At 36.2% G+C, this 227,670-nt stretch overlaps 3 protein-coding genes across 6 annotated transcripts; all 3 read left to right on the top strand.

The window, feature by feature from the left end:
* The first annotated feature begins 8,442 nt into the window (after positions 1 to 8,442).
* Lztr1 (Leucine zipper like transcription regulator 1) lies at positions 8,443 to 133,973 on the top strand. Its single transcript, XM_089097470.1, has 14 exons — positions 8,443 to 8,600; positions 35,939 to 36,110; positions 37,399 to 37,535; positions 42,102 to 42,216; positions 44,969 to 45,132; positions 52,323 to 52,469; positions 55,419 to 55,584; positions 60,055 to 60,255; positions 80,501 to 80,633; positions 94,285 to 94,626; positions 102,487 to 102,665; positions 104,290 to 104,439; positions 121,524 to 121,658; positions 126,966 to 133,973. The coding sequence occupies exons 1-14, from the start codon at positions 8,461 to 8,463 to the stop codon at positions 127,089 to 127,091; spliced, it is 2,307 nt and encodes a 768-aa protein (XP_088953596.1). The 5' UTR covers positions 8,443 to 8,460; the 3' UTR covers positions 127,092 to 133,973.
* Positions 133,974 to 147,235: 13,262 nt separating this feature from the next.
* On the top strand, positions 147,236 to 153,636 carry LOC148946582 (heme-binding protein 2-like). The gene is made up of 2 exons (XM_089097472.1): positions 147,236 to 147,265; positions 152,953 to 153,636. The coding sequence occupies exons 1-2, from the start codon at positions 147,236 to 147,238 to the stop codon at positions 153,523 to 153,525; spliced, it is 603 nt and encodes a 200-aa protein (XP_088953598.1). The 3' UTR covers positions 153,526 to 153,636.
* A 4,864-nt stretch (positions 153,637 to 158,500) lies between these two features.
* LOC148946583 (RNA helicase Mov10l1-like) lies at positions 158,501 to 223,077 on the top strand. Of its 4 annotated transcripts, none has more exons than XM_089097466.1 (6): positions 158,501 to 158,598; positions 195,298 to 195,825; positions 203,339 to 204,273; positions 208,910 to 209,102; positions 214,292 to 214,512; positions 222,431 to 223,077. In XM_089097466.1, exons 2-6 carry the CDS (start codon positions 195,324 to 195,326, stop codon positions 223,025 to 223,027), a joined length of 2,448 nt encoding a protein of 815 aa, XP_088953592.1. In that variant the 5' UTR covers positions 158,501 to 158,598; positions 195,298 to 195,323; the 3' UTR covers positions 223,028 to 223,077. The 4 variants fall into 4 exon arrangements, with proteins under 4 accessions (XP_088953592.1, XP_088953594.1, XP_088953593.1 ...); XM_089097468.1 differs by lacking the exon at positions 158,501 to 158,598 and adding an exon at positions 179,674 to 179,809; XM_089097467.1 differs by lacking the exon at positions 158,501 to 158,598 and adding an exon at positions 179,674 to 179,701.
* Positions 223,078 to 227,670: the final 4,593 nt, after the last annotated feature.

The raw sequence follows: 227,670 nt of genomic DNA on the forward strand, positions 1-227,670 counted from the left end.
CTTAGGCTTAGTTCCTCCTGAGCCATTGGATGCGCATAGGGCGTCGACGAAGCCTCTCCACTCGTCTTGAAGCAACGTTGCAGTGGTACCATCCTCCCATTCAGGTATTAATGAGGTCTCAGCCGTCCTCAGATCTCGATCAAAAGTTCGCCGCAAAGTGTTCTTTGGACGACCTCGTTTTCTTCTGCCGCATTGTTTCCAGTCGTACGCTGTCCGAGGAAGGCAGCCTTCTTTCATGAAATTGGCCGAGTCATGACGTAGGCAATAATGCTCCTAAACTAATGAATCAAAAATATAGAACTGACTTGAAATTAAGATATATATACTTAGTCTACTAAAATGTAATAACTATATAACATTTTAAAGTGCCTACTTCTGCCTGAGAACACCAAGGTGGTAATCAAGGTGTAAACCGAGGCTCTTCCTAATATGGCCGGTGTGTGGTTTGGACTGATGAAGTGTTTCCCTCTTTGCTAGTGTAACCTTTGGCATTGGACCACACTGCATCAAAGTGATAACAACACTTTCTAGCTATATGCTTAGCGGAAAAGCAGTTGAAGTGTAATGATTCCATCATGCTAGGCCTGTCAACTTTATCATAGGCAGTGCAATAGCGGTGCCTAAGTAAAGCGTAAAATGGGTTCTGTGCACTATTATTTACTTTTCTTTTTACCAAGGCACTTCGAATGGAAAGAGTTGTAAGAAAGAGTGTTCAAGTGCCCTTTTTAAGATTCAAAAGTGATGGGCCAAGCAACCCCACCCCACCCTCGCCGCTTATTTCCCCAAAGACGTTCGATGAAACTTTGAAATAGCCATTTTGTTCGGCCTAGTTGAAAGGTCCAATAACTATGCCTCTGGGGATGACAAGACTCTCCATAACCCTTGAGTTACGGACTGTAAGCCATGCAACTTCCCTGTACAACTTCCAAATGCTATGTGTAATCCCATTGTTTACAAATAGGATTTTTTATTGAGAAAGGTAGTAATATCCGTCGGTAAATATAGCGGTTATACCGACACGTGTAGTGATTTTAAGATCGGCACCACAATTTTCCATTGATGTTAAATAATGTTAAATAAAAAAACATCAAAATAATGACATAACATCTTCTAAAATCTCAATCTAGGTCAGTAAATGCAGCTGTTTTACCCACTCGTGTCGTGACTTCCCGGACGGTGCCGAAATTTTTTCTTTGGTTAAATAAAGACAATGAAAATACTGACATGACATCTACGTTAATCTTGGTCAGTAAATGTAGCGGTTGTACCGACTGGTTCAGTGATTTTACGGACAGCACCATAATTTTTCATTCAGTTAAATAAAGAACATTAAAATACTGACATGACATCTACCAAAATCTTAATTGTGGTCGGTAAATGCAGGTTTTACCAACGCATGCTACGGATGGCATCACAATTTTTCATTCAGTTAAGTGAAGAACATGGAAATACAAACCTCAGTCGGCAAATCCAGTAGTTTTAATGAGTGAAAAGGAAAAGGGGCAAAAATCTCATTCGATAGCAACTAGTATCAGGTACGTGCAAGGCGGCAAGGTCAGAGTCACGTTTTATAACAGGTTAGGTGGTTTGTAGATTATGAGCTGTGGGTAGTAAAGAGAGTGACGCCCATCCAAGGGACCAACAGGTCGGTTTCAAACTTCGCAAATTGTGTGAGTTGGATGATTGATTTCAAGTGCAAAGGAATAGATTGACGAATGGAATTAGATATGTCAAATTTAAGGACGAATGGAGTAAAAATAAAGTGTTGAGGTGCATACATATAATTGACAAAGAATGTCGTAAGTGGGTCAATGCCAGTTTTTACAAAAACAACGATCCTAAATGGATTTTACCTGCAGAGCAAGTTGTTTGAAACTCGTTTGCCACATAAGCAACCAAAGAATTGAATTACCCATGCATTATTGCCGAAAAAATTGTAGAAGTCTTAGAAAAGGAAGGCGCAAGCAGAGAGGTGCTTGTTTTTTAAAGCTTCGACAGGGTGTCAAGGAACACATATAAGCCGAACTGGGAAGACAAGTACGCTAAATTCGATCCATGGCTCATAGGAACAATCTCATTGTGGAAAACAACTGCCGCAACACCTCCAAAGTCGGAAAAATGTTTGAAATATTACAGGAACCGTATGTCTTCTTTACGGGCCGAATGTCATTGCTTACAAACGAGCAGTTTTAGATTGCTTAATCGCCCCTGAAACTTAAGAATCTGTCAATGACAAGATGGACGTCCAAGTGAGAGTTTGACAGCATTGTGGACCAGCTTTAACACTATTGTTGAAGCTCTCAAAGAGCTAATAGAACAAAATGAGGAAAAGATAATAAAAGAAAAAGTCCAGCTTCTGCATCGCCACATTACCTGCTTTGGTTTCATTCTGTTATTATGCCAAGTCCTGTTTAAAACGAAGGCTCTTGCAGAGAAGCTTCAGACTGAGCAGCTTGATCTGATGATTGCAAAGACAAAACTCAAAGCGATACGTGACATCTTATCTGCTCTTGTCCGAGACTGATCAAATAGAGAGGGAAATCGGGGTATCAAAAGAAGCCGTGGAAAAAGGTTGGTTCACTAGCCAAAGACAAGCTCAAACTTAAACAATATCCTAAGCATCCACATGCTTGGACAATGCTCGTTATTTAGAGGCAATTTCTAACCCTGGAGCCAACCCGCTGGATGATTGGACATTGTTCTATGCTAAGGAATTCTGCGGCGTCCTCAGAGCCATAATGAAAGGCTTGGACGATGCAATCCATGATAAATCCTCATTTCTGGAACCAGCGTACTGAAGTCCACTGGGCAAAATGGACATCAGCTATGAAAGCCTTTTCAAAGCTAAGAATATGTTCCCGAAGAAAAACCCAAATCCTATGGAACTCATGTTAAAGCTATTGGCCAGGACTGAGGTCGAAAGCCATTGATAACGCCATCTTTGAGACCCTATTCTGTGAAATTTATGCAGTTAAATCGATATTTACGACTTAGTAAACTGGCAAGTTTGTCAGTGGATCGCAGCAGCGTCACCAACTTTGGCAATGGGGAAAAGAAGCTTCAAAAAACAGGAACGGGTCATGGCACGTTTACGTACAACGACGGACGATGACTGTTTGGATCACCTCGTCATTATGTGCTTTGAGACTGCCGAATCAAAACGTTTGAATTCTTAACTGCTGTTATGTAGTTGTATTTTCTTCATTCTGTGTTTAATCCGTATATTTTAATTAAAATTGTCATTTCTCATATTCTAACTTCTGTCTGTATATAAGTCATATTATCATATTTTTCCTCTTGTATTACTCCTTTCTCCACTAGATCACGAACCACTTTGACGGATGCTTCTTACGAGAAACTGAACTAAGGAGCTATTCTTCTTCTGGCTGTACGATTCTTTGGTCTGGAGTTTGCTCTCAAGTTTCGTATTTGAAATGGACATTATGCAAATTATTGGTAATAAACAGTCGGTAAAAATGACCAACAAGTCTGTAAAAATCCTCGCACCCTCCTAAAAATGTTTGCTAGTAATACCCTTGAAGAGGGGCATGTTTGATCCTTGGTGTCCAAAAAGACTCAGGGTACTAACATGAATTTTTCAAGGAATTTTGACGGGAGTGTTAGCTAAATCAAAACACACTGTGTATATGTAGGTTGTCAAAAGGGTGCAGTGGCGTAATATTGTCAAGTCCTGGGGGGGGGGCAAAGTTGGAGCCAATTTTCCCAAATCAACCAAAAATGACGTTAAAAACTAAAAAATAAGTCATTTGCTACCATAAAGGTACTATTTAGTACTATAAAGGTTCTAGAAAGGTACTTTATAATACTATAAATGTAAATATGTTCTAAAAAAACTAATCTGTTTCTGTTAATGCTTGAATTATGCGGCTTTATCTTAGTTTTGACAAGATTTTGGAAAAAACAAAATTTCAGCTGGTGGGGAGGCAACGGGAACCACTTTATGTATTAAGCTGGAACTTTAGAGGAAAGAAGAGAGAGTGTTCAATTGACCAAAAAAGCAATATGTGAAAGCTGCTATGACTGCGATCACAACAACTACTACTTGTACTGTGACTATTACTAAGGCAAAGCGTATTAAGATGAAAATTTCAGGGAATGTTCAATGGAAAGCTGAACCAAAACAAAACACACTAAGTAAATGTAGATTGTCAAAAGGGCATACAACCAATATCTTGGGGACGGCGTAGAGTATTAATTTGAAACTTGCAGAGTATTCTGAGGGGGATAATAAACTAACTAAAAGTCACTACGTGCATTCTATTGCTGCCACTATTACTATTGCTTATGTTACTACTAAGGCTAAGGGTATTAAGTTGAAAATAACAGGGGATTTTTAACTAAATCAAAACATACAATGTGCATATAGGTTGTAAATGGGCGTATCAGCCTTATCGCAGGCCTAGGGTATTTAAATTTTACGTTTATCTAATATATTCAATTGATAATACTTACCATGTTGTATGATCGTCATATGGTAACATTGTTGTCCTTAGCCCCAGGGATAAAATTTTGCAGCATTTAACCCAATTTTGGGGATTTAAATGATGCCCAAGCTTTTCTTTGAACGTATTAAAAGATACGGTATTCATGCTATAGGGCTGCTGCACTTGTTTTTGGAAGATAAGATGACCGGACAGGCTTATGCAGAAGTCATGAAAACGTTTGGGTTGGGGAGGGCAATATATTTTTCAATCTTCTAAGGGGAGGGCAATTTATTTTTGTTTTGTGTTCTGCTCAATAAAAGTACAATTTTTAAAAAATTTAATCAATGAAATATCTAAAAGAGTATTTTTCAAAGAAAATACCAAAAAAGGACCAAAAATTCTCCAAACCACACAATTTCACATCTTTGAGTCTTTGGCCCAGTGAAAACACGCTGCAAACCAAAATAATAAAAAGCAGGGTCTAAAGAGGGCCAAAGAACGTTTTGTTTTCTGAAAGGTTTTGAAAATACTTTAACCAGACAGTATTATCTAGCTTGTGAAATCGACGACTATACTCGAAATAAAGATCGTAGATTTTGCCAAGTTAAGGGTTGGGTATATAATTGTTAAAAACTTTCTTGTGCGTGGTTGTCGAATCCACAATCTAGGAAGAACTCACGATCCCGATTGGTAGTGAAACAGTACATTCATGATTTGGGTCGTAAGTAGAGCGACAAATTTGCTGTTCAAATTATAGATTTTTAATGTTGTTGTTGATTCAGGTATCGCTCCTCCTCGATATTGAAGTCCCAACAACCCCCAATGACCTAGAAAATATCCTGTTTTATGTCTTTTAAAGTTTCTGCTTATGTATTATAGACAAAAAGTATATGATATAGACGTATATGTATCCTATCTTACAATTTTAAAAAAAGGGTTGAGAATTTGGATGCCTTTTGGCTATGTGCGATGACGTTAATGAGGGCTAGAAGCATAAAAATTGTAGATAGACTGGCCCAAGCACCAAATTTATTGGTACCATAAAATATTTCACTTTTTCTGTTATTATTATAGAAAGTACTTTCTAAAAATTTTAATAGATGGCAATTTTTGTATTTTAGAGCAAGACTAGGGTTGCCAACTGGACATATTTTATGTCCAACGGACATATTCCTGTGTGTCGGGACACAATGACATAATAGGCCAAAAAAGGGACATGTATTCTAGAAATTTGGGACATGAAAGGGACATCTTTTGCAAATTTATGACATAAAATAGAATATTTCCCCGCTGGATACATATTTTTGTAAAAAAAAAATACAATTTTTCACCAAATCAGTATTAAAACTACTGGTCCAGCACTAAATTTACTTAACTACTTGTTTTCTACTAACTTTATACAAATGTTATTTTTATTTTTACAAACGTTATTTATTTTTCGGAGTTGCTTGCTCTTTCCCGCAAAAACTATTTGAAATTGTTTACAAGTTTGTATTCTTTCATTTATAAACGATTTTATTTCTCCTTGCTTTTACGCTACAGTCAAGATAATAGTCAAGCAAGCACCCTTTTAGTTAACAATCGCTTCCGGCTTCCAATATTCAGGCAAAAACATCTGTCTATTTATCAAGCATTACTAACTGAAAATGAAAAGTTAGCAAAAGAAAAAAAAATTAGATTCTCGTTGTTCTGGAATTAATTTTGATATCAATAGATGTACCAAAAAATTAGGTTATTGTGCTGATTCCAAATATATAATATTTTTTAAGTATAGTGTTACCTATGCTTAGGTAACACTGTATAGGTATAGTGGGCTTGAGAAAATTTGCCAAATTTTCGAAAAAGGTGAAAAACACCCAATAAAAGTCAAAGAATTTTAATGGAAATCATGCCATCAGATTCAGCGTATCAGAGAAACCCCACTTTAGTGGCTCCAAGCTCCTATCTATAAAAATGAAATTTTATAGTGTTTGCCAGAAGAAGCATCACGGATTCGTGTTTATTTTGCAAGAGGGCTCGTTCAAACGAAAATTAAAAGATCTAGTGTCCTTTTTAAGTGCCCAAAGAGTTGGAGGACATCTAGCCCCCGTCCCACGCCCTTTTTTCCTGAAAGTCGTCTGATCAAAATTTTGAGATAGCCTCTTTGTTCAGTATTGTTGAAAGGTACAATAGATATGTCTTTGGAGATGACATGACCCCTCAGAACCACCAGAAAAGGGGCCGTAATTTATGAAATGTTCCCATTGTCTTCATATAATATTTGTATAGGGAAGTATACCGACATTTTCCAAGGGAGGAAGGAGATCTTCTGGGGATGGATTTTCAATGGGGAGAATACCCCATTGGGATGGAAGTTTCTGGGGGTGAACTTTTCAGCAGAAATTTTACATGGGGAGAATTTACCAGAGTTTGTATACAGAATGTTTGTTGTTTGTCTTTTTTCTCGTTGTTGGTCCCATTGTACATATTGAGACACTCTGACGGAACTCTCAGGTGGAAGTTTTCAGCGGATTTGAAATTCTCTTGGGATCTTTTTTGAGGGGAGGATTTTCCACGGGAGAAATTTCCATGGAAGATTATCACCAGGAGAAATTCTCCATGGAAAATTTCTGGGGGATAAACTTTTCGGGGAGAGGGGGGGTATTTTCCAAACAGGGATATTCCCCAGTGACCTTAAAAAGGATCAGAAACTAAATGAATACAAGTCTTTCTTCAAATAAAAGTATGGTAAGGAGTATTTTTCAGGCAGAATGGTAAACAATAAATTTTCTTGGAAGGATTCGCAGCAGGGATGGAATTTTCCCGGTTTAATTTCCCGGCGGAAGAATTTTACATGGGAGGAACTTTATATAGAGGAATTTTTCGTGGGGAAATTTTCCACATAGGGGGTGGATTTCTTAGGATTATCTGAAAAATGATCAGAAATAAATACAAAAACTAGTTCTTTCTACCGAAACTAAGGAGTGATATTAAAATTTAAAACATACAGATATTACTCCGTATATGACGGAGCAACTCCTTCCTCAATACCCACCTCTCTACGCTAATGTTCGACCTTTTTTCTAATTTTTTTTTAAGAACGATTCTTGAAACACATGGGCCGTGCTACCCTTGGTGTAAGAGCCCCCCTCCACACACGTATTCTTTTCCCTAGATGCATCCAACAGAAATTTTGAGATAGAAATTTTGTTAAAAATGGTCCAAAGAACATATAACAATGCCCTGAACGTTTACACAACCCAAAAGAGCCCTGGGACAAGGGTTGTAAGTCATGGCCCAAGGGCATATAAGATTTTATGGAATTGGTAGTCGTATAAACTTCAGATGGGGCTCATTTTATTGAAGTTTATTGCCATTTATAAGATTTAAAAGTAATTTGAGGGTAATCCCCCTCCCGCACCTATCAGTTCCGAAAACCAGCATCCAATCAGAATTTGTGGACATCCACTTTGTTCAGCATTGTTCAAAGGTCCAGTAATTATGCCTTTGGGGATATCACCCCCCTGATTGAAGGGGAACGCAGCTTACCTAGCGCTCCGCAACGTCGCTTGACTCCTAGATTGTACCTTATGACGTGCGCCAGAAATACTCTGATTGACAAAAAGCTACCGAAAGAAGTGAAAATGCTGGCCCTCATGCCGACCATACCTGTCAAGTGGAACTCTCGTAGGAAGATGAGCCTTAAGCTCCGACAATTAGTTTTTTACTGTTTGAATGTTGTTTATAACTTTTGTGCTTTCACACTAGTTCATTTTTTATGGATGAACTAAATGAATCTTTTTCATTTTCATTATATTCTATCTTAATTGACCACTTTGAAAGAGGTTTTCAAGTCGTAAAAAAACTAGTTTCTGAGATTACAAGATGGACATATTATGGACACATTATAGACAAAATATGGACATAATTTGGATGAAAGGGACATATTTTTGTATGCTCACAGGACATATTTATTTGCAAAAAAGCTGGCAATCCTGAGCAGGGCATTTAAAAAGCGGGATACGTGGGTCGGAATATGTCAGGAATATGTTCAAAAATATCGTTTGATCATGCTTGGCCTGAGTCAGCTGAATGTCTAACTTTAGACTTTGGTCCTTTTGAGACCGTTCACAAGTGGAGAAGAATGCCAGAATGTGATGAATTTGTTGGTGCAAGGTAGATAATAGGCTAGGCCTCTCATGTTGAGTTGTTTTGGGCCCAAGTTAACACCTTCAGGTACAAAGCGAAATGCTGGTTGGTTTTTGAAGAGTAAAATTCTTATTTTCTTGTTTTTGTTCAATCTAGGTAAATAAAACTTACAGAAATTAATTGTGCAGTCCAGATCAGGCCTCACAGGTTGCTTTCAAGGTAGGTTAGGTCATTTATCATTACTCCTTGAGGACACTGACTTTTTGTAAATTTGGTAAAGTTCTACCAAATCATATTATTGAGTTAGAAATAAAGTGAATACACCATTTGGGGCCTTTTTTTATGCTGATTACAAATATAATAATCATTTCTATTGGAAATGAATTTCACCCCCCCCCCCTATATATACCTAACCTAACCCTGAATTGGCATATATAGAGTGGGGGGGCTGAAATTCATTTCCAATAGAAATGATCAGCATATTCGTAATCAGCATCAAATGGTGTATTCACTTTTGTCCTAACTCAATAATATAATTTGGTAGAACTTTACTGTAAATTTAGAAATATTTTGCAAATATAAGTATATTATAAGTAGGCTACATAGGGCTAAGTAGCCTACTTTCATCATAGTTTAATGAATCATTTCCCATTAAAGGTTAAAGTTGTTTAGGATTGACAAGAAAAGATGTAACCAAAGAAAAGAAGTTTAAATTTTGGTAAATATTTACCAAATCATATTATTAAGTTAGGCTATGACTAAAGTGAATATACCACTCAATGCCTTTTTTATGCTCTTTACAAATATAATAATCAATTTTGTCAGAAAAATTTTTTAGCCCTCACCCCTATATATACCAATTTAGGGTACAGTATATATTTGCCTATTAGGGGGGCAAGGGAAAGTTTAAACTTACCTCTCATTTACATCAGAAATAAAATTACCCCCTACCCCCCTAATGTGCAAATATATACCCTGAATTGATATATATTTAGGGATGGGGGCTAAAATTCATTTCTGACAAAAATGATTATTATATTCATAAGAGCTTAAAAAAAGGCATCAAGTGGTCTATTCACTTTAGTTGTAACTTAATAATATGATTTAGTAAATATTTACCTAAACTTTTTTTATAGCCTGAAAGGTTATCATGCAGTTAAGTTACCTTAATAAACTAACTAACCTACTGTAACAAAAAATTCTTACTTTTATTCAGCATCAGTGGCAGAATTTATAAAAAATATAAGGTATAACAGTTAGGCTATCTTTTCTTATATCCTTACTAGCAACATGGATTTTACTAGAATACAAAATTCAGACACCTGGTTGTATAGAGCCAGTACTTTTTCATGGGCTAAGGGATAGAATTTTGAAATGCAAAGACCTGACTAACACAGAAGCCACAAGGTAAACAACAGGTTTTTATCACTTCCAAGCTCAAGTACATCAGAAAAAAATATACATAAATTACACAACACCACTGTGTTTCTACCAATAATCATGCACTGTTAGTTAAAACACCTCCTTTTTCAAAAAAAAAAACTTGCAATCTCATGCCTAGGTACCAATAAGCCTCTTTCTGTTCATCTTCAAATCACATAGATATTAATACAGTGATGATTAACTTTATTCACTTTACCTGAATCACCTTAATCCATTCAAGAGCTTTTAGGTCATCTGGACCTGTAGTTCCCTTGAGTTGATGACTCCTAGTTGAACCTCCACTGCCTCTTCTCTCACTCCTTGTCAATTTGATGTTTGAAAGACTGGATTCAAGGAGTGCCAACAGTAGAGTCCCTCAATTCATTCCAATGGTTAGTTACTCTTCTTGAAAAATAAACTTGACAGTCAGATTAAGCAAAATTAAGCTCAATCTAGAGCTTAATTTTGGTAGCTTCTTTGAATGTCCTCTTGTGAGATGATGGCTGGTACTGTGGTTGCCCTTGAAGATGGTGGAGTTTATAAGTCAGCATCATATCACTATGCATGCATCTGTAGGCAAGGGTAGGTAGCTTGAGCTGCTTGAGATTTTCCTCATATGAAGTCAAATTAGGCTTTTCATGAACTTTGTTGCTTGCCTCTGGACATTTTTGATGAGCCTAACATCTTGTTAGTAAGAAGGAATAGCCAGGCACATGCCAAAATCAAGCTGGGGTCAAACAAGAGCCTTAAAAAGTTTTAAGAATATTGTCGCCTTTTGGCTACTGATGGTCCTTTTTAATAGGTCAAGGATAAAGTTTGCCTGGGAGAAAATATGCTGGACGTGGCTGTGGAACCTCAACCCCTCATCAGCAATCACACCAAGGTCCCTTTCTTCTTCTCTTTTCACTAGTTGGTCCTTTGTATTAGTGATTGGATTTAGAATTGAATATGTAGCCATTGGGTTATTAGGTCCAAGGTGCAAAATACAGCATTTGCTTGTATGGAATTGGAAAAGTCAGTTTTGAGTCCAATTCTGTGGCCTGTCTAGATCTTGTTGGATTTTATGGGGGTTAGCAATTCCAAAAAGTTTAGCATCATCAGCAAACAAATGCATATTGTTATCTACATGATTGGAAATATCATTGATTTAAATCAGGAAAAGTGTTGGGCCTAATACAGTTTTCTCTGGTACCCCACTCATTACTCAGAGTAGATTGGCTGGCCACCTGTCTCAAATAAATGGATTTTCTGCTTATGGTTTGTGAGAAAATTTGTCAACCAGGCTATCAGGGATGTATTGATACCAACAGCAGATATTTCAAGAGCATTCAACTATAGGGCATTTTGTCAAAGGCCTTAGCAAAGTCTAGCTTGATAATTCTCAGGCTTTGTAAGATCATTTTTATCTGGCTAGGGAATATGTTAAAACCAATACACCTTTATCAGCTCCTTCCAACATTCATAATAAGGTAAGATTCTAGTTTAGTTACTTTATACTATCTTTGAAAGTGGTTAGGCTAGAAAAATGAAACTTTCAGGGATGGGTCTACAGACTAAAGTATATCCTGGGAAGATATTTTGAAATACCTACCTTCACTCCTTCCCCCTCTAGAGGGCAGTGACCTTTAACAATCTTTGTGTTATGGATATGAAACCTTGCAAAACAGATCTTCTGCTTAAGTGAAGTACAAGAAAACTGTTCTCTGCTTCACAACTTTACTTAATCCTTGTTAAAGGGGTTTCCATGATCTACATATATATTTTCTAAATTTAGAAAAAAATCCATAGATATGGCTTACAAATCTATTCAAATAACAGGAATCACATTTTCAGAACTAAAACCAGAGAAAAAGAAAGTGATAACTGAAATTTAAAGTTAAATGTTGTTTTGTCAAAATTTCATCAGGTTTGTAGGTAAGTATCTTTAAGTAGGTAATTTCCTAAGACTTAGAAATCAGAAGAGGGTTAACATGGAAGCTTGGCAATGCTGTTCCAGAGTATATTTTTGGCCCTGGATTCATTCCTGAAAGTGTCATCTTCCTAACCTAACCCTTTTCCAAAAAAGCAAAAAGTAGCTAAACCAGAATTTTACCTTGGTTTTTGTAGAGCAGAATATATGGCAGGTAGAAAAATGAATAAAATGCCCATTTAAAGCCACTAGTGAGGGTGAACTGTTGGTAGTTATTTGATCCTGTTGAATGAAATTTACTAGGTTGCATGCAAAATGGATGCAACATTTTTGCCTGTCTTTCTGCTACTAAGGCAGTTACAAAACAAGTACAGAGTAGTTCTTAGGTTAATTTTTCACTTTGTTATAACAATTTTTTGTCAAGGTTTTCTCAAGAAGAGTCAAGGCTTATCTTAGAGCTTGAACATGGTGTTTCTATCTTTTTGCACTATATTGAATGCTTACATTGAATTTTAATCCAAAATGATTATAATCCAACTTCTGAAATATCAATTACTTGGGGAAATGGTAACTGACTGTGTCTTTGCTGATTGCCTTCCCTTCTTCTCAGGCTTTTCAATGAGAAAAGAGGGACTACAGCTTCTTCTTCTGTGCATGCAGTCTGTACCAAAGTGGATGGGTAGTTGTTGTCTTGACCCATGCTGATGAAAATGCACTTGTAGTTCTCCACATTTAGAGGAGACACAAACCTGTAAGCTGACCATACTTCTTTAACTTTTTTTAATAGGAATGACAGGCTGGAAATCCAGCAGCTTTGGGACCACCAGAAACTCAAGCACTTAGTGGAAGAAGTGTCTTTATTTGCATTAAGTTTACAGTCCTTGGCAATGTTTATTTTAGAGACTTATTCCTCAGAAAATGACATTTTATTGACCAACTCTTTTCAATTAGTTTTCTATTAATTAAAGTTGTTTAACTTTGGAAAATGGAACATTTGTGTATTTATCAATCTTTAAAGGCCTGCTGAAAATACAACACTCTGTTTATGCAACTATTGGCTCTATCTACTTCCTGTATGCTTGACTGACTTGGATCATGGTATTTCATTGTTAATTTGGGCAGTATAGGGTATTTACAAAGTACATCCTGCATAGTGAAGCTCATAACTAAATATGATTTCTTTGGCATCTATGGTGGCCATGTTGGCCATGTCGGCCTGAAAATAAATAATGAGAAAACAAAAGGCATGGCTACCACAGATTCACCTCTGAGCATCACTTGCAGAGACCAACACATAGAGCAAGTCGTCCATCCAAATACTTGGGAAGCATAATAGAAAGTACTGGATCAACCACAAAAGAAGTGCTCACAAGAATCAGCCAAGCCAATGGGGCCTTCAATAGATTACAGAAAGTATGGTGGTCCCAAAGCTTCTCTATACTGCTAAGGTTATGACTCTTCAATAGCAATGTTATGCCAGTGCTGCTTTACGCTGCAGAAACCTGGCACCTGAACCAGGAATAAGAGAGAAGAATACTTGCTTTCGAAAACACATGTCTCAGAAGAATTCTCAACATCCATTGGCAGCAGAGAATAACAAACCAATATATCCATGACAAGACTGGCCAGCCTCTTGTAACACATATCATAAGAGTCCGCTGATGGAGATACCTTGGCCATGTACTATGTATGGACAATCTCCGACTACCAAATGCAACACTCCATTGGCAGCCATCAGGTCCACACCACAGGGGCAGACCCAGAAACAGCCCTGCGTCGAACATACCAGACAGATCTTCATAACCTGCACACATCAGTCCAACCTCAGTGGGAGGACATACTTGCAGCAGCAAACCGGCGGGAAGATTGGTGGCTCCTTCTTGATGCCCTGGGTGCCTCTGGAGGCACAGGCGGATCTAAGGTCTATGGTCTGCGAATCTGACCAAGTAATAATTTCAGAAACATCAAGATAGATATACAGAATTCTTTCAACTGTCAGGAGGATGCCACTTGCTATTTCTTTTGCTCCAGGATCTGCAACTGTTTCAGGCCATACTACCCAGGACACTTCTTCTATGCATTTCGTGGAGGCCCAATCATATGAGAATACACCTGTCAAGTACAAGTTCTAATTCTACTTTTTTTTTTTTTGAAAAATCATGAAGCATTACCATGAGGAAACATACATACATTTTCAAGGTCAAAGCATAGAACTGGTATAGAACTATTTGCCCCATCCTCTTTCTCTCCTCTCTAATCTGAGCCTTACTAATGCCATTTTGTTAAAAACTCTTCTTTTTCAGTTTTGACAACTCAATACCATATTTTCTGGCAACAAATTTGTCCTTGCACATGTGACTTACTTCCTTCTTGAGCTTATGGAGTATTTTGTTTTTGGGTTCTAAGCTATTATTTGCTATTTTTACCTTCATTTCTTTCTCTCTTCTTCTATTGTTGTTTGAGGTGTATGAAGGAGTATAGTGGATTCATTTAATAATTTTTTTCTTGTCATTACAGTGACTCCAGTAGCAACTCAGCAAGGAATTTTATAGGCTAATATATATATATATATATATATATATATATATATATATATATATATATATATATATATATATATATATTTATATATATCGATCAACGCCAAAGTGTCACAACGCCGCTGGCGCGCCACCTCCAGTAGAGGCGGTGGTGTTTGGTCAACTTTAAATTAATTTTGCAGCAATTCTTTATTGCATCAACTGCAAAGTCAGAGCTTTTCCTTCTTGTCTGGTTTAGGATTTCGATTTTCCTGATTAGAAATCAAACAGGGCTTGCACTATCCCTGAATTTTTGGGGTATTTCCCCAAAAATCTATGCATCACCCCAAAAAAAAAATTGGTTCCCCAAATCCCCAAAAATCACGCAATCATGGTGCCACCCCTAGCAATTTATCACCAGGGACTTTCCCTGCCAAATATTACTTTGCATACCATAATTCTTCACTACTCTCTTGTTTGTTAAATTTTGTCTCTTTTGTTACTTTGCATAAAAACCAGACAGATGCAATTGCAAATATTGCAATATACACAGTTCTTCATATGTTGACAAAAAAAGTTTGTCTTTATGAAATCAGTTTAAATCATTTCGAATGCAGTTTCCCAATTGCTATTTCTTATATCATTCATAGGGTAAAGGTACCGATGATTCGACAGTTTTTGTAAAAAACCAGTTTTTCTACTCTAGAAGTCTTAATTTAAAGACTTTCGGTTTGAAAAGGGTTTCAGTATGTAGGAAAAACATCTAGGAATCTAACTGTTTGATGAGAAGTTTGAAGTTTTGTCTGGAAAGGGTACAAAACTCCAATTTTCCGAAATTGGAGCATTTTTCACCTACAAATTCGACACAACAAAAAAGTTACCTGTTTTCGACGCAAGTCGGAACCAAATTTGACACCCGTATTGGGTGTTGAACCGATGATTCGACAGTTTTTGTAAAAAAAACAGTTTTTCTACTCTAGAAGTCTTAATTTAAAGACTTTCGGTTTGATAAGGGTTTCAGTATGTAGGAAAAACATCTAGGAATCTAACTGTTTGTTGAGAAGTTTGAAGTTTTGTCTGGAAAGGGTACAAAACTCCAATTTTCCAAAATTAGAGCATTTTCACCTACAAATTCGACACAACAAAAAAGTTACCTGTTTTTGACGCAAGTCGGAACCCAATTCGACACCTGTCTAAATACTTGGGGAATACTTGTGGGCAGAACCTGGTGTATTTGACACGTATATTCTTGTTTCTTTGTTTTTCTTCAACTTCATTTAATGTATAAAAGTATAAAAGACAATGCAAAAAGTAGAAGTAATAAAACTAACAAAATCGTTTCAAGTATGTAGTATTTGGTATAACAAAATCGGTACAACAAATTTTAATATACATTATTAAATACAAATAGTATTTAGTATAACAAATTTAGTAGCCTATAACAAAATTGTTTCACTAGCATTTCGGAAGGGATAGGATCTAGGAAAACAGGAGTGGATTTCAAGAAATTTAAGAAGTTTATTTGATTTAGTGGATTTTATTTTCATATGCAGATTCTTAGTTTCGTCCAAAACATAGGCCTACGCATCATTTCGTATAAGATTTTCTATTCGATAAAATTTGTATTTTTTATTCAGATGAAGGATAAATAAGGGTATAATCTAAAAAAATCTGGGGGGGGGGGGGCAAAATCAGGTATGGGGGGGGGCAAAACGAGGTCTGGGGGGCAACAGCCCCCCCAGATAGAATTATAGAGTGCATTCACTACTATACAGCTTCAGCCTTCAGTTGGATTTTGAAATTGACAGCCAACAGATTGTTTCTACAGCTCAATTGTAAGTTTGCAGGACTTTTTTTTCTTTTGCTGTTTTTAGATAAGATTTTCTTAATATTTAATACTCAATTGTTGAACACCTGATAGAAAATACTTTTTTCTTTCTGAAACATTTTTACCCCCCCCCCCCCCCAAAAAAAAACCTTCTATTGAGACAAAATTTAGCTATAGACTAAGCTATGTAGGCTACAAGGTTGGGGAATTAAAGATTGAAACAGAAGTTACCCCAAAAATAGGATTCATAAATAAATTGTAAATTATTGCCTATAGGGGAGGATAGGGGGCTATCATTTTTAAATGATAATACCTCATTTTTTTATTGTAAGCCGGGATGCCAAAAAGATAATTATTTTTTTCGTTTAAAGTAGAGAAAGAAGAAAGTGGTATCAAATTCCCCGAGAAACCATTGAAATATTTTGATAGACCCAGGGCCTCCCATTGAGACTTGTTCATTGTCTTGGGTATTTTCCAATTTCTCATAGGCTACTGGCCTAATTTGGATTTTTTGTGTGCTCCTTTTTAATTAGATTCGTTGGATCTTAATGAATGACATGGTGAATCTATGACTCACTATTCCAATATTTTAAGGTATATCTGAATAATTTCGAAATTTTTGTTGTTGTCTTTGTACCCCTTTATTCATACCCTCAATTTTTTTCATGGAACCCTAAGCTGTTAAACGTTATTTTGCGTGTTTGTTTGAACCATATAGTGACCTAGTTAATTATTAAGTAAATTATTTTTCTAATGTAAAGCTGAGACGGTATCCTATCAAGGTGGTATCCAAAGGGAGGTATTACACTTAAATGATAATATCTCGAAATTTTTTATTGAAAGCAGGGATGCCAAAAAGTTATTTTTTTTTATTTAAAGCAGAGACGGCATCCTATCAAGGTGGTATCCAGAGGGGGGGGTAGTCAGATATCATATTTAAATGATAATACCTCGATTTTTTTTTTGAAACCAGGGATGCCAATAAGTTACTTATTTTTTTTATTTAAAGCAGAGACGGTATCCTATCAAGATGGTATCCAGAGGGGGGGGGGGGGGTCGGAAGTTATTATATGTAAGTGATAGTACCTTGTTTTTTTTTATTGAAAGCAGGGATGCCAAAAAGTTGACAAAAATTAACAAGATTTTCGTGAGCTATACTTGTTATAGCACTTGTATAGTTTTATCGTCCAAAGGGGAAGGGACATATGCGTCCAACCCGTTTTTTTTTCTTATTGATGAAATGGTACTACTTTGAAAACATCCATTCATAAGTGCAAGGCAGATTCACACTAAAACGAATTGGTGTGACGAAAATGATATCAACATCCCCACCTAACATTGCGCTCGATTGACAATGGCGCCCTTGGTCCAGTGCCCAAGTTACATTAAAAGGCCAGATCATAATAAAAGCTTTTTATTTGGGAGGTTCAAGGAGGAGTCGTATCATTCTTACGTATCTACGGTGGTTTAAAAAATTCGATCAACCCACAAATGATGACCAAAAATATGCACAAATATAACAAATGTAACATTTGAAATATTATACACCCCCCCCCCCCCAAAAAAAAACTTCTATTGAGACAAAATTTAGCTATAGACTAAGCTATGTACAAGGTTGGGGAATTAAAGATTGAAACGGAAGTTACCCCAAAAATATGATTCATAAATAAATTGTAAATTATTGCCTATAAGGGGGGATACAGGGCTATCATTTTTAAATGATAATACCTCATTTTTTTTTATTCATTTTTATAACCAGGTGGGTTGGATTTACGAAAATATGCGAAGTCAATGCCGAATCAAAGTTGTCATTGTTATTTTTTAATCTCAGGGACTTATCTATTGAAATTTTGTGCTCATGCAAACGTTCACCTAGTTGTTGATGGATCCTACCGATGTAAAATTTCCCACATGAACACGGGATTCTGTAGACACCACTACTCAGTACAGGATCAGTTTTATCCTTGCCTGAGTTGAAAAAGTGTACAACTTTTTGTTCGGTTTTGAAAGAAACAGAGAGATTATGTTTTTTAAAAATTTCTTTAAGTTTATCGCCATGTTTCGGGACTTAAGGTAAAGCGATGAACGTTTTTTTCTCAATTGCCGGGGTAACTGAATCAAGGGGGACGAGCTCCCTATTTTGTTGTCTTATCTTTTTTAATCGTCTATCTATGATATTTTCAATAAGTTTTATTGGGTAACCATTGCAGAAAAGAATATCCTTGACATATTTTAATTCAGAGTTTATATGATTACGGGAACAAATTTTCAAAACTCTGTCGACTAAAGAGATTATTACCCCTCTTTTCACAGAAGGAGGGTGATGGGAAGAGAAATGTAGATATCTATTATTATGAGTCTGCTTTCTATATATAGAAAATTCAAGGCTAGGAGTAGTTTTTATAATCAAAACATCCAAGAATGGTAGCTTACTCGAATCTTCGAGTTCCATTGTGAACTGGAGATTCGAATCAAAAGAGTTCAAATGTGCCAAAAAATATCTTAGAGAGTCCTGTCCATGTTCCCAAACAGAAAGGATATCATCAACGAAACGAAACCAGATAGAATGATTTAAGCGGAAACTATTCAAAGCAGACTGTTCTATGAAATCCATGTAAAAATTTGCCAAATAAGGAGACAAGACAGTGCCCATGGATAAACCCATGATTTGAAGGAAAAATTTTTCCTTCAGATTTTCACCAGATTTTACAAACCTCACATAGGTCTTTCAGACACATATTCCATTTAGCAAAAACTTTTTTATCGGAAAAATTTTCAAAACTGGAATTTCAACAGTTTCAACAAACACGGATTTTCCTTCCTAGATTTTGTCCTGGCCCTCCTTTGGAAAATCTATCCTCTAAGGATATTACATACAAGGAGCTAAGTATTCTTTCAAAAGGACCAAAATTTACAATGGCTCAAACACACATAAATACATCAGAAATTATTAAGGGTGTGAAGTCTGCTATTTTACCTCTCATGGTGAAGTCGAAAATCCAGACCTACTCAGAGGTGAAATTGTAAAGAGTATTCTTGATTATAGGCCATCTTTGTCACTTTCAACTCAATCAAAGGAAGAAATTCAAATACTCCGAAACTTAAAAAAAGACAAAAACACAGTGATTACGAGAGCGGACAAAGGAAACACTGTTGTAATTATGAATTCTGCAGATTATGAATTAAAAGTTAACACCCTTTTAATGGATAAAAATACTTACAAAGAAATAAAAATTGATCCCACGGACAAATACACACAGCAGTTGAGAAAAGAACTAGGAACTTTAAAAGGTACTAGACTAATTACCCCTCAAATGTACAGGAAATTTTATCCCAAAGGTTGTTCAGCCCCAAATTTTTATGGTCTGCCTAAAATCCATAAGAAAGATATTCTGTTACGTCCTATTGTAGCATGTTAGAGCTCTCCAGCTACGGGTATAGGAAGTTTTTTAGCCACCATTTTTGAGCCTCTTTTAAGCACACAGAAATCCTATATAAGAAAACTCCATAGATCTTGTTAAGAAGTTAAAAAATCAAAGTACAACAGAAAAAACTATCTAACCTAGTTTTGATGCAGTTTCTATGTACACTTCATGCGATGTCCATAAATGTGAGCAGGCCTTACAAAGAAAATTAGAGGAAAATTCAGCTTGGTTGGATTACAAAACTTTGGAAATTGATACAATAATGGCCCTTGTTTGTCTTTGCAATAAGTTCTCGTCGTATTTTAAGTTCCAAAAAAATTTTTCGTTCAAATCATGGGTTTATCCATGGGTACTCTCTTGTCTCCTTATTTGGCAAATTTTTACATGGATTTCATAGAACGGTCTGCTTTGAATAGTTTCCACTTAAAACACTCTATCTGGTTTCGTTTCGTTGATGATATCCTTTCTGTTTGGGAACATGGACAAGACTCTCTAAGAGATTTTTTGGCATATTTGAACTCTTTTGATTTGAATCTCCAGTTCACAATGGACTCAAAGATTTGAGTAAGCTACCATTCTTGGATGTTTTGATTATAAAAACTACTCCTAGCCTTGAATTTTCTATATATAGAAAGCAGACTCATAATGACCGATATCTACATTTCTCTTCCCATCACCCTCCTTCTGTGAAAAGAGGGGTAATAATCTCTTTAATCGACAGAGTTTTGAAAATTTGTTCCCGTAATCATATAAAATCTGAATTAAACTATGTCAAGGATATTCTTTTCTGCAATGGTTACCCAATTAAACTTATTGAAAATATCATAGATAGACGATTAAAAAAGATAAAACAACAAAATAGGGAGCTCGTCCCCCTTGATCCAGTTACCCCGGCAATGGAGAAACAAACTTTCATCGCTTTACCATACATCCCGAAACTTGGCGATAAACTTAAAAAATTAAAAAAAACATAATCTCTCTGTTTCTTTCAAAACCGAACAAAAAGTTGAACACTTTTTCAACTCAGGAAAGGATAAGACTGATCCTGTACTAGGTAGTGGTGTCTACAGAATCCCGTGACCTTAATATCAACTTTAAATGGCCTACCACAAACTTTTAAAGAGGTAATTGAGATAAAAAAAAATACATCAACCAAAATTTAGCAATAAATAGAGATACTGGAGATATTTCATTAAGCCCAATTTACGACAATTTAATTTTGAAGGACTCAGTCAATATTTTCCCAAGGTATAACTTAAAAGAACCTATTTGCATATCTAATGAAAACCGAAACTGGAGACCAGCTAAAACTATTGCAAGGCAAAAGATCCTTGCTCAATCATCTTGGTAAATTCTTTTTCATTCAGTCCTGCCTGGTTTGTATTTAGTGTTTGTTCTGTCTTTGTCAGGTAAACTTCGAAAGGTTATATTTTCGTTTTTTTTTCTTTTCCTTTTTTGTTTGGCACTGAGGACGACATGGCGGAAGTCCTTGTCGAAATATTTGCTTATTTCTTCTTCTTCATCGTTTTCCACTGGCTGACAAAATCCTCGTTTTTTCACCTTTTTTGATTTTATTTTTCATTTTGTTATTTTCCTTCCTCTCTGAGTTTCATTTGTCATGTATGGCTAGTGTGGTCTAAGAATGTATTTGTGGAGACAGAAGAAAATGATATCAAATTCCCTGGGAAACCATTGAAGTATTTTGAGAGACCCAGGGCCCCCCATTGGGACTTGTTAATTGTCTTGGGTATTTCGCGATTTCTCATAGTTTACTGGCCTAATTTGGCTTTTGTGTGTGCTCCCTTTTAATTAGATTCTTTGGATCTTATTGAATGCCACTGCGAATCTATGACTCAGTTTTCCAATAATTTGAGGTATATCTGAATAATTTCGACATTTTGTTGTTGTCTTTGTACCCCTTTACTCATACCCTCAATTTTTTTTCAAGGAACACTAAGCTGTTAAACGTTATTTTGCGTGTTTGTTTGAACCATATAGTGACCTAGTTAATTATTAAGTAAATTATTTTTCTAATGTAAAGCTGAGACGGTATCCTATCAAGGTGGTATCCAAAGGGAGGTATTACATTTAAATGATAATATCTTGAAATTTTTTTATTGAAAGCAGGGATGCCAAAAAGTTAATTTTTTTTTATTTAAAGCAGATACGGCATCCTATCAATGTGGTATCCAGAGGGGGGGGGGTAGTCAGATATCATATTTAAATGACAATACCTTGATTTTTTTTTTGAAAGCAGGGATGCCAGTAAGTTAATTATTTTTTTATTTAAAGCAGAGACGGTATCCTATCAAGATGGTATCCAGAGGGGGGGGGATAGGGAGTTATTATATTTAAGTGATAGTACCTTTTTTTTTATTGAAAGCTGGGATGCCAAAAAGTTGAAAAGTTGACAAAAATTAACAAGATTTTCGTGAGTTATACTTGATACAGCACTTGTATAGTTTTATCATCCAAAGGGGTAGGGACATATGCGTCCAACCCGTTTTTTTTTCTCATTGATGAAACGGTATTACTTTGAAAACATTCATTCATAAGTACCCGGCAAATCCATACTAAAACGAATTGGTGTGGCGAGAGCGATATCGATATCACACCTAATGTTGCGCTCGAGTGACAATGGTGCCTTTGGTCCAGTGCCCAAGTTACATTAAAAGGCCAGGTCATAATAAAAGCTTTAAATTTGGGAGGTTCAAGGAGGAGTCTTTGACATTCTTATGACCTCAGGGTACTAGATTTTGCAACGTTCTTACGTATCTACGGTGGTTTAAAAAATTCGATCACCCCACAAATGATGACCAAAAATATGCACAAATATAACAAATGTAACATTTTGAATACTATAACATTTTTGTCAAAGCTTTGAAGAAAAGCAAAAATGGTTAAATACCCCTAACTACGCTTGAAAGCTATTTTAAAAAGAAACTCTTTGGAGATTTCTATGGATATGACCATAGCAGAGGCTTTGAGCCTGGGGGGGGGATCAAAGAGGAGTCTTCGAGTATTTTGACCACAGGTGACTTAATGTTGTGACTTTCTTAAATTTGGTAATTTTTGCGAGCCTTTGGAAATCAAAGCTCAAACTCAATAACTGATACTAAATGTCCTAACATTTTGCTTGGATTAAAAGTGACGAACTAGAAAGAAAATAACATCTTCCTGGAGCTACTTCAGTTTGCATATTATTTCATTTAATTACATTTAAAACCGGATGAACTTTTCATTTTTTACCTAAGAAAATAGCTTGCACTTCATTTTTCTTCATACCGAATAAACCATTAAGTGTTTTTTTGTTTCATTGTAATTGAAGTTTTCTCACGTGAAGTGTTCATCATGTATTTTTCAATTTGATCTATTTACTCCTTTTAGATACATTTTTTAATTTAACAGATACTAGGTATTTATGACTTTATAATTTGGAATGAATCCCCAAAATAAAAAATGAATAGTATACAAAAGAGCAGCTAAAAGCAATCAAAAAGCAGCAGTTCAGCCTTAGCCTACATGCCATATATTATAAAAAAGAACAAAAAAAAAACTTTAAAACGCATTTTTTTTAAAATTGTTATTAAAAACCAGTTTTTAATACAAGAAGGATTTTTAGGAATCAAAAAGAGCAAAAAAAAAAAAAAAACAATCAATATCAAAGTCGTCAATTTCAACTGTTTTAAAGGTGACAAAACAGATATAGGCAATGGACATTATGAAAAAATTAAGCTTCTAAGTTCAAAGTTATATTCAAAATTTTTACCCAGATAACTGACGAGTTTTGTGATACGGTATTTGAAGTTTTGTATGCAGTAATGCTTGATGAAAAAAAAATTTACTAATTTTGATTATTATTTATGTTAAGAATAAATAGCTAATAGATACTTCAACTACTCGTATTATGCAAGGGCTCTGAAACGCCACAGCCATTTCGTTTCTACCAGATTTCTACTTCTCTTGATGAATAACGAAGAAGACCAGTTTACAGCGAGCAACTTGTGAATTTTTGAACTGATGAATAGGCTCGAATCTGTTGTAAATTTAAGCTGTGATTTAAGAAAGACTGATGAAAACATTAATGTTTGTGGTCAACATTGATCGCGCCACCGACATCTTACCGGCGGCGTGGCGGCGACACTATATATGCATGCATTTATGTTGTATTCTCATTGATAAACTTAACTTATGGAAGCCCAGGTTGTGATTTTGGTTAAGAATTTTCCTATGAATTCTTAAAAGTACTGGAGTCCTATCCTTCCTTTCTTACTACATACTTCTAGATTAAGTTCATACATTTTGGAAAGATTCAGAGTTGCATATAAATATTCTTTCTTCTTGTCTAACCTGGGGTAGTGAGACTCCATTTTTGGAGAGGATTCAATATACCTTTCCATTGTGTCAGTGTCTTTTGCCTTTGTTCTGTTACAGAGAATTTTTACTACATTTTATTGAAGCATGCCTGTACCAGTTATCTTACTATCCTTCTGAGAATAGTATATTTGTTTTTTAGAAATATCAAGAGTTAACTGGTAAATTTTTACTAATTCTTCTTGTCATGCTCTTTCCTGCTAACTAGTATCTCCTAGAAACCTTTTGTCAAGTTTCAATCTTTGTGTTCTGTTTCTTTCAATCAAACTTAACAATTTTCAGGTAGTACATTTTCTTCTGTTGTTCATTCTCTTTCCAAAACTTATTGAGTTTCAAATTTATTGAATTGTGCTGAAAACATTACGTACCAGTATATAACTGAACTTTGTCTCTCTTTACTGATTTATCCTGAATACTGTCAGGCCATCTTTTAGATCCTTCTGTAGGCCAAACTACTGAAAAATTCTATGTATTTCAGAACATTAGTTTACAAAATGCCAAAATAGAAGGTCAATTGCTAACCTCTGAGAGTCAAAACAGCTGAGCGCTTTAACAAATGTCAGCCCTTTCCTTGACATATTCTTTCTGTTATTCATATTCTAACAATTATTCCTTTTTCTTCTTCTTGGGTGTGTGTGATCAAGACTACAGTTATAAAAAAAAAAAATATCCCAGGCTAATCCGCTGGTTAGTTATGACAATTTTTGTTTTCACAATGTGGGAACATGTTCTTATGATTAGTTTGAATTGTTGATTTGCTCAGCTGGGAGGCACAGTACAACAAAACGAACTGCACCATTTAAAGTTCGCAAAAACTAATGCTGGTACAGATTGTGTCTCAATTTTTACAAGAGGTTTCCACACAACATTTTTGCTTTCACAAGGCGAATTAATCCTTATTAAAAACCTAATAATCAGGTTGGTAATGCTAGGTTGTGACAAAAAATTACTCTTATCTCAAGAGCTTGTGAGTGAAACCACTATCACTGCCCCATTTCCTATGAAAGAAGAGTGTAAAAGTTGTGTAATAAAATGAAAAACCTATCTGCAATGTTATGTTTAAAAAAAACGAAGTGATGAAAGTTTCTATTAGAGCACAATTAATTAGTTTGATAAAAAGTATGTTCTGATGTGAAGTTCTGGAAATTTTTAAGAAATATATAAATAACATTTAATATAATATTTCTAGTACTTCTGTATCTGTAACACTTATTTTAGGAAAGGTGAACCTAAAATAAATATTACATGGGAGAGGGTCTAAAATCTTTAAACATTAAGAGTTAAGTCATTTCATTTTGTTTGTTTAATTACAAGTGAATCAGGTAAAAGACCCAAATAAGTTTTGGCGCCACACTGACCATGAATGATAAATAAAAAGGAAATGATTAATTTAAGAAACTATAATATGCTATAGATTGAATAAAAAAAGTGCTCTTAAGAGCATCTTTTTCCTTGTGTTTTTTTCTTATTGTGCCCATTATTAAGTGAGTCCGACAGATTGTGAGCAGTTGGCTGAGTGTGTCCAGGGGGGGGGGGGGGTAGCTGCATCCCGCCATATAGCAATTTGGGGGCCTGTTTGAGTTTGTCCTGCATTGAATAAGCTTATAGCAATTGCTTCTTTTTTCTTTTCTTTTTTTAGCACTCAATAAGCAAAATCAGTTATCAAATTGAATTGAAAAGCACCTATTCAAACCTAATCCCATTAAATTTTTGGTTATTTTGCATCAAAGCTCAATAAACTGTAATTTGTTCTTTTACAGATAGGCAATTCTTGATATATTATATTATTATAATTTAACAACATTTTTGGTTAGTTTCAAAGGTTGTATGCTTTTTTGTGAGACATTCTTTTTGACGCTCAAACTGCATTGAGAAGGGTATAATAATTATTCTTATTCAATAAGTTGCTACAATTGATTACATAAGTTCTGTTGAACATGGGGCTAGGGACAATGTTAGTATAGCCAAGTTCTACACCTTATCTTGCTCTGAGGATATCAAAATTCTTCGTTATAGTTCTGTCCTAACTGGTAATTTTGGTCCAAGGATTCTGTTCTAGAATGAATACTGTAATAAAATTACTACTACTACTACTACTAACAACTCACCGCAGTACCAAGCCGCCTGAGGCCAACACAGTTACGCATGCTCCTCCTCCATCCCAATCTATTCAAAGCCTCTTTATACGACCTCCCATGAAGTTCCCATTTCCTTTAAATATGACGTCCTCCCACCCTAGACGAGGACGACCTGCTTTCCGTTTAGCCCTAGACGGTTGGCCGAAAAGAACAATCTTCGGCAATCTGTCATCCTTCATCTGCACAACCTGCCCTAGCCACTTCAACCTTTCTTTCATTATACCCCTAGAGAGCGGTATTGAACCACATTTTTTGTATAGCCCATTGTTTGAAATACGGTCCGTCAGCCGTGTACCCAGAACAATCCTTAAGTAATTTCTCTGGAGACCATCTATTAAATTTTCCTTAGCTTTTCGGAGCACCCATGCTTCAGATCCATATTTTACCATTGTTATCACTACACTTTCTAGTATTCTAATCTTGGTTTGCAGACTTATCTTGCTGTTTTTTTAAACTTTATTTAATTGTGGAAAAACACCCTAAGCCTTGGCTATTCTACTTTTAACATCTTCACTGCTCTCACCATCTTTACTAATAATACTACCAAGGTAAGTGAAGCTGTCCAGCTGATAAATCTTTTCATTACCCATCTTCACCTTTTCATCTTCACTTATTCCTAGCCTTAGTGACTTAGTCTTTTTAACATTAATTTTCAAACATTAATATTCTAGCACCCTGAACTCGCAAAACTTCTGACACTTCATTCATTTTGCTAAAACTTTCATCTGGGATGCTTGAATCATCAGCATAATCTAAGTCCAGGAGACTTTTTCCTCCCCATTTGATTCCGTGGTCTTCCATTGCCTTCTTACTTCATTACATACATATTGTTTCTGCTTGTTTCATTTTTGAAGTTGTTTTCAGTTCAACTGGTCCAACATGCTAATGCCTGGATATACCTCTAGGTCATGGTGAAAAGCATAAAGATATTTTTTCAAGTTTGCTTTATAGATCCACTGTTAATTATCTTAAATTGCAGCGTTGAGCAATCTAAGGATATTTCCTTCTGAAGCTCCATAGTTGATGATTGACAAGTTATTTACAGTGCTGTTTGGTGATATAGTTGGTGATAGATAAGGTTTCACAGTGTTGGCTAGTGACCATGTGCAGTTGGATGACTATTGATTTCCCAGTCAAGTTTCTACTCTAGGGGACCACTCAGCATCCAGCCTTTGTTTGAAAATGTTGACAGGGTTAGCATTAGCTCTCTTTAGAGAGTTTATACTAATTAGTGACAATCCCTGAGGAAAATAAGTGTGTGTGGGACCTGGTTATGGTAGATGCTCCATAAGTTTTAGCCAATGACTATCGGTTCTTGAATCAGAACCAACAACAGGAAATAATGCTGATAGAGTGATGGCCTTTATTTGTTTGTAGGTTAGAACGACATCATTTCTTCTTCTCCTATACACAAGCGCTGGGAATTCCAGCTGCTAGACTTGCAGGGTGAAGAAGTTCCTGCATACCAGGTACCAGTTCAGTGGCATGTCTCTGCACACTTCCAGAAATTTAGTACTATGTTTTTAAATATACAGAAACTAGACATTCCAACTTTGAGCTTGGGTCTTACTAGTCATTTATACAGAAACTAATAACTATGGGGGAACAAGTGTAGAGAGTGTGCTTTATCAGCCTCAGGGTTGAACTAACAATATCAGCAGACTTCTCAGCATGGGTACTGAGTTTCTATTCATTGTTAATAGTAACAAAAAGATCTTGCTCATCATTTACATGAGAGATTGGATGGCCAGAAAGAAAATGAGAGTGACAAGGATTTTTTTTTAAACAAAGTAAATGACATGGCAGCTGGCAATATTAATTTCTAGAAGTCAAGCTTCAGTCCAATGACATACCGCGTTGCGTGGCAGTAAACTAGTTCCAATTTATTCTATCTTCTGGTGAGTGTGTTCAGGGGTGCATTTGCAGAGAGGATACACATGTGTTATGAGCTTCTTAGGATGTATTGTCAAAACTTGATTATAAGATTTTGGCAGTGGTTGTGGAGTGACTCAATTCCATGTAATTCAAACGACTTTCCGTAGGAAGTATAACTTTCTCCCATTATAATTTCAAAAGCACGTATTTGTATGGCCTTAATATCTTGGCTTAGCCCGAAGCTTAAAACGCTTGGTCCCCAAACAGGACACGCGCATTCTAGAATAGGCAGAACGTAAGTTATATACACCAGTATCAATGATTTTCCTTGGCACCAAACCTTTTCTATGTAACAAGTGATTGCAGAGCAGCAGAGCCTTTGTGGACTAGCTCAGTCACATGGCTCTTAAATCTGCAATTTCTTGAGAAAGTAACACCTACTATCTTTTCACTTTTCACAGAACGGAAGAGAGGTACTGGCTCTTTGAAATCAGTTTTTAGGGGATTGTACCTCATTACCTTGCACTTCGTTTAATTGAGATTGAGACTCACAAGTTCACAATCAGTGTGAAACATACTCGTAATGTTATGGTCAAATTTTGGCACAGCAAAGTCTCCTTCTAGTACATTTTTCAATAAGAAGGATAAATCGTCCACAAATTTGCATCTATCCTTGAAGGATGTAGTTTATGACAGACAGGAAAACGATACAAGCAAGTTTGGTACCTTAAGGGGCAACAAAGATAATTAGAACAAATGAAGAGTTTGTGTCATTTTTGTTCAAAGCAAAGATACAGTGTTCACGGCCAGACAGGAAGTACGCAACTATATGCAACAGGCTGGTTTTGGCACCCATTTCACTTACGTTTTGAAGAGCAACAAGGTGACTGATCAAATCAAATGCTTTTTTATAGTTGGTAATGGCAAGATATACAAAGGATTTGCCCTTCTCTAGCCAGGATAGAATGTCACGGTACAACCTGACAAGATATGCTGAGGTGTTGGAGCCACGAAGGCATCAGTATTGATTAGAGTCTAATTGGAGCTTTATGTCATTCAACAGCAGCCTTGAAATGAATGGCTTTGTAACTTCTGCCATACATGGGGTTAGCAAAATTGGTCTGAAATCATTGCAAGAATTAGGAGATGATTTCATAGGTATCTCTTCAATGTGTGAATTTTTTCAAGTGTTTGGAAATTTGTAGTGTCAGACATAGATTCGTTATGCTCGCTAGAGGAGTTGCTATGAAACAAGCATATTCGCAAAGAAGTCTCATAAGGATTTCACTAGGAAACGACAAGCTCTTTGGTTTTTATTTGAGTAGTTGATGAGAAACCTGATTCTGGATTGCTGGTTGCTGGTTGCTCGCTACACTGTCTAGACGTTTCTAGAACAGTTGCAAGTTCTTTACTCGCTAACCTCGGGAATGTCGTGCACATACCAGTGAAAAAATTACTCACCTCTGATGCTGTCAAATAAAATTTGTCGTGTTTCAGAATCTGTAAGTATAAGATAAGATATTTATTTCAAAAAGATCACTATCACAAGCCCACAAAGGGCCGAATTCGGACTTCGGAGTCGACAATATAAATAGTTGAACTAAAACTGGCAAAAATGAAACAACAACAACGAAATAGAAAAATCATAATAAAAAATCATGAAACAGTCAATAATTAAAACTGTAAAAAGTCAATTAAAAAGTTAAAAAGATAAAAACTGGTCAAACTAAACTTACACAAATACGAATCGGAAAAAGCATTAGAACGGACATAAAAAAAGGAAGGGGGGGGGGGAATAAGCGAATATACACAGAAAAAAAAAGCGAGACATAAATGCATATAAACTAAAAGGGACACTAAGAAAGTGTCAATAATCCAACTACAGTAAGTCAATAAAAGAGTTAAAAAATAAAAACTGGTCAAGAAGGGGGGGGACAAAAAAAGGGGGAAAAACTATTGGGACATTATATTTTATATAATGAGGTCTCATTTTATAGTGAGGTCTCTGGTTTTGCCGGCCAGCTTCTTTACTGAATCGTGCCATTTTTTGCCGTCGGTAGACAAACATGGATCAACGCGGTTTGCAGCAAAAGATTTCTTGGCTTTGCGGCAGAGGGCAACAACTTTGCTGCGCAGTTTTTTATCATGAGTTTGAGACCGCAGTTTTGTAAGAGTCTTGATTTCAGTTGTGATCCATGGGCGATCAGAGGAGGACTTGTACACAGTCCCTGTTGGGAAGTGCTCTTTGTACTTTTCATACGAGATCGAGTTTCGAAGTTCGGTTTCTCTGTCCAGGGCTTGCTCATTAATTACTGCCAAGAAATTATAATGATTTATCCATCGTCTGAACGACCTGATGTTCGTTTCAGTGATAGGTCTTACTACAACACGGGCGCTTTTAGGAGCTGATACAGGAGTTATTGCTGGCCTGACGATGGTATAATGGTCTGATTTTTCCAATGACCCCAGGAAGTGGGTACTGTGATAGAAGCTTTCAGTATTTTTCAAGATCAAGTCTAGTATATCGCCAGCAACATGAGTAGAGGTTTTGACAACTTGTTTCAGACCAAGGCTAGAAGCCAAATGCTGTTTATTTGTCTGATTGAAATTTCCACATACAACAATGGCAGGGCAGCTGAACTTGGTGCAGCAAAAGTAGAATCCCATTTGCAAATGCAATAACAGTTCTTTGTGGTTTCTTGCGTCTTCTGGATAGTAGAAGGCTGCCAAATTAAGGCAGGAAAAGCGCCAGGGTAGTCCTTTAGGCCTTGTATAAACCCACAAAAAATCATGGGCGGGGTCTTCCAGTGGGTGCAGGCACCTATGGGGAGTGTTGTTTCTGCAAAATATTGCTGTGCCACCACCATTACAATTGAGGTCTCTGTCTTGGCGTGTAATAATCCAGTGGTAAAAAACCAGGGATAGCACAAGTTTATTCAATCACATTCCAGCTTTCTTTAATAGTGGCCACTGAGATATTGTTCTGATGCAAGACTGTTTCCAGGTCATCCATACTGTTCGAGACTGACTAGGCGTTGCTGAGTAATCAGTTGTAGTGGTATTCGACTGCAGCTTTGGGGGATGCTCGATCAGTCGAATAGGTACAAGACATTGTTGATTGTATGGTTTTGGCTTACTTATGGGACATTCCCTGTTAGATGCAACCACAGGAATGGGATTAGACACGAGTAGTTTTCTCCTTTTTGCCTTGGTGCCTTTAGCTGTGGTATCAGTTTTGTTTGGTTCTTGACGTATATGCCATCTACTTCAGGTCTGAGAATACCGAGTGAACGTAATGTTGTTTGGATAGCTAGCGCCAAGACATGTGACTTATAAGATATAAGCTTGTGCAGGCGTAACTTTGCCGCGGATGCTTCGATCAACATGATCGTGGTATTATAAAAAAGTAGAAAATTCACTGAAACTGCCCATATAATTTTCGTTCTACACTTTCTGGTTTGTTAAGTACAAATATAAAGCTAAACTAAGGTAGTGCATGCCGAGCAGCGCCAAGCTGCCTTGTAGCCCTTAACTCTACTTCATTAAGTTTCACTTTTTCATTCCTCAAATTGGATAGTTTCAGGTATGTGGCATCCTTTCAGTCTTGACTGTCTGGATTTTTACAAAGACTGATGGATAGTCGTTTAGAGTATAACCTCCTGTCACAGCATCAAGAGTCTTGCTATTCCAAGAATTTAAAATAGTTAAAATTTGAACACTGGCGCATGTCTCCAGCATTACTCGGCCCTCTAAGTGTAAATGATGCTCAAGAATTTCACTACTATCTTATGATGCTATGCAAACTGCTCTAGAATTAGGAGTAGGTTTAACATAGGTAATTCTGTTGCTTATTGTATCAGAAGCAATACTATACTGTTGCCTATAGTAAAGGCCATACGACTTCAGTGTTTTATTATTATTTTTTCCAGAGACACTTCATATGGAAGGGTTCGTCGTATAAACTTCAAAAGGGGGCTCATTCGATTGCAAATCGAGAGTTCTGGTCCCCTTTCTCAGAGTCAAAAGTGATCATAGGTCAAATAGCACCCTCCCTCCCCCACGCCCTTTTTTCCCAAATACATGCAATAAAATTTTGAGGTAGCCATTTTGTTAAAAAGAGTTCAAACAAAAAATCAACAAAGAGAAAAATCTCCAAAAAAACAAAAAAACTAGACTGTGGCCAGTGTAGAGAAAATAATACCACAAAACAAGCGTGGATATCTTAATTTCGTAAAAACCAGAGTGATTAAGAAATAGAGACGCACTAGAAGAACAAGATAAAAAAAAACAAAAAAACACAACATAACACTAAAAACACATAAAACCACCACCAAAAAAAAAAAAAAAAAATGTCAACATTATGAAAAAAGAAACACTGAGGTCAAATTTTCGATAACAGATTAAAATAATGTAGTAACACAGCTTAAATGAGGAAAAATAAAAAAACTGTGAATTAATTTAATTATCTCAGTTACTCTGGTGTCCTCACTGAAGTAACTCTATATTAGCATCTTTCCCCTCCGTGGATTCGTTTCCACCGATTGTACATTTTTGTTTTTTTTGTTGTTTTTTTTTTGGTGGGGGTTTTATTGGTTTTTAGTTTTATCTTGTTTTTTTTTTTTATATTGTTGTTGTTCTATTTGTGTGTCTTTCGTGCTGAAGACGCCTTGTTTGTATACAGGCGAAATATCCGCGTTGTTTTGTTTCTGTTGTTTTCTTTTCTCTCCACTGGCCACAGTCTCGTTTGTTTGTTTTTTTTTTAGAGATTTTTCTCTTTGTTGGTTTTTTGTCATGGCTGGCCAGTTCGGCTTAAGATCTTTCAGAGTTCAAAGATAATAACAAAAACTCCGGGGCCGACACAACCCCCAGGCCCCAGGGGCATGCAATGAACGTTAAGCTCTGGGGGTATATATGCTTCTTATGGAAGGGATGCTCGTATAAACTTTGGAGAGGGTTCATTTAACTGGAAATTGAAAGTTCTAGTTCACTTTTTAAGAGTCAAAAGAGATAGAGGACAACTAGCCCCACCCCTCCTCCACGCCCTATTTTCCTCTAACTCATCTGATAAAAAGTTGGAGATAGCTATTTTTTAAAAAATAGTTCAAAGATCATATAACGAAAACTCCGGGGTTGACACAATCCCTCAGGGCCCGGGGGCAGGCTTTATAAATCATGCCCTTGGGGTAGATATGGCTGTTATGGAAAGGATGCTCGGGTTGTTGTGGTTGTTATGGAAACGGTGGAATTGATTGGAAATTGAAAGTTATAGCTCAGTTTTTAACAGTCAAAAGAGATCGGAGGGCAACTAGCCCTCCTACACACTCCTTTTTCCCCAAATGCATACGAAAAATATTTGAAATGACCATTTTGTATTCAAAGGTCAGATAAAAAATCCAGTGTCGAGACAACCCCCCAGGGCCCGGGGGAAGGCGTTGTAAGTTTTGCCCTGGGGGCATATATGGTTCATATGGAAGGGATGCTTGTATAAACTTCAGAGAGGGCTTATTTGATTGGAAACTGAAAGTTCTAGTTCACTTTTTAAGAGTCAAAAGAGATCTGATGGCAACTAGACCCCCCCCCATGCTCTTTTTTCGCCCAACCCATCTGATAAAAATTTTGAGAGCTATTTTGTTAAAAATGGTTCAAAGGTCAGATAAGAAAAACTCCGGTGTTGATACAACCCCCCAGGGCCGGAGGGCAGGAGTTGTAAGTTGTGCCCTAGGGGCATATATGGTTCTTATGGGAGGGATGTTCGAATAAACTTCAGAGAGGACTCATTTGAATGGAAATTAACACTTTTTAAGAGTAAAATGAGATGAGAGGGCAACTAGTCCCGCCTCCACGCCCTTTTTTCCTCAAACCCATCTGATAAGGACTTTGAGATAGTCATTTTTTCAAAGATAGTTCAAAGATCATATAACGAAAGCTCCGGGCTCGCCACAACCCCCTAGGGCTCGGGGGAAGGCGTTGTAAGGTTATGCCCTGGAGGCATATATGGGTTTTAGGGAAGGGATGCTCGTATAAACTTTAGAGAGACCTCATTTGATTGGAAAATAAAAGTTTAAGTTCAGTTTCTTAGAGTCAAAAGAGATTGGAGGGCAAATAACCCCCCTCCCCACACCTTTTTCCCAAAACCCATCCGATAAAAATTTTGACATAGCAATTTTGTTAATAACAGTTCAAAGGTCAGATAGGAAAAACTAAGGTGTTAATACAACCCCCAATTCATGGTTCTAATTCATGCCCTGGGAGCATATATGGTTTCTTATGGAAGGGATGCTCATATCAACTTCATAGAGGGCTTATTTGATTGGAAATAGAAAGTTCTGGTTCACTCTTTAAGAGTCAAAAGAGATCGGAGGGGGAACTAGCCCCCTACGCCCTTTTCCCCCCAAACCCATCCAATACAAATTTTGAGATAGGCATTAAAAAAAATAGTTCAAAAGCTAGATAACAAAAACTCCTGTGTCGACACAACCCCCTAGGGCCGGGGAGGGGGCAGGCGTTTTAAGTTATATGTTTCTTATGAAAGGGATGGTTTTATAAACGTCAGAGGGCTCATTTGACTGGAAATTGAAAGTTGTAGTTCACTTCTTAAGATTCAAAAGAGATCCGAGGTCAACTAGCCCCCCCCACGCCCTCTTTTCCCCAAACCCATTGGATAAAAATTTTGAGATAGCCAATTTGTTAAAATTAGTTCAAAGGTCAGATAAGAAAAACTCCTTAGTCGACGCAACCCCCAAGGGCCTGGGGCAGGCGTTGTAAGTTATGCTCTGGGGGCATATATGCTTCTTATGGAAGGGATGCTCGTATAAACTTCGGAGAGAGCCCATTTGATTGAAAATTGAAAGTTCTAGTTCACTTTTTAAGAGTCAAAAGAGATTGGAGGGCAACTGGCCCTCCCCCTCCACGCCCTATTATACTTCAACCCATCCGATAAGAACCTTGAGATTGTTTTTTTTAATAGTTCAAAGATCATATCATGAAAACTCCGGGGTCGACACAATCCCTCAGGGCCCGGAGGCAGGCTTTATAAGTTATGCCCTTGAGAGCAACTAGTCCCCTCCCCCTACCACGCCCTTTTTTCCCAAATGCATCAGCTAAAAAATTTCAGATAGCCATTTTGTTAAAAATAGTTCAAAGGTCAGATATAAAAACTTCGGTATTGACACAACTCCCCAGGGTCAAGCGTTGTAAGTTATCCCCTGGGGGCATATAAGGTTCTTATGGAAGGGATGCTCGTATAAACTTCAGAAAGGGTTCATTTGACTGGAAATTGAAAGTTCTAGTTCAGTTTTTAAGAGTCAAAAGAGATCGGAGGGCAACTAGCCATCCCTCATGCTCCTTTCCCCCTTAATACATTTGATAAAATTTCGAGATGGCCATTTTGGTAAAAATAGTTCAAAGGTCAGATAAAAAATCTGGTGTTGATAAAACCACCGGGGCCCAGTGGCAGGCGTTGTAATATTTGCCCTGTTTCTGGAAAGGGCACTAGATGGCCAAGAATAAGGTCAAATAACCTTTTTCCTCGACTGGTTTGAAACTTGTATTTGTAAGTATTTTGGCCAAAAGGACTTTAATGTGTAAAACAAATGATAGTTACGGCTTTTTATCTTTCATTTGTTCGAAACTTATATCTATAAGTCCCTGCGTCAAAACTGCCCCACTTTATAAATCTGATTATTGAAAGGAGCACAAGCCCCAAAGGATGGGGCTCAAACATGGTGCAAAAATTTTACTTCTCTCCAATTGGCTTGAAACTTCTATTCTTAATTCCTTGGGCTCAGGAAAGCCTGGGTTAAAAAGAAAAGGAAAAAAAATTGAGTGTTGAAAAAATTGGGCCAATTTGTTTTGTAATAAATTTTTTTTTTCCAGGCGAAGTAAACACACTGTTGTTTCTTACAAAGATGCTATCTATGTATTTGGAGGGGATAATGGAAAAACCATGCTAAATGATCTACTCAGATTTGATGTCAAGGAAAAGTCATGGGGGAGAGCGTTTGCGACAGGTACTGCTCCTGCACCTAGGTATCATCATTCTGCTGTGGTAAGCTCTATATCTTTGGATATATTTGATTACTTTTTTCTGATTTTAAGTCGAACTCTAATGTTTATAATTTTGATTTAACTCTTCTGAAAGTTAAATTCATTGTTTTGTAGCTTTACTCTTTTTATAATTGAATCTCTCTCTTGGAACTAGTAACAACGCTACCTGTCTTGAAGGTACGGGTTTCGCAACCGTTGTGAATTGCGGAAATACTGATTTTCGCAAAGTACGGTATTGTGAATTTTGCTGTGTGAAAGCAATGGACCTTTGAGGCCTGGTCCTTCACCAAGTTTTGCGGGTCCACCCTTAAACTAGATTAAAAAAAGGCTCCTCATATTTTTTGATTTGTTTTGGAGAGACCTTTACAAAAAAAAAAAAAAATGAATATAAGTTACAAAATGACAAGTTTTCAAATCAAAGCCTGCAGATTAAATTAACCCATCTGATCAAGTGGGGGAACATCACAAATTGTGCTGAGACCTGAATTCAAAGGCCAACTTGTTGCTGAAGAAAAAGATATTCATTTCTCTACAGTCCGCAAAAGATTCCCAACGCTTTTTCTAGTGCTTTGTTCTTTAAGAGTCCACTAAAAAGGCGATTGTGTAGAAAAAAGGCTAAAAATTACTGATAATTAGTCCACGCAGTCCTCACAATTATTCAAAATACTTTTCTATTGCTTTGTTCTCTAAGGGTCCATCAAAAAAGCGATTGTGTAGAAAAAAGGCCAAAAATTGCTGACAATTAGTCCACGCAGTCCTGACAATTATTCAAAATACTTGTCTATTGTTTTGTTCTTTAAGGGTCCACCAAAAAGGATAAAAATTGCCGATAGCTAGCAAAGGGCCACCAAAAAGGCAATTGTAGAAAAAAGGCTAAAAATTCCCGATAATTAGTCCACACAGTCCTCACAATTATTAAAAATACTTTTCTAGTGCTTTCTTCTTTAAGGTTCCACCAAAAGGGCTAAATTGCCGATAAATGACAAGGGCCACCAAAAAGGCAGTTGTGCAGAAAAAAAATGCTAAAAATTGCCGATAAATAATTTAATTCTGTTCTCTCTCAGAAGGGCACAAGATTAGACCCATTGGGCTCTATATGTATTGAAGCTTGCTATCAAGATGAAAGTGTGGAATTTAGGCTGGGTATGTATGCCAGGAACCTTGTTTCCTCAAGAAACTGTTAATGCATGGCTTGTCTGTAATATCTATTCATTTCGCTAGTTTTCTTTATCTCTTTTGTCCTTTATTTTTTGTAAATATACAAGTATTATATTTTATTTGTTTTTAAGGTACATTCAAACTCAATGTATGTTTTTGGTGGATACACAGGTGATATTCATTCCAACTCCAATTTGACTAACAGGAACGACTTATTTGAATATAAATTCCAGACTGGACAATGGATAGAATGGAAATTTGTTGGCAAGTAAGTTTGCATCTATTGTTATTGATAGTTTATCTGTAGTATTTTTTTTCTGAACTGCTGTTTTTTTATGTCGTGATATCCCTGTTGTACCCTCGAAAAATGCAAAATACTTCGTATTCTAGTGTGTGCTTCAGCTTTGGAAGGATATCTCCATCTAAAAAGGCCATTTTGACCTTTGTATTGCAATCCAAAATTACAAAAGGTATTGCAATCCAAAATTACATCTGTGGCTGCCAAGGAATGATTTTATTAATTAACATTAGATGATTATCCGTAAATAATAATATTTTGTTCCCATACATGATGTAATATTCTTATTGAATCCCTTCAAATTTATTGTCCTGCTTATCCCTGTATATTTTTAATTTAACAAAAATATAATTTTTGTACTAAATGTTAACTGCAGGAAAAATAAATCGTACCTCAACAATATGTTGTCAAAACATATACCGTATCTAAGTCATGTTTTAAATATCCTCCGAATATTTAAGTTGCTACTTGTCAACATTCTCTTAAGTTTCTTTAACCTGAATTTTAATCAAATTACTCACCTCAATATATTGAAGTTTCGTTTCTAGGTTGGCAGCAACATAAAACCTTTAGGTATATCTTTATAGAGAATCCGGTAAACAAGTTACTCTGTAAGGTTTTGTTATTTAGCATAGGTTAAAACGTCTAGGGATAAACGGAAAACAGGTCGTCCTCGTCTGGGGTGGGAGGACGTCATAAAGAAAGATTTAAAGGAAATGGGAACGTCGTGGGAGGGTGTAAAAAGGGAGGCTTTGAATAGATTGGGATGGAGGAGGAGCGGGCGTAGCTGTGTTCGTTTTAGCCAGCTTGGTGCTGCGGTGAGTTGTTAGTAGTCGTAGTAGTAGTAAAACGTAACAAAATTAATATAAACAGATTTTTGATGCATTTTTAAAGTTTTTTAACCCCCCCCCCCCGCCCACTGCAAAAACAATTCTGGATATGGCCTCAAGTAAATGCCTCTTTCTGAGGTAGAAAGAAGCCAATAGGAACTTCTTGTAGAGGGTAAGAGTCGATTACTGAAAAATTGGGGAGGTTGAGGGCGCGGGCGCAGATATGTTGGCCTCAGCTGGCTTGGTGCTGCAGTGAGTTGTTTGTGACCGAAGTCTTTTTTGGAGAAATTTGACAGGTTTTTGTAAAAGATTTGTCAAATCGTTTGATTCGTTGTTTCAGTAGAGCCATAAATGAAATAGTAGTTGAGATGTGTTGTCAGCTTGTTGACGAGGTAGACTGTTTTGTTTTTACAATATAATAGAAACATCACTGGAGCCTAACTAACGTATTGGTTATATGGCTTTCAATTTGTTTAAATTTTGCGCAATAAAATTATGTTAAAAAAAAAGAATTTAATGTAAGAAACAAGTTGTGAGGTCAAGCTGGCTAAGCATGATAAAGCGAGAAAACTTAATGAAGAAAAACACAAGGATAATCACGGTTAGGGAAAAAAGAACATTTTAGAAATACCTTGGTCGATGCGTCCGCGCAACCGTCCTCATTGCGGAATTGAGAGTAAAAAATAAAACTCCATTCCGCGCTGAGGATGGTTGAGCAGATTTGTCGACCAAAATGTTTACTGGCTGCAATTACCCTCGTTTCTTTTTCCATTATGTTTTCACGTTTAATTAGACGTAACTTATAGTTTTGCATTGATACTTGCTATGATCTTGTCAAGTAATAACAGATGGTTCTTGTTGTTTCATTGGTCTATTAAAAATTTCTACTGGAAGGAAAAGATAGTTGACCCGGGAGGTTCTACTGCCAGATCACCAATATTCAACGTATCAGGCAAACTTGATTTCAAGGACAAGAATCCATCAGAAAGTTTTTCCGTAGTTGGATGTAATTTTTCATTACTTCTAACTTAACTGTGCAATGGAGGTAGAACAGAATTTCAGGATTCACTTCAGATTCTCTAATATGACAGTTTTCTTTCTGGCCAGAGATAAGGTGTTCACGTTTAGTCCTTGATTTATAATGCTGTGAGATTTCTTATATTTGCTGTCCCATTCGCAAAAAAAAAAAAAAATAAAGATTGGTAAACCCAAGTTGCAAACCAAGCAATAAAGCCTTAGATCACCGTAGATATTCCATTCATTTTTCCTATTTTGTATTTTCTGAAACTACTTCCGTGTTTCAATATGTATCTTTCAAATCAGCGACATACGCTACAGGTATTGATGGAAGTTTGAATGCAAATTGTAGCAGCACAGCATTCAAACTAATGTTAGAGGAGCCTATGAACGATTGCCACTTATCTGGCCAGTGACACTTATATGGCACCATTGCCACTTATCTGGCCATAATTCAGTAAACATTGTAGTAAAAGACAATACGATTTTCATCAGGGACACAGTCGTTGAAAATACTATGGTAGCTACGATAACTACGTATTCTTACATCTTTTTAAAGTAGTTTCCAGCAGTTGAGTCTGGAAGTTAGTTTCGAGCAATTGAGTCTGGAAGTTAAAGCTTTAGTTAAGCTTAAAGCTTAACGTTAAGCTAAAGCCTAAAGTTATTTGCGTAATTTATATGCCTTAATGGCAGAAATCTTAAAAGAAAAATAGTTTTTTTTTACCGAATAGGCTATTTCGCTCTCAGGTCGCAATATGCTAAGAGGCAACTCTGTGTAATTGAATTTTACCATTCAAGTGATCTTACAGTCAATATCTGATAAACCTCTTTAGATTTCTTATGAGCTGACATCATAGCGTTGACCTTACATCAACTTACATCACAACGTTGACCTTACATCACTTTCAATTCTCATTTTTTCCTATTCCAAGTGACGGAGTACTATTTACCTTTATTTGCAAGTGAAGGGTGACCCAGTTTCAAAATATGCGTACACTAGATGGCGTGCGCCACGCTGATGTGCAACTAAGATGTAAAACAGATGGCAGAGATGTTTGTTGAAAAGAATAAAGAAAGATTAACTGAGATAATGCATTCATTAAGGGGTGAATAATTTATTTATGCTACCAGGGATGGTATATTCTCACTTTCCCACGATGGTTAACATCAAAGAAAAACACGGATCAATTAGTGAGTTTTTTTCTTTGTTTTGGTGTAAAGAGAGCTTCACATAGGTTAAAAACCAGTAGATATCTGTTTCATATTCTCGGTGAGGGTTCCTATTGCTAGTGACATACCTGAAGGGCCGAATTCGAATGCAGAAAGTGGGTAGTTTTGTATCCTGTTATTTATCCTGGATTCTGAAAACCCCAGAAAATTCATTCATTTCAGCAAGATTTTCCCAAAGAACCCCAAATCATTTGCATAATCTAAATGCCTGATAATCTAAATGTCCTAATAATTTGCGTAATTTAAATTACGTAACTTTAAATAATGTAACTTTAAACTTAAGTTAAAGCTTAAAGATTTGGCAGATTTAAACGCCAAATCAAGTCAATAAGGTCGTGTTGATTAGAAAAATATGGTTCTGATGAACAGCTGCTGGTTTCATTTGTAGCCTCATTTTTAGTATCGTCAGAAACATTTTGTGTTTGGCTAAGTCAGAATTAGAATTTCCAATAAAGGTTGTATCTGCGTATATTGATACAGGGAACTATTCACTATGTATCGTTCCAGATTGTAAATTCTGATAATTCGTTTTACACGTGATTCCTTTAATATTTATGAAACAAAAATGGCGATAAGTCAGGTGGTGTTTCGGTTTCATCGAAATTATAGGCTTGAAGATCTGAAGAGCTCTGATCAAAATTACTAACTTAACAACCAAAGTAATATTGTTAACAATTCTGTATAAGCGGGGTAAAATTTCTTTTCTGAGACTTGAATGTCAACTCGCAACAAAATATAGCAAAAAATTTCTGCAAGATTTAAGCAATTTCTTGCCATGGTGAAAGCAGAACAACTGAGACACAACATACACAATACTGTTCTCTCCTTCTATGCTTCTACTTCGAAGAATGAATAAAAAAAAAAAGGAAAAAAACGTACATCTCACATCAAAAGACAGTCTTTTTCCTCCCCTTCCCCCTTAGCTGGTGCCGAGCCTCGTTTTCAGACATAACAACGGTGACAAATACGTGCATCGAAAACGCGAGAAAACGGTGACGAAAACGCTCATGAGCTTTTGACGCAATACACTTCAGGCAAAGAAATGAAATATTTCACTAGTGAACAAAGTCACAGTCATCTTAATACTGACACATGACAATGCCAAAATAACAAATCTAAACATGTCCAAGCATGAACATGCACAGTCTTCATGAACCTGTTTTATCTTCAGCATGACATTACAGATAAATTTCTTCAAATACGGCTTGGTTAAAATCGCTGCATATCTGGTAAAGATTCTTATGAAAGTTCGAAGAAGACACTAAAATCATATTTTCAAAAGTTGTTCACGGAAAAACTATTCTTGATGGGGAAATTTTGACTATTTAGGAATTCAGAATAAAGAATGTACTAGATTCATTATTTGTATTTTTTATTGAAAAAACTTTGTCGACCAGTATCATGTTTTGAATTGTTTTATATAAATTAAAGAAATTGTAGTTTTTTTTTCATTTTGTAGGACTCCTGTGCCAAGATCTGCCCACGGAGCGGCTGTGTATGATAACAAATTGTGGATATTTGCTGGATACGATGGAAATGCTCGTCTGAATGATATGTGGACAATACCTCTGACTGTAATTTTGTTTACTATTTGTTTATTTTTGTATGCTATTTTATAATCTCTTGACTTCATGTAAAAAAAACCTAACAGTATTTTTCTTAATTTAATTTAGCTGTAAAAAATAGAGAGTGTCTCATTCAAAACTTAAACTGAAAAATTGGCCTATCAGGATGGCAGCCCCAACGCTCATATCCAGAATAACCCAGAATAAGATAATGAAATGCACGTCGAGCAATTTAGATTGTATTATTTGCATGATTGAATTGGGCTAAAGGAAATTCTGTTTGTAGTAAATTCCTAAGTGACAAAGAAATAATAGGATGACTTTATCAGAAAAATCTTCCTAAATCTTGTCATTTTTTTTTCACACAGTTGATACTGTGTTTTTGGCCGCTAATAGGTTTTCGAAGTATTTATCTATATTTTTATACGTTTGTAGTACCATTGTATTTCTTTCTCAAAATACGAAACCTTAAATTTTTTATTTGCAAACAAGCTGTAATTTGACAAGAGTCAAGTATTTGGCAATTTTGCTTCGGAAGCTATATTTTAAATTTCCTGATAAAAAAAACGATGCGTGAAAAATTCAAAAATGTAATTTTTAATTTGAGTATTAAATTAACCAAAACCAAATTTAGTATTTGGTTTTGTTGAGTTGAAAGATCATTTTTTTTCAACTGCCAAAATTTGTTTAAAATAAACAAAAGCTTCTTGCTTATGTAAGGAGTCTTTTTTTTGAGAATACTCAACAACAGATACTTTAAATTTAATTTTGAAAAATCCATTGTAACTTACAATACAGTGTCGCTTGATTGGTGTCACCTGGCAAAATCTACAAATCTGAAGTTCAAATTCTTCTCTGACGTTTCGTGTTCAATCTGAGATAAGTTCGACTCATTATATCACGTGAATTCTTTTTTTTTTAAATACTGTTATAGTGTACTTTTAAAAGTACCACATGTTATGAAATTAAAATTTATAATATAAAAAATCATGTAAACGACATAATATAAAATAAAAAATATGGAATATAAATATTTGAAAGTAAAAAATGCTACTGTTAACGACTCACCGCAGCACCGAGCCACCTGAGGACCACGCAGCTACGCACGCTCCTCCTCTATCCCAATCTATTCCCTCTTTACACCCCCCCCCCCCAGGAATTTCCCATTTTCCTTAAATCTTTCTTTACGACATTCTCCCACCCCAGTCGCGGACGCCCTGTTTTAGGGTTAAACTTTCTGTTTAGCCTTAAACGGTTGGCTGAAAAGGGCAATCCGTCATCCATCATCCACAGAACGTGCCCTAGCCATCTCAACCTTTCTCTCGTTGTAGCCCTAAATAGCGGGATTGAACCACACTTTTCGTACGGTCGACTGTTTGAAATACGGTCAGTCAGTCGGTTCAGCCAGTTGCTGACATCAGTATTTGGTATTTTAAAATCAGGCTTTCATTTCAATCTCGGGGATATGTTGGAAAGACGGTCTGAAGTCTCTCTGTTATCTGTTCCCAGAACTATTTGGTTTGCGCTCCAGCACCAATGAGCTGTGGCTTGCTCACAACATGACATTTGAACCTTAAAATTATACTTTTATTTGAATTATTTGGATGTGTTAAAAAGACGTTTTGTATCCAAGAGGCTTAATGTGCTGCTTTAAAGTAATTTTTTATTAATATTTTTGAATTGATAAAATCTGATATTCTAATCAGAATTACTTATTTTGAAAATTTTCAGTTTTGCATCTTCATCAAAACCATGTTAAAGTGTCCTCTTTTACCAGTTTCCGATGCTTTTTTAAAGAGTTCTGCAGCACCCTTGTGAGCTGTGACTCGCGAACAGACTAATTCTACAATTTAAAATAGCACTTCTATTTCAAAATATTGGCTAAGCTGAAAAGGTATTGTGAGTCAAAAAGTTTTAGTTAAGTTAATGCAAAACTAAAAAAATTAATGCAAATAGTAATTTTAATAGCATTAATTTAATTACATTGCACAGGGAATTAAATTAGTTTTATGAAGTTGTTTTAACTCTGAAAATGTGGCGAATTGTTTCGTAGCTTCTTTGTCTTCTAACTTAATTATCTCTTCTAACTAATTGTCTTCTAACTGATGTCTTCTAACTATTTGTATTCTAACTTAACTGTTCTGCTTCATAGGTGGAATCATTTCGGATCAGTTAATATTTTCTTCACAAGAAATTATGAATTAAATTGATTTGGAAGCATTATCTCTAAGTTATCATTTTTAGAATTGATACAATTACTAAGTATAATAAAGTTAATTCTTGTTAAATCTTAATTGCTTTTATTAAAATCACTAATTTTTTTTTGTCAAAATCTAAATATGAGGTATTGTTTAAATTGATGCGTGCTGAAATTAAGTTTGTGAAAATCAATGCTATTCATAATTTTGATATGATAAATAAAAAAAAACTAATTCAATAAATTTATTAGTAATATCATATGATGAAATAATTTATTTTATAACTTAATTTCAGTTAAATTTATTTTTGTATATATTTCAATAATAGAAGACAGCTTGTTAAAAGTTGTCGCTGTGTAATCAATTCATTTATTTTGTTTCAAAAATAAACTGATTGCCGACGTTCTGTGACGAAACAAATTACCTAAGTAACTATCTAATTATCTTATAAACATCTTAATTAACTAATATAATTATCTTTTTGATCTTTATTATCTTAATATAGTTATTCTTTATTAATTACCTTATATTCTCTCAATTAATTAGCTATAATTGTTTTGCAGGGAGAGGTACGAACTTGGGAACAAGTTGAACAAACTGGAGACTGTCCTCCGACATGCTGTAATTTCCCCTTGGCTGTAACGAGAAATTCAATGTTTATTTTTAGTGGTCATTCTGGGGCAAAAATGACCAACAGTCTTTTTCAGTTCAATTTTGAAGAAACAAAGCAAGTATTTTCTATAAGGAAAAGAGAAAATATAAACATAAATTATTTATATTAAAAAAAGGCAAATTTCATTTTATCTTAAATATAAACGCAAATAGCGACGAAGAACGCACTGCCTTTCCATTATAAACACTTACAACAGGTAGAGCCATAGGGTTTTTCTTCTTTTTTTTTGCTATTAATCGGTAGTCAATATCTCGAACCTGTTACTAAAAGACCTTTGATGTTAGCTGCCAAAACGGCAAGAATAGTAATGAAAAGCACGTTTTTAGTTATATTTATTTCACTTGGATGAATTGCCTCGTTTCATATCATTATATCTGTCAGTCTTGCTTGAACGTCGTTGAAGTGAGGATTCTGGGACTGTTAAGAAAAAAGCTTTAAAGGTCGTATTTTAATGCTATATTTTTGTATATATTCATTTTTGTTTTGCGAGGTCAACCCTAGGATTTGGGGTCGAAATATTCATTTGAGGTTTGAGTGCCAAAAACAAAAAATCCACAAAAAAAACCCTGTTGTTTGTGTTTATGATTAAAATAAAGGAAGTTAAGAATTATAGAAGATGCCTATAATCATAGGCAGCGCAATGATGCTGCCTAAGTAAAGAGCGATGTGGGCACAATGTATTATTTTTTTTATTTTATTTTTTTTTTGGTGAAGACCAGGGCACTTCGTATCGAAGGAGTTGTCGTAGAAACTTCGAAACTTCGAGAAATCGAATGAGCCCGAAAGGGCTCATTCGATTGGAAAATGAAAGGGCTAGTGCCCTTTTTAATAGTCGAAAATGATTAGAGGGCAACTAAACCCCTCCCACGCTCACCATTTCCCCAAACACATCCAATCAAAATTTTGAAATAGCCATTTTGTTCAACGTAGTTGAAAGGTCCGGAAACCATGTATTTGAAGGTGACAAGCCCCCTATAGTCCTCAGGGCAAGGGTTGTAAGTTATGCCCTGAAGGCATATAAGGTTTATATAGAAAGGGTGATCGTATAAACTTCGAAAGGAGCTCATTGGACTGCTAACCAGAAATTCTAGTCCCCTTTTTGAGATTCAGAGTGATGTGAGGATGGATACCCCCTACACCTCGTATTTTACCGAAATGCATCTGATAGACATTTTTAGATGACCATTTGTTGTCATAGGAATTTCTTAAAAGGCTCATTCGATTGGAAATTAAAAGGGCTAGTGCCTTTTTTAATAGTCAAAAGTGATTGGAGGGCAACTAACCCCCTCACACCCCCACCATTTTCCCAAACACATCAAATCAAAATTTTGTGATAGCCATTTTGTACAACGTAAAGGTCCGGAAATTATGTCTTTGAGTTATGACCTGGGGGCATTTAAGGTAAATATAGAAAGGGTGATCGTGTAAACTTTGGAGGGGGCTCATTGGATTGGTAATCAGAAGTTCTAGTGTCCTTTTTCAAGATTCAAAGTGATCGAAGGGTGGATACCCCCCTCTCCCCCACACCTCGTATTTTCCCGAAATACATGTGATAGAAATTTTGAGATGGTCATTTGTTGTCGTAGGAACTTCGAAAAGTGCTCATTTGATTGGAAATTGAAAGGGCTAGTGCCCCCTTAATATTCGAAAGTGATTGGAGGGCAACTAACCCCCCTCCCACCCTCACCATTTCCCCAAATACATCCAGTCAAAATTTAGAGATAACCATTTTGTTTAATGAAAGATTTTGAGCCGAACTGGCCAGCCATCACAAAAAAACAGCAGAGGGAAAAATTTCAATGAAAAAAAAAAAAAAAAAAAAAACGAGACTGCGGCCAGTAGAGAGAAAAGACCAAATATACCATCGATACATGTTTCCAATCGTTGAGGCCAATGGGTAGTATCTTTAGTTCTGGAAAAGATTTAACACGGGGAAATTTAGTAAGTGGGGTGTATAAGATTCCGGGTTCTTATGAGAAGTTCTATATTGGTAGGACTTACCAACAATTTGTTGAAAGATTTATTGAGCATCGAAATTCAACAGAAAAACCCTACAATTAACCAAGCCTCCGGAAACTTTTGTTTCAGCCTTAGCAAAACATATTTGGTTTCAACCAGATCACTTAGTAAATTTGATGAGGCCTTAGCTATTTCAAATGATAAGGGGTATGCTCAATGGGCGAGAGAAGCCATAGAAATTAAAAAACATATGTTTGCTAACCTTTCGATAAATAGGGACACAGGTAATTTAAATATTGACCCAATTTATGATAACCTTCTAAAGAGTGAATCAACAGTCAATAAGGGAATTAAGATCTTAAATAACCACCAGGGGACTATTTTACCTACTAGACCAAAACGATTTGCTTTAGTAATAACCAACAAGTGGGTTTTTTCGCAACTGAATAATTAACGTATTTTCCAGTTTTTTTTTATTTTACCTCAGTTGCTCTGGTGTTCTCACTGAAGTAATTCTAAAAGCATATTTTCCCTACGTGGATTAGTTTGCGCCAATTGTATATTTTTTTAGTGGTGGTTTTATTTGTTTTTAGTTTGGTTTTTTATCTTGTTCTTCTTGTGTTTCTCTCGTGCTGAAGACGCCTTGTTTTGATACAGGGGAAATATCCGCGTTGTTTTACATTTTTCGTATTTTCTCTACTGGCGCAGTCTCGTTTTTTTTTTTTTTAATTTAGATTTTTATATCTGTTGGTAATTTTGTTGAACGTAATTGAAAGGTCCAGAAATTATGTCTTTGAGGATTACAACCCCTCCCCCACAGGCCTCAGGTTTGTAACAGAAAGAAAGAAAACGATCAAAAATGGGGTTTTAAACGCCAAACGAAAATACTGAAGAAACACACAAAGCGAATACTTCGAGAGAACAACTGCCTCTCTTCTTCAGAGCGAACAAAATAATATAATCAAGGAAAATGCAGAAGAAAAAAGTAAAAAAACAAACGCGGGAAGTCAACAAAACCAATTATTGGTCTTTTATTGAATTTTATTTATCTTTATATTTTTGGGCTGTTTTTTTTCATATGTTTTTAATTGGTTTTGTTGACTTCTCGCGTTAGAATTTTAGTTTTTTCTTCGGAATTTTCCTAGATTATATTATTTTGTTCGCGCTGAAGAAGAGAGGCGGTTGTTCTCTCGAAATATTCGCTTTGTGTGTTTCTTCAGTATTTTCGCTTGGCCTTTAAAAACCCCATTTTTGATCGTTTTCTTTCTTTCTGTTATGGCAGGCCTATGTGGTTTAAGAAATTATCTTCAAGGGTTGTAAGTTATTGCCTGGGGACATATAAGGTTTATATAGAAAGGTTAATCGTATAAACTTTTCAGGGGGCTCATTGGATTGGTAATCAAAAGCTCTAGTGTCTTTTTTAAGATTGAGAGTGATCGAAGAGTGTATACCTGCCCACACTTCGTATTTTCCCGTAATGCATCTGAAAGAAATTTTGAGATTGCCATTTGTTGTCGTAGAAACTTCTAAAAAGGCTCATTAGATTGAAAATTGAAAGGTGCAAATACCCTTTTTTTAGTCAAAAGTGATTGGAAGACAACAAGCCAGCCCCTCCCCACGCCCATCAATTCCCAAAACATATCTACTCAAAATTTTGAGATAGCTATTTTGTTCAGCGTAGTTGAAAGGTCTGGAAATTGTGTCTTCGACAAGCCCCATACCTTCTTAAGACCAGAACATAATTTGCACTTTACTGAAAAAAAAATCGCTGTAGATTTTCAGTTTAGTATGCATATACTGATATATATATTCCTTAAAATTTTAATATTTTTTTATTTATTAAAGTTAAAACATTTTAAACGTATTTGGTCGTTTAATGTTGTAGGATGAAAGGATTTGAATGGCTCTAGAGTCTTCAACGGGAAAATGAACGTAAAACAGATCTGTTGTTTAAAAAACACAAAACAAGATAAGTTTGTTCTAAAATAAGATTAATAACTGATAATTATGTATTATAGCTATTAAGCTATTATATTAAGAAATTTGGTTTTTTTCTATGTGCTATATTACTGAGATTTTGAGATAGCACTTTGTTCAAAAGCAGTCCAAAGATTACATAGTAAGGCCTTTGGGGCTGACTTAACTCCCCAGAGTCTGGGGGCCAGAGTTGTAAGCTATGCCTCGGGGGCATATAAGCTTCTTATGGAAGTGTGGTTATTCGAACTTTAGAGGAAGTTCATTTGATTGGAGATGTACAATTCTAGTTCCCTTTTAAGAGTCAAAATTGATGTAGGGCAACTAGCCCCCCCCCCCCCATCCCTGACAACCTGTTTTCCCCAAACGCATCCAATCAAAACTTAGAACTTTAAGGGTAAGTTGTGGGGGATTTTGAACTAGCGAGAAGACACTATATGTATACTCTGAATACTGCCACTACAGTTAATGTAACTAATGGCGCTAAAGTTATTAAAATGAAACTCTTAGGGAACGTTTAGGAGTTTCAATTAAAGGAAAAAACTGTACGCATGCAGGTTTTCAAAAGGGTATATAAGCAATATCAAAGACAGTACTAGTTTATAATAGCTAGAAATATCATTGAAACTTTTAAAGAAGCTAATTCAATACAAAATTAAAAGTTCTGGTGCCCTTTTTAAGAGTGGTGAGAGATTGGAGGGCAAGCAGCCCTTCTCTCAAGTCCATTCATTTTCAAAACGCACCCAGTCAAAATTTTGAGTCAGCCATTTTATTCAGCGTAGTAGAACGGTCAGCAACTATGTATTTAGGGATATTATGCATGTCAACCCCCATAATTGTGTAATTGACCCATTATGCTTTAAAACTAAATGTTGCTTTAAAATAAATAAAAAAGCATTGTGTTAATGGTTGCCAATAAAACACCTCAGCAATATATCGAGAACAAATGGGGTTACTAAATTGAAACTTTTGGGGATGCTACTATAACTACTTCTGCTCTTACAATTTAAATAAATATAAAGAGTGTAAGTGTATCCAGGTTGTCAAAGAGCAGAGATAGAATCTTTTGGGAATGATATTAAGTTTTATTTTTCAGGTCAACTTCAGAAGCTGTAAAATTCAAGTAAAAATACTGTCTGTGTCAGGATTAAAAATTGTTCAAAAACTTTCTCCGACATGCAAATAGAAACCCATACTATGGAGTCTTATAGAATTTTTTTTTCCATGAAAAAGACTATGTACCCTGTACATGGTACCCAGTACCCTGTACCTAAAAAATGAACAGAAATTAATTTAAAAAACTTTTTCCACAAAACAAGTTTTTCAAAGAAAAGTAAAGAGCTCCGTTAAGCCAAGAATGAGCAAAAATTAAGTCAAATAATTTTCCAATCGAAAAACTAGCAGAAACACTATCAATAAATGAATATATCTCAAAACGAACAGAAATTATAGTAAATAGCCGAGAAAAACTCAAAACAGGCAAAAATTAACATGAGTAAGGCTGATAACCCCCGTGCCTTCTCAAGACCAGAACATAATGTGCGTTTTACTGAAAGCAAAATACCTTTGAAATGTTTTCACTTTAATTACTTTCTTAAATAAAAAATTATCAAAACTTTTAGGAATAATTATCAGTATATGTCAATTAAACTGACAATCCACGTTCGTTTGTTTTTTTGTTGTTGTTTTTTTTTTTTTTCAGTAAAGCGCAAATTGTGTTCTGGTTTTGAGAAGGCATGGGGGTTATCAGCTACTCTTGTTAATTTTTGCTCGTTTTGAGTTTGACTCGGCTGTTTATTGTAATTTATGTTTGTTTTGATTTTCATTTATTTACTGATAGTGTTTTGTGGTAGTTTTACGCTTGGAATGTTATTTGACTTTATTTTTGATCATTCTTGGCTTAATGGAGCTCTTTACTTTTCTTGAAAAAACTCGTTTTTTGGAAAAAGTTTTTTAAATTAATCAAGATAAAAGGCTTGTGTTTAGGTGTCTGTAGCTGCTATATCGACTTATCGAAACTAAATGTGACACAAAATTACTTGAATATAGGATAAAGTAAATAAGGTGTAGACTATTAGAAAATAGGTTTTAACATTGAATAAAGATAGCTTGACTACTAAAATTCAAAGAGTATATACCATCGTAAAATAAAGGCATTGAAAATTTCAAAAGAAAATTACAACTTCTACGTAATGATATCGCCATCTACTTTTGGAATAGTGTAAAAATAAATGTCACAAATTCACCATTTAACATAAACCTCAAATTTGGCCAAAAATAAGGTTTAAGCAGAAAAGGCTACGAAAAGTTGTCTGAGGTAGTAGGACTTTAATAAAATTGGTTCGGTGGAAAGATAGAATGAAACTGAAATTTCTAACTTCTAAATTGGACTTCATTAGTTAGTCACTCACCGAACCCCACAAAATACTGCCGAAAAATATGAACCTGATATATCCCAGCTACATACAATTAAAAAATTGGCTTTGACTTATACAAATAGTTTGATTACTAAAACTCAAGGAGTATATACCATCGTAAAATTCAAATATCGGAATTTAAAAAGTTTAAAGCTTTTATGCAAAGAATATTGCTCTGTAATTTGTAATAGCTCTAAAATAAATGCCGTTACTTGGATTTGAAAATTTTCGTGATTGTTTATATTTTTGTTTTGGTGGCAATCCTGTCAAGGGTACTTTTTACCTGCCCTTACCGGTCTGAAGCTGGCAGATAAAATAGATAAAATAGAAGCTGGCAGATAAAAAGGATAAAATAGATATAGGGAAGCTCCATTTCAAAATGCCACGCCCAAGGAGGCACAAATAGCCCAGCGGCTCTTGGTGCTATACCGAGTTATTTTTTTTGGGGGGGGGTATAGAGGCAATGGATCTTTGTGTCCTTAGCCTTGATTCAGTTTTTGTCTGGATGTATTAATAGGGAGCTAAAAAAAGAATGTTACCTCAAGAAATATTAGTAGTCTCTACAAATCCTTTTTAGATATCTCTTATCTAAAAATTGGGATATATCTTAAGATCAAGATGTATCTTAAGATTAAGATAAGCTTAAGATATTAAGAAATATTAGATATCTCTGCAAATCCTTTTAGTGTAGAAAATGATCATCCAGCTTTAATGCAGTTTTCAAATTTTGCCTTATAAATACCCCGGCGACGATTAAATTTGTTTTTGAAACTCCCTCACAATGACAGCTAACAATTTTTGTTAGCCCACAGAGACGCAATTATTAGAAAAATTTTTAGCTAACAAATTTTGTTAGATCGGCGGAAAAACGGGCTTAATTTTCCTTTATTATAGGTGGATTAAGTTATCATCTGATCACATTCTTCGATGTGCACCTCCTCCCCCGACACGTCGATATGGCCATACTATGCTTGCCTATGATAGGCATCTTTATATTTTTGGAGGGGCTGCTGACAATACCTTGCCCAATGACTTGTATCGGTTTGTATATATTTTTTTTCTTTGTGCTTTCTTTGTTTCTTTTTTTGGTCGTTTTCATTGTACTTTTAAAAATTGCGCTTTCTTCCCTATTTCAAGATTGAACAAGTCAATGAAGTCCTATACATATTCTGTTGTATGGCTTGGATTATACCATTTATATAGAATAGTGTCATGCAATAAAAGAGAAATTCCGTAAAGTTTTTTTTCAGATTTAAAAAGGAAGTATCTTTAGAAGAAAAGATTCGTTTATTTTCGTCCTTTTTTATTTTTAATTTTCCCTAAGGCATAAAATATGAAACAATCTGGACTGATAATCACTCAATGACTGTTTGTTCTGCTGTTTTCTTGGATGGAACTGGTTGTGTATTTATCAGAAATATTAATCACCCTTACCTGCAGCCTTGAATTTTCTATTTTCCTTTAGGTTTTGTTGTGTTTCTTTTTGTATTGGGAATATAGTTGGATTATGATTGATTCAGGTCTAGGCCGAACGGTATTTTCAGCTAATGTTTATTGGACTTTTTGGCACAATCAAAATTATCTAGAGGAGGCCTTGGCCCACTCTTCACGAGGACATTGGTGGTTCCTATAAGAATTGTGAGCGGCAACCCAAAAAAATCTTGAAAAACTGAATATCTGAATTTTTTTAATTCGAAAGGATCTAGATCGCTAAATACTTTCTAAGCCACACTGACTATACATGACATATGCTAAACAGAAAAAAAAAATGTGATTTGAAAAAATAGCCGAGAAAACGAAAGTGGTCAGAAAAGAAGCGAATAGGACAAAACCACATATCTCGGCAAGGACCTCCGCCAAACCGTTTTCATCTGAGATGAAAGGTTAGTTCAAAACTAACTTGTTGTAGTAAAATCTGACAGAGCAGAAGAAACGCTGAATCAAACAAACAAAAAACCAAGTCACAATAAATGAAAGACCATTCATCAGTTAGATTGGACAAGAATTTCTGCTTAGTGATTGACTTAGTGATTGACTTAGTGATTGACCCGATTTGCATCAAAAGTGTGCCAGATGATCGTGGTTAAACTGAGGAAAAAATGCTACTTTTATCTCTTAATATTAAGTTATTATAGATTGGGTTTATAGGAATATCTCCAGTATATCTATTTGTAAACAGTATTTCATTTATTCAGGCTTGGTTTTTTGTCTGTTTTTTTCTTGTTTTGGTTTCATTTTTTCTGGCTTGCTTTTTTGTTTGTTTGATTCAGTGTTTTTTCTTCTCTGTCGAAGTTCTCTTCAGAAGGTTAGTAGTTCTTTTTTTTGGTCGCTGAAGATGGCTTGGCAGAAGTCCTTTCCGAAGTATCTGCTTTTGTCCCTTTCGCTATCTTTCCTTTGGCTTTCCTTTCCGATGGCTTGGCGGATAGCTCCCCTTTCCTTTCCGAAGTATCTGCTTTTGTCCATTTCGCTTTCTTTCCTTTGGCTTTCCTTTCCGATGGCTTGGCGGTTGGCTTCCCTTTCCTTTCCGAAGTATCTTCTTTTGTCCATTTCGCTTTCTTTCTTTCCACCGGCTGATGTTACCCTCGTTTTCTCGGTTATTTTTTTTCATTATGTTTTTTTTTTCATACAAGATCCTTGAGAAAAACATGGCTTATCAATGCTTATAGTTACATTCTGGAACAATTTTTGTGAAAAAAAAATGACATAAGAGTCTAAACAATCGACATTTTGAGGGTTGCTGCCATCCCATATTTGGAGTATGCCCCTGATGTCATAACGGAAGGCGTAATTACATTCCTAGATCATGCTTCTTGTTGTTCCGTTGAGCTCAATAATCGTTAACTATGAAAAATTGTCCGTAAAATATCAGAATTTAGGAAAACTTTAACCAAAAAGCGACTCCCTCACCCCCTCCCCCCAATATTGAATATAATGATTCCAATTTCCACATTAAAAATTTAATGTGAGTAACCTTTTATATCCTTATTTAGCTGAGACAATATTTTAGTCTTGGACATCAATCAGGTCTCGGACACGGTTTTCAATAATACTCAATCGAAGTAATTGAAAAAACCTAAGAGAATGAATGGAAACCCCAATTTGTATACCCATCATTACAATAGCCTTTAATATTCACTAAATTGACAAAGACTTTTCATAAGTTAAGCCCGTTCAAAAATCAGTTTCATAACTGCCAAGGACAGCAACGATGAAATCCAATTGTTTGTAATTGGTTAAGCGGAAACTTATACAATCCTGTATATCTTTGAAACAGAGAAACTCGATATAAATTTTTAATGAAAAAGACCCCATAGGTGGTTTTCCAATTTTTATAGTAGTGGGAACCAAATTGAGAAAAAAGAGCGAAAAACCAGCAAAAATTGAACTAAAAAACACTAAACAGCTTAAAAAGGTTTAGCTTTATTTTGTAAGCGATTAGTAACATTTGAATTTTAGGTTTTAAAAGAATTCTCAAAATTATTTTTATTAGTCTAATGATTATATTTTTTTGTTAGTTAAACAATAATAATCAAACTAGTTAAACTAAGATGACTAATAATAATTAAAAACTTTAAAAATAAACTAATTAATTAAAAAACAAAATATTAATTAAAAATAATTCTATTGGTTAATGCAAATCTTGTTGAAAATTTTGTGGGAGACAGGGATGGGGGGAGGGGGTGCTAATCAAGATTGCGCCCTGGGCGCAAGAGAGGCCAGAACCGCCACAGCTGGTACACTACCCTAGTTCATTTAACTCTACATGATAATTCATTTGACAATCTGCTCGGACGCTGTAAGACTCATTTATTCTATTATTGGAAATGCGGTCGCATCCTTGAACAGTACACTCCAAAGCCAATTAAAGCCATTGTCCACGGTGATTGCAATCGCTCCAAAATATAGCCGGATTCGAAAAGTGACTAATTGCTAGGAACGGACCCTTTTCTCTTTTGAAGTTTATTAATTCCTGATAATGCTAATTTTCAGTTACGATTTGGACACTCAAACTTGGGAAGGTATTGTGCCATCAAGTGATTCTCATGTTCCCAGCGGTCGAGTTTTTCACGCGGCAGCTGCCATAGGTGATGCCATGTTCGTCTTCGGAGGGACAGTGGACAACAACATCCGCTCGGGTGAAATGTATCGCTTTCAGGTTCGTGTATAACTTTAAATTTATAATGTGCGCAGCCAGGGTTGTTCCCAGAAATTTGGTCGAACGAGGGAGGGGATCTAAGAGCAATACTTTGGTTCAGAAAGTTTGGGGTATCTTTTTATATAAAGAGATATCTCATCTTTTTATATATAAAATATCTAAAAGGAATTTGATATTTTAAGGTCATTTTAAGCACAGAAAGGGATTTTAAGGTCATTCTAAGCACGTAATTTAGGCCAACTGATGAGAGGAGTCTTTGAGTACTCATTAGAAAAAATTTTTGCTCAATATCCCCCATTCCACATATATAAAGTTATATATTACTTTAAAGTCAACAGCAATCAAAATTAGTTTGTTCTATATTTAATTGTGTAACTCTCCTTTTCTCCAATTCTCATATCCTCTGTGCACTCTGTGTATTTGAAATTAAATATGTTTGTTTTATTTTAATTTCTTTCGATTCTGATATGCTTTTTGAGAGCATGGACTGCCTTATCTCTGATATTGACGAACCACAAAGCTGATTCTTTTTTTCCCCTTTTTTTAAAGAGCAACTGGTAGTCAATAGGGAGTAAATTTGATAAAATTTAGTTTGCGTGTTTCCTATGTGAGGCTTTTGAAGGCCAACTGAGTTATAGAACGTGCGCTGTGAAAGGGCATGTGCGCTGTGAAAGGGCAAGGTTTTATTTCCAGGCCTCCTTCTTTACCACAATTCCGAGATATATGTTTTTTCTTATACTTCCCGTATAATTTGTCGTCAAAATTCTACTTTAGCTACTTTTGGCAATCTTGGAAAGGGGTCAGGTTAGGAAAATGAAATTTTCAGGGATGGACCTACAGGCTAAAACATGTCCCAGGAAGGTGTTTTGAAGTACCTACCTCGACTCCTTCTCCCTCTAGAGGGTCCTGAAATTTGCCTACATTACAGGTCTATACCTATTGAAAATTTGACAAAACAACATTTTACCTTAATATTGAGTTATCAATTTCTTTTTCTCTGGTTTTAGTTCTGAAAAATGCAATTCCTGTTATTTGAGTAGAATTTTAAGCCATATCAGTGTTTTTTTTTGTTTGTTTTTTTTTCAAAATTTAGGAAATGTATTTGCATATCTTTAAAACCTTATAAATTGGGATTGAGCAAAGTTGTGAAGCTGAAAACAATTTTATTGTACTTCATTAAAGCAGAAGACCTATTTTGATAGGTTTTACTTTTATAACACACAGATTTTTAAAGGTCAGGACCCTCTAGAGGGAGAAGGAATTGAGGTCTTACTTGACTTACTTGACTTAAGTCTCCTACCGCGTTGGGGGCGGCGTAGAGAGCGTTGCAACTCTGCTCCTCCAGGCTGACCGGTCCGCTGCTATTAGTGGGGCCTCGTTGACAGCAATGTGAGCTATCTCAAGGAATTTGTTGAGGCTATCCTTCACCTTGTCTTAGGTCTGCCCCTCGGGCAAGACCAGCCATGAGCCTTAGCGTAAAAATCGTAGACTATTTGGGCTGAGGTTGTCATCGGCATACACAGGTGTCCGAACAATCTGAGAATAGGGTGCGCTATTTGGACGGAGAATGGCACTTGGGAGGTGAGTGCGAGCAACATTGCGTTGCTTACAAAATCGTCCCATTGAAGTCCCTCAATCCGACGGAGCTATTTCGTCTGGCAGACGTCTATCATGCTGAAGATTGTTGATTTGAGAGGCCAGGTTTCCGCTGCATAGAGGAGGACCGTGCTTACGGATGCATTATAAATTCGCATCTTCGTGCGCCTAGATATATGCGGCATTCTCCAGAGATTCTTGAGCCTTCCGACGATAGACGAAGGCTCAAAATTTAGAAAAGTATTTCAAAATACTGAAATAAATTTGGAAAATTGATTTCAAAATTTAGGAAAAGTATTTGCATATCTTTAAAACCTTATAAATTGGGATTGAGCAAAGTTGTGAAGCTGAAAACAATTTTATTGTACTTCATTAAAGCAGAAGACCTATTTTGATAGGTTTTACTTCTATAACACACAGATTTTTAAAGGTCAGGACCCTCTAGAGGGAGAAGGAATTGAGGCCTTACTTGACTTACTTGACTTAAGGCTCCTACCGCGTTGGGGGCGGCGTAGAGAGCGTTGCAACTCTGCTCCTCCAGGCTGACCGGTCCGCTGCTATTGGTGGAGCCTTGTCGACAGCAATGTTAGTCATCTCCAGGAATTTGTTGAGGCTATCCTTCAATTTGTCTTAGGTCTGCCCTTCGGGCAAGACCAGCCATGACCAGCCTTAGCGTCAAAATCGTGGACTATTTGGGCTGAGGTTGTCATCAGCATACACAGGAAGTGTCCGAACAATCTGAGAGTACGCTGCGCTGTTTGGACGGAGAATGGCACTCGGGAGGTGAGTGCGAGCAACATTGCGTTGCTTACAAAATCGTCCCATTGAAGTCCCTCAATCCGACGGAGCTATTTCGTCTGGCAGACGTCTATCATGCTGAAGATTGTTGATTTGAGAGGCCAGGTTTCCGCTGAACAGAGGAGGACCGAGCTTACGGATGCATTATAAATTCGCACCTTCGTGCGCCTAGATATATGCGGCATTCTCCAGAGATTGTTGAGCCTTCCGACGATAGACGAGGCTTTTGAAATTCGGCTGCACACCTCTTCCTTTATAGAGCCGTCATTAGACATCACGGAGCCAAGATAAGTGAAGTTTTTTACAACTTCAACCGGAGCTCCACAAACACTTATGTTCTCTGGGGGCGAGACTGAGCTTGGGGGCTCAATTGCCATTATCTTCGTTTTAAGCCAGTTAGTTTTCAGCCCTACTTTTGCTGCCTCTTCCTGCAGGACTTCCAGAGCGTCAGTCAACTGGTCGATCGAGTCAGCAACGAGACCAACATCTGCGAAGTCAGCGTCCGTCAGAACGCGATCTTCAAACTGCAGACCAAAGGGCAAGCGATTTGTTGTTCGTGTCATGACATGGTCTATCACGCAATTGAACAGTTCCGGGGCGGCGGCACACCCTTGGCGTACACCGGTTTTGATGCCGAATGTCGTGCTCCGTTTGCCATTGATTTGGACGCAACTCACGGTCTCTTCGTAAAGCTTTTCAAACAACTTGCAGAGTTTGTCTGGTAAACCAGTTGATCGAAGTATCAGCCAGAGCGAGTTGCGATCCACCGAGTCAAACGCAGCCTTGAAAAGGCTACATATGCTTTCCTCCTGAATTCCTTCGTTTTCTCAATTAACTGGCGCATGGTAAAGATTTGTTCGACAGTGGATCTCCCGGGCATAAACCCCGCCTGCTGGACTCTCCTCCAGGCACTGAAAATAGCGTTATGCCTCTGTAGTTCGAACAGATGCCCTTGCTGCCCTTTCTCTTCCATAAGGACAGGATTATACCAGCTCGCCAGTCCTTCGGGATCCATTCTGTGTGCCAAACCACAGAAAACAGCATTTGGAGCCACAGTAGCATCGCCGGTCCGGCATACTTCAGGAGCTCTGCAGATATTCCAAATACGCCTGCCGCTTTGTTGTTCTTCAAATTTTTTACTGCCGTGTAGATTTCTGATGACGTGAAAACAGCTTCTGTGACACTTGTCAGCAGGTCCTGGGTGCTGGTGGCTAGGCTAATGAGTTTCTGGTCAGTCTTTGCTACGGCTTCGGCGTTGAGGAGGCCCGTGAAGTGGTCTTTCCATCAACTGATCTGGGCAGCTCCGTCACTGAGTGGCTGGCCATCCACAGAGACAACAAATGCAACCGAGGGAGTGGTAGGAATGGAGTGGAGGTAGGTATTTCAAAATGCCTTCCCGGGACATATTTTAGCCTGTAGACCTCTTCCTGAAAGTTTCATTTTTCTAACCTAACCCCTTTCCGAGATAGCCAAAAGTAGCTAAAGTAGAATTTTACCTAGTTTGTTTATCCCCGTTGTTTTTTCTTTGACTCCCTTCCTCTCTCCCCCCACCCAAGCCAAGATGCATACCGGCATCGGCTTGGAGACAATCCTGATAAATCTGTGAATTTAATTATAAAGTTATTATCAAATGGAGTATTTTCGCTTCTGAGAACTGTGAGTATACGGGGCCTTGTAGAGCCAAAATTTTAGCTACGATGTAATTTTAAAAGATTCATATAACATTGAGTCATAGCTCCCCAAAGGTACCATTTTAGGCCCAGATTTTTCAGTTTTTCCAGGGGGGAGTTATTTGGTCTGACTGCTTGTTGTGTATGAATCTGACCCATCGTTCCTATGCTTAAAGGATTGCTTATTTAGGCCGATCAGGGAATTAGCTAAATAAATGAATGAGGATCAAAACAAAGGTAGCATATGGTACTATGGTTATTATACTACCGTTTGTTACTATGTTATATGTTACTATATTACCGTGTGTTGCAAATTACTATGTTACTAAGTTGTTATATAGTAATACGATATTATTTTGATCTAATAAAAGACATAGGAAAAAACTCAAATCTGTGAATATTTTAGTTTTCCTGCTACCCCAAATGTACCCTTCATGATGACTTTGGACGTCTTTTGGAGAGTGGTCAATTCTGTGATGTTGAATTTGTAGTTGGTGATGATGAGACCAAAATTCCTGCACACATAGCACTTGTCGCTGCTCGTTCACAATGGCTGAGAAGCAGGATACACCAGGCTAAGGAAGTGAGGGACAAACATTTGGAAGAGGTTAGTTGTTTTTATTACTTAATTACGAAGAATGCCCTAATTAAGTTCAATGTGGATCCAAAGAACTCTATTTGACCCAAAGAAGGAAAATGCCTAGAGGTGCTTGAATTGCTTGGCCGTTATTCCTGCAAAATTGATTGTTGCAGTTGTATTGTCTATTTGTATCACGTGCCCCGTAATTTTGGAGGAAAGTTGTAGCGCAGTACTACGGCAGCTTTATACCAAGGGTTCCGGCAAGCTTGACCAACACTTTTCCAAGATAACGTAAGGTGAGATGCCTTACGATATCATAGGCAGTGCGCTAGCGCTGCCTAAGTAAAGAACGATGTCGGCACAATGTGTTTTTTTTTCTCCACCCTGACACTTCGTATCGAAGGAGTTATCGTAGAAACTTCGAAAAAATCTCTTTCTATTGGAGATTGGAGTGGCTAGTGTCTTTTTTAATAGACAAACGCGGTTGTAGTGCATATAGCCCCCCCCCCACGTCAATCATTCCCCCAAACCCAGCCAAACAAACTTTTGAGGTAGCCATTTTGTTCAGTATAGCTGACTTCCAGACAGAAAATATATTTTTGTGGTGGTCACTCCCCCACCGCCCTTGGGACCAGGGTTTTAAGTTATGCCCAGGAGACTTATACAACCGATTTTGGCACAATACGCTATTTATTTTTTTCCTTTAAACTTGGATACTTTATATGGAAGGAGCCGTCGTAGAAACTTCAAAAGGGGCTCATTTGATTGGAAATTGAGAGTTCTAGTGCCCTTTTTAATAGTCGAAAGTGAATGGAGGGCAACTAGCCCCCCCCCCCCACGCCCACAATTCCCCAAAACACATCCAATCAAAATTTTGAGATAGCCATTTTGTTCAGCGTAGTTGATTTCCAGATAGAAAATATGTTTTTGAAGAGGAAACTCTCCCACAACCCTCAGGGCAAGGGTTTTAAGTTATACCCTGGGGAAACATAAGGTTTTTATAGAGGGCGTTGTCGTAGAAACTTCAAAACAGGCTCATTCTATTGGAAATTTGAAGGGCTAGTACCCTTTTTAATAGTTGAAAGTGATTGGAGGGCAACTAGCTCCGCCCCCCCCCCCCACACGCCCATCATTCCCTCAAACATCCAATCAAAATGTTGAGATAATGATTTTGTTCAACATAGTTGATTTCCAAATAGAAAATATGTTTTTGAGGAGGAAACTCCCCCACAACCCTCAGGGCAAGGGTTTTAAGTTATGCCCTGGGGGCATTCAAGGTTTTTATAGAAGGCTTTGTCGTAGAAACATCAAAAAAGGCTCATTCGATTGGAAATTCAAAGGGCTAGTGCCCTTTTTAATAGTCGAAAGTGATTGGAGGGCAACTAGCCTCCCCCTCCCACGCCCGTCATTTCCCCAAACACGACTAATCAAATTTGAGGTAGCCATTTTGTTTATCGCAGTTGATTTCCAGATAGAAAATATATTTTTTAGGAGGAGACTCCCCCACAGCTCTCAGGGCAAGGGGTTTAAGTTATGCCCTGGGGGCATATAAGGTTTTTATTGAAATCTTTGTCGTAGAAACTTGAAAAAGGGCTCATTCGATTTGAAATTCAAAGGTATAGTACCTTTTTTAATAGTCAAAAGTTTTAGGGCAAGTAACCCCCCTCGCACGTCCCTCTTTTCCTAACGCATATACAATCAATATTTTAGTTACCCGATGTGTTAAATATTGTTGTAATTTCAGGAGAGTTGGTTTTTAATGATGACAACCCCCCCCCCCCCACAGCCCGCGGGGTGAGGGGTTTAAATTATGCCCTGGGGGCATATAATGTTTTTATAGAAAGCTTTTGTCGTAGAAACTTCAAAAGGGTTCATTCAACTGGAAATTGAAAGGGCTAGTGCCTTTTTAATAATTGAAAGTGATTGGATAGCGACTAACGCCCCTCTCACGCCCACCATTTTCCAAAACACACCCAATCAAAATTTTGAGATATCTATTTTGTTCAACGTAGTTGAACGTTCTGGAAATTAGGTCTTTTAGGATGATAACCCCCTCAGAGCCCTCAGTGCAAGGGTTATAAGTTATGCCCTGGGGGCATATAAGATTTTTATAGAAAGTTGTTGTATAAATCATAGGCAGCACGAGACAAGAAACGGGGACTAAGTAAAGAAGAGGACACTCCCCCACAACCCTCAGGGCAAGGGTTTTAAGTTATGCCCTGGGGGCATATAAGAACGATGTTGGCGCATTGTACTATTTATTAATTTTTTCCTTTAGAACAGGGCATTTCGTATCGAAGAAGTTGTCGTGGAAACTTCGAAAAGCGCTCATTCAATTGGAAACCGGAGTGGCTTGTACCCTTTTTAATTGTCTAAAGGGATTAAAAGGCGACTAACACCCCTTCCACTCCGACCGTTTTCCAAAACAGATCTAATCAAAATTTTAGATAGCCATTTTGTTCAGCGTAGTTGATTTCCAGATAGACATTATGTTTTTGAGGACAGTCCCCCATAGCCCTTAGGTCAAGAGTTGTAAGTTATGCCCTGTGGGCATACAAGGTTTCTTATAGAAGACGTTGTCGTAGAAACTTCAAAAACGGCTCATTCGATTGAAAATTCAAAGGGCGAGTACCCTTTTTAATAGTCAAAAGTGATTAGAGGGGAACTCACGCCCATCTTTTCCCCAAACACATCTAATAAAAACTTTGAGATATCCATTTTATTAAACGTCTTTTTAATTTCTGTAAATTTGTTTTGTGAGGATGACAACCCCCCCCCCCCCCCCCCCACAGCCCTCAGGAAAAGGGCTGTAAATTATGCCCAGGGGGCATATAAGGTTTTTATATAACGCGTTGTCGTAGAAACTTCAAAAAAGGGCTCATTTAATTGGAAGTTGAAATAGCTAGTGCCCTTTTTAATTGTCAAAAGTTATTGGAAAGCAGCTAACATCCCTTCCTCGCCGATCGTTTTCCCAAACACATCCAATACAGATATGGGGATATCCGTTTTGTTCCACGTAGTTCAAAGTTCAGGAAAACATACCTTGAAGCAGGACACTCCCCCACAGTCTTCAGGGCAAGGGTTATCAGTTATGCTCGGGGGTCGTATAAGGTTTTTATTGAAATCTTTGTCGTAGAAACTTGAAAAAGGGCTCATTCGATTGGAAATTCAAAGGGCTAGTGCCTTTTTTAATAGTCAAAAGTGATTTGAAGGCAACTAACCCCCCTCTCACGCCTATCTTTTCTCCAAACACATCCAATCAATATTTTAGATAGTCATTTTATTCAACGTAGTTGAAAGTTTTGGAAATTAGGTCTTTAAGGATGAAAACCCCTCCCCCCCCCCCACAGCCCCCAGAGCAAGGGTTGTAAGTTATGCCCTGGGGGCGTATAAGGTTTCTATTGAAAGCGTAGAAACTTCAAAAGGGCTCATTCAACTGGAAATTGAAAGGGCTAGTGCTCTTTTTTTTAATAGTTGAAAGTGACTGGAGAGCGACTAACGCCCCTCTCACGCCCACCATTTTCCCAAAGACATCCAATCAAAATTTTGAGATATCCATTTTGTTCAAAGTCATTGAAAGTTCTTGAAATTAGGTCTTTTAGGATGATAACCCTCCTCAGAGCACTTAGTGCAAGGGTTGTAAGTTATGCCCTGGGGCATATAAAGTCTATATAGAAAGTTGCTATAGAAATTTCAAAAAGGGCTCATTTGATTGCAAATTGAAATTGCCCTTTTTAATAGTCGAAAGTGAGTGGAGAGTCATTAACCCCCCTCTTATGCCCACCATTTCCCTAAAAACATTCAATCAAAGTTTAGAGATAGCCATTTTGTTCAACGTAGTTGAAAGTTCTGGAAATTATGTATTTAAGGATGACAAGCCCCCCTGAGCCCCAAGGGAAAAGGTTGTAATTTATGCCCTGGGGGCATATAAGGTTTTTATAGATAGAGTTGTTGTGAAACTTCAAAAGGGGTTCATTCAATTGGAAATTGAGAGGGCTAGTGCCCTTTGTAATAGTCGAAAGTGATAGGAGGGTAACTAAACCCCCTCTCACACCCACCATTCCTCCAAACACATCCAATCAAAATTTTCAGATAGCTATTTTGTTCAACGTAGTAGAAAGTTCTGGAAATTAGGTCTTTGAGAATGACACCCCCTCTCCAGCACTCAGGGCAAGGGTTGTAAGGTTGAAAGGGCTAGGGCCATTTTTAATAGTTTAAAGTGATTGGAGAGCGACTACCGCCCCTCTCACGCCCACCATTTCCCCAAACACATCCTATGAAAATTTTGAGATAGCCATGTTGTTTAACGTAGTTGAAAGTTCTGGAAATTCGGTCTTCCAGAACCGAACAACCACCCTAACAGACCTTAGGGTAAGGGTTTCAATTTATGCCCTGGGGGCATATAAGGTGTTTATAGAAAGCGTTGTCGTTTCCAAAAGGGCTCATTCGATTGGAAATCGAAAGGCCTAGTGCCCTTTTTAATAGTCGAAAGCGATTGGAAGGCTTGACATTTTTATAGTAAAGATCGAAGCTGGGTATAATGTATTATTTTTTGTTGTTGTTGTTGTTTAGACCAGAGCACTTCGTATCGAAAGAGTTGTCGTGGGAACTTCGAAAAGGGCTCATTCGATTGAAATTAGAAAAGGCTGATGCCCTTTTTAATAGTCGAAAGTGATATGAGGGCAAATAATCCCTCTTCCACCCCCACCCTCCCACGCCAACCTTCCCATTTCTGCTCTTAAAATTTAAACAAATCAAAAAAGCTTAAGTATATCTAAGCTATCAGAGAAATTAAACAGATGGTTTTGCTAAGGGTATCAAGTTTTATGTTTCAGATCAATTAGAGGAGGTATGAAACCAAATTGAACAGTAGTATTTGTGTTCAGTTTTTTAAAAGAGTGTTTGTTGTTAAAAATTGCTGAAAATTTTTCTCCAGCATACAAATAGCAGGCCAAACTATAAAGTCTTAAAAAACGAAACAGTTTAAAGTATTATTTTCTTTTTTCCTGAAATGACTATGTCAATATAAAACGAACAGAAATTAATCTAAAAAACTTTTTTCAAAAAAATATGTTTTTCAAAGAATAGTAAAGAACTCCATTAAACAAAAAATGAGCAAAAATAAAAGCAAATAATCTACCAAGCGTGAAACTACCACAAACCAGCATCGATAAATAAATGAAACCCAAAACGATTGGAAATTACAATAATTAATCGAGTCAAACTCAAAACGAGCAGAAATTAACATAAGTTGGGCGCAAAACCCCTATGCCTTCCCAAGGCCAGAACAAAATTTGCACTTTACTTAAAAAATACAAAAATGAATGTGCATTCTCAGTTTAATATACATATACTGATATTTAGTAATCAAAATGTTAATATTATTTGTTTATTAAAGTTATAAAAGTAAAAACATTTATATTTTTTCAGTAAAGTGCAAATTTTAATCTGGCCTTGGAAAGACATAGGGGTTTTGCGCCCAACCTATGTTAACTTCTGCTCGTTTTGAGTTTGACTCGGTTATTTATTGTAATCTCTGTTCGTTATGGGTTTCATTTAATTATTGATGCTGATTTGTTGTAGTTTCACGCTTGGTAGATTATTTGATTTTATTTTTGCTCATTTTTGTTTAATGGAGTTCTTTACTTCTCTTTGAAAAACTTATTTTTTGGGAAAAGTTTTTTTAAAATTAATCTATTGTCAAAGACAACCCCAATTAAATTGTCAAGAAACGAGAGAAATGTTGTTAAGTTTGATTTATTATGTGTGTCTAAAATGCAGTATTCTGGCTGTTTGTAGGCACACGAATAAAATTCTTTAATCGTTATGAAAAGGATGCTATATAAGTATATGCATTATTTGACATAGTTTGACTAAAAAAGGAGTATTCTGGGGAATAGAATGGGGCTCTGGAACGGTTTAATTAGTTTTGCCTTGGCTTTTATAACAAAAACTATTTAATACTTCAACCAAGTTCAAGCGTCCTCAGTTGTCTAAATGCAACGTGGTGGAGTTACAACATCACTTTATGTCTTTCACCATTGGCATGGCTAGGAGACAGGAGTTTGCGGTGCTCTCTCCTGGAAAACTATTCGCCACCCTCCCCGTCCCCCTGCTTTGGAAGTCATCTGAATGTTATTTGACAACCAGACAAATGAGAGCTATAAAATAATGCTGTATTATCCCCCTCTTCCCAGTTATGTTTTCCCAGTTACTCCATAGCCACGCCGATTATTTTTACACTTAGACTGTCAACATGATCTTAATAGATCCTTGTCTCGTTTCACTTCCTTTTGTTGGCATGTTAAAAATTTCTTCTACTTTAAGTTCCCGTTAAGGAGGGACGGAATAGAAACAATCCCGGCTATCTCTTCCGTGTTAAATATTTTTAGCTTGTACGGCGACAACAGACGCATTAAGGCATCGATTTTGGTTTCTATCTGTTCCCCTGATCTAGCAATATAATCTGAGTTTGCTATTTTTTATATATTTTTTACTTGGCTTTCTAAATTATGCTGTTTCGTGCAAATTCCATTTCAAATTGTATAAGGAAACGGTAAATATAAGTTTAATAAATTTAACAGGGACTTGTAGAGGATTTTGAAAGGAACAACTTGACTTTTAAGTTTTTTTCCTAATTAGTTCGAAAAAGACATTTTCATCAGTTTATTTAAAAGTTGTTACCATCAGTTTTACATTAGTAACTCCTGAGCTGTTGCATATTTAGTTTCAGTAGGCGGGCATAATTACCGGTTTTCAGGTGATAAATGTTCAGGGTTTCGACTTGTATCGACTGACATCAAAGGGGAATGTTTCAACATATTATGCAAATAGGAATGCTCCGTCAAATTAGGTTGCGATCAAAGATTTTGAAAGAAGAGAGAGGCAATTAAAGAAATTGGCCTTGTTAGTTCACAAAAGTGCTTTGTGAAAGATGGTAAAGAAGCGTAATAAAAGAGGCATTGGCTTGGTTACTGTACAGAAGCACAGGGAAAAACTAAAGCAAAAATACAAAAAGCTTGGAAGACCACGACTTCCAAAACATTTACTCGACTTGAACGAAACATCTCTTCAAGAAGAGCCTGCAGCAGAAATCCCAAGATTGAAAGCTATAACTGCGGGTCGCAATTTAGAATCGGATATTTTAAAAAATTCTCCCTGGATGGTTAATGTGCCCTATTTTCTAAAGAGCTAGGAAGAATTAGTAATCAAATATATGTAAGTACCACTTGATTAATTTTGTAGTATGAACCTTTCAAAGAGCTGAGACTTATTATAGGTTTGTGTGCTTTTAGGGGCTTATATCCGAATTCTCATAGTTCTCTTAGGAAGTTGTTCGGATGAATCAATAGATTCAGATTGATAAAAAAACCAACACGGGCAACGGAGGAGAGGGCAAATACATATTTTGTGTTTAAGTTTATTTAATGGTTTTCTTTCTTTTTTAATTCTATTCACCTAGAGACTTTCAAATTCAAACACACTGAATGTGCCTTATGACTTATGACCCTTCAATTATTATCGCATGTTGTCCCTAGTAGAAAAGATGTTTAGAAATGTAGGATAAATCAAGGAAGATACAATTTGTTGTCGCAAGGAGAAAGGCAAAGTATTGTAGCCCCCTAACAAATAGCACAATTTCTAGGCATACAACTATAATTAATTCTATTTTGTAGCGTAAATCTTAAAAAATAGACTTTGATCTTTGACCTTCTACTTAGTCACTGGCAGATCCAGGGATGGGCCAACTATCATACGGGCAAATGAAGTACTTCATAACGATTTATGGAATGTAGTTTTTTTTACTTTTGCTTTATATGTTTTAGTGCATAATTTTACATAATATTTTACCGGGAGATGCATAAGACTCTATGATCTTTTGACAAGAAAGTTTAAAAAAATGAGGGGGAGGGGAGGTTATTGAAGCTTCAAAACTTATAACTCTTTAATATCTATCCCACTTAGTCGTAGTAGAAATTTCTTTCAATAATACGGGATAAAGATTGGAAGTAAAATATTATTTGTTGCAAGAAGAGGGGTAGGGGATTGCAGTCTCCTAACAAATAACACTTTTTCTAGGCTTGCAACTATCATTCATTTTATTTTGTAGTTTAAATTTAAAAACAAAACTAGACCTTGATTTATGACCTTCTGCTTAGTGATATTAACGATTTATTCCATATAGTTTTTTTTTCTTTTGCCTTATATATTTTAATGTATTGTTTTATATAATATTTTACCGGAATATGCATAGCTTCAGATAATATTTTGACGGAGAAGTAAAATTAATGCGTGTCTGGGTGGGAGTGGGGGGTGGTTGAAGCTACAAAAACTAGGTTTCTATGCCATAATTTTCATTCTTATTATGAGAAGCAGTTCAGGTCGTTGACTTTTTGTCGTAAAGTTCAACAGATAGTTCTAAAATAAGAGCAGCGAACTTAGTTTATTCAATTCACATCCCTTGTAAAAAAAAAAAAAAAAAAAAAAATTGTAGCAAAAATGCACAAATAATTTTTTGGTATATTTTTATAAGTGTTTGTTACAGCCCATCTGCAAACCGAAATACTGGATACGTTTTTGCTCGTAAGTACAAATAAAATATTATGAACAGGTTCGCTCACAATTTCCGTCACGTAGTTTTGCCACCTGTTCTAATGCATAGATTTTTTTTGGTTTTCTCCTTTTTTTTTTTTTTTTTTTTTTTTTACGGGGAGTTTAAAAGAAATGCTGTATGACTGGTCGAAGATTCGTCAAGTAGGTTTATAAATACATTTTGATGGATTTTCTAGTGAACTTTTCTAGATCAAAGTGACAAGGAGCGCTGGAGGGTTGGAACCACCAATAATTCGTATACCATTTTTTCTGACAGATTTCTCTCCTTTTAATTTCATTCAAATGATAGCCTTTTCATCAAACATAGCTAAAAATGAACAGAGATGGGTAAATTAAAACAAAAAACATTTTTTTGTCAGAATTTAAAAGACACACAAATAATATTACGTAGGAATAGCCCTGGAACTTACAATTCTTTCGATTTTTCATTAGGTCGCTAGTCAAAACAAGCTTGAAAGTGTATTAAATCTAGGTTAAATAAATATTTTATTTAGCGGAAGTAGGGGCAGATAATATTGTATGACCTTAAAATAGAGTGTGGAATTGTAAAACAACAGAGAATTCACCTAAGGCGGTGAACTTTGTGTTGAAATTTGAAATTGGACCTTAAAAACATTTTGACTAGTTAGGGATGGAGGGACATGCCTCAAAGGATGTTTTCTGATGACAAAGATCCCAAATCTCATTGAGCCTTCAGATAAATACACAATTAGTTCTAAGAACGAGACAAGGGGAGGGTGGGGGTAGAGATTGATGTATAATCCCTTGGGCCGTATTCAGGACTTTTGTGTGGATATTATTTTTTTTGGGGGGGGGCGGAGTTTGCCCCCTCCCCCCCCCAAAAAAAAAACTTTCACATCAAAAATTTGAAACTGATATTTAATCTCTCTTGATGTCTGGGGATACCTCCGTCTACTCTGTTATTATGAAAGTAAAGAGCAATATCAAACCCCGAAATGAGCAGAATTTTCTCTTTATAGGAAGGGGACTACCCCTTCATCATCCCCACCTTCTCCTGATGGTCTTAGAAACTTAGGAGGATGCTCATTTGATCAGAACTTGAGATTTCTAGTCTTTTTTTATAAGTCGAAAGCAATTGGAAACCAAACAGCAGCGGGAGATGGGGGGTATTTTCCTTGATTTTTTTTCCGGAGGATCTTCCTCGCCGTTAGTATAAAAGTGGGTGACCAAAATAGATCGGTACCACTCAAATACGGGTACAGCAGGACAGGGTAATGTATCGTGGGAGACTCCGATAACAACAGAAATAGGAGAATGATAGGTGCTCGTGGAGGGAAACGATGATTCTAAATCATAATCATTTGTAAAACGTGTTTTCCGTTGAATGCAAATATTTACACAAACTTTTCCCATAGCTTACTTGGTTGGGATGATTATCAGCCTTAGAATGCTTGGGCCCTTCTAATTTACAGGAGCTTGTACCGATGATTGGTTTTTTTATTGTAGGTGACAAGACTTCAATCTTATTTCAAACATGATGTTCGTTCGACAGAGAGTACATTGTTGGTTTGCCCTCTCGCTTTATCTTCAAATGTGAATCTTGCCAAGAAGGAGCTACGCTTCACACTGATATTCCAGTGAAATTACAAAAGGATACGAAAGCTAGCAGCAGAAACAAAAAACAATAGGAAAAAACATAAATGTAAAATAAACGACCGCTCAGCATGAAAAAAATCGACTGGTCAATTAGAGGTATGGAAAAAAAGAGGCAACAAAAAGAAACGGGGTCTAGAAATATTAACAAAGAAGTTGTAGTTGCTGCTATAAACGCCAGCATGACTCATGCCCAGATTCAAGAACTTTTTTCTACAATTGGAATTAACTGCCCATCGCAAAAAAAAATTACCAAGTACAAAAGCTTTATCGGGGAGTCCAAAGAGAAAATACTTCACGATTTTTTGCTAGAAAACAGTAAAATAGAGCGCCGAATGGCATTGGAAGCTGACGGAAAGATTGACTCTAATAGACTACTCGATGCCTGTGTTATAGTTCACGGAAGTTAGTGCACACGAGGTTATCGTAATAGATACACTACACTATCTGGTTGTGGTATTGTAATTGTGTTCTATTCAAAATGACTCCTACGCGTTGTAATTAGAAACAAGCATTGTTGCGTATTCATGGCAAATCGACAACAAGAATCTACTTCACTTGCTGAATATAGATGTATTATGAACTGGAGTAGCTCTAGCAATGTGATGAACTCAGATATACTAGTGGAGGCCTTTCGTGATGCACTAGCTATACATAAACTAAGATATACAAATTTTATAGCCGATGGTGATTCAAGCACCCATTCAGAAATTATTACAAAGGTTTCATATGGCAGGATAGTGGAACAAATTGAACGCGCCAATCATGCTTGTAAGTGTTTGAAAAAGAGGCTTTATAACAAATGCAAAGAGAGCGGAGAATATAGAAAATTTCTCAGCGGTCCAGTAATAAAGAAATTGTGCGATTCTGCAAGAAAAGCAATTGTGCGAACCACTACGCATGCCATGTCGTCAAAAGATCTGATTAGAGGGTTAAACGCAATTCCTTTACATTTTTTTCGTGGAGACCACAGACAGTGTTCATCTTGCTGTCAGTTATCCAGAAAAATCGTGGAGCTGGAAAATGACAAATTCTCAAGCAATCCCTGCTTTAGTCCTTTATGTTAATCATTTGGCACCCACATTAGACAAGCTAGCTTACTAATCAAAAACAGCACAAGTAATTTGGCGGACTATTTTATGTCCATTGTTTCTGGGTTTATTGATAGAAAAAATATAATGGCAAGCAAAAGAGGACGTTATAATGCCCGTATTACTTCTGCAGGAATATGGTATGCAAAGGGGCATTTAGGACACCAAGTAATTTTCAGAAAAGTCATATGAGCAACCCAAACTCGTCAATTGAAAAATCTTACATGTGAAAGAATTATGGCTAGCTTAAGGGAAAAAAAATGCAAAGCCAAAAAGCGCCTATTTGGCAGTACTTCAGGAAAGATTGCTTGCCGAGAAGTTAAAAACTATGATCCGAACACAATTGCTCCAGATCTTGACGCAGAAACTTTTGAAAATTCAAAAGTGGCTGTTTCGCAGTGCTTACAGTGTTCCGAATCAGAGATTGGCCAGATTGAATTAGCCACACGCCTTCGGGGACTCTGTATCGACAATAGTTGGCAGCTGCAGAGCAAAATAGAATTTCTTCTTCAGTAGCACAGTAGCAGGGCTTATTTGCAAGCGGTGTGTTAAGGCAGTAGCTCCAGTAGTGAAACAACTTCTGTATCCTCAACAATACAGAATTAAAGCAATGGAATACGGTCATATCCATGAACCGAAGGCAAAGTCGTCTTTTGAAAGTCGTCAAAGTCGTCTAGTCCTGACGGTATAGTACTGTTCTCATCTGGTGAAAAAGCCATAATAGAGGTTAAATGTCCCATACCAGCAAAAGATCTGTAGATCACAGAATTGTTGGAATCATGGAATTCGGGTTGTATTGAAATAATTCACACCAGTGACATGAGACTAAAGAGAAACCACAATTGTATTTACCAGATTCAGATGCAAATTAAGTGTTCAGACATCGAAATTGCATATTCTGTATTATATTTTGGTAAAGGTTCAATATATACGGAGCGAATAGTTCGTGACAAGGAGTTTTGGTCACAGAAAATGCTACCAAAGCTAGAAAGATTCTTCTTTGAAGCACTTCTGCCATAAATATTTGATGTTAGAGTTTCATGAGGCGTGGACATTCGGGAACTATTCCTTTGATGCACTTAACCTAGTATCGTGTATATAAATGATTTTTGTTCAATGAAATCACCTTGAATCAATTTTTACTATCATATAAAGCATTTTTACTATCAGCTTGAATTAATATTTACTATCATATGATAGTATCGCGTACCATCATATAAAAAAAAAAATTAAAAGCCGTACCTCCACCATTCTTACTGTTTGATCATTATAGTTCGTTCAACTAAGGTTTGAACACAAGTGAGGAAGCAGCTGTTTTACCTATTTTTTTATTGTTTTATTAAAATTATTGTTACAAGATATTGTCATTTACAAAAATGAGTTCCTTATCCTTTCTTTTTTTTAGTATTTGTCATGTTCATTTTTATTTTGCAGAATTTGGAAGCTTTTTGAAATCAATAGATTGATTTTATAGTTGGACTTTTACGTTATCATTGGGATAATAGGGACACACTAGTTGTCTTGGACAACATTTTTCGCTCATTTGGAGGGAGAAGGGATGCATCTGAAGAAATATACTCTGTCTGGCTTTTCCAGTAATTTATTTCACCTCTTTGTAGGTTTTTTTTAAACAGTGCTTTACACTGAAGCTCAGTACACATTTTCTAATGATTTCTATAACTATTAAAAGGAATTATCGAGGGTAAATACATAATAGAGGTATATCTTTCACACATATACAGGGCTCCTGACTAGGGTAGAGGGTAAAAGGAGGCTGCGTACACGACCAGAAGATGTTGACAGTCGTAGTAAGAAAAGTTGGTATTCGTAATAGCAATAACAGTAGTAGCAACAGCACTAGTAGTATCAGCAGAAGAAGGAGTTGCAGCATGTACATAGTGCTCTTGAGTAAGTCAAACCTCCCCCTCTACATATTCCATAAATTTTCAATTAAATACACGACATCGGTCTTGTAATATTACTGATAGGCTTCTTTGACAGCTTGCATGCAAATAGTGTGTTTTGATTTAGTTCAATGTTTTTTATTAATATTCCCTGAAACTTTCACCGTAATACCTTTATACCACCATAATACCATAATAGCCTAATTAGTAGCAGTAGGAGTATTAGTAGGAGTAGCGACAGTAGGAGTGGTAGTACAAAAAAAAAAAATTTGATTTCCAACTAATTTTTTGCTGGAATTTAAAAAGGTCAATTTTTTCGTTGAAATTTTGATTTGTGTTTTGGGTCCATCAAATTTTTGAAATTACTAAGATTTTTTTCAGCAGAAAAAATGTAATTCCCAACGAAAATAGGTTTTATTAATACATATTGTTTTGATTTGTGTGCTGGATTAATTTTTTTAGGATATTTTACAGAATTTGATTAGAACAAAATTTAAATTAGTATGTTATACTGCAATCCAAATCAAAGGTGAGAATTACAACAGAAAAAAAGAAGCTAATTGTCTTTTTGTGTAAAAAAGAGAGTATAAAATTTGGGTTGATATGAGTTAAAAAAAGTTTAATTTACACGTCTAGAAAGTGCTTACCCAAAAATTTGTCAATAAATATTATATTTGCATAAAACTTTTATAGGCGATTTTGTTTCGTAATACATTTGTTTTGTGATTTTCCTTAACTAGAAAATTTTTCAAGCTGCTATCCTATTCTTAAAAATACCAATTCTCAACATATTCTACCCTCTGAATCTAATGTTTTTCTAACTAATACCGAGAACCCTTGTGTGATATTTGCTGATAAACATAACAAAAATTTTTGTCGAATCTCAAACATTTTTGTTTTAAGTGTAGTTGTATGTAGCCTAATTATTGCCTTTATATCTGTTGAACATCCCACTCATCATGGCCTGAAAGTTTCAACCTAAAAGCCTAATAAATAAGCGAACATCACAGCCAACTTTGACATTTTAGTTTTTATCCTAATCCTCAGTATCAAAAGAGGATAAACATAATAGCTAGGTCTCACTTGAGGACATTAATAGAATTTTACCTCAGGAGACACTAACATTTCATGGGAGGCAAAGATTTCAAGAAGGCCAAGAATGGGAAAGAACTTGTGCCCTTGGGGAGGAACGATTCTTTTGATTCATCACCATTCATAAAACAAGTTTTTTGCTGAATGTTTGTATTTATTCATATCTTTTCACAAACCTAACCCTGTTGCGGCACTTTCAACTGCATAATTCTTGTATACCTTTTTCTTCATGTTATTATGGACACGACTTAATTTAAAGCAAATCTAAAAACTCACTATATATAAATTTTCTAAGCTTAATTAGAATTTTCCTGGTAAAGTGCTTAAATTGGAAGAAAAGATTAATTGCTCTGTTTCTATATCTTTTTTTCCATGCCATACCAAATAATTAATACTAACAAAGTATTTTTTTTTTTCTTTTAAGTTACAAACATTTTTTTCTACTTGATCATGCTATGTAGGGAAAGAGGTATAGGATGTGTTTTGCGCAGTAGGTTTTGTTACGACATAATGATTTACGTATTTTTATTTCTATAGGGTATGTCGTTTCTCTCCACTCACTGTGTTAAAATTTAGCGTACCAGAATAAATCATTTTATTACGATTTAATCAGCCTTTTTCGAAGCGTTTTTACAAATGATGAAATTATTTGCGGTTTTAAATAAAAATTTCTGAAACACAATGTAAGTAAAGAGCAATAGGGTTTCAATTTATTAATCATTTCCGGCATGGAAGGAGTTGTAGAAACTTTGGAAGGTGCTCATTCGGCTGAAAATTGAAAGTTTTAGTGCTTTTTATAGAGTCAACGGGATTGATGCCAACCCGTTTCCCTCCCAAGCCCTTTTTCGCTACCCTTCTTCCAAAGACGTTTGATCAAAATTAGGCATTTTGTTCAAAATGGAAAGAATTGGGACACAAAGAGCGAGGTGTTGAGGAGGGGGCGAATCCCCTCATATACGTTATAATTTCTCCTTACTTACCGTCAGTTATCATGAACTATTTCATCAACATCAAAATCCAAACAGAGATCATTGAAATGTTGATCTTTTTTCTGCGTTACCAAAAGTATTGCATTCATAATTCTTTACAGTCTCATGAAATGTAATTAAACAAATAGAAAAAAATTTTCAACTAAAGTAAGGAGCAAGTTTAAAACTCATAATAGATTGAAGTTACTTTGTATATAAGGGGGACTGCCTCCCTTTTCAACACCCTGCTCTTTAAACGAAAGTTTTTTAATGCTTTTAAAAATCTTTTTTTTTTTCAATTGCAAATTTTCTTTAAAAATTTTGACAAAAGCCAAACTTCACGATAAAGATTAAAGAGTTCAGGATGAGACAGACTTTTGATCTTTTACATAAATGAAGCCATCACATGCTCTTCAATGGGATTTCTTATCTATAAGTACTTTTTATTCATTTGCTTATCTGCAATGAAGTACTTGTTATAAAAAGAAAAAAGATATATATTACAATTTGAAATTGATGAAAACTAAATTCCTAGCAGTATTTGTCATCACAAAGAAATTTACTGGCGGGGCTGATGATGGCCTGCCTTTCTTTTCCCCCATCTGTGCTGGTAGATATGGGAATTTAATATTTTAGCTGTATAGAGAAACATTTTAATTAATTCCGACTCCTCTCTACCTTTTTTAAAAATTATCTGAAGCCTCATGAAGAATAAGCAATGTGTCCATTAATATCTACTTTTTCAGGAGTCTACCCTATCCCCAACTAAAGAATGAATCACCCTTCCCCCCCCCCCCTCATTTTAGCTGATACGCAATTAAAGATCACCAAACGTAGTCTAATTTCAAAGTGAATCAACTGGGTTGAATCCAGTACTGCCACCGTTTGGCATTACTTCTTTTGCAACTGGGAAGTATAAAATATAGTTATTGGTACTTTGAAATCAATTAACTTCTCACAATTTGAAATTGATTGCAAATTTGTCCTCTTTGGGGTAAAGTGGTAGTTTGGTGCCATAAAATGGCAGAAAAGTAGACTTTCCTCTGGCCCAACGTGTATGGTCATTTAAAAAAGAACTTTCAATTTACGTTTGAATGAGCTCCCTCCCAATTATCTTGGACATTCGCTTTTACACAATCACCCCTGTGAAAAACAAAACAAAAAAACCGGTGTCTACCATTTTTATTCTGAAAAAAAAATGTGGCTTGAAACATATTTCAGATTAGATATCGAGTCCTCTATAAAATAGTTTTCTGACATGATTTTCTTATTACGGTATTCCCGTTAGAATAGCTCACAGTTCTGGGGCTGTTCCCCTATTTTTCGAAAACTTGGTACATGTTCTAAAATTTTAGTTGAGGGTGGGTAACAATAAACTGAGATAATTTTATATATCTAGAATCAGCATAAAAAGCCAATACTGTCGGTTTAGCAATTGTCAAGAGAATTTCATTTTTAGTTTTGGTGGATGTTGGCCCGAGTCACTTTTTACTTCCAGTTTTTTTTATCACAAACTATTTGATAAGATTCTCCTGTGACAAAAATTGTTTAAACCTGTTCATTTTATTTAGTTGAATAGGCTAATAAAAAGAAAGAGGATCAATTTGACTGCTGAGTAGTAAGTTTAAATTTAGTTTTTTCTTTCGCTGTTCTGTAAGTTTTTAAATGTCTGAATATAAAAGGGATTTAAGTTCGAGGTGGAGAATTGTCCTGTTATGAATGAGGTACATTTTACATGGCCGGTATAAAATCAAGACGTGATATCTATGCAGGCAAGATGATTTTTGAGTATCTCTACTCTTTCTGTAAACTATTCTAAGGAGTAGGAAATTGCATAAAGATAAGTCTACATCTGTTATAATCTATGGAAGCAATACATCTTTCTGTAGTTTTGGTTTGAAATATATTTTCTTTTAAGATTATATGCGCAATAATTATATATATTATTGATTAAATAAATCGATCCTTTGCCAGGAGCTTTCGTTAAAAATTTACTGTATTTTGTTTAATTTTGTATGGAATTTAATTGCTCTTTTTATTTGAGAGTTTTTCACTAAAAGTATTTAAAAGTAAACTTATTCCTACAAAAATAAATATCCTGAAATATATTCTCTGTCCCCCAACCACCACTGGTTATTTGGCGTCTGCCCCCCTGGAAGATTTTCTACTGCCACTCTCGCTATATAACTGTATTATTTCATGTTAAAGTTTTATCCAAACTACCATACGTTTTTCTATAATTGATCCTTCTTCTTTTTAAATTTTCTATTTTTCTGAATTTAACTATAAGGTAATACTAAGAAGGAAACAAAATTCTACATATCTGTCCGCTTTTTACCTTTTTTTTTGCGATTTTGTCTTTAAAAATCAGGTGAGAGCTTGAAACCCTGCTATTCAAATTTTGCAGAGTCAATTTAATGACCGCCTTCTAAACCCGTTTGTATTCATCAAAAGATAACCGCCCCATTTTTGCGCAGTAAAATCTCTTCTGTATAGCTAATTTTCGGTTTTTATATCGTCCAGCCTTAAAGCTCGCCTCTTTAGAAAGCCGCCTGGCTCTCAAAACGTAAACCTTCACTTTATCTGCTTTTCTTCTTAAAAAAATGTTGCTGACGTTTTCGTAGACCTGTTTTTACGTTCATGAAAACCGTTTCTGTATTTAATCGTATCACTTGTCTTCAACTCCATGGGGATATTCCCGCAGCCCTAAAAACTACACCATCTCTCGTCATTGATTGGTGTACCCACCATCTTCGTATTTCAAGGACTATTAATGCTCCAATTCCTCCATCGATGAGGTTTGAATTCAATTAGCTAACTGCTTGTCATATCAGTTGGAATATTCTACCTGAGTCAGCTTGAAATTGTCACTCGTTTAGTACCTTCAAAAGAACTTTTTTCTTAATTTAATGTCTAGATGACGGATGTTTATTAATATTTTTTCTTATGATGGGATGGACGTCTCTGGGTTGGGTTGGAAACTTCTGTTGTGAGTGGTATTTGAATTGTGCGTGGATTCTATCGTGGCCTAGTTTTGGCTTGTCTCCATTGGTGGGCGACAGTTTTCCATTTGAGTGTTGTTTTTTTTTTATTTGTGTTTATTGATTTAGTTCTGCAGTTGTCCCCCGTATATACACAGGCTATAGAGCCTTTTGTTGGGCCAGAAGTATGATTTTTTTTTTATATATTTTAGCAAACAAAAATAAATTAAATTGATTGAAATTTTGACAGTTTTGATAATAATTTAAAACTAAAACGAAAATATATTCCTATTTAAATAAAACTGTTTTTCTGTGACCATACTTATAGGTTGAACTACTATTTTGGTAATAATAAGAGACGAACCTTAAAGAATCAGGCAGCTAACTAAATCCAATATATACAATGATTTCTTCTCCTAATGATCGTCTTTTAATATAATTTATTTTTTACAATAGGACGTTATCGTCTCTTACTATGTTACTAGCTATCGCTGCAAACCGGATATGTTTGAGCGTATTATGAACAACGTGAACCGAACATTAGAAATGGGACCAATAGAACTACTTCCTTTCAAAGTGGAACATGAGCAACCATAAAAACTATTTCAGAGGGTTTTTTTTCTAGCTGGAGAAAAAGAATCAGAAAAGAGTTTTTTTTTTGTGACATGTAAGAAAATTGAAAAGAATTTTACTTCACAAAGAGACAGCAACAAAATCGGGCTTTAGAAACGTCCGAGGAATCAGTGACCACTCTAAAACAAACCATCTAAGCTACATAAAACAGAAGAAAAAGAAAAATGTGCCAGCTAAAAAATCAATACGACATCATATATTTGGTGAAAAAAAAATCAAATGCATCTTCTTTGTTTACCTCCCGAGACACACAAAACACAGTGAAATAATTATATGTAATGATAATTAAATAATATTTGTATAGTGATTTGATAAATTATTTCAACAACTAGTATTTAAATTCTTATAATCATTATCCAGCACATTGCATAATTTACACTTGACTTGACTTTGGTTTCCTGCCGAGTGACGTAATGGCGTAGAGAGTGACGTATACCTCCTCCATCCGTTTTGGTCCATGGCAAGCGTTTCCGCTTTGCTCGGCTTAATGTTTACCATCGCCAGAAACTCGAACAGGATGTCGAACCATCGTTTCTTCAGTCGGCCGCGAGGTTGCTCCCAACACGATTTTGTAGGGTTAAAGTCAAAGATCGTCTTTGTGGATAAATGCAGGGGCATGAAAAGTAGGTGTCCAAACCGTCGTGAGATACGCTTGGCTGCTTGGGTCGAAAGCTGAGATTGTTTTGTGAGTTACAGTAGCTTCTCGTTAATCATGAAGTCAAACCACCACAGACCTTCGATTTTTCTCAGGCTTTTCGACTGGAATACATCAATGGCCTTTAGGTTTGTGGCTGATGCATGTCATGTTTCAGTCCCGTAAAGCATCACAGAACCAATGACTGGATTGAAAATTCACAGTTTAGTTGAACAAGTGATTCAGTTTTCGCCAAAGGTGACGGTTTAACCTGCCTATGGCAGACGACGCCTTGGATATCCTTGCTTGCAGCTCGGAGAGAAGCGAGCCGTCTCTGCAGAAATTGTAGAGGTGAACCTTTGGACAACCTTGATAAACTTTGGATGACATAACTAGTTACTTGCATAAATTATAGAGAAGCCAAGACGAGTCGTCTCCTATCCAGGTGTACAAGGATTTCAACTACTGCGTGTATCATGAGTTGGAGAGATGACCCCGTATTTTTTTTTCTCTCTGTTTTATTGCTTCTTAGAAGATGTATTGCTGAATTTTGACGAAGAAGCGTCATGTTTGTCCCGAATTTCACAAATTTACTTACTTTTGTCTGTTTTTGATGTTCAAAGAATGGGGGGGGGGGCGGTCTTTCTTTACTCCTTGCGAGTATCCATTTTAATCTTGTATGTATATTATGATTGACTTAGTTCCATAACGACAACTTAATTTAACTTACATTCTGTTGCAGGTGTTTGGGACGTCGAAGATCCCGTTGAAAGATTTGCCAACATTAGAAGTACGGCTTGTCGATGCAGTCCCAGAAGCGTTTCAGTTAGTATTAAGCTACATCTACACCGACCTAATTGATCCTTTAAAGAAAAGTAAGTTTTAATGTTACTATTTATTCTTGTCAATTTATACTAATTTTAGGATGACACTAAGAAAATATCATTTTTGACAGCACTGCCATTATTGACAGTGTAAGGTAAGATAAAGAATACAGGATTAGAGTTTACAATACCTACTGGCGGTGTTTATATCCGTTTCATGGCCCTTCAGCCAAGAAGTGCAATGGGAGATTGGGGACCAGCCATTCTGTTCTTTCGTACACCCTTCCTATTTACCTTCCCCAGGTTTCTCCAGGTACCCATTTAGAGCTGGGTCGACTTTGGCTGAGATTACGTAATCACGCCCCTGACCCCTTTTCCAACCAAATAACTAGGGACACCAGGACACGAACCCCTGTCCTGACGGACAAAGGATTTCGACTCTAATGCGCCAATCACTCGGCTAGGACGAGTCAATAGCCACTCAGCTATTGGCAATATGGTTCGTTCTTTACTTGGTTACAGCAAAGAAAAAGCCTTTCTGGCTGTTTCCTGTGTCCGATATGTCTTTAATATAATAATGATCAATCATTAATATAAATTAGCTTTAGTAACTACCCTCTATCTTTTCGCAAATCGAATGAACCAAAAAACGAAAAAATACTTTATTCTAGTTCCAAGTTCTCTTGCTTTGAGCATAGATGTCCCTGTCCATTATTGATCGAACAAAGACAGCTATGCTATTTTTCGATTTTCCCTGATTCCAAACGCTCTGGAGAAGGTTCAAGCTTGTTTGAACTGCCAATCAACATTTATAACCCAGAGATGACCTCGTCTAACTTGATGCATAAGCATCCTCAGATTGTTGATAGATCAGCATATACCCGTATACCCGTAGAATATCAGTTGGATCATTGATCAGACAACAGGGTCTACTTATCCACCCTGCAGTAAAGAATTTACTGCTAGATGATTGGAAGAATATCCATAACGGACTGGAAAAGAGAGGGTGTTCTAATTTAGTAGGTAGTACAAGGGCCCGGCCGCAGCGACAATCTATATTTAAATTATACCATAGAAAGTGTTTGTGGGTTGGGGTAGTGAAATAAAGATGAATCCTTTCGAAGCCAATGTTCCGGTAATTAGGGAATTCACTACATATTTAAGAACTGGATTAAATCCCACACCATTGACGATAGACGCATACAAGTTGAAATCACCCAAGCTCTAGCTACACGACAAGATACCAGCAGAAATACCTGCTTGTCAAAAACGAAGCAGAATTTACGGCAAGGAGCACTGTGAACGCAACACGATATTTTGCTTGGGATCCTGGAGTTGCTTTAACGCATTCCAAAAGCTCGTGATTTGTTTTTGTAGGGAATGTTGATACGAAAGATTTGACTATTAAGACGGTGTTCCTTGTCACTATTAGCGTCAATCAGGGGGAGGGGTGCGATTTCCCCCCTAGATTAAAAAAAAAGTGTCTTGGGAATCTTAATTAAAAAGACTTTTGGTAGTTTCGTTGAAAAATTACAAATTTGCCCGCCCTCCTTGTCTTGAAAAATTAATTTTGCCCCCCCTCCCCCTTCTGAAATTTCTTGAATTGAAAAAGTGTTTTTTTTATTTTTTGGTTACTGTGGGCCGTGGTTTGCCCTTTACTAGGTTGGAGCTACCGCTGCAACCATGATTCTTGTAATTAATAGAAAAATAACGAGTTCGATTAATGAAAACATATAGTTGAACGAAGTGTATTAAAAGGAAAATAATTCGATTGTTGCCGGGCCCACGACAAAAATATAGATTTCGCTTTCTAATTATAACATTTGAAATGCGTAAAGCATCGCATTCTCTAAAAAGCGTAAGTCAGCTCTAGATTGTAACTGTTTCTTGTGTCTGTTTCAGATTTAGGTCAAAATATTAGCCTGTCATGAACTATTTTGTCACGAAGTTTGGTTGAATATAACCATTCATGCACTAGTAGAAGCATTTTAAAAGGACTTGAATTGGAAAAATTGGGATAGTGAAAAACTTCCGGTAAATATCGAGAATAGCGGTTAATTAGAAGGAGATAGGCTGGAACAAAAACAGAGATATTTTTGGATTGCTCATTTTTGCAATTTCATGTTCATTTTTATGGTTTTGTTCGAGTTTTTGACAAAAGAGAGATATTTTGAACAAAAGACGGACATTTATGGATTTTCATTTTTCCAACGTCATGTTTGTTTTGATGTTTTGTTCAAGTTTTTGACGAAAAAGAGGCATTTTCAACAAAAGAGTGATATTTGTGGATTGTTCATTTTCACAATTTCATGTTCATTTTTATGGTTTTGCTCGGGTTTCGACAATTCGCACTCAGTCCCGCTCCCCTTAATAGTGGTCTCATATACTACTACTACTACTACTAACAACTCAACGCAACACCAAGCCGCCTGAGGCCAACACAGCTATGCACGCTCCTCCTCCATCCCAGTCTATTCAAAGCCCCCTTCTTTACACCCTCACAGGAAGTTCCCATTTCCTTTAAATCTTTCTTTATGACATCTCTCACCCCATACGAGGATGACCTGCTTTCCGTTTAGCCCTAGACGCTTGGCCGAAAAGGACAGTCTTCGGCAATCTGTCATCCTTCATCTTTAAAACGTGCCTTTCTTTCATTATAGCCCTAGAAAGCGGGATTGAACCACATTTTGCCTACAGCCTAATGTTTGAAATGCTGTCAGTCTGCGGGTACTCAGAACAATCCGTAGGCAATTTGTCTGGAAAAAATCTGGCAAATCTTTATCCGCTTTTTGGAGCGGCCATGCTTCAGAGCCACATTTGGCGACTGTCATCACTGTAGCTTCTAATATTCTAATCTTGGTTTGCTCCTCCTCCATCCCAGTCTATTCAAAGCCCCCTTCTTTACACCCTCACAGGAAGTTCCCATTTTCTTTAAATCTTTCTTTATAGACATAGACATAGACATAGACATAGGTTTATTAAGATCGAACAGCGTAGCCATGGCTAATTTATGTCGTCTTTACAACAATATGAGAAGAAAAAAAAAATACACATAACACTATAAAAACACTAACACGTGAATTCAAATAACACTAAGTCTTGTTGTATGCTTCAACGAAAAAGGGGACAAACGTGTTTTTGTAGCGGTTGGTCCTGCAGACAGGGGGTTGTAGCTTCGACTGGGATCTGGTTCTTTGGTTAACAGGAGCATCAGGTGGGAGGATCAGTCTGTGATGGGGCGAAGATAGCAGTGACTTGCCGAGGGACATGATCAGTGATAATCGTCTGTCGCTGAGAGATTCAAGGTTCAGTTCTTGCAAGAGTTTGTTGTAGTCGTCACTTCTGTTACCAACGATTATGTTAACAGCTCGTTTCTGCAAAGATTCAAGGTCATAGCAAAGGTAGTGGATGCTCTGGACAAAAGGTCCCCAGACAGCGACGGCATATTCGAGTAGAGGTCTCACATACGTAATATAGGCATTTTTTAGGCTTTGAGTGTCGCAGCCAAACCTGCGCATCAGGACTAGGGTCTGAAGTGATGCATTGCCAGCCTTAATAAGCTTCTCCACGTGTTCGGTGAATGTGCAGTCCATCGATAATGTGACTCCGAGGATTTTTGCAGATGGGACAATAGGGAAAGGGACTTGTGGTAATTCCAGATCACGTTTTAAGGGGCAAAACCTGAATGACATCCTCTCACCCCATACGAGGATGACCTGCTTTCCGTTTAGCCCTAGACGCTTGGCCGAAAAGGACAGTCTTCGGCAATCTGTCATCCTTCATCTTTAAAACGTGCCTTTCTTTCATTATAGCCCTAGAAAGCGGGATTGAACCACATTTTGCCTACAGCCTAATGTTTGAAATGCTGTCAGTCTGCGGGTACTCAGAACAATCCGTAGGCAATTTGTCTGGAAAAAATCTGGCAAATCTTTATCCGCTTTTTGGAGCGGCCATGCTTCAGAGCCACATTTGGCGACTGTCATCACTGTAGCTTCAAATATTCCTTCTTTGTTCGCATACTTATCTTCCTATTCTTCCAAACTTTTTTTTAACGGTAAAAAACACCCTGAGCCTTGGCTATTCTTCTTTTAACATCTTCACTGCTCCCACCGTCTTTACTAATAATAATACTACCAAGGTAAGTGATGCTGCCCACCTGATCAATCTTTTCGTTACCCATCGTCACCTTTTCATCTTCACTTATTCCTAGCCTTAGTGACTTAGTCTTCTTAGCATTAATTTTTAAACCTCTTCTACCACCCTGAACTTGCAAAACCTCCAAAACTTAATTCATGTTGCTTACACTTTCATCTAGGATGCTTAAATCATCACCATAATCTAAGTCCAGGGAGTTTTTCCTCCCCATTTGATTCTGTGGTCTCCCATTGCCTTTCCTGTGATCCTTAAGACAAAGTCCATCCAAATGATCCATATAAAAGGGGATAGATTACAACCCTAAGTAAAGAACGATGTTGGCACAATGTATTATTTATTTTTTATTTTTTTCTTGGTCTTAGACCAGGGCACTTCGTATCGAAGGAGTTGTCGTAGAAACTTCGAAAAGGGCTAATTCGATTGGAAATTGGAGTGGATAGCGCCCTTTTTAATAGACGAAAGTGATGGGAGGGCAACTAGCCCCCCCCCCCCCCACGCCGATCATTCCCCCACACACATCCAATCAAAATTTTGAGATAGCCATTTTGTTCAGCGTAGTTGATTTCCAGATAGAAAATATGTTTTTGAGGAGGTCACTCCTCCACAATCCTCAGGGCAGGGGTTTTAAGTTATGCCCTCGGGGCATATGAGAACGATGTTGGCACAATGTATTATTTATTATTTTTTTTTCCTTTAGACCATGGTACTTCGTATCGAAGAAGTTGTCGTAGAAGCTTCGAAAAGGGCTCATTCAATTGGAAATTGGAGTGGCTTGTCCCCTTTTAATAGTCGAAAGTGATTGGAAGGCTACTAACACCCCTTCCACGCCCACCATTTCCAGAAATTAATTAAAAAAAACTTTTTACACAAAATAAGTTTTTCAAAGAAAAGTAAAGAACTCCGTTAAACAAAAAATGGGCAAAAATAAAATCAAATAATCTACCAAGCGTGAAGCTACCACAAATCAGCATCGATAAATAAATGAAACCCAAAACGAAGAGAAATTACAATAAATAACCGAGTCAAGCTAAAAACGAGCAGAGATTAACATAAGTTGGGTGCAAAACCCCTATGCCTTCCCAAGGCCAGAACAACATTTGCACTTTACTGAAAGAAATGTAAATGTTTTTACTTCTATAACTTTAATAAATCAAATAATATTAACATTTTGATTACTAAATATCAGTATATGTATATTAAACTGACAATGTACATTCATTTTTATTTTTCAGTAAATTTCATTTATTTATCGATGCTGGTTTGTGGTAGGTCCATGCTTGGTAGATTTTTTAATTTTATTTTTGCTCATTTTTTGTTTAATTGAGTTCTTTTGCTTTTCTTTGAAAAACTTATTTGGTGGAAAAAGTTTTTTTAATTAATTTCTGTTCGTTTTATATTGACATAGTCTTTTCAGGGAAAAAAATAGTTTTTTAAATCCTTTCAGTTTTTTTAAATCTTTATAGTTTGGCCTGCTATTTGTATGCTGGAGAAAAATTTTCAGCAATTTTTAATAACATACACCCTTTTAAAAATCTGGACACAAATAGTACTGTTTAATTTAGTTTCATACCTCCTCTAGTTGACCTGAAATGGAAAACTTGATACCATTCACAAAAAATCTGTTACTTTCTTTGATAGCTTGGATATACTTACGCTATTTTGATTTGGTTTAATTTTAAGAGCAGAAGTAGGCCAAAAAGTCTGTATATGATACCCTTAGCCATTTTTGGGATACCGTTAAGAGGCCTTATTGAGAATTAGCATTAAGACAGTGTATTTCGATATAATCTTAATGCAACATTTAGTTTTGAAACAAAATGGAAAAATGGGGGGGTGGGGGTGGGAGTGGGAGGGGGATTAGTTGCCCTCCAATCATTTTCGACTATTGAAAAGTGCATCAGCCCTTTCTATTTTCAATCGAATGAGCCCTTTTCGAAGTTCCCAAGAAAACTCTTTCGATACGAAGTGCCCTGGTCTAAACAACAACAAAAAATAATACATTATACCCTCATCGATCTTTAAGCCTTCCAGTCACTTTCGACTATTAAAAAGGGCACTAGGCCTTTCGATTTCCTATCGAATGAGCCCTTTTTGAAACGACAAAGCTTTCTATAAACACATTATATGCCCCAGGGCATAAATTACAGCCCATACCCTAATGTCTGTTAGGGTGGTTGTCATCCTCTAAGACCTAATTTCCAAAACTTCCAACTACGTTGAACAAAATGGCCATCTAAAAAATTTGATTTGATGTGTTTGGGGAAATGATGGGTGTGAGAGGGGGGTTAGTTGCCCTAAATTCACTTTCGACTATTAAAAAGGACACTAGCCCTTTGAATTTCCAATCGAATGAGCCGTTTTTAAAGGTCCCATGACAGATATTTCAATCGAAACGTATAAGCTCCCAGGGCACAATTTTCCTCTTGTCCTGAGGATCGTGGGGGTAGTGTCCAGCTTAAAAGCGTAATTTCCTGAACTTTGAACTGCGTGGAACAAAATGGCTACCTCAAAATTTTTTTGTATGTGTTTGGGGAAATGGTGGGCGTGGAAGGTGTGTTAGCTGCTTTCCAATCACTTTCGACTATTAAAAAGGGCACTAGCTATTTCAATTTCCAATCGAATGAGCCCTTTTTGAAGTTTCCACGACAACGCGTTCTAAGAAACCTTATATGACCCCTGGGCATAATTTACAACCCTTGCCGTGAGGGCTGTTTGGGGGGAGGGGGTTGTCATCCTCAAAGACCTAATTTCCAGAACTTAAAACTACGTTGAATAAAATGGCTATCTCAAAGTTTTGATTGGATGTATTTGGGGAAAAGGTGGGAGTGAGAGGGAGGTTTGTTGCCCTCCAATCACTTTCTACTATTGAAAAGGGCACTAGCCCTTTGAATTTCCAATCGAATGAGCCTTTTTTGAAGTTTCTACGACAATGCCTTCTATAAAAACCTTATATGCCCCCAGGGCATAACTTACAACCCTGGCCCTGATGGCTGTGGGGGACTTTCCTCCTCAAAACATAATTTCTATGTGGAAGTCAACCACGCTGAACAAAATGGCTATCTCGAAATTTTGATTGGATGTGTTTCGGGAAATGGTGGGCATGGAAGGGGTTTTAGTCGCCTTCCAATCACTTTTGACTATTAAAAAGGGCACAAGCCACTCCAATTCCCAATTGAATGAGCCCTTTTTGAAGTTTCTACAACAACTTCTTCGATACGAAGTGCCCTGCTCTAAAGGAAAAAATTGATAAATAATACACTGTGCCAACAGCCTTCGTATATGCCCCCAGAGCATAACTTAAAACTCTTGCCCTGAGGGTTGTGGGAGAGTGTCCTCCTCAAAAACATATTTTCTATCTGATAATCAACTACGGTGAACAAAATGGCTATCTCAAAATTTTGATTGGATGTGTTTGGGGGAATGATAGGCGTGGGGGGGGGAGGCTAGTTGCCCTACAATAAATTTTAACTATTAAAAAGGGCACTATCCACTCCAATTTCCAATCGATTTAGCCCTTTTCGAAGTTTCTACGACAACTGCTGCGAAGTGCCCTAGTATGGAAAAAAATATAATACATTGTGCCAACATCGTTCTTTACTTAGGCAGCCGATCGCGCTTCCAATGACTTATACAACAACTTTCTACATAAATCTTATACGCCTCGAGGGTATAGCTTAAAACCCTTGCACTGAGGGCTCTGAGGGGGTTATCATCTTAAAAAACCTAATTTCCAGAACTTTCAACTATGTTGAACAAAATGGATATCTAAAAATTTTAATTGGGAAATGTGTTTGGGAAAATGGTGGGCGTGAGAGGGGTGTTAGTGGCTATCCAATCACTTTCAACTATTAAAAAAGGTACTAGCCCTTTCAATATCCAATTGAATGAGCGCTTTTTAAGTTTCTACGGCAACGCTTTCAATAAAAAATTTATATGCCCCCAGGGCACAACTTACAACTCTTGTCCTGAGGGCTGTGGGGGGAGGGGTTGTCATCCTTAAAGACCTAATTTCCAAAACTTTCAACTACGTTGAATGGCTATGTAAAAATTTGATTGGATGTCTTTGGGGAAAAGGTGGGCGTGAGTGGGGGGTTAGTTGCCCTCAAATCACTTTCGGCTGTTAAAAAGGGCACTATCCCTTTGAATTTCAAATCGAATGAGCCCTTTTTCAAGCTTATACGACAAAAATTTCAATTAAAACCTTATATGCCCCCAGGGCATAACTTATAACCCTTGCCCTGAAGACTGTGGGGGGAGTGTCCTGCTCAAAGGTATAATTTCCTGAACTTTGAACGTCGTCGGACAAATTGGCTATCTCAAAATTTTTATTGGATGTCTTTGGGGAAATAGTGGGCGTGGAAGGGGTGTTAGTTGGCTTTCAATCACTTTCGACTATTAAAAAGGGCACTGGCTATTTCAATTTCCAATCGAATGAGCCCTTTTTGAAGTTTCTACGACAACACGTTCTATAAAAACCTTATATGCCTACAGGGCATAACTTACAACCCGTGCCCCGAGGGTTGTGGGGGAGTGTCCTCCTCAAAAACATATTTTCTATCTGGAAATCAAATACACTGAACAAAATGGCTATCTCAAAATTTTGATTGGATGTGGTTGGGGTTTGATGGGCGTGGGGGTCTAGTTGCCCTCCAATCACTTTCGACTATTAAAAAGGGTCCTAGCTATCTGAACTTTCAACTAAATAACATCTCTTTGAAGTTTCTATGGCCGTATCTTACACAAAAACCTTAAGAGCTCCCAGAACACCAGTCATAACCCTTACCTTTAGAGCTGTGGGGGAGTTTCCTCCCCAAAACATAACTTTTACTGTGGAAATAGTCGCGCTCAACATAATAGATATCTTAAAGTGTTTATTTGATATGTTTCGGCAAATGGTGGTCGTGGAAGGGATGTTAGTTGCCTTCCAATCACTATTCGACTATTAAAAAGGGCACAATCCACTCCAATTTCCACTTGAATCAGCCCTTTTCGAAGTTTCTACGACAACTTCTTCGATATGAATTGCCCTGCTCTAAAGGAAAAAAATAATAAATATTAAATTGTGCCAACATTGTTCTTATATGCCCTCTGGGCATAACTTAAAACCCTTGCCCTGAGGGTTGTGGGGCAGTGTTCTCCTCAAAAACCTATTCTCTATCTGGAAATCAACTACGCTGATCAAAATGGCTATTTCAAAATTTTTATTGGATGTGTTTGGGGGAATGATGGGCGTAGGGGGGGGGGGCTTGTGGCCCTCCAATAACTTTCGACTATTAAAAATGGCACTAGCCACTCCAATTTCCAATCGAATGAGTCCTTTTTGAAGTTTCTGCGACAACTTTTTCGATACGAATTGCCCGGGTATGGAGAAAAAAAAGTAATACATTGTGCCCACATCGTTCTTTACTTAAGCAGCGCTGGGGGAATATAAGAACGATGTTGGCACAATGTATTATTTTTTTTCCTTTAGGTCAGGGCACTTCGTATCAAAGGCGTTGCTGTAGCAACTTTGAAATGGGGTAATACAATCGGATATTGAAGGCAACTTTGTAATTTTTAATAGTCAAAAGTGAATGGAAGGCAACTAACACCCCTTCCACGCCCACTTTTTCCCGAAACACATCCAATCAAAATTTTCAGATAGTCATTTTGTTCAGCGTAGTTGATTTCCAGATATAAATTATGTTTTGAGGAGGACACTCCCCCACATCCCTCAGGGCAAGGTTTGTAAGTTATGCCCTGGGGGTATATAAGGTTGTTAAAAAAGGCGTTGTCACAAATATTTCAGAAACGGCTCGTTTAAAAGGGTAAGCACATTGCTAGTATCCTTTTAATAGTTAGAGGCGAATGAAAGGCAAAAAACCCTCCTTACACTTCAACATTTTTCCCAAACACGTCAAATCCACTCTTAAAGATGATAATTTTATTCACCGTGTTTGAAAGTCCCGGATATTATAACTTTAAGAATGATAACCCCCACCCACAGCCCTCAGGGCAAGGTTTTTATAGAACGCGTTGTCGTAGAAAATTCAAAAAGGGCTCCTTCGATTGGAAATTGAAATGGCTAGTACCCTTTTTAATAGCCGAAAGTGATTTGAAGGCAACTTAAACCCCTTCCACGCCCACTATTTCCCCAACCTCATCCAATCAAAGTTTTGAGAAAGCCTTTTTGTTCCGCGCAGTTTAAAGTTCAGGAAATTATACCTTTGAGCAGAACAGTCCCCCCACAGTCTTCAGGGCAAGGGTCATAAGTTATGCCCTGAGGGCATATAAGCTTTTATTGAAATATTTGTCGTAGAAACTTGAAAAAGGGTTCATTCGATTGGAAATACAAAGGGCTAGTGCCCTTTTTAATAGTCTTCAAAAAGGGCTCATTCGATTGGAAATTGAAATGGCTAGTACCCTTTTTAATAGCCGAAAGTGATTGGAAGGCAACTTAAATCCCTACCACGCCTACTGTTTCCCCAAACTCATCCAATCAAAATTGTGAGATATCCTTTTTGTTCCAGTTTAAGTTCAGGTTTTGTTTTGTAGTTTAAAGTTCAGGAAATTATACCTTTGAGCAGGGCACTCCCCCCACAGCCCTCAGGGCAAGGGTTGTAAGTTATGCCCTGGGGGCATATAAGGTTTTTTATAGAAAGCGTTGTCGTAGAAACTACAGAAAACGCTCATTAGATTGGGAATTCACAGGGTTAGTGCTCTTTTCACTAGTCGAAAGTGATTGGAGGGCAACTAACCCCCCTCTAATGCCCACCTTTTCCCCAAACACATCCAATAAAAATTTTAAGATAGCCATTTTGTTCAACGTAGTTGAAAGTTCTGGAAATTAGGTCTTTGAGGATGACAACCCACCCCCCCTTCCCCCACAGCCTCAGGACAAGGGTTGTAAGTAATGGCCTTGGGGCGTATAAGGTTTTTATAGAACGCGTTGTCATAGAAACTTCAAAAATGGCTCATTCGATTGGAAATTGAAATGGCTAGTGGCCTTTTTAATAGTCGAAAGTGATTGAAAGGCAACTAACACCCTTTCCACGCCCACCCCAAAAACATCCAATCAAAATAAAGTTCAGGAAATTATACCTTTGATTAGAACACCCCCCCCCCCACACAGTTTTCAGGGCAAGGGTTATAAGTTATTCCCTGGGGACATATAAGTTTTTATTGAAATCTTTGTCGTAGAAACTTGAAGAAGGGCTCATTCGATTGGAAATCCAAAGGGCTAGTGCCCTTTTTAATAGTTTCAAAAGTGATTTGAGGGCAACTAACCCCCCTCACGCCCACCTTTTCCCCAAACACATCCAATCAAAATTTTTAGATAACCATTTTATTCAACGTAGTTGAAAGTTTTAGAAATTAGGTCTTTAAGGATGGCAGACCCTCCACCCCCAGAGCCCTAAGGACAAGGGTCGTAAGTTATGCCCTGGGGGCATATAAGATTTTTATAGAAAGCGATGTTGTAGAAACTTCAAAAAGGGCTCATTCAATTGAAAATTGAAAGGGCTAGTACCCTTTGAATAGCCGAAAGTGATTTAAGGGAAATTAACCCCCTCTCACGCCCACCATTTCCCCAACCATGTCCAATCAAAATTTTGAGATATCCATTATGTTCAACGTAGTCGAAAGTTCTGGAAATTAGGTCTTTTAGGATGATAACCCCATCAGAGCCCTCAGTGCAAGGGTTGTAAGTCAGAGCCCTCAGTGCAAATGAATGTGCATTGTCAGTTTAATATACATATACTGATATTTAGTAATCAGAATCTTAATATTATTTGATTTATTAATGTTATACAAATAAGAGGATTTATATTTTTTTTTTTCAGTAAAGTGCAAATCATATACTGACCTTGGGAAGGCATAGGGGTTTTGAGCCCAGCTTATGTTTATTTCTGATCGTTTTGAGTTTGACTCGGTTATTTATTGTAATTTCTGTTCGTTTTGGGTTTCATTTATTTATCGATGCCGATTTGGGGTATTTTCACGCTTGGTAGATTATTTTATTTTATTTTTGCTCATTTTTTGGTTTAATGGAGTTCTTTACTTTTCTTTGAAAAACTTATTTTGTAGAAAAAGTTTTTTTAATTAATATTAATACAGAACCAGCTGTTAACCTCATTTCCTACCTTAACCGGAGCAGTGTTATTCTCGGACATAGCAATACTCACTTTAAAAGCTGAGGACCAAAGGTGATTGACGACTCAGGCACTTCTCAATTATTAACCTGAGAGTGAAAATTTGGTCAGCACATCCTCTACCTTTTCTAAAGCCCCATAGGCTATATAAACAAAACTAGCATAATTGATGAACATTGATTCAAAATCCTAATAAAATGGGAAAGATAAACTAGATATGATTTATTGATACTTGCTGCATATTATAAAGCAAGAATTGTACATTATTTGTGTAGCCTAGTTCTATATAAGACCATTAAGGAGGGAAGGGGAACGAGGATGAATTTTCGAAAACGCGAATAAAATCACAATAATGAACATACAATTAGCATTCTAAAAATGTATCTCTTTTTTCTAGCATGTCCCCTTCTAAGGAGCCGCTATTCTAGACCTTTGCCAAACTTAATGCACAGAGCGGCGTCTTACAGGAACAGCTGTGCCATCTAATAGTACCTAAAATAATCCCAAAATGTCAGAAACCCCAATCGAAATCTTAAAGAAAACACACAAAAAAAAGATTTTTAACATTAGAATTTTTGTCAAATCCGGTTTGAGTCCCCGGCCTCTTTAGTTTCTTGTAGATACTTCTAGAAATTAATTTCTATAGTAACTTTAACGACGAATTAAAAATACCATTTTGTCATGTAACAATGTGTAGAGAAGCGAGTTGATCCCATTTATAATTCATAATTCGGTAGATAATTTGGTTTATAATACGGTATATAATATGTCCATTATTAAAGAATAATTCAGTTTTAAAATTAGTTTTTTCAAATGTCAATTAAGAGTGATGTTAGAACATGAACCAAATAGTGTCTAGGCACTATTTGGTATGCAACGGGGCTAAATGGTATGCAACAGGGCTAAATAGTATGAAACGGGGCTTGGATGCTCAACCTCATCTACCGCAACTTGAGTATATTTTCCTTCATTACCTGGAGCTGAACTTAGTGTCAATATTTGAACTTCCTCAAGTTGAATTTAATAGCTTAAGGATATTACTCATCCGACAGTGCTGCGCAGCAAGCACAGATTGCTATTTTAGAAAAGTTAAATATAGAAGTTTAGGAGTGGCAACACTATGCTTTTGGTACATATTTTATTTTTACAATTTTTATTTCAGTTAAAGACCCTAGTAACAACAATGTAATCTTACTGATGATGGATGTTTATCGGTTGGCTGTTCAATTTCATGTGAGGCGACTAGAGCAGCTCTGGGTTTACTACTTGGAGTCGACAATCAGCATTGACGATGTTGTTTAGAAGTTTAGAAATATCTAGAATAGAATTTTGGACAATGTTGTTTAGAAATATTGAAGTTTAGGAGTGGCAACACTATGCTTATGGTACATATTGTATTTTTACAATTTTTGTTTCAGTTAAAGTCCCTAGTAACAACAATGTAATCTTATTGATGATGGATGTTTATCGTTTGGCTGTTCAATTTCATATGAGGCGACTAGAGCAGCTCTGCGTTCACTACTTGGAGTCGACAATCAGCATTGAAAATGTTTTGTTGGCTCTTCGCAATGCTTCTCAACTAAGACTCTATTTTATTAAAGAGTTTTGTATGAAATTCACTGTTAAAGAATCCAATTATAATACGATTGTTATGAGTCAAGAATTTGAAACGTTGGATCAACCATTGATGGTGGAAATTATTCGAAGACGACAGATGCCCCAATTAAGAAGTGTAGATTCATCCCAACTGGATACTACTGGTAAGAATCAATTTTTTTTTCTTAATGATGATGATGATCTTCAATAAACATAAACAACAAGAAGAACAATAGGGAATTATTTTCACAAGACAGTGGAATTCTATATTTGAATGAATATTTCGACCCTATGTCCAATGGCTGTCTTCAGAAAAACATAAATATATAAAATAAAAGAGACTTACAATAGAATACAACCATTAAAACTAACCTGAAAAATTTTGAAACAGTCCCAGCCTACTTACTTCAACGAAGTTCAACGAGGGCTGAACTCTTGGTTGGGTTATTTACTCTGGGTTTATACATTTATGTCTTTCTGAAGTCGGCCGTTGGACATAGGGTCGAAATATTGATTGAAACTTCAGCGAAGTTCAGAAACTTCAGCGAAGTATTGAAACAGAACTTCAGCGAAGTTCAACGAGGACTGAACTCTTGGTTGGGTTATTTACTCTGGGTTTATACATTTATGTCTTTCTGAAGACGGCCGTTGGACATAGGGTTGAAATATTGATTCAAACATAGAATTCCACTGTCTTGCGAAAATAATTTCCTGTTGTTCTTCTTGTTGTTTAAGTTTATGATGGGAAGGCAGTGGGGTCTTCGTCGCTATTTATGATCTTCAATGTTCCTCCTCGAAGAAGTGGCTTTGGCAGCACGCCAAATAATATGGAAAACTTTTAAAAGTAAAAGCTGGCTCTAATGTCGAAAAAATAAATCATTAACGCCATGTAGCATTTGGCGATTTTATTCATTTTTAGCCTACCCTAAGATAAGGCAGACTTGTCTTTTCAGGTACTTTAAAATATAGAAGAGGATACAGAAAGCAGAATTAGTCACCAGTAGACCTGCCAGCTTAAAGTCTGCTTAACCTGCCAAGATCGACTAGGAATAATTCTTGACGAAAATATTACAGATTAATTATCAGTTACAGAGAAATTTCAGGTTTAATAATTTCAGATTAGTGATGGTCCTTTTTTCTTTGAAAATCCTATTTTTTAGTAAAGTTACCTAGACGCTACACTAAGCGTGGCGGTAGCAGTTTTTAATTCCTATCTTCTCGTGTTAAATTGCCGAAGATCCAACACTTTTAAGCTTTCCTTGTTTTGGACCAGGCTCTTTGCAGAAGTACTTTCTTCGAGTTATTGGGAAAACCACGAAGTCCCTCAGACAATTCTCGTGTAGCAAATAAAGGTTATGTTGCCATCAGGTGGCATTCAGCTGCTATGAGTTATTAGTATTAGTAGGCTATCATAATCTTTAAGCATCAGACTGATCTGGATAAGTTTTCAACAGAAGCTTCCTTTCAAGGCAATGAACTTTTAAGCTAGTTTGGCAATCAACAAGTAACATCAATCCATGAAGATAGGGGTGGGGAGGGGGTGAATTTTTTTTTCAAAATTTGACGACAAGAACCAAAATTACTCATCTGGAAGTCCGATTACACTTCCTCAGGGGTTTCAGAAACATAAATGACAAGCCAGGCTCTAACCCAAACTCTTTGCAAATTGAGGTCCCTTATTTTTTAATTTTGCAATGAGTAGGTATGGAGGTAGCTTTATGAGTATATATGGCAACTTAATGTTAGTAGTAGTAGTTAGGAGGTATGGTTGTATGTATTTTGGGGAGGTAACTTAATGGATAGGTATGGTGTTTGAAATAAGAGTTTCAAACACTAGGAGCTTCCTTTGTGCTATCCTGACAGCACATTATGTGCTGATACGCTGCCCTGACAACATTATCTATTATTTGGTAATTTTAGCTAGTGTTTTTTTTATTAGTTCATGGAATTGCCATGTTCAGCGGTCAATTCTAATAAATTCCCTAATTTAGCGGAAAGCCTATAAATGCACGGTTAGAAAAACAATTCAGCATAGCCTACTTGGCTGGCCTATCTCTAGATATGTTTTTAGGAAGCGAACAAAAATAATTTACTAACTGAAAGATATATTAGCGGTCTCCGGCTCTATTTCAATGTTTATAGTATAGAAACTAGTTATTCTGTGTTGCTGTATTATTAGTTTTGAAATGTTGCGCTTCAACTTCTCTGACAACAGTTTGATTTGCTAGATAAGTTGCTGACAATTATAACTATGAATTGTTTGTTAGCTTGCAGAAAGTCAATAGTTATTAGAGTTGGTAGCTAATAATTTTTGCTATGACAGCAGGAAAATTGCTTAGGCCTAACATGTGATGGAGATCCACTCTTGAAAGTTAAAGCTACTTGAAAAGAATTTTCCGACCTTACACGAGTTGACATGTTTTGGGAAGGGAACAGGCTGATGTAGGAATTTGAAAGTAGCCTACTATTCCTGGCCCTAATTTATGCTGCGGCCGCATTATTGAAGGTTTCATCTATGTAGCTTAAGAATTTTCCACGCCAAGTTGGAAGATGTTACATTGTATATTGTATTATAATGTATTCTGTTATACATTTATCAAGCTATTGAGAAGGAAACATGTTATGGAGACAATTCTTACTTCACAATATGCAGAATAATTGTAAATACCACATTTTGCATGCAGCTCCGTTATACTTCACCCTCAGCCCCCCTAATATGTAAATATATAGCCGAAATTGGATATGTCCTATTTATTCTCCCAATTGATCTTTGTTGTTTGACCCGTGTACCCGTAAATTCAATCAACTGTGAACCGGAAAAACAAGAGTGACGGTTCTGTCCCAGAGTGTCTTTTAAATAGACACCAAAGTTTTAACTTAGTACCCTTAGTCGCTCCTGAGTTGCATATTCACCATTTTGACAGCCTGGATATACATAGTGTCTTTCGATTTAGTGCAACGTGCCCCTCAACATTCTCTGAAAGTTTTAACTTAATACCCTTAGCCTTTCCTGAGACATTACAGATGCGCTATTTTGACAGCCTGAATGTGCACAGTATGTTTTAATTAAGCTCAATATCCTTTCGATATTTCCTGGCAGTTTCAAGTTAATCCCCGTAGCCTTTCTTGAAATATTGTAGATAGACTATTTTGACAACGTGGAAGCCCATACTGTCTTTTGAATTATTTCATCATCCCTCTAAGCATCCCCTAAAAGTTTTGTTCTAATACCCTTCACCGTTCCTGAGATGTTGCAGATACACCCTTTTGACTACCTGGATGTGCATAGTGTCGTTTTGAATTATTTCATCATCAACCACATCATTCCCTGGGAATTTTACCTTAATACCCTTTGCCTTTTCGGACGCCAAGCAATAAACATGCCCCCCTTTTCTGTTTTAAAACCTATATGTAAACGGTGGGCAACTTGCATTATTTACGGCCCTTGCCCTAGGAGCTTTTGGAATCTTGTCATCCCTGGAAGCATACGTATAGGACCTTTTGACTATTCTGAATAAAATGGGTAGCTCAAAGTTTTGATCAGGCGTGTTTAGAGGTTAAAGTTGGGGGCAAGTAGATAAAAAGAGCGTAGTAAAGGGATTGGTTGCCTCCAATTCCTTTTGAATCTGTTAAAAACAATAGTATTTTAATTTCCAATTGAATGAACTCCAAAGTTTCTACTTCTATACAAAGCGGCCTGTCAAAAGAAAAACAAACAAATAAGCAACAAATAAGTAATAAAAGGAAGCCACTTCGCTCTTTACTTGGGCTGCCTAGGATATATCTATAATTTTTTTTACTCTGTTTTTTTTTTTGGGGGGGGGGGCTCTGTTTGTGCTCCCTCGGTTGTGTCACCTTTTTATGAAAGACCCCCCTAACCCTAAGAATTTATATTTTGTTTGCCGCTGTATGCTTTATTTGGTTCTCAAGGTATACATATAGACTATATATTTATATTTATATATATATATATATATATATATATATATATATATATATATATATATATATTGTGTAAAACGCATTGTATACTATTTTCTTACTCGTGGAACTCTGAAGATGCTTAATTTCTTTTTCTTTTTTTACTATGGGCGTTGCCGCTCTTTTTTCACTCTTAGAGTTCTCGATATATATTATCCTTATCCTTAGATTTTTGTAAAATTGGCAATTCGGCTCTTGAAATACTTAGATGTTTTATTTTGTATAAGCGTTCTGTGCTCTTTTCTCACTCGTATAGTTCTCAAGGTATTAATAATTAATTCTTGCGTGAACTTAGACACTTCGATACTTATTTCTTTTGTTCTCAAGATGATTAGATTTTATTATTATGCGCATTGAGTACCATTTTCTCATTCTTGGAAATAGTTGAAACTTCAGAGTCTATTTAAAACACACTATGTGGGATGCCTACGGTACCTTCCAGAACAAAAATAGTTCATTGAAATGGGACATTGGAAGGTCCAATGCCCTCTTTAGGAGTCGAAAGTCACTGGAGGATTACCAGCCCCTTCGTTTCCCGTCTCCCTACAATCAAAGAAAAGTAAAGAGCCATGTTAAACTTAAGACCAGCAGAAATAAATTCCTGTAGTAAATCAAACTCAAAAAGCACCAGAAATTACTGTTAAAGAATAAACCCAAAACAAACAGAAACTAAATAAACAATCATAGCAAACAAATATACAACAAAAATAAATCTTATAACAAGCAAAATTAAACTGAATATGTAAATTGAGCTTAAAAACAAAAATTATCACAAACAAGAGTTTGGCTACTGTCCCCTTCCCTATCTGAAAAAGGCTAAAGCCTACAGCGTTATTTGCGCTTTGCTTGCTGTCATAAACAACAAAATACAAATAGAACAATAAGAAAACTTTTTCTATAAGACAGTGGAATGCGAACTTTAAATGAATAGTTAAATGAATACATTTAGGTTGTCGTACTAGTTCCTAAAACATTGCTGATACGTCCTTTTGACAACCTACATGCACAGAGTTTGTTTTGATTTAATTCAACATCCTCTCAAGATTCCCTCGAATTTTCACATTAACACCCTTAGCTTTGATGGTAGAAGTAGTAGTTGTAGTAATAATAGTAGTAGTAGTAGCAGTAGTAGTAGTAGTTGTACTAGGGGTAGTGGTAGTAGTTGTAGTAGAAGTATTAATAGTAACAGATGCAAATATTACCATTTGGCTAGTTCAACGTCCCCCACAACAAGGCCTGTAACTTTAGACTTCATACTCCAAGCGATCCTAAGATATTACTGATCCGCCCTTTTTACAATGTGCATGCATTTAGTGTGTTTTAATTTAGTTCAGCTTCCCACTCAATATTCTCAGAAATTGTCACCTTCATACCCTTAGCCTTAGTGCTAGTAGGAGTCACATGAGTAGTAGTATTAGCAGTATTAGTAAGAGTAGCAGAAGTAATACTAGTAGAAGTAGTAGAATGGACATTTTGCCTTTTGTTCAGTTGTATATCCCTCTCATCATGCCCGGGAAGTTTCTACTTGATGCTCTAAGCCGTTCCTAAGATGTTACGGATTAGTCAAAATGACAACCTCTATGCAAATACCGTGTTATTTATTGAGGTTAATTTATTTCGACTTGATAGTTAAATTCTGTAGTTGAATGTAATTCAACACTCCCATCAAAATTTTCTGAAATTTTCCCCTTAATACCCATATCCTTAGTAGTATTCAAAATAGAAGCAGTAGTTGTAGTAGTAGTAGTAGTAGCGCGTACCTATTGCCGTTTGGTCAATTGATCAACCCCTTCATCACTCCCTGGCAACCTTTTGACAACCTGCGTCTACAGAGTGTGCTTTGATTTAGTTCAACATCCCCTTAAATATTCCCTGAAAGTTTCACCTTAATACCCTTTAGCCTCAGTAGAAGTAGTAGTCGTAGCAGTAGTAATAAGGAATAGTAGAAATAGTGGTAACATGCAGGTATTGCTATCGGTTATCTCAGGATCTCCTTCAACGTCCCCTGAAAGTTTCAACTCAATACTCTAAGCCGTTCCTGAGATATTGCCTCTGTGCCCTTTTGAAAACTTGCATGCATATAGTGTGTTTTAATTTAGTTGAAACTCCCCCTAAACATTTAAGTGTTTCACCGTAATACCATTCGCCTCATTAACAGTGATAATCGGAGTAGCAGTAGCAGTAGTTGTAGTAGTATGTACATAGTGCCTTTTGGCTTGCTCAAAATTTTCCTCTACATAATCTAAAAGTTTCAACCTAATGCTCTAAGTCGTTCCAGAGATATTGCTGTTACAATCTATTGACAATGTACATGTTCATAGTCTATTTTGATTTAGCATAAGAACTTCATCTTAATTCTCTTAGCTTCAGTAGTAGTAATATCTGCGATTTTAGCTGTAGTAGCGTTAGTAGTAGTATGCACATAGCACCTTTTGTTTTTTCAATATTTCCCTGAAAACACTTAGGTTCTAACTACTAACGGATGTTGAACTAGATCAAAGAACAATATTTGCTGCCAAAAGAATGGTTCAGGCTACCAAAAGAATGGTTGAGCAGTTTCTCGGAAACAGTTAAGAGTATTACGTTGAAACTTTCAAGGCGTGTTGAGAGGGATGTTAAACTAATCAACTGGCGCTCTGTGCATACTGCTGCTGCTACTGCTGCTGCTAATTCTGCCACTGCTACTACTACGACTTCTACTACTTAGGCTAACGGCATGAAGGTTAAATTTTCAGTGAATATTTATGGGCATGTTAAACTAAATCAAAACGTACTCTGTGCATGCAGGTTGTCAAAAGGACGCATCTGCAGTATCCTAGGAATGGTCAAGGGTATTAAGTTGAAATTTTCAGGGCGTGTCAAGGGGGATGTTGAACTAACCAAAACGTACTATGTCCATACCACTACTACTTTTACTACATTTGGTACTAGTACTACTACTACAACTGCTACTACTACTTCCACTATGACTACTAGTACTTCCTAAGCTAAGGGTATTACAATGAAACCTACAGGGAATGTTGAGGAGGATATTGAACTAAATCGAAACACACTATGTCGATGCAGGTTATTAAAAGGGCGTTACAGCTATATTCCAGGAACAGCATGTAGTACTATTAACTTGAAATTTTCAGTGCATGTTGAGGGGGATGTTGAACCAATTCAAAGGTACTATGTGCATGCTACTACTAGTACTACTTTTACTGCTACTACTAAGGCTATTAAGGAAAAATTTTCAGGAAATGATGACGGGGATGTTGAATTAAATTGAAACATTATGTGTATGCAAGCTGTCAAAAAGGTGTATCAGCGGTATCTCAAGAACGAATTAGAGTATTAGTTTGAAACTTTCAGGACATGTTGAGGAGTATGTCGAACAAATAAAAATTGCACTATGTGCATAATACAAAAATATCCTGCTATTACTAAGACTAGTGCTATTAATGTGGAACTTTCAGTGACTGTTGAGGGGGATGTGTCTGTACAATTGTACTTTACATATGTTTTCCAAGCCAAACACCTGGAAAACACTCAGTTTTAGAATGAACTTGGTTAACTAGAATCAGCTTCGTCTCTTTTATCAATTTAACCTTAAAGGGAACAGTGAAAACTTTTTGCACTATGGTAATAATAAATAAATAAAACTTGCATATTTAGGCTTTCCTGGGACACCCATCCCCTCCTGCCAAAATGCAGAGCGTGTGTTCCCGTCTACGTTACTCCACAGGGAAACCATGCTTAATTCCATTTTAATCAACCACAGTACTTCCAATAAATTCCTTTCATTTCTTTTAATCCAATTAGTTCATTTTGTTCTGTGAAACCAACTAATTTATTTCGTTACTTAGTCAATACTTTAATATTATAGCTTGCATGAAATGTTTTTTTTTTCCTTTTCTGGGACCACCTGAAAAAACAAAGCAATTTTGTTCCTGTCTACGTTCTCCTTAAGGAAGCCAAGCTTAATTCCGTTTTGAACTATATTAATGTTTTAAGTAAATTCATTTTATTTCGTTTTTTAAGTACTCATTTTAATATTTTAGGGACTAGTCTTGAGCAAGATATGGAGGTTTTCTTACGCACCATGGGAAAAGAATTTTGTGACGTAACTCTGGTGTTGGATGGGACCAGCTTTCCAGCGCACAAAGCAGTATTAGCTGCTCGATGTTCATACTTTGAAGGAATGTTCAGATCTTTCATGCCCGAGAATAATGTTGTTACTGTAAGTTTTAGCTGAAGTAGTACTGCTTATAACTTTCTGAAATTGACAGCTGCCTAAGGGTTCCTTCATATACATCATTGCAATTTATAACTCCATTTTCATAGAACGTACGTGTCTCCAAAATTTATCTTGTGACTCAGCTGAGATTGTGGGAAGAATCTAGCCGCTCCCTCCTCGCGTTCAAATCTGAGTTACTAGCACTTCTAACAACAACTTAATTTTTTGGTGTTCTGATAGGCCTTAGATCTAATAAATAATTTTTTAAGCCATACTGCATTTCCATTTAAGAAATTTAAGAGAGAGAAAACGGGCATAATTTAAATAAAACAGTGGAAAAAAAAATAAAAAATAACAGACTCTAATTAATAAAAATCCAAATATTTCGACTCCATGTCCTGGAGCCTTTATCAGCGGAAAAAAATAAAGTTAAATTAAACGCAAAATATAAAGAAAAGACAAAAGAAGGGAGAAACAACAAAATAGATATAACTCACATCTTAAAAACCTCCAAATTTTATTAGATATAAAAAAATGCCACCCTCCGTTCGTGTCACTTCTATGAATGAACCACCTTACCTTTAGTTCATACAGAGAGGACGTGGTGCAATAGTCAGTAATAATGTATTGCGCAAGCTATTTTTGCCTGGCAATGGGTCTTTCATAATCCATTTTTATGCTCTCCACAGATTGCTTGCGTCAATTCAAAAGTTGTATTATATATTTTGTCAAACTAAGGTTTGTAGCCAAAATTCTTAAACTCAGACGATTTATTACTTGGTCCTAAATGTTTTTCTGGCTCTAATTGTTTCTTTAAATGCTTAAAGGGTTTTTTTTTTTGCGCGTTTTATGCTTTTTTCTAAAAATACATAGATGCATAGTTCTTATACACAAGATACATTGTTCGTATACTCAGATACTTATAAAATTGGTTATTCGGTTCTCAAAATACTTCCAAATTTTTTTTTTAGAACACATCTTTCCTCACCCTTTGTGTTCCCATGATACTTAGAAGTATTTTCTATATATGATCTGTGCTCTTTTCTCACTCTTATAGTTTTCAAAATATTAATACTTAGATCTTACACGTACTGAGACACTTCGAAATACTTCCAATTTTTTTTTAATACATCTTGTATACTCTTTACTCACTCTTATATTTTTAAAAATACTTCGAAGTATTTTTTGTATTGCCCTCTGGGCTTGTCTGACTGAGAAATCGTGTGGGACATTCGGGAAAATATTGACATTAATTGGCACTTATTTGGTATTTATTGTATATATAAATTATGAAAATTTACAATTTTACTACAAATAAAGGTCATATGTTATGTACATTTTCCAGCAAACAACAAAAATCGTAGTATCTTTTTGTCTTGCTAACGGTAGGTATCTCATTCATTTCGTTGTAAGAAATAAAGTATTCCTGACTTCCAATATCAAATTCTCGACGGATTACTTTTGTAGAAATGTAGAGTACCTCAGAAATGTAGAATACCCTCATTGTAGAATACCCTCAGCCAATCGTTTGAGTCTCTTCTTCATTACGTCTATGACGTTGGCTGAGTCTTTCATTTCCCTGTAAGAAAAAAAGGTTTTCGGAATTTTAACAATAAATACTTTGCAGATTACAATTGGAGAAATGATACCCTCACGCCAGTCCTTCGAATCCCTTCTTCATTACATCTACAACGGTGACGTCAAGATGCCCCCTGAAGATTCGTTGTACTTATTTAGTGCTCCTTACTTCTTTGGATTTACGAATAATCGCCTGCAGGTATGTTCCCCTCTTGTATTTATGCAAGGATACGATTGCACTTTTAGTCCCGTTTTAATTGGGGTAGTTTCTTGTCTTAATTGGTGAATAACGGTAATAACGAGAATTATGGTGAATAACGGTAATAACGATAATAACGGTAAATAACGGTAATAACGGTTCTTTTTTTGCAGTAAAATTAATTAGGTGTATAGTGCTAATACTAGTGTTGTAAAATTACCGTAAAATAAAAACTCTGTAAGTAAAATAAGGTAAAATTGGTAAAATAGGGTAAAATATGGTACTCCCTAGGAAACATAGAGTAAAATTCGTGTTTTAGAGCTGCCCTGTAGCTAAAAGACCAGTTGAGCATTTCTTTTTCAGCATTACTTATAGCTTTTAATGAAATTTTTAAAGATTCTGATTTTCCTGGGTTTAAAAAAGGTAATGCCCCTTCATCTAGAGTTTCATCAATTTAATTAACTGTCTACTTTATCCCTTTGGTAACCTCGTGCCTAGAATAATACCTCAGCAATAGGACAGTTCCTGATTTCGGTCATTCATTTTGTAAAAAAAAAAAAAAAAAAAAAAAAAAAAAAAAAAAAAAAAAAAAAAATTACCATTATTTCGGAGTAAAATCATATTAGTAATTGTTTTCCACAGTTAAACCTAAGAAATGTTACCCTAACATCCTTGCATATTTTAAATAGCCGTATTCAGCCACATTCCTAATATCATATACATGTTACTTTTCATTTGTTTATAAAAGTACCGAATACAAGTAAAAAAGAAGTTTGTAACACCTTGATGACTTCATTTAACAAAGTACTGGATCATAATAGTGGAATATCCAGTCACTTTCAGTCATTAAGAGTGTCATCAACGGGATTTGCTCTTCTTCCGTCTTAGATTCTGATTCAAGTGACAGTTCCTGTCCCAAAGCCCCCCCCCCCCCCTAAACAAAAGTTTTGGATACGGCCCTGAGGATTATATATTAATTTCTATCTCCCCACCCCAACCCCTTAGAGCTAATTCTGTGCTTATATGAAGATACTTTCAAAAGAACTGCTGAAACATAAGGACAGTTAAACTAGAATACGGATTTCTTTTGGACAATGTAGTCAGTAACAACTCATTCGATAGCAATCGGTTGAAAAGCCGGCTAATTCTTAGAAAAGGGCACTGAAACTTTCAACTTCCAATTGACCGAGCCCCTCCAAAGCTAATTCGGCCACCCATTCCACATGAAGTGCCACTGGGAGAAAATAACCGAACAGTTATTAATACGTTGAACCCTTACGGGTTTTTACTATATGTAATGCAATATGATTCCCCCTGACTTAAACAGGAGGTTAGAAATTTCAATACCGTTCTAATCAAAATCCGAAATTATCCAAGGGGAAAATAGGGGGAATTTTCGGCGGGGCCGGGGAGAATTATCGGTGGGGGATATTTACAGGGGGGAGGTAAACGCCGGCTCCCAGGGAAAAAACGTCATGAAAACAAAATTTCTCTAAGATATGAAATCTAAAATAAAAATTAGTATATTGATTCTACTTTGGCCCTCCACATAGTTGAAAATCCAGATCATATAGTTCTTTTTGATGAGGCAACTTTAATATTTGAAGGAGATGGTTTTCCACATTCTCTCTAGGAGGTCAATCGAACAGTCTTTCTTCTGCTCAAGTTAAAGATAATTCAAAAGTTTAGTTTTCCTTTTTTTTGTATTGAAAACGGCTGAGTGGAAGTCCCTGACGAAATATTTGTTTCTATAATTTTCACTTCTTTTTTGTCCGCTGGCTCACATTTTTTTCGGCTATTTAATATTATTATTTTTTTCTTGTTTGTCATATGTCAATCCTGCTTCTAGCCCTATCTGTCTATAAAGGCTCGCAGACCAATTATAATTTTATTTCAGCTAATATTTCACCATTTATAAATTATAATTACCCTCACTATAATACACTTTATCGTTGTGATAACAAAGACCTAAGTCAGACAGACGGCCTTTTAAACCGGGTAACAGCTATACGCAAAACAAAATATTTTTCTGCACTCCTCTTCGCGCTTTTGTGCTCTGAGAATTGCAAGGCGTCGTAAAATATAGGGCCGTTCTTTTGCACTAAGATCTTACATCAAAGATCTCACATCTTTCTGCAATGATTTCCGTTATTTTAACTCATATTTGATCTAAGATCTTACAGCTCACTGATGTTAGCAAAAAGTGTGGAAGACGCCATCTTTCTGCCATATAGAACAATGATGAGAGAACTTTGATGATATACTCATCATTGTCTTTAAACCGCTGATCAGAGCAGAATGATGAAAGACGTTTGCAAAAGAATGCTATAAGATGTAAGATCTTAGTGCTTAGATTTCACTTTTATGCGCTCTTTGTCAAAAGATGTAAGATCTTAGCACAAAGATGAGTAAAAGAACAGCCCTTATGTCAGTAAAATATGTAAGATACCGGTAAAATACGTAAAATACCGGTAAAATAGGTAAAATACGTAAATTATATAAAATAGGTAAAATACCAATTTTACAGGGGTCCGATAAATTATGGCAAAATACGTAAAATACTCAATGTTAGCATGACCGATTTTACCAGTTACAACACTAGCTAACACTGCTATAATTGAGTAAATTTCTGCAGTGTAAATTATCTTTTTTGTTGTTATTAAGTAAATTATGTTTATGAACTTATATTAGACTAAGAATAAGAAAAGGGGCTGAAAGATCCTTTCTCTAGTCTATTTTTAATAGATTTTTTTTCATTTACTTATTAGCACAAATAATGGTTAGCACAATGATTGTTTCTCTCTTCTTTTTTCCTTGTTTTTATTTTTTACCTTTTTACTTATTTGTCATTTGAAATATAAATTATGTGTCATATTTTACTTATTTGTCATTCAAATTTTTTACTTTTCTGTCAAACATTGGGAATTGCCTTTGTAATGAATGAAATCTAATATTTCAATGCTCAATCAATCAATCAATCAATTTATTCAATCAATAAACTTAACAAAATACATTTCAATATAAACTCCCCCGTAAGGCTCTATGGCCAGGAAAAAAAACATTTGATATTATTCAAATGGTTCGTTTATAAATGCAAAATTATACATAATTACAAATGAATTTTATATTTGATAAAAAAAAACTATATTGGCTATACGCCATATTGTCGAAACAAATGGCAATTCTGAAACTTGAACTCCAAACATCGTATCGCAAGCTGGTAATTTAGCTTAGCTGTTTACTTTTTGTGTTTTACGTTCTATGGGTTTTAAGCACTCCGTTTCTCAAATCATTTAATTTTAGGGGATACAATGTCCGCTGGTGCGTACTCAAGGGGACGGACTCCGGACCCGGCCCTCCCCCCCGAAATCTCACGATTTTCTTTATTTTCCCATAATTTTCTGATACGTCTCATAGAATAAGAGATATAAAGGATTTGGCCCCCCCCCGAAACAAATTTCTGCGTACGTGCCTGAATGTCTGACCTTTTATGGAGGGCACATGAGCATTCTCTTTTAAAGGGGGGGGGGACAGTATCATATATATCATATATATATATCATAAAGGCAGCGCAATCGCGCTGCCTAAGTAAAGAACGATGTTGGCACAATGTATTATTTTTTTTTTCCATACCAGGGCACTTCGTATCGAACGAGCCGTCGTAGAAACTCGGAAAAGGGCTCATTCGATTGGAAATTGGAACGGCTAGTGCCCTTTTTAATAGTCGAAAGTGATTGAAAGGCAACTAACACCTCTTCCAAGCCAACCATTTCCCGAAACACATCCAATCAAAATTTTGAGATAGCCATTTTGTTCAGCGTTGTTGATTTCCAGATAGAAATTATGTTTTGTGGAGGACACATCCCCCATAGCCCTCAGGGCAAGTGTTTTAAGTTATGCCCTGGGGGCATATAAGAAAGATGTTGGCACAATGTATTATTTATTATTTTTTCCCCTTAGACTAGGGCACTTTGTATTGAAAAAGTTGTCGTAGAAATTTCGAAAAGGGCTCATTCAATTGGAAATTGGAGTGGCTTGTGCCCTTTTTAATAGTCGAAAGTGGCCGGAAGGCAGCTAATACCCCTTCCTCGCCTACCATTTTCCGAAACACATCCAATCAAAATTTTTATATAGCCATTTTGTTCAGCGTAGTTGATTTCCAGATAGAAATTATTTTTTTGAGGAGGACACTCCCCCACAGCCGTCAGGGCAAGGGTTTTAAGTTATGCTCTGGAGGCATGTAATGGGTTTGTTTTTCTAACCCTATTTTCGAGCATGCGGTTCCAGATTGCTACATCACAACCCCGTAATTCTCACTCACTTACCTTAATTCTGAAGGCTACCATATTAAAGTGGCTCCTGGCCTGAACAGACCAGGGACGGCCAAATGCCTATCTAGCCCTCTATACTCATTATTTGCTCAAGAAAGCTAAGGGACAAACCACTAATTTATGGTTAAAGTATTGATTTATAATATTGACAGTATATAATGAAAATAATAATAAAATAAACTTATATGGAACGATACAGCTTACCGCCCTGATCCAGTCCCGGTCACCAAAGAACTACCTTCACTGAGATTCAATTCAAAACTAACTCAATCCTTCGAGGTCTTCATTCAATTTCACCTTGAATGAATCCTTCAAGGTTCTCATATAGGTTCAAAGCTGATAATTTTTCTCCTGTGGGATTTCATCACCTGAACATGTTTCATTACATACCTTCTCCCCTTATCGAAGGCTCGCCCACGAGCCTCCAAAGTCTAAACCATGGTCTATAGCTATTTTTTTTGAGAAAAGGAAAAACAAAGTTGATTTCCCAGCCATAGATAGCTGTCGCAAAAATTTGGTCCTGCAACTGACTAACTAGCCACTCATCCAACCCATAAAATTTAAGGCAAGGGAATTCTAATTCCCAAAAGAGCAAAACAAAGGGAACCCAAGCTGACCAAGGAGGGATTACTAATTTTTGTACCATCTTACAGCCTTATCCGCCTCCAAGGATCAAAACCAGGACCACACAAAAGAAAATTGAAACTTTACATTAATTAATGTTTAAAATTGCAAAAATTTTGTTCCTAGGGTGGATGCCATGGACTTGTCAAGAGACAATGCATACGTCCCGACTGGGTGGGGTCACGTCTTTTAAATACAACTTGCTCATTCTTAAATAGCTCTAAACCATGAAACCAACCACGAAGAACTGCGAAGAACCAACAAAAAGGGATGAGATAAAGGGGAAAATACTTCACTTATTGGGCCAAAAGGAAAAATAATATCCCACAGAAGGAGAACTGTTGACCACCAAAATCATATAAACAAAATTACTACCGAGGTCTATGAAGGTGGCAACCAAAATCTAACGAGGGACAGATCAGAGCGGGAAAAAAGAAACATCAAAATAACTCCACATAATACGAACATAACGGGTATACATATAAATACACAACATATATAATAATAACACTAAACATTTAACGCTATTGGTTTAATGACTGGACTTCTCTACTGGCTTGGGGTGGGGTTGTGGCTGACGGCTTAGTATCTTGCCTGGAGGAATATCGACTAAATGATCAAATTTTTCGCTTTACTAAACAGGTTCTGTCTACCAACTAGGGTTGTATCTTTCTGGTGGATGACGATTTTTTTGGGAACGACGGATGGGCACTGATGGCTCAGTAAGACTTTCACTGGCAATTGACGAGGGGGATAGCGATGAATCTACTTCAATATCGTGAACATCTGGCAGGAGCTGCTGGTATTGTGGGACATCGCCGGGGAGGGGAGGATCTACTGCGCTGGTCAAAGGTTGGAAGGAGAGCTGATAAAATGAACCACCGAAAAGGTGATAACGGTATCGACTGATGCTGATTTGAGGTGTTGGAGGGGTTGGGTTGTCGAACAGAGTGGCTGGTAGCTGCAGATTTAACGGGGTAGAAGTAGGCGGTGTTGGTTGGTTCAAGCGGCTGACAGTACTGTGAACGAGCGATGCCGGTAGATGCATATATTCAGAGCCCATTAATGATGGTGATTTGGCTGTTAACATGTCCGATTCAAGTCCTACGGTTGCCTCAGTGGGACTTGGGGTTCGAGGTGAATCAGTGGTGATTGTCAAGCCTGTAGGGGTAGATGGTCTTGCAGATGAAGTAACCATCTCATTTGATGCTTGCTCATTTGAGGCCTCCAATTGCCGCTCCTGTGATAGCACTGTCTTTTCTGCTGCTAGTGTTGGCTCCTCCCCTCTGGTGGCTTGGTGTGACGTAAGAATAGACTGTAGAGCATTCTCCTGAAAAAGAGAGTTATGTGAGTTTTCTTTTGAGGGGTGAGGAATGGTCGGAACACCACTAAAATGGACCTGTTTTGGTTTTACCCAGGGCTGGGGAGTTATTGCCCTTGTAGGGAGCTGGGGAGTTGGTGCACATTGACAAGACTGGCCATGTAATGATCCACTACTAGGAAGCTTCAGTCTGCCAATTTTTGACTGGATCTATTGGGTAATACGAGCAAGCATCAAGGACCTTTGGGATAGAGCTCTTGAGTTTTGCTACAGGTGTAGACGCAACCGGTTAAGGTTGAGGGGAGATCTCTTCCGGTGCCTGGTGGATTTTATCAGGCTCAAAAATCCAAGAGGACTTCAAATTCGACCGAGCCAAACGTTTATACCACCTCAGTTTTTGTTTCCGACAGTTGAATTTCATAATTCAAACCTTCGTTTAACTGTCGGATAATAGGATAAGGCCCTTCAAAACGAACCTTTGCAAGTTTACCACCCGGACCTGGAGGCTGTGGTACCTTCAAGAAGACACTATCACCCGGGTTCAATGCTTTAAACCTAGTTGCCTTCACGTCTGAAAAATATAAATGTTTTTACTTTCATAACTTTAATAAATCAAATAATATTAAAATACTAACATCAGTATATGTATATTAATACTAAATATCAGCATATGTATATTAAACTGACAATTCACATTCATTTGTATTTTTTTCAGTAAAGTTCAAATTATCTTCTGGCCTTGGGAAGTTATAGGGGTTTTGAGCCCTAGTCATGTTAATTTTTGCTCGTTTTGAGTTTGACTCGATTGTTTATTGTAATTTCTGTTCGTTTTGGGTTTCATTTATTTATCGATGCTGATTTGTGGTAGTTTCACGCTTGGTAGATTATTTTATTTTATTTTTTGCTCATTTTTGGTTTAATGGAGTTCTTTACTTTTCTTTGAAAAACTTATTTTTAGAAAAAGTTTTTTTTAAATTAATTTCAAGAAACATATATAAGATATCCAAAGCAATAACTTTAACTAGTAGCTTTCTGTGGAGCGGGCTAGGAAAGAATTTGAAAAAATTAGGGGACTAGATTTCTCAACACCCGTTTCCAATTGCTAACAAATTTATTTTTTTAAATGATTTTTTACTAATAGTACCTAAAATAAAATACTTAAATTAAAAATCTTTATTGCCCCCCAAAATACACACAGGGGTTCAATATGGAGTAGATGAAACGACAAAAGAAAAACAAAAGAAAGAAGAACACACTCACAGAGAAGACAATACTACCAATCAATTCAAATATTTCTACTAACACATAGCAGGGCTATGTTAGCAGGGTTTGTCCTATCAAGGGTGGAAAAATATCGACCGCGACGCTGCTCAGCCACTGTTAGTGGCTCATTTAACCCGTAAGCTAACACTAGTCTTTTGATTCTAGCCCATTGAGGTATACGCAAGAGAAATTTCGCGAAACGAAAATATACGGATTTAATAGTCTTCTTATCAGTAGCGGTAAACATATTCCAAAATAGAGTCAATGGGAGGACACGAGGCATCACAAAAGCGTTGTAGACCTGGGCGAGAGTACGCCTGCTATAGCAACCTTTACAGCGAACTAGCATACCAAACGCTTTTCTAAGTTTCTCTCTTAGATGAGAGATAAGGAGAGCCCTTGTCGTTTTTACATTATCCCCTATCGGGAGACCGAGATGCTTAATAAAAGCAGATAACTGAACACTCTGATTTCCTAACTGTACGCATCCGACATCACCGACAGATTTGCCGAAAGCAACGACCTCGCTTTTCGAAGCATTAAATTTGAGACCAATTTCGGCATATTCCCTACTAAGCACAGAAAAATTCTCATTAACAGACAATAAGGTTCTACTTAAATTCTGAATGTCGTCAGCGTAATTGAGTATTACCTTACTTTAGATCCGCCTGTGCCTCCAGAGGCACCCAGGTCATCAAGAAGGAGCTGCCAATCTTCCTGCAGGTTTGCTGCTGCCATTGTGTCCTCCCACTGAGGTTGGATTGATGCGTGCAGGTTACGGAGATCTGTCTGGTACGTTCGATGCAGGGTGGTTTCTGGGTCTGCCACTGCGGCGTGGACCCGATGGCTGCCAATGGAGTGCGGCATTGGGTAGTCGGAGATTGTCCATACATAGTACTTGGCCATGGTATCTCCATCGGTGAACTCTTATGATATATTTCACAAGAGGCTGACCCGTCTTGTTGCGGATGGATTGGTTTGTTATTCTCATCTGCCAACGGATGTTGAGGATTCTTGTAAGGCATGTCTTTTTGAAAGCAAGTATTGTTCTCTCTTGTTCCTGGTTTAGATGCCAGGTTTCGGCTGCGTAAAGCAGCACTGGCATAACATTGCTATTGAAGAGTCGTAGATTTAGCCGTATAGAGAAGCTATGGGACCACCCAACTTTCCGTAATCTATTGAAGGCCCCATTGGCTTAGCCAATTTTTGTGAGCACTTCTTTTGTAGTCGATTCGGTGCTTTCTATTATGCTTCCTAAGTATTTGAAATAGACGACTTACTCTATGTGTTGGTCTCCGCAAGTGATGCTCAGGGGTGAGTCTGTGGTAGCCATGCATTTTGTTTTCTCATTATTTATTTTCAAGCCGACCTGGCCATCTCTGTCCCTCACTTTGTCAAGGAGTCCTTGGAGTCTTCGCTTGGATGATTCCAGGACGGCGATGTCGTCAGCGAAGTCTAGATCGCTGAGACGTATTTCGGGATTCAGCTGGATTCCATCTGTGCTTGTACTTCGAAGTATGTAATCAATGACGATTATCAAAAGCAGTGGTGACAAGGCGCAATCTTGTTTAACTTCTGACAGAATATGGAAGAAACGACTTTGGCCGTTCTGGTGTCTTTACATAGCACTCGCTATCTTCACAGAGCGAAAACGACCAGTGAAACTATCTTTTCAGGGATTCCGTAATGTAGTAGGATCTTCAACAGACTTCGGCGGTCTACTGAGTAAAATGCCTTCTCAAAATCTATGAATATCATATAGATTTTGGAGCACAACTTTCTGCCTTCTTCTGTCAGTAGCTGCAGAGTAAATATCAGGTCCGCACATGAACGGTTCGGTCTGAATCCATGTTGCTCATTGCGAAGGTATCTGTTGAGCTGCGAGCTGATTCTCTACATTAAAATGTATGTCAGCAATTTTCTAGGTTTGAAAAGCATACAGATTCTTAAGTTGCCTGGGAGGGATCCATCGCCTTTCTTTAAGATCCTCACAAGGGTGCTGCGTTTCCAATCTGAAAGTATCTTGGCGGTTTCCCAGACTACTGCGAACAGTGCTGTCCAATACTTGAGGCAGGTCAGAACAGTCGCTTTTATCATTTCCGCGGGTATCCTGTCTTTGCCAGGCGACTTCTCATTTTTCAGCTTCTTTGCTGCTGCTATAATTTCGTTGCATGACAGCAGATCCATGCTGATGTGTAAGGAAAACAGTTTTGTTGCTGGGATCGTCTGGCGGAGGTCTGTTCAACAGCTTCTCGAAGTTGCTGACCCAGACATCGTTTACGTCACACTGCTCGGTTATCAGGAAGCCCGAGGGGTCTTTTACTGGTCCTTGTTGAATAGATGATTTATTTTCAATAATCTCATTAGTGATTTTATAGACGGCTTTTGAGCCAACTCTCTTTGCTGCCTCTTCTGTCTGGGCTGCTTTCCGCTCCAGCAGGTTTCTCTGGTCTTTTCTGGCACTCTTCTTTACCGCTTTATCTGCGGCTCTGTATTCATCGCATCTAAGGATCTGTCGGTCGGGGATTTGTCTTTGGATAAGTGATGCTTTTACTTTTTTTTTCTATGTCTCTGTGAGCTCCCACGTTTGGTCAGATAGCCACTGGTCTTTTGGGCTCTTACGGTACCCAATGATGGCTTTCACGGCATCGTGAAAGCACAACTTGCTTTCTCAGTATTTATCGCTATCTGCATCATCTGGTAAAGACAAAGCTTCAAATGTGTTCCGCATCTCTAGTTCAAAGGCTTGCTTGAATTCTCTCACCCTCAGTTTCTCCGAGTCGAAGACTAGGTTTAAGGAAGCCTTTTTATGCGTTTCTATTTCTCTTCAATGTTAGGCAGATTTTAGCTACCATTAGATTATGATCTGAGTGAACGTCAGCTCCTCTACATTCCCTTATATCAAGTAGGATTGATCTCCACTTCTTGCTCCAAAGACAATTGTCAATCTGATTTCGGGTGTGGCCATCGGGAGATGTCCAAGAATATTTGTGTACACCCCAACGGGAAAATAGGGTACCTCCGATTACAAGGTCGTTGAGGAGCGTGAAGTCGATAAGTAGTTCTCCATTTTCGTTTTGCTAGCCTAGGCCATACTTGCCGAGAACCTCTGGGGAAAAGGATGGGACGTTCCCTACTTCCGCGTTAAAGTTTCCTAGAAAACATGCTAAGTCATGCCGTGGTATGTCGTTTGCTGCGGAGGTGAAAGCTCTGTAAAATTTGTCTTTTGATTCGTTGGTGGCGTCATTGGAGGGTGCTTAGCATACTACTACTGACAGTTTTGCATGCTCATCGATGAAGCAGGTTTTCAGGATTGTAGGTGATACCGGCGTTCACTGTAGTAGAGCTTGGGAAGTCTGTTTTGTCATCATTAGGGCTACTCCGAATTCACGCTTTTGCTGCAATCCGCTGTGTATAATGGTCACATCTCTATCCAGTTTATTTGATCCAGATCTTAGCCATCGAACCTCCGACAGAGCCAGAAGGTCGAGGTGGTAATATTGCTGTGCTCTCAGCACTTGTTCAGTCTTGGAGGTTAGAGACGTTGTGCGGACATTCCAGAAACCAAATTTCGAGGTGTTGTTGCGCATTCATAAACCTTGTCCTTGGGCATGCAGAGGTCGTCATCAAAAAGGGGTTCGATCCGTGGCCCAAACTTGATGTTTCAGTTGTAGTTAGATTTTGCCCCAAGGGAAGTATATTTTACCCCGAGTGCTACTTGTAAATCATCCTTACTTTCAAAGACAAGCTTGTATGAACGAGTTTGTCGAATTCTCACTGCTTTTGTGCGATTCCTAATCATTGAACATAGATCGTTCGGCGAGACCTTATCGGGAACATGTCTCATAATACCACAATTAGCGGGAAGTAATAATCGTTTTGATTTTAAAAAACAGAAAAAGTATAACATATAAGAAGTTGATGCCCAGTCAGTTGTTGAGCTGCTCATGGATTGAAATGCTAAGCATGGAAAAATGTTGATTTAGAGGGAAATATTAGATAAAGATAATGATATGAAGACAAAAACAATTCTTTTAGACACATATCTACACATAGATTGCGCTGGATATTAGCAATAGAGATTATGCATAGAATATATTCTGTGTGAAGTATATTCAGGGCCGTATCCGGGATTTTTTTTTGGGGGGGGGGGTGGGTAAAAAGGATTTTTCGGGTGGTCGGGGTAAAAAACTAACTTAAAAATATAAACTATTTTTATAATGATTTTTGTTACGTTTTTCGAGTCGGACAAACATTTTTTTGGGGGGAGGGGCAGGGGTTCATCCCTTCCTGGATACGGCCTTGAGTATATCACAAAAAAATTAAATGCTGCACATTTACTTTACTTTTATATTTTTGATTTTATTTTAAAGGTTCACAAGATATTTTTACCAGAAATTTTTTTTCCAGCATGCTTAGATATTGTATTACACACACAGAACTTAAGTATGAGTTATGCATGAATAAAAATTGCATAACTTTGCAAAAAAAAAAAATGTTTTTACAACTTTCTTAACTTTAATAAATCAAATAGTATTAACATTTTGATTATTAAATATCAGTATATGTATATTAAACTGACAATGGATATTCATTTGGAATTTTTTCAGTAGTGCACACTATGTCCTGGCCTTGGGAAGGCATAGGGGTTTTGAGCCCAACTTATGTTAATTACTGCTGGTTTTGAGTTTGAGTCGGCTATTTATTGTAATTTCTGTTCGTTTTGGGTTTCATTTATTTATCGATGCTGATTTGTGGTAGTTCCACGATTGGTAGTTTATTTGATTTTATTTTTGCTCATTTTTTGTTTAATGGAGTTCTTTACTTTTCTTTGAAAAACTTATTTTGTGGAAAAACTTTTTTTAATTAATTTCTGTTCGTTTTATATTGACATAGTCTTTTCAGAGAAAAAGAAAATAATGCTTTAAATTTTTTCGATATCTTAAAAATTTATAGTTCGGCCTGCTATTTGTATGCTGGAGAAAAATTTTCAACAATTTTTAACAACATACACCCTCTTAAAAATCTGGACACAAATAGTAGTGTTTAATTTAGTTTAATACCTCCTCTAGTTGACCTGAATTGGAAAACTTGATACCATTCGCAAAAAACTATGTTTAATTTCTTTGATAGATTGCATACACTTACGCTATTTTGATCTGGTTAAATTTTAAGAACAGAAGTAACCCCGGAACTTTGAACATAATACCTTCAGTTGTTGTTGGGATACTGCTGAGATGCCTTATTGGGAATTAGCATTAACACAGTGCATTTCGATTTAATCTTATGGCAACGTTTTGTTTTTAAATATAATGGAAATTGAGAAGGGGGGTGTGGGAGGGGGATTAGTTTCCCTCCAATCATTTTTGACTATTAAAAAGGGCACCAGCCCTTTCTATTTTCAATCGAATCAGCCTTTTTCGAAGTTCCCACGACAACTTTATTGATTTTATTGAGTAGGGGTGGTATAGTCGCTTATTAGTTATTTTTATGTGATAGGTTTTTTTTTTTTTTTTTTTTTTTTTTTTTTTTTTTTTTTTTTTTTTTTGCCTAGTTGGGGTAATGATCTCCTTTACAAGCTTAGCTTCTGGATTTTGTTATTTTTGGTTGATTAATAAACCCTTATTTATTTAAAAAAAAAAAAAAAAAAAACTCCTTCGATACAAAGTCCCCTGGTCTAAACAACAAAAACAACAAAAAACTATTACATTATACCCATATCGATCTTTACTATAAAAATGTCAAGCCTTCCAATCACTTTCGACTATTAAAAAGGGCACTAGGCCTTTCGATTTCCAATCGGATGAGCCCTTTTTGAGTCTCTACGACAACACTTCCTGTAAACACCTTATATGCCTCCAGGGCATAAATTGAAACCCTTACCCTAAGGGCTGTGAGGGTGATTGTCATCCTCTAAGATCTAATTTCCAGAACTTTCAACTACGTTAAACAAAATGGATATCTCCAAATTTTGATTGAATGTGTCTGGGAAATTGGTGGGCGTGAGAGGGGCGTTAATCTTTCTCCAATCACTTTCAACTATTAAATAAGGCACTAGCCCTTTCAATTTCCAATCAAAGGAGCCCCTTTGAAGTTTCTACGACAACGCTTTCAATAAAAACCCTATATGCCCCCAGGGAATAACTTACAACCCTGGCCCTGAGGGCGGGTGGGTGGGGGGTTGTCATCCTCAAAGACCTAATTTCCAGAACTTTCTATTACGTTTAACAAATTGGTTATCTGAAAATTTTGATTGGATGTGTTTGGGGGAATGGTGGGCGTGAGAGGGGGGTTAGTTACCCTCTAATCACTTTCAACTATTAAAAATGGCACTAGCCCTTTGAATCTCCGATTGAACAAGCCCATTTTGAAGTTTTTATGAAAAATCTATGATTAAAATCATTAAATACCTTCAGGGCATGACTAAGAACCTTTACCCTAGGGATTTCAGGGGGTTTTTCCTTCCTAAATACATAATTTCCAGAACTTTCAACTCCGTTGAATAAAATGGTTATTTCTAAACTTTAATTGAATATGTTTGGAGAGATGGCGGGCGTGAGAGTGTGGGGAGTTAACTAATGTCCAGTCAGTTTCGACTGTCATAAAGGGCTATTTAAGTTTCAAATCAAATGAACCGTTTTTGAAATTTCGAGAGCAGCTTTCTATATAAACCTTATATGCCCTCAGGGCATAACTTAAAACCCTTACACTGAGGGCTCTGATGGGTTTATTATCCTAAAAGACCTAATTTCCAGAACTTTTGACTACCCTGAACAAAATCAATATTTCAAAATTTTGATTGGATGCGGTCGGAGAAATGGTAGGCATAAGAGAGGGGTTAGTTGCAATTCACTCACTTTTGACTATGAAAACGACACTATCTCGTTGAAATTTCAATTGAATGAGCCCTTTTTGGTGTTTTTACGACATCGCTTTCTATAAAAAACTTACATGCTCCCAGGGCATAACTTACAACCCTTGCCCTGAGGGTTGTGGGGGGGGGAGGGGTTGTCATCCTTAAAGACCTAATTTCCAAAATTTTCAACTGCGTTTAATAAAATGGCTATCTAAAAATTTTGACTGGATGTGTTTGGGGAAAAGGTGAACGTGAGAGGGGGGTTAGTTGCCATCAAATCACTTTCGACTATTAAAAAGGGCACTAGATCTTTGAATTTCAAATTGAATGAGCCCTTTTTCAAGTTTCTACGACAAAGATTTCAATAGAAACCTTATATGCCCCCAGGGCCTAAATTATAACCCTTGACCTGAAGACTGTGGGGGAGTGTCCTGCTCAAAGGTTTAATTTCCTGAACTTTAAACTGCGTGGAACAAAATGGCTATCTAAAAATTGTTATTGGATATGTTTGGGGAAATGGTGGACGTGGAAGGGGTGTTAGTTGCCTTCCCATCACTTTCGACTATTAAAAAGGACACTAGCCATTTTATTTCTAATCGAATAGGCCCTTTTTGAAGTTTCTACCGTGACGCGTTCTATAAAAAAACCTTATATGCCCACAGGGCATAACTTACAACCCTTGTCCTGAGGGCTGTGGGGGAGTGTCCTCCTCAAAAACATAATTTCTATCTGGAAATCTACAGCACTGAACAAAATGGCAATCTAAAAATTTTGATTGGATGTATTTGAGGAAAAGGTGGGCGAGAGGGGGGGGGCTAGTTGCCCTCCAATCACTTTCGACTATTAAAAAGGGCCCTAGAACTCTCGATTTCCAATCGAATGAGCCCCTTTTGAAGTCTCTACGACGACCTCTTCCATATGAATTACCCTGCTCTAAAGTAAAAAATAATATATGGTAGCCTACATTGTGCCAACATCGTTCTTATATGCCCTCAGGGCATAACTTAAAACTCTTGCCCTGAGGGTTGTAGGGGTGTGTCCTCCTCAAAAAGATATTTTCTATCTGGAAATCAACTACGCTGAACAAAATGGCTATCTCAAAATTTTGATTGGATGTGTTTGGGGGAATGATGGGGGGGGGGGGGGCCTAGTTGCCCTCCAATCCCTTTCGACAATTAAAAAGGGCACTAGCCACTCCAATTTCCAATGGAATTAGCCCTTTTCGAAGTTTCTACGACAACTTCTTTGATACGAAGTGCCTGGGTAGGGAGAAAAAAAAAACACTTTGTGGCCACATCGTTTTTTACTTAGGCAGCGCTAGCGCGCTGCCTATGATTGAATAAATAAAAAACAAGTTTTCTCAACTGAAAGTAAGGGATAACATTAAAACTTAAAACGAACAGAAATTATTACCTATATAAAGGGGGTTGCCTCCTCCTCAACACCTCGCTCTTTACGCTACTAAAGTATTCTAGTACTTTCAAAAAAGCGTCGTATCGTTCTAATTAAACGGCCCTTGTGTTCCAAGAGTCATTATTAAAGAATTGGGAAAAAATTCAAATTTTAGCGTAAAAATCGGGGGGTTGAGGAGGGGGCAACCCCCTTTATATACGTAATAATTTCTGTTCATTTTAAGTTTTAATGTTGCTCCTTACTTTCAGTTGAAAAAACTTGTTTTTATTTATTTAATTTCTGATTGTGTTTTACGATAATGCCAGAAAGTCTGTCCCCCCCCCACGGAGAAACCCCCTCCCCACGGAAATAGTATCCTCTAGACAATTCAATCCCGGTGAAAATTTACCCCGGGCAATTACTCTTAACTTTTCTGTGCGTAAAATTGACACGGAAAAGAGAAAGCAAGACATATAAAAAGAATTTTGTATAAGAATTCTGGCAAATTCCCCCATTGTGTAATTTCCCCTAAAAGTTCACTCCCTGGAAACTTCCCTCCCCACGGAAAATTCCCCCTTAGAAAAAAACCCCAGCCTAAAATTCCCTCCCCCACCCAAAAATGTATGCCTACAAGTTTTGATGGGTAAGACTAAACTTAATGAAATTTATATTGAAATCAGCATAAAAAGCCGACTCTTTTGACATATCTATTGGCATAAATATTTTTGGTCTTTAGAGTTTCGGTTACTCTTGAGCCGGGTCACTCCTTGCTTACAGTTCGTTGCCACGAACTGTTTGATGGGCAGTCGGTGCCAGGATACAACGGAATAACATATTCTCTGCGTAAAGATTTTTTCAAACAATGGACCTTAGGCTTTTGCAGCTCAATAAATCGGTCTGAGCTACCCTCCCCAAATGAAGTAAATAAAACTGCTGGCCTGTCATACTGACGTCATGTTAGATCCTCCCATGGTTCCGCCTTCCGCCTGTCAATTCTGACAGGCGGATGACTTTCTTTTTTAATTTGATTTTTTTGTGATTTATATACATTCGTTCATTTCATGTGTTCTCCCCTCGATTTTGTTTAAAAGCACTCCCTTGCAAGTGATGCTTTTTATGTGCTGCTGATTCTTCTTCAGTTGTATATGTTTGGAATATATTACTAATAGTGTCTGTATAGTGTATAGTGTCTAATAGTGTCATCAACTTTGATCCAAATCGACTCTGATGGAATTGCTACTCCAATTTATTGAAGTCTAAGTTTATGCCCTAAAGTGTCCAATTTTTATTGTTTCAGGCTTTTTGTAAGCAAAATTTAGAAATGAATGTGACGTCTGACAATGTAATCCAGATATTAGAAGCAGCTGATCGTATTCAAGCTTTGGACATGAAGAAGTACTCTCTGAATTTAATTGTTCACAATTTCCCCAAGGTAAAAATACTATTTGTTATAATGTATTATATCGGCTATTGGTGGGTAAAAACGTATATTTGACTTTGAATAAAGATAGTTAGGTTAGAAAGAGCTAGAGTTAGTAGCGACTATAGAACCATTAGTTTGAAAAAAGTCCGAAAAGGTTTTAAAAAAGAGAAATGAAAATTGCAATCAAAACATACTATGTGCAAACAGATTACTGACACGGACGTATCACCAATATTTTTGGACCGTATCAAGATGAAACTTCTGGGGCATCATGAGGGGGATTTTCGACTGACAAAAGGCAACATGTACCTGCTACTACTGCTATTAATGCTGTTGCTACTACTGCTAATACAACACTGTTAATGCTACTACTTCCACTACTACTATGATACAAGTAGGATAAAAGATTGAGGGAGAATTTGAACTAAATCAAAACACACTATGTGCATGCAGATTGTCAAAAGGGTGTATCTCAAGCTTAGATTTGGATATTAAGTTGGAACTTTCAGAGAATGCTTAAAGGGTAAGATCAATTGACCAAAAGGTTAATGTGTGCATGCTACTACTAACACTATCACTGCTACTTTTACTTCTACTACTACTGCAGCTAAACTACTCCAACTTACTACTTCGATTGTAACTACTTGTAAGTCTAAGAGTATTAAGAACAAAAGGTGGTCAAAGGAGCACGTCAGCAATATTTTTGGAACGGCTTACCATATCGAGGTGAAACTTCCAGAGTATCATGAGAAGGATGTTCAACTGACCAAAAGGCAACATCTGTATGCTACTAATGTTAATACTGCTGCTACTACTGTTGCTACAACTTGTTAAAAGGACTTCTCTCCTAAATGGATTTGGGTATTAAGTTGGAGCTTTCAGAGAATGCTTATAGGGGAAGATTAATTGACCAAAAGGCAATATATGCACGGTACTACCAATACTGCTACCATTGCTCAATCACTACTACTGCTACTACTACTGCTACTACTAATGCTACTACTACTCCAGCTACTACTTCTATTGCAATTACTTGTAAGGCTAAGAGTATTAAGATAAGAATTTCAAAAAGTATATAATTATACAAGTTATCAAAAGGACATATTGGCAGTGTCATAGCAATGGCTAATTGTATCAAGTTGAAACTTCCAGGACTTGATGAGAGGGATGTTCAACTGACCAAAAGGCAATATCTTAATATTACTGCTGCAACTAGTACTAGCGCTATTACTGTTAATACTACTACTAGTACTAATAATACTGATATTACTTCTGTGACTACCATTACAATTGTGCCTAACGGTATGAAGGTAACATTTTCAGAGAATTTTGAAGGACGAAGGTGAACTGAATCATAACACGCCATCTGTTTTGTTGTCAAAAGGGCGTATAAGCAATATCTTGGGAACAGTTTGAAGCGTGAAGTTGAAACTTACCGGGATTGTTGTGGGGGATGTTGAACTAACGAAAAGACATATTTGCATCCTAATGCTAATGCTTCTAATCATACTGCTACTAAAGCTAATGCTACTACTATTAGTTCTACAGTTACTACTACTCCTTCTACTACTGGTACCCCTACTGCTGCTACTAAAGCTAAGGGTATTAGGGTGAAGAAATCAGGGAATATTGAAACTGTACTGAACTAAATCGAAATACTATGCCCACACAGGTTCTCAAGAGGACATGGCAGCAATTCTTCAGGAACTTTTTGTGGGATTAACTTGAAACTTTCATTGCGTGTTGAATGGGATGTGTTATGTGCATACTACTATTAATGCTACTACTGCTACTACAAGTATCGGTACTGCGCAAGCTAAGGGTATCAAGTTGAAGCGTTCAAGGGATATTTAGGCTGATGTTGAACTAAATCAAAACGAACTATGAGGACGTAGATTGTCAAAATGGTGACAGGAATATCTCAAGAACGACTTACATTATTAAGTTCTACCTTTCAGGGTAAGTGTTCGCAGATCTTAAACTAGCCAGAAAGCATAATGCGTATACTATTAATTCCGCTACTACGGTTACTTTAACTAGTACCTCTGAGGGTATTAATGTGAAACTTTTAGGGAACGTCTAGGGGGAGTTCCGATTAAACGAAAAAACTATATGTAGGCAGGTTTTCCAAGGGCGATATAAGCAATATCATAGGCAGCGTCGCTCTATCATACATGACGATATTATTGTCACTTTTAATGAAGCTATATCAACTGGAAGTTCTAGTGCCCTTTTCAAAAGTCAAAAGGGACTAGAGGGCAAGCAGCCCTCCTATCAAGCGCATTAATTTTCCAAAATAAATATCAAATCAAAATTTTGAGATAGCCACTTTGTTTAGCACAGCTGAACGGTCCAGTAACTATGTTCTTAGGGGTAATGGGTATGTCAATCCCCCATAGCTATGCTATTTGCCCTTGCGCTATAAAATTAAATGTTACTTTAAAACTAAATCAAAAGGCACGCTGCGTGTTTTGGTTGAACACACTCAGAAATATCCCAAGAACAACTGAGGGTATTAAGTGTTATAAACGTTCAGGGCTATCAGTGTTACTGCTTCTGCTTCTACAAATTAACTAAATAAAAGAGTGCATGTGTATCCGTTTTATCAAAGAGCATAATTAGAATTTTTTGAGAATGGTATTAAGTTTTATTTTTCAGGTCAACTTTAGTAGGTATTAAACTAAATTAATACTATCTGTGTCCAGATTTTCAAAGGGTTTATGTTGTTAAAAATTGTTGAAAAATTTCTCCAACAAACAAATAGCAAGCCAAACTATGGATTCTTATAGAAAAAAAAATCGAAAAGGTATAAAACAGTATTTTTCTTTCCCTTCAAAAAGACTATGTCAATAAAAACAAACAGAAAATAATTAAAAGCTTTTTCCACAAAATAAGTTTTTCAAAGAAATGTAAAGAGTTCCATTAAACAAAAAATTAGCAGAAATAAAGTCAGATGATCTTCCAAATACAAAACTGCCACAAATCAACATCAATAAATAAATGAAACCCAAAACGAACAGAATTTACAATAAATAACCAAGTTAAACTCAAAACGAGCAGAAATTACTATGAGTAGGGCTGACAACCCCCATGCTTTCTCTTGACCAGAATATAATTTGCACTTTACTGAAAACAAAATACATTTTAATTGTTTTCATTTTCTTAACTTTTATAAATGAAAAATTATTAAGACTTTAATGAATAAATACTAGTTTATGTATATTAAACTGTCAATCCACATTCATTTTTTTTCCCCTTAATTTGAAAATTCAGTCTGCAATGGCAGACAGTAAGAAAAGCCCTTCGTCTTCTTAGCAAAATAAAGATAATAAGGAGATAGACTCGAAAGGATTACGATAGATTCTGAAAAATTTAGGTGGTATTGAATTTCGCGTTGGATTGGGAAAGCCTGGGAAGAAGATTGGGATCATTTCTAACATGTTTCTGGAGCACTTGGACTTGCTTGGTGGGGAGAAATCCCCTTGGGATGTCTGTCCTAAAGAATTTCAGGGGCAGTTGGTCTCGTTTGGTGGAGAGGAGTCCATCCGATCCCTGAACGATATTCTATCCTATTACGAGCTACTACCTATTCCCCCCAAACCTTTGTCTTGTTACCCCAAACCCCATTCTCACCCTATATTGGTGTCCAAATTTATTCCCTCCAAACTGTTTTCCTTGAACCATATATCCAAGTTTCACCTTCAGTAGGCATCGATTATCCCAATTCTTCATTCGATTATCCCATGGAGTGGGACATAGAAGAAGCTCATTCTTGTTTCGCTCAGATTTTTGCCCCATTTTACTGTACCCCAATTGTTACAGTGAAACTTTGCATCTTTTTCCACGAGCAATTTTAAATTATGCCAAGGGGCAAGACTTTTTTATTTAGATATGGATTTGTTTTCATCGTTGGAGGTTAGTCCCTATTCACGCCTGGCATCGTCCCATATGCCAGAACCCTATTTTTTGCTTCACTTAAATATAAATTCGCGAGAGCGAGAGAATCTCCTGTTAATCGTTCTCAAACCCCTGATAAGTGATTTCCCAGAACCAAATAAATGGTAGTCCTTTTCTGTTTTTAATGAAGCTGGTGGGCTGGTGGGTATATGAATCCCCCCTCCCTCAGGCCAGGCCCGAGAATTATATGACAATGCTAGCACGATTATTTTCGACTAGACTCGTGGACCTCCTTCCTCAAAATTCCAAACCTGGTTCCGATGGGTATAAATCCCATTACCCCTGTTCTTCTACATCGGAGACATGTTGGATGGCGATGGATCTTGAGCCAATCTGATAGGAGCGGCAGTACAAACATTGGTTAGAGATCGCAGGTCCGAAGGCTAATTGAGATTTTGTTTTGTGTAAAGTTGATGTTTTGTGTTTCTTTATGCTGATCACTGGGGGTGACCATTTATATTAGGTTGGAGATGTTCGGCCCCTGCCCCTAATTATCTAATAAATATCCTGCTTGTACTATATATATATATATATATATATATATATATATATATATATATATATATATATATATATATATATATATATATATATATATATATATATATATATATGTGAATAAGATATTTTCATCCACGATTTAAATTATCCCGTAGAGCCTACTTTTTATTGCGCTTCCAATATATTAATTTTTCAAGCTTAAGTATGACCGTGAAGACATGTTGGTTTAGTATCAATATTCTGTGTGAGTCATCACATGAGCTAGCTGATTCCTTTCTCATTGATTTTAATTTATGGATACTGTAAATTCAATTTTGGATTTCCACTGATTTAATTGGCCCGCGTTGACAGTAGTTGGCGAAGGATGCAGGTTGACTTCCTTTGTGTATATACCTTTTTTTATTTAGTTCATCCCAGCAGTCCTTTAGTTCCTCTTAGACTTAAGAAAAGTGAATACAAGTTCGCCTTGTTAGATTTGACACTTTCGTCAATGAAAGTGAGTTGCATTTTCCGCGCTTGCTGTTGGTTATTCCCTTTCCCTGGTTTCGTTTGGGAAGAGAGTTTTAGGTTAACTTCATCTTAAAATATATTTGAGGGCCTATTCTCCTCCCCAAATAGGACAACAATGCTATTGAAAAGTTGTAGTTTTAGCCTTAGAGAGAAGCTTTTGGACCGGTAAGTCTTTCTTGGTCTATATTCACCCATATATAAAGTTTATCTATATAATAAAGGGAAATGTGTCTCTTTTTTAGTGTTTTTTTTATGTTTTAATTTTGTTGTCTTTTTTGTAAACTATGGCCTGTTTGAATCAATGCTGGAGTATGTAATATGATAGCTAATATCGTACATTACTTACAGGTTGCGCGAATGGCACGATTGAAATATTTGTCAAGAGAATTATTAGTAGATATATTGGAAGCCCTAGCGGACGATATGGCTGATCTGAAAATTTGTCAAGATGTCACGTATTCCGTCAACGATTGAGAGGTTTTCAGTAGTTGAATACGTTCAGAAAATCTATTTTATTTGGAATGAATGACAAAAATGCGGTGTAAATTGGTCACTAAAGAAACGAGGGTATGAAGCTTGTGGATATAAACTTCTTTGGGGTTTGGGACAATTTGCTGATTAATCGCATCAGTTAACGGAAGTCCTTCAGCCATTTATTGGAATGAATGGCAAAAATGCGCTGTAAATTGGTCACTAAAGAAATGAAGGTATGAAGCTTGTGGATATAAACTCCTTTGAGGTTTGGAACAATTTGCTGATTAATCACATCAGTTAACGGAAGTCCTTCAGCCATTTATTGCAATGAATGACAAAATGCGCTGTAAATTGGTCACTAAAGAAATGAGGGTATGAAGCTTGTGGATATAATCTTCTTTGGGGTTTGCGACAATTTGCTGATTAATCACACCAGTTAACGGAAGTCCTTCAGCCATTTATTAGAATGAATGACAAAAATGCGCTGTAAATTGGTCACTAAAGTAATGAGGGTATGAAGCTTGTGGATATAAACTCCTTTGGGGTTGGGGACAATTTGCTGATTAATCACATCAATTAACGGAAGTCTTTCAGCCATTTATTGGAATGAATGACAAAAATGCGCTGTAAATTGGTCACTAAAGAAATGAGGGTATGAAGCTTGTGAATATAAACTCCTTTGGGATTTGGGACAATTTGCTGATTAATCACATGAGTTAACGGAAGTCCTTCAGCTGCAACTCTTTACTTTAATTTCTAAAGTGACCATAATTTTTTCCGAGTCTACAGCTTTGGATACGGAGCTTACGCGTGTGTACGTTTTTTTTTTAAATTGGTGTATTTATGTTAACGTCATGGAAGTCCAAGTAACTTTGGTTATGAAATGGTTTCCTTGTTTCTTAAATGTGAAGTGATCCTAATTGTTAAAAATGATTTTTGACGAGCCAAAGTACACGAGAGCGATAGCAACGGATTATGCTAATTGGTGGACCATTTTTGCCGACTGGCATGGTGGATCAAAAATTTGCCAATGTGTCACGTATTCTGTCAACGGTTGAGGAACTGTCAGTTGTTGAATACCTTCAAAAAATCCGATTTGATTTTGAAGGAATGAACTACACTGTAAAATAGTCAGTTAAGAAAATGGGGTTTTTAAGTTCGTTTCAAGTTTCAAGTTCAAAATTTCAGCTTCTCCCCCTTCGGTTTGGGAGAGGAGGGGTTTCTCTTTTTCTGTGGATATGTATGCCAAACCAATGTTCTTAGGAATGGTCGAAGGGTAAAAATCATTTCTATGATATCATATTAAAAGTGACACCAAATATTCGTTTCCGGTTTGAATTTTTTTGTTTACCTTTCAATCGAAGGAAAAATTTACATTTATCAGCTCATGAAAGTCAGCTGATATGTGACAGAACAATTTTGGATTTTGTTTTTCAATCGCTTGTTGTCTCGCGTTGCCATTCTGCAGGGTAAGCTTGCTGAATTTAACGATGTAAAATTGCCATATTGATCATTTAAACATAGTAAACAATCAAAACAAGTTTACATTCTTACCAACCTTATATATGCCAACATGATAGACCTGACTTGTCATTGTGATTATTACTCTAATTATTACTGTATAATTATTTATGTAAAGCTTTAGATTATATTTTGTTTGCTACATATATTTTAAGGGATAGCGGTGACAACCTTCTTATGCCCCTGAGAATAGTAGGCGCAAAAAGAGGCCGGCCTAGTAGTGTTAATTTCAGGCCTATGTCCAGCCACTGGCCGTCTCGTCAAGGGGATGACCATCAGCCTGGGTGTTTTGTAAGAATACACTGTTGAGATTATATGGTTGAAGTCAGTAATTGCTGCCAAAATTGTGAACAGTGGTAAATCCCTCTGGAGATCAGAAGAGCTGACCGGCCCTTTTAGAAGCAATCCGGGTTGGTAGAAAGAACTTCTTTTGTTTGTACTGGTTCTGAGGATCAAGTGCTGCTTACCACTGATGACTGACAAGTGGTGAGGACTCTCACGTCTAGTCTTATGAGACTTGTCTGGACTGACCCCGATTGAGATTTGTAAATCCGCTCTAATAATAATAATATAGATTTCACTCTATTTTAGATGTCATCGCTGCATAAACTCTGTTTTTTTTTTTTGTTCTTTTTTGCATCTTGATCTTCAAGTGTTTTAATTGGTATGTGTTTTGGTGATTTGGCCAGGCTACTCTGTCAAATAACGGTAGAATACTTTGACCTTTTTTTCTCTTCTTTTTGTAATAATAATGATAACAATCTTTATTCGTTCCCTTATCACACTGCAATAACATTGGTATCGTCAAACAAAAGCACAAAAAGACACGACACCAAAAAAAGGACAAATGATGAGCCATCACCTCGACTTCAGGACACTGTTGTTGTAATACCTGACGTAGTGGACACGAAGGAGTTTAGAAATCTTGTCGTCTGGGCCGGCATTCTAACAGTTTTTGTCCCTCTTTCAGAGTTGTCAACCTTGTTTTGTATGCGTGGGTCTCTGAAGTAAACGGAGGCAGGATATCTCGGTGTGTTGAGGACTTCAGGATGTCAGCTCCAAGCTTCATCAGCATTTCATGCCTGCTTTCATCCAGGTTTGGGAGCTTGAGTTTGCTCAAGCTTTGTTCATAGTTTTTGTACTTTGGCCCAATAATTATTTTGCAGGCTCTCTTCTGAATTGTTTCCAGTTGGTTTCTGTGTTTCTTTGTAAGCGACGGGTGCCAGACAGGACAGCCATACATTATTACGGGCATGACAAAACTTTTATAGCACGAAAGAAGGAGTTGCTCTGTCATTCCAAACCTGAGATTTGCAATGGATTTTAGAAAACCAGCTGCTTTTGCTGTGATTTAGCTGATGTGATCTCCGAACGAGATATCGTCACTTGATGTGATGCCAAGTATTTTTACTGATTTCTTTATTTGGAGAGGTGCAGATTCGTCTATGCTCTTCTTCTTCAGAAAGTTGATATGCATTATACAGCTTTTCTTGATTAGCTTGATGTTGAAGCTCTACAACCAGGGGTATGAGTTCACTGGGTGTTTGTGACAGGAAGTACAGCAGGCTTAGCGAAAGATCATCTACAAATTTATACCTCTGTTTGTGCTGCTTCATCAGTCGGTTGATAACTATCACAAATAATATGGGACCTAACTTGCTTCCTTAGGCCGCTCCACACGTGATGTCGGGGAAGTTGGTTGTTTCCTCGTTTTTGGGTTTTACGCACTGTTGACGACCGGAAAGGAAACTTGCGATGGTGCATAAGAGAAACTACGAGACTTCCAGGGCACGGGCTTTGTTGATTACCGTATCAGGATCAAGCAGATCGAAAGCTTTCACGAAATCAGATATGATTATTTCAGCAAGGCCCTCAGAATTTTCTAGGTATTCTAGTCAGAGCAAGGGGTATTGAAAAATCCATTCTTTACTCTTTAGTGTATTTCTGAATATATTTGCTTCCTTTTTTTGTTATGAGGAGAATTGTTATCAATGTGTTCCTACTATAGTAGGTTTGGCGTAGCCAGGGAAATATTTTGTAGTGGAAGGGGAAAGGGGTGTATTCTGAAGCCGCCGTTGATTATGAGAAAGGACAAAAAATGAAGAAAACTTATAGCTAGACGCAAAACTAAGACGTTGAGACAAAGACCTTCTCTTAATTGTGTTCAATGCTATAAAAAAATAAGAAGGGACGAAGAAACGAAGACAAGAAAAACTGTGAAAAGATAGGAAAGCAGAATAAAAAGTGAAAGAATATAAAGACAAAATCCTAAGCTGTTTTCTATTTTTTCTTGCAATAAAGGCAGATTAAAGGTGATGTTCTATCGAAATATCTATGTTTTGCTCGAACTTTTGACTGACTAGAATTCTTTTTGTGTAATTGTGCTTTGTTTTCGGTTTTTTTCTGGGGTGAGGGATTCTAGCCAGTATTGTCTAGGAACTTTTTGTGGGGGGATGAGCATAACCAGTGCTGTCTAGTATATTTTGCGTCTCCACTTCGTTATCCCCCCCCCTTTTCCTCCTTAGAAACATTGTATGGTATTAAAATTGTGATATTATACTATGAATATAAATTCCTTTTAATTGATTAGACCCTATCCTCCCTCCCCCATTGAGTTGAAGTTCTCCTGAAATGGAATCCTGGATACATCACGTTTTTTTAGTATTCGCAGTATTTATAATCTCGCTTTATTCTTTTAATATTACCCTTGTAGGATTGTTTTTATGTATAGTTATGATAATTAATTATGATGAAGCTGAAAATTTTTAAATGGAGCTGCACAATTTTTGAAATTTTAAACTATTTATATTTCGGCATTTATGTGAGAAAAAAAACTGAAAAATATTTAAAACTACTTATATTTCGGCATTTATATGAGTAAAACTAAAGCTGAAAATAAAACGGGTCAAAATAAAAAATCCTTATAAATTAAATCCTTTAAAAAGAGACAACAAAAATTTACAGATAAAATGAACAGAATGTAACAACGTGAGAACATAACATATGCTATACTCGGCATATACTCTATGTATAAAAATGCTTGTATACTTCCATGCGTAAGCGTATGTGTAAAGTTCTTATGTATTCACTTTTACTTACTAGTGTTACTTCCTATGACAATTCTTTGCAGCACCAAGCCACCTGAGGCCCTCATAGCTTTGCCGGCAGAGAGAGGGATCTTTATAGTACTTACCCTCTCTGAAAAATGTCCTGGTAGTGCACATGGGTGCGCACGCTCCTTTTCTACCTAATCTGTTCAAAAGCCCCTTTTCTCCTCTACTGAGCTTAAAGTGTTGTTGATAATATTCCTAGTCGTATTTCTAACTTCCCTCCGTATAGCACCTTCTGCCACTTCACAAATTACTTTCCTAAGCTTATTCCAACCATTTTTGACTCTGTTAAATTCTAAACCCCTTCAATTTCATATCCGGCTGTTCTTTGGAGATTCTTCTCAAATTCTTATCCTAGAGTTATCAATGTCATAAATACCCGGAAGGTAGTTAGCCCTCCTAAGTTTAAGGTTAAAATCAATTCTATACAGTACTAGATGTTAATCTTTACTTTTATCTCTGTTATGAAGTTCCAATTCTCTTTTAATTGGCCTCTTACTACCTGAATTGGCCTCTAACTACCTCTTACTATTGGCCTCTTACTACTAAATTGGCCTCTTACTACCTGATTCGAGGACGTCCAGCTTTCGTTTGGCTGCAGATAGCTTACTTACAACCAGACTATTAATTTGTCAAATCAATCAACTCTGTTAAATAAAGTTGGAGAAAGTTAACAAAGATTACGTGTCGTCAGTTGTGATTGTAGGCCCTTTTTGCCTTGTGTTTTCTTTAAGTTAAATTATTCTAATGGTTTATATTAGGGAGACTCTCTTCTAAAAAAAGAAAACCTTTTAATAATAATGAATCGCCCCAGCTGTACTTATAATTCCATAGAATATAACATTTACATCCAGGTTAATGCTTATAACATTTCAATATCCTTGTCATTATTTTCTTAAAATATTTTGTAATACATTATTTAATAAAATACATTATTTAAATAAAATATTTTTCAATTTTTTTATGATGCGATCGGTAAATTTTTGTGATCTGGTAAACACCTGTAGTTTGAATAGATGAGAACTTGTCTCTATAAAACAGACCCAGTTCTCTACAGGTTAAGTTGCTTTAAGAGATAATAAATAGTCAATACCATTTGCGCGTTTTTGAAGCTTTTATTTAAATTATTACTTTATTTATAGTTTAGTTGTACAAATAACAAACGAAAGAAAAAGTATATTTCTACACTAATCTAAAAGGAAGGGATAAACGGATATCTTCTTAACGTTTCTGCCGTGACGCAGGAAGTGCTCTTGAGTTCAAGATTTTTTATTTTTTTGAAGGGGGGGGGGGTTAAAGCCTAGGAGTTCCAACATTTCTGCATATAAAAAAGGGTCAGAACCACTTCTATTTCCCTTAAATTCAAAATAATTTCTTTTTACACGGTTTAGTATTTGTAAAAATTTATTCCCCAGTCAATTGATCAGTCAAACTATCTTCTGGAAATAGGATTATTATTCAGAGGCCAAACTGAACAAGCCAATCATGATGAAACAAGTGTCTTTGTTTAAAACACATTATTTACCACCGTTTCCTACATCATCTAGTTGAAACTGAGATCATTCAAAATTAGTCTGTTGTCCTTAATTTGTTTTGATTTTGAACAGTAGGTTTGTTGCTTGTGGTCTCTGATTCTACGTATGAAGCTAAAAGTATATAGAGCAGGCTAAGCTGAAACTTGCAATTGTATTTTATACATTGTAACTTTCGTTTCGAGTTGCGCACTAGATTGAATTGCAGCTCTAGTTAAGGTGATATTCTCAAGGACCCTATAGATCTTCTTGTACAACTTTTATTACGATTTTTCTGTGATCTTTTGTTTTTAATCTTATGTCTGAGTAAATTCTTTTATATTCCTTCTAAATTAGTTTCTTTTGTTATTTTTATCAAAATTTTAAATTATGATTTTGTTAGTATTATTATTGATTATTAACTGTTTATTCTAGTTTTTTTTCGTTCATGAAGGTTTCTAGACATGAAGTCGAAATTTTTTTTGCTGTCTTAAATAAAACTATTTTTGGTGTCCTAATTAATTAATTCGTTAAATATATATTTATATTTCTTTGTCATCATAAATAGAAAGGCTGTGGGGTTGAAGAAATTAATTAGTGCCGTAATCATCATATATGTTTTTTGCACCAATTTTGACTAATCGCCTCGTCGTTGCCAATATTAAATTATTTATTCTACTTTTGCTTATTTTGATTGTTCAATGTATCTCTGTCCTGTATTCATATTAAACTGATGCACTATCTTATATCTTTTTACTGATAATGTAGATTATAGACATACGAGGGTAAGTTTTGTAAGGCTTGGTACTAATTATTCAGTACATATATGAACAAAAATACGTCTTACTTTAGAATCAGATTGAATAATTCTCATTAACAGGTAAATTATACTATTTTTTTCAAACGGGTAAATTATGAGAAACATGGAAAATCTTGAAAATGTAGGCATTGGGGGGGGGGGGGTGTCTGGTTTGCAGCTTTATTCATCAATGCTCTGGAAATATTGGCGCTTGAGCATTCGCATAAAAATTTGAAATTTATTATATCGTATCTATATATTATATTGTACAAAAGTAGTAGTTGTCAGATGATTAATTCGGATTAGAAAAAAGGCTGTTTTTTTTTCAAGAGTTATAATTACGAAACTTCTTTCGATTCTTAAATGAATCCACTACGTATCTTTTTCTTTTTTATCTTTTTTACAGAAAACATTCTTTGAAATTTCATTCAAATTTCTTTCGAATTTCAATAAGATTCTTTAAAAATTTCCTTTTTTTTTAATTTCCCTGCTACGTATAGAAGTTGTGATAATTAAAACTACTAAAAACTTGCTGCTGCACTAAGCCACCTGGGACCAGGAAAACTGTGCACGCTATACCTCCAACCCCCATGTATAGGTCTTTTCTTATGACCTCTTTTCGCCCCAGTTAAGGCGACCGGCTTTTATTTGGCCCAAGTTGCATGGCCGCAACGCACAATCTTTGGTCATCTGAAATCCTTCATCTGTAAAGCGTGATCTAGCTATTGCAACATTTCTTTTCACTATAACCCCAGAATATTTGATCGAACCACATTTTCCGTATTGCTTATTGTTTATTATACGGTCTGTCTAACGAGTATATAAAAATATCCTTAGATAATTCCTCTGAAAATACTTCACAAGCTTTCTCCGGTTTTCCGAAGCACCCGCTTTCAGCCGTGCTTAACCATTGTCATTGCCATGACTTCCAGTATTCTAATCTTAGTTTTAAAACTTATTCTTTTTAAATCCTCACTCCATCCACCCTCTTTACTAACAATACTATATAAATTAAAGTTATTCAGCTGATCGATTTTCTCGCTACCTCTACCATCATTTATTCATAGTCTAAACAACTTAGTCTTTATAACAAAAAATTTGAAACCCATGTTTGCACCCTGAACTCTCAAATTCTCAAAAACTTCATATTGCTAATTTTTCCATATAGGACGCTCAAATCATCTGCATTAGACCCCGGTGCCGCGCCGGCGGATCGACCGAACGCCGCCGACGAGAAGCCCGGTTGACCGACGCCGAAATGTCGCTACGCTGCCGGCAGAGTTGGCGGTGTTCGGCTGACTTTATATTAATTTTGCGGCAATTCTTTATTGCGTCAACCGCAAAGTGAGAGCTTTTCTTTTTCGTGTGGTTTAGTATTTCGATTTTCCAGATTAGAAATCAAGCAAGGCTTGCACTATCCCCGAATTTGCGGGTATTTCCCCGAAAATCTATGCGTCACCCAGAAAAAAATTTGGTTCCCCAAAAATCACGCAATCACGGTGCCACCCCTAGCGATTTATCACCAGTGACTTTCCCTGCCAAATATTACTTTGCATACCATAATTCTTCACTACTCTCTCGTTCGTTAATTTTCGTCTCTTTTGTTACTTTGCATAAAAACCAGACGGATGCAATATGCAATTGCAAATATTGCAATATACATAGTTCTTCATATGTTGACAAAAAAGTATCCTCCTTATGAAATGAGTTTGAATAATTTCGAATGCAGTTTCCCAATTGCTATTTCTTACATTATTCTTAGTCAAGAATTTTATTTTCAAGTTGAATAGAATTATAGAACGCATTCACTACTATACAGCTTCAGCCTTCACTGCCTTCAGTTGGATTTTGAAATTGATAGCCGAGAGATTGTTTCTACAGAATAATTGTAAGTTTGAAGAATTTTTTTTTTGCTGTTTTTAGATAATATTTTCTTAATGTTTAATGCCCAATTGTTGAACGCCGGATAGATTAAAAAAAATACAATCTTCTTTCGGAAATTTTTACCCCCCCCCCCCCCCCGCCCCCTAAAAAAACCCTTCTATTGAGACAAAATTTAGCTATAGACTAAGCTTTGTACAAAGTTGGGGAATTAAAGATTGAAACGGAAGTTACCCCACAAATATGATTCATAAAAGATTGTAAATTATTGCCTATGGGAGGGGATAGAGGGCTATAATTTTTAAATGATAATACCTATTTTTTTTTTTTTTTTTTTTTTTTTTTTGAAAGCAGGGATGCGAAAAAGGTAATTATTTTTTTCATTTAAAGTGTAGACAGAAAAAAATGATATCAAATTCGCTGGGGAATCATTGAGATATTTTTACAGACCCAGGGCCCCCCATTGGGACGTGTTCATTGTCTTGGGTATTATGTGATTTTTCGTAGGCTACTGGCCTAATTTTGCTTCTGAGTGTGCTCCCTTTTCATTAGATTCTTTGGATCTTATTGAATGCCACGGCGAATCTATGACTCAGTTTTCCAATAATTTGAAGTATATCTGAATAATTTCGACATTTTTGTTGTTGTCATTGCACCCCTTTACTCATGCCCTCAATTTTTTTTTTCAAGGAACACTAAGCTGTTTAATGTTATTTTGCGTGTTTGTTTGAACCATATAGTGACCAAGTTAATTATTAATTAAATTATTTTTTTAATGTAAAGCTGAGACGGTATCCTATCACGGTGGTATCCAGTGGGGGGGGGGTAGGGAGGTATTACATTTAAATGATAATATGTCAAAAATGTTTTATTTAAAGCAGAGATGCCAAAAAGCTATTTTTTTTAATTTAAAGTAGAGACGGCATCCTATCAAGGTGGTATCCAGAGGGGGGGGGGGGAGCTATCATATCTAAATCATAATACCTCGATTTTTTTTTTTTTTTTTTGAAAGTAGGGATACCAATAAGTTAATTATTTTTTTATTTAAATCAGAGACGGTGTCTTATCAAGATGGTATCCAGAGGGAAGAGGCATAGGGAGTTATTATATTTAAGTGATAGTACCTTGACTTTTTTTTATTGAAAGCAGGGATACCAAAAAGTTGAAAAGTTGACAAAAATTAGCAAGATTTTCGTGAGTTATACTTGATACAGCACTTGTATAGTTTTATTGTCCAAAAGGAAAGGAACACAGGCGTCCAACCCGTTTTTTTTTCTTATTGATGAAACGTGTTTATTTTGAAAACATTCATTCATAAGTACCAGGCAGATTCACACTAAAACGAATTGGTATGACAAAAGCGATATCGACACCCCCACCTAACGTTGCGCTCGAGTGACAATGGCGCCCTTGGTCCAGTGCACAAGTTACATTAAAAGGCCAGGTCATAATAGAAGCTTTCAATTTGGGAGGTTCAAGGAGCAGTCTTTGACAGTCTTATGACCTCAGGGTACTAGATGTTGCAACGTTCTTACGTATGTACAGTGGTTTAAAAAATTCGATCACCCCACAAATGATTACCAAAAATATGCACAAATATAACAAATGTAACATTTGGAATACTATAAAACTTTTTTCAAAGCTTTAAAGAAAAGCAAAAAAGGCTAAATACCCCTAACTACGCTTGAAAGCTATTTTAAAAAGAAAATCTTTGGAGATTTCCATGGATATGACATAGCAGAAGCTTTGAGCTTGGGTGGGGATTAGAGAGGAGTCTTTGAGTATTTTGACCACAGATGACTTATTGTTGCGACTTTCTTAAATTTTTGTGAGCATTTGGAAATCAAAGCTTAAACTCAGTAACTGATACTAAGTCTCCTAACATTTTGCTTGGATTAAAAGTGACGAACTAGGAAGAAAATCTCAACATCTTCCTGGAGCTACTTCAGTCTGCATATTATTTCATTTAATTACACTTAAAACGGATGAGCTTTTCTTTTTTTACCTAAGAAAATAGCTGGCACTTCATTTTTCTTCATACAGAATAAACCATTAAGTGTTTTTTGTTTCATTGTAATTGAAGTGTTCATCATGTATTTTTCAATTTGTTAAAATTAGTCCTTTTAGATGCAATTTATAATTTAGCTGATATTAGGTATTTATGGGTTTATAATTTGGAATGAATCCCCAAAAGAAAAATGAATAATATCCAAAAGAGCAGCCAAAAGCAATAAAAAAAGAAGCAGTTCAACCTTAGCCTACATGACAATTATTCTATAAAGAAGCCAAAAAAACTTTAAAAGGTATTTTTTTTTAATTAAAAACCAGTTTTTAATACAAGGAAGGCTTTTTAGGAATCCAAAAGAGCAAAAAAAAACAATCAATATCAAAGTCGCCCATTTCAATTGTTTTAAAGGTAACAAAACAGGTATTGGAAAAGGGCATTATGAAAAAATTAAGCTTCTAAGTTCAAACTTATATTCAAAGTTTTTACCCAGATAACTGACGGATTTTGTAATACGGTATCTGATGTTTTGTATGCAGTAATGCTCGGTGAAAAAACACAACTTATTTTGATAATTATTAACGTTGACAATACATAGCTAATAGATACTTCAACTATTATACAAGGGTTCTGTAACGCCACAGCCATTTCGTTTCTACCAGATTTCTACTTCTCTTGATGAATAACGAAGAAGACCAGTTTCCAGCCAGCGACTTGTGAAGTTTTGACCTCATGAATAGACTCGAATCTGTTGTAAATTTAAGCTGTGATTTGGGAAAGACTGATGAAAACATTAATGTGTGCGGTCAACATTGATCGCCCCGGCGGCGCGCCGCTGACATCTTACGGGCGGTGCGGCGCGCTGTTTTTGGCCCTGCCGCCGCCGGTCTTCCCTCATTGGCGCGGCGCCGGGGTCTAATCTGCATACTCTAAGTTTAGGAATGTTTTACCTTCTCATTTTATGTGACGTTCTCCCATAGCCTTTGCCTTGTTCTTTGGAACTTCCTCTCACTCTCTTTATATGTCAATGCAATATCTTGCTGTCATGGCGTCTGTCTGCATCTTTCAGATCCTCGGCAATTTTATCCATGGCCTCCATTCTTCGTCTCCTCAAGCAATACTTTTCTCCTTTTTTAATTTTCCTTACTTTCCTCTTATTATACAAACGCTTTACACGGCTTTATAAAGCGTTTGACAAACAAGAAAAAAATATAATAAAAGAATAATAAAATTAAATAGCCGAGAAAAACGAGGGTAATGTCAGCCAGTGGATTGACTGGCTGACATTACCCTCGTTTGTCCCGGTTATTTAATTTTATTATTCTTTAATTATATTTTTATTTCTTGTTTGGCATGCGTTTTCTCTTACTCTCGCAAGATCTATCACTCTTTTAAAAAACCTCCTTTCTCCTCTACTAAGCTTAAAGCGTTTTTCCTCTATTAAGCTTAATATTCCTAGTCGTGTTTCTAATTTTCTTCTGTATGGCACCTTCTGGTTCTTTGCAAACTATTTTCCTAAGATTATTCCTACCATTTTCTACTTTGTTAAATTCTAAATCCCTTTAGGTTTATATCCAACTGTTCTTCAAATGTTCTTCATAAATTCTTATCCTAGAGTCATCAATGTCATAAATACCCACAAGGCAATTACCCTTCCTAAATTTAAGGTTAAAATTAGTTGTATACAGCACTAGATGGTGATCTTTACTTTTAATATCAGTAACAGCGATCCTACATACCCGTGTGTCTTGTATCGATCCTAAGAGTCTTCGATTTACGACAATCTAATCTATAAGGTTGGCCGTCTTGCTATCATGTGAGTACCACGTTTATTCTTAGGTCGTTTTGTGATCAAATATCGCATGGGCTATGGCTTCGAGTTTTCCGTGTAATTAAATTAAAAAAAAAAAGATATCGACAAATGATTTTATCGACGAAAATTAAAGGCCATTTTCAATTTTAGCTCAGCAGATGAAAATATCTGATGGAGTTAAAACTCAAAACGCCGGGAGAATACTATTAAAGAAGAAATGAAAACAATAACGAAAAGAAATTAAATAAGAAATCATAGCAAAAACATACATCAAGTAATAATATAAATGAATTAATAGATCTTAAAGCGATTAATAATTTGATTGAATATGAATATCAAGCTTGAAACGAAAAAAAAATATTTTCCTATTGAAGTATAAATGAACCTTAAAACGAACAGAAATTAAATAAACAATCTATGCAAACAAACATACAATATTAATGTAAATTAATAAGTAAATCTTAAAACGAGTGAAGCTTAAATTGAATATGCAAATCAAGCTTGAAACGAACAAAAATCACCACAAACAAGAGTTTGGGTATGACCTCCTTCTCTCACTGTAACAGTCTAGAACTTACTGCGTCATGAGCGCTTTATAGAAAACCAGTTCTATAACAAATATTTTCTTCTTTACTTAATATTGAAAACAAATATTAAAATTATAGTAAAATTTTGAACTGAGGAGCTTTCAGCAATTAATATCATTGTACATAAAATATTCAGTTTAATCTATTAGCTCTTTTTAAAGTTGTTAAAGACAAATATAGTTTCCCTACAAACAAGTGTTTGGATACTGCCTCCTTTCCTAACTGTAAATAAAAACCAAAAGCCTACTGCGTCATTGGCGCTTAACTGAAAACGGATTATATTACAAACATTTTCTTTTCCAGTTCTTACAGTATTGAAAATAAAAGTACAATTATAGGCGAAAAATTTTTTGAACTGATGGATCCTTTGGCAGCAAACATCATAATTCTCCAATTGTTAAACTTGATGTTGTTAATACTTTTCAAGACTGGCCAAGGACCACATACCCCGGAGGAAGGTATTAATGGTGTGAAAAGTTTTGGGCTTTTGCTGAGTGAGAAGGAGGTCCCACCATAAATCTTTCTTAGAATGATTTTTGTTCCTTTCAAGCTTGATTTGCATATTCAATTTAAGTTTCACTCGTTTTAAGATTTATTTATTAATTTACATTAATATCTATTGTATGTTGGTTTGCATTGATTGTTTTTTTAATTTCTGTTCTTTTTAAGTTTCATTTATACTTCAATAGGAAAATATTTTTTTACGTTTTAAGCTTGATATTCATACTCAATCTAAGCATTACTCGCTTTAAGATCTATTTGTTCATTTATATTATTACTTGATGTATGTTTTTGCTATGATTGTTTATTTAATTTATGGTGGTTTTGGGTTTCATTTATTCTTTAATAGTAATTTCTGGTCGTGTTGGTTTTGAAATTTAAAAGGTATTTTTATCTGCTGAGCTTAAGTTTAAAATGTCCTTTAATTTTCTTTGAAAAACTTATTTTTCGGAAATTTTTTTTTTAATTAATTTTTGTTCGTTTTTGATTGCAAAAAATTTCAAGTTTTAAAAAATTCCTTATTTCAAAATCAAACCTTAAAAAAATAATCAAATATTCATCAAAGTATCAAAACTACATCAAAGTGAAAAAATGGGTTTGTGTCAATCTCGGGAGTTTTTATTATCTTGTGTTTGAACTATTTTTAACAAAATTGCTATCTCAAAATTTTTATCGGATGGGTTTGGGGAAAAAGGGCATGGGGGGACTAGATTAAGCTTCGGCCTCTTTTGACTGTTTAAAAGTGAACTAGAACTTTCTCTTTTCAGTCAAATGAGCCCTCTCTGAAGTTTATACGAGTATCCCTTCTATAAGAACCATATATATTCCCAGAGTATAACTTACAACGCCTATCCCTGGGCCCTGGGGGGTTGTGTCGACCCTGGAGTTTTAATATCTGATGTTTGAACTATTTTTAACAAAATAGTCACCTGAAATTTTTATCGGATGGGTTTATCCATACGATACGCCCAAAGGCGTGGAGGGCGGGAGGGGCTAGTTGCCCTCTGATCGTTTTTCACTCTGAGAAAATGAACTACAACTTTTAATTTCCATTCAAATGAACCCTCTCTGAAGTGTATACGAGCATACCTTCCATAAGAACCATATTTGCCCCCAGAGCAATACTTACAACGCCTGCCCCGGCCCTGGGAGGAGGGGTTGCGTGGACACAGAAGTTTTTCTTATCTGACCTTTGAACTATTTTAACGAAATGACCATACGTAAAGGTGTTTTTGTTATATGATCTTTCAACTATTTTAACAAAATGGCTACCTCAAATGTTTCATCAGATGTATTTGGGGAAAAAGGGCTTTGGGGGCCAGTTGACCTCTGCTCACTTTTGACTCTTAAAAAGGGTACTAGAACTCTCGATTTCCAATCTAACGAGCTCCCTCTGAAGTTTATACGAGCATCCCTTTCATAAGAACCATATACGCCCCCAGGACAACACTTATAACGCCTATCCCCCGGGCTCTGGGGGGCGTTTTTGTTATGTAATTTTTGAAAAATTTCCTAAAACCTGGCTGTCTCAAAATTTGTAGAGGACGGGTTTGGGGAAAAACGGGGGGGGTGGCTAGTTTAACTCTCTTGACTCTTAATAAATGAACTATAACTTTCAATTGCCAATCAAATGAGCCCTCTATGAAGTTTATACGAGCATCCCTTTCAAAAGTACCATACATGCCCTTAGGGCATAACTTAGAGCGCATTCTCCTGTGCCCTGGGGGGGTTCTATTGACACCGGATTTTTTCTCATCCGACGTTTGTAACAAGATGTCTATCTTGTTACTATCTTGTTGAAACTATTTTTAACAAGATGTCTATCTCAAAATTTTCTTCAGATGGGTTGGGGGCTAGCTGCCCTCGGATCTCTTGACTATTAAAAAGTGAGCTCGAACTCTCAATATTGAATCAAATGAGCCCTCTCTGACGTTTATACGAGCTTCCCTTTCAGACGAACAATATATGCCCCAGGGAATAACTTACAACGCCTGCCCACGGGCCCTGGGGGTTTGTGACACCACCTGAGTTTTGGTTATCTGACTTTTGAAAATGTTTTAACTTAATGCCTATCTCAAAATTTTTATGTGATGCATTTGGGGAACACGGAGCGTAGGGGGGGGGCTATTTGCCCTCTTAACTCTATTGACACTAAAAAACTTATCCATATCGTTCCATTTTCCTTCAAACTCGACTTTCTTCAATTTCTTAAAAGTTTCCTTTCAATAAGAAATGTGAATTCCTCCAGGGCATAACGTGCAACGCCTGTCCTCGTATTCTGGGGGGCTGTGTTGACCCATGAGTTTTCGTAATGTGGTCATTGAAATATTTTTAATAAGATAGCTATATCAAAGTTCTTATCGGATGAGTTAAGGAAAAAAGAGCATGGAGGGGGGGGGGGCTAAGTGTCCTCCTACCTCGTTTGACTCCTTACGAGGTAACTATCACTTTCAGCTTACAAACAAGCGATCCCTCTTTGAAGTTTATACGAGCATCCCTTCCATAAGACCCATATATGCCCTGGGAGCATAAATTACAACGCCTGCTCCCGGGTCCTGGGGGGTTGTGTCAACACCAGAATTTTTGTTATATGATCTTTGAACTATTTTTAATAAAATAGCTATCTTAAAACTTTTATTGAATGCATTTGGAAAAAAAGGGTTTTGGGGGGGGGAGGAAGCTTGGGGATTTCCGAGACACCTTCATGCTTAAAAAGTGAAGTAGAAACATCAACGTCCAGGGAAAATAGTCCTCTGAATTTAATACAAACATCCCTGCCTTTAAAATCGTGTCCGCCCACAGGATATAGCTTTTAACATTTGCCCTGAAGACTGTGGGGAAGTATCCTACTAAAAGATGTAATTTGTAGAACATTCAACTACGTTAAACAAAATGGCTATATACAAATTTTGGTTGGGTGTGTTTGAGGAAATGGTGGGCGTGGAAGGGGTGTCAGTTGCCTTAGAATTACTTTCGACTATTAAAAAGGCAACTATCCCTTTCAATTTCCAATCGAATGAGCCCTTTCTGAAGCTTCTATGACAACATTGTCTATACAAAACTTTATATGCCCCCAGGGCATAACTTACAACCCTTGCCCCGAGGGCTGCTGGGGAGTTGTCATCCTCAAAGACCTGATTTCCAGAACTTAAAACTACGTTTAATAAAATGGTTGTCTCAACATTTTGATTGGATGTGTTTGGGTAAAATGTGGGCATGAGAGGGGGGGGTTAGTTGCCCTCAGATCACTTTCGACTATTAAAAAAGGCACTAGCCCTTTAAATTTCCAATCGAATGAGCCTTTTTTGAAGTTTCCGCGATAAAGCCGTCTATAAAAACCTTATATGCCCCCAGGGTATACCTTAAAACCCTTGCCTTGAGGGTTGTGGGGAGTGTCCTCCTCAAAAACATATTTTCTATCTGGAAATCAACTACGCTTAACAAAATGGTTATCTCAAAATTTTGATTGGATGTGTTAGGCGGAATTATTGACGTGGGGGGGGGCTAGTTGCCCTCCAATCACTTTTGACCATTAAAAAGGGCACTAGCCCTTTGAATTTCCAATCGAATGAGCCTGTTTTGAAGTTTCTACGACAACGCCTTCTATAAAAACTGTATATGTCCCCAGGGCTTAACTTACAACCTTTGCCCTGAGGGTTGTGGGGGAATGTCCTTCTCAAAAAAATATTTTCTATCTGGAAATTAACTACGCTGAACATAATGGCTATTTCAAAATTTTGATTGGATGTGTTTGGGGAAATGGTGGGTGGGAGGGGGCAAGTTGCCCTTTGAACTTCCAATCGAATGAGCCTATTTTGAAGCTCCTACGACAACGCCTTCTATAAAACCTTATATGTCCCCAGGGCATAACTTAAGACTCTTGCCCTGAGGGTTCTGGGGGAGTGTCCTCCTCAAAAATATATTTTCTATCTGGAAATAAAACTACGCTGAACAAAATGGATACCTCAAAATTTTGATCTGATGTGTTTGGGGGAATAATGGGCGGGGGGGGGGGCTAGTTGCCCTCCAATCACTTTCGACTATTAAATAGGGCATTAGAACTCTCGATTTCCAATCGAATGAGCCCCCTTTGAAGTTTCTACGACGACCCCTTCCATATGAGTGCCTCTGGGAAAAAAATAATAATGAATCAAACACTTTGTATGGTAACGAACTGTAAGTAAGGAGCAACCCGGCTCAATAGTAACCGAACCTCTAAAAAACGGAATTTTGATACCAATGGATACATCAAAAGAATGAAATTTTTATGGTGATTTCAAATATATAAGTTTCATGAAGTTTAGTCTTACCCATCCAAACTTACGCGTCACCCAATTAAAATTTTGAGATAGCCATTTTGTTCAGCATAGTCGGAAATCTAATAAATAGTCTTTTAGGATGACTTAATCCCCCACAGTTCCCAGGGGAAGGGCTGTAATTTATGCACTTTGCCCATTGTTTACATATAGTATTGGTTTTGGTTTATTGGAAAGCCATTTAGCACAAGAAAAGTAAAATCAATATGCAAATTTTGTTTTAATTATTCAATGACGGTGAGCCAAAATAAAAGCTGCATTAACTAAAAAACGATCAGAAATTCAATACAAAAAACAAGTTTCCTTAACTGAAAGTAAGGAGCAACATTAAAACTTAAAACGAACAGAAATTATTCCGTATATGAAAGGGGCTGCCCCCTCCTCAACGCCTCGCTCTTTACGCTAAAGTTTTATATTGTTTTAAAAAATAAAGTTGTAAGACAGAGTCAAACTTTAGCGTAAAGAGCGGGGCGTTGAGGAGGGGGCAGCCCCTTTCATATACAGAATAATTTCTGTTCGTTTTAAGTTTTATTGTCGCTCCTTACTTTCAGTTAAAAATTTTTTTTATTTATTTAATAATAATAATAAAACATTGGAGCCGTATGACCTTTACTATAGGCAACGCTACAGCGTTGCCTCTGATAGACAAAAATAAAATTTGTTACCTTCTAGTGCGTTTGGTAATTCAAGCTTTGTGTAAGATTTTTTTTTTCCTTTTTTCAACTGAGTTATTATGCCTGTTTTGTATCCAAGTCCGGACTCAAATTTTTTCAATGGTTTTTTCTACCATAATCGCCGTTAATTGACTGTCTTTGAAATGGCCACATGAAGCATACACAAGGGGACCTTAACATCCACTAATTATTATGGTTAAGGAAAAGGTAAATACACTTTTAGGTCGTCTCGAATTTGGGTTGTCGACCAAAAAGCTGTTAAACCGACGTACATCCTTATAAATCTTGGTATAAAAATTAGACATTTGACGGTTTAAGTGATACAAGACATATAGAAACATTTCAGATTCTAAAATAACGAGATTCGGCTGACATATTCTTAACAACCTTCCTTTTTTTCAATATACGTACAATTGGTAGTCCCTTTATTCATAATCTCTAGAGTTGTCACATATGCCGTATTCTAGTGGGGACTGCAATATGAACTCTTGGTCGTACTTTTGCATTCTCCCCTGGAATAAGTTAAAGCGGAATTTTAGATGTGCATATCTTCCACTTTTGTTTCTTGAAAAGGGCACTAGAACTTCTTATTTCTAATCGAATGAGCCCCCTCAGAAGTTTGTACGACCACTCCTTCTATAAAATCTTTGTATGTTAATGATGGGCAACTAGTAGAATTTATACTCATTTCCCTGAGGGGTCTAGGGGGTGGGACCATTCCCAAAGACATAATTACTGGACATTTCAATCATGGGGGACAAAGTGTTTCAAAATTAAGACCAAGATTATGGTCTCAAAATTTTGATGCGATGTGTTTGGAGAAGTGATGGCGCTGTTTGCCCTCCAATCACTTTTGACTGCCCTTAAAAGGGACACTAGAACTTTCAATTTCCAATCGAATGAGCTCTTTTTGAATTCTCTACGACAACTCCTTCTATACGAAGTGCCATGGTCAGAAAAAAAATATGTAATACATTGTGCCCACATCGCTCTTTACTTAGGCAACGCAATTGCGCTGCCTATGTCACATACGGCGTATTCCCATGGGGACCGCAATATGTACTCTTTGTCATACCTTTACCCTCTTCCTTAAAATAAGTTGACATTTTCTGAAATGGAATTTAAGATGCGCTTCTCACCTAAAACAAATGAAACAAAATCTGCAATTAATTTCTAGTTCATTACTCTTTTAAATCTAGTGAAACAAAGTGGAATTCCCTATTCTGATGAATGCGTCAATCGCTTGGAATATTCGCGTGTTTGAATACTATAAATATGAATTAATGGTCAAATTAATTTTTTTTTTGAGAGTAGGATAATCCTCTCCATACTGCATGCAGTTTTGATTTTACATCCTGCTTATCTCTCCTTCGTATTATTATATATTTGTCTTCTTTAATTTTTTAGCGCCAGTCTTCATTAAGAAATGAGAATGAAATATATTGCTTTGTTATTGGTAAGATTATTTCTTCTTTTTTATATATTTTTTTAATGCTGATCAAAAACCATGAAAAATTGCTTAGGGAAGAAACCAAAATTCGTCTATCGGATATGAAACAATCAACGTCATGTCGTGTTACTCAGCAAAATCATAAAAGTTAGTCATAAAAACCTAAATAGAAACATTGGCTGTATTAGTTTTTTTTTTGGTTTTTTACTTTCGCTTCCAAATACCCGGAGGTACAAGAACCACTTCCGCAAGGGCACAGCGCGTATATACCGTCGCTGCCACACCTAAAGATCGTATCTGCCATCTGACGATGTAGATCAGGAGAAATAAAGTTTGATTGGAAAAACACTTACCGGCAGATCCTCCCTCTGAGAACAACTTATCAAACGGCTTTTGGCAGTTATCTCGAAAGGTCCAAGATGTTCGCTATGTACACATTTGCGTATGTATATGGACTCTTTGCCAGGCAAATGGCCTGCTTCTTTGGCTTTATGATGGCCCGCGTTTCCCTCAGCCGGTATCTCAGATCTAGAAAACTGATGAGCCCGTGTTTCTTACTGCCTTAACTACAGTGTACGTTAAAAATTTATAACATACAGTTTATTGGTTTAGGAGTGCGTATATATATATATATATATATATATATATATATATTCATCAGCTAAAATATCCATAAGATAAAGTCCCATATTCATACGCCCTCATTATAGCTAATAGCCCGTTCAGACGCATGGGGAAATTCTCAAAAACCGATCGGGTTTTCCCTTCGTATCGATCGGTTTTGGGGCTAGTAATTTTTCTAGTTTCCCTATCGTACCGATCGTTTTTGTTGTTTTTTTTTGTGTGTGTCGTCGAGAAAGAGGAGCAAGCATTTTTGAAAGTGAAAAGCATATCAGTTGTTAAGCGCGCGAAAGTTCGAGGTTTGGTGGATAATAAATAAAAAAAACAAGTTTTTTAACTGAAAGTAAGGAGCAATGTTAAAACTTAAAACGAACAGAAATTATTTCGTACATGAAAGGGACTATCCCCTCCTCAACGCCTCGCTCTTTACGCTAATGTTTTTTATTGTTTAACAAATAGAATTGTGGGAAGGTCAAATTTTACCGTAAAAGTGAGGGGTTGAAGAGGGGACAGCCCCTTTCATATACAGAATAATTTCTGTTCGTTTTAAGTTTTAACGCCGGTCCTTACTTTCAGTTAAAAAAACTTGTTTTTTTTATTTAATTTTTGAACGTTTTTGAATTAATGCAGGTTTTGATTTTGGCTCACCGTACATGAATAATCAACAGCAAATTTGCATATTAATTTTACTTTTATTGGGTTAAATGACTATCTCAAACGTTGATTAATTTTATTTACGAACGTTTTTCTTAGTAATAAATATATGTAAATTACGAATTAACTTACGTAACGAACTTCTATATTCATAAATTTTTAATACGTATATCAGGGGGTTCGCCCCCTAGTCAATACCTCGCTCTTTACGCTAAAGTTGGAATGTTGTTTCAATTCTTTAAAAATGACCCCTTAATCACACAGGCCGTTAATAAGAATAAATAGCTTTTATGAAAGTGATAAAAAATCTTTGGCTTAAAGAGCGAGGTATTGACTAGGGGGCGAACCCAATCATATACATAATATTTTATGTTCGTTTTAAGTTTTGATGTTGCTCCTTACTTTCAGTTGAAACCTTTTTTTATTTAATTTCTGATCTTTTTTTAAATAATGCTGGGAAACCGGCACCCCCTTCATAGCAATGTGCCTTCCCACATGAAAACTTCCTCCGTGTGAAGATCCTTCCACATAACTCCCGACATATCCCCCCCCCCCAATACCAGAAAAAATCCACCCTGAAAACGTCTGTATACTTCCCAATAACCAAGACTATATGTTAACATTGGGTAAAGTTCATAACTTGCAGCACTCCCCCGGGGACTTTGGGGAATTAAGTCATCCTAAAAGACATAGTTATCATATTTTCGACCATGCTGAACAAAATGGCTATCTCAAAATTTTGATCGGGTGACTTTTGGAAAAAATGAGCGTGGGAGGGGGCCTAGTTGGCCTCCATTTTTTTGGTCACTTAAAAAGGGCACTAGAACTTTTAAATTCCGTTCCAGTGAGCCCTCTCGCGATATTCTAGGACAACTGGGTCGGTACGATCACCCCTGGGAAAAAAAAACAAATGAACACGCATCCGTGATCTTTCTTCTGGTAAAAAATACAAAATTCCCCATTTTTTCAGATAGGAGCTTGAAACTTCTACAGTAGGGTTCTCTGATACGCTGAATCTGATGGTGTGATTTTTATTAAGGTTCTGTATCTTTTAGGGGTTTTCCCCCCTTTTTTGAAAATCAGCCAAATTTTCTCAGGCGCGTAACTTTTGATGGGTAAGACTAAACTTGATGAAGCTCGTATATTGGAAATCAGTATTAAAATCTGATTCTTTTGATGTATCTATTTGTATTAAAATCCCGTTTTTTAGAGATTCGATTACTATTGAGCCGGATCGCTCCTTACTGACAGTTCGACGACGAACTGTTTGATTGCTCAGAACCACTAATTTTTGCACGACATGAGTCATGCTTTATATAAACGGACAAGAGAAAGGAGAATATGGAGTCTGATAAAATGCTTTATTTTTTGCATTGAAAACGTGCAAACATACATGCTATCTGTGCTTTTTGGAAAAATCTTGCCCCTATTATTTAAACGTTTTTCCTTGCGTACCCATCAGTTTCCCTATGCGTCTGAACGGGCTTTAAGCTAAAAAAATCTTAAGAATAGAATAAAGCACCAGTATTTGCAACTATATAGCCTACTTTAAAGCCCCCCCCCATGAAAAATTCGGTCCCTGAAAATTATTCTCCTCTTAGATAATAACATAATAGTCAAACATATCACATACTAGCCTTCATCTCCCCATCACATTTTACTATTGTTACGTGGAAATATTTGTTCTTTACATTACAGAAAAATATAACCTGCTCATTTTATTTACATTCTAATTTCCTTTTTTTCTGCTAATTATAAATTTCGTGTTTTGTTTTGATTTTTTAATTTATCTTTAAAATTATCTTTAAAATAAAATATATTTTAAATTTTCTATGGTACTGCTTTTTTGGTTCCTTTTTTTACTTTATTCCTTTTTTGAGTTTTTCGTTGCATGTTCAATTTTTTTACTTTATAAAGTGAAGTTGTTTTTTAGATGTCAGTCCTTTTTCATTAAATTTTGTTTCTATCGCAATTCACTCCACTGAAAATGCTTATTTTAGAAGAAGTCCAGCCCCTTTGTATTACTTGCTGTGTCGTTAAACGTCACAGCAACAAATTAGTAACACCCTTAAAACTATCTATTGACAAGACCTGGGCCAAAAATAGAGGAGGGTTAGAAGACTGTGTCGCGAAAATACAAAACAATATTGATGTGACATGCTTGTTGGGTCCTAAAAATTGTGCCCCAGAAGGTCCAAAATGGAACGGACAAAACTAAGAGCAGGAATGAGAAAATGTTATATTCCACGGTCTTAGTCTCCCCAGAAAACTCTACAATTTTAGTATTAGTCTGCCTAACTTCATTCCTGGGCCTTGAGCTCGCACTACTCCCTTCCTACTCTTAACTTTGTAAATTTAAGCCATGTAGAACCTGTTTCGATACTTAATTGCTCAGGGATCATTAGGCAGTAGTCTTAATTAGCCAGAGGACTGTCCCTAATCAAAACGCAGTACGTGCATATTTTAAACATAATGTTTGGTTGCCACTTAAGTTTGTATTTAAGTGTTTTGAAGATAATAATTACAAATGTGGGGCCAAAACTATAGTCTTGGTCTCGTACTTACCTCCAGCTCTCTGGTTAAGGGTTCCCAGTGTATGCAATTAATTCATTGTAAGACTTATGTTAAAATATTATACCTTGTTCAAATCAGAACCGTACCCAGGTTTTGTATGTGTATTTGCACAACCCTTGGGACCGAGTTCTCTCCCCCTAACTTCTTAAATATGCAGATTTTGCACCACTCCACCGTCAGAATTAATCAGGGATCATTTTGGAAAGGTCTGTAATGATCTTTTGCTTTTTCTAAATCAAATTCGGACAAAATATATGCTTCAAAAATGGTGTTTGATCAATTGCCTAGAACGAAGAACCCAATTATTTTTTGTTTTATGTAATCGGAGGGCTGAAGGGATCTAATACTCCTCTCTGTCTATTTTTGTAAGCTTAGACGTGATGCACCTCTTTCTTCTCATTTTTTATTGGTTGCATTTTAGGCAGTAAAATCAGAGGGTCCAAAGCAGGATCACAGGCCTAAGCTGCTTCACCGTACCCAATAGGAGGAGCTGGGAGGGGGCATATGTATTAGTATGTATGTCACGAGTAGTATTTAGTAAATTGTCCTGGACAAAGAATCCAACGATTTTTTGGTCTGCTGTATTGGAGTATCTAGAAGAATCTATAAGCATCTAGAAGTATCTATAGAAGGGCCTTTAGGACTCTGCTTCCTCTTCCCACTTTATAACGATAAACTTGTGGCGCCTCTCTTTAATCTTGACACGTCGTCATCGAGGGATTTTTTAAGGGGTTTTATTATTGTGGAGCCTAAAGATGTGTTGTGTAAGACCCAAAGCTTGGCGCTTGATACGAATCCCTCATCTACCTCCGCCTGAACATAGCTTTCATCTACCTTCATCTAGCCTTCATCCCTCATCTACCTCCGCCTGAACATAGCCTTCATCTACCTTCATCTAGCCTTCATCCCTCATCTACCTCCGCCTGAACATAGCCTTCATCTACTTTCATCTAGCCTTCATCCCTCATCTACCTCCGCCTGAACATAGCCTTCATCTACCTTCATCTAGCCTTCATCTCTCATCTACCTCCGCCTCATCCACCTTCATGAGCATAGAGATATTGTACATAGGTCGACTCATGATCGTTCAGGGATTAAATATGATCTATAATATCAGGTTGTAAGTATCCTTATCATCCCCCTCTTATTTTGTACATGTAGACATTTTGCGTTTTTATCAACTCGTAATTGTTCAGGCGTCATTTCGAGATTTGTTTAAATGATCAGACGACTATTTTAAATCAAAAGGGAATAAGTAAATGTTTCAAGCATTATTTTTTCTTAATGAAAGTTGGTTTTTAGGGGCATCGTATGACTCATTTATACCAGGACTGGTCAAAGATTTGGCCAAAATAACTTTAGGGTATAAAATTGGGTCTTGGGTTCTGGGCCACCCTCCCTCACCTCCCCTACCTTCAAACTTCCTAATTACAGGAATGTTGGACCCTATTTTTTTACGAGTGTTCAAGTATCATTAAGGTTTTAAATGACTTTATGACTGTCCTAAATCAAAACACACTAATGGTAAGTATGAATTTTACAAATAATGTTAAAATTCCATCAAAGTTTACAAAACCAAATAGATTTGACTATGTAAAATACAAACATTAAAATATAGCATTAAAAATGCAAACATTAAAATTTAGCATTATACTTTTATAAGCCTCTCCATCCAAGGGGACTACATTATGTAATTAGTCTCTTTGAGGAGAAGTCCTGCACAGACAAATTTTAATTGGACGATGGATATGCTATATCCTGTTGAAATAAGGATCATAATTGGACATTGGTCTGCTTATAAGGTTAAATCGAGGTATTGTAGCAATAAAGCATCTCATTTTCAGATATCTTTCCAAAGCATCTTGCTGGCCTCATCCCAGAGAGGAATTCTTTCATATAATGTAATCAAAAAGTTCCCAAGAGGCATCGAGCTGCGTCGCTACTCTCCGTCTAATTGGGTTTCCACCTACGGAAGATTGGATCAAGGTGATTTCGCACGAATAGTAATGGCTATGCGCCTACGAGATTACATAAGTGGCAACAATGCTGAACGAGAGGAAGTCGATATGTCTTTTCCAATGACTCATACACTTGCTTCAAACGGGTCATCTGGAAAGGTTACTAAGTTATCATTCCCATTTGCTGAAGATGAACCACCAAGGCCAAATAATTCTCAAGTCTTTATTGAACGTCGTCCAGGAATGGATGTTTTCGTGAAAAGTTTAACAGTTACTGGGATTGTTCGAAGGGAAGATATGATGGATCACCTGGCCCGTTTCCGCAGAAATTTAGATCGAGTGGGACTGACTGCAAAAGCTACAGATAAATTTTATGTTGCTAACTATGGTCTTCCTATTCAGTTTGGACCAAGAAAAGCTGAAATATGGATTGTAAGTAAGCCATGGCAAACTGGCTGAATGTTTATTATTATTCCTTTTAGTTTATTTTGAAGTTTTGCATAATACAAGTTATTGTATTATAACAAAGTTTTGTAGCTTTCTTAGCATACGAATAAAAAAATGTGCTTTGACAAATGGCCTTATATGGAAAGATAGAAAGTAATATGAACTTACCCGATTGCCATGCGACTTTTCCTTATGGATGGCAAGCAACATCTATTACAAATTTAAGCAAACGCAAGGAAATCATATTTTTTAGCCTAAGAATGATCCATTTTTTCTAACATCTTCCGGTCCACCCTTGCGGTATTCTGATCCTCAACATGTGGTACTTGCCGTACACCAGAAATCTGACCTGTATTGGTTTCCTAATGTCATTTTGCTGGAATTGGTGGTTTTCTAATATATTTCCCTTAATTATAACTGCGAATCAGCTAACTGTTTAAGAATAGTGATACTTCTTTCCAAAATAGCGTCGAATGATGAAAAAGAAACGAGACTCAAAGATATTTTTGTCTTTCCGGCCGTGCTTTCAATTTTGCTTTTTGTAAATTTCACATTGGGGTAAGAAGCAGACAATGGTGGGAACGCATTCAATTTTTATGCAAAAGGTTTAAAAATGAGGGTAAATCGAGAGATTACGCTTAGTAGGACTTCAAAAAGAAATCGATTTCACAGTCCACTTATTTTTTTTTCTTTCTCTGGCATATTTAATTATGTGTCAAACCTTATTGTTTTCTTTTAAAAGTGAATGGTCAATAAACAATAGGATTTAATAAGTTTAAAAGGTCTCCAGTATTAGTTTAATATATAATGTTTAAATTAAATCCTAGCGTCAATTTATATCAACAGCTTTTTTAACCCAACACTTTACTAAGTTCTGGGAAAACTAGACTCAATCCCTTAATTTTTTTAGACGCTAGCCGCTACAGGTTATAGTTTTTTGACGTCCAAACAAAATTAATTACCAAATAATTTACCCCATAATTAAGTTTCTACCGTCGAAACAAAAACTATTAACTAGCATTGCTAGAGAATTTTCTCAACAAATCAAGTCGTTGTTAGGGAATATTATCGGAGAATTTGAAGCGCAATATTCAAAATTTGAATAACGCAGCTAAGCAGGATGACCATTTTCAAGGCTTATTACATCGCTGGAATATGTCAAGATTGCTTTTACTTCTTGACAAAACTTTTGGAGAAGTTGGAGATAAAACTGTATCCCATAGATTGGACACATTTTTTTTCAGCTATTCCGATTTTTATCAGTGTATTTACCTCTTTCTTTTTTTGCTGCTTTGAGGTCTCTTTGGCCCTACAATTAATAATTAATCACTGAAATTACCAAGTTTTATTTCCAAGTTGTGATTTTTGAATTTTCAGCCCAATTATTGCGTTTCTACAATTTGTTAGCTAACAAATTTTCCTGGCTAACAATTGAATGTCCGTCATCCGAACAAAAACTGTATGCTAACATGGTTAGCTAACAACTGGACAGTGATAAAAAGCCTTTTTAAAACTAAATTTACAGCGGATTATGAGAGGTTTTAATGAGATTTCTTTTTACAAAGGTCAAGGTAGGTGAGCTGGTTACGGGATTACCCTTCAAGTTCCTTTCTATGGGAAAGTATCTTAAGCAGCAAAAAAATACAAATTTTTTTAAAAGCTCTCTTCTTTAAACCAAACAGAATAAAAAGAATATTTCTCAACTAATTTGGGCCCTTTTTTGTCTAAAATTCTGTTTCCTTGAAGGCCGTTTTGGGGCCTCTTCTTTCACCAGTCTATTGATATATCTCCTGTATTAACTTCTATCTTCTGTCAGGCGGAGAAGGTGTCGAAACTTAAGTGACAAGAATTTGTCCTTCCATCTTTTTGGGGGATGGCCTCTAGGTCGAAAACTATGTACTCGGCCTTCAAAAACTATCTTCGGGGGACGAGGGCTTTCAAAGCGTTGTATGTGTCTAAAGAGAATAAGAAGAAGGTTCAACCATTGGAAGAAAATTCTGGACTTAATGGTATGTAAACCCAAGACATTCCCTCGAATGATATGGTCGAGGTTTACATTGACCCTTTTATCTATACGGTTTAGTTTGTTTAGTTCTGGAAATTAGCTGGATTGAAGCGAAATGTTCGATAACCAACTAATAAATCAATGGTAGGCCATGTTAGAATATACTTGTAGTTAAAAAAGAAAATTTTCTTTAAGTTAAAGTGCTGAATTCTCAGTATTTTATAAAGGCAGGGCCGGCGCAACCTATCCTGTCACCCTAGGCACGATATTTTTTTGCCCTTCCCCCCCCCACAATTAGATTTTTTTTCAATTTTCCACCTCAATTGAACCCTTACCCAAAATCAACCCTTCTTATGCTTTTTTTGCACTTAACGAGACTGTTACATTAATTTACACACACACACACAAATTACATATACAAATACAAACAATATAAAGAATAATTAAGAAGGAAAATCTAACCTGTGTGGCTGCTAGTACAACCATAATTATGATAGATAATTATATCGCGATACCCTTAGTGTCAGTGTTTATTTCATTAAGTACATCATAGGAACTTATCAAAGAAAGCAGATAATTTTGCAGAAGAGATAACTTCAATTTTTAAAAGTTTACATAGATTATAGGGAAAAGTTAAAAGTTAACAGAAAGAAGGTCTACAGTTCATAATTTAAATTTTCTTAATTTCATCTTTGTAAAAGAAGCCACCAGTTCGTCCAAGTCGATGTCTTTTGCCAAGTCTCGTTCAACTAATAGAGTGGTTAATCCTTGAAGCCTTTCTTGCGTCATAGTGGATCAAATATAAGTTTTAATTAATTTTAATTTTGAAAAACTACGCTCACCACTAGCAACAGACAGAGGCAGAGTCAGCAAAATCTGTAAGGCCACGGACAAATTTGGGGCACAATCCTTAAAACTATTGCTTATGACGAAGTTAAGGACATTTTCGGTATTTACGTTCTTGAGTACTCTCGTAGCAATGGCTTGAACTTCATTGAAAAGTTCGTGGCCTTCAATATCTTTAGCTTCATTGTTTGAGAGGAAATGTTGTAAATTCATACAATCGTTTATCAGGAACTTTTTTGTTGCGGCGTTTACCTTGGATATGTTGTAGAGAAATCCGAATATAGAAGAAATCCCGTCTAACTGTTGAAATATTTAATCCAGAGAAGAAATTGCAATATCGAGACTTGCAAAATGGAAATTAAATTTGAAGTGTTCTTGAAGGGATACCAAAGGTTCGTAATCAAACTGTTTTTTTCTTCTTTTTCAACCGAGTTGGCAGGATTTCTGTTTCAAATGTTGGTTGAATGTTTAGCTCATATGCCCCTCCTCTGGCGTCAACTAGGTACTTCCAAAGCCATCGTCGCAACGTAACCTTTGTAAGTACAATTTAGTTTTGCTTAGTTGATCTTTGACAGCAGCCAAATCAAATTGTTTGGATTGTAACTGCTTACTTGTTACGTTGATTTCAAAAAGTATATTTTGCCATAAAACTACACTTACAACAAGATTCTATTCTTCAATGTTTTTTGCCAGACCTAATGCTTGTACTCGTGAGTTGTTACCTGTTGACCCATTTAAAGTGTGATCTTCACAAATGTCCATTAAAGCGCTATGAACATCACCCAGTTGATATCGAAGAGGGACGAGAGCATCTATTCAACTGTTTCATGTGGTTTCACTAAGGCGCTTGAGCGTCAAGTTAGTTACATATTTTTTAAGTGTATTCCATCATTATGTTGAAGCAGAAAAATAAACATAAATTTCTTGAACCAAAGCAAAGAATTTCGTAGCCTTCAAGGTCACTCAGCTGCTCTGAGAGTACGTGGCGATGGCCGCACCCCTCCCGGCTTATCAATCTCCACACATAGCCCAGTACCGAGCCCCGTCTTTTCACCTTCCTCAGTGCACAACCGACACTGTCGAGTGTCGTCTGTCACTCACGTCTCTCATACAGAATGAATCAGTAAGTTGACCTGTAAAACTTAAATCTAGCTAATATTCATAAAGTTTTATTCTGAATTTATTTTTTTCTAATTTTTATATTTTTGCCACCCTCCCCAGGTTGCTGCCCTTGGCGGCCACCTAGTTTGCCTGGTGGACGCGCTACCACTGTGGAAAGGTATACTTCAGATCGAAAATCCAAAGGGCAAACCCATATTTTGAACACTATGCAGGTTGAACTTTATTTTTGCGTACTACACTACTCCAATGCAAGTTCAACGAGGCAATATTTCAAATTTTCTAAGATAAAACTAAAATCAGAAATTGTCTGGATGCTTCAACTGCGAGTGGTTTGATAAATACAAAGCAATTCAAGTCCTAGTCTTCAGACTACACATATTCATTAGCATTTCTGCCAATAATGGCTCAGTGAGCAGCTATAGCAGCTGTAGTATGCAGTGAGTATGCAGCTGTAATGTGATTATTGCCCAAAAAATAAAAATAAATCTTGGACCGTGAACCATTGTGGCTAATATTGAACCATTTATAAGAATTCAAACATCCTTCCAGTACTGGGGTGTAGCTTCAGCATTTTTTTTGAGGGGGATAGGCAAAAGGGACCCACATCCGGAGAGTCAAGGTACATAGGCTATATAATAATTTATTATCCAAATTATAGGGGGGAGACTCCCCCCTCCACCAAACGATGCACTGTTCAAGTATAACAAGAAAGCTCTGCCTTGCTATTGAGGTTGCAAGAAGTCAGTCAAAGTAGCTCCAGAGCTCTAAGGTAAGTAGTTCCAGAGCTCTGAGAGCAGTTGATTGTAACAACATGAGGATGAAAGCTTAATAAATTGGAGTCAACTACAGCTCCACCAGGGTTAGCTTTAACTGAAGATCCAAACACCATTGGCCTGTAAGCCAAATCCACTAAATGACGGAATTTGGGTTCAAAATCTTAAGGAAAAGAAGCAAGTTCTACGTTAGTATCTCGTAGTTAATTTTAAAATTGCAACATGAGACCTTTCGGTTTGTTTGGGGTTTAGATGTGTCTTGGAAAGTTTTAGTTTTGTAACACTTATTCAGATCCGTACCCTTTTGACGGAAAGGGACGGAGCTAGATAGTTTTAAAGGTACTGCTCTGCTCATTGGGCTATTCTGGAAACAAGGAAAATATGCTAATAAGAACAGAGTAGCATTTAATTTCCCATCAACACTTTCAAAATACATGCTTTTCTTTTACTCTAGGCTTTGAAACACATTTCAATAGCCTAATTTAACTAAGTTTTAGGTAAATATTTACCAAATCATATTATTGAGTTATGACTAAAGTGAATATACCCTACCACTTGATGCCTTTTTTTTATGCTCTTTACAAATATAATAATCATTTTTGTTGGAAATGAATTTTAACCCCCACCCCGAAATATACCAATTCAGGGTATATATTTGCACATTTGGGGGATGGGGGTAATTTTATTTCTGATGTACATGAGAGGTAAGTTTAAACTTTCCCCCCACCCCCCTAATGTACAAATATAGGTCAATATCTACCAAATCATATTATTGAGTTAGGAATAAAGTGAATACACCATTCAATGCCTTTTGGTCAATATATACCAAATCATATTATTGAGTTAGGAAAATACTGAATACACCCTTTGATGCCTTTTTTTTATGCTGATTCCAAATATAATTAGCATTTCTAACGGAGATGAATTTCAGCCCCCCCCCTATATAGGCTATACCGAACCCAACCCTAAATGGGGATATATAAGGGGGGGGGGGGCTGAAATTAAGTTCCGATTTAGATTCTTATTATATTCGTAATCAGTCTAAAAAAAGGCATCAAATGGTGTATTCAATTTTTTCCTAGGCCTAAATCAATAATATTATTTGGTATATATTGCCCTGCCTTTTTTATGCTGATTAGGAATATAATAAGCATTTCTATCGGAAACTAATTACAGCCCCCCCCTATCGCGACTAAACATACCAAACCCCAGACTGGACCTAGATAGGGGGGGGGACAGAAATCAATTTACAATAGAAGTTATTAATATAATCTTAATAAGCATAAAAAAAAGGCATAAAATTGTGTATTAAATATAGTAATAACTCAATAATATGATTTGGTAGATATTGACCCAAATATATACCCTGAATGGGTATATATAGGCCTAGGGGTGGGGGCTAAAATTCATTTCCAACAAAAATGATTATTATATTTCTAAAGAGCATAAAAAAAGGCATCAAGTGGTATATTAACTTTAGGCAAGACACCCAGTAGTCGGCCACTTGCCTATTCCCGGACAGAATCTTTGATAGGAATGAATCATCAGCCTATTCTCGTACAGAATTCTCCAATTCCCGATCACCTGCTATGCATTAATCATTTTAAAAACTTTTTGACATTTAAACTACTCTAATTACTGTATTATACCACCTAGAAACTTAATTTTTTTACAGTTAAAATCCTGCTTCTTTTCTGAACAAGTAGGTTACTAATTCAAATAGTTTCAATTGTACATTGCTTCCTATTTTTAAATTTACTAAGAAGTGTCAAATCTTCCTATTGACGGACAGATAGGAATCGCTCATGTATATAGTTATTACGCAATATTGCTTTGTTCCGTTCATTGATTTCCTGTTATCGCTTTTGTCGGGTTTTCGTCTGCTTGTTGCTAGGCCTATAGGCAGAACCTGCTAATTCATGTTTTGGCAAATTCATGATTCATGATGGCAAACAAAACATTAAATTGTAAAAGGTTTATTAATATAAGAAATTTTTTATTTAAATTTGATTTTCAGAGAAGATAATAATTCAGATTGGACTTATTGAGAAAAGTGATTATCCTTGTTATTCAATGTGGGCAGGTGCGGATGAAGGATTTTTTTTTTGGGGGGGGGGGCAAAATAGTTTGATTATATAAAAAAAATACGGGGTGCAACGTAGGTTTATATTATAAATTTTCATAAGGAGTAATTTTAATTAACGTAAATTTGAGTTAATTAAGTAAATTATGCTCTTTAATGCTCTTTTTATGCTTTTTTATGCTTTTTATGCCTTTTTTATGCTGATTACAAATATAACAATCATTTCTATCGGAAATGAATTTCAGCCCCCCCTATATCTGCCATTTCAGATCATACAGTAATCCATAAGGGGGGGGGGGGCAAATTTTTTTTATGATGTAAATTGGAGGTAAGTTTAAACATAAGTTTAATATAAATATTCAGATTGGAATTATTGAGAAAAGTGATTTTCCTTGTTATTCAATTAGGACAGGTGCGGATCAAGGATTTTGTTTTTTTTGGGGGGGGCAGAATAGGTGGATCCAATAAAAAATTTAGGGGGGCGCAAAATCGGTTGATCCAATAAACGTGTGTCAGGAGTAAGTTTAATTAACGCAAACTTGAGTTAATTAAGTAAATTACACTACTTTAGGCTACACTAGGGGGGCGTGCGCCCCTTCGCCCCCACCCCGCTGGATCTGCCACTGAATGAGGGGCACAGGTATTCCCCTGTACAATTTTTTCAAATATTTAAGATTCCAATGGTACACTTTTCATATTTATCTGACACTATTTTTGATGTGTTTTAGTCTTTTTTTAGAAATCACCATAAACTGTTTTTTGGAATAAACTTTTACTTTTAAAACGAACCAAAATAATATTTACCATTCCTGAATCAATGTCCCATGGCAACTTTTTCTTAATAGTAATTTTTTTTCAAAATTTTATCCTTTGAAACGAGGCGGGATTTCTTAATTGCTTTTGACAGCTGTTTTTGTTTGATAAGTCGCATATTGATTCCTTTTTTTCTTTATTTTTGCCGTGAATCAAAAATGGAAGGTTGTATCAAAAAGAAATCAAGTTTGGTTCATGCTAATGAAATAAAATAAAATAGGATGAATATGCAATAATTTGTAAACAAAATTGGTTTATATATTTCGGCTCAACCGACTTGTTGTTGTCATTTTAATGACAAAAAATATCATTTTAATAGCGGGAAACTTGATTTTAATAACTGAGCAATGGGAAATTTTCTGCGGGAGCAAATTTGTACTAGGGGACCGGTTAGTTGTGGGGAAACTTCCAGAAGGGATGGACTTTCTGTTTTTTCTGGGGGGAGTTGGGCTAAACAAATAAGACATAATTGGGTACTTACGCATTATGCGGGCACCGCATAATTTACAAGTCTGACCATTTTTTTTTTGGGGGGGGTCAAACCCCGAACCCCCCCCCCTGGGGACAACCGTGGCCAAGGGAACAAATTTGCTATTGTACAAGGAAACCAGTCACGAAACCTGTCAAATAGGCTATTTGCAAGAGATCGCTATAGATAAATGACTGCAAAGCTGTGGTTTCTCAATAAGTGTCAATATTTACACGATTGATTTTTGTGGTTTAAGGGGGGGAAAAATACCTAGGTTAGGTTTGGTTACGTATTTAATATATGGTATGATTCCCTCCCCCTAATGTGCAAATATATAGCCCAAATTTTTTTCTAAATTATTATAAATTCATCCTATTTTATTTTACATTTGTCCTATATAATTTGGGCGGGGGGCTTTCCCCCTAGATTTGTCACTCCGTTTTGCAAAACCCATAAGCTAACGGATAACAGCTAATGGTGGCGGATCCGGGGAGTGGTGAGGGGGGCGCGTGCCCCCTAGCGAAGTCTAAGCATATCATATTCTTGATGCGCTACTTGAACGTCAAGTAAAGTGTATTCTTAAGAAAATTTATTTAAAAAAACAAAGTTTTTCCGAAGGAAGCAAAGAGCAAAGTTGAAACTTAAAACGAACAAAAATTATTACTTTTACAGCCTATCTAACATATATCAATAAAACTAGTACAAATAAAACAACTAATTGTGTTTCTCTATGCTTTTAGGATTATAAAAAACTAGCGCTTTACTGAAAACACAAAAGGCAAGGGTTGTAAGGTATCCCCCGAGGGCATATATGACACCGTCATTCAGCCAGGGGTGGGCCCCCCCCCCCGGGACCCCCCCCCCCCCGCCCCTTATGGGCGCCCATGTAACAAGATAATATTTAACAAGTACCAAAAATAATTTATTGTTATTGTTATGTTGTATTACAAAACAGAGATCAGGACCGCTGGATGGGCCCTAAGGGTCTAGTGCCGTCATACTTACATATACTCACTTATTTTCATTTTGGACTTGTTCTCATTATCGTTTCCACTTTTCCTCTAAAAGTGCAAACTTCCACTTTTCCTCTAAAGGTGCAAACTTGGCTCACTTTCATTTTTGACATGTTCTGATACTCGATTTTGCATGCTTGTTAACCAGACAATCATTTACTCTTCCCTTCCCTTTCAAACCGTTGACTTAATTATAAATTCATATTACGGGAGTTCTGGGCAAGTGAAACAATTCTATCATTCTCGAATGAAAAATGACAGTTGACCAAATTTTAAAACCATCGGTGAAACAAGCCATTTTAGTCAGATAGCAACAGTAAACATTTCTTAAGGCCTAATTTCATCATGAATAAAATAGTAATACATTAAGGGGAAAAGTTGAGGTTCGCCTATAATAGGTGAGAAGGGGGGGGGGGAATTAATTAGGACAGATAACAATGTATCAGTACTCTGGATGTGATTTTTAGGTACCAAATGTTAAAATTTAAGGTTTTTAAAAACAGTTCGTGGCAACGAACTGTAAGTAAGGAGCGACCCTGCTCAATAGTAACCGAAATTCTAAAAACCAGAATTTTGATACCCATAGATACATCAATAGAATCAGATTTTTATGCTGAATTCAAATATATAACTTTCATCGAGTTTAGTCCCACCCATCAAAAATTACGTGTCTGAGAAAATGTGCCTTATATTTAAAAAAAGGAGGAAAAACCCCCAAAAAGTCAGAGAACTATAATGAAAATCACACAATCGGATTCAACGTATCAGACATACCTGTTGCGGAAGTTTCAAGCTCCTATTTGCCAAAATGTGGAATTTTGTATTTTTGGTCAGTTCGTGTTAACGAACTGTAAGTAAGGAACGACCCGGCTCAATGGTAACCGAAACTCTAGAAAACGGGTTTTTGATACCAATAGATATATCAAAAGAATCAGATGTCAATGCTGATTTCAAATATATAACTTTCATCAAGTTTAGTGCTACCCATCAAAAGTTAAGCGCCTGAGAAAATTTGGCTGATTTTCAAAAAAAGGGGGAAAGACCCCCTAAAAGTTATAGAACCTTAATGAAAATCACACCATCATATTCAGCGTATCAGAGAACCCTACTGTAGAGTTTTCAAGCTCCTATCCACAAAAATGTGTAATTTTACATTTTTTGCCAGAAAAAAGATCACGGATGCGTGTTTATTTTGTTTTTTTTTTACTCAGGGGTGATCGTATCGACCCAGTGGTCCTAGAATATCGTGGGAGGGCTCATTGGAACTGAAATTAAAAGTTCTAGTGCCCTTTTTAAGTGACCAAAAAAATGGAGGGCAACTAGGCCCCCTCCCGCGCTTATTTTTTTCCTAAAGTCACCCGATCAAAATTTTGAGAGAGCAATTTTGTTCATCATGGTGGAAAATATGATAAATATGTCTTTTAGGGTGACTTAATCCTCCGAAGTTCCCAGAGGGAGGGATAAAAGTTATTAAATTTACCAAATGTTAACATTTAGTTTTGGTTTTTGGTATGTATACATAAGTTTCAGGTGTTTTTTTTTCTGGTAGTGGGTGGTATGGGTGGGTCGGTGGTTATGTTGGAGGATCTGTTCATGAAGGAAGTTTTCATGGGGGACGGGAAATTGCCAGGCAGGGGGCGCCGGACTTGCCAGCATTATTTATTGGTTATTGGGAAGTATACAACCATTTTCAGGAAGGATTTTTTCTGGAGGGGGGGCTAGAGGAGGGGGGTACTCTGGAGAATATTTCCGTGGAGGATGTTTCTTTGGTGTAAGAGACACTTCTATGAAGGGGGCGCCGGATTTCCAAGCATTATTTAAAAAACGATCAGAAATTAAATAAAAAAATAAGTTTTTTCAACTGAAATGTAAGAAGGAATATTAGAACTTAAAACGAACAGAAATTATAACGTATGTGAGGGGGTTGTCCCCCAAGTTAATACCTCGCTCTTTACGCTACAGTTTTTTTTAGTGCTTTCAAAAGAGCTCTATATTTTAACTAAACGGCCTTTGTGGTTCAGGGGTTTTTTAATAAATTTTTTTTTTTAACTTTTAACGTAAAGAGCGTGGTATTGACTAAGGGGAGAACCCCTTCATATACGTATTAACATATACGTAGTAAAAAAAACAATAAAAAAACAAGCGATACGGCTCAATGGTAATTGAAACTTTTAAAAACGGAATTTTGATGTCAATAAATGTATCAAAAGAATGTGTTTATAATGCTGATCCTAAATATATAAAATTTATTAAGTTTAGTATTACTCATCAAAGGCTACGAGCCTGAGAAAATTTACTCTATTTTTTAAAGAGGGGGGAAACATCCCCTAAAAGTGAAAAATTTTTAGTGAAAATCACACCGTCAGATTCAGCGTATCAGAAAACCCAATTACATAGGTTTCAATCTCATATCCGCAAAAATCTGAAATTTTGTATTTTTGGCCAGAAGAAAAATATACGAATATAGAAGTTAGTTACGGAAGTTAATTTGTAAAGAGATCCATTTAGCAAAAGAAAAGTAAAAATTTTATACAAATAAAAGCTGCATTAACTAAAAAACGATCAGAAATTAAATAAAAAAACAAGTTTTTTAGACTGAAAGTAAGGAGCGACATTAAAACTTAAAACGAACAGAAATTATTCCGTATCTTAGAGGGGCTGTCCCCTCCACAACGCCTCGCTCTTTACGCTAAAGTTTTACACTGTCTCACAACTTTATTTTTTAAAACAATAAAAAACTTTAGCGTAAAGAGCGAGGCGTTGAGGAGGGAACAGCCTCTGTCATATACGGAATAATTTCTGTTTGTTTAAAGTTTTGATGTGGCTCCTTACTTTCAGTTTAAAAAACTTGTTTTTTTTTTATTTAATCAGAAGAATGATCACAGATGTGTTTATTTTTTTTTTTTTTTTATTTCCCCAGGGGTGATCGTACCGATCCAGTAGTCCTAGAATATCGTAAGAGGACTCATTTGAACGGAAATTAAAAGTTCTAATGCCCTTTTTAAGGGACCATAAAATTGGAGGGCAACTTGGCCCTCACCCACGCTAATTTTTTTCCCAAATTAACCCAATCAAAATTTTGAGATAGTCATTTTGTTCAGCATAGTCAAAAATCTAATAAGTATGTATTTGATGATGACTTAATACCCCACAGTTCTCGAGGGAAGGGCTGGAAGTTATGAACTTTGCCCATTGTTTACATATAATATTGGTTAATAGGAAGTATAAAGACGTTTTAGGAGGGATTCTTTTCTGATGGAGGGGGGAGGAAAGGGTTACAGGGGAGGAGTCTTCCAAGGAGGATGTTTCCTTGGGGGAAGGGACATTTCTATGAAGGGAGCGCTGGATTTCCCATTATTATTTAAAAAATGATCAAAAATTAAATAAAAAAAAAATTTTTTTCAACTGAAAGTAAGGAACAACGATAAAACTTAAAGCAGACAGAAATTATTAATTATATGAGGGGATTTGCCCCCAAGTCAATAACTCGCACAGTTAACTAGTCTTTTTTTAGTATTTTAAAAATAGCGATCTCTTATAATTAAAAGGCTTTTGGGATTAAGGGGATTGTGATTCGAACAAAAATCGAATAGTATCGTCAAGAGCAAGGTCTTGCCACAGGGGCAAACTCCCTAATATACGTAATAAAACATACGAATATAGATGTTCGTTACGCAAGTTAATTCGTAAGTTACGTCAGAACAAAATTTCGAGAAAGCCATTGAGCAAAAAAAGTAAAATTAATATGCAAATTTCGTTTTAATTATTCATGTACGGTGAGCCAAAATAAGATCTTACAGCTCACTGATGTTAGCAAAAAGTGTGAAGACCACCACTGTTCTGCCATATAGAACAATGATGAGAGAACTTTGATGATCTACTCATCATTGTTCTCAGACCGCTGATCAGAGCAGAATGATGACAGACATTTGCACAAAAACGACCAAAGATGTAAGATCTTTGTTCAAAGATTTCACTTTTAAGCGTTTTCTGACAAAAGATGTAAGAACTTAGCACATTGATGAGTGAAAAAACAGGCCGGCTCGCGGTCTCGTGCAAAGTGCATATGTGACAGGTTGTTCTTTACGGGGTTCCGGTTACAAGCCAAAATTTTTTTCCTTGGACAAGACGGGACCCAGGGGGGGGGGATTTTAACACCCCCCCTCCCAAACACTACAGGTTTTTATGACTTGTAATAATGTAAAAAAAAATGTAGTTAAACAAAGATTGGTGTTTAAGCATCCTACAGGTATCCTATACAGGGCTTTCACTTTCGAACATTCAAAGTCGGGGACGAGTCTTAAAAACTCGGGGAGTTTTCGGGGAAAAGTCTTCAAGATTCGTGGATTTTTCGGGAAAAAACAAAATGGAATTTCGTTGCGAAAATTTGGGAGCCAAAATTGGTTTTAGCTTCGTTTTCAGGCTCAAGTAGGGCTTGTATCAGCGTAGTAAATCAAGCCTTTTACAAAATAGGTTTTAGATCCAGAGCCACAGCCCGGGATTGGAACCCATAGCTGAAAACACTTATTGCTGATATTGCGGCAAAAACTTCAAAATTGTTTTGAAAAAAAAGAAGAAAAATAGTGAACACATGTGAACTGTAAATACCAGTAGCAATTTTTTATTAAGTCATTAATCTCAGAAATTCATTATAATATCTAAAAACAAAAACAAATATTGTTTGCGGTTTCTAGATAAGTAAATTAAATAGACAAATTCAACCTATAAGTACGGGGTAGTATTAAAACTTAAAACAGATAAGAACTAAACTAAACAAATAAATTTAAAATTAAATTAAAAAGGGAATTTTGACAACTTTTAAAAATTTAAAATTGTAATTTGGAATTTTGAAAAATTTTTGACTTTTAATGCTGCTTCTAAGGACTTAGTTTTTTACCCCCCCCCCCCCCATAAAAAAAATCCTCCCACAGAAAAAAACGGGAAATCTCCCCCCACCCACACAAAAATTTACCCCGCAGAAAATGCTCCCCTGCCGAAAATACTCCCCACGGACTACCCCGCCCCCCGCATATATGCAATAGTTTCTTTTCGTTTAAATTTTTAATGTCACTCTTTACTTTCATCTTGAAAAATAACTTGTTTTTATTTAATTGTTATCAAGCTCAAGGCATGCAATGAACAAAAATAGATAAGCTGGAAATAACAACTAATCAGTCTTACTGAAATGACGTATCTTGTTCATCTTTTGGCATAGCTTGTTCACTGTATTTCTTAATGAACTAATTCAAATTGAAATTTTGAACTAGTGAAATACACAAATGAAATATTCACAAATAAAAAAATCTGGAAAACATCAAATAAAACAACCTTATCGCTTTTCTTCCTTGTACACGACAATGTAAAATAAGAATTTTGTAAATAATTTCTGAGACCACACTGACTAATCATGATAAAACAAAAAACCGTGAAGACAAACAAAAAATTCTTTTTTTCTTCGCAATTTTTTGTTTTATAAGAATTTTGAAGATATAAAAGGACCAGAAAAATTTATACGTGTATATTCTATGTGCAGTGCCGTCAATTGGGGAGCAGGGGTATTTGCTTCTTTAGGGTTTTTTTTGCCACCCTCCTATGTTTGGAAAAACATCCTTTTTGGTACTTTCATTTAGGAATGGCTTTTTCTTGAGATTTTCATCAATAAAACTAAAAAAAAAACGTTTCGTGCCCCTAGATTTCAAAAATATTTTCCCCCCAAGCATTCATTCCCCTTTCTAATATTTTTTGCCACCACTCTCCCCGCGCAGACTTTGACAAATTCTTAATTTGGCATTTTCAATGAGAATAGTATTTTCTTTGTATTTTTATTAAAAGTTTTCGTGACTTTAACCTACATTTTCGTTAGTTGATACCACTATTTTATTTTGGAAAGGCGCGAAATAACTATACACCTTTCAACATCTTCATCGAAACTCGGCCACCAAACACGACTACGAACTAGAGCTACGTACACAATTACTGTTTGTTCGATAATTAGTAAACTTCTTGAAAGGGTTGTGTTCCCTCAGCGACAATCAGTTTGGGTTCAGAAGTGGCATTGGAGTTCAAAATGGACATGCTGTTTTCCCTGATTAATTTAAAAAAAACGAAGTTTTTCCGAGGGAAGTAAAGAGCGAAGTTGAAACTTAAAACGAACACAAATTAGTACTTCACAGATTATCTAACATATATCAATTAAACTAGTACAAATAAGCCAACTAATTATGTTTCCCTATACTTTTAGGATTATACAAAACTACCGCTTTACTGAAAACGCAAAATAATATAGGAGTTTTGGTACAGTAAAAGCAAACCAATTAAGGACGCGTTTTACAGAATACAAGTATTATCAATCCCTTTTTGGATCAATCCCTTTTAAGATAAAGTAACAATCCAGATTAGGATTTTGCTTTATTTTTTTTTACATTTAATTTGGTATTACTTCTGCACAATGGCTGAGTTCAATGACTGGCTCTCGTTTTGGTTCTGAAAAGGACATACAATTAGTCTGTAAACAAGTTGAAGTAAAGCCATCTTGATAGTATTAGGACTGGTGTAAGACTATGAAATGCCTTTTCGATTCGTTTAGTGTTGTTAGGCTACATGCTCAATTTTGATTCTTAAATCAATAATCCTGTTTTTTATACTTGACTTTTGTGTTTTGAATTGAATTTATCAAGTATTTTGGGCAATCGGTTGAATCAAGACTGGGCTGGGTAATTGTAGACCGAGAAAAGCCAAGACATATAGTCCAAGTAATTGAGAGGCAAATGTTTAAATGGCTGGGGCACGGGTAAATGGCAGGAGTATGAATGACTTTCTTATTGGACACATACTTGTCAGGTTAGGTTAGGTCATACTTGTCAGGCGATAATGAGAACAAGTCCAAAATAAAAATAAGTAAGTATATGTAAGTATGGCGGCACTAGACCCTTAGGGCCCATCCAGCGGTCCTGATCTCTGTTTTGTAATACAACATAACAATAACAATAAATTATTTTTGGTACTTGTTAAATATCATCTTGTTACATGGGCGGGGGGGGGGTCAAGGGGTGGTTGCCCACCCCTGGCTGAATGACGGTGTCATATATGCCCTCGGGGGATACCTTACAACCCTTGCCTTTTGTGTTTTCAGTAAAGCGCTTGTTTTTTATAATCCTAAAAGCCTAGAGAAACATAATTAGTTGGTTTATTTGTACTAGTTTTATTGATATATGTTAGATAGGCTGTAAAAGTAAAAATTTCTGTTCGTATTAAGTTTCAAATGTGCTCTTTGCTTCCTTTGGAAAATATTTGTTTTTTAAAATAAATTTTCTTAAGAATAAACTTTACTAGACTTTCAAGTAGCTCATCAATAATATGATATTCTCAGACTTCGCTAGGGGGCACGTGCCCCCCTCACCACTGCCCGGATCCGCCACCATTAGCTGTTATCCGTTAGCTTATGGGTTTTGCAAAACGGAGTGACAAATCTAGGGGGAAAGCCCCCCGCCCAAATTATATAGGACGAAGGTAAAATAAAATAGGATGAAGAGTGGTGGCAAAAAATATTAGAAAGGGGAATGAATGCTTGGGGGGGAAATATTTTTGAAATCTAGGGGCACAAAACGTTTTTTTTTAGTTTTCTTGATGAAAATCTCAAGAAAAAGCCATTCCTAAATGAAAGTACCAAAAAAGATGTTTTTCCAAACATAGGAAGGTGGCAAAAAAAACCCTAAAGAAGCAAATACCCCTGCTCCCCAATTGACGGCACTACATATAGAATATACACGTATAAATTTTTCTGGTCCTTTTATATCTTCAAAATTCTTATAAAAAAAAAAATTGCGAAGAAAAAAAGAATGTTTTGTTTGTCTTCGCGGTTTTTTGTTTTATCATGATTAGCCAGTGTGGTCTCAGAAATTATTTACAAAATTCTTATTTTACATTGTCGTGTACAAGGAAGAAAAGCGATAAGGTTGTTTTATTTGATGTTTTCCAGATTTTTTTATTTGTGAATATTTCATTTGTGTATTTGACTAGTTCAAAATTTCAATTTGAATTAGTTCATTAAGAAATACAGTGAACAAGCTATGCCAAAAGATGAACAAGATACGTCATTTCAGTACAGACTGATTAGTTGTTATTTCCAGCTTATCTATTTTTGTTCATTGCATGCCTTGAGCTTGATAACAATTAAATAAAAACAAGTTATTTTTCAAGATGAAAGTAAAGAGTGACATTAAAAATTTAAACGAAAAGAAACTATTGCATATATGAGGGGGAGGGGTATTCCGTGGGGAGTATTTTCGGCAGAGGAGCATTTTCTGCGGGGTAAATTTTTGTGTGGGTGGGGGGGAGATTTCCCGTTTTTTTCTGTGGGAGGATTTTTTTTATGGGGGGGGGGGGGTAAACAACTAAGTCCTTAGAAGCAGCATGAAAAGTCAATAATTTTTCAAAATTCCAAATTACAATTTTCAATTTTTCAAAGTTGTCAAAATTCCCTTTTTAATTTAATTTTAAATTTATTTGTTTAGTGTAGTTCTTATTTGTTTTAAGTTTTAATACTACCCCGTACTTATAGATTGAATTTGTCTATTTAATTTACTTATCTAGAAACCGCAAACAATATTTGTTTTTGTTTTTAAATATTATAATTAATTTCTGAGATTAATGACTTAATAAAAAATTGCTACTGGTATTTACAGTTCACATGTGTTCACTATTTTTCTTTCTTTTTTTTTGAAAACAATTTTGAAGTTTTTGCCGCAATATCAGCAATAAGTGTTTTCAGCTATGGGTTCCAATCCCGGGCTGTGGCTCTGGATCTAAAACCTATTTTGTAAAAGGCTTGATTTACTACGCTGATACAAGCCCTACTTGAGCCTGAAAACGAAGCTAAAACCAATTTTGGCTCCCAAATTTTCGCAACGAAATTCCATTTTGTTTTTTCCCGAAAAATCCCCGAATCTTGAAGACTTTTCCCCGAAAACTCCCCGAATTTTTAAGACTTGTCCCCGAATTTAAATTTTCGAGAGCGAAAGCCCTGTATAGTATACCTGTATGATGCGTAAACACCAAAATTTGTTTACCTACATTTTTTTTACATTTTCACAAGTCAGAAAAACATTTCGTTTTTGGGAGGGGGGGGTGTTCAAATCCCCCCCCCTGGGTACAGCCTTGTCCAAGAAAAAAAATTTGCTATTGTACAAGGAAACCAGTAACGAAAAACCTGTCAAATAGGCTATTTGCAAGAGACCGCTCTCAGGCCTGTTTTTTCACTCATCAATGTGCTAAGTTCTTACATCTTTTGTCAGAAAACGCTTAAAAGTGAAATCTTTGAACGAAGATCTTACATCTTTGGTCATTTTTGTGCAAAGGTGATTCATCACTCTGCGCGGATCAGTGATCTGAGAACACTGACGAGTAGATCATCAAAGTTCTCTCATCATTATTCTATAGTGCAAAACAGTGGTGGTCTTAATACTTTTTGCTAACATCAGTGAGCTGTAAGATCTTATTTTGGCTCACCGTACATGAATAATTAAAACGAAATTTGCATATTAATTTTACTTTTTTTGCTCAATGGCTTTCTCGAAATTTTGTTCTGACGTAACTTACGAATTAAATTACGTAACGAACTTCTATATTCGTATGTTTTATTACGTATATTAGGGAGTTTACCCCCTAGTCAATACCTTGCTTTTTACGCTAAAATTCGAGTATTGTTCAAATCACAAACCCCTGAATCACAAAAGCCTGTTAATTAGAATAGATAGCTTTTTTGAAACTACTAAAAAAAGACTAGTGAAAAGGGCGAGGTATTGACTAGGGGGCAAATCCCCTCATATACGTAATAATTTCTGTCTGTTTTAAGTTTTAATGTTGTTCCTTACTTTAAGTTGAAAAAACTATTTTTTTTATTTAATTTCTGATCGTTTTTTAAATAATGCTGGGAAATCCGGCGCTCCCTTCATAGACATGTCCCTTCCCCCAAGGAAACATCCTTCTTGGACGAATCCTCCCCTGTCCCCCGTTCCTCCACCCTCCATCAGAAAAGACTCCCTCCTAAAACGTCGGTATACTTCCTATTAACCAATACTATATCTAAACAATGGGCAAAGTTCCTAAATTCCAGCCCTTCCCTCGAGAACTGTGGGGTATTAAGTCATCCTCAAATACATATTTATTAGATTTTTTACTATGCTGAACAAAATGACTACCTCAAAATTTTGATTGGGTTAATTTGGGAAAAAAATTAGCGTGGGAGAGGGCCAAGTTGCCCCCCAATTTTTATGGTCCCTTAAAAACGGCATTAGAACTTTTAATTTCCGTTCAAATGAGCCCTCTTACGATATTCTAGGACTACTGGATCGGTACGATCACCCCTGGGGAAATAAAAAAAAAAATAAATAAACATATCTGTGATCATTCTTCTGATTAAATAAAAAAAACAAGTTTTTTTAAACTGAAAGTAAGGAGCCACATTAAAACTTAAAACGAACAAAAATTATTCCGTATATGAAAGGGGCTGTTCCCTCCTCAACGCCTCGCTCTTTACGCTAAAGTTTTTTATTGTTTTAAAAAATAAAGTTGTGAGACAGAGTCAAACTTTAGCGTAAAGAGCGAGGCGTTGAGGAGGGGACGGCCCCTTTCATATACGGAATAATTTCGGTTCGTTTTAAGTTTTAATGTCGCTCCTTACTTTCAGTCTAAAAAACTTGTTTTTTTTATTTAATTTCTGATCGTTTTTTAGTTAATGCAGCTTTTATGTGCATAAAAATTTTACTTTTCTTTTGCTAAATGGATGTCTTTACAAATTAACTTACGTAACTAACTTCTATATTCGTATATTTTTCTTCTGGCCAAAAATACAAAGTTGCAGATTTTTGCGGATATGAGAATGAAACCTATGTAATTGGGTTTTCTGATACGCTGAATCTGACGGTGTGATTTTCACTAAAAATTTTTCACTTGTAGGGGATGTTTCCCCCCTCTTTAAAAAATAGAGTAAATTTTCTCAGGCTCGTAGCCTTTGATGAGTAATACTAAACTTAATAAATTTTATATATTTAGGATCAGCATTATAAACACATTCTTTTGATACATTTATTTACATCAAAATTCCGTTTTTAAAATTTTCGATTACCATTGAGCCGTATCGCTTGTTTTTTTATTGTTTTTTTTATTACGTATATGTTATTACGTATATGAGGGGGTTTTCCCTTTAATCAATACCGCACTCTACACGTTAAATGTAAAAAAAAAATTGATTAAAAAAACCCTGAATCACAATGGCCGTTTAATTAGAATAGATAGCATTTTTGAAAGCACTAAAAAAAACTGTAGCGTAAAGAGCGAGGTATTGACTTGGGGAGAACCCCCTCACATACGTTATAATTTCTGTTCGTTTTAAGTTATAATATTCCTTCTTACATTTCAGTTTAAAAAACTTGTTTTTTTAATTTAATTTCTGATCGTTTTTTAAATAATGCTTGGAAATCCGGCACCCCCGTCATAGAAGTGTCTCTTCCCCCAAAAACACATCCTCCCCGGAACTATTATCCAGAGTGACCCCTCCTCTAGCCCCCCCCTCCAGAAAAAATCCTTCCTGAAAATGGTTGTATACTTCCTAATAACCAATAAATAATGCTGGCAAGTCCGGCGCCCCCTTCATGGCAATTTCCTTTCCCCCATGAAAACTTTCTTCATGAACAGATCCTCCAACATAACCGCCGACCCACCCTTACCACCCACTGCCATAAAAAAAACCTCCTGAAACTTCTGTATACTTCCCAATAACCAATACTATATGTTAACATTGGGTAAAGTTCATAACTTTTAGCCCTCCCTCTGGGAACTTCGGAGGATTAAGTCACCCTAAAAGACATATTTATCATATTTTCGACCATGCTGAACAAAATGGCTATCTCAAAATTTTGATCGGGTGACTTTAGGAAAAAAATAATATGAAAAGTGTACCATTGGAATCTTGCATAGTTGAAAACATTGTACAGGGGAATACCAGTTCCCCTCATTCAGCGGCAGATCCAGCGGGGAGGGGGCGAAGGGGCGCACGCCCCCTAGTTTAGCCTAAAGTAGTGTAATTTACTTAATTTACTAATGTTTGCTTTAATTAAACTTACTCCTGACGAAAGTTTATCGGATCAACCTATTTTGCACCCCCTTAGTTTTTTATTGGATCCACCTATTTCCCCCCCCCCCAAAAAAAAACAACAACAAAATCCTTGATCCGCACCTGTCCTGATTGAAGAACAAGGAAAATCACTTTTCTCAATAATTTACTTCTGTAACTATGCAGTTTCGAAGTAAGGGCCAAAGAATGATAAATTTTCGCGTAGCTATCCCAGGTGTTCGTTTTAGATAGTGGTATCATTGATGTTTTGATAATTTTAAACGTCTGATAAAGAAAGGGTGATGATACTCTATTTGAAGTTTGAAGACAGAATAGAATTTTGTCAAATTAGGTGCATATAAAAGCTTTATTTAAGAGAGAGGTTTTAAAAATTTATTTCCGGCAAAGATGTCACAGTAGAGTATGCATTATGGAAGTTTTAAGCTGAATTTTTGTGCTTTCAGGAGGGATTCTTTTCTGATGGGGGGGGGGGGGAGGAAAGGGTTACGGGGAGGATACTTCCATGGAGGATGGTGCCTGGGGGGAAGGGACATTTCTATTAAGGGAGCGCCGGATTATTGAAAAAACGATCAGAAATTAAATAAAAAAATAGTTTTTTAAACTGAAAGTAAGGAGCAACATTAAAACTTAAAACAAACAGAAATTATTAGGTATATGAGGGGGTTCGCCCCCTAGTCAATACCTCGCCGTTTTCACTAGCGTCTTTTTTTAGTAGTTTCAAAAGAGCTATCTATTCTAATTACCCGGCTTTGTGATTCAGGGGTTTGTGATTCGAACAAAACTCGAATTGTAGCGTAAAGAGCAAGGTATTGACTAGGAGGCAAACTCCCTAATATACGTAATAAAACATACGAATATAGAAGTTCGTTATGTAAGTTAATTCGTAAGTTATATCAGAACAAAATTTCAAGAAAGCCATTTAGCCATAAAAGTAAAATTAATATGCAAATTTCGTTTTAATTATTCATGTACAGTGGGCCAAATTCTAAGCTGCATTAATTCAAAAACGTTCAGAAATTAAATAAAAAAAAAATTAACTAAAAGTAAGGAGCAACATTAACACTTAAAACGAACAGAAATGATTCTGTATATGAAAGGGGCTGTCTCATCCTCAATGCCTCACTCTTTACGCTAAAGTTTTAATCTGTTACACAACTTAATTTTTAAAACAATAAAAACTTAGGTTAAATACATAACCTAACCTAGGTACCTCCCCCCCCCCTTAAACACCAAAAAACAATCGTTTAAATATTGTAACTCCATGAGAAACCACAGCTTTGCAATGTTTTATCTATAGCGGTCTCTTGCAAATAGCCTATTTGACTGGTTTCTCGTTCCTGGTTTCCTTTTAAAAGCGTAATTTTGTGTCCGGGGAAAAGGGGTTACCCAGGGGGGGGAGGGGTGGAACACCCCCCCCCCCTCCCAAAAATAGAATCTTTGTCTTACTTGTAAAAATGTAAAAAAAATTTAGGTAAAAAAAATTTGGTGATTTTGCATCATACGGGTATGCTATACAGGGCTTCCACTCTTGAAAATTTAAATTTGGGGACAAGTCTTAAAAATTCGGTGAGTTTTCGGGGACAAGTCTTCAAGATTCGGGGAATTTTTGGGGAAAAACAAAATGGAATTTCGTTGCGAAAATTTGGGAGCCAAAATTGGTTTTAGCTTCATTTTCAGGCTGAAGTAGGGCTTGCATCATCATATTAAATCAAGCCTTTTACAAAATAGGTTTTATATAGAGCGCCACAGCCAGGGTTTTGAACCCATATCTGAAAACACTTATTGCTTATTTTGCGGCAAAAACTTCAAAATTGTTTTCAAAAAAAGAGTTTTAGTTTTTTTTGTTTAACCCACCTCCCCCCAGAAAAAAACAGAAATTCCATCCTGTATGGAAGTTTCCCTACAAATAACCAGCCCCCTAGTACAAATTGGTTCCCGCAGAAAATTTTCCATTACGTGGTTATTAAAATCAAGTTCCCCGCTATTAAAATGATATCTTTTGTCATTAAAATGACAACAACAATTCCGTTGAGCCGAAATATCTAGCCCAAATTTGTTAACAAATTATTGCATATTCATCCTATTGTATTTCATTTCATTAGCATGAACCAAAATTGATTTCTTTAGCAGTGCCCACATAATGCACCAGTACCAATGTTTCTACAAGTTGACAAGACTATGCCCCTCTCCATAGAATCCTCAAAAACTTTAATAGGCTAATACTTTCAAAGATGGCCATTTGTTGTGGTACAAACTTTGGAAAGTGGGTTTTGCAAATCATTTGAAACAAGAAAGGATTTCTTAATTGCTTTTGACAGCTGTTTTCGTTTGAGAAGTCACATATCGATTCCTTTTTTTCTTTATTTTTGCCGTTTAGAAAAATTGATGTGAGACTTGTCAGGTATTGAAGTGACATGTTTGACCAATATTGATGGGGCATGTGCACTTAATTTTGATTGAATTCCGATAATAAAAATGAATTTAAGCTAAATTAAGACATCAGGACGAAGGATTATGGAGTATTCTTTACTATAAGGGGCTATATTTCAGTCACGTATATACAAGATTGAAAGCGAAGAAATAATAAAAGGCGCCTTTTCACGGTAGAAAGTTCAATATTTGTCTTGAAGAATGCCAAAGCAAAAAAAAAACAAAGCAAAACAAGCATATTTTGGGTGTAGCTGCTGACGAGGAGGGGGATTAACGAATTTTTTTTATTGTTTAACAAAAATAAAAGTTGTGAGAAAGTCAAACTTTAGCGTAAAGAACAAGGCGTTGAGGAGGGGACAGCCCCTTTCATATACGGAATAATTTCTGTTTAAGTTTTAACGTTGTTCCTTACTTTCAGTTAAAAAACTTGTTTTTTTATTTAATTTTTGAATGTTTTTGAATTGATGCAGGTTTTGATTTTGGGTCACCGTACATGAATAATTAAAAAAAAATTTGCATATTAATTTTACTTTTATTTGGTTAAATGGCTATCTCGAAACTTATTTAATTTTATTTACAAACATTTTTATTAGTAATAAAGATACGTAAATTACGAATTAACTTACTTAACAAACTTCTACATTCATATATTTTTAATATTTATATTAGGGGGCTCACCTACTAGTCAATACCTCGCTTTTTAACCTAAAGTTCGAATTTTGTTCCAGTTCTTTAAAAATGACCCCTTAATCACAAAGGCCGTTATTTAGAATAAATAGCTCTTATGAAAGTACTAAAAAATCTTTGGCTTAACGAGTGAGGTACTGACTAGGGGATGAACCCCCTCTGGATCCACTACTGTCATGGTTGCAGAGGTAGGTGTAACCTAGTAAAGAACAAACAACAGCCCATATTAAACAAAACTTAAAAAAATTTTGAAAAAAATTACTATGATTAAACAGGTGTCATTGGAAATTGGTTCATGACTTGTAGATATTGTTTTTTTTCATCTAAAAAGTAAGTTTACTACAAAAAGAAGTTTAAGGAAATTTCTAAAAAAAGACTAAAGAATATCAAAAATAGTATCAGATCAATATGAAAAGTGTACGATTGGAATCTTGCATAGTTGAAAACATTGTAAAAGGGAATACCAGTTCCCCTCATTCAGTGGCTGATCCAGCGGAGAAGGGGCGAAGGAGCGCACGCCCCCCTAGTGTAGCCTAAAGTAGTGTACTTTACTTAATTAACTCAAGTTTGCGTTAATTAAACTTACTCCTGACGCAAGTTTATCGGATCAACCTCTTTTGCGCCCCCCTAAATTTTTTATTGGATCCGCCTATTCTCCCCCCCCCCCCAAAAAAAACCAAATCCTTGATCCGCACCTGTCTCCATTGAATAACAAGGAAAATCACATTTCAAAATAACGTCAGTCTTAATTTTTAAATTAAAAGTACTCATAAAATTACATCCGATTAACATAAGAGCAAAAATTTGCCCCCCCCCTTATTTATTAAGGTATATCAGTATTGTGCCTTTATAGGGGGGGGGGGCTGAACATCAGTTATGATGGTAAATAGTATTATATTTTTAATCATCATAAAAAAAGGCATTGAATGGTGTATTAACTTTATTACTAACTTAATAATATGATTTGGTATATATTTACCCATTTTTGTTGGAAATGAATTTTAGCCCCCACCCCTATATATACCAATTCTGGGTATATATTTGCACATTAGGGGGGGGGAAGTTGAAACTTACCTCTCATTTAAACAGAAATAAAATTACCCCCACCCCCCTAATTTGCAAATATATACCCTGAATTGGTATATATAGGGGTGGGGGCTAAAATTCATTTCCAATAAAAATAATTGCTATATTCTTAGAGCATAAAAAAGAGCATTAAAGAGCGTAATTTACTTAATTAACTCAAGTTTGCGTGAATTAAACTTACTCCTAATGCAAATTTATCAGACCAACCTATTTTGCGCCCCTTAATTTTTTTTTATTATATCGACCTATTTCGTCCCCCCCCACCAAAAAAAAAATCCCTGATCGGCACATGCTCACATTGAATAACAAGGATAATCACTTTTCCCAATAATTCCAATCTGAATTATTATCTTCTCTAAAAATCAAATTTGTTATACAAATTTGTAATAAACCTTTAAAAATTAATTTTTCATTTGCGAAATGGTGATTTACAAACTGCAGCTGTTTCGAAATTAGCTTGGCCGAGATTACAGCGTATAGAAAACAAGACTGGGAAAACCAGTTTTTTTGCTGGTGGCCGTGAATAGGGAGACTGCCGGTCGGGAATAGGCAATATTGCGTCATAACTATTTACAATGAGCCATTTGTATGTCCGACTTTAGGCGGAATTGTCACTTGTTAGTATTTCAAAAATAGGCAGCGCTGTACTAGGCTTAACTATTTGAATTAGTAACCTACTTGTTCACAAAAGATACAGAATTTTAACTGTAAAAAAATTAAGTTTCTAGGTGGTATAATACAGTAATTAGAGTAGTTAAAATGTCAAAAAGTTTTCAAAGTGATTAAAGTGTCCGACTACTGGGTGTCTTACCGTTGTAACTCAATAATGTGATTTGGTAAACATTTACCAAGTTTTAAACTTGATTTTTTATAAATGCTTTTTTTTCCAAGTTTGACTCTTTCTTGTGTTAGCCCATGGTTTAGCCTAGGCCTATATAAACGTTTATAGACTAAACGAAGACATAGCAGTGATGTAAGGCTCAAAACACCTTCTCTTGGCTGCATTTTTGCTGTAGAGATAGCATATTTCTAAAAGTTTCACTTTTAAAACACACAGTTTGTCTAAGTTGATCAGAGTTCAGTGCTCTTTAAGTAGAGAAGGGTTAGGAGCAGATGCTTCAAATTGTCTCTTTAGGGCATAATTAAGGCACTGGATCTATTCATCAAAGTTTATTTAATCTAACTTTACTTCTTTCCAATATAGCAGAAAGCCTATCTACATTTTAACAAGACATTAAGGTAGGCCTAGGCTATATGGTTCCTACAAAACAAAATATTTTTCAACAAACCTGCAAGTATAACTTAATCCAAAACAGCAATACACTTGAATAATCTGTTTTGTTAGTCCCAGGTCTATCCATTCAGCAAGCCATGATTATAATATTACTTAGGCTAGACTTGTTCTCAGAGAAGGATTTAAACTTGCTTAGAAATAGGGAAGTTTCCTAGGCTACTATTTTCAACCTGTTTTCAGGACATTAATCTAAAATACCCTGTATACCAAATTTCAAAATTTAATTTGATAGATGGATAGAACTGAATCTGGTCTGAATCTCAGCTATATATTAAACAGGGGAGCAGACAAGGCCACACAGAAAATTTTCAAGGGGGGGGGGCAGATGCCAAAATAGCAGTGGTGGTTGGGTGACAGTTTAGGGCACCAAACTACAACTTTACTCCAAAGAGGACACATTTGCAATCAATTTAAAATCCTGAGAAGATAATTGATTTAAAAGTATCAATAACACTATATTTCAGGCTTCCAAGTTGCAAAAGAAGTAATGCCACATGGTGGTAGTGCCGGATTCAACCAAGTTAATTCCCTTTATTTGTAATGAAATTAGGATATGTTTGGTGATATGTTGCGTATCAGCTATAATGAGGGGGGTGAGTCATTGTTTAGTTGGGAGTAGAGTAGATTTATAAAAGTACAATTTAATGGACACACTGCTTACTCTTCATGAGGCTTCAGATAAACATTGAAAGAGGAAGGGGAATATAGGAATTAATTAGAATGCAGGGTTCAGACTCACCTATAAATTCCTATATTTTAATGCACTCCTGTAAAATGCCTATATTTTGGCTAAAATCCTATTTTTCCTATATTTTTGGCTGAAGAGCACCAAGAACATTGCTCATTATCTGCAATTTTCAATGCTGATTAAGTAAGCCAAGATGTGCTTTTCTTTGCTTTTGACTCTGCTTGTAGACTGTGCTGTCTTTTGGTTTAGATTGATAATTAATTACAACTGTTGAGCTGCTTGAACTTAGCTAATGCTTTGTGTTGGGATTAGTAAGCTGCTTCTGCCTGGGCTATGCTGTTGTGTTGACTTAGTAGCCTATGTTTTTTTTTTGTCATGTCGGGCCTGTCTAAAATGAGAAAAGATCAGTATATAGGCTAGCAATCTCTGCTTAATCAGACTGTGACTTCTGGCAACTTATGTGTTTCCTGGCTGAACGCTATAAAAAGCTGATGCAAATATGGCCCAGTTTCAGACATCCACATTTTTTCTTTTTATGGCCTTTAAATTGCAGGATGCTATTTTGCAGGTGATGTTTGGTAATTAAGTATGGGGCCTTCCAAGTTTAATAGTTCATGGCTTGCTAAGATGGATTGCAGTGGTAGAAAGATTGGCGAATGGTGTAAGACTGGGAACAACCAGTACTTGTTCTTTTGCAAACTCTGCTTGAAAAATCTTGGTTGCACAGCTGGGGTTACTCAGCTAAACCAACATGTGTGATCTGCAGAACACAAAGCCACAGTTACTGCTCAACTACATCCACTACAGCTTCACCTGACCAGACAATCTTGAGTTGATGATACAACCAAGGATAAACCATTAGTTGGTACTAACATGTTTGGTGAGCATGATGCTGCTTATAAAGCTGAGTTAATATGGGCACTTCAGACAGTACAGAGTTCCATGTCTGCTAACTCTTCATACCATATTTTTGCAACCATCCATGCAATGTTCCCTGGTAAGATCCCTGATGGAATGTCCCTATGTGCAAAGAAACTCATGTATCTGATAACAGATGTGCTGCATCCTTACTGTAAGCAAATGCTTGTGAAGGACATTCAGTCATATTTTGTACTAGAATATGACAAGACAACCCACAATGCTGGTATGAAAGAGTTACAGATACATGTTCAATATTGGTCCTCGTACAGAAACAAAATCCAGAGCACACATTTATGCACAAGTTTTATGGGCCACAAGACAAGTGATGACCTGTATAGGAAGATTATGTCAGCCATTGAGCAGAATCAGCTGCCACTTGAAAAACTGATCATGCTTGGAAGTGACAGACCAAACATCAACAAAAGCGTTTGGAACAAGTTCAATGCTGAAATAAAGAAAGTGATGGGAAAGGGCATGTTGAACATTGGTACTTGCAACATCCATATAATTCATAATGCTTTCTTGAAAGGTCCTCAGGTGTTTGGAGAAGAAAGTCCTGACTTTGTTATTCTTGTGCATTCATTTTTTGATGACTGGCCTGCATGTTGTGAAGACTGGCAAAAGTGCCAAAAGAAAGTCAGAGTGCCAGAGAATGCTTTCTTGAAGCATGTCCCATGCTGCTGGCTGTAGATCGGATGTGCCCTTGCTAGAATCATGCAGCAGTAGCCGGCAATCTTAGCATACTTCCTGAACTTGGTGCCGAGAGAGAAAAAACTGAAGAATCTTCTGTCCACTCCCAAATTTCTGAAGATTGTGGCTTATATCAAAAGTGTGATGATGAAGGCCCAACTTGAGTTTGTTCTAGCCTCAGCAGAACTGTTCATGAGTTTCATCCAACTGTTCCAGAAAGAAGAGCCTCTCATTCATGTTCTGCACTCAGAGATCAAAAGACTAGTTGTGACACTTTGCAGATGGGTCTTTACTCCAGATTTTGTGACAGAGACTGAAAATTTCTCACCAGAAATGTTGAACCTTGCTGAAAAATTTGCAGAAAAGTCCATAGTTTCAGAAAATGCGGAATGAGCTTTTGGTGAGAAAGCAACACTAAAAGGCAAGGCCATTTTCTATGTCAATGTGCGAAAACATTTTATTGCGGGTATTTGCCATATTTTGAACAAATGTCCTCTGGAAAAGTATGGTTTTCTAGAGGCTTTATGCTGTTTGAGTCCAATCAACATGAAGGATTCAAGAAGTATTGCAGCCATAGCAGTTGAGGCATGAGAGATTGTAATTGAAGTAAGCTCAGACTTTGCCCAGGCTCAGTGGCTGCTTTTGCAAATGGAAACTGGACCCCATGAGGACATTACTCAGATCAACATTTTTGGAGCCATTATTTTGGACTGGTGAATGAGTGTGGGGACAGCAAGTACCCAGAACTTACCAAGCTTATCAAACCAGTGTTGATGTTGCTGCATGGCAGCACAGATGTTGAGTGTGGGTTCTCACATTCTGGTAGGATTCTCAGTGAAGACCAGGCCTTGATGTCTGAACGCGTTCTGGATGCGAGACTCTTGCTATATGACACGTTGAGGCCTTATGGAGGAAAACCAGAACAGTTTGTTTTTACAAAAGGGCTGTTGAATCTTGCATGTTCTGTGCAGTCATGGTATCAACAATATCTGGATGAAAAGAAAAAAGAAGAGCTATCCGAGAAGGAGAAAGCAGCTTTCAAAGAGGACAGCAAGCAGAAGTTGCAAAAGGTCCACAACAAAAAGAAAGAAATAGAAGACCTGGAAAGCAAAAGGAAAAACTTAGAGTATCAGATCAAGAAAAGAGAACAGTAGCAGATTCTCTACTTCAGGAAGCAACCGACAGAATGAAGAAGGCTGCCAAGTCCAAGAGTTCCATAGACATTGGCCTAGCTGTTTCTTTGCTCGAAAGAGCTGTGAAGTTCAGAACAAGTTAAAGAAAGCAGATGGTGGAATCTGTGAGAATGGAGCAGTCTCTTGCAAAGAGAAAACTGACCTCATATCGAAATTGATGCCCAAGAAGCAGCAAGAGTGATTCCAAATATTTTACCTGTATCAGTCAATTGTTGGCACAGTATGTGTATCTGATTTTTTACTGTTTTTTACTATTTGCACAGTTTGTATTTGAAACGAAAAAAAAATAATTAAATGCAAAAACTTGGGAAATGACGAATTTATGTGACCAGGTATCCCACACCATCTACCACAGATCTGATCCCGAGGACTTCCGAATCCTATATTTGGGCCTGGGAAATCCTATAAAAATAGGAAAGAGGCTATAATTTGAAACGAACCGACCTGTCCGAACCCTGAGAATGTTTCTCTATACAGCTAATATGTTACATTCCCATATCTACCAACACAGAGGTGGAAAAGGCAAGACAGGTCATCATCAGCCCTGCCATGAAATTTCCTTGGGGTGGCAATTACTGCTAGGAACTTAGTTTTTAGTAATTTTAAATGGTACTATTTTTCTTTTTCTATTTAGACAAAGTACTTCAATGTATTAAAAATATATATATATATATATATAATGTATTTATCAATAAGAAAATACTATTGTAGAGGTTGTAATGCCTTCAGCTATGTAGAAGATCAAAAGTCTCGCAGAATTTCAATCCATACAAACAATAATACTCCTTTTCATCCAACCAAAATTCGTTATTAGTAATATTAACAAGGACTTTTTACCAAAATTACTATTCATTGCCAATTTTTTAAGTATAGGCCTATTCAAATGTTATCTAAAATTGAAATTACAAATTTAAACATATGACAGTGTTAATCAATGTATAATTATTGATTTATATATTTTAAAAGCAATTGACTAGGGATTTAAGGGTACCAGTACCTTAAAATATATCTTGGTTAGGCCTGGGTATGATTTGGAAAACAATCAGAAATTAAATAAAAAAAGAGCTTTTCAACTCTTTTTTTGAAAAGATTTGAAACATATTTGAACAGATTATTCTTTGTATGAAGGGGGCTGTCTCCTCCTTAGATCTTTACTCTTTACTGTGAAGTTTGGCTCATTTCCAAGTTTTTAAAGAAAATTTGCAATTGGGAAAAAAATTTTCAAAGCACTAAAAATCTTTTTAATGAGCAAGGTGTCAAGAAGGGGGCAGTTCCCTTATATAAAGAGTAATTTATATTTGTTTTTAATTTAAACTTGCTCCTTATTTTAGTTGAGAAACCTTTTCTATTTGTTTAATTACATTTTGTGAAACTGTAAAGTTTTATGAATACAATAATTTTCATAATGCTGAAAAAACAATCAATATTTCAATGATCTCTGTTTGGATTTTGATGGGTAATCAAACAGTTTGTATTTTTTGACCAGGGGTGATTGTATAGACCCAGTGGGCCTGGAGTGTCAGGAGAGGGCTCATTCTAATGGAAATGAAAAGTTCTAGTGCACTTTTTAAGTGACCAAAAAATTGGAGGGCAACTAGGCCCCCTCCCATGCCACTTTTTTCCCAAAATCGTCCGATCAAAATTTTTAGATAGATTTTTGGTTCAGCATAGTTGAAAGGCCCAATAACTGTGTCTTTGGAGATAAAATGACCCACTATAGCCCCTGGGGGACATGTTATAAAATATGCCCATTGTTTTATTTCTTATTCGGAAGTATGCATGCATTTTGTGGGTAGGGAGGGGAGGACGAATTTTCTGCTGGGAGAATTTTCAATGGAGAGGATAGTTTCCAGGTGGGTGAAATTTTCAGAGGAAATCCTACACTGGGTGAATTTGCAAGAATTCATATACAAAATTTCTTTATATGTCTTGCTTTCTTTTTACCGATTCAATTTTACGCATGGAGATGTTAAGGGTACCATAATTGTCCGGTAAATTTTTGCCCGTGTTGAATTGTTCAGAGGATATTTCTATGGGGAGGTGGAGCCAGGTATCCTGGCGTTATTAAAAAAATGAGTTTTTTCAACTGAAAGTAAGGAGCAACATTACCAAAACTTACAACGAACAGAAATTATTACGTATATGTGTGTGGTTGCCCCCTCCTCAACATCTCTACACTAAAATTTAAGTTTTGTCCCAATTCTTTCAAAATGACTCCTGAAACACAAGGGTTGTTTAATTAGAACAATAAGTAACTTTTTTTAAAGTGCTAAAAAACTGTAGCGTGATGAGTGAGGTGTTGAGGAGGGGCGTAACCCCGGTCATATACGTAATAATTTCTATTTGTTTTAAGTTTTAATGCTGCTCCTTACTTTCAAATGAAAAAACTTGTTTTTTTTTTGTTAATTTAATGAAGCTTAGAGACAAACTATTTTCTAAAGGCAATGGAAAAAATATGTCAATTAAAGTTAAAGTATATAAAAATGTAAAGTAATTACAAAAAATACACAAAACTATAGTCTTCTTACAAAAACTAAGATATAAACTCCCAGCATTTAGTTCTGTTGAGCAATGCTGAAGTGTTGGATGGATTATTTTTAACAATGGTTATCAAACTTGGTTATCAAACACCAAAATATTTAATCCCTTTAAATATTTAATCCCATGTTGCTTTTTTAAAATAAAAAGCAACACATTTTCAAAGTAATTTGTTCAGAGTGAAACATAAAAACTAAGATTAAGAAAATCAAATCTAAATTTTTCATTCAATATTTTTAACTCAATTTTGAATACCAAAGGCCAGTATATTTGACACCTTTTATGCTTCATAACTGTAAAAAACTAAATCTTTTCAAAGTGACAACTAAATAAATGCTATCACTCCTGGAAAAAAAATGATAATAAACCACAAAACACGTACCCGTTCAGGGGGAAAATACAGAAATTCCAAGCATTCCATTCAGGGGAAACATTTCTGATTATAGTGGTTTCATATATCAGCTCATGGGTACTCTTGCAAGTAAAAGTTGATGGTATATTCTTACTGAAATTGCCCCTTATTAAGTTGCTTTCCTTGTGTTTTCTATAATTATACAAACTTTTTTTGTGTTCTAATAACTGTACTAATTACTAATAAACAAATAGATATTTAGTATCAACATAAAAAGCTGATTCTTTGACTGAATGTTGTCAATAGTTAGGCTCTTATACTTTTGTTATTGACAATCGTTATTTACTTACCATTCATTACTATGACGAAATTTATTTTTTTTTTTACTCCAACCAAATCATATAGAAAAAATGTTTGTTGAAAACTGGTTAAGGGTTACTCAGTCACAAATTAGAGCTTATATTTTCCTTATAATGGGTCAAAATCTATTGGCAGGCAGCAACAAACATTTTTTTCACGGTTTTCCCTATTCTGTTCCCTTTCCTTTGGCTTCCTTATAATTACTTTATAGTCCCAAATTTCTAGAGGGGCATGGTCCCCCTTCCCCCGCCCCTTGCTGGTGCCCATGGGAGCAGAACAGTAACATACTAAAACCTGCAAAGAAAACATAAACCTTCATCTGGAATAAATGTCGTAGGTGCATTCAAAAAAGGGGAGAGATGTTAAAATCATTGATATCTCTTTTCATGACCATTGGATATCTCTTTTTTCATGTTTCATAAGCCCATGAACAAAGGATAAAAATGGTACATTAGATTTTCTGATAATAAGGTCTTTCAAAAAAATCAAAATAAAATGTATTTTCAAGTTGGCTTTCAGTCTGCTTCTTCTAGACTGTAGGATTTGGTAAGGTGGTTACAAAGATTTGAGCTTAACTCTATGCAGAGTTCAAATTTTTCAAAGTTAGAACCTATTTTAGGAAATTTTTTAAGCAGCTCTGTTTGTCAGTAAGACGAGGTTGTTAGAATAGTACAAATATATTTTTTTAGAAAATAAAAAACTTGCAAAATAGACTTGATATGGAGTGTAGAATTAGTTTTTAACCCTTAAAAAAAAAGAATGAGCATGCAAAACTGCTGTTTCAATCTTCAATTTAGTTTCAAAAAAATTTGCTTGCCCTCTTGAATTTTATTGGTCAATCAAAAATAAAAGAAAACTCGAGGGATTCTAAACGGCATATATATAACTCAACAGAGCAAAATAAAGACTGAATCAAACAAATCAAGCCAGAATAAATGAAAGGCTATTCACCAATTAGATTGGGCAAGAATCCTCTGCTTAGTGATTGATTATGCTTGTCTACTGACCTAATTTTCCGTCAGTTTAATTTATATATAGTGATATTTATTCCTTAAAGTTTTTATAATTTTTAATTTATTAAAGTAAAAAAAGTGAAAATATTTAAAACACATTTTGTTTTAAGTAAAGTGCAAATTATGTTCTGATCTTGAGAAGGCATGGAGCTATCAGCCCTATTCAGCTTAATTTTTGCTGGTTTTGAGTTTGACTTGGCTATTTATTGTAATTTTATTTCCATTTTGAGTATCATTTATTTATTTATTGTGATTTGGTAGTTTTATGCTTGGAATATTAGTTGACTTTATTTCTGCTAATTTTCAGCTTAATGGAGCTCTTTACTTTTCTTTGAAAAACTTGTTTTTTGGAAAAAGTTTTTTAAATTAATTTCTGTTGGTTTTTTATTGACATAGTCTCTTTCATGGAAAGAAAATATTATTTCATGTCTTTTGTTGTTTTTTTTTTCTATAAGAACCCATAGTTTGGATTGCTATTTGTATGTTGGAGAAACTTTTTCAACAATTTTTTTCCTGAAAGAAATAGTATTTTTTACTTTAATTTTATACCTCCTCAAGTTGACCTTAAAAGTAAAACTTAATATAATTCTCAAAGGATTCTATCTATACTCTTTGACAGCCTGGATACACCTACACTCTTTTTATTTATTTAAATTTTAAGAGAAGAAGTAGTATTAGTAGTAGCCTGAGAAGTTTCAATTTAATACCCCCAGTTGTTCTTGATATATTGCTGAGGTTTCTTATTGTCAACTATAAACACATCGCCTTTTGGTTTAGTTTTAAAGCATAATGGGCCAGTCGCATATTTGTGGGGGGTTGACATGCCCAATATCCTTCAAAAAATAGTTGCTGGACTGTTCTACTATGTTAAGCAAAATGGCTGTCTCAAAACTTTGACTGGATGTGTTTGGAAAATGAATAGGCTTGAGAGAGGGGCTGCTTGCTATCCAGTCTCTTTTTACTCTTTACAAGGGCACTATAAATTTTAATTTTGAATCTAATTAGCTCTTTTAAAGTTTCAATAATATTTCTAGCTATTATACACTGGTGCTGTTCATGACATTGCTTGTATGCCCTTTTGAAAACCTGCATGCATACAGGCTTGTCGTCTAACTGGACCCCCTTAACATTCCCTGATAGCTCCACCTTAATACCGTTAGCGTCATTAGTTACAGTAACTGTGGTGGTAGTATTAAAATTGACATGAAGTACCTTCTGTCTAGTTCAAAATCTCCACAATTTACCCTCAAAGGTCTAACTTAATATAAGTTGTTCTTGAGATATTTCTTTGTCACCTTTTTGAAAGTCCACATGCTCATAGTCTGTTTTGATTTAGTTTATAATCTGCCAAAGTATTTCTTAAAAGCTTCACCTTAATACCCTTAGCTTGCTTTGTAGCAATAGTTGTAGCAGCATTAGTAGCAGTATGCACATAGCATCTTTGCTTTATTTAGTATCCTCTTCAACACATGCTGAAAGTTTCAGCTTAATACCATCAACTGTTCCTGAATCATTTCTGATATGTCCGCTTGACAACCTTTGTGGGCATAGTGCGTTTCAATTTAGTTTCATACAGTTTCTATATATCCCAAAATTTTCACCTTAATACCCTTAATTTTAATAGCAGCAGTAGTAATAGTAGCAGTGGAATTGTTAGTAGTAGCAGTAGTAGTAATAGAAGTAGTAATAATAGTAACAGTTGTAGTAGTATGAGAAAATACAATGTCTGGAGATCACTTGGACTCTTAAAAAGGGCACTAGAACTTCTTATTACCAATCCAATGAGGCCCTTCGAGGTTTATACGACCACCCTTTCTATAAAAACCTTATATGCCCTTGGAGCTTAACTTACAACCCTTGTGCTGAGGGCTGTGAAGGTGGGGGGGGGACTTGTCATCCCCAAAGACATAATTTCCAGACCTTTCAACTACGCTGAGCAAAATGGCTATCTTAAAATTTTGATGGATGTGTTTGGGGAAATGATGGGCGTAGGGGGGCGGGGTGCTTGTTGCCCTCCAATCACTTTTGACTATTAAAAAAAAAAACACTAGCCCTTTCAATTTCCATTCAAATGAGTCTTTTTTGAAGTTTCTACAACAACAAATGGCCATTTCAAAATTTCTATCAAATTTATTTTGGGAAAATAAAACATGTGGGGGGGGGGTCTGCCCTCTGATCACTTTGACTCCTAGAAAGGGCACTAGAACTTCCAATTACCAATCCAATGAGCCCCCTCTGAAGTTTATGCGACCATTTTTTTCTATAAAAACCGTATATGCCCCCAGAGCATAACTTACAACCCTTGTCCTAAGGGGTGGGGGGGGGCTTGTCATTCTCAAAGATACAATTTTTCGGACCTTTCAACTGCTGCACTAAACGGGTTTCTCAAAATGTTGATTGGATGCGTTTGGGGTAATGATGGTTGCTGGAGGGGGGTTGGTTGCCCTCCAATTACTTTTGACTATGAAAAAGGGCACTAGTCCTTTCACAATTGAATGAGCCGTTTTCGAAGTTTCTACAACAACTCCTTGTGTACGAAGTGTCCTGGTCAAAAAAAAAAAAAATACATTGTGCCCATATTTCTCTTTATTTAAGCAGCACTATTGCGCTGCCTATGATAACTGTCAATCACAAATGCTGATTCGCGCAGCACATTTGTCGTAGGTATGCTAAGATACTTTAAGCAAAGACTGCCAGATCTAGAAAGATTTCTTATCTTGAGTCCAGAAACTCACTGGGTCTCCAATTTGAAAATATCATCTTTTAGTCTCTTGCTAACTTCTTCTCAGAGTTGCCACTTGCCATGGGTAGCACTTTCCTTTGGAAGTAGCTCTTTTAAGAAACCATGGTGCAATTTTTGCAGTTTCTATGCAAAATAGAACAGCTTTCCTAATAAAGGGACAAAAAATTGTCTATGTACACAAGCATCATCATCCTTTTTTTATGGCTATTTTTGTCCATTTCCTGTGCGTTTTTCTAAAAATGTGTTATTTTGCTTATACAGCGTCTCTTCAAACTTCCCGGAAATACACTTTAATTATTTGAAACATTTTCGATTACAAGTTAAATTTTGTCCTCAATTTATGCAGTCAGCTCAAAATCATTAATAGGCTATTTAAGCAGTGGCCTTAGTTGCTTTTGGGGCAGACTCCCCTCCACAGACCATGGTTTGCCCCTTTCCTGTTTTCTGGAAGCCATCTTAAACAAAAGTATGAGAGAAGAAAAATTCAATGGAAAAGACACTTCTTAATGCTAATTCATAAACTTTTGTTGCTTCGTGGCTTAAACCAGCCTTTTAACATTAATTATTTCCTAGCAAATGTGTGTAGAGACAAATCCAACGAAAAATGCATATTTTAATGGTAGTTTAGGGTATAAAGTCTAATATTAGGGTATAATAAATGGTAGTTTAGGGTATAAAGGTCAAAATTTTGGCTTGTCATAAAATACTTTTTTCACTCCATGGTTATGAGTTCTTTGAGGATTCCACAATGGGGCGCTCACTGGCTCTTTTATTACAGAAGAACTTAAGCCCATATAGCACTATGTATGTTCAACTGCCAGTAGACTATGAAAAAGCACTTATCAGTCAGAAATACTGTCAGTTCCAAGTACAATCCAGTCATTAAACAAAAGCAAGAGACTTCTAATTGAGTATCTGCCACTGTTGAATGTAAAAAATTGTCCTTGAGGCTCCCTTTTTTTTGCAACTCAACCATTTTCAATATGTTATTCCACTGCACTTTCATGTCAAGAGGGAGATGAGGACTAAGGCGACTCTGTTTGCAATATTTCTCGAGGAAATCATGCTTGAGAGTGGAAACTTTTAGGTTTCTCAGTAATTTTGCAGTTTTATCAATGGCTGAGCAAGTTTAACATGTATCCGGATAGCCCGTACTGTACACTTGTCTTCTCCCCACTCCTCATCTCCATTACTTGTGCCATCTTCTTCTTCAGGCGCTGCTTCAATTTCATCAGATTATTTTTTCGACTTCTTCACTTCTGTAGTTTCCAGACTCAGGAAGGCCATCTGAATCATTTTTATCAGTTGGCTTGATATATTTGACTTCATCAGGGGATTCCAAGTAATATTCTTTTGGGGTATCATTGACTAAGTTTTGAGTGGACCAAAATCCAAAAGCGTGTGCACTTACCTACTTGTACCTGTAGCAGGACTCAAGCGTATCAGCTCTCCCTGGCGTTCAGTAGCATCGTCATTGTAGTAAGCCAAGAGTTGCGATCGTTCATGAGTGGCTCAATCAATTCGAGCAAGGACTTATCCTATTTTTTCTTTAACATTGCCTAAATGTCAGTTGAATTTCTAATGAAGGTGGCAAAATCTTCCTCTTCTTCTAATTGCAAATGAAATGATGTTGAATTTATAGTTATATACTTGATTGGTAACATTTAATGTAAATTCAACATAATTTCTTTTGTAATTAGAAGAAGTGGAAGATTTTGCCATCTTCATTAGAAAATCAACTTACATTCAGGCAAAAGAATTTACAACCCAAGGCTTTGGATGAACTCTCTCAGATAGATATAGTGAATGAATGGTAAACAATTTGTGGACTGGGAGTTATTATTTTGTTGTGTATAAATATGTTAGTCCTAATTTTAATGCTTTAGTATTTCTGATGATGATGATTGCTGCGCATGTGATGGAAATAGGCTTAATCTGATTTCAACGTTTATTTGTTCCGTTATACAAAGGTGTCTTGGAAAAGACACCTAATTTAAGGTAATACGTCAAAAATAGTAGTAGTAGTAGTAGTATGATTTGAAGAACTAAAGCAGGCTGTTCAAAATACATATAGTTTTTAATTAAAGGCAAATAGCCTATCTATTATTTTTTATATGATAATTTATTTTAATTTCAACTAATTTGAACAAAATTGGTGCCTCGAAATGCTCATCAGATCCGATTCTTTTGATGTATCTATTGGTATCAAAATTCCATTTTTTAAAGTTTCGGTTACTATTGAGACGAGTCGCTCTTACTATACAGTTCGTTACCACGAACTGTTTGAAAAAAGGACCAGATATCAAAAATAGCTCTTAGGACATGAACTGGCTGCTCTCCAATCAATTTTGGCTTCTAAAAAAGGGACTAGAACTCCAATTTTTGGATCGATTGAGGATCCTTCAAAGTTTATGAACACGAGGGAAGGGTTGAGGAATGAACAGCCCCTTCCTATGCGAAATAAATTCTGCTAGTCTTAGTCCTTTTTGTTACTCTTTAATTTCATAATAAAGGCGTAGAATAGAAATATTCCTTGAAATCATGAGGGATTAGATATAAATCTCTATCTCCTCCTCCTTCCCCACAACTAATTCTATGTTTATCTGAAAGCTCAATGAGAGTTACGATGTTTTAGCATCCAAATGTACTCTTTGAGGAATCTACCGCCCCTCGCCTATAAATGATGCACCATCCCTCTTTCATAATTGCTGTGGTACGCTTACATATCATTACATATAATTTTAGGATTAGTTTAATATGAAGCAAATTAGTTTAGTTAAATGAAGCTTGCCCTACAGTAGCCCTATTCAAGCTTAGTCTAAATGGAGGAGTAAGAAAAATTAATTTCTACTCCCCCATCCACTCTACCGCTCTGTTAGGTATCTAGGATCTCCCGTCCTCGCTTACACAGTGACCTGCCACCCCTCCTTCACAATAACTGATGTACAGTTATACGTCTTTCTTTGTTCTTTTTATTTGTCTTAATTTCCATTTGGCTGCTCAATTTTATGTTTGGGGGGAATTTTCATCAGGGTTCCTGAGGTTACATGAACATGCCACGGAAGCTAGTTTTTATATTTAGTTCATTTTGAAAGAGCATTAGTAAAAATGCAATAAAAAAATTGAACATTTGGAGTATTACTTCTTCTAGGTCAACTTCTAAGTTCAGATCTTTAAAATGCTTTTAGTTCTTTATTCAATGTTATACTTGCTAGCTGCTAACTGTCTTCAAATTAATCTTAATTTTTTTTTTGTATCTTAAGCTAGAATTTGACAGGTATTGCAATAGTTGGTAAAAAAAATTCTTGGCTTCAGATAGCTTAACATTTTTTCTAAATTGAGCAGTAGCTTATTATTTTTTTAATATATTTAGTTGATTGTAAAAACATTTTTTGTGGTTATTCAGCTTTGATACAATTTAAATTGAAGTGTTTTCAATTCTTCTTTGTTCATTTTTTGGCATCTGTTTGCGTTTTTTATTCTTTCTTTTAGGTACTGCAGCTTATTTCTTTCTTTTCTTTTCTATTGCTTTCTTTTTTTCTTTATTGTTTGTTTTAGGTACGGGAGCTTATATTTTGTTTTGTTTTGTTTTCTTTGCTTTCTCTCTTTTCTTTTTCTTCGTTGTTTGTTTTAGGTACTGCAGAAAAGAAAAGAATATTGTTTTATTTTCTTTGTTTCTTTTTTTCGGTTGTTTTCTTTTTTCTTTGTGGTTTGTTTTAGGTACTGCTGCTTATATATTCTTTTCTTTGCTTTCTTTCATATCTTTTTTCTTTTTTTATTGTTTGCTTTAGGTACTGCAGCTCTCTAGGGCTTTAAGTACCGCTCTTTAGGGCTATAATGAAAGAAAGGTTGAAATGGCTAGGGCACGTTCTGCGGATAAAGGATGACAGATTGCCGAAGATTGTTCTTTTCGGTCAACCGTCTAGGGCTAAACGGAAAGCAAGTCGTTCTCTTCTGGGATGGGAGGACGTCATAAAGAAAGATTTAAAAGAAATGGGAACTTCGTGGGAGAGTGTAAAAAGGGAGGCTTTGGATAGATTGGGATGGAGGAGGAGCGTGCGTAGCTGTGTTGACCTCAGGCGGTTTGGTGCTGCGATGAGTTGTTAGTAGTAGTAGTACTTTTTTATTGTTTGTTTTTGGTACTGCTGCTTACATATTCTTTATTTTTCTTTGCTTTCTTTCTTATCTTTTCTTTTTTTTCTTTTTTATTGTTTGCTTTAGGCGCTGCAGCTTGTTTATTATTTAATTTTCTTTGCTTTCTTTCATTTATTTTTTATTTTTTTATTGTTTGTTTTAGGTACGGCAGCTTATATATTCTTTTCTTTGCTTTCTTTTTTCCTTTTCTATTGTTTTATTTTTTCTCTATTGTTTGTGTTAGGTACTGCAGCTTATATATTCCTTTCTTTTCTTTCTTTCTTTTCTATTGGTTTCTTTTTTCTTTATTGTGTGTTTTAGGTACCGCAGATTATATATTCTTCTCTTTTCTTTGCTTTCTTTCTTTTTCATTGTTTTCTTTATTATTATTTTTTTAGGCACTGCAGCTTATATAGAGTTGAAAATGATTTCAGCTTTGTCAAAACTGAAAAGTTTTATTTTTGCTGATCCAAATGAAGAATCTAAAATTAAGGACTATGAGAGTGTTTTAATTAGGGAATGTCCTCCTTCAAAGACATCTCAAATAACAGGAAAAGTGACTTCTGTCTCAACTGACTATTCAGTTATTGATTACTCAATAAATGTGAAACATTCACTTTTGCCCATGGGTATCAAGTTGAAAATTGGTGATAAAATTATTTTAAGAGTATTTAAGAACTTCGAGCATGAAAATTGGCAAGTTGCTGCTGTTGATAATGTGTTTGAAGACTACTGGGATATCCAAGAGAAAGATGGGGCTCAATTAGAAAGCAGTGCAGTTCTTTGTTCTTCTTCACCTGAAACAGCATTTATCAGCCACTATGTAGGTACTATAACCTCTTGTAGCAACATGAGCTTTATAGTTGATGATGGTCGGTTCACCTTTGATGATGACAAGATACAGTCAAAGTATAGTTTTGTTACTCGTAAGTTACTTATGTTGCTTAAACTCAAGTTTTCGTTAGTTAAAAGGAATTTGCTTCTTTAACACGACTTCAAAAATAAAACAAAGGCATATGAAAATAGTCTCTGATCCAATTTTTTTTTTTTTTTTTATGAAGCAGATTTACCTTGAAAAAAATTGTTTCTGTTGTATACACTTTGATTAATCGTTTAATTACCGAAACTAGAACATATCACTGGAGCCAATGGGCCAGTGTAGCCTGATCCTTGACTCACTTTGATGACTGCCCATCATAATAGAGGCATATCATCAAATAATCGATGTTTGTGTGGATTCAAAATGTGAAAAATAAAATGTTTGCAATGTGTCTTAACAATTAATTTGCTGCTTAACCAATTTTTGTTTCGTGGGAAAATCAAGATGAGAAAAATTATGGAATATAGCCTCTGATCGCAATGTCCTCACCTTATGAAGCAATAGGGTCCTTTTTTGGGCTTCATTTTTTTTGGGGAGGGGGGGCACCAACATATTTTTGTCCTTCTTCATTGGGGTCACCTTGGCCCAATGAATTAACTATAAGAGCTTCATGTCGACCGGGAAGGAAGTTATAGGCCCCCTTTTTAGCCTCAATTGGGGTGGGCGGGGAGAAACCATGCCCTGGAATGTTGTTTTTTTGCTTTAAATTTCTCTTGGCCCAATGGCTTGCAGCTTTAAGTTTTAAAATGACAAGGGATGCAAAGTTTTTTCCTTATGTGTAGGCTCTTCCCCCCCCTCCCTCCTCCTCCCCATAACAAAAAGTTTGATCCTCTAACTTTGAGACTAATTTCTGGAAGTTTTGAGCCAATCGAACACTGATTGTCAAAGAAACCCCTTGTTTCCAGTATAGAACTTATGTGTAAACAATTAAAACTTTGAACTATTTTGAACAAAACGGCTATTGTAGAACTTCAATTGGATGCCTTGGGGGGGGGGGGGGTGCGGAACGGTCAGGTGGGAAAAAAGGGGGAAAGTTTGCCTTCCAGTCACTTTCAACTCTTAAAACTCACACTATGGCCGTACTTTTAATTTGCTAGCAAAGGAACCACTGGCTAAGTTTTTACAATCACCCTTTTCATGCAAACTTGCCAGAAAAAATTAAATAAACAGAAAATCTAACATTGAAGCCATATTTTTCTTTACTTAGGCAGCACTATACCACTGCCTCTGATAGACTCCTGGTTATAAGAGACTCCTACATATTCAACTAGACACTTACATTATTCTATCTTTGTCTAATAAGTAGGCAAGATTGAAACTTTGAAAATCAATAAAAAATATGTATGTTTTATTTATTTTTGTTTGTATTATTTGTTTTGATGACAATTTAATGATATCACATGTATGACATTTGATAAAGGTAGCCCAAGTATGTTGCATATAATATAATAGTACTAAGAGCTGAGGCTTTACCCGGGCCCTGGCATGCAGCAGGATTGTGTGTTTGATACTCTAATTATGCATTAGCATAATCATCGCGTTATTCTTTGTTTTTTAAGTCATAAGATGTCAAAACAACAATTTCAACTGAATAAAGAATTTATGGCTTGAATTCAATCCCTCCTTGCTGTTAATGTATCAAAGAATCATCTATTTTACAGGATTTATTATCACATGGGACTTATTGTGATTCTAACCGTTGCTTTTCTTTTAACCGCAGATCAGATCTCGCTGCGCTTCGTTTTCAGGCATCATTACCTCTGACATTTTTCCATGCCTTTTTCTTTAGCTGTTTGGATTCATTCAAAATCATGTCTAATTTCGCATTATGATTTCGCATGACATCATAGATACCAAAAAATCTCTTTCCGAGCTTTTCCCCAGTCGGTACATTGTTGCTTTAATTGCGTTGTTATATAATTCACTAACAATCAGGAATGTTCCAAGGCCTATGCCGTCTAAAATATCGAAAGTATACATTGGCATAACCATCGTATTATTCTGTAGTTTCAACTCATAGGGTGGCAAATCAACAATTTCATTTGAATTAAGAAATTGCGGTGTTAATTCAATTCCCTTTTCCTGTCTATTCTTTACAGACATTAAAATAATGCATTCCTTTTTCCATTGTAATTTCTAAAATGTTTAAATTACGCAATAGCATATTTATCATGTTATTCTTTAATTTTAAGTCACATTTTCATTCGCAAGTTAGTGTGATTTTTTGCTGTTTCTTGTTCCATGCCTTATTCTTTAGCTGTTCAGGGTAATTTTTAATCTTGTGTGATTTTGCATGCGTCATAGATGCTAAAAACGATACAACCACCCCTGGAGGAAAAAAATATGTAATTTCTACTCTTTGAATGTAATATCGATGTGATGTCACTTGCATGATTTATTTTTCTGGCATGAAGTCAATTCTTCTTTTCTGTTTATTCTTCACAAGTACCAAAATAACGTCATTCCAATCTAGGGGTATTAATAGAATCAAGCCTGAATTCTTTTTCTCCCTCCTCTGTATCTGCAGATGCTAAAATAACACTTCTTCATTCTAGGGCGAAAAATCAGCATTTTCAATTTAATTAAGTAATTCTGGCGTTAATTCACTTCCTCCTTCCTGTTTATTTTTCACAGACTCAAGGACGCTAAACTAACACGTTCCTTCATTCCAATGTAATTTTGCTTTGTCTTCTAGCTGCTGTCTTTGTTTTTCAACGTTTTCGTCTGCAATTCAATGTGATTTCTGCTGTTTCTTGTTCCATCCCATTTTCTTTAGCTATTCAAGGTAATTTGTCATCTTGTGTAATTTTTGATGCGTCATAGATACTAAAAACGATATGACAACTTCTGGAGAGAAAATGATCTAATCTTTCCTCTTGAAATGTTTATAAATGTGACGTCATTCTCATGATTTTTTTTCTTCAAAAAAGTAAGTGTGTAAACGAATTTTCTGAAACTTGTGACCTGTCTAAATGTTTTTTTTTTCAGGCCAGGAAATCCTAGGGGACCATTAAAAAAAGAATATATATTGAGCCGTTTTCAAGAAAAAATTATGCATACATGCATGGTACACATTTGCCTGTTTAAAGAGGGTAGATAGATATAATATACAATAGATCTTATATCTTTAAACGAGCAACAAAATTTGTGGTTAGAAGACAAAGCAATAATTACAATGGAATGAAGGGACGTGTTAGTTTAGCATGCGTGAGCGATTAGAAGACACAACCAAATTGCAATGGAATGAAGGAACGTGTTAGTTTTGCGTGTGTGAATCTGTGACTGATAAACAGGAAGGGGGAATTTATATTTAGTATCTATGAGACGCTAACCTATTGTAGCACAGTGGATGGATGCTGCGCTCGGCAATAAGGGGTCCAGAGTTTGACCAACGCTGAAGCAAGGTTGGGTGACAAGCTTGCTACTTGTCCCTGTAAAAACACCCTGTAAAAAGACTCTGAACAACTAAAAAAAGGGCAGGGAACAAGAAACAGCAGCAAATCACATTGGTATAAACAAAAACAAAAATGATCACATTATTATTAACAAAAATGTGACTTAAAACTAAAGAATAACCCGATGATTATGCTATTGCGCTATTTAGATATTTCCGAAAATTATAATTGAATAAGGAGCGGGTTGTTTTAGGGCTTGTAAAGGATAAGCAGGAAGGAAGAGTTGAACTCTTGACAGAATTTCTTAACCCAAGTTAAATTGCTGATTTACTACCATAGGACTTGGGACTAAAGAATAAAACCGTGATTGTGTCATTGTAGTATCTATGATGCTTGCAAAATTACACGAGATGACAAACTGCTCTAAAGAGCTAAAGAAAAAGCCATTTAGTAAGAAACGGCAAAAACCACATTGAATTGCAAACGAAAATGCTGCATAACGGAATTTTCGGTTAGAAGACAAGGTAAAATTACAATAGTATGAAGGAAAGTGTCAGTTCAGCGTGCGTGAGCAGTTAGAAGACAAGCAAAATTGCGATAGAATGGGGGAACGTGTTAGCTTAGGTTGTGTGAGTCTGTGGTTGATAAACAGGAAAGATGAATTAATAACTAGCATCCGTGCCGCGTGCAAAATAATAAAAGAGGACAAATCACTCTGAGTAGCTTAAGAAAAAGGCATGGAACAAGAAACAGCTAAAAATCACATTAAATTGCGAACGAAAATGTGACATAAAACAAGAATGACACAGTAGTTATACTATTGCATAAGTTGGAAGTTTCATAAAATTACCATGGAAAAAGAAAGCTTTTATCTGAGCGTCTGTAAAGGATAAGCAGGAAGAAGTAATTGAACTGACGATAGAATTTCTCAATTCAAGTGATATTGCTGATTTGTCACCCTATGATTTGAAACTAAAAAATAGAACGGTGATTACGGCAGTGCATATTTCAGATATTTTAGAGAACATATTGGAATATTCATGGTGTCACTAAATTATGTAACAACACAATTAGAGCATAAATATAACAAATGGGGGAAAGCTGGGAAAGAAGTTTTTGGTATCTATGACATCAAATGAAATTACACATGATTTTGAATGAATGCGAACAGCTAAAGTATAAGGTATGGAAAAAAAAATTGGAGGTAATGATGCACAAAAATGAAGCGTAAACGAGATCCACGAGTAGAAGACATGTGGCAACCAGCATCACAACGAACACATTGAATCCTAAATGAGATCTGCGGCTAGAAGAGAAGCAACAGTGAAATCATAAGTCTCATAAGAAAACAAATCCTATAAAATGGATGATTCTTTGACTCATTAACAGAAAGGAGGAATTTAATTCACGCCAAAATTTCTTAACTTAATTGAAATTGCTTATTTGACACCTTATGACTTAAAACTAAAGAATACCGAACATATATATGTTTATTTATATATGTGTGCATGTTTAATTTTCTCCTGAAAACGATTTTGAATGAATCTGAACAACTAGAGCAAAAGACATGGAAAAATGTTTGATATAATGATGGGCAAAAGAGATGTACGACTAGAAGACGTGCAACAACAAGCATCACTACGAATCTTAAATGAAAATACTGGACAACAAAGTCTGCGGTTAGGAGAAAAGCGAAAGGGATAATCACAACGAATCGTAAATGAAATCTGCGGTTAGATGAGAAACAGTGAGAATCACATCGAGTCCGAGAATAAGACAAGTCCTATAAAATGAATGATTTTTTGATGCATTACCAGGATGCAGGAATTGAATTCTTACCAGAATTTCTTAGATTATGTTTAAGATTATTTGAGATTCAGAAATAATAAAAAGTTTGAGAATACAAGCTTGCCGAGTGCCCGGGCCCGGGTGAAGCCCAAGCTCCCGGTACTATTAGATGTCTTTGTAACTTTTTTACATTAGGTCTATTCTTCAACTGTCAAATGGGACTGTAATAATTTTATCCAGACCATAATTAATTCACATACCCTAGAGTGTTCTGTCTGCTATGGGGCAAATTAGTACCTTACCTTTCCACTATGAATAAATTACATAGTAAAAGCAATTTAAATGTTTAATCAAATGATTTTTAGAATAGCGACTAAATTTTCTCAAGATCAATATTATCTTATCTAACGTCGCTTAAACTCCCTATTGTGAAGTGTCTAAATTCTCTGAAAAAGATTCTAAGTGTTTCAGCTCCTCAATAAATATGTTATAAAATAGATGATTCTGAAATATTCGAAATGATACTCGAGCCACCTTGTAATCTCACCTAGGGGCTACAGTGCCTGTAATGTATCTTAGGCATATTTCTGGAAAGCTGAACGATTTTCCAATTCCAACTGTAAACTCGATGACTGGCCAATCAGAGCAACGATTTGAGATGCTATTTTTTTTACATCCGAAAAGACAAAAGTTCGGAACACTTTTTTCCTATGTGCATGATGAGTATGGAAAAACAAAGAATAATATAATATCAGTAGAAATTAGTTGGGTACAAATTCGACCTCATCCAGGCTTTTCAAACCAGTGTTTTGCCATTTCAGTTTTCTAATCAATTTTGATCTTAAAAACAAGGAAAAACACGTATTGTATGAATTTTGGCTTTCTTATCAATAGGTTTGACTGTGGTTCGTACTTGACATAACGCAATGACCAAAACTTGGTAAAAAAAGATACAAGGGAATTCTTCTGTTGATGATTTCTTTATAAAAGAAGCATTGATATTGTTTTAGTATTTTCAAATTTTTTGGGGCCAATCTGGAAAAGCAAGGCATTGCCAATATCTTTAAAGGTCCGACTCTTTAACTCACGGATAATCCCCATTACCCTATGCCCAAATGAAACTTAGACAATAAAGGCTGATGACTAAATAAGAATATCCTCATTTAAAACCAAGTGCCTCCGGCGCATAGTGGGGATCACCTACGCAGACTGAGTATGAAAGGAAAACCTGCGTTAACTCCTCCATCGCTCTCACACCATCATGGACCGGATCAAAAGTCAACAGTTCCGCTGGCTTGGTCACATTCAATGAGTTTCAGCCAAGCAGGTACCAAAAATTGCCGTTGAAGAACGAGTACACGGCATGTGCCCACAAGGCCGACCCTGCAAGAGATGGCTTGGTAACCCCCAGACCTATAACATCCACCAGCTGTTCGGACTGTGGCCAGAACATTTGAAATATTGTCACCCTATCCATCAAATTTCCAGAAAAGAAGAAAGCCTAAATAGAAAAAAAAAATCCAGAAAAAGAATTCTGGAAGAAAAATTTCCCGAAAAGGAGAAGCCACAAAGGCTGGACGGGAACAAGTCAGTAAGTAAAGTAAGTCAGCAAAAATAAAACCCATACACGATCAGGTAAAGAGCTCCGCGCCTCTAACGAGAATGGGGACATCAATTATAACAAATTCATGACTCCAAGAGAGTTTTGCCTTATATCCTTCAAATATATAGAAAAAAAGCCCTAGCAAACCTTTGCTGCGGCTCTGAAAGAAAAAGCACGCATCAAGAAAATCACAGTATGAAACATTGTGTCTGAATATAAAAAAAGGCAATAAAACCTTAATAAATACCCACAAATTAGAGTTTGACAACTTTGGGGAAAACTTCAATTGTCTGGGCGTTTTTTTTTTTTTAAAATAAAGTTTTTGGACCCTTTTGGGTTACATAAAATCAACACGCCGTTAATTGTCAAGCCCCTGATTTCTTGTCCAGGTAATAACGCAATAGCATGGGTGCTGTATACAGGCTTCTTTTGGCAGAAATTTACCGAAATTTCTGCCAACTAAACACGACGTGGTTTTTTTTCTACGTCTTATAGATGAAGAGAAAAAAAATCCTATTGCCTCTGTGCCTAAATCTAAATGACAAAGCAACCTCGTTCTATACTGGAATTCGTCCAGGACAAAAACTTGCAGCGCTAGAATCCAAACTTTGGTAAAATCACATTTTGAAAGAGTAACAGAAACTGGTAATAGATTTACCACCACTGTTGCCACAATTCCTGCTAGCTGCGTGTTGTGGTGTTGATTTGCTCAAGTTTGGCACATAATGTGTTCTACTTTTGCACTGTTTTACTCATTTCTTTTCTCTTCTCAGGTGATGTTGTATCAATTGAACTGCAAGAAGATGTCGATGACTTCAGGTCTGAACCTGTGATAAAGAAAGTGAATCATCTTCGTGTTTGGGAGACTGAAGGAAAAATAACTCGATTAAATGACAAATATGGAACTGTGGACGAAAATATTACGTTCTCCATAAAGGCTGCTATTGGCAACTATGCTCCTCGATTAGGTGACTTTGTTAAGATTCAATGCGTCGAACATAGTCACAAAACATATCAATGGCGCGTTGTTGCCATGTTACTTAAATGCGTCCAAAACCGCTGTTTACCATCTGAGATAAAATCTCGTGGTGCTTTTTTAGAAGAACTGCTCAAAAATAAAGAAGGAATCGTCGTTCAAGAAGTGGGAACCCTTCCTGAACTGAAAGTTGGATCTTCTTGTGAACTGATTTTAGTTGTTAAAAATGCAAGCACTTCTCATCAGAACATGTCTGTAAAGATTATATCAGATTGTGGTGTTCCACAAACAACTCTCAATGAACCAGTTGATGCAGTGAAAATATTAAGTCAAGGAGTTGTTCGTATTCGGCTCAACATTGCTGCTAAAAATATTGGAAAGTGCACGGAATTATGCATATGTGAGTTTGCTGGCTTCAAAATCGGACGCCAGATAACGTTTTGCGTTAGAGGGGAGGAGATTGTAAATCCAAAGCATGCTAGTGCACAGTCAATAAAGGCTATGTTTAATGCAAGAAGATTGCGTAAGAATGCAGATGAAATTATTGATAAGTTGGGCCAAGATACTTGGAAGATGATTGGGGCAATGCCATTCAGACCACCCGCTTTTGCCCCGAATAAGCTACTGCACTATCTTGTTCCTAAAGTTCTCTGGTCACGGGTTCTGTATCAAGAGGACCTTTTACAGCATTATCCTTGTCTCGGGGAACATTTGTCTCCTCATAATTATACAGTAAGTATTGAAATACGTTGGCTGTTGGGACATCTAATAGTAAATTTCTATTTTAAAATACTCGTAAATAGATCATTTGTAATGTTTCTCTGTTGTTATTCTTTTTTATTTTAAGTGCAGAATTTATTTGTATATATGCTTCGTTTTTAGAGGAAGATGAATTGCTTGATGTCTGTTAAGAAGGTTAGAAAAATAATTGAACAATCATTTGCCTTTGTCAAAAGTAACAGATACTTGAGAAAAAACTACAAATAATAAAAAAAAAGTTACTTTCACTTTATAGCTTAAAAGTCAAAAATTCAAAACTTAATAATAATTAATGAAGAAATAATACTAACGACAGCTGTGCATGCTACTCCCTTACTCTGTTCAGGGCCTCGCAGTGATGCAATTCCTACCTCCTATGAATCTGTCCTTATGACATCTTCTTCCTCAGTTGAGGATGTTTCATTGAGGTGCAATTTGATTTCCGAATAGCATGAATTTTGGTCTATCATCCTTCACCCGTTAAGCGTGGCCCAATCTTCTTTATCTTAATTTAGTATCTCCCTAGACAGCGAGATTGAACCACATTTTTCGTGCAGATTATTGTTTGATATCAAGTCAGTCAAATGAGTACTTAATACTATGGAAAGACAATTCTACTGAAAAGATGTAATAAATTGTCTTCGACTCTGTAAAAGCACCAATATTTTAGAGATATGCGTAGATAACTGTCATAGACAACTGTCATTTTTGTAGTCTCTACTGTCTTTATCTTGGTTTTAAGACTTACCTCATGTCCTTTCGAACTTATTTTCAAATGTGGAAGGCTGTATTATGCCTTGGCCTTTACTATAACACCACCTAGGTAAGTCAAGGTATTCCCTTGGTAAAGTTTCTTGGCATTCGATATCACCTCTTTTCCCTCAAATATTGCAAATATAAACAGTATATTCGTCTAAACGTTAATGTTTAAACTATTGTTTCATTTTGAAGCCTCAAGACTTCTAAAAATTGATTCATTGTGCTTAAATTCTTACTTCAGACGCACAAGTCACCATCGTAATGTAAGGCTATTAGACTTTCAACTTGCCATTGAATGCGTCGTGACTATGCTCTAATCATTGCTATACCGAAAAGTTATGTTGCCATTTAATGCGTAGCCAAACATGTGTTGCCAAAAGTTATGTTGCCATTTAATGCGTGGTGGCTATGCTCTAATCATTGCTTTTGCTATACCGAAAAGTTAAGTTTGTTTATTGTCAAAATATAACTAACCAATATACATACATGTGTATACAAGAATAACAACTTATTTCAACTGAATTCTCGAGCCTGCCCATGAACTTCCAAAACAAGTTGTCCTAGGGCGTGCCAGGAAAGTAAAAATTTCCTTAAGACTGACTATAAGAATTAACTAACTGCACAATCAATGCTGATTATACAAATAAATACGTATATCTTTCCTCGCTGAGCTGCTACTTGAGTGACTGTATTAAAAAAACAATCAATATCTTCCGCTATATTCCTCCACATTCCTCAAACAACCATTAAAAACGGGACAGGTTATAAATTCAAACTCAGATTTAGAATACCTTTCTTTTCCTTAACTATGAGTTGCTTAACTCCATCAGTGTAAACCAATCTGAACTAAGATCTGTGTAGGCTATAGTTTTTGAATTTTTGACGTCTTTTTGTCGAAATTGGAAAAAAAATTAAATCACCAGTAATTTCTGAGGTACCTGTATAATGTGCCGCCGTATTTGAATGCTCTCTAATGTACCTCCAGATCCCCTTACGAACCATTGTGTGCCACAGAGGAGAAGGTATTATGGCCATATCCTACCGAGCACTTGATAATGTAAAAAAGGACTGTAATCATTTTCAGAATAAAAATGTTTAGAAGTATTAATCATGATTATAGCTATGACGCAAATCAAAAGTGAACAAGCTTAATATTAGTTTCATAAGTATATTCCTATAGTGATGAATCAAAAGTGGGCTTCGTAATAAAATTGCTTCACGAGGCTGCTGCAATAAGTGTGCTTCACATTGGCTTTAAGGTATCAGTTCTACTAATGTTCAATAATGGTTGCACCACAATATATCAAAAGTGTGATTCATAATAAAATTGCTTCATGCGACTGCTGCAATAAGTGTGCTTCACATTGGCTTTAAGGTATCAGTTCTACTAATGTTCAATAATAGTTGCACCACAATATATCAAAAGTGTGATTCATAATAAAATTGCTTCATGCGGCTGCTGCAATAAGTGTGCTTCACATTGGCTTTAAGGTATCAGTTCTACTAATGTTCAATAGTGGTTGCACCACAATATATCAAAAGTGTGATTCATAATAAAATTGCTTCATGCGGCTGCTGCAATAAGTGTGCATCACATTGGCTTTAAGGTATCAGTTCTACTAATGTTCAATAATGGTTGCACCACAATATATCAAAAGTGTGATTCATAATAAAATTGCTTCATGCGGCTGCTGCAATAAGTGTGCTTCACATTGGCTTTAAGGTATCAGTTCTACTAATGTTCAATAGTGGTTGCACCACAATATATCAAAAGTGTGATTCAAAATAAAATTGCTTCATGCGGCTGCTGCAATAAGTGTGCTTCACATTGGCTTTAAGGTATCAGTTCTACTAATGTTCAATAGTGGTTGCTCCACAATATATCAAAAGTGTGATTCATAATAAAATTGCTTCATGCGGCTGCTGCAATAAGTGTGCTTCACATTGGCTTTAAGGTATCAGTTCTACTAATGTTTAATAGTGGTTGCACCACAATATATCAAAAGTGTGATTCAAAATAAAATTGCTTCATGCGGCTGCTGCAATAAGTGTGCATCACATTGGCTTTAAGGTATCAGTTCTACTAATGTTCAACAATGGTTGCACCACAATATATCAAAAGTGTGATTCATAATAAAATTGCTTCATGCGACTGCTGCAATAAGTGTGCTTCACATTGGCTTTAAGGTATCAGTTCTACTAATGTTCAATAGTGGTTGCACCACAATATATCAAAAGTGTGATTCAAAATAAAATTGCTTCATGCGGCTGCTGCAATAAGTGTGCTTCACATTGGCTTTAAGGTATCAGTTCTACTAATGTTCAATAGTGGTTGCTCCACAATATATCAAAAGTGTGATTCATAATAAAATTGCTTCATGCGGCTGCTGCAATAAGTGTGCTTCACATTGGCTTTAAGGTATCAGTTCTACTAATGTTCAATAGTGGTTGCACCACAATATATCAAAAGTGTGATTCATAATAAAATTGCTTCATGCGGCTGCTGCAATAAGTGTGCTTCACATTGGCTTTAAGGTATCAGTTCTACTAATGTTAAATAGTGGTTGCACCACAATAGTTTACATGAGGTCTATAAGTATATACAGTTGTTTCAAATTGGGAAAGTATTTTTGGCTGACAAATCATATACCATTCTACATACCTAAGCTCCATAATGCAAGCCCTTGCACAGCTATTTGGCAGGCCCAAAAATTGGCTGTGTTTAATCGCCCTAGAAACAGCAAAATGTAACTGGATTTTAGTATACACTGTATTGTAACTGTGTTATAATTTCAACTGTGTTATAGTTATAACTGCAATTGTATTATAATATAGAACCTATTTGATCTAGAAAAATTTCTCAAAGGGACCTGAGAACCTGTAATAACTACACTTTATCGACTGAACAGTAATTCCCCTTACTTATTCACTTAAGTCCCGGTCATCGCCGTGGGACATTTTGGTGCCACAACTTGTGCGCAGTCGCTCGGTATATCTCTCTATCAGATTCAGTGCGTGATAACTGTGCTATCTCGACGTTGTCGAAGTTCTCTATCTGTCGTTTTTATGGCCTGCCTCGTAGATGAAGCTTGAATGATCCTTTGAATGCGATTTTCGAGACACGGTTCGACCAGATCTCAGTCACGGTAGACTTCATCCTCTCAACTCCATTTCGACTTATCCATATAAATTAATGTAATCAGTAATTCTCTAAAAAAAAAACGGAGAAGCAGGTTAATGATATGAAAAACGTCCAAAAATCTGTTTGAATTATCTGGAGTGTAGTTTTTCCAAATTAATTATCATTCTAAAACTTGGGCTATTTTTATCAAGCTAAATTTTTTTTATATATGAACGCATGATGGCTGCTGAAAAGCACTATTTGCTTCATTAACATCTACCAAAAAAAAAAAAAAATGATAAAATCCCTACTTTGGTTTGTTTAACAATATTAAATTCGTCCAATATTAATATCAAATTTTCAATATTAATATTCTAAAGATTAATATTGAATATTAACAGAAATAATATAAGATACTTGTTTTGTTATCTTCAACTGAATTTAATTGAAGGACCACGTTTCTTTTGTTTTTCACTATGAGTTTTGTTTTAACTATTATCTGGGGTGTTTAAATTATCTTCAAACGAAAAGAAAAACATGTTTTTAGATGGCAAGAGAGGATTTGGGAGAAAACTTTGGTTCAAGTTGTCCAATTTTTCCTTCAGGACTGGTTCTTATTCTAAACTAATTTAAATGTACTTTGTATTAGTTTTCTCATTTTCTGATTGTAATTTTATGAAGATTGTATCATTAGTTTCAAATGAAAACCTTATTTCTTTCTGTTTTCAGGACAAGTTATCTCTTCTCCTTCATCTTGAAGAAATCGAAATGACGATGCAAATTAAACAATATGACATGGAAAAGGTGACTTTCCGAAAAACTGGGGAATTTCTTTCCCTAGAAGTCCCGGGTCTGGCAGAAAAAAGACCTTCATTACTAATTGGGGATGCAGTTATTGCAACAAATCCGTGGTCGTCCCAAGGTTAGGTTCTCATCTTCTATGGTAACACGATAATACTATGTGTATACAGGTTTAATTCCTATGAGTTGAATGGGGGGGGGGCACCACTATGTATCAAACTGAGAGGTACTTTGGACCAATCTCAGGATGGAATTCTTTCTTTCCCCCTGGATGCTGGTTTTTGATCGTTCAATAGGAATAAAACAGAGATGCCGCTGACAGTGCAGCATTATCAAGTTTAAGCTTCACCGAGCTTAAGGATTACCAGCAGGAACTTAGTTACTAAAATCTAAATTTACATAAAAGCTACAGCCTTGAAATTTGCATATTCTTTTCCAAGAACCATTTTTATTAATTACACATCAATCACGGCTCTTTTACGTTACGTTATCGAGCCTTTCATAATTACCTTAAGTTGTGTAATCTTACGGAGAAAAGTTTGTCCGTAATATAGGCAGCGCAAAGTAGACTTAAGCTCTCCTTAGGTTTTACATTATGCAAGTTTATGTAATTTTAATGATGAGTCAATAGAGCAGAAAACAAAATGGAATTTCTGGTTGAGATATTGTTAAATTTTATAGATTTTTCCTTAGAAGCCTTTCACACTTGATCAGAGCTTAAATTCCAAACTCGATTCAATATTCTCATTTTGGAATAGTTTGCCTATAATGATTATGATGCTTTTAGACGATGATTATGATGGTTTATAGATTTGTTTCAGAGTGAGAAAATTATACTTAATATATTGTAACTTAACCACTCGACATGGAATATTATGTACATAGTGTTAAAGCCGTTTCAGGATGGATTAATATGTAGAACACAGGCTAGTTGAAAAAGAAAGTACAGAGACAAGTATGTTGTGCCTTTTTGGCTGAAGTGGTTATTTTTTTGTCGGCCAGTGCAAAGAAAAAGTGACTCAGAAATAAACACAAATAATAATTTATTTAAGCTTCTGATAATAAATAAACGTAAATAATAATTTATTTAAGCTTCTAATGTTAAACTGAGGATTATTCTCTTTCTGTTTGAACGGAATGGAAAGTACTTCAACATAATTTTGAGGAAAACATAATTTGCATAAAATTGACAAGATAAAATGAAAAAAATTTATGCTATTTCAACACTTATGCTGTTTGATGTTACAGCCGGTTTAATGGCCTAAATAGAGAATTAAATATGAAAATGAAAGAAAGAAAAGAATTTTGGCCTCATTCGCTAGAGAGTGTTTAAGCAATCCTTCTTCGTTGGTTGTTGTTGAAAGAGCACTTTGTTTCTTGAAAGGATGAGTTTGCTTTCCCAATGGACAGGATTGATCTGTACAAACTTTTTGAATCTTATATTTTTGAAATTTAATTTTCAAAATATGTGATGATTTTTCTTTATTGATTTTCTTTCTTAAATGTAGTATAGACAAATTGTAAACGAAAAAACATCGCTAAAAAAATATAGTTTGTTTGCCAATAACTGGATTGCTTGAAATTTTCTTCGTGTAATTTTCTTCGTCTTCCTGAATTAATTTCAATTGCACGTCGATGTCTTGTGCAAAATTGAAGGCAGAAATCTCAACTAGCCTATTTTGAAAAGGCAATATGATCGCCAATAGTTTTGAAAAGACTAGTCTGGGTCGAAAGAAATTTGGCAAAAACCTAAAAAAAATTTTACCTACATTTATAAATGTTTTAAGTCAGTGTCATTCACGATAGCAGTTAAGAATGATCTTCATTTACGTGTTAACTTGTTCGTCTTATTCTTATTAATTTTATCTTTTGATCAGCCAAAACCTTTTCTGTAGTGCAAAATCCCCCCCCTCCCAACGAAAAAAATATATTTTTTAATTTTTGGTATGTCTATAAATGAAGTTTGGATTCATAAAGTAGCCAAAATTATCTATTAACCTACCACAAATTATTACCAATAATAACTTAACATAAAAATTACCACGAGCCTTAATATAAAAGTTTCAATTTTTGACATGTCTACAAATGTTGTTTGGATTCATGAAGTAGCTAAAATCATATATCAAAAACTACTATTATTAACGTACCATTCAATTACAAATTATTAACTTACCACAAAACTTACAACAAGTCGTAATATACTAGTTTCGATTTCTGGTATGTCTATAAATGCAGTTTGGATTCGTAAAGTATCTGAAATTAGTTGTTATTACTACCGATTATTAATTAACCTTACCACTAATTATTAACGATAAAAACTTACCATAAAAATTACTAAAAGCCCTGATATACTAGTTTTCAATTTCAACTCTTGTTAACTTTACCTCTTGATGAGCCAAATCTTTTCTACAGTGCAAAATACCCCCCCCCCCCCCACAAAAAAAAGGCAAAAAAAAAACAAAGAACTATGTATACATGTACATACTGATGCGTACTTTCCATTTCTCTTTCATAAGTAAGAATAATCACTTGCGATTTGTTGAAAAAGTCAAGGCCCCTCCCCGTCGAATAGTTGGAAATCTGTTACCTGCTAATTAACTTTTTGTTGTTTCAGAGCCCGTCCATATTTCTTAGTAGCGTTTCAAGGAGGAACACTTGTGCCTCTTTAAAGAGGTGACCCACCACAATGTTAAGTGATATCCAGTCCTAGTGGTCGCAGAGAGACGGCGGTGATCGCATTTTGTAGCCTAAGCTCAAACTAAGAAACATGCGAAATTTCACCTCCCTCCGATTTTGTCTTCATGGGGGAAAGTGGGCCGGAAGTTTCGACCCTCCCACGACATCCCCCCTTTAACGTTGTCCGATCGGGCTGAAGATTAGAGGATAAGCTTTCCTAGGACCTGGGAGCTCATTCTCAAAATTTCAGCTCAATTCGATCACTCCTTCCTTGTTTTCCAAAAACCAAATATAGCCACTGACTCTTCAGCAAGTTATTTTTTTTTATCTGACACGCCTACAGGCCCAAGTTGGCAATGGATCCAGGTGAATGAGGACTCTTTCGACCCGGAATTTGACCTATTAGGGACTTTTGATATTCTCAGACAAAAAAAATTATCCCCCGAATTTACATTTACGAAAAACCTCGTTTTCCCATAAGAGCCCATGTTAATTTTTGAAATTCCTAAAATATAGTATTTCATTATTAAATTAGATCAAAATAGTCCTCCTAACCTGACAAGACCGACTGCAAGCTTCCAAAAATCCCAGCTCTTTCCCAGAAGTTTTTTTTTGTCGAAAAACGAAAATCTTGCTTTGTATTTGCTTGCGTCGAAAATAGATTACACAGACTAAAAACAATTTAACAAGAGTCTCTGATAGTACAGTGGTAACTATTCCTGTCTGTCATGCGGAAGACCCGGGTTCGATTCCCCGTCAGAGTAAATTTTTTATATATTGAATTTAAAGTAGTATCTCTTAAATTTAAAGTTTAAAAATGAAACTCAGTTTCTTTTTTAAATCCAATCTATTAAATCCTTCGGCTCAACAGGCGTTTCCAGAAGAATATCACAGTCGGGCTTCAGCTTACAGGTAAGTCTCCACTGCTTTGATGACATGCCGTATACCCGTATGCTCGAAGAAAAGTTTAAAAAAGAAAGTCTTACTGTCAATTTGATTTGAGTATTCAGGAATTAAAAGCCTTAACACAAGAATCTTCAAAAGCGGGGGGTTTGGGGGGCGGCAGCACCTTTGCAACACGAACGAAGTCTGCTTAAATTTTTTACCGTAAGAACATCCCATTGCATCTCTTTGATTAGAAACAGTACTGAGCCTGTTTGCTGAATTTTTTTACAGGAGATTTTTCCCTAACCGATAACAAGCTATAATGTGATGAACTTAACAATTTTGAACAGAAAAAACAGGGAACAGAAGTAGGGCTCAGCATAAACAAGCAGTTTAGGTTCAGGTAGGTTCAGGTTCATCTATTTTTCCATCATACATAATCACACTGAATACATAACTATACTTGGCAGAGAGACAAGTTTGTAGTTATGACTTATACAGACTGAGTTGTCATTGCCAAATTCTCTGAAGATGCCATAAAAAAAAAATGCCATTGAAACAGTTTCATTCGTGGTGGTACGACCAACTGATTGCAGGCTACAGGACTTAAAAAATCTTAACAAAAGAGACTGCAAAAGCGGGGGGTTTTCTCCGTTCTAGTGATAATTTTGAGTGACTAAAAAATATTTCTGTCACTTTGTTTGACAGGTCAACAGTTGTAATTTCAGCTTGGAAAAAATATATGGACTTCCAAGAAGTTCAAGATAGTAAAGGATTTTATCATCCCTCAATTCTCCAGTCTTTATGGCAAGGGTCTACAAATGAAATTTTGATTCACAAGTTAGCCAAAGCTACCTGATAACTGGCTGCAAATTGTTGGCAATAATCACTTACCACAGAAATTATCATAGGCCCTAATATACTGCTTTAGTTTTTCCAGGCATGTGAAAGAAGTTTTGATTCATAAAGTAGCCAAAGTTATCTTTCAATCTGCCACAAATTATTACTGATAATAACCTACTATTAAAAAAATACTACAAGCCCTAATATACTAGTTTAAATTTTTGTTATGTATATAAATGAATTTTTGATTCATAAAGTAGCCAAAGTTATCCATTGACCTGCATTTATTCTTTGGGGTGGATGCTCCTCATTCCACTTTATTTATTTGGTTATTTTGATTTTATTCGGATTTTGTTTGTTGTTACCATACGGAGAGTTGAAGAGCAATCTTTTTATTCCAGTATCTGGAGATAGTATTATTTATTTATTGTTGAGTGTATATAAACCCAAACACGAGTTATTCTCACTGTGGGTCATTAATTTGATAGTTTTGTCAAAATATTTTTTATTGATTAATAAAGAACTTGAACAAATTATTACGAATAATGACTTGCTATAGCCTAATATTATCACAAGCCCTAATATACTAGTGTCAATTTTCGGTGTGTCTATAAATTAAGGTTGGATTAATAAAGTGGCCAATATTATTGAACTAGTAATCTTAAGTACTAACATATCCCTTTCAGTGTCTTCTAGGTCTGAGGAATGAATTTTTGATTCATAAAGTGGTCACAACTACCCAATAAATTACAATAAATTGTTACCAATTATAACTTACTGCAAAAATTACCAAAAATTATCTAATATACTACTATCACTTTTTGCAGGTCTGCAAATGAAGTTCGGTTTAGTAAAATTATTTGACAACGCCACAAGTCCTAATATGCTACTTAAAATTTTTTCTAGGTCTTGAGAATGAAGGTTTCATTCATAAAGTAGCCAAAAGTGAAGTTTTTATTAAGTTCCACCCTACTCTGCATGATAATTATGCTGGTGAAGATTACAACATTTCGTTTAAATTCAGCCGAACTCCACTTAAGCGATGTCACCAGTCAGTTGAAATTGCTGAGCGTCACCTAAGTTTTGCTTTTCTTTTTCCAAAAAAGATGGCGCCTAAAAAGCCTGTGGTAAGTTTTCTACTAATATCCATGTATGATGAATTTTCAATTTAGGCTGTGCTTTTTAGAAAAAGGTAAGTGTAAATCGTATATTTAAGTGAAACTGAGGCAAAGCTGCCTGTCCTATTATTTTATTTTTATGTATGCGCATATTTTATTTACAACCCAATAATGGCAAAATGGAAATAGCGGAGTGAAACATATAGGAAAAGAAAGAAAAACATATTATATGTTTTATTTCTAACCCAGTAATGACAAAATGGAAGTAGCGGAGTGAAATATTTAGAAAAAGAAAGAAAAGCACTAAGTATGAAAAGTATATACTTTCAAGACTATGGAATGGAGGAAGTTTATTCTTTTCTATATCTGAAAGCTTGATACTTAGCAAGACAACTTTACGAAATACATCCTTCATAAGAATTTTGACAGATTTTTTTTTTTAGATTCACTAGTAGAAGTTTTGATTATTATTTAAAAATTAGGCTGCTGTCTATGTTGAATACTCCAGACGTTTCACTTAGGTTTTGATTTTTTTTTTTCTGAAGAAGGTGGTGCCTTAGACACCTGTTGTAAGTTCTTCTGTAAGGAGATTGAATCACAAAAAAGGGATTAATTATCGCGATGAGATACAGAAATTTTTATCAAAATTAAGGTAAAGGTAAACAAACTGCACTAGATCTTAAAGTCCAAACTGGGGGTAACTGCAATGCGAGGGGGGGGGGGGGAGTCATCTTGTTCTTTCGCACACCCTTCCTGTTTACCTTCCTCTGATTTCTTCAGATACACATTTATAGCTGAATCGACTCTAGCTGAGATTACAGAATCACGCTGCTCAAATCTAGAGAATTAGCTGAGATATAGCTGGGCTGCGCTACTGGCCCCTGTCCCAAACCAAGTAGTGAGTTATACCAGGACTCGAACTCCTGCAATGAACAGTATAAGATTGCATGTCCCGCGTGCTCAACGCTTGGCTAGAATGCAATCTTTCAATCTGCATAATTGGCGGGCAGGTTGGGGCCACACCCCTCCAAAAATATCCGCCAGTTTTTTGACATTAAAGTTGTCATTCGGCTTTTTTGAGTCAAAATCATTCAAATATTTTAAAATGAGGATTGGTTGCAAGATATAGGGTCATGGAAACTCCAACACTCCAAGGCAGGTATGCTGCCCATTGTCTGAACTGGAATGACGCAAGGATTTTAATTGAAAATTCGTATTATTAGAAGCATAAAGTGGGACCATAGCTTATCCTAATTTCTTCCGACTTTCCCACTCCCATCTTTCTCGCAGAAGGGCATGCATGTTGCACCTTCTTTGTCCCAGAATAACACTCAGATTTTCAATCGTCTTATTAATGGAGAAATAAAGTGTGCTATAGTCCCCTCCAATATCCTCACCAACTTTTTAATACAAAGGAAAGCCTTTTGTATTGAGTTTGAACCAGAATCATGGAGGGATTGGGCATTTGCAGGACTGGGAAACTGCCCCTGGGGTCTCCGCTTGCCTCCATGCAACTGGCTACCCAGCGGTTATAAATTGTTATGCAACACAAACCCAGGTGGGACGGGGGGCATTGTCACTCTTTGTGGAACAAGGAGAAGTCAAGAATGTAAAAAAAAACAGTTAAATTAGAAATGTTCCCATTTTAATCTTGGTTAAGATAAAGCTCCTGGTAGCAATTGCCCTCCCCCCAATACTTTCAGAATTGAAGTAAAAACTGAGAAAGACCCCGATGAGTGTTTAATCTCTAGTAGGTTGGTCACTAAAAGATGTTTATTCACTCTCACAATGCTTAAAAGATGTGTCAAACAAGAAATAAAAATCCTTAAACGCCCATCTTTAGATAACCCTAAATTTAAAATAATTAAAAACCTTTAAGTATAAAATAATTCTCAAATCAAAAGAACTTAAATAGTTTAACAACCAAAGTGTCTTTAAGCACTCTCTCAGTGTCTTTAAGCACTCTTGGTCTAAAGATGTGGGGAGGGTGGGCGTGGGAGGGGGATTAGTTGCACTCCAATCACTTTTGACTATTAAAAAGGTCATCAGCCTTTACTATTTTCAATCGAATGAGCCCTTTTCGAAGTTTCTACGACAACTCCATCGATATAAAGTGCCCTGGTCTAGACAACAACAACGACAAAAAAATAAGGCATTATACCCATATTGATCTGTATTATAACAATGTCAAACCTTCTAATCACATTTGACTATTAAAAAGGGCAGTAAGCCTTTCAATTTCAAATCGAATGATCCCCTTTTGAGTTTCTACAACAGCACTTTCTTACAAACACCTTATATGACCTCAGGGCATAAATTACAACCCTTACCCTAAGGGCTGTGGGGGTGGTTGTCATCCTCTAATACCTAATTTCCAGAACTTTGAACTATGTTAAACAAAATGGCTATCTCAAAATTTTGATTGGATGTGTCGACGACTCTATCTTTTACGACGACTCTATCATTTAAAACCTTATATGCCCCCAGGGCATAACTTACAACCTTTGCCCTGGGGCTCTGGGAAGTTTGTCATCCTTAAATACATCATTTCCAGAACTTTCAACTAGGTTGAACAAAATGGGTATTTCTAAACTTTAATTGAATTTGTTTGGGAATATAGTGAGCTTGAGAGGGGGTTAATTACTGTCAGCTCAGTTTCAACGATTAAAATGGGCAATTTGAATTCCCAATAAAATGAGCTGCTTTTGAAATTTTTACAACAACTTTCCATATAAACCATATATTCCCCAGGGCATAACTTACAACCCTTGCACTGAGGGCTCTGATGGGGTTATCATCCGAAAAGACCTAATTTCCAGAACTTTCGACTACGTTGAACAAAATGATATCTCAGAATTTTGATTGGATGTGTTTCGGGAAATGGTGAGCGTGAGAGGGGGGTTAGTTGCCCTTCAATCACTTTCAACTATTAAAAGGACACTAGCCCTTTTAATTTTCAATTGAATGATCCCTTTATGATATTTTTACAATATCGCTTTCTATAAAAACCTTACATGTTCCCAGGGCATAACTTACAACCCTTGCCCGGAGGTGTGTGGGAGGGATGGGTTGTCATACTTAAAGACCTAATTTCCAAAACTTTCAACTGCGTTGAAGAAAATGACTATCTCATAATTTTCATTGGATGTATATGGGAAAAAGGTGGGTGTGAGAGGAGGATTAGTTGCCCTCCAATCACTTTCGACTTTTAAAAAGGACATTAGCCCTTTGAATTTCCAGTCGACGGAGTCCGTTTTCAAGTTTCTATGACAGCGATTTGTCTAAAACCCTAATATACCCCCAGGGCATAACTTACAACCCTTGCCCCGAGGGTTATGGGGGAGTGTCCTCCTCAAAAAGATATTTTGTACTTGGAAATCAGCTACGCTGAAGAAAATGGCTATGTCGAAATTTTGATTGGATGTGTTTGGGGAAATAATGGGCATGTGGGGGGCTATTTGCCCTACAACCCCTTTTTACTATTGAAAAGGGCACTGGCCATTTCAATTTTCAATCGAATGAGCCCTTTTTAAAGTTTCTATGACCAATCCTTCGATACAAAGCTCCCGAGTAGAGAGAAGAAAAAATAAATAATACATTGTGCCCCAGGGCATAACTTAAAACTCTTGCCCTGAGGGTTGTGGAGGAGTGTCCTCCTCAAAAACATATTTTCTACCTGGAAATCAACGCTGCTGAAGAACATGGATATCTCAATTTTTGCAGTGGATGTGTTGGGGGTACTAATGGGCATGGTGAGGGGCTAGTTGGCCCCAATCCCTTTCGATTATTAAAAAGGGCACTAGCTACTCCAATTTCCAATCGAATGAGCCCTTTTCGATGTTTCTGCGACAACTCCTTCGATATGAAGTGCCTGACTGAAGAAAAAAAAAACTCATCGTGCCCACATCGTTCTTTACTTAGGCAGCGCTAGCCGCTGCCTATGATTAAATGACCTGGATTCCCTCACTTCTGTTGGATCGTATTCCAGTCCTGATGTGACTCTAGCAAGTGTAAGGCTTATCAGATTTTCTGGAAATTGGCATGTGATTGAGGATTATCCTTCCCTATCAGACCATAATTGTATTACGTTTAATTTGTCGTTTAGTCCTAGTGAACATGTCAATATCGCTGATACCAGATTTAATTTTTACAAAAACGAACTGGAGTACTTTCAGCGCTATTTTGTTGAATGGCGTTGATGATATTTATGCTATGCCCTTTTCATCTCAGCCAGAAATAGACCGAGTTATAAAATGTTTGACAAACTTAATCTCTAAAGCTACGTCTGAATCTACCCCTATTTACTCTGCTAATTCTAAGAGGTTTGTTAGGTGGTGGACTCAGGAGCTAAGTCTTCTTAGAAGAGAATATCGCCATCTTCAACGATTAAGAAGGCAGTATCCGTCGAATGACAGTGTAAATAATGTAAAAGTACCAAAGAAAAAATACAAATTTGCAATTCTAAAAGCCAAATCAGAGGACTGGAAATTTTTTTTTTATCAACCAAAGGCAGCTCTGATTCTTGGCACACAATCCATAAAAGATGCAAGTCCATATTTGAACGTCCATGGTGTTGAACAGTCCATGGTGTTGAACGGTCCAAGTCCATGGTGTTGAACGACTGACCCGCATTAAGAAAGATGATGGAACATACACTACCTCAGTGAGTGAAGCAGGAGAGAAAATTTTCGCTTAATGGTTTCCTCGTGACGATAAATCCTGTGACAGGGATTATCATCGTAATCTTAGACAAGAAGTTTCAATCGTGTTAAATAATTGTGAAAACGGTGTAGACAAAGTTATTCTAGACGAACTACAAGAAACTATAAGGAAAACAAGCTCAATGAAAGTAGCTGGCCCGGACGGGATCCTTAATTTGTTTGGAAAAATATATCAATGTGTTATCACCTATTATGTTGAAAATTATTAATGCTTGTCTGTAGCTGTCATACTTCCCCAAGGACTGGAAAGTAGCAAATATTCTTGTTATTAGTAAAGAAATAAAAATGATTCGTTTTCTTCCTATAGACTTATTAGCATATTGTCTAATGTTGGGAAAATATTTGAACGATTAATTTCAAATAAAATTGATACTTTAACTTAAATTAACAATTGGATCTTTGATTCACAATTTGGGGTTTGTGAAGAATAAATTAACAATAGATGCCTTAGATTATATTTTATCAATTGTGGAAGATAATAAAAAGCGAAAATTGTTCACGTTATGCGTTTTCTTTGATATTAAAGGTGCGCTTGATAATGCTTGGCACACGGGCATTATAAAAAAGCTGATTGATCAAAATTGTCCTGCTGGTATTCTAAAACTAATTCATAGTTACTTCAGCAATAGGTTTGTCTGTTTTGAAAATGTTACTTCTCTCAAATTAGAAAATTCATGCTCCCAATGTGGCATATTGTCTCCATTCCTTTGGTCTATAAATAAAAAAGACTTACTCGAGTTAAATATTGACATTAATTGCAAAGTTCAAGCTTACGCAGACGATGTCTGCGTTGCCATAACGGGTTCGAAGGTTTCAAATATGAAAAGACTGGCAACACATGTCTTCGATAAATTCACTGACTGGGCTTCAAAAAATAAACTCACTTTTGATATGAGTAAAACCGAAGCTGCATTATTTAACTCCAAAAATAAATCCCCTCCTATTAAGCTATGTTTTGGTGGGAATATAATTAAAATTCAGGATAATATCAAATACCTGGGGGTTATTTTTATATAGAAAATTATCATGGTCTCCTCATATTAATTACAGAGTGAATTCAGCTGAACAGTATTCCAGCCGCTTTCTTAGTATTGCCAGATCAACTTGGGGTCTGAAACCATCTACCCCAAGATTGCTGTATAAAAGTGTTATTGAAAGTACTATTCTGTATGCTGCTCCTATATGGATCAGTGCAATCAGGAAAACACATATTAGAAAATCCTTACTTTCAGCTCAAAGGCCTTCCTTGATTCTGATTTCCAAATCTTTCAGAACTGCCTCAAGTGAGGTCATAGCCGCTATATCCGGTGTACTTCCACTTGACTATCGAGCTATTGAAATCCCATTGCTACGTTACTTCAATAAAAATCGTTCTAATGTATGGCCCCCCCCTGTATTTGCATTAATTTGCCATTCTGCTGATCACAGTACCTATACTGATGAATTAGCTGTTCAATTTCTGGGCATAGATATTATAATACAAAAGATTACCACTCCCACCTTTTCTGTCCCCGTTCCGTTTTGACCAATGCAATTTATCATAAATGGTATAATAGGTTTGAGAATACCGTCAGTAGCTGGACGATGAACTTATTTCGTAATAAGGATGATCTTTTGTTTTTAAAAAATTTTAGCCCGTCTCCTTACTTAACCCAATTTATAACTGGACACAAATACATTCTTAGACCACTCTAGCTATAGATGACAAATAAAACTCGGAGAGGAGAGAAACTAAACAAAATGAAAAATAAAATAAAAAAGGGTGAAAAACGAGGATTTTGTCAGCCAGTGGCGAATAATGAGGAAGACAAAATATAAGCAAATATATTGAGAAGGACCTCCGCCAAGTCGTTCAAAGACAGAACAGACACTCAAAGAGTGTCTGTTCTGTCTTTGTAAAGTAAACTTCGAAAGGTTAGATTTTCGTTTTTTCTTTTTTTGTCTTCTTTTTTGTTTAGCACTGAGGACGACTTGGCGGAGGTCCTTGTCGAAATATTTGCTTATATTTTGTCTTCCTCATGATTCGCCACTGGCTGACAAAATCCTCGTTTTTTCACCCTTTTTGATTTTATTTTTCATTTTGTTTGGTTTCTCTCCTCTGGAGTTTCATTTATAACTGGACATAGCCACCTAAGTTATTCCCTACACAGAATTGGGAAAAGTGACGCTCCACTCTGCTCGTGTGGTTGTGTTGAAAATTGCTGTCACGTCCTCTTTGAATGTAATAATTATTCTTTCCCTCGTTCGCTTTCGATAAATTGTTTAAATGAGTTGTTAATCTTCTTTTCTTTCGATTTATATTTACTTTGTGTTTGTAAACTTACTTGTACTCTAGCGATGCAATTTCTTATTGATACGGCCCAATTTGATCACTGTTCATAGCTGATTTTTAAAGTGATATGTTTATTATTTAGTTCGTAGTCTTTTTTTCTTCTCCTTTCTGGTTTTTGTTGTGTTTATTTCTCTCTTTTTAGTGTTTAATAGTTGTTTGTAGTTTTAGATGTGAAATACCGGTTTTCTGTTTCAGTCACTAATAAATTATCTATCTATAGGTTTGAGGTGAGTAGTAAAAGTTAGGCATCCCGAGTGTTGTGTCTGAATTTCCCCGCGAGCTACCAAAAAGTCCACTGCAAGCTATCAGTGGCTCGTGATCGACGGTTTGGCGATTTCTCGTCTGGAGTCTAACCTAGTATATACCTTTTAAAGTCAGTTTAGCTTGATGTGTTTGGTAACAAATTTACTAATATAGGAAAAATTTATTACCCTGTGCGAAATTGAAATTATGTTAAACTTAAATATTCACGGCTGCTGTGTGTAGTGATGATTGCTGTAGTCAATGATGTGGGGATTTGACCAGATACTTTGATTATTCTTCACAGGAACATAAATTTATGATAATCCAAATATGGTTGATTTTACTCATGAAGAAAAAGCGATTATCTATTTATCTTGTAAGGAAAGCATGTTTTCTAGGAAAAACTTATCAAAAGTCCAAATAAAGTGTATAGTTGCATAATATGCGCCAAGCTAAGGTATAAGTTCGTTTTACAATCTAAAGCTTGAGTGTGGTTATTTTGAGGATTTTGGGAAATTTTCTCGATAGCTTTGCCGATCCTTATTGGTGGAAAATCCCAATTTTCCTCGTATTAACTGTTCCGTCACGAATCTCTATTGTAATGTGAAATACAGTAAATTTATTTTTATAGATTGATATGGTTGATAATGAAGCCAGACCTTTTGTTTATTCACCTCCCTCTGTCTTTCTGAAGAAAAATAATTGTTCAGCACAAACAAACCCCTGTAAAACTTCGAAAGCTTCAAAGAAAACGGTTGCACAGCGTCTATTTGAGAAAAAGATGTCTGCTGCTTTTGCATCAGCCTCGGATCAGGCGTTGGTTGAATTAAATAATCATTCGCCTTCAAGATATGCTGTACCCTCAACGAATTTAGATATATCCCCTCTTCAGTCACCGAATTCTGAAGAAGAAGAAGAAATACGAGATTGCAAGGCGTTACAAAGTGAGATATTTACTCTTGATGGAGAAGTCTTCGTAACTGAAATTAAGTTTGTAAGTCCCATAGTACCCGTTCGAGCTCATGCAGAGCGTAGTTCTAAGAAGGGTAAAATAAACTGGTATAATAGAGACTTGAATAAAGAACAAAGAAGTGCAGTGATCAGGATCTGTCGTGGCGAAGGAAGGCCGTTGCCTTATGTAATCTATGGCCCTCCTGGAACGGGGAAGACCGTTACCGTTGTTGAAGCAGTTCTACAGGTTTTTACATTGGTTGCGCATAGCAGGTGAAATTTTTTTTTATTGTTATGTGTTTAACATTTAAGTTACAGAAACCTAGTTAGGAATTTATTTGGTACTTGTATGATAGACGGCCTACCTAATGTTCTTCTAATATGTTTCTCTGACACTCAATCCTAACGAAATATACCAAAGTTAGATAAAAATATAATACTTTAGAAATAAATTTGGACTATATATTTGCACATTAGGGGGGAGTGGGGGTAAAGTATAGTGAGTGTGCATGCCTAATGTGTTAGCCACAATTATTCTGCATATTATGTAGTAAGAATTGTTTTCTAATTTCACACTATCCAACACTTTACCCCCCCCCCCCCTAATGTGCAAATATATAACCCAAATTATAAATTTTCCATCTGTTCTGTCACTTCTCTTTGTCTTGTCTCACCCTGAGCTGTAAGAAACTAACGAAAAAAAAAACGGTTTCTATAATACGTTAATGAATGAACCACTGGAGCGGTTTATTTATCATACAAGTACCGTCTATTTTAACTAAACTCATAGGGCTAATTTGAAACTTTGATAATTGCACAATTATATGGTCTGTTTTCTCATCTCTTATCTTTTCACAAGATAGGAACAGGGGTTACAATTAATGATAAGGAAAGAGTTTAAGAGAGATGGGCAGAACATTTTGAGTTTGTGCTAAACCGAGATAGAGTTGCAGGAAAAGATGTAAAGGAAAATGAAAAAGTTTGTGATACCTTGGACGTGAAGGAAGATTTGTTTTGTGAAGAAGAATTAGCGACAGTACTAAAAGGATTAAAAAATAATATGGCTTCAGGTGCTGATAGTGTGGTAAATAAGTTACTTAAATATGGTGGCTCTGAGGTTAAAAATGAGTGACTGAAGATTATGAATAGGATTTTTGAAAAAGAGGAAGTACCTAGCGATTTTAGGAAAACCTTAATTAAACCACTTTATAAGAAAGGTGATAAGAGTGAGTGTGGTAATCATCGAGGTATTATTCTTGTCTCTGTAGGTAACAATTTACTTAGTAATATGATTTTTTTTTTGACTGAGAGATGATGTAGTCAAAGTTATAAGAGAAGAACAGTGCGGTTTTAGGAAAGGTAGAGAATGTTTCGACCAAATTTTCACTCTTTGGCTAATAATTGAGAAGTGCCTGAGTTTTCAAACACCTTTGGTCCTCAGTTTTAAGGATTATGAGCAAGTCTTCGATTCTGTTGATAGAAGAGCTTTAGCGAAGATCTTTACTTGTATGGTATACCAGACAAATACTTTAAGATGGCTAGTGCTATGTACGAGAATAACACTGCTGCGATCAAGTTAGGAAATGAGGTTAGCAGCTGGTTTCGTATTAAATCAGGAGTTTAGCATGGTTGTGTTCTATCCCCTTGTATATGGATCATTTTGATGGATTTTATCTTAAGGAGCAGAGAAAAGGCAATGGGAGACTACTGAATCAAATGGGGAGGAAAAAATCTCCTGGACTTAGACTATGCTGATGATTTAAGCATCCTAGATGAAAGTGTGAGCAAAATGAATGAACTTTTAGAGGTTTCGCGAGTTCAGGGAGCTAGTGTAGGTTTAAAAATAAATGTTAAAAAGACTAAGTCACTAAGGCTAGGAATAAGTAAACATGAAAAGGTGACACTGGGTAACGAAAAGATTGATCAGGGGGACAGCTTCACTTACCTTGGTGGTATTATTAGTAAAGAAGGTGGGAGCAGTGAAGATGTTAAAAATAGAATAGCCAAGGCTCAGGGTGTTTTTTTCACAGTTAAAAATGGTTCGGAAGAATAGGAAGATAAGTCTGGAAACCAAGATTAGAATTTTGGAAGATACAGTGATAAGTGGTCAGATATGGCTCTGAAGCATGGGCGCTCCGAAAAGCTGATGAAGATTTACTAGATGTTTTCCAGAGAAACTGCATACCTGATTGTTCTGGGTACCCGGCTGACTGACCGTATTTCAAACACTAGGCTGTACCAAAAGTGCGGTTCAATCCCGCTTTCTAGGGCTATAATGACAGAAAGGTTGAGATGGCTGGGGCACGTTTTAAGGATGAAGGATGACAGATTGCCGAAGATTGTTCTTTTCGGCCAACCATCTAGAGCTAAACGGATAGCAGGTCATCCGCGGTTGGGTGGGATGATTTCATAAAGAAAGGTTTAAAGGAAATGGGAACTTCCTAAGAGGGTGTATAGTGCTGTAGTAATAGGCGTGCTTAAATTTCACTGGTTTTCCCTTGTGAGTTATTTTCGTAACCTAAGTACATGGTTCTTTATTCCTGGAGATATAAATAACCCCGCATTTGAGAAACCTAAGCGGCTTTAAAACGATCTTTTTGAAATTTTAAGCCGGTAAAAGAAGGAAAATGTTAAATACTACCTGATTAGTTCTCCTGTGGGAAATGTTAGGCCAGTAAAAAAAAAATCGGAGCCCCTTGATTTTTATTTGTAAATTTTTTGTTTCTCAATGGGCTCATACCTAAAAATGAGTGACCTGACTGAAGATTGGCACCAGATGAGCCACCAGACTAGATGCCTCAGCTGAATCGTTAAGTCACCTATCTTGATAGAATCTCGAATGTGACCTCCTAGAACACTTTAAAGTCCAACAAATAATCCCCACTAAAATATATTTTTAAAATGCATCAAAGATTGGTTATATGCATTGTGTTACTACGTTTTTACGAGTCGAACAAAAATTTTTTGGGGGGGGGGTCAAACCCCTCAAGTATCCAATCAAATAAAAAAAAATAGATACGGCCTTGTCTGGCTTTTATATTAAATACCTAACCCAACAAAAATACCATCTCTATATATTAATTACGTAATAAAAATATGCCCATATACAACGTAGATTTCTACTGGGGCTAAGCTAATTGTCAAGTACTGACAGGCATAAACCGGTTATTGTGTGATCTATAGATCCAAACCTATAATAAACTAGTACCATACACTAGTACTTTCTAGTATAATACACTATTACAAGAAATATCTCTTTAATTTAATTTAAATATCCCCAGATGCTCAGCCGCCCGAATGCGTCCACTTTAAGTTGGCTACCTACCATTTCAGATTTTAAGAACCTGTATATTATTTGCACATTTTCCCTTACAAAAACAAACTCGGTACTTAAGTATTATACGAGAAACACTCGAGAAATGAAGTTTGTTCAATGCTAATGAAATAAAACAAAATTATGATGACAGCATAATAGTTTAGAAACAGTGCTATATATTTGCACATTAGCGGGTGGGGGTAAAGCATAGCATATATTAAATACGTGACCTAAACAAACTTATTCTAACCTAACCAAAATACCATCTAAATACTTAAATAAAATATAGCTGCAGCGTATTATCCAACCGAGCCAAAGATAATTGTCTGGTATAAAGAAGGTGCTTGACCAGTTTCTTGTCTCGTGTTCGCGTCATTCGCGATCCAAATTTTCGAGTTTCTCGTATAATACAATTTTTTTTAAATGCTTAACACATCCACAAGATCAGACTACAAAATACAAGTAGGTGGTCTTAGTCGAGTTCCGCTCAAGGAAATGTCCACTAAAATGATCGAAGAATTTAAAACAAGGACAAAAGGTAAGGCATACTTGTCTTATTTCTGAGCAACCCAGAAGTGAAAATCAATGTGCATAAAATGTAACTCAGTTAGACAATGTGATGTTCATGGTTTATATGGCTATTTTATACAAAGACGGTGTTGGCTCAGTACCTCTCTTACTTCTGTTATCTACGGAAGCCTCCTCACTTCGCTCACCATCTTGCAAATTTACATGAGGTTTGTGGTTCCTACCCAGAAGTTTAATCTCTCTAGCATGATGGAAAGAATGAGAGCCATTTTTAGAATGCTCATTTTGAGCTCTTTTTTAAGATTAAATCTATGCTTGTGTCAATTCATCCTGTCAATTCAACTAACAAAATAGTAGTTGAGTAATTAAATAATAAATTTAAGTAAGTTAGCATTTGAGTCAATTTAGTAGGTAATTATAGTGAGTTTAAAGTATTTCAACTATAATTACGTCACCATCTTCAAACCATCTTGTAACCATCTTCAAATGTAAGGCTGATATAACAAACTGATCATTTAAAAAATAACTTCTGACTTTTAGTACCAGTCTGGGTTGAAGAACTTCTGATCTTTTTTTATTACTATAATTACGTTACAACTATATAACTATAATTACATATATTACGTAGTGACCATGTGAAAGAAGAATACAAGCTCGCTTACACAGCTCCATCAAAATCTGAGTGTCATTTCCGAGCTAAAGCTCTCTCCGTATCATAATCATATATAATCGAAAATTCTTAAAATGGTGATCGTTTAACAACATGCTAGCAAGAAGTCGAAGTACATGGGTACATCCAAGGCATTTTCAATGAGACAATGTGATGTACATGGTTTATATGGCTATTATCAAAATCTGAGCGTTATCTTCCGAGCTAAAGCTCTCTCCGTATCATAATCACATATAATCAAATATTCTTAAAATGGTGATCGTCAAAGAACATGGTAGCAAAAGTCGAAGTATTTGTACATGGGTGCATCCAATGCCTTTTCGAAAGACAAACTATTGTGAAGGTAGCTTCAACTTAACATAAATCCTAGGAGACACAGTCACCTCATAGAATACAAAAGATTTTC

The sequence above is a fragment of the Artemia sp. Qi Xiang Cuo genome, chromosome 11, assembly GCF_049724085.1.
Source record: "Artemia sp. Qi Xiang Cuo chromosome 11, ASM4972408v1, whole genome shotgun sequence".
Lineage (NCBI taxonomy): Eukaryota > Metazoa > Arthropoda > Branchiopoda > Anostraca > Artemiidae > Artemia > Artemia sp. Qi Xiang Cuo.

What these genes read in the sequence shown, in the direction of transcription:
- LOC148946582 (XM_089097472.1), top strand. Translation starts at nt 147,236, where the DNA reads ATGAGAATGAAATATATTGCTTTGTTATTG. An exon ending in AATATATTGCTTTGTTATTG is followed by an intron (nt 147,266 to 152,952) that starts GTAAGATTATTT and finishes TCTCATTTTCAG; the next exon opens with ATATCTTTCCAAAGCATCTT.
- LOC148946583 (XM_089097466.1), top strand. Translation starts at nt 195,324, where the DNA reads ATGATTTCAGCTTTGTCAAAACTGAAAAGTTTTATTTTTGCTGATCCA. An exon ending in TGTCTCCTCATAATTATACA is followed by an intron (nt 204,274 to 208,909) that starts GTAAGTATTGAA and finishes TTCTGTTTTCAG; the next exon opens with GACAAGTTATCTCTTCTCCT. An exon ending in TGGCGCCTAAAAAGCCTGTG is followed by an intron (nt 214,513 to 222,430) that starts GTAAGTTTTCTA and finishes TTATTTTTATAG; the next exon opens with ATTGATATGGTTGATAATGA.
- Lztr1 (XM_089097470.1), top strand. Translation starts at nt 8,461, where the DNA reads ATGTCAGGAATATGTTCAAAAATATCGTTTGATCATGCTTGGCCTGAG. An exon ending in GGTATCATCATTCTGCTGTG is followed by an intron (nt 36,111 to 37,398) that starts GTAAGCTCTATA and finishes TTTGTTTTTAAG; the next exon opens with GTACATTCAAACTCAATGTA. An exon ending in ATCCCAACTGGATACTACTG is followed by an intron (nt 94,627 to 102,486) that starts GTAAGAATCAAT and finishes TTAATATTTTAG; the next exon opens with GGACTAGTCTTGAGCAAGAT.